The sequence below is a fragment of the Rhyacophila brunnea genome, unplaced genomic scaffold (genome assembly GCF_057557595.1).
Source record: "Rhyacophila brunnea isolate RB1 unplaced genomic scaffold, BYU_Rbru_1.0 scaffold_8, whole genome shotgun sequence".
Lineage (NCBI taxonomy): Eukaryota > Metazoa > Arthropoda > Insecta > Trichoptera > Rhyacophilidae > Rhyacophila > Rhyacophila brunnea.
The window spans coordinates 14,822,839-15,055,231 of record NW_028233350.1 but is presented as its reverse complement, the minus strand read 5'-3'; the positions used below and the strand labels follow the sequence as shown (position 1 = coordinate 15,055,231).

At 33.4% G+C, this 232,393-nt stretch overlaps 1 protein-coding gene and 1 long non-coding RNA gene across 2 annotated transcripts; both read right to left on the bottom strand.

Moving 5' to 3' along the window:
• Nucleotides 1-12,168: 12,168 nt before the first annotated feature.
• SP1173 (major facilitator superfamily domain-containing protein SP1173) lies at nucleotides 12,169-211,863 on the bottom strand. The gene is made up of 17 exons (XM_085958744.1): nucleotides 211,418-211,863; nucleotides 178,329-178,366; nucleotides 106,388-106,425; nucleotides 61,348-61,380; nucleotides 36,854-37,124; nucleotides 34,116-34,254; nucleotides 32,556-32,724; nucleotides 31,667-31,771; nucleotides 30,057-30,230; nucleotides 28,619-28,841; nucleotides 23,002-23,203; nucleotides 21,636-21,899; nucleotides 20,533-20,697; nucleotides 18,729-18,895; nucleotides 17,448-17,615; nucleotides 15,870-16,064; nucleotides 12,169-12,706 (listed from the first exon to the last, which is right to left on the bottom strand). Exons 5-17 carry the CDS (start codon nucleotides 36,912-36,914, stop codon nucleotides 12,615-12,617), a joined length of 2,124 nt encoding a protein of 707 aa, XP_085814870.1. The 5' UTR covers nucleotides 36,915-37,124; nucleotides 61,348-61,380; nucleotides 106,388-106,425; nucleotides 178,329-178,366; nucleotides 211,418-211,863; the 3' UTR covers nucleotides 12,169-12,614.
• Nucleotides 211,864-229,811: 17,948 nt separating this feature from the next.
• On the bottom strand, nucleotides 229,812-231,069 carry LOC147063943 (uncharacterized). The gene is made up of 3 exons (XR_015071995.1): nucleotides 230,906-231,069; nucleotides 230,621-230,774; nucleotides 229,812-230,173 (listed from the first exon to the last, which is right to left on the bottom strand). It is a non-coding gene; the product is annotated as an uncharacterized LOC147063943 (long non-coding RNA).
• Between the last annotated feature and the right edge of the window lie 1,324 nt (nucleotides 231,070-232,393).

The following is a 232,393-nucleotide window of genomic DNA, read 5'->3' as shown; positions in this document are numbered from 1 at the left end:
ACAACAAGTCAAGAACCAAGAGTAATGGAAAGGACCAGAGGAGGTATTCATCTAGCAGTGTATCAAACCCTTCGAAATTCGAAGTGATGTTTGCTTTAAAAATCAAAGATGATGTCGGAACACAAAATATGAATTCACAAACTTAATAATGTAAGCCACATTTTTCTTTCATAGGTGCCAGTCAAGTTTCATTCACTCTGGACATATTTTTATCCATTTAAATCTTGCAGTCGCGTAGATTGTGACTCTAAAATCATACTGAAACTGTCATTCCTTCCATGTATACCTATTCATGTTCTTAATTTCAAATCTTAGATTTTATTGTTTTGTGACATTGCTATTGTATTTGGTAGTAGGCTAGTGGTAATATTTTTTTTTTTTTCGACCATGTCCGATCCTAATATGATCATATTGGCCTCCACAGAGTAGAGGTTTCCATTAACAGATTTTGTTTTTTACGAGAAATGGATGTCAGCCACTTGCTCAACCTATTAGGTCCATACCCTGACTCACACAAATTGAAAAACAATATGTGTAAAGACAGAAAAACTACAATAACATAAGTATATTGACGTATGTATTTGCGATTTAATTGAGTAGAAATCTGAATGAATCTACTTAGTGTACCCCCATGGATCAATTCCCATACCCCACTTCGTTGACCACTACAATAGACAATTTCCTGATTTTCATCCAACATTGTCGGTATTCTGGCGTACCTAGTTTGTATACTTTTCGCGGTAAGTAAAGTGTAAAGTGTGAGCAGACACAACAGCCTTCGGTGATTGAAGTTATTACGAAGAGACGATTTACGTGGCTGGGACATGTATTCCGGATGCCACCAAAGAGTGCGGCACTTCGTACCCTTGTGGCACAGCCTCAAGGGTTCCGTCGCCGTGGCCGGCCCTCCCTCACCCTGCAGCGATGCTACAAAAGCGACCTATGTGCTGCAGGTCTGACATGGCGGGAGGCGCAGGAGTTGGCGATGGACCGAGGGAAGTGGCGCCAACTTGTGCTTGCCCTATGCCCCAATGTTGGGACGTGACAGGGTGAAAGAAGAAGAAAGTGTAAAAAAGAAAAATGTGTAAATAGACATAATATTATCTATGGATCAGTTGTTAAAATATTCACTCAATTCGTTGGCTTCACGCACTGGATCCAGACCAACATGTCAGTGTAAATCAGTCGTGCGACTCCAACTTATGGAAAATGGCAGTAGCAAAGTATTCCTAGACTGCGGCTTCTATATCGAGACATACACGTCACTGCAGTCGTTTCTGGAACTATAACCGTTGCAATATCGTCGCCAGCATGCAAAAGCACGTGGCGTAATCCTCTAATTGCATACAGCGCCATGACGTAGATTCCAATATATCGTCACCGTACTGGCAGAAGTTGGTAAGTAACATATTGATAGTTCTGAGAAAACAGCAAATGAAAATTTGAACTTTTAGGATAGAGCCTCTAGCTTCAATATATACGGTTTCGTTGATCAGTATAATTCCAAAATATAAATTGATTTATGCTAATCTGATACAAATAAAGTTTGGTATAAATAAATGAACAAATGATATTCATTTTGTAAGTTTTTATTTAAAAGGTTGCACTTACAAAGTTTTGCTTCTCAAAGAATGAGTGCAAGTATAAGAATAGATACTAAGATGTGAATTAGAAATAACCAGTGGATAGATGAAATGAAATCAAATTATAATAAAATATCAACATTAACATGTAAAAATATTATAAAATTCGACATAAATGGATGTGAAATAAATAAATAAACATAAAAAGGTTGTCGATATGGAAACAATGTTTTCACAAAAAAAAATTCACAAGTTACAGAATCATTGGCACATTTATTTAAACAGTAAAAATGTTGTAAGGGCTTGCGCAGACAGAGCGCGGTCAGGCGGTCTGCGTTCCGCGTTCGGAGTTCGGCGTTCTTTGTACTGTATGGACTTCATACTGTATGGGTCACAGCCGGCGGTCAGACCGCGCAATTGGAACGCTAGAGTTCTGGAGTTCTATGCCCGGAATTACAAAGAACGCCGTACCTCCCGTCCAGTCCCGTCATAGGAATTTGAGCAGTCACACAACATAGAGCGAAACCACACGGGGGAGTGAGTACGCAACAGCGGTGCTTTCTCACTTCCACTCGCAGTCGGAATATAGCGGTCTCGCATTATGCAGCGCTTGTGTCAGTACAACGTTTGTAAACAAATGGAACGCTTATTGTTGACCGCCACCTGTCTGCTGTCCCTGAACGTTAGCGGTCAACGGTCGGTTGAACGCAGAACTCCGACCGCTCTCTGTCTGCGCAAGCCCTAAAGTCACAATCAATCTTAAAAAAAATATTATAAAAATTAAACCACAAAAATATTCACTTAATTATATATATAATAAAAATAGACATTTTCCTCGTTATCTTCAGTTTCCGTTTCTGGAGGTGTGTCCACTTGGTTTTTAGATACCGGTAAACTTTTATACCATCCATGCAGTTCTGTTGAAATCATTCCTAAGTCGTTCGAGATCCTTTTTCTTAGCAATCGATATAGGAAGTAGACTTTTGTTTAAATTATTTCCAGATTCAAGACTTCTTGCGGCTCTACCTCTTGTAATGTTCGTAAATATTTTTTTATATTCACCATTGTGATCGTATCGATATTGAATTATTATATTATTTTTCGAATTTTAAACATTTTATTTTTAGCCAATAAACTGTGTTTCTATCCTCATCTATTTTTCTATTACTAATTGTACCCTTGCGTAATGCGGCAAAATCGAAAATTTCAGAAAAACTAACTGCTTTGTCTTATGAGGGCGAGCAGATTTACGATTTCTCGTGGAACGGACAGAGCGGAAAATATTCAGCAAATCAATCATGGAATATGAGATCCCCGGGGTTCCAGCGGCTAGCTCAGGTGTCCATCGAACCCCGGATTCACAAAAAAAAAGAAATTCAAACGATTGGAGTATAAATAAAACACGGTCTTTCGTGCTCGTAACGTGGTCTTCTTATATTTTACATTTTCTTTAAACGTTTACATATTTTGTTTTAACAATAAGTTTCGCAGGTCCTATCCTATCGGAAAGGGGACGCTTACTAATTACTTTTTTCTTTTTCAAACTTCGCGTACCCACGCCATTCCAGCAAAAAGAACTCTCGTGATTGGCCAAATTTTATCGCGTGATCTTTGATTCGGCGAATCACGAGCCTGACCCTGGCGCAGGCGCATCGAAATTTGGACGTTGCCGACAAGCGCGGCAAAATTTATTATATTTAAATACTTATATTTAGTCTTAAAATTATCGCTTTCATCCATCATCATTTATACTTTTTAAATTAAAAAAATACTTACGTGGTTGAGCAAGGAATCAGATTAGATGTTTTATGAAGCCGTTTCTAGAGGTCAGGGTTACGTTTCGACTTGAGCTACTAAATGATTATTTTACACCGGGAGAAGCCCGCCTGTAACAGGGGTGTATCAAATACCTATGTAGGAGAAGTGCTGCAATATTCAGATTTGTTTTCTATCCGCCGCATGTATCATAGAATAATCTCAAGTAGTTAATTTCAGAAGGCAGCTGCTTAATCCAGTAAAATAAAGCACTTCCTCTTTTTCCATTCAATTTAGTCCAAAAGATGCAACATGCATCGTTTGGTGAAACAGCTTCATAGACGGTCAAGTTATAAACATTATTTTTCCTTGAATAATACATTTGGGAAATTGAATCAGAAGGAATTTGCAAAATACTTTGCATGTCAAAATAAATGTAGCAGATATGAAATTACGATCTGTCTCGCATCGATTTTTTATTCATTTTATCAATTTCTTTTGCTTCATTACATTCCACCTATCTCTGCTTATGACATTGATATTCAACCTCTAAAGAAGCTCTTTCTGTACCAATTGCATTTTGATACATTTGACAAAGAGTGCAGAGATCTTTTTTTGGTTTATAAAACGAGAGGTTTTGAGAGGAGAGACAACTTTCTCGTCCTTATATTCAGCAACATTTATAACTCGTACACTTTAGCAATAGAGAGTAACGCATCCAAATATTTTTTCGAAGTTGTTTTCCGGCAATAATGTGATTCAGTCACAGGAAACTTTTAAATGTGATTTTTAACCCTAGTGACCGTTTCTTCGGGGGTTTTGTTTATGGGGTGTGTTTTCCTCGTTGGTCAGGTTTTACATTTAGACCTAAGGATTTTTTATGTACGTCAAGTTGGACTGCCCACTTTTGAAATTCAAAATTTTGAAATAGCCAGTCGTTAGTGCTGCGTTAGTGCTGGTTAGTGCTGCAATATCATCGTTAGTGCTGTTGTATTAAAAAAGTTATAGGCAATTCAATGTGGGCAGTCCAACTTGACGTCAAGTTGGACTGCCCACTTTGTAAAAACAAATAAAATTCAAAATTCAAAATAGCCAATCGTTAGTGCTACATTAGTAATGGTTAGTGCTGCAAAAATTATCGTTATTGCCATTAAATTGCAAAAGTTATGGGCAAATCAAATTATAAAAAACGTCAAGTTGGACTGCCCACTTTTTAAAAACGAATAAAATTCCAAATCCAAAATAGCCAATCGTTAGTGCTACGTTAGTGTTGGTTAGTGCTGTAAAAATTATCGTAATTTGCATTAAATTAAAAAAGTTATGGGCAAATCAAATTATGACAAGCGTCTAGTTGGAGTACCCACTTTTGAAAAACAAATAAAATTCAAAATCCAAAATAACCAATCGTTAGTGCTACATTAGTATTGGTTAGTGCTGCAAAAATTATCGTTATTGCCATTAAATTGCAAAAGTTATGGGCAAATCAAATTTTAAAAAACGTCAAGTTGGACTGCCCACTTTTTAAAAACGCATAAAATTCCAAATCCAAAATAGCCAATCGTTAGTGCTTCATTAGTATTGGTTAGTGCTGTAAAAATTACCGTCATTTCCATTAAATTAAAAAAGTTATGGGCAAATCAAATTATGACAAGCATCTAGTTGGAGTGCCCACTTTTGAAAAACAAAAAAAAATCAAAATCCAAAATAGCCAATCGTTAGTGCTACATTAGTATTGTTAGTGCTGCAAAAATTATCGTTATTTCTATTAAATTACAAAAGTTATGGGCAAATCAAATTATAAAAAAAGTCAAGTTGGACTGCCCACTTTTGAAAAACAAAAAAAATCAAAATCCAAAATAGCCAATCGTTAGTGCTACATTAATATTGGTTAGTGCTGCAAAAATTACCGTTATTTCCATTAAATTACAAAAGTTATGAGCAAATCTTTTAGGTACTTACTAATTGTGCAGTTGAAGTTTTTATGTACTTACAGGTAAGTACCTAGCGCAATAATTGTTATAGTGAAAGAAAAAAGAGATTAGAATGGATAGGTACACATTTTTTGCCTGATTTCCCAAGGTAAACTCAATGATTTTAGTTCATAATTGAAGCCTGAAAATAATACAAGATAATGTTTGATAAGTTTTATGAGCGAATACAAGTAGGTGTGCACGGGCAACAGTGGATTGTATGAGGCGAAGGGATGGTGTTTTGTTTGAAGCCAGCGAAGGCAGGTAGCAAAGTATTGTGTCCATGGCAGTGTTGCCAACCGTACTATAATTATAGTATTTGTACTATAATTTTGGCCCGCGTACTATGTACGATATAAAACATGTATAGTACGCCCAAAATACTATACTTTTGAATATCGGAAAAAATATATAAAAAGTACTAAAATTTCTATATTTTCGTTGGATAAATTGGTGCAAAGTACTATAATTTCGCAATATAAGGAGATTTGCAGCACATGGAAAAAAAATGCTCGAAAAACGTAAAAAAATCCCTTAACTTTGGTTTAAAATGAAATTTCTTGAATAGTTCGGCAAGCATTTTTGGTCGGAAGAGGTACCAAAATAAAAAGGGGTCTCCGAGTTTCTCAATATCTCCGTTATTTTTTTTTCTGAGTAACAAAAAACCTATACATTTTCAACAGATGACAACGCGTACTATATTTTTTCCCCAAATACTATTATTTTGGAGGCTCTGTACTATAATTCCACTTTGAAAAGATGGCAACACTGGTCCATGGCCTTTTCCGTTATTGCAGACTGCAGACACTGTTGCCAAAGATAGACATGTTCAGATACAGAATATATTGCCGATTATACAATTAATAATCGGCAGCACTAAATGGTAATAGTGTAAGTATTTATATTTTGTGTACTTACCTACTTTCGTGTGTTTAAATGGTACAATCAAGTTTCTCCGTAATGACATGCTAAAATAGGTAATTTGAAATAATGTTTTCACAGGAGTTTAAGATTTTTTAGCGCCCGTTGCATTAACCAAACATATTACATGGTACTCAGGGCTCGAAATGGACCGGAACGCACCGGAGCGCCGTTCCGGTTCGTGAAATCTGTAAAGTTATCGCTCCGTCTCGTGGACAAAATAATTTGACCGTCTGAGCTAGATATGCCATATAATAAAAAATCTAGCAACCTTATGTTTATAAAATACACATAAAATTTGATAACCGTGTTAATTTTCGAGCGCTCCGGTTCGTAATATTTTCCATTTCGAGCGCTGACGGTACTTCATATACCTACCTACAACTGTTGTAGGTAGGTATGCAAATTTGTGCCTAAATAAAACGAATCATAATATTATAACATAGATACTTTTACTTAACTTAACTACCTACAAGCGGTTAAATACTGTCACTTAGGATATTATGACAGCACTTGATATATAACTGCATATTTTAATGTTTTCACGGAATCTTTATAAGTTTGGCCTCCAATAAATACAGAGTTTATATTATAACTACCTAGCCTATTCATTCATATACGGCAAAAAATATGCCGAAAAATAACACCGCATAGTTTCAATTTTGTATGACGAAGTTCAGCTTTGGCCGGGTTAAATTTTATACCTAGTCCAGTGTTACCAACCGTCAGTGTTGCCATCTTTTCAAAGTGGAATTATAGTTCAGAGAACTAATATAGTACGCGTAGTCATAGTGTTGAAAATGTATAGGTTTTTAGTTTCTCAGAAAAATATAACGGAGAATTTGAGAAACTCCGAGACCCCTTTTTATTTAGGTACCTCTTACGACCAAAAATGCTTACCGAAGAATTCAAGAAATTTCATTTTAAACCAGTCAAGGGTTTTTTTACGTTTTTCGAGCAATTTTTTTCCAAGTACTCAAAATCTTCTTATATTGCGAAATTATAGTACTTTGCACCAATTTATCGAATGAAAATATCGAAATTTTAGTACTTTTTACATATTTTTTCCGATATTAAAAATTATAGTATTTTGGACGTACTATACCTGTTTTATATCGTACATAATACGCGGGCCAAAATTATAGTACAAATACTATAATTATAGTACGGTTGGCAACACTGCCATGGACACAATACTTTGTTACCTGCCTTCGCTGGCTTCAAACAAAACACCATCCCTTCGCCCCATACAATCCACTGTTGCCCGTGCACACCTACTTGTATTCGCTCATAAAACTTATCAAACATTATCTTGTATTATTTTCAGGCTTCAATTATGAACTAAAATCATTGAGTTTACCTTGGGAAATCAGGCAAAAAAATGTGTACCTATCCATTCTAATCTCTTTTTTCTTTCACTCTAACAATTGCGCTAGGTACTTACCTGTAAGTACATAAAAACTTCAACTGCACAATTAGTACCTAAATGATTTGCTCATAACTTTTGTAATTTAATGGAAATAACGGTAATTTTTGCAGCACTAACAATACTAATGTAGCACTAACGATTGGCTATTTTGGATTTGGAATTTTATGCGTTTTTAAAAAGTGGGCAGTCCAACTTGACGTTTTTTTTAAATTTGATTTGCCCATAACTTTTGCAATTTAATGGCAATAACAATAATTTTTGCAGCACTAACAATACTAATGTAGCACTAACGATTGGCTATTTTGGATTTTGATTTTTTTTTGTTTTTCAAAAGTGGGCACTCCAACTAGATGCTTGTCATAATTTGATTTGCCCATAACTTTTTTAATTTAATGGAAATAACGGTAATTTTTACAGCACTAACCAATACTAATGTAGCACTAACGATTGGCTATTTTGGATTTGGAATTTTATGCGTTTTTAAAAAGTGGGCAGTCCAACTTGACGTTTTTTTTAAATTTGATTTGCCCATAACTTTTGCAATTTAATGGCAATAACAATAATTTTTGCAGCACTAACAATACTAATGTAGCACTAACGATTGGCTATTTTGGATTTTGATTTTTTTTTGTTTTTCAAAAGTGGGCACTCCAACTAGATGCTTGTCATAATTTGATTTGCCCATAACTTTTTTAATTTAATGGAAATAACGGTAATTTTTACAGCACTAACCAATACTAATGTAGCACTAACGATTGGCTATTTTGGATTTGGAATTTTATGCGTTTTTAAAAAGTGGGCAGTCCAACTTGACGTTTTTTTTAAATTTGATTTGCCCATAACTTTTGCAATTTAATGGCAATAACAATAATTTTTGCAGCACTAACAATACTAATGTAGCACTAACGATTGGCTATTTTGGATTTTGATTTTTTTTTGTTTTTCAAAAGTGGGCACTCCAACTAGATGCTTGTCATAATTTGATTTGCCCATAACTTTTTTAATTTAATGGAAATGACGGTAATTTTTACAGCACTAACCAATACTAATGTAGCACTAACGATTGGCTATTTTGGATTTGGAATTTTATGCGTTTTTAAAAAGTGGGCAGTCCAACTTGACGTTTTTTAAAATTTGATTTGCCCATAACTTTTGCAATTTAATGGCAATAACGATAATTTTTGCAGCACTAACCAATACTAATGTAGCACTAACGATTCGTTATTTTGGATTTTGAATTTTATTTGTTTTTCAAAAGTGGGTACTCCAACTAGACGCTTGTCATAATTTGATTTGCCCATAACTTTTTTAATTTAATGCAAATTACGATAATTTTTACAGCACTAACCAACACTAACGTAGCACTAACGATTGGCTATTTTGGATTTGGAATTTTATTCGTTTTTAAAAAGTGGGCAGTCCAACTTGACGTTTTTTATAATTTGATTTGCCCATAACTTTTGCAATTTAATGGCAATAACGATAATTTTTGCAGCACTAACCATTACTAATGTAGCACTAACGATTGGCTATTTTGAATTTTGAATTTTATTTGTTTTTACAAAGTGGGCAGTCCAACTTGACGTCAAGTTGGACTGCCCACATTGAATTGCCTATAACTTTTTTAATACAACAGCACTAACGATGATATTGCAGCACTAACCAGCACTAACGCAGCACTAACGACTGGCTATTTCAAAATTTTGAATTTCAAAAGTGGGCAGTCCAACTTGACGTACATGGATTTTTTTGCCTTGAACGCATTTATTATATGTCCATCACCAATGTGCAAAGTGCTCATAAAGAATTTTTGACACACACGATGAGCAGTTCCATTTTTTTCCAAGTAATATGATCTGGATAATTCATGATTCGGTCTAATATTCGTATTTTTTTTCGAATAGGAGAATTTTCATTAATATTATTTAGGTAATCCTTTTGTCTTGAATAATCTAAACACCAAAATGATCGACAAATCTCATTTCCAGAAAATAGGTATATTTGTGCATCGAAATCTACATGTATCAAAATTAACTTCTTTATGCAATTTGCCTGGCATTTCATGATCACTTCCTTTCTTGGTTTTGTATGGTAATCCATTTTTACGGAGAGATTTATTAACGTTGACTGCCCAATTACTGACAATTACAGCAAACTGACATATGCGTAAGATTGACGTTCGACACATTGCTGTCAGGCATAAATCAGTAAGTGCACACCTACCAACTTCTTCCAGTCTATTTTCTTGATAGTAAAGAATATTATGAGTGGCTTTTAACGGGAAGTGACTTTACCAACAAATGCTTGTGTATAATTTGCATTAATGTACTTACTGATAAAATAAATTGCTATTTTTGACAAACTGGAATAAAAATTTCACCTACTGAGTTATTCCAGACGAAGATTTGATACCCAAAAATCTCGGTGTACACTTAACTCATTTTTCTCAATTTTGTCACCTACCAACTTCTGCCAGTACGGTGACGATATAGAAGACGCACAGTAGTTCAACGATTTGATTCCATTGGCTTATAATTTGGCCTTATAAATTTGCTGCACTGGGAAGGTTAAAAGGTAAATAAATAAAAGAGTATTTATATAAAATATTGACATTTATTGAATTTTTTGGTTGGTATTTTAATTATTATACATACATACAGAAACATACAGCTTTCAAAGATTTAATCTAAGCGATATCAATGATTGAACGTGTTTTTAATATCAAACTCAATAATAGGTATAAGCGATTCATATTATGTGATGTCACAATAAATGTATCAGATGAAAACGTTGCAAGTTTTTAATTATTATGAAACCTTTATGGATATACATGTACTATACACCTTTCAAAAGAATATTTAATATTTTTTAAATGCAGTTTATAGGTGCACACACTGAATCACCTATACATTTTACCTCTTTAATAAGACAATTCTAAATAATATTAAAAATAGTTGTTTTTTTTTTAATAATAAAAGTGCAAAAGTTAAATAAATAAACACAAACCAAAACATATCGTACAAGCGCAAAAATGAGACAATAATAATTCAATAAATACCTTATCTACAATCTGTGAATCGATTTATATTTTTTTAAATGTGTACCGAAGAAACATTGAAAAATAAAAACCGACAACATTAATTACTAAATATAATAAATTTGTAATAAAAAGCACCATTTATTTTTTTAAATATCTATGGAGATGTTGCGTCATAGACTGAGTAGTAAATCAATTTTACATTTTGACCGAAAGATCTTAACACTCATGTTTTAAAAGCTAATACCATAAAATAGTGTTCACTGACATACAATTATTGATGTCAGTGAATACATGGCATCTTATATTGTACACTTGGTGAGAGAACACTCTTAATAATCAAAATAATTATGAGGTAATATTATCATCAAAATAAAATTATTCACAGGGCTTTGCTAGCTACTACTATTTTAATATCAGAAACTTATAAAATATACACTTTCAAATTAACAAATAAATGTTTTAAAGGAAAAATCGCATTCAGATCAAATTCGACTTAGTATTTCTCTCACACAAACATGGTAGGCGTTATGCGATGAAGCTCAATTTATAAATTAATCTTTTATATTATTAATAGTACAAAAAATGGCAGTTTATAATAACATCATAATATAGTAGGATAAGAGATAGCTAATGGAAATAAAATGAAAAATTACCATTTCCTCTAAAAATGTTCTGTTGTTTTTTCTGAAAAAACATAACTTAAAGACAGTTCAACTTTCTTAATGTGGTCTCTGGCCTTGTAAAACAACATTTCATCAAATTATACTGAAGCATGTAAAGCATTATATATTTTTCAGGATGAATTATTGTAAAATAGAGTAGTCATACAATGACAATAATTATATTAATGTCATAAAAAAATTAAATATATACGCGAAATTTTTTAATATTATAACAATGTTGATATCTGTGGAATTAAAATATACAATTGGTAGCATGGTACGAGTAATCCTTTATTTGCTAGATCGTGATAAGTCTAACAAGAAGGGCAATGGTTTTGTAGAACTGGCTCTGGTGTACCGCTACACCATTCTTAAACTTTTCTTAGTCCAACTGGGTACGTTCCTATTAAATGCCACAAATACTGACAGTTTTAAAAGTCAAAATTATGACCTGTCAGAATAAGCATTGTAAAATAATTTAATATACATGTCAATTTGACATACCAATATCAGTTGTCATCTGGGCGATTATAGAGGAGCAAAAGGGAGAAACATAGAATAACATTAAACTAGTGCAAGTAAATTATATAAATTTTAATTTATAAAATATTACCTGAAATAACTAGGGTTTGCTGTATCAACAATTATTACTGTACACTTAACAAAAACATTGAGCGCCGCGACACCGTAATATATAAGTAATACAAGCTTTTTCTCATTTAGTTGACTAAATGATAAATAATATACAAAAAAGGGCATACAACCGTTAACCGACTTTTTTGACATTTTGATGTCAATTTGAAATAACTATTCAATGAATAAAATTAAAATTACATATATAAATCCGTATAAAATCTTTAAATATTGATTTTTGTTCATAGAAAGGGAATTTTGTTACCATAGAATTAAAAATAATTTAGTCATTCGGCGGTTTTTTGTATTTTGCCAAAATTTGGTGTTTTGGGTTCATGTAATTTTTAAAACTAGATTATTCAATTGCCTTCAAATAACGTGTTGAGCTATAAATAGTCAACCGAGTTGCCCTGTAGAAGCGAATGATAATATATATATAATTATGTTATTTTATAAAAATAGCAACAATACGAAAACGATTCCTGCGCAAATGCTTTTTTTTCACTACTAGCGTCAGCCGAAAAGCTGACCTAGAAATCTCATACTTGCGGGGAGATAATATTTATACACCGTGTGTTTTGTAAAATAAATAGACAAAGCATTTACGATTGTTTTTTTTTTTTAATATTTAAATTGTCCTTTCCGTGCTCGCTCGTTGTGATAAACTCGAAGGGGTGTGTAGCTCCCGTTTGAATTTCCATTTGTGTTCATTCCTGGAAAGAGTACAATATTTATTTAATTATTCTTTTCATTAATGGACAAATACAGTTCATCAAATCCAATGTCATCATTTCTTTTACATAGATTCCATTTAGGATGTATATATTATAGGTAGACTGTTAAGATGCGCCATAAATAGTGCATATTAAACTTTGTTAGTCATACATCTTTATTTTTATTGAACTAAGACTACAATTTACAGATGTTGTTGGTTATTTTTTAAAAATCAATTAAACCCTGCCTAACCAAACCATATTAGCTTAGGCATATTTTGGGTGATATGACAAAATTGTGCACACTTTTTCATTCATACTTATTTGTTTTCGTTCGATTATGAATACATATTATATTATATGTTGTGGTTCATTATTTTAATTTATTAAGCCCTGCCGATACCAAACTATAATAGATAAAAAATATTATTCTATCCATAAAATATCCAAAGTTATGTATGATATAATTTTAGATATTTTCTAGATAGACGAGTATTTTTTAACTATAATCTATTATGGTTTGGTTTTCGCTGGGTTTAATTCAATTTTTAAAACTAACCAACACCATCGGTAAATTATTGTAGTCTTATTTCAATGTAAACAAATACGTATGACTGACAAGGTTTAATGTGCACCATTTATGGCAGATCATAACAGCCTTCCTCCACCCTTCGCCACTGTAATATTATATTCAATAACAAATATAACTAATGTACATGAATTTCATCTAATACAATGTGTAAAATATAATTTTAAAAAAAATTGTGTCTAATAGGCAGTAATACACATATTATTTATTTATGAATTAAAATATTTTTAGAGAAAAATAAGATTGCCATAAGAATATTCTCTCTTCAAATCACATCAAGTTCATTACATTTTTATTTATTGATAACAAATAGAGAATTGGTGTTATGATACATCTATCACCATTGCTGTTACCAAAAATATCTTGGTTTTAAGAAACATCATGGTAATATTAATTTTGCGAGACAAGAGTGATGTAGAAATAAGACGATGTACACAGATGGATTCCTATTTACATTACAAATTTCTAGTGCTTTGAAATTAGTTGACGGTGCGATATGTCCAATGCATTTTTTACAGCATTAAATTTGAAATTAGTAGAAGATTTCAATTAGGTAAGTATAAATAGTAAATTTTGTCTGAAGATGATAAACCGTATTTGTGTTAAATGCATGCAAATTGCTGAGTACATTATTTTACATCCCTTGGACCTAGTTTTACATTCAGTGTGGAAGTTTGATTGTCTATGGTTCACGCTTTATTGGTGATTTTTTTGGAGTGATATTTCCGTGAATTTAGGAAACCATTACCAGTTTTAATTTTATTGGCTATGATGATTTCGCAGGATATAATTTCACCCATAAAAATCACCAGTCTGACGTCTCGCTATAGGTGCACAAATAGTTATGAAGTAATCATTGGTTTCTGTGATAACTATGTGCCTGAGTTGCCATAGACTGTAAATAGTTTTTACCTCTCATTTCTGTTTCCACTGTGCTGGCTTGATTTTTTCACATTAAAAAGAGTTAATTTTTAGCCAAGATAGGTACAACTTGTCAACAGAAATAAATATATTATTACATACACAACATTATTTTAGATCAATCTACTGTTTAAATCAGTGGTGCAAAACCCGCTATATCAATAATTGCAACCCACCCACTAAATGAAAAATGCTAAAAAATTGGGCATAGCAAAAAGTTTGCGTGTCACTCATTTAAATATAATAAATGATATTAGTAAATAATTATTATTAAAATTAATATTTTGTTAGTGGGCAAATAATTATTATTAAAATTAATATTTTGTTAGTGGGTACCGTAATCATTCTATCTTTGGACACTTTTATTAGAAAGTATTTATAGGGAAGTGTTTTACTCAGAGCGTCGGAGCAGGAGCACGGGGCAGTGGAGCAACGGGGTTTTACCCAGAGCAGGAGCGGAGGCAGAGCACTGAAAATTTGTAGTGATGCACTGCTCCGGATGTTTTTTATTATTATTAAATTTTAGTCTTAATCCAATGAAAATATTATATTTGAAATACGGGTTCAACACTGCCGAGTGATAAATAACCTCACCTTTGTAATAATGGAAATGACGAATAATAAACCTTGTTTTAAAACAACCTACATATTTTTTATTTTTTTAACATTTGTTATACTTAATACCTATTAAAACTTTTTACCCGGAGCGGAGGAACTCAAAAAAGGGTCCGCTCCAACGGTTTTACTATTGTGGATTTACTGTTGTCACTGATCAATAGAATATGAAATGTGGATTTTAATACATTTTTCTTCTTTAATAATGTCATGGGTCCCAGGTTCGAATCCTGGGTCTGGCAAATACACAAATTGTTTTGCAATTTATGTCTGGAGTCAAGAGTATGGACCTAATAGGTTGAGCAAGTGGCTAACATCCGTTTATCGTAAAAACAAAAATCTGTCGATACAAACCTCCATTATGTGGAGGGCCATATGATCTTATTAGGATCGGACATAGTCTTAATAATATAACAATTAATACGCATCAAAAAACACAGAAAACTCTAACCTCTAATTCCCTACAATTAAAAAAATAGATTTTTAAAAGTAGATTGTGTTTTATAATTATTTTTATCATTAAAATGTAATTTGACAAGTTTAGTTCTTATGAAGACCACATACAGATTTTTGAATAATTTGTTATTTTATGGTTTATATTTTAATTTAGAAGATTCAAATGAAATGTCATAAATGAAAGTGTGTATGCTATTCAGTTATATTGAATTGATCTCCAGAGTATTGCGACTATAGCAAAGGTCGATTCGATTTAAATAGAAAAGATTTCAAGGAGTAATACTTACACATTTATATTTTTTAGAAAAACGGAAATTAAATTAAATATAAAATACATTAAAACTATAAATTGTTAATGTTTCGTATTCGGTCTCTAGACACTACTCCCCCGTTCCCACACCATGCTTCCCCTTAAGTATGTCAAATACTCCAAAAATATTTTACACCCCCTTGAAAAATATATTTTATTTACAATACTATAATGTTGCCAATTACATGTTAAGTATACTGTTATTTTATTCTGTTATATCAGGGTGGATCTAATATAAAATTATAATTTAATATATTAATTACTATAGTTACCTTGCATAACGGTCGGATTGGGTGGTCCAGTAGTGGAAGCTCGACACAAAGGAGCTAATAACAGATGGTAAACTACCACGTACAAAAGGCCAATGACACCGGCCGATATCGCCAATGATTTGTATGATAGTTGAAGTCTTTCAACCGGCTTTCCGTATTTGACAGTCAAACCAATTATCGCACCGAAGCCTCGACCTAGGGAAGGAAGTAAACATTCAATTGCTATACACGTTACGATGCAAAATATAATATATTATAATGATTATGTGCATTTGAATATCAAGGGTATACTGACAGAACGCGTCAACTCAGTTTTTGCTGTTTTTCTGTTTTAAATGCCAAAATGTATACAATTTTACGCTCTACGTCCTGGTAAAACGCACAAAGGCATAGGATATAATGGTGAGAAAATAGAAACATTATTAAATCATATTGTTATTTTTTTATTCTGATAGAAAACATGATAATGACCTAATGCGTTCTGCGTATACAAAATACAAGACTTGTATCATGTCGTATATTGTATTTGCCATAAAGGTTAGTCTTTATCATGTGGAAAAAATATTTTTAAATCAAAAAAAAATCTACGTGGGAACGCTTTGAAAAAAAAAATTAAAGTCCTTTTTGCGATTATCTCAGAACTTGCTTTAATGACTTAATGCTTTCTGTCAGTATACCCTCGATATGTAGGTATGTGTAATAAGATTGTTTTTTAAATGTAAAAAAATATCTTTTCATATCCTTTGTATCATTTGGTACCAATGATGGTGATCACTGAAATTACAGTGTTGCCAACAAACTGCTTTCAACTGGAGGTATTCTGCGGAGATCTTGTTGCTTCTGTCATTGTTAATTCAGTCTTAGTGAATATTGAAATGGAAATAATTTTTTTGACATTTGATATTTTGGTAGTGAACCAATCAAACAATCTTTTGGTTATAAACCGTAAGGTTGAAATTATAACAGTCAATCAGGAGATGGAGATTTCACATCAAAGGGTCAGATAGAAGATTCAATAATATTTCTCGACTTGTCGTGAAAAGTCACCAATTTCAAAAAATAAACGATATAGACAACGACATTCAAAATAGTTGTTAAGCAGAGATTATACAGACAACTAAAAACACTTCAACCCAGCTTTATTCTGTGAAGAATTTCGTCAAACGTATGGCCATCTATAGATATTTATTGTACCAGATAGATGTAGTTCTTCACCTGTTCGAGTTGAGTGTCGTTGCTGATGATCTTTGATATAATATTCAATAAACTATGCAGGTATTGCCAATAAGATAACACAAATATCTAATTGAAGATAAATTAAACAAAATTGGATTATTATAACAATAGTCAAGGCAAGTGATATTTCTAAAATTAAAATAAATATTGTCTGTACTTTTTCAGAATTCGGTTATAATATTATATTAAAATACAAAACATGTTAGTTGGTGACTTTTCCCAAGTAGACAAATAATTATTTCACGATTTTCGGTGTGGTCAATTTAACTTTTAATATAGCCTTATTTGCACAAGTAATACTGGAGTGCCTTAAAAAAGAAAGTGTGTGAATTTTTAGCTTACCTAAACAGAAATGTGCTATGACTGGCAGTGCTTGACCGGTGCTGGTGTATTTCCTCGGGACAAGATGCCTGAAGTATAGGACAGCGGTCACCCACATCAGGCTGAGTGTGAAAACTTCGAAAACTTCACAGAGCAAAACCCACCACGGATCATCTAATACTGCCATTCCTGTAGTGAGAGAACATAAAATACATATTATTATGTTGGTACATATAATGTGAAAATCATTAGATTAGAAGAGAATTGGAAATAATGTCTCATAGTAAATTTTTGGATTTGATAAGAATTAGTTGAAAATAGATTGACTGTTTCTAGCAGTCGAGACATACTGACTCCAAAACTAATTGATATCAACCAGAAAAACCTAACCATTGTCAGCACATACCCATCTATCTATTCATTTTAGTTAACGTACATCCGTCAACAAGGTTTGGTATCTCAAACCTTAATCAGTTTTGACCAACAAATAAAAAAAGAAAGGAAGGAACATACTGATTCATTGCAGTATAAAAACGGGCAACCAAATTCGCCATTTTGGGAAGCGATGATTTTGCGTAAACAGATATCATACGTGTGCGTATAAACTTTGTATGTGTTTGTAATTTTGTGTATTTTATGTTTGTGTATGACGCAATGTCGGCCATATTTGCCGGCCTTTCTGATTGCTGTGATTTGTACAATTGCTCATTCCTTCTTTTTTTTATTCGTAGGTTTTGACCAAAGAATTTTGAACTATAAATAGAAGGCGCCTTATATGTTATTTCTGTTATGACATTGCGTGAAATATGGCTAACTAGGTAAACTCCACAAATATGAACATTGCTCAGTTGCCATCTCGATTTTCTTATTCACGTAATATGGCGGCCATTGTTTATGTTCATTGTGATAATTTACTCGAGTGCAGATATACATATTCTAAAGAATTTTTCAACTAAATAATAATGCCAAAGTGTAGTATTACTGGCTGCTTATCTACTCATCGTGACGAATTGTCTTTTTATACAGCCTGTAAATTGACAAATAAATGTCATTGGAGTAGTGTGAAGTTATCTGCACATGACCCTGCAATGCAATCACTTGTAGCTAATTTCATATCTGGACCAGTGGTCTATTTTTGCTTCAATTTCATATATTTCTGCTCTATCTCTATAGAAGGTTTTCAACACATTTTGATTTCGACAATCATTTATGCACAAAGAATTTATTACAATAATATGAAATTGGTTTTATATTATAAACTACTTACTAGGTACCTATTACGAATATTATAATGAACATTACCTGTATATCTGATGATGTAGAAGGTAAAAGCTCCAATAAAAACATTAGAATGACCAAAATAGTCAACTAATCGTTCGGCTTTCCATAAAACAGGAATGGCGGGAATTGAACCAACTGTCATTGTAAGACTGATCAAGAGGTCCGATCCATGCATGTCCTTAATAGTCCTGAAAAAATTGTTTGTCAAATTTTACTTTTGCTTTCAGAGGATAGAGAAACAGCTGTCGACCACACAGAATTTAAAATAAGATTATATATATATTACAAAATGTACCATTATTGAAATGCATGTTACTTTGCAAAAACAGGTACGGTTGAGAAAGGGTAAATCTTTTTTTTAAATTGGCTCTACAATAATTCTATGTGGTCACAAAGAGATTTCTTAACAGGTTCTATGCCTTCAAAGTTTTCTGACTCTGGGCTATTTTCTGATATGACCAACTTTAAACTCAAGACAAGTCAAGCTACTGTCGATTGATTTGCATAAACTAAAAAATTAAGACACACAGTGTCATCTGTTTGAATAATAATTATGAAATACTAAGCCACAATTTATCGGTATTACAGTGATTAAATGCTGTATTTCGAAAACGTTACATGTCACGTTTAAAAAAGAGTTGACATAAGTTGCAAAAATCTTCATATTACCTAAGTCCTAAATACACAAATGTAAGGCACCTTTTTTATAGTCTTTTGAAGACAACAGTTAACACTTACTATAAAATAATATATTTTACCTAAAAACTGTTTATTTTTATATAGGTTTTAAGAGATTGTTTTCACTATTTTGACTAAAACACAATTGTGACTTGCAGACTTTTTGTAATATGTACAGCATTCGATTGTAGTAAGAGCTTCGCTCTACATTCAACGAGTGTCGTTAAAAATCTGCGGCATATCAGATACTGCCGTAGTAATGTTGTGAGGCACAGAAAAGGTTAAGAAATTTTTGTTTTTATGAGAAATGGATGTTAACCATTTACCTCCATGCACTACGTCTAACCCAATGACATTAATATGGACGAAGCATCTGGAAAATAAAATGACACTCACTTTGTGTCGGGTTTGCCGGATGGTGAAATTCATATTTTAATATCGGTATCCTACGCTCAAATGAACATTCTGCTTGCAAGCGGTCTGGCGACACCGCCGGGTCTGCCCATACAAAATTTCCGACTGTCAAGTTTCGACTCCGCCGTTATTATTGTGTTACAAAATGCTTATGTGCCTAGTTAAAATTGTAAAAAAAAATCTACTAAACACTCCAAGAAAGATGGGATATCACTTTTCATGTGTTAATATTATTTATTATTGATAAAATGCCATTTTAAGATATTGATGAATCTTTACTCAATGCAATTGGATGACAGAAACCATTGGACGTCTGCCTGTGATGTGCTGGGCTCACTTGCGTCTAATCTCCAAGAAGTCGTAAGTAACGAGAATATGTTTCTAACGCAATGACACTAATACGCCATTAAAATAAAGGTTATATTACTATAAATTCTCGAAGCTTGTATCGCATAATGGAAATGGATACGTCTATGGTTACGTGACGTCTACCTATACATCTGTGAATGACTTTCATGTACAATTTCTCGTGCGCGCCGATATGAAGGAGTTGTCCATTTAATATGTCATTGGTCTAACCACACATTGAAAAAAACATGTGAATTTGCCAGACTTTTACCGACACGTTACCGTTCGGTTACCACCGGTAAGGTAATTGATGGTTACATTGTTCAACTTCTTTTCATTAACTACTTCGACGAAATCTTATGCAAATACAATATTGAATTGTTACCAAGCCAAGTAAGTATCGAGTCCACTCCAGAAAATTCCGAGGGTAATCAACACCAAAGCGACCCCTGCTGTTTCTAATCCGTATCTTCTGACCGTGTTCATCGGCAGGGCGAGCATTCCCGATTTGGTGTGCCACCACCACTCCGGTGGGGTAAGTGGCATTTCCCTGGAAAGACAAATTTAAAATAATAAATTCGTACATACCCAACAGTCGATAGCCGAAGCAAACTCTTTCAGGTTTTCACCACATTACAGATCATCTTTATCAGCAATTGAATACATGAAATAAAATAGGTACTAAGTGCCCGAAAACCGAAAAAAAAAGTGAGTATGAAGAAATTTTCTATGTGACATTGCCAATATCCTAAATACAATATGTTACAAGTGCCAAAAAAATATATTAGAGCTTCTACGGATATTCAAAGATGGCTTTGGGTATAAGAGACAGCGTGATTATTTTAGGCACTAGTGCCGTTTAGTACATATATGTCATGAGACTTAGTTCTTCGCTTTCGATATAAAGCATGGCACTTCTTTTTTTCAGAAATCAGTGTTGCGACGTAGTGCTTTTCTAAAATATCATTGGTCAAACGTGTTTTTTTACAATGTGTAATTATAAATTGAATTTTTTTTTCTTCATTATGACTTCTTATCATAGACATAAATATTGTATGTTAAATCAATTAAAAAGAGGTTACTAAAACGGTGATTTTATGAAAAATAGACGAATTATTCATTAAAACTCCTCTATATCTCAGATACAGCTTTTTGGTACTTAGTGCCTACTTGATTTTGTGTATTCAATTATTGGCAATGGCTTCGAAATGGAGGACAAATATTTATTAGCATGAAGAAAAACAAAATTTGATTTTGCTAGTTATGTACATATACCTTTATAACTTGATGGTGTTTGCAACTGCCCATCCTATTTTACAGTTATATATATATTTAATATTTATTTGTAAGTACTCGTAAGTATATCTTTGCAATAAAGTCTTTTTAATGTTAATAATGGTGGGCATAATTTTATGATTGAATAGTAATAACGGTTTCATTTAGTTTTCCGTTGCTCGTAAATAAAAATTGTTTGTGAAAAAATCTTACTTTGAAAGCAGCATTACAATCGCCGCAATTATGAATAGAATCATCATTGAGAGAATCGGAACTATGTACGCAGGAAGTGACGTGTCTACAGCTACTTCTTCGTGTATCAAGCCGATCAGTGGTGGAATTAACGCCATGCCGATAATGCCAAAGGCTAGTTGACGGCCCACATCACCTCTGCCGATGGAAGTTTCCCTCGTAGCTATTACGCAGGCAGTGCATAATAGACACAGTGCAGCTGTTGCAAAAATGTCTCCCAAAGTTCTGTAAAAATATGACATTATGGTTAGACTTAACATTAATGTAATGTTGAAATGAATTAAATTACCAAAATATATATCCAAAGAAAAACAAAACCCTTTCTGTGCAAGTACAGTGAAATTGTAACAAGTTTTCAACTATGTATAATTATTGTTGAAGATTAAAATTGAAAATTGTCTTGTATTGTAAATACACAATCAAAAGGAATTAAACAAATGAGTGTGGCATGATAGTGCCTGTACACATGCATGGATTTACCGCCAGCAATAGCGTGTAAATTAAACTGTTGCGACAATAAATGTTTACACGCAAAAATGGAAACTATCTCGCTGTGTCGCCAATCTCAGTCTTCAAACGTAAGCGAGATATGTAGTTGTTATTGTGTAAACGTCAAAATGCTCTGCACGTGGTGTATTTTTGTATTTTTTCCGGCAGGATTGTTACAAAATTTCTACCAGCTATCACGTAAAAATTCCGATGCCGCTAAAATTTTCTGATGCACGCAATGCAGTCTCACAAATTGCATGATAATACGTGTTTACACTTGAATTTTATTGTTATGGTCGCGACAATATGTACGAGCACCAGTAAATCCATGCACGTGTGAACGGGTTACATATTGAAAAGGGAACAGTTGGCTAGATAAATTAAATTAAGTAATTGATAATTTTTAAAATATGACATGATAATTAGATATAAAGCATTAAAATATAATTATGTCAAATAAAGTGACGGAAAGTGAAATTAGTGATAGAAAGTAAATGAAGAAAGTAAATGAAGAAAGTAAAGGGGTAAGGTCACGAAAAACAAATCAAAGTATGGCAAAAAGTGTATACCATGTATAATCAATGGATCAAAATGAAGATACCATAAATAAAAAAATCGCTAGTTTTAATTATTTTATTCTTGTTGAGTGACCAAAAAATTCCTGGAACATAATGAAAAGAATTTGAAATATGTATAAACAAATCTTGCACATTTTAGAAGAAAAAAAACAAAAGAATACAACAAATGGATTAAAAGAATTTATAGATGTAATCAAGGATTCCATCAATAGTTTTAATTTAGGAATTATCAGACATTTTTTCATCTTTCAAATACCAACCTGAATATCAAATAAGCCCAGAAGCTGGCCACCGGATCACCGATGAACAGTCTGCATTGTGACTCGGCTAATACACTTTCTGGCGAATCATATGGATTGTCGACGTTGCATTCGATGATTGGGTGACACGTTGAGTTATCTTCCTGCGATTCAATGAGCACATCAACTTCATCTGCAGGTACCAAACACTTGAAATATCCACCTGCAAATATCGTTGAATTAGTATTTGAGAAATTATCATGTTGAAACTGAGAATAGTTTTTAATAAAGACGACATGGGATTCAAACCCGTGATCGACAACTTCAGGGCGTACGATCCGTCACAACTCCACCATTATAGCTGTATCAAATGGCATTATAATTTTGTTATATTACGTAAACTGAAGATACACTAAAAGTTGAATGACAATTTTTTTGCTATGCTCAACAGGAAAGTAGGAACTCTTTATATTTTGTTGTAGAGCTGTATTAACCTCTAATATGACAAGATTGAAATTTTACAATAGTTACCAAAAATTGTTTTATAATCAAAAACATGAAGAAGACTTCAAAATCTGTCAATAATATGATTTATCTAAATAACATGTATTAAATGGTTCTTCATCATCAAGTCATCATTTGTAATAGTAGCTCTGAAGTGATTACAATATAAATTGGAGGTATTTACGGTCATATTGTTTTACTAAGCTGTGTAATATAAATGAACAGAGATAATATAAAAAAACGACGTTTACAAAAATCACTTTTAAAACCGATAGCCAACATTATAACGCAATTCGATAAGCATTTCATGTAACAACTACTAGTTAAAATCGTTGTGATTCAGTAAGGTGAATTGGAAAAGCATACTGGCGTAAATCCGGTAGATACAGGTTCTAGTCCCGTCAGGTGTCGTATTTTTTTTCTACAAAATGATTTTTTCTAGTGTGTATATGCATGAGATGTTTTCAAATTATGTATATTAAAAACGGATGTCTATTGTTTTTGCGAAGAAGTTCGCTGGTTATCCAGCGGAAAAGTACTGACACGATTAGTGGAATTGCGTAATGAAGCTACAATTTACTTGGAAGGAAAAACTGAATATATTAAACATCTACTGGACAAAGAATTCATTCTCAAGCTCACTTATTTGGCGGATATTTTTTTGAAATTAAACGAACTTAATTTGTATTTGCAAGGATCAAACGGATCAGACATTTCAATTAGAATAAATAGACAGCATTAAGTAGTTCCAAGACTCGCCACTAGGGAATTTGAGCATTACCAATATTTATGCCCTCTTTTCTCTAAGACAGCTAAGGCTGCGCGCACACGGCAAAGCGAAGTTTCGGATTCATACGCCAAACGACGTTTGCATTTGTTTGCGAGCCGATTGCGTTTTAAATGCGTGTCAAATGCGTCAATATTTCGACGATGCTGTCCAAGAGAAAACACGGTTTTCAAGGGGATTCATAAACGCCTTTTTTTGAAACTGCACCCTGCTGCGAGAGTATTTATCTTTCATTACAGTGGCGTACAAGGGTAAATAAATCAATATAAAATCAGTACATAATATTGCATTATACCTACATTTATTTTCCCACTATTGCTTCTTTTGGAGCTGGACTGTTTTATATCGAAAGCGTTTTGAAAATTACCTATTGTTGAGCCTATTATATACCATCATCATCAATACTATCGACCGAGGGTACTTGATGGAGTTTGAATTTAAATTCTAATTGATTTAAGTTTTGTACTATTATTATTTATTAATAAAATAAAAAAAGATTATAAGTTAATACACGAAGAAAGGGTAAAAACCTTATTACCTAGATACCTACTAAGTAACGGATTAAGTACAAAAACATAATATTTTGAATAATTTGAATATTTGCAGTATTTCTAAAAACCTGTTGTAAATACTATTAAATACATTCGGTAGGTAAGCAGTTTTACAAAATATAATAAAAAGTTGTGACACAGCACAGCTATGAGAAGAAGTATTTCACGAGGAGAAAGGCTCGCCATATCTTTACGTTAAACTAAACTATTATTATTTATTTTGTAGTATGTACTTATTTAATTAATTTTTTTATTAGTTGACACTGTCATCTTCTATAGATACACTAAAATGGAAACGGGTACTAATATATAAACGGGTATATATATTGAAGTGAGAATAATGAATACCTACCTACTACTATTGATTAGTACTACTACTAACACGAAATTACCTGATATAGTCTCATTACAATAGCTATCTTTGTAATATGTAGCTATTGAATTCTAAGCAATAATATTCTATTGGAAATATGAACAGATTTTAAGGGGAGATATTTCAAATGTTTATGAATAATATGTTTTAAATGTTTATTTAATAAAAGATACAATAGGTATAATAATATATTACATTGTTCTAACAAATTATATACAAAAAACCTATAAAATATTTTAATTAAATTATATCTGTTTTCCCCATTGCATTAACGCCACTGTGAAATTCTTGATGACACTAATTAAGAAAGAAGGAAGATTTTTTTAATTTTTTCGGACTAAAGTAATAAATTATGTCATACAATATGTGCCTTATTGTGTTCGACAAACAAGAATTTATTTATTGCACTACATATCCGAAGAATTAAAAAAAAACTTTTTTTTGTCGCCAGTGGCGAACTAAGAAAAATAAAATATAAAAATATAATATGTAAACATTACCTACATAATTATTAAGTATTTCTTTTTTACCATTTTACCTATATTTATTTTTTCCACTATTGCTTGATTTGGAATAGAATTCTGTTATATTATATCGAAAGCGTTTTTTAATTTGATGATATTTTCATAGTGTAGAAATTATTTTTAATGACTTTCATGCGGATTTTTGTTAGCTATACGCAAATGCAGACATAGTCCAAATAAGCATTAAGCATTCAAGTGAATCTTTCTGGTTGCAAACAATTCATCATGACTTCGACAACAATAACAATACAGAACATGATAAAACAGAACAGCCAGGTTTTCTCCAGGTGTTCTGTTTTGTCACTGTCCTGTTTTGTCATGGAACCATTTTTTTAATGAAAAATACCCACTCATCCGGTCATGAGTTTGTCATTGGTAATTAAAATTTATTAGGCCTTTCTGAACATAATTATGTGGTTAATCAGTAATATTTCTTAATACGCGCCCCCATAAATTTCAGCTTTCAAAAGTTCGGTCCTGGCAGATTTCTTGAAACGGCTTTGTTTTAAAAAAATACCAAATACCTACCATTTTTGTTTTTTCGCTAACCCTTTTATAGAAAGTTCTTTTACTTAAACTAAATAACAATTAGTTTAGTTCAGACTACGTTGTGATTAAGACGTTATGGATTGTGACACGGATTCATTTATTGTGGCGATCAAAAACCACCCATGTCTTTGGAACTATAAGTGTGCAGACTATAGCAATAAAATAATTAAACAAAATGCGTGGGTGAGTTTGTGTAAAGAAATTATACAGGATTTCGAGGAGAAGGAAAAAAAAGAGAAAACTGCAATTGGTAAGTGTTTGTGTATAGCTAACAAAAATCCGCATGAAAGTCATTAAAAATAATTTCTACACTATGAAAATATCATCAAATTAAAAAACGCTTTCGATATAATATAACAGAATTCTATTCCAAATCAAGCAATAGTGGAAAAAATAAATATAGGTAAAATGGTAAAAAAGAAATACTTAATAATTATGTAGGTAATGTTTACATATTATATTTTTATATTTTATTTTTCTTAGTTCGCCACTGGCGACAAAAAAAAGTTTTTTTTTAATTCTTCGGATATGTAGTGCAATAAATAAATTCTTGTTTGTCGAACACAATAAGGCACATATTGTATGACATAATTTATTACTTTAGTCCGAAAAAATTAAAAAAATCTTCCTTCTTTCTTAATTAGTGTCATCAAGAATTTCACAGTGGCGTTAATGCAATGGGGAAAACAGATATAATTTAATTAAAATATTTTATAGGTTTTTTGTATATAATTTGTTAGAACAATGTAATATATTATTATACCTATTGTATCTTTTATTAAATAAACATTTAAAACATATTATTCATAAACATTTGAAATATCTCCCCTTAAAATCTGTTCATATTTCCAATAGAATATTATTGCTTAGAATTCAATAGCTACATATTACAAAGATAGCTATTGTAATGAGACTATATCAGGTAATTTCGTGTTAGTAGTAGTACTAATCAATAGTAGTAGGTAGGTATTCATTATTCTCACTTCAATATATTATTATTAGTACCCGTTTCCATTTTAGTGTATCTATAGAAGATGACAGTGTCAACTAATAAAAAAATTAATTAAATAAGTACATACTACAAAATAAATAATAATAGTTTAGTTTAACGTAAAGATATGGCGAGCCTTTCTTCTCGTGAAATACTTCTTCTCATAGCTGTGCTGTGTCACAACTTTTTATTATATTTTGTAAAACTGCTTACCTACCGAATGTATTTAATAGTATTTACAACAGGTTTTTAGAAATACTGCAAATATTCAAATTATTCAAAATATTATGTTTTTGTACTTAATCCGTTACTTAGTAGGTATCTAGGTACCTAATAAGGTTTTTACCCTTTCTTCGTGTATTAACTTATAATCTTTTTTTATTTTATTAATAAATAATAATAGTACAAAACTTAAATCAATTAGAATTTAAATTCAAACTCCATCAAGTACCCTCGGTCGATAGTATTGATGATGATGGTATATAATAGGCTCAACAATAGGTAATTTTCAAAACGCTTTCGATATAAAACAGTCCAGCTCCAAAAGAAGCAATAGTGGGAAAATAAATGTAGGTATAATGCAATATTATGTACTGATTTTATATTGATTTATTTACCCTTGTACGCCACTGTAATGAAAGATAAATACTCTCGCAGCAGGGTGCAGTTTCAAAAAAAGGCGTTTATGAATCCCCTTGAAAACCGTGTTTTCTCTTGGACAGCATCGTCGAAATATTGACGCATTTGACACGCATTTAAAACGCAATCGGCTCGCAAACAAAACGTAAACGTCGTTTGGCGGATGAATCCGAAACTTCGCTTTGCCGTGTGCGCGCAGCCTAAGAGGTGGGTCCCAAGATTGGAAATTTTTGCTAGATGGGTCGGAGCCCAGTCAACTTTGGGAACCACTGCACTATGTAGATTAGAGATTGTGACTTCTCCAAGTTTCGAGAATTATCAAAATCAAAAATATTTGTCTCGAGAATTAGAGAATAGTATTTTCGAAAAATCGATTTTTTTTAATATCTAACTCAATCTTTTTATTTAAAATCCGGTTGCGGTCGGCAGCTTTGCGAAGTGGCAATTTCTCAAGAATCTTGTTGATGATTTTTTGAGAAATGAGAATTCCCGAAAGTTATCGGAAAATTGGTTTCTCGAGATTCGTGAACCCCTTTCTGTTTTTTCTAGAGATTTCTCGATCACAACCTGTACTTCAAATTCAAATACATCATCATATTCATAAATATACAAATGTATAAATTCAAAATGATCATTTAAAAATAAAACACAATACATAATAATAAGAGTTATTTTCACTTTGCGATATCCTTCGATTAAAAAAATATTTTATTTGCTTACTTAATGGATACATGCACCACGCTGTTTCATTTTCAATTTCAAGTTCTCGGTGATATTCAATTCCAGACATTAAGCCCGCTTGCACCACCATTGTATTGGTGTACGGCGTGTACACCTGGCACAATGTATCCACACCGTCTTCCTTGCTGTGGCATATGTGAGGGGGTTTGGTATCGTAATTATTAGTCGTGTTACGATCTATAACCTCATTGTTGGAGTCGTCCTGTCAATGAAAATAACAATAAGTTGAAGTAAGTAACTATATATACATATCACCTTAATGTTCAATAGTTCAGACTGGTGATAAGAAATTGTGGGAGGGGGAGCTAAGTGAGACAAGCCGATATGACAGGGACGACGTAGGCCAGTGGTTTCCAAACTTTACGTTACGCCTCCCTTTTTACAAAATCTAATCTTGGCGCCTCCCCACCCTTTATTTCATTAAATACATTTTTACACAAAGTGCTTTTTTCTACTAAGCGGGCTCGATATATGGATTTCATTGTATCTAATGCAGAAAATTCCGTTTCTCATAAATATGATGTTACGAACGGTAGCAGAACCTATTTGCATTGCTTTTCTTGACAAAGTATTATATTATTCTTCAGTTCGATTCAACCAAAATTGAACAAAGGTTTTTGTTTCCATATACCTAGCCATTTTTATTAGTCAGGAAATCACTACAAATAATTATAAAATAAAATTCTACATGTGAATTATCATCAATCACACACATCACACAATCACATCAAATTGTATCTCACAGACACATATATTATAAAATGTTAATACTATGTAACCGAAACAGCGCCGCAGACAACTTTTTTTTTACTAATAGAACGAATTTGTGGTGTGTGTTTATCTCACTTAACTGGTCGATCCGCAACGCCGGGCCCCCAGGCTGGAGCCCTGTCAACCCCCTTCTTGTAAGGGCCATGCACAATAGTATAGAAATGAGGTATAATAAAATTAGTCTCCATATCTTGATACAGGTTTGCAAACAACCTAACTTTTATAGGACTGTTTTTTATGTAGTTTATAACTAGCTGCCGTTTTATGAACGAATTATGAATTATTCTTGCAAACTGCAAACCCTGTGGCGGCTACATTATTGTGTTAAACTTTTCGCGCCTCCCTTTGCAACAGTCCGCGCCTCCCCAGGGAGGCGCGCCCCCCAGTTTGGAAATCGCTGATGTAGGCAGTGTCAATAATATACAAATTAGCCATGCTTAAAAGTACATCAAAAAGTTCAGCCAACCTTGGAACCATTTCAAATTTACAATAAAATAGCACATGTGATTTTGAATGATTATAATATTCTACACAGGTCTCTACAGGAGTTCCGTAACTAAAATTACATAAATGCGAAAATAAATATGAAGAGTCCTTCATTACCATTTGTAGATTAAAGATCAATATGATGCAAAAAGAAACTTACCACACTTGGTTCATTCTCGACATCTAGGGATGCTTCAGTCTCGGCTTCATCATCATTAACTTTCTCATAGTCAAAGACACTTTCAGTGGTTGAAGTCGTGTCATATAAGAAAGCTTTGGCAATTGGAGGTTTCTGGCACGCGTACTGACATTTTGATAATTCCAGCAGTCCCGACTAAAAAAACAAAAATTAATAACAGGGTGAAAATAAATATTTTATCTTTATCCGCATCCACACTTTAGGAAGAGAATATGCCTATGAAAATCCTAGTAGCAAAATCTTAGAAAAAACTCTGAATTGAGAGGAATTCAAACATATGTCTACCACTAAGCACGGAGTCGGGTATCTTTTTTTCCGGATAATTACTAATACCTACGATAACTGAGAAAGACTTATTAATAGTATAATTTTGAGGCTTTTCCAAGTTTTGAATTAAAAATAATATATACTATTCATATTGGACAAATGTTATTATATTCAATTGTATGTATATCCATAAAATATTAAATTAAGCCCTGTTGGTTAAGGTGATACATCAGTGAAACGGCAAATAATTTTAAACTATAGGCGCGACGAAATTTTGGACTCGCTCGCATTCTGAGAGAGAACGTCGAGCTGGAAACACGTCACTTTGTTGCGTATTAATTCTTAAATCGTGTAAAGATGACTAAAAACGTTACCCATTTACTCTAAAAAGAAAACATGTCAATGAATATATTATTATTGTTACTAATAGAACAATAAACAGAACATAAAATGGATGTATGTTGGATTTATATGACAAATTATATTTCGTTTGGCATGCGTCATTTGCACCCGCGACCCGCAATCCGCGCATCGCCTAGCCACGATCTTTTTAGACCGTGCCTCAACTGAGGTACAACCTTAAATAGAATTCATGCATATTCATGAGCCGAAATTTTTTTTTATTTTAGGACTAACTTCAAATATAATTTTTTTATTAATTTTAATGATGCTTTTTTTGATTGTTTACTAAGTAAAATGTTTACAAAAAAAAATATTTTATTTGCAGTCATCAAATCGCACCGTGAGTGTAAAACCAAGGCATCTGCAGATTTTTCAATTTCGAGATTAAATGCAAAACAACTGCAAAAATCGTGAACTTGATAACGTAAAAGTGAAGTAACTGAAAGACCATGCAATATAATGTAGATATAAATCAAATATTATGGTTTTTTTTAGAAACTCTATTTCTCCTAACAAAACGAAGACTTCAAACCCTAATATATCCAAAATATGTCTTTTGCAGTTACCTTGGTTTTATACTTACGGTGCGAAATGTTCCGACAGTTTTTTGCGATTATCTCAATATGGCAGAATATGGAAGATACCAACTTTGAAACTAACAACCTCTCATCTCTAATATAACATACTCTAATCTTGACTAAATTAGTCATTCTGGCCGTCTGTCTCTACTCCAGCAGCGATGCTTACAAATCTACATTATGCAGGGTTGACATGGTAATATGTGCGACACTGAGGCAAATGACGTGATGCTGAGCTTCTTTTATGTTCCATGGTAAAGTAAATAAATAAATAATACATATTTTGTTTTATAGGTTATAGAATTATAATGCTGTTGTTGTTACCTTTTCACCAGACCAGTTGTGACAGATACTTTCATCCGAGCACATCTCTTGATAGACTATTGCACTTGTGGCATTGCACATGAAATTCACAGAGGGTCGTCGGGGCTGGAACAATACAAAAAAAAAAATTTTTTTTTTTTTTTTTTAATAAGCTCTCAGATGAAGCTTATTTAACTGTACATTAAAATAAAAATTACTATAAGAAAGATCACTAAGACCAACAATTATATGAGCTGTAAGTAATCTCGAATTATAATACATGAATTTGTAACCAACTTCATGAATGTGGTCCAAAGATTTATTCGACAGACTTGCATTTAGGTAACAAACACCTTGCTTTAGTGTTACAAGCCTAAAATAATATGTATTTATACAATGAACCATCGTTATTTAGGTGAGGAACGGTATAAAATTGAAAATAGGTACCAATATACTGTTCCTACTTAGTAAGTAATCAACAGGAGATATCAACAGCAGTAAACCATTTTCTTTTTTACTTAAGCTTCAATTACATTGAGCTTCTTTACGAGCTGTTTGTTGGCGAATTTATAATCTGCCTGTAAAGAAAGTCGCCTAGTGTAATCATCGAGCATGTTAGTTTGTTCGATGATTACACTGGGCGACTTTACAGGCAGATTATAAATTCGCCAACAAACAGCTCGTAAAGAAGCTTAATGTAATTGACGCTTTATGTACAAGCAATGCTTTCAATGCTGGTAACGCAGAGAATATTAACTTTTCTATACTTACCAATTCAATCTGGAATTACTATTAAGGCAAGTGATGGAACACAAAACATTTGTATGTTTGCCAACCCATTCTTTGGTTAAATCAAACAGTACTTGGATATAATATAATATACAGCGTACTAAAAATGTTTTCAATGCACCTGTAGGGGTTGAATATGTGGGACAGTCATCAGCAAACTGTAGAATAAAGCAGCACCGATGAAACAGAACGCAAGCATGAAGCGCAATACTCGATTGTCGCCATTGTTTTGTACTGTAGCTCCATTCTTTTCCTTTGTTTGCGTCTCGCAACCACGGCCGACTGAAAATCTGAAAAGGAATAGTATTAAATAATATAAAGAATGTATTGCAGAGATAAAATAAAATTATTATAATAATATATCGAGAAAACACTTACAGATACAGATGGCAGTATATATTTATTCCTACTAATAAAAATAATATTGTTATGTACTGGCTTTTCTTGCCAGATCTAGCATTTTTCAATAGGCATCTAGTTTAAAATAATACGCATCGGCGAATGGCGATAAATTTAGGGTTTTTCGACTTATTATAAAACCTAAGAATATTACAGCAGATTTGTTTGAAAATCAGTTTAAATTGATCGACTGTCATGCATTTACAATTAGAACCTATGACCGCCAAAAAAAACATTTACTGTTGACAAACCATTTAAACCAAAAACTTTTTGATATTATAATAATGACGGCCATATTGCAATATTACAAGTGTGATGAAGAATAGCCGATATTCTCTCGTAAAAAATGCAAATTTATTTTATATAATCGATTTCATTCAAGATTCTTTCGTGTAGCACACGTGCCACAGGTTCGTCACCGCTGGGCTATGCAATCCAATATCAATCATGACTGAGAGTTTCTAAATAGATTATGTTATCGACTGTAGAAACGAAAAAGGACATACGTAACCCTCAGTTTTTTCAAAATACGATCGTTGAACATGACTAAATACATGTTGTGCAAAAAGGATGTAAGCTGCAAACACCGATTTATTATCTTAATTTAGCTGATAATTAAAAAAAAAAAAAAAAAGAAGGAAGTGAAGCGGAAAAAACGACTTAACCATCATACTTGTTGATTTTTCTTTAATTAACTCAATAATTAATATCAGATTAGGAATATAAAAACCAAGTATAAATTATCATGCACTTCAAGATTACGACTATTTTGTATTTTAACTTTGATCGAAAACCGGAACAAAAACATTTTTGTGCCTCCTGTAAAATTGGATTTTTGTGGATTACGTCCTTTTTTCTTTCTGAAGTAGTTTTTTTTTTTTTAGAATTATTAATAACCATGTCCTCGCTTTTTCTTATAAGGTACTTGTTAGTAATTTTTGAACAATCACAAACACCCAGGATTTGAGAAAAACACATAAATACTGTGTGTCCTGACCGGGAATCGAACCCAGGAACTCCCGGGTGGAAGCGCCTTACGCACTGCATCACGAGAGCCGCCTCTGAAGTCGATATTATAATTTAACGGAAAAATAAAATGTGACAAAGACCGTTTGCGTGTGGGTATGTGCATATGGTTCAATATTATTTCATTTGCCCGTATTGGTCCCATAAAATTAATGTTTGTGTCTTTTACATTACCTATTAACATATTTTCCACTGAACTTTTGTCACTTTGTTATTTTTAAAATTTTTAAATTTTTCATATAATAATAGAACTTACTTGTCCGCTAATGGCCCTACAATAAGTGGTCCAAGAAGCGCCAAAAATGGCGCCACAATAGATATGATGATGGCTTCATCTGTCGTAAAGCCTACCGAGCGAATGTGAGCAGGCAGGAAAGGGAAAAGACAGCCAACTCCTGAAATGTAAACATAGTATACTCGTATTACATCCTATTCTATATCCATATTATTTATATTTAAAAAAAAAAATAATATTACAGTGGCGAAGGGTGGAGGCTGTTAAAGATCCGACTTAAATATTGCACATAAAACTATGTCAGTCATGCAAGGGTGGAGGCTGTTAAAGATCCGACTTAAATATTGCACATAAAACTATGTCAGTCATGCGTATTTGTTTTTTTTTGAACCAATACTACAATTATTGAAGCGTGTAATTTCAAAACCCCCTAAAACGGTATTAGGTAGTTCTGAGAAATATGAGAAAAATGAGAAAAACGATTTTAGGTAGTTGTATTGTTAGGTGGTAGTAGTGTGAACTTTATGTATTTATTATTTAATTCATACATTCTAAAGAGTATTTTAGCTTATCCATTTTAGGGGTAATTGAAAAGCACACCCAACCATTTTAGCGGGTTTTGAAATTTTCCCCAATTTTTGAACATACTTATTGACGGTTTTAGGCGTTTTTTAAAGTTTCTTTGGCCACCATATAGGTAACCATAATATCCATCTAGATACATATCTCACTCAAAAATTTTCAAAAACCGTTTTAGGGGGATTTGAAACTAAGCGCTTCAGTCAATAGATGGTGTTGATTAGTTTTTAAAAATCAATTAAACCCTGCCTAAACCAAACCATAATAGTTTTGGTATGTTATAGGCGATCCAACAAAATAGTGCACATTTTTCATTCATACTTATTTCTTTTCGTTGAATTAAGAATACATATATTACACGTCATGGTGGTTGTTATTATTTTTAATTTATCAAGACTTGCCTATACCAAACCATAATCGATAAAAAATATTCTTCTATTTATAAAATATCCAAAATTATGTATGGTGTAATGGCATAATTTTAGATATTCTATAGTAAACGAGTATTTTTTACTATTATCTACTATGGTTTGAATTAGGCAGGCTTTAATTGAATTAAAAAAAATGAATAGGCAATATCTACAGATTATAGTCTTAGTTTAATGAAAACAAATGTGTATGACTGACAAAGTTTAGTGTGCATTATTTATCTCGGATTTTAACAGCCTACCACCACCCTTCGACAGTGGTATGTGATGTGTACACTGCCAATAACTTATTTTTTTTAATTATGTCTGTATATACCTATTCATAGGATGACTGTTATTTTGAAAGTAGGTTTATATATAAGCAATGCCAATAAGTTTGAAAAAATAAAACGAAATCAGTAATATTTAAACAATTAAAAAAAACATGACTATTTAATGAGCCATTTTATTTTTTATCTGGATTTATTAAATAATATGTAATATAAATATAAAGAAGGTAGGTAAAACATTCCTGATTTTCATTTGCCAAACTTTTAAAAGTTCTGAAATAGGTCTGGTGAATTATAAATCGTAAATATGTACATAAGTACTTCCATTATCCATAGAAATGAGAAAACAAAGATGCGTAGTTAAAAATTATCTTATATTGTTATATTGCCTACCTGCTATTATAAAAATGATGTATTGTTTTGTTGGCTGTGTGAAAATCATGAACTTTAACAATTAATATTAAAAACAATTGCGTTACATTTGTCTCACATTAGTAATAACATAATATAAGACAATAATTGTATATACTGAAATGAACATTTATGAAACGTGCAATATATTATTAATTACCCAATATTATACTTCATAAAATAGTTTAAAACAAAATGTTTCCGATCCGGAGTACTGTGAAGAAAATACTTATTAGATTCTTGTGAGGGATTGGCATAAAACAGCGATTGCAAATACGTGGCACGCGTGCCCAGCTTGGCACGCTAAAAGTTTTCGACGGCACGCCAAAAAAATTAATTCCTTTTATTTTTTAATATTCAAAACGTTTATTGCAGGAAAATATAAAATCAAAGCGATATTGTGTTGTAATGTATATTATGTACTGAAATTTATTGATTTGCAATTAAATCCTATGTTGACTGAAAAAATTGTAAACATGTGAGAATGTATTGAAGAATTGGAATATCATCGACTTTCTCAAATTTATGTAAAAAGCGAATAATATGAAACAAATTTATTAGTGTGTTATTAAATGTTTTTTCTTTCATTAATTTTATGTGTATCATTTTTTATGTATGTATTCAATAAACAATATAGTTACCAGTGTACCGAATTGTTTTTTTTTATATTCAATAAATATGATTTAGATTATATCATGTGTACCTACACATAAAAAGAAATGGAAGGGCCACGAATTTTCAAAAAATCGGCTCTATTTTGGCACGCCGAACAAATCATATTTGCCATCCCTGGCATAAAACACGAAAACACATCTACAAAGACATTATTTTATTATGGTGTTAACATATTTTTGTCCTATAATGACCATATGAAGAATAAATAAAATAATTTAGTTCGGTATAGGCACAAGTGTGAAATCCAGATAAGGTTCCATGACATTTTATAAAATATCCAAATTAAGAAGGGTTTTAATATTTAAGGATACATTTTGAAAATTAGATAATTATACCTAAGTTGAAATTGTTAAAAATATAGAAATTAATAAAATTAATCAAATAATATTTTGCTTACCCGCAAAAAATATAAATAATACGCATTTCAGTGTCACGAGGTTTTTATTAATTGACACCATTTTTGCAAGATTTTCTTTTCTTCATTGATTCAATAGAATAATTGAAAACGTCAGCGTCGAAACTGCTCTACTCTATGACTATGTGTCTATGGTCTCGCTTCTTTTGAGTATGAATGGGTGATGAACTCAGGTTATCGAGCTCAGCCCGCGGATGGCTATCTTTCCATGCTGGGAAGTTTGTCGGCTGCAATGCTTGCTGTGCGGGTCCACCTGCAATTTGAAAAATAAAAACTTGTTTTACTTACTTTCAATATAATATACAAACAGTAGTGTACATATTATGCAGTTTGTAAATATAATGGCATTTGATAGAACTTCGGAAATACAATGAACATATTATTGTCTAAACTAAAAATATATATAGTCACCTTACTATTAAAACCTCGTAAGTCCGATATTATGGAAAAATGAAGTTCGTTAGACAAAATTAAAAAAAGAAATATTTTAAATAGGTAATATCAAAACCTCAGTTATCCAGAGTAGTATGCCGTCCATCTATCGACAAATTTAAAAAAAAAACTCGTAAGTCTCGTGGTTTCAAACATGGAATTAAAACCTCGTATGTCACAATCAGTGTTGGCAGATTCATCGATTAGAGGAGTTTAAAATATTGTTTTTATTACGTTTTTTCCCTTTCCTCAATATTCTTCTCAAACAGACTTACGAGGTTTTAATAGTAAGCTGAAGATATGTACATCCACAAAACGGATTAATAAATATAATAATTCCAAAAGGCTATATATATATACATTTTAACGCAGGGTTTAGAATGTGTGAGTGTCCTACGAAAATGAACCACACATTATAGACGTGCAATAGTGTTTGTTGCAACCTTCAAATATACTAATAATGAATGAGCGTCAGTGCATAAACCGAGAGCAGTTGTTAAGGACAAGAATGACGTATTCTTGACACGTGTTTGAGTTTATCCCATATTCTTCCACACTTAAGATCAGTTGCCTGTTACTCCACACCCGCTAGGTACTCTGGTAGGAAATATAGGAGTAGGTAGGAATTACTGACCTAAAGCGAGATGGTCATCAATACGCCATTTTAACGAACTCCTACTGAGTTGCATATGCCACCCTGTAGCCATGAAGAAAATGCATAGTAAACTTATTATATAATTATATTAACTATAGTTATTTAATTAATTATTAAACTTATTATATAAAGCAAATTTATTATTAAATTAAATAACCATTTTACAGAATGGCATTAATTAACAATGAACTTCATATAACAATAGGTAAGGATTCTAAAATAACAATCATAATAATGACTACAGGTAGATAATATATATTACATATCCAAGAGTAAAATAATTAAGCAGGTATCTCATATTAATTATGGTAAAATAATACTAATTTGATTTTTAATAGTTTAGCGTTTTGTCCATTGCAAAATTATTCAGTTTCCTAGTTAGTTAGTAGAAAGAAGGTACCGTCTCCTCAAAAGCTTCCACAGATAATTGGTTTGAACATCACTTGTTGTTGTAGTGTTAAAAGCTGTCATTGTATTTTAACGAAAGCTTACAGGTATTATGATCAGTTCAATCGAAAAACCTAATAATAATATTGAAAATAAATACGAAGAGACGGGTCAATTGAACCAGGGGTTTCCTTAATATTAAGTTATATTTAAATTAGTTGTCGTTGTTTATATAATATTGGCGTGATTTTAATATAAACAAAGAAAGAGTTAGCAATCGACGTGATTCAAAATAATGTAGGAGTTATTTTAATATTCCACATAGAAAATGACGTGACTTCGTACCCCTGTAGCACAGCCTCAAGGATTCCGTCGACCGACCTTCCCTCACTATGCAGCGGTACTACAAAAGCGATGCATGCGATGCAGGGAAGCGCAAAACGTGGCTATGAACCGAGGGAAGTGGCGCGACGATGTAGCGCAACAGGGTAAAGTAAGTAGTTTGATTTCCTTTCAATAGGAAAATGCCGTTTGAAAAACGGTTTTACAAATAAGGATTTTTGGTATTACATTCATTGTTTATTGAGATCTATAACCAAGAATTTATGTAATGTTTATATAACGGAAAGACCGCAAAATAGACCTTCCTAAAACCAGCATGAAGTTCGGCTCAAGTACGTGGAATTTAGAAGAGTGAAATAAGATAAATAGGACATTCATTTTAGTATAACCGTATGTTACCTATAGTTTATTGTATTTTAATAGCGGGATGCGGTTACTAAACAGAACAGTTTCATAATATTATTATTATTGAAATTGCAAAATGTCTTGCGAAACACATCATGTACTTCGGGGACGAAAGAACTTAAAAAAGTCGTGGAGGAATCTGCAAGTAGTAAACGCCAACCATCTTCGGACGTTGGAGGACCGGACATACCTCTTCTCTTCGCCGTCTCGTCGGCAAGTTCTTGTGATTGTGAATGCGACATTTATTTATGAGGATTGTTGATGTCGCTCGCCGCCGCAGATAGCGACGAAAGGTGAATGTCACGGAACAAAGGATGCGGGATGTAACGGAACGAAAGTGGTATCAATGTGGGAAAGGCGCAACCGGAAATATTTAGTGGAGGATGCAATATAAATTCGCTAATATAAAAATACTTTCCCTGAGGACAAACAACATTAAAGAAACAAATTTCTTGTGTTTAATTTATTTAGTATTGTTGAAATAAATACTGAGAGATTAACATTTCGTCTCATAAAAGTTTCATGGAACACTTACTTATATTTTTATTAACGTTGATAAATTATTATTGTATGATGGGCACCTAAAGATGAACAAAGGCAAATTTGTTCAATGCAAAGATCGTAATTTGTTATGAAAGTGGATGAAAATTCCCTTCTTTGCTACAATTTTCTATGTATTTTGGATATATGATATATCTATTTAATAAAAGGGTTTATTTCTATTACATTTTGGTTACGGAAAAGTTAGTCACAATGCAGCGAATCCAGTATTTATAGGTAAACATCTTTATTATAGTAATAGTCTCAATAGAAAGAAAAAAGGGTGGCTCTCGTGGTGCAGTGCGTGGCCTTCCATCCGAGAGTTTTTGGTTTGAATCCGGTGAGGACACAATATTTATGTGTTTTTACCAAAGCCTGTGTGTTTGTGATTGTTCAAAAATTACTTACAACCACCTCGTACGAAAAAGCAAGGACATGGTTATTAATAATTCTAAAAAAAAAGGTAGAAAGAAATATTGTTAAAACGTATGATGCAGTCAGGTGCTGATTCTGTATGTTGGTATAATATAATAGTTTATATTATTGTGGTTGTGAATACAATTATGTACCTAATCTGCATGTTTGAAATAACACTTTTATACATCAATCAAGTTAGACAACTAAAATATGGAGTAATAGAGTTATGGATTCTATAATAATGGAATACTATCTTCAGCTTATAAATCGAAATTGACCCCTACATACCTCCCCTGTTACGCTAGTGCTCAGAGTGGTTATACATCCATACAAGGATTTCATTAAATCATTGCACCGAACCAGTTAAGTATCCAGTTTTTGTGACACGCGCGTCTGCCATCATTCGAAACATAATCATATTATTTATATTAACTTTACGTACATAGTGTTTAAAATGATTCCAGCAAAGTGAATTAAACCAGTGGTTCCCGTTACTGCTTGGCTCTACCGCACACCAATTCAACACTTATCAATTCGTGTGACGATTCCAGAGATATTATAGGAAAGTATTATTCAAGTGCTAGGTATATTATGTGTTTAAAATGATTCCAGCAAAGTGAATTAAACCAGTGGTTCCCGTTACTGCTTGGCTCTACCGCACACCAATTCAACACTTATCAATTCGTGTGACGATTCCAGAGATATTATAGGAAAGTATTATTCAAGTGCTAGGTATATTATAATTCACTAACGATGTTTACTTCAATTACATGTTAACAAATAAATTAAAATAGTTTAAAGAAGATCACAAATCATGTAACTAATGTGTACAAGAAGGTGGAAGTAATCCAAATTTCTACATTTTAATGACCCCAACAAGTAGATGGATGAAATTATTTCCCATTGTTTATTACATTGTTTATATACAATGTACACATACTAAATAAAATACTATATTGTACTAAATCAACCAACGACCAGGACCGGTTTCATTTGCTGCGAGGGAGATTATCAGCAAACAGCTTTTAAACAAAAAAATTGACGGTTAATATCATTAAAGTGACAAACTTATATCTTGAAAATATTACAAAAAATATAGGGTTGGTTATTATAATCGTTAAACTTTGTGTTAGAGAAATATTAAATTATAGAAACTGTACAAATGCTAAATTGTAATAGAAGTTATAGAAACAGCCCAGCAGAAACTCAGAAAAAAATCTATTTAACATGGAACCACTAATATATAGGTAGGCACATGAAAACGTTGACATGTTAAATTAAAAGAAAACAAAATATAATAATTAAAGAGATTTTTTAATAAATAAAAAATCAACGAAAAATGGATATTAGCCTAAATTTATTAGGTCAATGATGCTGTGGCTCCGGAGACATATTACAACATGTGAATTTGTCAGACCTGGAATTCGAATACATGACTTCATAACCAGACATGCACCATTCGTCCATCGTGTGCATTCTCAACTGTCAAAATTGTTATTAAATTATATGGTATAATTAGTAATAAGTGTGTTTTATTTTTATAATTAATACATTATTGTCTTTCCAACCTACAATAATAAATTATTGACAGCTGTGATATCACTAAACTGATATTTTATTAATTTATTTACGGAGAGCAGTATAATGTAAGTAAGCAGTATTATATAAGTAAAATGGTTATAAACTGTTGGTGAAGTGAACGGCCAAGTCGTAATATAATAAAAATAAATCTTTTGTATTTGTTTAATGCAAACAAACTATAAAACACTGCGGTTAAATTGAGTGAATTTGTTTTCAATTGGCGAAGAAAAAAGTTTCCGGAGTTCCGCTCGAGCGAATTTACAACTTCCACCACAAATTGAATGGTATCATAATTCTATTACGGTTCTGGCGTTACTTCCCAGTTGTGTTTTGTCAAATTCATTTTCATTCAATCAGCGGACATTCATTGCAGTACAAATTGTAATTCCCGTAGGTAAGGGTAAGTACCTAGAACACCTACCTACACGCAAAAGAGTAGCGTGCAGAAAATCAGAAGCGAGGTGAATAATTGTGATACATTTTATAATAGTGAATATTGGACATTCATTACAACTACTTAAGGCTATACTTCAGTTGAGGCATGGCCTAAAAAGATAGTGGCTAGAGTTGGGTATTTCCCGAGAAAATCTCAATCTCGAGATTCGGGATTTCCCGAAATTATGAAATTTTGAATTCTTGAGATTCGGGATTTTCAGAAAAGAATTCTCGAGATATCGGGAAATTAAAAAAAAAACCTGTAAAAATCCTAAAATCAGTGTAAAAACAGACAAATTCCAAAAAAATATGATTTTCTTTATTTACATAAGACAAACAAAATACAAGTAGGAAAACAAAGATAATTCAAAACATTACTTATTAAAATGGAATATCAAATTACACAAACTGTCAATCGCTGCGTCAAACAATCACGTACGGCTTTTGAGACACAAAATTCCCTGATGATTCCCTCATTTTGAGTCGACGTTGGGTTAATTGTGTTAAATGCCCCGATCAGTCTTTGAACGTTTTGTGTTTTCTGTCCACTTTTTTCGTATAGAAAATCGTTTTTTCAATTAATATTTGATAATAAAGAAATCCCGAATACCGAGAAAAGATTCTCGAGATCCGGGAATTCCCGAAATGTTAAAAATTTAAATTCTCGACATTCGGGATGGAAAATCTCGAAAATTTACCGTAACCCAACTCTAATCGTGGCTAGGCGATGCGCGGATTGTGCAAATGACGCGTGCCGAACGAAATATAATTTGTCATAAAAATCCAACATGCGTCCATTTAATGTTATGTTTATTGTTATATTACTAATAATAATAGTATATTCATTGACATGTTTTCTTTTTTAAGTAGATATATAGATATATACGTAAAGTTTTTTAGTCATCTTTACACGATTTAAGAATATTTTCATCCGACGCCATGGCAAAACAAATCGACGTGCGGACACCTCGACGGTCGGTCTCCGATTGGCGACTAGTGAGAAATTTCGTCGCACCTACTGTTGTAAATTATTTGCCGTTTCACTGAAGTACGCTCTTAAATGTTTTCAAAATATCTTATACTACTGGACTCAAATCATGAGATAATTGCACACGCTTATACAAAAAACTGAATCCTCTCACGTCGTTGTATAACAATCATATTGTGTCAAGTGTTGAAAAACATAAAGGTACAATATTTCAAGAAAAAACAATTTGTTTCTTAAGCGTGTTCCACGGATAGTAAAAAAGTCGCAATTTTCTTCTATTTCTTATTTTTTGACCATGTCTAATCTTAATAGTATCATATGGGCCTCTACGGTGTGGGGGTTTCTATTAACAGATTTGTCTTTATGGATGTTAGCCAATTGCTAAACCTATTGGATAGATCCATACTCTGACTCCAAACACAAATTGAAAAACAATATATGTTTTTGCCAGACCCAGGATTCGAACTTTAGATCCAAGGCATTATATTATAAGCCGACGCGCTATCAATAAATATAATATCGATCATTTCAAGCTGCTTTGCATTATATTATTTCAGAACGTGAAATTTTTTTCTTCTTTTGACCATGTCTGATTCTAATAGGATCATAAGAAGAGGCTTGTAATAACAGATTTTGTCTCTATGAGAAATGGATGTTAGAGCCACTCGCTCATCCTATTAAGTAGGTCCATACTTTGACTCCAAACATAAATTCAAAAACAATATTGTGTATTTGTCAAACCAAGGATTCAAACCTGGTACCCACGACATTATAAGCAGATGCGTAAGCCGCTCGGTTATCGTGGTGGTAATAGGTAAAATATGTCATAATTTGTGTAATAAATATTTTGATGACAATTTTTTTTTTTTTATATCACCACTGATACAATTAGCAAACTAACCACCACACAGGCCTGCCTGCAGTGTTGCAGGCCTACAGCTTTTTTTAAATCAGTATTTTTTTGATTTTCGAATTTTTACTACCTACAACACTTGCATGAATGCGTCATCATTAGTAAGTACTATGTAGGTACAATGCAATCATTTCTATAGAGAGGCCCTTTGTGTTTTGGCCTCCACAATCAGATAATAAAACAATTATTATCAATCGCATAATAATGTAGATAGGCAAAATGTAAATTCCCATGGCGCACGCGTTGGATGAGATCTCCCGTCACGGTAATTAATCTTTGACATGTTTGTTTACATATTACATCGATTACAAATGATGTAATTTTACAGCCAACGTTCACAAATGCATTATCAATCAGTTAGCACATCGAGATATTGGAGAGTGTTGTCAGTGATGATTATCACCGCCGTTAGCAACCTAACCTAATAGGGGTGAGATCAAAATAAAATAAAATACGGGGGATGGTTTTCACCAGCCGTACAAAGTTCTCTCTATCGGTGTGTAGAATCGCAGAAAAAATGTTTGTGCTGAAAAAATATTTACCTTCCATGAAACAGTGGCGAAGAGTGTCTGTTGAAGGAAAGTAGGCTGTGGCAGGTAATAGAAAAAAGTCTTTTTTTTTTTTTAACCATATTCGATCCTAAGAGGATCATTAGCCTTCACACTATGGAGGCTGCATTAGCATTATGTCTATACTCTGGATTCAAACATCGTTGAAAAAAACTACACGTGAATTTGAAGACCCGGGACGTGGAAACCGGGACCCATGACAGTATAAACCGACGCTGTACTCACCCGGCCATCGTGAGTATGGACAGCCATATGTAGGTACCGTACTTAAATTTGAATTTTGTTTAATCCTAAGTGTTTTACTGTTACAATTTACTGAACATAACATATTATATTTTAGTTGTATGTATATAGAAGATATTTCATTAGAAAGACAACATGCACAAAATAGATATTTTATTAAAAAAAAAGATGTTGCCGAACCGGGAATCGAACCGTACCTATAACTGATCAGGAAAAACAGACGCTTCCAGCGGATACTGGGTGATTACTAGGTAAAATTACCATGAGATAAGTAAGCAGACCGCGAAGCCTCTTGTCAAATGGATGGTGAAGAAGCGACGTTTGGACCTGGCTCAACCACGTTTTAAGAATGTCTCAAGTTGGCCTGCCTTGAAATGAAGGTTTTGCATCAAAACACTTCCAAAACGTATTTAGTATGGCTGAACTATGATAATTATTGTATAAGTATATAATATATTTATATTGTTTACGTTAGTAGCACTGTACGCCCTGTTTTGGTTACATACTCGTAGACCGATATTTTCTATTTTGGGTTCCCCGATAATTAAGTTAAAATTGTCAAGAATGTCGTAGGTGTGCAAACGGCACAATTTAAAATGAATAATTAATACAAACTTGAAATAATCTAATAGTTCATTCATAACATTGTTTTAATTAAATGAATGTTTATCTAAAATGGATGATAAAACATTGTTTCACGTTTGTAATATAAATGCTCGGCTTTTTTTATTAGCTCAATGTAATCCTGGTAAATAATTAGCTACGAATGAATCTGAAATACGAAATCATCTGCTACTAATTTTCATATCGTCACTGTTCTGGCAGAAAACACTAATTCGAAAAAATGACATATTGAGTTAGTACCAAAATGTTCCTTATTTCAAACTTTACCGTCTGGAAACCTTCTTAATAAATAAACAGTCTTTATTTTAAAGTCACCCTTTTTACGATTACTTAATAAACTCACATGATAGACCATTATTTCAAACACTTTAACAACTTCAAAGTCAAATTACTCAAAACTAGTATTCTCCAGTTAGTGTGTTCTGCCAGAACAGAGACGATATTAGGCTTTGGTTTCGACACCACTTTTTAACAACGGAAAGTGCTAATGAAGAAATATGATTTCGTAACAATTTACTGAAGCCATGTTATATTAAATTCAAGAATGTAATTACTAATAACAATAACCATTTTTTTCTAAAATAAAAAATGTAACTTGCTAGCCACTAGCGCAATAACAATGCGTAAATTACTGAGAAAAAAATGATGAGTTTTTAATGACTACAGTGAGCCCAATAATTTTAAATTTCAATTGAACATGGCGCTCTTACTTTCGTAATTGCTTGATGGTGGTCTAATATGGTGAAATAATATTTTTTGATTATAGGTGACCGACCATGAAAGTGAATCGAACACAACCTACAACCACCGGGATTAACTGTCAAATGATTTTCATCTGATATATCCTACGATATACTGAAAATATTTACTCATTTATTAAAATACGAATACAAAATAATTGTGATTTAACTCTTTATTCCTGGTTATCGAAATAACAATAGTATAGACCAGCGATTTCCAAACTGGGAGGCGCGGAGTGTTGCGAAGGGAGGCGCGAAAAGTTTCACACAATTAATGTAGCCACGGGTTTGCAGTTTGCAAACACTTATTTTATAAAACGGCCGCTAAATATAAACTACATAAAACAATCCTATAAGTATAAAAGATTGTTTGCAAACCTGTCTGAAAATATGGAGACTAATTTTATAATACCTCACTTCTACAGTATATTGTGAAGCGCGCTGGCTATCTCGTGTAAAAATTAAATAAAAGGGTCAAATCATAATGTTGAAATTTGAGGCAAATTTGTTTAGGAACGATAATTTTGTTGTTAAAATCGTCTATTTAGTTGAAATTAAAAAAAAATGAGTGAATAAATCAATGCAAGGACCACTAATGCATTCACTGATTTAAAAAGACGAAGTGAAGGCGTTCATAAAATATTGGAGCCAAGATTAGATTTTTTTTAAAGGGAGGCGTAGTAACATAAACTTTGGAAACCACTGGAGTAGACAGTAGAACCTCGATATAACAGACTAAGACGGATGAGGAGCTGTCCGTTAAAACAGTTTTATAAAAACAAAATCATGTTTATTCGTTTTAATATTGAGTGATTTTATCGAGCTTTAGTATTGGGACTATATCTAATCAAGATTTGATATAAATAAAAAGGATTTCACGTTATACCCATTTATATTTTTTATAAAAATCGATGTTTTTTTAACATGCATAAAAAATATTAAAACTATGAATTTGTCAAAAATCTCTTCAATAAAATTTAGAAAACTGAAGAAACTAATAAACTAAATTTTAATAATAAATATGACCATAAAATAATATGTAAATGGGACCCTTTAACAAATTCACATTTTATAACATTTTTTTTAAATTATACGTTTATCTTTCACTTAAAATAAAAAAATATTTTTCTTTTTAATGTTTTCAGTAGCATATTTATTATTTATAATTAATACAGTTGAAATTGTAAATTATCAAAAAAATGTCACAAATTACAAACTTCATATTTTTCCACTAGGTGTCTCTGGTAGGTAACGACTTCGCCTTAAATAAAAATAAGCTTTAATACGCAAAGAAACACCCTTCATATGCGACGATAACGTATCTATGCTGTGTTTACATTTAAAATCTATTTTTTAACTTATTCAACGGTAACCATAATCATACATTATATTGATTCAGTGAGCAATGGTTAGGTACTCTTTTAGTTCAACATACTCCTATTTTCTGATGTTTTGGACTCATGTATTAAATGTTTTAATTCACTTTCAAAACCATTTATTTGTATGGGGATTTCTGAATCTTTATTGTTATTGACCCACCAGTGCGACGTTATCTGTTTTCACCTCTGAGTTAGGAATCATGAACAATAATTCCAGACATTCTACACGTAACCACTATATTATTATAGATATCGCTAGTTTTTCACGTTATTCAAATACACACGAATGTTAGAGTATATCAATTTAAATAATTTGTGTAAATTATAGTTACGTTTAATAGTACAGGTAAACGTTAAATAACTGTTCAGTAACGACAATTTTTCATTGATATATGTCTTCCTGTCGTGAGGGCGCATCTGCAGTATAATGTATTGTGTTTAAATATTAAATTTTATTTAGACAAAAGGGAATATACCCATAGATACTAAAACGCATATAGAAGGGGAATATTAGCCCCAGGATGGCAACTAAACATCAATGCACTCACAAAATGAACAGTAACTTTGGAGAACTTAAAGGATTATTATTACCGTTTCAAGTCCGGTGCATTAGCTTTATTAAAATGTGTCAAACATGAACAAGCAAGTGACATGACTGCCTAACTACGCGTAGCGCTTTTTTTGTTAATTTTCCACATGCAAGCTTTTTCTATCCCACTGTTCACAGTGACGTACCAATATTAAGTATTATAAATAATTACTTTCATGAAATGAAATTAAGAAAGTGGCTTTATTTAATAACATATATTTTTGTAACCTAATCCTTTCAGCTTAACCCACATTGATTTCTCATTAGGCCAAACAAATATGTTGGGAGAAGAACTTTCTTTTATGCAGATGGGGTTTTTGTAAATGAAAGGAAGTTGAAAAGCGGTTACTGACTAACGTTTAAATAATCTGCAAGTCATTTTGCACACGCGTAATCATTTATATTTATAGCAAGGTTAAAACACTGGCGATCTGAGATTTAATTTAATAACCGAAGTAAAACATTAATTTATTAACAGCAGGTGTATATTGTATTATTTCATTTACAAATAACGCAGTCAGTGTTTTTAATGATAATATGTAAGGTTATAGATTTTAATTCAATGATACTAAAAACGTTTTCAATCATTATTAAGGGTGGTAATACATAAACACATATTATTTCCTATATTATAGTAATACAATCTCTCAATTTGTGTTATTAAAAAAAAAGTACTTTTGGTACTGCGTGGTACTAATTATTTTATGAGAAAGTATGTAGGTACCTACGTACAATCAAAATGGGTTAAAACTCTTTACTTCAATGAATCTTGAACACGTGGATTAAACATTGGTTAAAAGTATTATTATTTTTTACGTTTTTCTTAGCTCGTATTCTTATTTGTCCGGTGGTTTTTTGTCCGGTACAAATCTTGCAATCGATTTTTAACTAACTTCCCGACTAGCTAGACATTTGAAACTTTTAGAATATATCAGAACACGATGCCAATGCATTTTTTAATACTTTTAGCCATCTTTAAGTAGAATTGAATTCATTTTCAGTTAATTCTGTTTCGTATGAAAAGTTATTTCGACACCATTATTGTATGGGGTCCTAGCAACTAAATTATTAATATAGGTATACCCGCGTTACTATGGAAATCAATATGACTTGTCAAAATGACATTTCAGTATTATTTCTATCAAGTACAAAATTTTTTGATCGTTTATGCTAGTCAAGTCAAGTTTATATGATTCAACAGAAAATTTAAAAACGTTGTACATAAAAAGTTCTTTTTATCTTGTAATTATTCATACTTAATTTATATTTTAAATCATCCATACCTCGTCATCTACTAACTACTTAGTAGTTCTATAAGGTCAAATGGTAGAAAGTATTATAATGATTTTATAATATGTAATATAGGTACATCAATTAGTTTTCAGAATGCTTGAAATATACGTCATGTTTTATTTGTGACGTTGAATGGCATGACCACTCCACTCAATGTAACCTGATTGTCGCAAAGTAGTGTATGTGATTATATGTGCTGAGAAAAATATTGAAAGACGCTGCTTTAGACAATTCATTGACCTTCGACAAATGTAGTAAAATAATACATAGTTACATTAAATTAAGTACATTGAGATTTTGAGTTATTTATTCAAATATGTACCTACGTATGTAAGTATTTCAGTCACCGTATAACCATAAAGTAGATCTGATCATAGATAATAATTATTATTGAAACGAAAACCATTCGTGTTGAAGTTAGGACACTTTGAAGGGGTTAAGCATACAATGCAACCAGTAATAAATCACAACTTGGCATAGCGTGCATATACCTACTTTGTTGTATTCTGGATAACTAGGGCAGTTTTTTTATATAGCCTATAAGCCTCGGTCGGAATAAAAAAATTATGCCGATATTATGAAAACATTCCGACATAGTACATACTACGAATTATTGATTACGTCGATGTAAATAAAACCAGCGCTCGAAATGGAAAAGTTTTCGAACCGGAGCGCTCGACAGTTTTCTTAAGATATTTACATAATTATCAAATTTTATGCGTACTTTATAAATATAAGTGTATTAGATTTTCTAATATATGGTCTATCTAGCTCAGACGGTCAAGTTATTTTTTCCACGAGACGGAGCGATAATTTTACCGATTTCACATACAGGAACGGCGTTCCGGTGCGCTCCGGTCCATTTCAAGCCCTGAATAAAACAAAATGTAATGTGGTAATAATCGTGTACCTAATCAGTAATTCGAATCACCCTATTACGAGTAACAAAAAAATATTCTTAGCTGATGAAAAATCCGTAAAACTGAATGGTAATTATGTCATGGAAGGGCGGGGTCATTTTCAAACACCTTTTATATTTAAACTGATTTTATTAGAAGCTAATTAATATTATATATATAGCAGATTGTATTTTAGACAATAACTTGTTACAGTATAGTTTGATATAGTGAATGCAGTCGATGTGTCTTTATCTAACGTTGAATTTAAACTGAATTGAACAGCTATTTTGATTAAGTATATTATAAAACAAACTATGATATTACGTATGGCATTCTTAGACGACAATATCCGTTTGAAAGAAGTGTGAAACAATGAGCAATAAATCAAATCTTTATCAAACGCATCTGGATAATTATAATTATTGATGATAAGAGAATAATTAAAGGCGTAAAATCAATGATATTAATGCATTAAAATTGCATTTATCAAATCGAAAATTCAATGAAAATTCCTAAAACCGATGAATTTGGTAGACGAAAAATCGTTATCAATGAAACCGTGAGATATCGTGCATAATAATATATACACTCAATTCATATAATATTATTGAGCCGTAATGAAACTAATTCATTCATTGTTTTTTTGGTTTCGATTGAAGCATCTAAGAAATGTCGCTGTTTATTTAAAGAAAGGAAATAAAAACGCTAAAAATTTCAGCAGGAGAAACCCCTCAGGAAATTGAATAAAAATTTTCCACAGGAAGCCAGCGTGACACGTGTAAAAAGCTTTTAAATAAAGAAATATTAAAGCAGCCATAACATCAATACCCAACATACTCCACTTGTCGAATTAATTGGTTAATATATAAGATAACCAGCCCTCAACAGAAAATTATTGAGGAAAATGGTTTCCACGTAATTTTTTTCTCATAAATTTATTTCAAAAGTAATTTATAATGTTACACGATATAAGTACTTAGTAAACGTTCATGATTTTTACATAGCGTGTAAGCGCATCTATTTTACACATAAGACTGCTATCGGCAGCTATCGAGGGTAGTTTTTCATGTTTGTATTGAAGTATTACAATTGTTAGTGTCACAATAAGTTAGCGTCTAAACTGTCAAAACTGTCTGTCCATCTCGCTTTAAAATTTACCACAGCCAAAAGAGGTGCTGTTAAAACATAGCACTTAGGTATTGCAACAATTATAAAAATATAAAAAAACTACCGTCGATAGCTGCCGATAGTAGTTTTGTGTATAGAATAGATGCGCTGGTCTTGCTATAAAAATACTTAGATGAAAAATCATTTGGGTCAGGTACCTAGGTCATTCTCCATTACATTTTATTAAAAAAAAAAACTATCCATTGTATTGTGAAATGCAAGACTCTGCAAATATTGGTAAGTATACGAATATACGATTATTACTGTTGCACACCCCTATCTGAACTAACATGTCGTACAACTATATTCATGTGTGCAAACATCTGTTTTCAACGAATCAAGACAACATTATTTAATTCTGCTTCTACATAGAATGTAGGTAGATACATGGTAAAAATATTTATTTATTGGGAAAATTGTTTATGATTATTGGTATTTTATTATTCTCCGTATATTATGACATGACACAATGGATGACAGCGTCAGCCTTTAAAACCTTGAGTACTTATTTCACGTATTATTTTTCAAAGCCTAAAGCAGATTAATACCCAGTGGGTTGGGCTTTTGACCAACGTCCATTCCTCGTAAAAAATACATTAATATAACTACCATTCCGTGGAAGCCCATTGCTGTGATCCCTTTAGGAATGAAAATGTTATTTTTATAGACACTGCACTGTTAAGAACGAATTTCTATGTCTTTTTTTTTTCAATTTGAGTGTCTGTGGTTTTGTAATAGGTATCCACAAGTTCACAAATATACAATTTGGGCCACACGTTTTGATGAAAATATACGTCATTATTTCAGTCAGCAATCATCGCATCAAAGCCGTGTCAGACAAATTGACCTTTTTACTATTATTAAAATTTTCTCACAACTTAAAACCGTTTTGTGCAGCCAGCCATACCGAAAAGAATATATTTATTTTTTGACACCTCTTGGCATGAGAGGTTTTGATTTTAAAATCCTATACGCAAAGGGAAACAAATAATACTTATTACTTTGTTGCACTTTTGAAATGTTGGAAACAGTGTTGCTAGCTGTCGATGACAAAAACATGCCAGACGGGATACGAAAACAATCCATTTGGCAGGAAAAATGCAAATTTTTCTGAAAATAAAATTAATCGTCAAACATTCATTAAACAGCACACATTAAATTATAATGATACCATTTCACTATAATGCCATGAATGCTCTTATTGTTTGTACGTGTTAAATTATGTTGTTTTATTTCTCACGCTACTAAAATAGGTACCTACCGACCTACCTGCATTAAGTATGTACCTATCTGATATGTATAAGAAATAAACACAATATCTAGCGTATTTTAAGCACGTTTAAAGCTACGGAGGAATCAAAAAATGCTATTAAAAACGCTATAAGCCATGTGCGTTTTTTGCAAGCTAGCTAGATGCCTATCGAAAAATGCTAGATCTGGCAAAAAAAACGTTAAAATTGGCAACGCTGGTTGGAAACGGTGGTTTATGAGTAGGTACAACGCATAGTGATGATGCTGGTATAATAATAATTAATTAATATGTTGGTAAAAATAAGTTTCAATGTATGTAGTCATTTTGGTTATATCAACAAAATATGTAAGTATTTTGAATTATCAAACCGTGGCCCGTTTTCCCGTCTGAAACGGGCCTCATTAGCTCTGCGGCGTTCATAAACATAAAGGCCATATTCCATTGGCAGACGCACAGACCCAACCCGATCGAACGATCGACGGCAACCGTTGTCGCTAGCTATTTGCAATTACACGCAACGATTCAATCTCGTTGGTCCTTGATTTGATTGGTTAAAATAATACTAGTGTTAAATATAGGTTGAGTGAAAACTAGATATTATTTCGTAGATTGGTGGCTACACTGAACGCATTCCCGCGCAATTTTACGTCAACAAAACTGAGCTGTCAGCTGTCAAACCTAGCGAGCATCAGATCTGTTAAAATTTATGCGGCCGTTTGACATTTATAGAAAGTTTGTATACTTATTGTTAATTTACATCATGAATAACTGGGCGAGCTTGAATCTCCAAACCAATTGAGTAATTCGAATATCGAAATCGAATAATCCAAAGACTAATTTATTGTAGCAAGTATGGCTATATTTCAACTGGCTCAGGCGGTCAGGACTCGCCGTAAACGAAAACACTGGGTCAAAAGTTGGCTAACTGAAGAACAGCGTGATCGCCATTGAATATGGCGGATTTTTTTACGTTCCACACTATATCTTTGGCGTGTATTTATTCGACGAGGACTGTGTCCTCGGTGATACTCCATATATATTTTTTAAGTTTTCGCCATCTTGTAGTTGGTCAGTTGAAATCGACCAGTAGAATGAAATGAACGACCGTTTGCATGACTCAGGCGCATATTCGGCTATTTTCGTACGCTTTCGGCAATCTTCGCTTGATAATGAAAGGATCGCACGACGGATAATAGAAAATTTTCCACTTTCGACCCGATCGCTCACGATCCTTGAAAAACATAGAGAATAGAGTTTGACAGTCGTGGCAGACGATCGGGCCAGACGCAATCTGCCAATGGAATATGGGCTTAATACAAAGGCCCCTTTATTCGAATGCAAAGGCCTCCTATATTATATCGAGCGCGACACCGGTGTCCCGTCTGAAACGGGCCTACGAATTTAATTTTGCGTGTCGCTTGGAAGTTAATTTATTAGTATCGTATGATACTGAAAGTCAATCGATTAAAATGTAAAGTATTGGTAAGCAGTTTTTGAATAGCTGCCATCAAAATAATTAATGGGTTCATTATTTCTAGTACTTTTAATAAAGATAATATTTTATTCAGATTCGTACAAATTATCAGAAAATTTAATAGTTTGTGCGTGACAGTTTCAACTAAAACCAAGCATTTACCGATATTTAGTCGAATTTTGAAGGTAATCCAGAGGCATTAATAAACAAATAATTGAGGTATGAGTTCGCATCGAGGGATAGGTATCAAAATGATATAGCACTGAAGACATCTTACATCTGCCGCTTGTTTTGTTTCCAAAAAAGTAGAATGATGTAATCGGAAATAGCTATACAAAGTGAATAAAAAATGGCTCGAAGCGTGTGGCGTGTCGGCCATATTAATTTTGTCCGTAATATACGACCGTGGCCATTTTTGATAGAGGTAATTTTCTAAGCTAATGTTAAACAGGTTTATTTATTATACTATCAATTGCAATAAAAATGGAAAGCATTATCAAATTTATCACATAATTCGGCAATAGATTATCCAATAGACAATCTTTGCGACAAGGTTGAATGGCTTACTATTAATAAATTATAGACATCAGAAACTAATCAATGTTTTTATTGTGTTTCATTCGATATGGTCAGTTTATACATGGATTTAATTAATTATTATTTCTTGATGAAGTTACTGTTGGATCGTCACACCGAGTGGCGAGTGCAATGCATTATTAGGTAGAGCTGTCTTCTATAAGCTGGCGTGCCGGTCCCCCCCCCCCCCCCCGCTTCAGCATCCATCTCGTTCCCAACCATTGAAAACTTGAAACAGTTGAACGTTAAGACACAATTTCCGTGTGACGTGTACGCCAGTTTATAGAATACAGACTCTAGCTTATCTTACCATGTTGATTATAATTTTTAGCTATAAAAAAACCAAGGGCCCTTGCAGATTACCTTTTCTAGAAGCGCTATTCAGTAGCTTTGCAGAACGCTTCTACATCGCATGCACAATAGAAGGTACCCGTTACGAAGGGTGGGGATAGGCTGTTAAGATCCGACATAAATAGTGCACATTAAAATTTGTCAGTCATTCGCATTTGTTTTGATTGAACTGAGATTACAATTTACAGACGATGTTGGTTAGTTTTTAAAAATCAATTAAACCTTGCCTAAACCAAACCACAATAGTTTTGGTATGTTAGGGGCGATTTGACAAAATAGTGCACACTTTTTTGTTCTTAATTATATGTTTTCGATGAATTAAGAATACATATTACACATATTGTTGGTTCATTTTTTATATAAAAATTAATGTTTGTTTGTCTGTTTGTCCCGTATGCGTCCCTATACCATTCATCCGATTGCGATTAAACTTTGGTGAGTTGTTGTGTGCACACCCGCGGAGGTTTCTGAATTAGAAAAACCATCTTCTTCTTCTTCTTCATTCTATCTTCTTTTATTCGTATGGTTCCAATACCATTCATCCGATTGCGATGAAACTTTGGTGAGTTGTTGTGCGCACGCCCGCAAATGTTTCTGAATTAGTACAACCGTCTTTACGTGATTATTAAAAAGGTAAATTGCAACATAAAAAACATCACGCAACCTGCGACTACCATAATACCTACTATAACAATTCCTTTTTAGCTTTTAGCTCTTTCACCGGTAAATACACGTAAAATCATTTTTCATCAAAATATATTCCTATAAAAACCAAATGCATGATTCAGTAGTTTTTTTTTATTGCGTAATCGTGAATATGACAGTTTGAGAATTCAAGCTAGCAAGGTCTTTACAAAAAAGTTTGTTTATTAATAATACGTGTAATGGAGTTCTTTCACGCATCTGTGAGCAGTCAGCTCAATAGACAAAAATAGTGACGCCAAAAACTGTGGAATATTATCAACTTTATTATCAGTATATATGCATATGAGGGGGGGTGGGGGTTGACAGGGGTAAAAAAAAGTTGCATTCAATAATGTTATTATTTTAAATTATGTGGTTGTGCGATAAAATTTTTAATTGTGTATCGATACTCGATAATTTGGAAAACGCTACTGTAGAGCGTCACACTGCCTTTATCCTAAGCGATAGGTAGGGGGGGGGCGCCAAAGATCCTAGCGTGGGGACTTGCTTCAGAATGTGGAGGCCATGTCTATATGGCAAGCATTGCATGTTCAATTTGGATCACGATCGAATCAGTTTAATCCATGATCGCGATCCAAATTGAACGTGTAATGTCCGCTTTAGGGGCTAAATATTACCAACTACTATGGGATTAATGGATATTTTCTTTGAAATACAATGAACATTGTGTTGTCGATCTATCAAAATGTAACAGAGAAAGAATAAGTTTCTCAGTTACAAGTTTAACAACTCATGTATACTGACATGTTTATCACCTGTCTAACTATTAATAACAGTAACGATTCAATGAATTAACACACTACATATGAGTCGCTTAGAATCATAACTCACATATTCCAAAAATCAAGTTTTGAGATAATCGCTAAAAACCAACAGAGCACTATTTTTTGTAATTAGAAGAACAGTATTGAACTCCCTAGAATATTAATGAGTGAGAGAGTCGAATAACTTTTTTTTTTAAAATATATATACCTAATACTCCTAACGTTGCAGACATACAGCATATTATGAGAAATAGAGCTCCCCGATTGGTTAGGAAGGCGTTGGTGACAAAACTCTATTCATTGAAATATACGACATATTACACCAACAATGAACTTTGTCAACGATTTTCACATGGTTTAAATTGACTTTTAATACTCAACTATTTTTCGATATATAGATTAATTCATTTAGAATCACTTGGCATATTTAACTAAAAAACGACAAAATTGCAATATGTGAGTTATGATTCTAAGCGACTCATATAGCCAAAAAGAAATTTGTCAATGGTACCCGTTTTAATTTGCCGCATTATAATACTATATTATACCAGTCATGTCTAACTTCAAGTTGGCAGTGATCTATCAGGACTCTCCCATTGCCAACCCTCAACTAGAACAAGCTTATTGTATTTTGTCGAGGACAGTCGTTTAGGTTTTCTTTTGGGTCCTCATTGCACTAAAGTTTTGTCTTTGAGACATTGCGTCAAACTATTCTACTAGATACTGTGCAAATAAATAACCTACTGCTTGATGGTGAGGAGATACGTCTATTCACACCTTCCCATTCTCTCACTCCTGCTGCAAGTTAAGAAGAAAACAAAAATAGGAATCGTTAATGCTTTCCGTTTAAAATCTAAATGATATCATATTATATTACAAGTTAATGTATACGCATTTTACTATTATACACAATTCACGTAGGCCATGATGCGGCCGACGCGTTGGACATGCCTGCTATAGAGAGGCTATGGTCACCTAACATGATCTTTTATCGACGCGTGTAGCGATAAAATCATCAATGCTTCCGATCGATTTACACACGCGTTGATCCAGTGCCGTTAATATTATTTAAATTATGTGCTTGCTACTAAAAAATATAAAATATTTAAGAAACATAATAATAAAATATAATGAACTATTATATTCAACGGATAATTATTCGTGATAATTGTGAATTATTAAATACACATAAAAATAAATAAATATATATGTATTCATATTTTCGAAAAATTATGCAGTGCTCCGATTCGTACAATTTTCCATTTCGGGCACTGATAAATTTAAATTCAAATTATGATATATTATTTAGTATTTGAATTAACCTCCCCCATACACTAAATCAGGGTTACTTGTTACACATAATTTTCCGTCAAAAGGACAGTTTTGAATTCAAAAATATTTAGCGGGCCACCGTTTCTTCTGTAAATATTTTCTGTTTCTAAAAAACATAAGGCAAAAAAATAATAAATTATTTAATCGACAGATGATGACGATATAGTTGTATGTTAATTTAATTTAAGTTTGATTTATTAACGCTCATTACATTATAGAAAATCTTTTTTCACAAATATGGGTTCTTTCAAATAAAGAAGCCGTTTGATGAGCATGTTAAAACTATATTTGGATATACCTCAAGTAGGGATTCCAATCCCGGGATCCCGAGCTATTTTCGATACCTATGAATCCCGGGATTGATAAACATAATCCCGGGATTTCGGGATTGATTTTTTTATCAATTTTTATGGAAAATAAAATAAAAGCGAAAATATAACAGAAAAAATACTTTTAATAAAAAATAACTACATTAGAAATAAACTGAGTTTGAATGAAGTTTGATTTATACCCATGTGTAGGTTGGCGATTTATTTTATTTTTTCACGTAAATTATTGAAAATGGAAAGATTGGAAAAAAACAATGCTTCGCACTTTTAACAAAGTAATTCCACCATGATATCATACGTTTTACGGCAGTTTCATATTTGTCTGACTAATTAGATTTATGAAGTGGAAAAACCATACGTACGCCATGATTATTTGCTTTAATATTTTAAATCTCGCTAATCCATTCATTAAGTCTTTACTATCAGAAACAGCAATCTCCTATTAAATTCACATTATTATTTAAATTACAATATTATTTATTCCGTTAAACTTGTGTATTTCCAAGATTGAACGTATACAATATTAACAATAAACATCTTAAATTGTATAAATTTTACTAGATTTATTTTTGACCGATTTTATCAATGTTATTTGTAAATATAAATTTTTTATATATAACAATGGAAAAAATGCCAATCCCGGGACCAGTCCCGGGATCCCGGGATTGTCAAATTGTAATCCCGAAATCCCGGGATCAGAATTTTGGCTCGGGATTGGATTCCCTAACCTCAAGTGAAATTCCTTAGTGGAATTCAATTAAATTCTTATCACGATAAGATGCTTTTGCTTCCACGTTCTCTTGCAAATCTATTAATTCAAACTGCATATTTACGGGAACAGCGTCCGGGTTACATGGAAAGGGGTCTTGAAAAATATTAAAATTCATTTTGATGTTTCTTAAAATTCAATAAGCGCTTAGAACATTCATCCAACACACATTGAATGATTCTGGAGTATTTTTCTGATCGCAGAATACTGGAAGCCTCGGTAGATTCATTCAAAAGAGTCTCTGACATGATTCCAAATAACAAAAATTTCCAATATCGAATATTTGTTGAATAGGTCGAATCTTTCACTCTGAAGCCCTCACTTCGCACATCCGCATACACACATATCAAAGGGTCTGACCCAGTGATGCCAACCGTACTATAATTATAGTACAATACTATAATTTTGATTTCGCGAAAAATGTAAAATACTATAGTTTTATGCCAAATATAACAAAATACTATAATTTTAAAGGATTCAAAACGAAAAATGTTCTTGTACTATATATTTTTTAGAAATACTTAATTTTTACGCCTTTGTACTATAATGAGCATAGAAAAATATGGCAACACTGGTCTGACCATTCATTCTTGCCAGAGGATATTTAATTTTAAATGTAATTTTTGATATACCATTTATGAAGAATAAAAAATAATACAGATTTAACATAAATTTCGCGGGACACACTTTGTGAATCCTTGCACTATATTAATATTCGGGTATATTGAGAATTGTTTTTATTTAATTGGAAGAGGTTTCAACCGATTTCGTTTGTTTTACGAGACATGGATGTTAATCACTTGCTCAACTTATTATGTCCACACTCTGGGTCTAACCACACTTTGAAAAACAACATCTTAAATATCGTGCCGCCACTGTTTCCATTCCTGCTGTGTACTTCTAGATGCACATATGCATCATTAAAACCGATTAAATCTGTCCTCACAGTAAGGGAATATTATTTAATAAATCTCACAAAATACAGGTTTCTGTCGAAGGCAACCTGCTTACCTTTAAACGAATTGCTATGCAATGGATCGTAATTAATTATTATAACCAATAACTACTATTAAGATTAAGTTCTCCATCATCGATCGAATATTTTGTTTGACTCGGTATTATGCTATTTGGGTTATTTCTAATAATATATTATGTACCTATTCGTTAAATAAGTACATACACCCAACACGATTATGTATTTCTAAATGTGTGCCAAATGTTCGCATTCATACCGTTTTGAGTAACCTGCTGCTTTGTCAAAGGGTTAAAATTAAATATTAGTGTCTGACTGGCAAATTACCATTTCCGCTCCAAGATATATAATATAATATAATATATTATATGAGTCGAAGTTATCTCAATAGTACATTTCGTACAACGAATTGTTGAATCATACGGTCAAACCTTTGGCGGATAGCTCCAGCTCCACGTTCAAATAAAAAAATCAAAACAGAATAATATTTTAATTTTATTGATTTTGAGGCGGTATATTAATTATTGTCCATTTTCCATTGCAGTGAAAATTTTCAACTCCTTCATTTATACTTGGTAAAAATGAAGTCTCAGCAAGCATTATTAAATTAATTTAACAGACTACAGCGCCTGTACACGTACTTCCATGGATTTACTTGCACCAATAGTGTGTATTTTAAACTATCGCGATAATGACAATTTACACGTAATAGTGCCGACTGTCTTGCCAATTTCATTCTTCAAGAGTAAGCGAGACGCGATATTGTAATTGTATGATACTATTTGACATATTGTCTTGAAAATCGGTTAACCTCAAAATGAGTCTCCGCGTGTGATTCGTTTTTTACCGGCAGTTTCGCCACTATCACCAGATATCGCAGTCCAATTTTCGCGTGAAAATTCAGAAGCTTCTGAACGTTTTTGATCCATGCATGCAATCTTGCAATTTGCACCATACCTAATACGTGTTTACACGTGCATTTTTTTTGTAATGGCCGCGATAATACGTATTGCCAGCGGTAAATCCATGTAATACGTGTAAACAGGATATTAACTATATAATAATGAACTGACTTTGCTATAAATACAATTAAACCAATCGTATTTAACACACACGCATTTTTCTTGTAAAGTAATAAATATAATAAATAAATAAATAACCAATTATTCCGTACAATATGACATGTTATATGACAAGATTCGTGCAATGTGTGAAGATTATTTTCAATAAAATAATTAGTACATATCTACTATACTGACAATAACGTCAAAACTTTAAAATTAAGATAATAAATAAATATACATATTATATTATTTACTTATCTAATAAATTTAATGTAAAAAGTATCTTTACCTGAACCAAAGTCGATGATAAGCGAGAGAACGTCTGAAAACAGAAAAAAACAATTAGGTTAATAACTATGTATTTACAGAAGAATGAATGGCACATTAATAATAATGAAAATACATATCATTTTAAAAACAAAGCAAAATTACAAAGGATTACACTTTAGTAATCTATAATTATTATTATTTTGGAATGTCATAGTAATTATTAATTTTGTTTAATACCGCAATGAATAATTACTTAATAGTTTTTTTAATAAGTTTGTCAATGAATTATCTGGATAACCGTTCTCATGTAAAAGATCATGGGACGAAACGAATCTTGCCACCACACTTTAAGTACATAGTGATCTCTGTTTTTGGATTTAACTGTAGCCATGTACCGAGTACCGACAGGTCGATCTGAAAATGGGCTTCTAGCCCGCTTACATGTAAATTGTACGTGTTATGCCGGGTCCACACCGAAAACAAATCGCGCGACAACTCGTTAAATTTTACGATAAGCATGATAATTATCGTAAAATTTAACAAGTTGTCGCGCGACTTGTTGCCGGTGTGGACCAGGCATAACATTTCGCCGTATCACAGATCACCGTGAGTTATCGTACCGGAAAGAAAGAGGCGTAAAGCATTGGAATTAAACATTGACGCGTTGTTCGTGGACCATTGCAGACGGTAATATTCCAATTTTATTAGATTCAATAAGAACATTAATTATACATTATTTGATGGAAACCTACATAAACTATTAACTTGCGTAAGTATTTCTCTTCAGTAGACCAGTACAAAAAATAATCATCATTTTGAATGAATCATTATTTTTTATCACCATTTTTTTTGTAGGCGAGTAATAAAAATAATCTAATAATTTAAATTAGTGTTTCTCAAAGTTAGACATGTGAGGATATTAAATTAGGATAATATTGCTATATCAGCACACCGAAAAAGTGTCTTTTTCACATTTTAAAACATCACGAGATATGCTTTCAAATTCAATTTGCACTGTGATTTTTTTTTGTTGTACTGAAATGTTAGTAATAGTCACTTTTCTGTCTTTCAAGTTTTACGAAGCTGATATTTCACGAGAAAAACATCAACCGTGTAGGTACCATTTTACATCTTTCCGCGAACCAAAGTTTGGGAAACAACCATCTTCATTAAAAGCTGCGTGATTCAGTTCAAGCAACGGAGTGGTTTTGCATTAGCATTTTTTAGATACGTAGTGATTTTTTACCATTACCGGTTCTAAGTGTATTTATATTATATTCTTCAATCCCATAACGACCGGGCCTAGATTAGTGCTTGCAGACGTTATTATAAATTCGCGACCACACGGTCCCATACATAGCTACACTAAGACCATGTCCAGATGGCGAGGGTCCACCGCGCTTTACGCTGGAGTACGAAAAATATGCTCCGTCCAGATAGCGCGTTCCATTTGGCAGTGAACAAGCTAGGTGTCGTAATCCATTTTTGAATTGGCATAGAAAACAAACGCGAGTCCAAAAAAAAAAATTCCGACAACTCATTGTGTTACTCGGTTTCTATGAGATTTTGTATTTCACGATAACTTGCAATATGTTCTCGGCATTTTAAATAAGTATTTTAATTATATATATACACACCATTGAAAATAAATTTAATTTCACATCTTTTAACAACCGGGGACTCCATAACTTTATATTTTTAACCACTACCAAATTAGCTACGGAAGCGGCATTATTTTATCACGTTTTTATTAGCTCGTATTCTTGTTTGTCCGGTACAGATTTTTTCTTGTGTGCCCAGTACAAATTTTTTCTTGTTTGTCCAAGATTTGTATTGGACGATTGAAGATTTTTAACTAACTTCCCGACTAGCTAGACATTTGAAACTTTTAGAATATATCCGAACACGACGACAATGCATTCTTTAAATAAATTTGGCCATCTTTAAGCAGAATTGAATTCATGTTCAGTTAATTCTGTTTTGTATGTTTCGGAAAAAAATCGTAAAAAGTAAAACACTATTATTGGTTGCTAAGAGGGTCCTAGCAACTAAATTATTAATATATACGTGCGTTACTTTGGAAGTCAATATGAAATGTCAAAATGACATTTCAGTATTCTAGTACAAAAAAGTATTTATTAATACTTACATAGAATTGACAAGTTTATATGATTCAACAGAAAATTTAAAAACGTGGTAAGTATATAAAAAGTTCTTTTTATCTTGTAATTATTTTTGTTTATTTTATTCAGGAACCAAATTAAAATAAGTATTATAATATCATAAATCAATAACATAAAACGGAAAGATTTCTGGCGAAGAAAAAAAAGTAATTATAAATAATAAATATAAAACAATATGTAATATACCTACTTATTACACACTTTGAGAGAGAAAATACAAATTGATCAAGAAACTGTTTTAAACATTTTTTTACAAAGAATGGTTGATATCTAATCCACCCAACTTATTAAGGTCGTTGCTCTGCAGCGATAATAATCGAAAAAAAACAAGTGCTTTCACCTTCGCATCCACGGTTTCATCTACGGGGGCAGTCTTTCACCGTGGGGACGCTTATCTACCGTATAATTATAATATAACTGCCTAGTTACGTTTTCACTACCTATTCGCAATACATGAATAATATGTTTTTTTATCGTATCATTTTTGTGAAATGATAATTGATTTTTATGTTTCATTTCTTCTTGTTATCGTACCAACCCCTAGCGGGGGTAGACCACCATCAAGGTGATTTTAGCCTTATCATCAATGGTTCTTACGTTCGGAATCGCCGTCGTCCTCTGCTATGCCTACCGTTCTTCCTTGGATGACAAGTTGGAGAATACTGTACTTTTTTGTCCTCTCATAATGTTTCAGACGTAATGTAGTCTGCTTTTCTATTCTAGGTTTGCTCAATACAATTTCTACTAAGTATATAATTTTGTATTATACTGTAAAATATTACTATGTGTCGTATTTGTGATTCGCTGTAATGTCACAATATTACACATAAAACAAATTAAAAAAAATGTATGAAAATGGTGCCGATTCTAGGTTATGTGAAATATTTTGTAATAACGCAGGGGTGTCGATAAGGTCGATAGCGAAATGATTTTTGGTCAATCTTCAAAAATATTTAATTAATTTATTCATAATTTGGAAGTATAGTGAGATTTTATTTACGAGTATTATACCTACATATTTTTATTATCCAAATTTTTAATTATCTAATTCTAAACAGATGGCAGTAATGGTACCTACCAAATTATACAAAAATTGTAGACAACTTACAATGTAGGATAAGTAATTCAAGCTTTGTCTGTAGCATCCGAAAGCTCAAAATAAAATGAATATATTCAAAATAAAATAAGAACTACACTACTTTCTATACACAAGACTACTATCGGCCGCTGTCGGCAGCTGTCGAGGGTGGTTTTTCATATTTTTGTATCGAAGTATTAGCACTTATTGTAACAATTATAATAAGTTAGTTGTAATTGTTACAATAAGTGCTACCATAATGAACATTTCTATATTATGTCTAAATAGGAATCACGTACACACTGTACACGACAACCAATGTCTTGGGATAAAATTATAAATTTCCTCGTTGTATTCAGTTTAGATTCTTGGTGAGGTCACAATATTGAAAAATCGAGTAAAAATGTTCCAAATACAAAATACGGCATCGTAATTTTTTCACATAGATTGTTATAGGCAAAAATATTGATGGGCTGGTTTCTCAAGATTAATATTTTTGTCATGTAAACACTTTCTATGTACAACGATTTATTTAATTTTCTTAGTAAGATTCTATTTTGGTTTAAAAATATATCTATTATAATATATCATACTTATAATAGGTATGTCTTTAATTTCAGAAAAATTAGATCGCGGAGAATTTTCTTCTCCAAAGTAGATCTTATGTAAAAATTAGTTGACACCCCTGATAGCGCATCTGCAGATGCAAACGATTCATTAGATTTATTACGTATGTATACATACCTTTACTCAGATAACCTACGTACCTAGCCGTTACATTGCAAAAAAGTCAATGTAGTCAAACGAGTTACCTCTCATCGAATATTATATTAGCCTACAAATTGTCGAAGGTGATCGAAGACGTCATTTATATAAATGCATATCCATATAAAAAAGCAGTGACCCGATTGCTTATTTGATTTTGGAATATGCATGGAAATATTCCACATTATATTTTGCATTGGATATTTATGAAAAAGTTAACGTTCTAAAAAAATAGGTATAAACTATATAAAAAAAGGTTTATAAAACCAAACATCTTATACCAATCAAAAAGGTTTCTTTTTTTCGAGTATAAACACTACACGAAGGTGTGTCGGCGGTGTGTATTGTAACTGCATGTGATCAATGAAATGGCTTGCATTATGACTGTTACTTTTGGCATTTAATTTACTTCTAACCGTGATTTAAACGGGGTTTGCTATACATATAAGTGAACGAGACTAAAAATATAGGCATCCAATATCTGAACCAAATTGAAGGCATTGATGGAAAATACCATGAAAATGACGCAGCTTCGCAAAGCGGCCAGACTACTTGGATGAAATTCAAAAATGATACGGATTAAATAAACATAATATTAAAAAAAAATCCAGTGCAGTGTACCTAATTGATTGATTTGAAAAATTAATTAAATTATATAAACATATATTTAATTTCATTCCGGTTTCAATATAACATACCTACTTGTAAAAGGAATTTATAAAGAAAACCTTCTTTATATGTATGTACCTAGGTACTTATTAATACTACTATTAGTTTAGTCATGTAATACTTAATATTTACGTAATACGTCATTATATTATTCAAATGAGCTGGGGATTAATCATTAATCAGTAATATTAAATACATATGCCATTATCTAAAGTTTAAGTGATAAAAAATTAAACTACTTACTTAAATTAAAGAAAATAAGTGAATTCGACTGAGTTAGTTCGTTTACGGTAAATTGAATTGAATTTAATGTCACTCATTCACTTTGAATTAATTAATTTATCCCCATATTTTGAGGGAAATTCCATGTATTACGGTTACATCATGATATATTCTGATTTATTTAATTTTTACAAGAGATATCATCTCCACGCATTTATAGTTTTATCTATATGAGTGTGTGGTAATGTGAAAGTCAGTCTATTCGCAATTTTGTTGAATTTAGAATTTTATAAAAATGCGCATATAACATTTCTATTAGGTATTAAAATGATTCTTAATATCTGGGAAATTTCGTTTTTTTGTGATTATCAAATTGCAAAATAATAATGTTGCACTTTTCAGTCGCTATATTTAAAAGGTTTTTTAAAACTGTGTTTTCATTAATTATTTATTTTTATTCACTGAACATAAACCTTCTTTGTTACTAATTTATTACACGATTACTAAAAAACATTAACGTTTAAACTATTGTCATACAGAATATCTCATTTGACATATTATTTCCTTTCCGGTTGGAAAATTCGGTCAACAAAAGCAACACCTTTTCCATTTATAACACTAGAGAGTGGCTACTCTACATATACGAACATTGTTCTGTCTGGGATACCACTTACCTACATAATTCAAGTTTTTCGTCCACGAGACAGCATTTAAAATTCAATAGGATTTAGTAGTGACCATATTATACGGGTAAATGCGACTGCGTTTCAGGGCGATGAGAAATTTGCAATGCAGTCTTGTGAATTCGCGCGTTTTAATATTCAATATATCTGCCTACTTGTTTGCCTGTTGACTACTCTTCCCGTCATAGGCCAATTTCGTAGTGCAATAAAAGTTACGCCCCCTTTAAAGTTGTGCTGCAAGTATCACAGGAAAAATCCTAGATCCTACATGCCTTTGATTCGTATTGTGGTTTGATATGTTATGGCTAAGGCTTCATGAAAAAAAAGCTTCTCACTCACCGCAAAATACCAATTTTCAATAACACACCGGTCCAACTGAGTAACTATTCCCATTTATCGACCATATGGGGACGTCCACTGAGGTTGTGATAGGTATACTCCAATTCTCATGCTGTTTTGCCAAGCTAATAGAATTTGGAAGAAAAAAACAAGGTGTTAAAAACCAAGAAGTAGAAGAAGAAACACAGTATCTAGGTATCCTGTCATGCCCTGCTCACAGGTTCAAAATACTGTAGCAAGTTTGGTAATATTTATTTGTTGTAGTGGTAATGATAAAATATATAAATTTTGCACTTATTATAAATGACTTATGACCACTAATATGTAGTGTATTTGTGGTAATCATACCACTCACCATTACAAGTGTGACACACTTCGATATTCATGTTTTGTTTTCAAAATAAATCCTCCTTGAGTTTCCTCAATCATAGCCTAGATAAACAGTATCTATGTATCTATTATAATTTATTTAATAGCGACAATGACTCTTGTAATGTATTGATTTCATGTGTGTAACTAGCGAGGACGATCCATAACTCGTCACTCGACACAGTCAATCGTCATTCGCTCTCAGTATTATCTTTAACAGTAAATCGGTAGTCGTCGCCACCCGATCGCGGCTCGGTCTGAGCACGAGCTCGCCGCGATTACTCCATTAATCGTTACTCCGACAATTTAACTCTCTGTATTATACTTCAAACGCTACATCCATCTCCATTACCGCTGCCTCAATCAACTCATCTGCGTTCTCCTTCATCCAACCCCAAATACTCATATAAGCTTGTATTCAATTCTACAAACAAGAAGAAGCCATTTTAATTTTATATTTTAGCACACTCATATTCGCATTTCTTTGAACACTTCAATTTTGGAATAAGAGTAGGTAGAGTCTGTATTCTATAAACTGGCGTACACGTCACACGGAAAGCATTGTGCCATCGCGTTCAACTGTTGTAAATTTTCTATGGGAGGGAACGAGATGGATGCTGAAGCGGGGGGGGGGGGGGGGGGGGAACCAGCACGTCAGCTTATATAAGACAGATTCTACCTATGTAATTGTTGTAAGTACATTTTGTCGAACTATTAAAACTGTGTGAGTCTCCATTTCATTTGTGAGTAGGATTCAATTGAATTAGATCGTCTGGTGTAAGTGGTGTAACGTAACTGTAAACATACCAAAAAGATTAGAATAGTCTAGCAGTTATCCACTACGGATTCTCTGTTTACTTCTTGCAAAGTTTATATTTTATTCATAAGACGTAAGTTGGTCAAAAAGGCACGTAATATTTCTGTCACACATGCATAATCAATTGAATAAGAAACCCACTGGGTATGAATAAGTAAGATTACGAGCGTGGTCGAGGGACAATTTTATAGATGTTAAAAGAGTTTATGAAAACTCAAGTGATATTGTACCGAATAGGGTTTGCAATCCTGCTCAATTTCTTGATTACGAAATTCCGGGAATGATGTAGGGATTTGACAAGACATGACATGGTTTTTCATGAAGCATATGAAATGGTCGCTTTATCGGAGAGTATGAAAATATTGGAGTGTAAAAAATACTGGCAACATAAATAATATTACTGTATTATATATACTTACAGGTGGTTTATCGCTAGGCTTACTATTATACGTCCTGGTTTAAACGGGATAGTCCCGGTTTGACGAGGGTTTGTAGTTTGTCTTGAAATCCCAGTCCCGGTCGATTTGTCTTATTATTCAGGTTTAAAATTTAAAATGAATCTCAATAAAATTTTCCAAAAATTAGATATTTTCTATTTAAGGAAATGATGTCATCCACACAATGACAATATTGTGGTTTCCAAAAAAATGTTGATTTGTAATTACTTGGAACAAAAAGCTTTCACTGGCAGGTAAGCTAAAAATAAAAAAAAAACTTTCGATGTTGAACATTACAAAATTAAAGTAAAAAATCGTACACATATTTTATTTTTGGAAGGAAAGTTTAAAAAAAGTTTTCATACGTGAACCTGGTAGGGAAAAGGCCGAACATTATACCTTGTCCCGATTTGTAAAACTTAAAATATGGTAAGCCCATAGCCCCCACATCCTGAAGCGGGCCCCCAGGCTATGATATTTGACGGACCCCCTACCTATCGATAAAGACAAAGGCAGTATGACGCTCTACAATAGCGTTTTCCAAATGGTGTACGCGGTAAAATTAATGTGTATATTTAGTGTTTTTTGTACCTTTGAATTCATCTATTTGAATTATGGAGTTGTCGAGTATCGATACACAATTAAAAATTGTAACGTACAACCACATAATTTTAAATAATAATAATATTGAAGATAAATAGCGCCTTTTTTACTATTCGAGAGAATTTGTGATTTGTGTTTAAATCACTTATCTGGTCGATTCTCTTCGAAACTCGGGCCTCCAGGCTAGAGCCTTGTCAGCCACCTCTTTGTGGGGGCCATGGGTAAGCCTATCTATCGCATATTGTACAAACTATTGGCAAAGGGTCTCCAAATCTGTCAATGACTCAGGCTTAGACATACCTAAAAACACCACTGGTTTTATCAACAAAAAGGCCGAACATTATATCTGATCCCGGTTTGGAAAACTTTAAATATGGTAAGCCAATCAAGCCTATCTATCGCATCTACAAAATATTGACAAAGGATTTGCCAATGGCTCAGGATTCCACATATTTAAAAACACCACTGGTTTTATCAACTAAATAAATGAATCTGCATAAAAAAGGGCACCTAACTATTATTTTACTAACTTTCACGGGGTTACACTGGTTACAGGATAAGAAAAAAACAAGTATATTTTATAATAGATTTTTTTTGTTGGTTCTACAATCTCAACACTTGACATGACGTAATTTTGACATAAGCTCAATACGCGCATCGAGGCGAGCCGCCCAAGCACACGGCTCACCGTAGATATTATTATGCTGAAACACCTATTTGTGTATGGGGACAATTAATAACGCCAGTATTTGAGTAGCGTTAATTTCTCGAATGCTATTATCACTCCGGTAGTACGTCACAATGATGTCATATGACGTCATGTCGACCGGGCGACTTCAACTCGCAAGTTACAACATAAGGCCCCTGGGTGAAAAATAAATTGAAATAGTCAGGTGAATTTGATAGACTCGAGATTACCAGGACTTCATAAGACTTTACTCCTCATCTATCATGGGCGCTAATAATACAGTAAAAAAATCAACGACATTTATCAACGAAGAAATTGCAAGTACCTACTAATCCCGCAATCACGAGATTGAAATCAAAATACTCTCCGGGATTGCGATCCTTAGTCCCTACCCACCCCTGCGTATAAATTTCAACGTAAACACGTTTGATACAGATAGCTACGTGCGCACTTCCTTTCGTATATTATTGTTAATGAAATTTATATTTAAAATTAAATATAATCAATTTACTTACCAACACAATATGATCGGGAATTTGATAGGTAGTTTGGTCGATAAAAATGACTTAATTAAAGGTATACTTATGTATATTAATAAACAACAGAAGATCGTGATCGAAATCCATAAGAAATCCTCTTGGGTCGATAGCTGAATGGCTAAAGCATGGCTCCCACAAGGGGGGGGGGGGGGGGGGCTGACAGGGCTCTAGCCTAGGGGCCCGGCGTTACCGGTCGCCCAGATAAATACACATCTTAATTTTGCTCTAATATTATAATATTAGATATAGCGGCGCTAGATTACTTCGGTCTTATTACCATTTTAAAACATATGGTTGTTAGGACGTGTTGAGTAATTAATAGTGTTAAAAAATCGCTAAATTACACTGAATTTTATTTGACCTCGAACACCATTTGAAAAACAATACTGGAGAGCGTCAGACTGCCTTTAACCATAGCGATAGGTAGGGGGGCCGCCCAAGACCCTGGCCTGGGGGCCCGCTTCAAGATGTGGGGGCCATGGGTTAAAGTACTCATCCGGAGGCCACTGATATTTCACCATCAAGGTTCGTTAAAAAAACAAAATCGTTGAAATTGTTAGATGATAGGCGTGACGTCAAATTTAGAAGTTGTGATCCAGATTTCACAAGAAATAATCAGACATCTCGAATCTCGAGAAATAAATTTTCCAAAATTTGGAGATTCCACATTAATTATCGGTAGGTAATTCACCAATAACAATCTCGAGAATTCGAGAAATTGTTACTAGACAAAATAATAATAAAGGGAATCTGAAACGAAAAAACAAAGCCGACGACTTTGATCCGAAATAGAAAATTTATGTCGTATGAGTTAAAAAATATATAAAGATATTTCTCGAGATTTTTTAGAAATCAATGACCAATTTAGAAATCTCGAGAAAAAAATCAAGAAATCACAAGCTCTATGATGCTCATCTATATGGAGGATGATGATCCTTGATGTCGGGAAACCATCAAATAACGCTTAGTGGAACAAACTTAAATTAAATATTCCTATCTTCGTTTCTTTTCGTTTCGTAACCACACACGTATACAACAGACAGGTGTCCAATTTAAAGTGAATCCTTAAATAGCTTAAAGGGGAAGCCCGTCGGTGCTTCAGACAATCCTAAGACCACATAATTAATTACACCCCTCTGTTTTTTAGCCATTGGTAGACCCAAATAATAATAAAACACAATTATAATACAGCCTAGCCTAGAGCAATAGCTTCTAATTGGCTTCAAAGCTTTTCTAGCATCTTAAAAACAACTCAGTGGCGTACACTGGCGGCTCCTTGCTTAGGTCATTCGGTCATTGACCTGCCAAAATAAATACCTTACAATCGACATAATAATATTAATAATATGTGCAATGTCATATATAATAATATTAATAATAATCGGTGGATTTGAAATTATAGGGCGCGCGATATTGTGTCGACCCAGTCTATTGGGATTTTTTTTGTTTGGGCGATAATTCCCCGAACAAAAATATTGTGTTCGCCGGCAGTCTGAAAATTGACCCAAATTGAATATTTTTATAAAATTTTCTCTCTCGTTTCTCATACATAAGACAGAGATAGATATAACACAAAATACGAGATCGAAGCTTGTAACGGTGCGTGAATTACTGTAATATCGGCAATGCCCGAGTGTGAGACAAAAGATTTTTTCACCTAATTAAATGAAACAGAATGATAACACTGACTAGATAATTGGTCTCAAGACGCAACTGTGTATGCGGTTCGGATTCGTTGACAGGTTTTGATGAATGCCTTTGGTTATTTTAATCATATGTAAGGAGTTTTTGGTGCAGTTATTGCATATACACACAACGTTTGGTTTTTAGTGATTTATAACATTTTTGTGAAGCAGTTAGTACGCACGCAGTAGCAATTGAAGTCTGTGATACAATTATAATGGAAATGGAAGCACGATTCGCATCCAACGATCATTCCATTATATCCGATTTGTTCAATAAAGAAAATTACACTGATTTTAAAAATAATTTTCCCACACGTCAAGTAAATTTGGTAAAACTGTTAGAAGAAATAAACATAATCAAGTTAAAAAATGAATTATTGGTGTTTTATCAACGAGATGATTTGCATGGCGCTAATAGTGCAGTTTCTCTTCTATATTTTTTACTCAGCAATAATTTCAACGAAACATTTTCCGAGTCGATCAAAGTTCTCCAATTTATTTGCGTCATACCAATGACAACAGTTGAAAGTGAAAGATGTTTTTCCACTCTCAAAAGAATAAAAACCTTTCTACGCAATAGGGCCAGGATAGACTGACCGCTCTTGCAATTCTCAGTATTGAAAAAAAATATGTGGGAAAAATAGACAATTTTTATAATCGTGTGATTGATGATTTTTCAAAAAGCAAAGAAAGAAAAGTGGACCTAATTTACAAAAAATTATAACGCGTTGTGTGCAATTTCGGTTAACGATGGGTTGGCGTTATGAAAAACGGACATTTTTTGAAGGGTAAGTAGGTACCTACTTATTCTATAATGTATATATTTGCAATACGTCTTTTCAGTATACAACGAAAAGGCAAATTAAAATAATATATTCAAAATTGACCTGCTAGTTTATTCCGGATTAAGCCGCCAATGGTGGCGTATATAGAATTATACCGGATCAATGAAGATAAAGATAAAGATTGTGAATTATTGTATTATTGAATAATATCCAATAACTTTATTTAATATACGTATCTAGTATCTACAGGGGACGAACCAGTGATGCCAACCGTACTATTATTATAGTACACTACTATAATTTTGATTTCGCGAAAAATGTAAAATACTATAATTTTACGCCAAATATACCAAAATACTATAATTTTAAAGGATTCAAGACTAAAAATGTTCCTGTACTATATATTTTTTAGAAATATTATAATTTTTACGCCTTTGTACTATAATCAGCATAGAAAAATATGGCAACACTGACCTGAACAGTATTTTAAAATGTAACTTCTTATTGTGCCCAAAGTGTTCAATCAGTATATAGGTACTATCAGCCATACTGCACTCTAAAAATATAACTTTTAACTCCGCAATGAGAGATTTGAATGTAAATGGCTATACTTTTTACAATTAAACTGTTATATTTCTGCAAAAACAATATACAATAGATACTTATTTTACACAGTAAAGATCAGCGCAGCTATTCTTAACAGTTTGTACTTTAGCACGTTTCCGTTATTTTCATTGCTCCAAATTAACACAGAAGGTATGGTATTCTATACACAAGGCAGTAATCGGTGGTTATCTACAATAATTAGTAAATTCGTAATACGGCAAAAACGTAGGTTGGTAGACATATCGGTCATCTTCGGGTATGTTCGCGTTGGCGCTTACGCCCGAACCCAAAAAAATGTATTGAAACTCAAACATATCGACATAACCTACAATTTTATTAGTCATGCCATTGCGATCGCAGCATGTAGTAAAACAAATAAAAGTATGTTACTACTAGTTGCTACTAGCCACTCGATATTTGACAGCTCGTGGGGAACTATAAATTAAAGCGGCGGCCGTGACGTATTATTTTTCAAAACAGTCGGATCTTGCATCTCTGTTCTCAATATGTAATATTGACGTACTCTATCTCGCTCTAAAAGATAACACAGTCAAGAGTGCAGCTGTTAAAAGATAGCACTTTTTGACAGTTCAGACGGTTAACTTATTGTAATAATAATTAACTGCTTGAATACATAAAGTGATACATGTGATATATCTATGACATGTAGCTCTTTTTGGATGTTAGGTGATATTTTAGAATAGCCTCGCAGGACTGGTTTAATGTGCATAATATTTTGGTAGTTACGCGGTATTGTACCTTAACATTAATTCCATAATGATAAGAATATGAATTAAGGCTATTTGTTTTATGACTGTATTATAATAAGTATTATAATAATTATTGGACCATTAAAGGGATTAAAAAAATATAAGTTTCTTAACGTGACATGGAAAGGTGAATTTTGGGCATAACGCTAAAAGATAAAAAAAATACCTATGGGTTAAATAAAGGAGCACTGTTGTAAATTCGAAAAAAAGTATTCATTATTAATTTGTACATTACAATAGAATTCCGAATATCCGGGTAATGCTGGGGAGAGGCGGCACGGATAAACGAAAAACACGGATAATCCGAACTATGGGTTTTTATTTTTAAAATACAACATATGAGGCGTTTAATTACAAAAAGCGACAAGTCCGCAATTCAATATTTTCGGGAAACAACGTTTTTATGTTTCAAGCTTCAATTATTTGTTTTAACGTGAGATTATTTTTTTCTGTTGTATTCTATGTCGAAATTAGAACCAAATGGCAATTTGTTTCAGCTGATTAATTCTTAAATGTAATAAATATAAGCAAAATAAAATTGGACGTAGCACTATTTGTACCTCACTTTTTAATTTACTCCGCATAAGGCACATATTTCCGTGGCACTGTCATGAGTTTATCAGATACTACAGCATGGGAGACGCCTTTTTCAATATTGAACGTTGCCTTATTGGTTGACTTAAACACGCGCGAAATCAACCAAGCTTTAAATAATATGAAACACGGACTTGGCGCTTTTTGTAATAAATCGAGACTTAAAATATTTTTTTCGTAGGATTATGTCGCGTTTTGGAATTTATAGATCAATACATATTGTGTAAAATAATACGTACGTATTTTTTTCTCGATTTTGACCAAATGTGGACTTATCGCTTTTTGGAGTTAGTCGCCGAATCTTTCCAATATCAAGTTCGGATTTTCCAAAGCGAGTTCATGTTTACAAAAGCAAGCGATTAAAAATAAAATTAATTCATGCACGGATAATCCGCACTCGGATAATCGGGAGTTTACTGTACTTTTCTACAAGTTTTCTACACCAATAACGTTTTGTTGTACGATGTATGAAATTTATTAGGAAATGTAATAACTATCAAGAGAAGTAGGTACTTATATGACAACAGGGAGGCCATTTTCACCATAGGGGGCGGAACAGATTGACACACTAGCCACCATGTGTTTATTGTAATTTCGGATTCGCGATAAGATAAGGGATGTCACAGCTTGACCAAGCATTACGAAATCACCATTGATGGAATACACCCTATTCACATACATAATAATAGATAATATATAACATGACATAATATAATAATATGTTGACATACATGATGGACTTTATGAACGCGTGTTTCGGAAAAGTAATGAATGATGTTTTCGCTAAATTTGAGACAGGCCACGAGCTTTCTTTTGTGGTTTGAAATAATGTTTTCATAACATGCTAGCGTGTTTGGGTTAGGCTTCGTTTTTAAGTAGACTTGAGGATGTGGTCATATAGGAAAGAGAAGAAACGAGAGGTCATATACAGTTCACAGCATTGGACCGCATCCACGATATTAGATATTTACCACTTATGTGTAAATTTAAGGACCCAATCCTCTATTATTAATGATATTTTTTCAGAAAATAAGTATTGGCAATGTATGCGCGATGCACTGAATTTTCTAAATACTGTGCATGAGAGCATACGACTCTAGCAGTCGTAATTCAGAGATAGGTGTTTTTCGACAAATCTGGATGTAAGGAAATTATTGAAGCACGGTTTAGCCATGCTGTTATAAATTATAATTATCCAAAATTAGTGATTAACGATTTTATTTTAATAAAATACTTTATTGGATTCAATTAATTGACAATTGACATTAATTGACAATCAAGTATTAAACATAACTCATCGGTATGGCGTCTGAACCAAGAGTCTTCTTATATTGGCTTGATGCTCACTATATAGGTTGGATACTGAATAGATTTATTGCACTTGCGATATATTCCCATGGACAAGGGTCAAGGCTCATAATATAAGTCCCATAATCAGTAGATGTTACACAAAAACATCATAAACTATCGACTTTACGATGTGAACATTACAATTTATGTTACTACACTTTAATAACATTGTGGGAATATAGTTAGTAATTAAAGTTACACAATCAATCTTTATCTAGTCTAATCAATACTTAATCTAAATGTATCATTTATTTATTTATATGAAAACATACTGTGGGAATTCGGTCGGTCATAAATCTACTTGTCTTATAATATCTAATAATATTAAATTTTATCACACAATACACGATGACCGCCATAAAGAACAAGAGCACATTATAATAAGCCAAAAAGTTAATAAATAGTAATATATTTACCAAAAGTGTAAAATATTTTTTGTGTATTAATTGGCGGTTTTAGTGTTTCTAAAATAGACACACGCAACTCTACGCTTCGTCTGATTCTAAAAAAGAACATGCGAACATAAATATTTTTTTTTATATCTCTAAAGTAAATACACAAAGATTTTTTTGTTAAGAATACAAGGTTATACAAACAATATACCTATGTATATTATTTAAAACTTTGCGTTGAGTTAAAATCCAATCACAAAATTAAAAATTACAACCGCGTGAAGCATCTGTACTATTGATCTTGTTTAGTTAAATTATTTTTTGTAGTAAATATTTATGTTCATCAGATTATCAACCATTTGGGAGAAACTACGTCCTGTATGAAGATCTAGTACATACCTACAGTTCACTGAATCAAAATTGGAGGATAACTTACTTTACTCTGGTTGGGTCAAGATGCTGGCTGGTTGTTATTTAATTACAGTGTGTTAATACACAAATTATTCAAACACATTATGGCTCTCATTATATGTGGTTTGTTTAATAAAACATTCGAATTTAATATCTTTATGTAGGTACCTACAATTTTATTCTTTTCGTTAGTAATATTGTTACACAACGTCTTAGATTAAGGGCACAACGTCCAATTCTTAATCCGTGGTACGCGGTTTCGATTCCCGCGACAAGATTAAATTTGAGTTATTTTTCAATGTGTGTTTGGTTACGTTTTGTTTATTTTGGCTCTTGCATTGTAAAAAGAGAAATGACAGGCTGTATCAAAATGTGTTAAAGCACCTTAGTTGTACACTCTTTTTTATTAAGGTGATACATCAGTGAAACGGCAAATAATTTTCAACTATAGGCGCGACGAAATTTTGGACTCGCTGCCATTAGGAGAGAGAACGTCGAGCTGGGAACACGTCAATTTGTTTCGTGATGGCGACGGGCGTATTAATTCTTAAATCGTGTAAAGATGACTAAAAACGTTACCCCATTTACTTTAAAAAGAAAACATGCCAATGAATATATCATTATTGTTACTGATAGAACATTAGTGCCCACCACCACCCGTCATATATGCAGAACCATGGATATGCACGGCCGCTTTCTATGACGCTTTAAACGTGTCTGAAAGAAGTGATTTTAAGTGCTCATTCCGTCCCGAGATGGAGCCACACGGGACTGATGCTGCAACCATGCACCGTAGTGCTTAAAGAAGAAAGTTAAGAAAGAAAATGTTTGTTTTTTGGACTGGCTCTGCTGTCCGCTGACGTTAAGCGCTTTGTGTACCCGCATACTGAGTGTCACGAATTGAAATGGATGAGTCTACAGAAGAGTCGGGACTATCCCGCTCCCCATACGACGCTGCAAATTTCTCAAATGCCGCAAAGTTGGCCTCGATTGCTACCAGATCTCCATGACCAATTGGGCCCGTGTGAGGACGGATCCTGGCAAACAGCTCCGCTCGTTCGAATTCCATAAGCGGGCAATCCCAGAGGATGTGTTCAACATCTTGGTGGTCATGCCCGCAGGTACAACCCGGCCCATCTACTATATAAACAGAACATTAAATGGACACATGTTGGATTTATATGACAAATTATATTTCGTTTGACATGCGTCATTTGCACCCGCGACCCGCAATCCGCGCATCGCCTAACCACGATCTCTTTAGACCGTGCCTCAACTGTAAATAAGCACACGCATAACGAATGTCTGGAATGCATTTGATAAGGTTTGATTTATTTTTTTATAAGGTTTGATTTGCTTTATTTAAACGAATAACTAGTCTCCTTATACTTACATATAGCTGCTACAAAAAATATCTTGACAAGTCGAATTCACTATACTTTTATAATAACTATGGTGAGATTTATCTAAACCTAAACAATTCAAGCAAACATTTCAATACTCAATGTTAAATGCAGGTCACGTACTTACTTTTAGCCATTAGCAAAAAGGTGAGCTTTTCCAGATTCTTGCGGAACGGTTGGGAATCACTGTGCCATGGCATAAAAATCCTAAAATTATTTTTAAATCGATTGAACAGAGTGTATTTGCATAGAAGATTTTAATAGGTGACCTATTTAGTCTGATTACTCTATGAGATAAAATAACTTCAGAGTTTACTAAACAGAGGATGCGGTAATTCGGGAATTGGGTTATTTGAGCAATAACTGGTCAGTAGAATGAGCACACAATCAAAATATTCAATGTATCGATAGTACGACTGAACTGTTTTATAGATTTATATATTATTATGTATATATACATAAACAATATATTTTATAGTGATGACTTATATTATGAACTTATATTTTTATTATTGTTGTCAGCATTATTGAATGGCAATCCTTGGTGGAAGAAAATTAAATTAATTTAAATAATAAACCTGATGGGATGATGAGGGTCGAGAGAAAGTTTGTTCGGAATTGCTCGGATAAATCGAGGAGAGTTTATTTATTGATTTACAATAATAAAAGAATACAATGGCTAAAATGACAGGGACGAAATTATGACGGAAGGTACTGGTATACTTGTATTACCGACTATATCAAAAATGACTGCGACGTACCGAGATGTAATGATCGAGTGCCGAGTGAGGAGCGACTGTTTCCATCATCGTCATTCGCTATATTCTATAATCTATACAACTGAATATTCAATACATTATAAGAGTCATTGTTTATCTAGGTTGCAATTTAATAATTCATCATACTTAGATTATATAAAAATATAGATAGAGCTATTGCAAGTGTTTGTCCCTCAAAACATGACGAACTTTTTCACGCACTTGCCTCGCCCCCTTCACGCTTCTTCCGCGACCATTTCCTGGGTTATTCGAAAATATGTGTGAGTGCGTGTCGTAGTGTTGCCAGATATCGAATATTTATTCCAATGTTATAATTTTGATGTTTTTATAAATTATATTATGGCAACACTGGCGTGTTGGCTATGCACTTGGTAAAACATTACTCACTAAAATCGGCTCATGCGGAGGGCTTGACATCATAATAGTCATTTTTGATCTAGATTATGATTAAGAAATCTGCTGACACAACTGCCCATCGCAACTTCGATTTGTTTTGATGACAAAACATGGAGACATAATTAGAATATAAATTACAAATAACAATAAATATATCCTAATGATACGGATGAACCTGGTGTGCTGCCACCAATAAAGGTTTGGCCCTATTTTTGTCACCAGCATTCTTAAAACACCACGATTTGTCATTTGCAGTCAGATTCCTTTTTAGTCAGATTTGTGACCGCGATAAACCCACGGTACACTAAATATGATGAAGGAAATGCAATTAATACGCATATTGGTATAACTATACCTAAATATAAAAAATATTATAAATGTTATAATTTTCTGTGTTCATTTGGAAAATACAGAAATACGAATGTTTTTCGAAATTTTATTCTGCTTTATCTTTGTTTTACCACCCCTTATTTAGATTCACCGCCTCCCAATTGCATCCGAGGCTACTACCGCAACCGGAATCGCTTTGGCGCCCCCCCCCCTCTTAGGAAACACTGATTTAAAGATAATACATACTGTTAAGAAGTAAAAACTCGAAACTCGTAAAAACAATGTATGAGCACCACGTATAATGCTTTTAATGCGGTTACAGTTAGTAATAATGACAATGCTTATTATTGTGGTAGTATTTTTATAGGATAATATTTTGAAGAAGCCTTTAAAGGTCACACACAATAGTGGTAGGGAGAAGAAAGACGTGGCGCCATTTTCGGCTGATAATCACGACGCCAAAATAATGGCGCGACAATGTTGACGCCAGCTGGTAAAAGCTCGTGACACAATTTGTAAAATTACACATAAATTATCATTACATTGTGATTACTGACTACATTTGGTATGACAATATAACCTCCAATTGTCCAGACTAATTGGGGCTGAAGATACATAATATACGAATAATACTAACTGATATTATAAACAATAATAATTACATTCTTTGATTTCAAAATAACTGCATCTAGGCAAACAATATGTCAAAATGAATGTAGTTCAGATAGCAGTAAAAGTCAAACAAAAGAACACAAAATTTAATTTGAATATAAAATCTTATTATGCAAACTTTATTTTAAACCTAAAAATTCAAAATTGAAGGAACAAAAAAACATAGGTATAAGGTATAATAGGTATTATAAGTTATAAGATACAAATTTACCTATAAATATAAGAAAGGAGATAGATGTGTATTGTTTACTAAAAATAGATTATTCAAAAGGTTAAAAAACTCAATATATAAGTACATATTATATTATGTTATACAGTGACGGTGACCCTATGGCACGCGTGCCACTAGTAGCACACGAATGTTTTATTTTAAAGAGAAAATAAAATCCCCAATAATAATTTAAAAAATAATGACAACATAGCCATGAGTATTTTCTTCGATTTTTAATATGATTTTATTATTAGTTATTATTGGTTACAATAACAAACAGTTCGTCAGTAAAACCGGGTTATAACGAGATAAACTATAAATCATTCCTTCAGAAAATCAAGGCGAACAAAAAGAATCTATTGATCAGGCAATTCAACAAGGAAAAAATATGCTAAGAATAAAAGATATGCCTTCGGCTAGAAACACGGTGAAAGATAGAATCTGTAGAACTAAATTGTAATTTTATTTTTAAATTGTAATAGAATTCTTAAAACCCACTTTTTCATTTTTCTCCCCCATACAAACTGCTCGGCACGTCACAGTCGAAAAATAAAATTTCGGAAATTTTGACACGCGTACGTAAAAAGGTTCGCCAACCCTGTGTTATAATATGATATAACAGTTCATTTTGATTTCATCTACTTCAATGACGTGCAAGTTAACAATTAATAATTGGTTCATACAAGTTTCATCTTAATTTCAAATAGTAATTAAGAGCTGTGACAGACTGAATGTACCATAGATATTATGTAAGAACGAATGTCAGCACCGTACGAATATATTTAAACGAGGTTATTAGATAAACATAAAGTTCTATTTTCCACGTGTTCCCAATCCGTCTTAGCATGAATTTGGAAGGGAACAGTAATTAATGATACCAACAAAACGTGACTGTGGTCTATCGCTCAAACTTTGACAGTAATTGTTTTATTTTTACATAAACCTACTAACTACCTTGTTTCGTACTAATACGCGACATTTTCGGAAATATCCCGAGGCGCAAATACTGTAGTTTCAGCTAAAGGTGTGTTGCAGAAGTAACCACACCACAAAATACATAGATGTCGTACACTTAAGTGTACTTATTTAATTATTTATAAATGATGCATTTACATAAATAAGACTAACAATATCATAGACTTAGTTTCAGTTATAAATGAGAATGATAGACGACAACTCATAATAATAATAAGAGACAGAAAAATATAGCAGTTACATACAATAATACTAAACTATTACAATTAGATAAATTAGATAAAAAATACATAAGTACATAGAAGTTTTTATTTGAAAAAAAAGTTTTAAAAATGTACAAGTAAATTCATAAAGAAATATAAAAGACGAGCTGAGCACTTCACAAAAGGTTCATTATGTTTGACTGCTTGAACGAAGGTATTTAACATGCCAATATACGAACTATTAAAAAATAATGAATCACTGCAATTGAACCAATACATTAAAAAGTTTGATTTAATTATTTATTTAAGAAAACAAAAAAATGAGAACATATGGGATTTACATTATAACAATTAATATTACCCTCACAAGAGGAAGAGAGAACAAAAAAAAAAGTTACAAAAATAAAATGCACAGCACATCATTGAAAAGGTCTATGTTTTTAGTGAGCGCATTGACTAGTCTTGCACCCTCTCACTAATGGTGCCTGATAGGCTTGACTCGAGGAAACAGTTCTCACCCAGAATAGGTCATGGCTGCGATCACGTAGGTAATAAAATGACAGGCGCTTATAAATTTAAATATTTTAAGACGCCAGGATTGGCAACTTATATAAATAAACGATAGAAGATATCAATCAAAGGAAGAAAAGAAAAATCGACTGAAGTAACTAAGTGAACAAGTTATAAGTATACATAACTACATCACATCCATACATAACATATTTTTTTAGGTTTGATGAATTCATTTGTTTCCACCGGGAAAAGGGCATACAATAAACGTGCAAAAGGTTATCTTTACAAAAGAAAATGAAAGTTTTTTTGGATGCCAGGTGGAAAAGGTTTAGAGTCAGTGGTGTTAAAACGCCGGCCTTGTGCGACTTATTAAAGCGGTCTTTATTTTAACGACTTCGGTGTTATTTGCCGCCCACCACTTTTTTTTATTGAATCACTTACGAAGTGATCTCATGATGTCGTTCGCGGCTTTATTGCGTCAAAATGGTGGACGCTGAACTTCTGCGTTTACCTCATCGTCGGATAAATTACCTCCGCAACGGATGGATGTTTTGTGTAGTCATTTTTAACAAGGGAAAAATTGACCGTGGTCCGCGGCTATTTTTAACATAGAGAAATAAAATGTAATGAGCCGTACACAGTAGTTTGTCTTCATATGAATACGTGTATTAATTAAGGCGCTAAGTACCAAAAACATAAAAACTGACTTTTTTATAGAAAAATGTTATATATACCAACGCCAATAACTTCAACTATAGTCTAAGTGCCTAAGTCAAAAAAATACAGCAAAATAATTAAACCTGTCGACGTTGTAAGTCCGTTGGCGTGTTTTATTTATAATGGTGTAAGTAGCACTGCAGTGGTCAACGGCATTCAATATAAAATAGATGACGATGGTGTGTTGGCACTTGCGAGTTCTTAATACCTAAAATTATAGAAACTGTCGTGATTGCTTCACACTGTAAAACTACATTTTTCAAAAGGTCTGCTTCATGAAATTTTACTGCAATGACTCAGTATTTTGTAACTACAGGCAATACTACTTTTTGGTACTTAGAGCCTTATTTAATACACGTATTCAATTATTATGTCACTAGTAGGGATCCCGGACAATTTTTGATACCTATGAATCCCGGGATTAGTAAACATAATCCCGAAACTTTTGGGATTGATTTTTTTATCAATCACAATCAATTATTGGTATGTGTATTAAATCATTATATTAGTGACATGTCACAATATGCATATTGAAGAGGAATCGCCGGATGCTCACGGATAATAAATAAAATTTTTTGCTGCCATACGCAATCGTGACAATGGCAGAAAATTAATTCGTTTATGCAGTTAGACGCCACGGACGTGAAGGCACGCACTTGTTTCTACACCAAATTTTATGTATGTTTTAATTTTCTCATTGAAACAAACACATCCACGAATGAATAGCAATCGTTAGAAGTTCGGAATGTTTGTGAATTTTATTATAATATGTATGAATTGTATTTATTATCAACACAATACGTTATTTTTCATTTTAATTGAATTTGTTATGTTTTCTTTAATAAATACATAAAACTGTTTTACTTTCACACTATTATTTATTTTATATAACAATATTATTTACTCCATTATATATGTGTATTTCCATGATTGAACTTACACAATATTAGCAAGAAATATCTTAAATGGTATAAATTATATAACACATTTTTGACCGATGTTATCAATGCTATTTGTATAGTTATAATTTTTTTATATTACCTATCGGAAAAAAGATGCCAATCCCGGGATCGTCAAATTGTAATCCCGAAATCCTGGGATAAAAATTTTGGCTCGGGGTTGGATTCCTTAAGTAGTCACTAGAGTCTGTCTTCTATAAGCTGGCGTGTGGTCCCCCCCCCCCCGCTTGAGCATCCATCTCGTTCCCTCCCATTGAAAACTTGCAAAAGTTGAACGCGATGGCACAACGCTTTCCGTGTGACGTGTACGCCAGTTTATAGTTTACAGACTCTAGTACATATTATCAGGAGCACAAGTGACAAGAGTATAGGTATCTACGATATTACGGTCAGAAATTATAAACTTACATAAGCCATTATAAATACAGTAGTAATAGGAGTACCCTTACTTTCGTTTCCTCGACTTTGCCGAATCACAGTAATATAGCTTGATATTTAAACGAAAGTTTAAGTATTTAATTAATAAAGCATGTTATAATTTTATTATGAGTTTAGTATTTTAATGTAAAAAATATGTCTTATTGCCTCTACAGATTGGTTTGACTCTTTTGTCAAATGCGTCCGTTGGGCGAGCTGTCATACGACATCAAATCCACAAGCCACGTTCCACGAACTTGCCGATTGACAAAGGAAAAAGTGAAAATAATTTGAATTTTAGTTTATAATAATCGCACCAACCTCCAAATTATTAATTGAATTTGTTTGTTTGTCAATACATAGCAGGGACGATTATTTTCAAGCGTATGCTTGGATCTAAACTCCAAATCAAGGATCTAATTAGGTTGAGCAAGTAGCAAATATGTTTCCCGTAAAAAATATAGTGTGACCGCATAAAAAAATATATTTCCCACGCAAACAAACAGTTTTCCAGTACATTAACATTTTTGCACATGAGACCTATGGATGTATGTGATCGACGTGTTGGACATTTACTGTTTGCTATTATAGCAGGCGCATCGATGGATAAACCATATCTCATGATTGCACACCAAAGCTACACCTGGCACCCGCTAGTCTAATAATGATTTTTTTACGAGAAATATTTAGTGTTAATTTTTGATCAACAAACTAGTCATTGATCTAGCAGTGTTTCTCAACCGGTGGTCAGCAGAGATTTTCTGGTGGTCCACGAATTTTCGACGTTCAAATGCTTATGTTAAAAAATCTAATAACATCTAATAAAATCTTCAAAACCCGTGCACCTGCAAGTGTTTGTGCATTGTGTTTTTGTTCTTATATCAATGATTTTACACAACGAAATCAGACGTTATTATACGATACAATATAAATAATATTTTTAGTTCTGTGTTGGCGGCAAAACGTTTCTCATATTTTCAGTGGTCAGCATGTATAAAAAGATTGAGAAACACTGATCTAGTATGATCTAGTAAATCATTAAATATATTAATTTATCAGACACAGGATACGAACCCATGATTCATGACTGTAGTGGTGGACGTTCTACCACCCGCCATCGCAGGTGTATAAGATAAATATCGTAAAACATCAAGCAAATATTAGGTACATTTTAATACTGCACGCACGTACTTACCTATATTGATTGCATCGGTATTATGGTGTTATTGCATTACAGAAGTGATTTCCTCATAGACGCTATAGTGGGCGTCCTATTACGAATTACATGAAAGTGCAAGTGAGTCTGCCTTTTGATATTTCATACACATACTATAATATGCTGTAAGTAAGTATAAATTGTAGTATTAATCATTTATAATATTTGGAAATGCATAGAAAATTTGCAGTTAACAACTAGTCAAGTGATAATTATTTATTTTATCATTGGCGGTTTCAAGCCCACATTATTACATTTTATTAGATAATTCACACAATCTGCATGACATTATTATTATTAAACCAACACATTTTTTTTAAATGACTCACGTCACCCATAATACTTTAATATTATATTTTAGTGACCATAAATGATAATAATATAAGAGATAGTGTAAAAAAAACTATCCTTTTACTCAAAATAAATTCTGACAGAATTTGAATTGTAGAAAAATTACATTTTTAAAATTAGAAGTGTTGGACACGATAATAAATATTCGAAGTAGATATATTATTATGAATTAGTGTTTCAGTCAGTCAAGAAACAGCACAATAATATTTTCGTATTACCTATCATAAAACTCGAACTTTATCCCAAGGTGAGGTAATCCGCCATACCTTTTCAGTTGATATACATTTTTACGATACCATTTTCAATGCTGGAAGTAGGGTTAAAGGTTCCAAGTCTACCTATATCATCCCTACGTTAATAAATATATATTCGTAAGTCGTATTTTACGAGTATTTCAAGGTTTTTCGTGAAATGATGGATATCATAATATAAACCTACTTACTTTCAATAATATAATATGTAATTTTTCTTACCAACAGTTAAACATACAATATAATAAATTACAAGACAAAAAGAACTTTTTATATACCACGTTTTTAAATTCTGTTGAATCATATTATAAACTTGAAAATTCTATGTATTAATAAATACGTTTTTAAATTTTTTTGATGAATTATCCCATCAACTTGAAAGAAAATGATCAAATGCGTAATAAAGAGAGCAATAATTATAAGAAATTTTTAAACATTTATCAATTGAATTACATATATGAGATTTTTAAAACTTGTACTTGGTATGAAGTAAAAAAACAAACAAACAAAAAACAAGAAAGCGAGATAAGTAATTCTTTTTTCTAAATCGTCGAACGCCTTTACGCAAAAGTGCAAGCATTGAATTCGATCGAAGCGCCATTTCAGATTTTTTCCGAACTAACTTTCCATACAAAACAGAATTAACTGAAAATGAATTCAATTCTGCTTAAATATGACTAAAAGTATTAAAAGAATGCATTGTCATCGTGTTCTGATGTATTCTAAAAGTTTCAAATTTCTAGCTAGTCGGGAAGTTAGTTAAAAATCGATTTCAAGATTTGTACTGGACAAACAAGAATACGAGCTAATAAAAAGGTGGTAAAATACATGACTTTATGAAGATTATATTAAAAGAACTAACAATATCTCCGCTGCGCCCACACGAAAATGACTTGGCGGTGATACAGGTCGCATACCATGAACGGCATAAATGGAGATTTGATGCGGGGAAGTGCATGGTTCTCGCACATCATGGACCTCATTGAGCCGTCCATATGCAATCACGGCGTGACGTATGTCGCACGAAGAGCGCAAGCGAATGCGAGACTCTCGAGTACGCGGCGTTCATAGCCATTCCAAAATTGATTACGACCGCCTCGCACCGGATCGCGAGAGTTTTTATGGCTACTCCAAAATAGCTTGTAAACTGCCGAGAATATAATATATTTCGAGTTGTCATGAAATACAAAATCTCATAGAAAAAGAGTATCACAATTATTGACTTGTTGGGCTTTTTCATTGTACTCGCGATTATTTTGTATGCTGATTCAAAAAAGAATTACGTCACCTATCTTGTTCACTGCCAAATGTTCATAATTCAAAATTATTCAACAAAATTCAAATAAGGCTTCAACCGTATAGTGATCTGATTGCGAAAAATTCGAAAAACTCAGCTGCACATAAAAGGCATCGGTTACTCATTATACTTATAATTTATTCCCGGAAAAAGAAACTAAAAATAAAGCTAATTTTCATTTATTTTAAACATACCAACATCTAATTGCTATACCGAACGGGTATTTTCTCAGATGAATTTAAAATGGTCAGATGCAAGAAGCATAAGTTCTATTGAACTGATAAAATTGGAATTACTTGTTTAATTCAACATGATACACTAATTTGCTGAATTTTACCAATACATTAAGCAGCAGAAAGAAACTCTTAGGAAAGTAAAATCTACAGCCAAGTACAAATAGGAGATCGGGGAAAAATATTATTTTATATTAGATATTATTTTAAAAGTTAAAGAGTTTTGTAGTTTGTGTCATTTTTGATTGATATTATAGAAATAAACATTAGAAGTATTAAACTATGTGTTTTTTAGGTTGTCCAGCTTTTTACTCCTAAATCTAACCTAAATTTATTTCATATGGGTAAATATCCCGATTTGGTAAAATAAATATCTGGAAACACTGGTGTGGATACGAACAGAAACGGTTTAAAAATAAAACTTTCAAAATGAGGTTGTACAGCCGGATGACCTGTATCAGTTAGATGTGTAAAGAGGTATGGATTTCAAGGTGATGTCGAGGATAAAAAAAACCAAAGAAATAACCAAAGAAACTTTGATCACACAGATATCAATATCTGCATCTCATCATTCAAGAGATTTTTTTGGCAAGCCAGGCCAGGCCCTAGCAGAAGAACGCCCTGGTTCACATATCTCATAGAATAGATTGAGCTCAGAGGTCCGCCCCTATTCAGAGAGCAGCGACAATCAGTGAAAAGATAGTTAATATATTATTATTTATTGACGTCCACCAACGGATATGTCGCATAAAGGAAAGAAAAAAAATCGTTGAAATATAAGCAATTTTATTAAAATGGCGTAAATTGATAGTACACGTTTATCGGGTTAACAAAACTTATACAAATCCATAGCCGGACAAGTCCAGTGACAACAAAGTGTATTACGCCACAGATCTGTTAGACAGATACCTCCAGCGCGGGGGGTGATGATATCCGGCGTGCGTGACCCCTGATAATTAACCAGCGGGCAAGCCTTCCATTACGTCACGACCAACCCTTACCGAAACTTCCCCTAAGCCACGGACTCTGTTGCCCTGTGGTGGATTAAAATTACGCCATTATACACACCACGATTTTGTACATAATAATAGTTCTAAAGGAATTGACCAACAGAGAAGTTAAATGGTAGAAAAAACGTTGAAAAAATATTAACTTTTTTTACTATCTATGATTGAATACAATAATTATAATGTTCACAGACAGTACCTATTATAATATTGTAGCATTATACATCACTGAAAATAAATAACTTACATAAGCCCAGAAAATACCCTAGATTAAGCTTAGAAAATATTGGTTGGGCCAATTATGGCGGCCCTAATACAATATAGATGTCTTATCCATCTAACGTCATTAACCTTGCCAAGCCTTCTATTAACAGGCAATCATTCTGTAACCGTTAACCTGTAAAACATTAAGACGTTATTACGAGCACTGGTTTTGAACGTAAATCGCCGCGCACAGGGTGACCCAATAAACAGTTATCGCATGAGTGGCAGTGCTAGTGTTTGGGAAGCAGACCACGGAGCCAGCCTTATCAGGTCAGTGTCTGCCATCCTTGGTATAACCCCTTTCCCCAGCATCCGACCCATCACTGTCCTATCACAGTCCACGGAAAAGCGCCACCAAATATTTTTGGCCGAGTGGGAATCGAACACATCGGCACTAAATTACCAAAAAAGTATTAACATAAGTACAGGATATTAAAAAATGATAACTACTGTATCTGATATATATTAAAATTTTGTCATTTATGGCTATCATATTTATAATTTAAATTTAAATCATGGTAGGTACGAAAAATACATATCGACTGTGTTTACGAAAAAGGGCGTAACCCTCGATTTTTCGAGCTTTTATTAGATATTAACAATATATACAACTAAATACACGTTCTGTAAAAAGAAAGGAAGCCGCAAATGTCGATTTATTATCTAAATTCTGGTTTTAATTGAGCTTTAATTAAGTTTTAATTTATGGAAAAAAGCATTCACCCTCAATTTTAATGATTTTCTGTAATAACTTCTTTAATTAGTAGTAGATCGAAAATATATTACACCAAATCATCGATCACCATGCACCCAATGTCTATGCCTATTTTTTTATTAATATTAAGGTGATTCATCAGTGAAACGGCAAATAATTTTCAACCATAGGCGCGACGAAATTTTGCACTCGCTCCCATTCGGAGAGAGAATGTAGAGCTGGAAACACGTCATTTTGCTTCGTGATGGCGACGTCCGTAATAATTCTTATGGTACGTTTACATTTGACACTAATATCGTCATATTTATGTATGACACCATATTCACTTAAGTGTAAACAGTAAGTATATTTGTATCTGCCACTTATTTTGCGTGTGTCGACTCTCACCTACCACTTATTCAATCTACTTATATACGCAAATGTAAACACCGCGTATTCGACAAGTTCGAACTTGGAGCGATATATCACCGAAGTTGGACCACCGTCTACTTTTATGTCAAGTACCTGACACAATATTCGTAGTTTGACAGGTACCTAGTGAATTGCATATGTATATTTCTAAAACAACGGACAATCAATAATCATAGGTACACCATGAATGTATGCCCAACGTTTACGTTAATAAATGTACTGTAGCGATCTGTCAAAAATCATAGACAATGAGAAATAAATCGGATGTGCCGTGTTCTATGGATTTTGTTCGAAAATAAAATATCGCTTGTTCTCGGCACATACGATTAATTCTGATGCACTCTGTGAAGAAAAATGCGCTTCAAATGGTATTACCTAATTCATTTTGGCCCACACCTGCACTCGTATTAGGTACGACAATATTATATTGAATATGCAATGACGATCAAGTGCTAGATATCGCAATGTTACTGTTAATCGTTCTTCTACGCATTTCTGAATTGTGTGTCTTGTTTTTTGGCAAAAGGTCCAATCTTGCAAACTAAAGTTCACAAATTGAGTTGGATCTTCGATTTTAAACTCTGACATTAAACGGAAGGCACCTAGTTCTTCTCGTCGCTGAATCCATTCCCGCATCCATCTAGACCATTTTTTCCTCCTTTTTGTTGCCAAAAGACTTATAGAAAGATAGAAAATAATAACACTCGCTGCTTTCTTTTTTAACATTCCCATATTGACAACTGACATAACGTTTTTGAGAAGTATACGAAATAAGTGTCCGAATAAGTTACAATACCATATGTAAACACCGCATATATTTATTCCAAATGTTGCCATTGAATAAAGTGTCGAGACTTTATTTCAACGAGAAGTATACGAGCATTTTATGTCAGATCCATGCAGGTGTAAACAGTAAGTGAATTTTTATGTCAGACACATAAAATAAGTATAACGGTATAAGTGTCAGATGTAAACGTACCATTAAATCGTGTAAGGATGACTTAAATCGTTACCCATTTACTTTAAAAAGAAAACATGTCAATGAATATATTATTATTGTTACTGATAAAACAATAAACAGAACATTAAATGGACACATGTTGGATTTATAAGACAAATTATATTTGGTTTGACATGCCTCATTTGCACCCGCGACCCGCAATCCGCCTGTGTCTCAACTAAGGTATGGCCTTAAACCAAAATCATTCAAAAAACGTTTTTTGCCTCTTCTATAAAATTTGTTCTGTGTGGGTTACGCCCTTTTTCCTAAACACGGTTCATATGTGGTGTCAGAATTACTCAATTTGATGTCTTTGTATTGTAGGTGTTTGATAATAACAAATTTATAGGTACCTACATAGCATATATTTATATATTAAAGACTTAATACACATACCCACACAATAGTTTAACAGTTAAGAATGTCGCATTATTCATTGAAAATAGATATCTAACTTTTAATATTATCCTAAAAATATTTTGTTTAATACGTAATTCATGATATTATTTAACTTACTGCCAAATGTGGTAAATAGTAAACAACAAATTTTGCCACACATGTCACGAAATAGTTATATATACCAAAATACCTAGAGTCGGTGTTCTATAAACTGGCGTACACGTCACACGGAAAGCATTGTGCCATCGCGTTCAACTGTTGCAAGTTTTCAATGGGAGGGAACGAGATGGATGCTTAAGCGGGGGGGGGGGGGGGGGGACTGGCACGCCAGCTTATAGAAGACGGACTCTATATATGTGTACATGTTGGACATAACGCGCAAGCATTGATCACAATACAAAATAATAAGCAACGAAACAAACAATAGCACGTTATGGGAAAGATGTTATCAAATATTGACATGGAATGGGTAATCGATGGTGATCCAGTGGTACCCAATATGTACTGAAGAGAGACAGGGTAGCCTTAAAAGCTGCTAGGTAAATTACCACGATTCGATTAAGCTCTAGTGACAACTGTCCTAAAATGTAGCACCTAGAAAATATGTGTGAGCACTTGCAGTGGCTCTACAATCTACATCCACTGATGTAGTTGATTATGTACATTATAATATCAGTATTCTAATTTTAAATCCAACAATTCTATACTTTTATTCAACATTTTGAAAAAAATGACAGACAGGTACTTTTATAAAAAAAATCCTACATTGTGAGTATCATAGACTATAGATACATCTAGACACCACCCGTTGCATTGCTAAATGAAGCTGCGTGCCATGCGTTTGGTTTGTGAGCGAGCGAACGCATTCGTCTACAAATGTTCGAGACCATAGACCATTTCGGTAGTGTTCGCCCAAAGTGCTCGCACTAGACGCTCAGAATTAAAATATAATTTTCTATTTTTTTACGTTATATAGTATTTTTAAGCGGTCAAAATGCAACCATTAGGTAAAGGTATCCATAATTTAAGTTATTTTAAAGAAACACTAGGTCACTGATAATATATATAATAATATACAAATAAATTATCATGAACATGTATCAACTTACCTATGAAACGTAATACCATATTCTTGCTTATCAGTACGGCTACCATATTTTAATACAACACACAGAACCATCTTTCCTACTTAATTAACAAAAAATATTTACCATTGACTTTATGTCTAACACAAATAATAGCAATTTAGCAACACGAGCTACGATGCTACGTGAAGCGATTCTCCACGATTTGTTGGCGATACTTTTGGAAACTAACGAAAACATATGTAGACCTTTTATCTTAGTCTAGCGCGTGTCGCAGAGATTATAAGGGTGCCGAATACTTTCTCACTCGCACTCATGCATCGTTTTTGTTCAGGCCTTGGTGAGTATACTATGTTTATATATTTCAGTTTGACTTGTACTGAACAATTTGCAATAGGATCTATATTCAATTTTCCTGATAAGCATCAAATCTCAAGAAAGTATCTTTTTCGGATTCCGATAAAAGAATTCCCTTTGCTATCTCCTCAGTATGAAAGAAAGATTTCTTGCATAAAAGCACGTGTAAGATTGAAATTTATTTTTCGTTTTTTTTTTTTATCTTGTAGTTATTATGAGTACTTATGTGCATTGGCTCCAAACTTTTGGTAAAGTTTCAACAATGTATGCAGGTCAAAAAGAATTGAGTGTAAGGGATGAAAAAATAGACAAAGATAAAATAAGATGAAACTTTAAGGGACTTTTACTTCTCTGATTTTTCTTTGTCAGACAATAAGTAAGGGTTCTACGACCCTTATTCCTAAGAAAGTCGGAAAAAATCTCCCTAGTCGTTATATAGATTGCAGTGTAGAGGGAAAGCTCTATTGCTTGTTATTCCGAACATTTTTTGTAAGAAAAGTGGGATATTCTACAACGTTCATGATCGGGAATGGATTTTATAAAGGGGGACTTCTCATTTTAAGTGTTTCGCTGAGAATTATTACGAATATTATGAAAGAAAGATTACATTCGTAAGGGTGCTATGAACTCTATAATATGTAATAAAATGCAACGGTTATTGTGCGTAGTAAAATTCCTTTTGAATAAGTCTGCGGAATATACAAAGTTAACACGCAGGTTAACGCTGCAAATAAAGCGATTTTTAGCGCCTAAAATACGACGACAAACACTACTTTGTCGCGAATTTAGAATAAGTATGTCAATCGAATATCGCAGTCGTTTGACCTATGGCATAAAGGGTAATTTATTTGTGTCAAAAAATAAAAGCTCTCGTTTATAAAAAAATATAATCGATTATGATTACTTGTGTAAAATTTACCAAAATATTAATATGTATGACTATTATAGGAAACTACATTAAATATATTAGTACGATGTATCTATAGTCTAAGATTAGTACAGTATTTCGTGTATTATGTTGATATTATGTAGGCAGATTATGATTGTGTTTAATATTAATAATGATTTTGTAAAACTGTGTAGTGCATTATAGCAAAGAATATATATATATTTTTTTAATATAATATAGACACAGTTATACAGATTAATGAATTAAATCCTAAAAGGCAGTTGAATGTAACTTGGTCAGAAAACTTTTGCAAAACGTTTTATTTAAATTTAAAACGCGCGGCATGTTTTTGAAACTTTTTTTATAAAGAAGAAACAATGGCTGAAAGTGGATATGTTTCCTTTGTTTCTATTGTTAAGTGAGTGATTGAATTGTCTAAAAAGAAAGCTATTGCACGTACACACAACAGTAAAAATTATTTTATGAATTAAAAATAAGATGCTCTGAGATTTATTCTGCATTCTTATTGAGAGTAACTACCAGTGGCGAAGGGTGGAGGTAGGCTGTTAAGATTCGCTATAAATAGTGCACACTAAGCTATGTTAGTCATATGTATTTGTTTTTATTGAATTAAGACTACAATTTACAGATGGTGTTAGTTAGTTTTTAAAAATCAATTAAACTCTGCCTAAACGAAACCATAATAGATTTGGTCTAATTTGGGCAATACGACAAAATTGTGCACAATTTTTCACTCATAGTTATTTGTTTTCGTTGGATTAAAACTACATATTACACATATTGTTGGTTCATTTTTTTAATTCATTAAGTCCTGCGTAAATCAAACTATAATAAATAAAAAATATTATTCTATCTATAAAATGCTCAAAGTTATGTATGATTTAATTGCATAATTTTAGATATTTTATAGATAGACGTGTATTTTTTGACTATTATCTATTATGGCTTGGTTTTTCAGGGTTTAATTGATTTTTTTAAATCTAACCAACATTATCTGTAAATTGTAGTCTTATTTCAATGAAAACAAATATGTATGTCTGAAAAAGTTTAATGTGCACTATTTATGGCGGATCTTAACAGCCTACCTCCACCCTTCGCCACTGGTAACTACGCTATATTTCAATGATACAATACAAGTGAGAATTTTAAATAATGGAACAAATAAATAATATTTTTAATTATTGAAACTTCCAATCAAATAAATGTTCGTAGCGGTTTTATTTAACTAGATAGGAGTGAATCCTTAAATAGAGACAATGCTAGTTTACCTGTTACAAAATAAATAAAAGATGAGGTTCCCACCATACCGACAGATCAATAATAATGAACTCCTATTGACAAAATAGGTTAGCGGTATTATACGAGGTTCTTTTATTGATGTGACCTATTAAAACTGTTTAAAAACATCTATATGAAAATACTATTTACTATGTATGTATATAATATACCATAAAAATTATGAATATGGCCTTCCATAAAAATATTTATATGTTTGAGTTTGATGTTGAGCTCGCACCTACAAACTAAACGCCACCACATTCCATTATTAAATTTTATCTACATTATTTAATTGAGATACATACATATAAAATTATGTTATTTGCACTGGTGTATGCAGAACAAACACAATATAATATTTAGTAGCAAATATTGAAAACAAGGACAAATCGTTTATTCTTGTAGTCTTGATATTGGAACATACTATTAAAACCGATATGTACAACCTAACTATCGACTAAAACATTATTGTAAGATGTTAATATTAAAGTACTTACCGTTCCTGCACAAAATACTTGTTACTTCTTTGTCGTCAATATGTAATGAAATTTTGAGATTGGAGTAATATTGACATATCAATATTGAACGTAGTGATAATATTGGAATTGTGTATTTGCATTGCATTGAATAATTGTGTGCGAACCGCCATGCTTTAACTAATTAGTAAGAATACATATTAATAATTATTAATATATTATATACGCTCACGTGAAAGACAAAGAAGGCTAGAGTGACACTTTCTTTGTGAATACGGAAAATTCTATCAATCTTTTATTACGATATAAAAATTATATTGGGTACTTTGACCACATGGATTGGCCTAGTACTTATATACGTATATAAAATCATAATATTTTGATTTGATGGCAGTCATATCACACTACAATGAATTTACCAACAGGAATTCACATAATATCTATTAATTTATTAATTAACTAAAAAATACGATTCCCAGATTATGTTACTAATATTATTCACATCTATTTATTATGGTCTATTGTTTCATTAGGAATAAAAATAATATTGGCCCTTTATATCTTGCAAATTCAGTGGTTCTGGTTTATTTGAAAATATATAGGTAGTAAACCAATACTTTCATGTAAGCGTGCAATTATTAAAAAAAAAAGTGTATCGTGCACGTATTCGTATGTACACGTGCATGGATTTACTGACACCGATATTGTGTATTTTAAACTATCACGATAATAAATGTTGTTTAAACACGCAATTAAAAGTGCCGACTGTCTCTCCAATCTCATTCTTCAAGCGTAAGCGAGACGCGATGTTGTGATTGTATGGTGCTATTTGACAGTTTTAGACAGGTTCGTAGATAATCAGTAAACGTCAATTTTTTTTGTGCGGTGTGGTTCGTATTTCTTCCGGCAGTTCCGCCACTATCGTCCTACTGCATGCGCATCCGCCATGCAAGTACCAATTATTGCGTGAAAATTCAGAAGCTTCTGAACGGACACGATAATACAGTAAGCTCCTAAAAGAATTTATGTTATTATTATACTTATCATTTACACGGGGAATTGTCGTTCAATTTGTTCCGTACTAGTGTCTTCAGTAAAATATAATACCTTTATACAAGTTGAAGAATTCCGATGGTAGAGGTAGACCACTCTCAGTTTTTACTGAATAGTCATACACAGCTCTTAAAGTTAGACATTCCTGTTGTAGAAGATGTATGAAAAAAAACGACATATTTTTATACTCGTGCGTGTATTATTGATCAAATTTTAGTTGCTGTCAGATATTTTATCATATTGTATATATTTTAATTATCAATTAATATGCATACAAAAAAAACAGTTGAATCAATAGTGCCAAGTGTATGTAATCAGTTGGCATCGTGACTCGATGACACGGTGCATGAATTTGTCACTATGTTGCAATACCTTACATACGATGACGCGATGTTCGAAGAGGGTGGTGACGCATCTATCTTACGAGCGTCGTCGGCGTCGGTTTCTACTCTAATTTTAAAATCGACGACACAAACCGACGTCGATGCGCTAGCGTCTCTACATACCATGCCATTCAACCCGGTTAAACACGGGCACTGTGTTTTGATGTTATATAATACGGCATTGCATACTTATGTATTTATATCGGTGACTAACCATTATACAGTTGTCAGCTTTGATTGTCGACACAACACGTAATTAGGGTTGTATTTCCTTCATTTATTTTTACGTATACAAGGTATACTGAAAATTTTCCAGGATACCTACCTTGTATACGTAAAAATAAATGAACAGTAAGTATGTATATATAGGTGTTTATACAGGAAGCCTCGTGTTTTGTCATTTTATAAGAAAGAGATTATTGCAAACTTATTATGATTTTTTCATGTGATTAAGCTTTATAAAGATGTCAGTGTTAATTATTATTGACAGACAATAAGCCGGTGTTTATATTGTAGCCACAATATTATATTTTAGCTTGGAAAGCCTTCAAAAGCTTAGGAAAAATAAAGAAACACTTTTCGGATAGGGTGACATTTATTAGACGTTGAATATACATAGCTACGGATTATTGTAAAAATAACTCATCCACGGACGCAACATTTTTCTATTCGCCATAGGTACATGCTGAAGTAGATATTTCAGTGACTATTTTATAAACTAAATCAAAAAACAATCAAATTTATAATTGTTCATTTTGAAAATTTTTAGTCACATTGGCCTAGATTTCGGTGTGTATTTATATACTGAACATATTATGCACTAGCTCTCAGCTAAACAAACCCCTTTCTGACACCCTTAGAGCGGCGTTCGCATTCATATACCCATTGAAATTAAGTACTTAACTGAGCGACTAATGCCTTGTCCAGATGGCTCGATTTGACTAGTTTCCATTCTAGGTACATGTGACTTCATTAAGCCGTCCACATGGATTCGCGGCTTGGCATCTATCGCGCGACAAGCGCAACCACTCGCTAGATTCTCGACTACGCGAAGTTATCGCCATTCAAAAATTAATTACGTCACCTAGCTTGTACACTGCCAATAATACATCTTGCCAGTTATCGCGACATATAACATCTCAAAGGAACCGTGTATCACGATTGAGTTGCTAGTCTGTATTCTCGCACTCGCACTTGTTTTGTATGCCCGTCCAAAAATGAATTACGTCCATAATATTATTATAATATAGATGGACAATAATAAATTTCTAAGTCAAATACTACTTCACATGATCGTTATTATGAATATAGAAAATATAATTTGAATTACAATTAAAGCGAAAGATGAAATTACTCGATTTTTTTCGTATGAAATTATATACTAATCGGTTCCAACCAACATTAAATGATCATCGGCAAATACAAGTTTATTATTATATTATTAATATAAAAATGCCATTTATATTATTATATAAATAGTACGTTATATTGTGTACTGTAAATTATGTTTTAGTTGTTGTTCGATCATAATATTAATTTGCAACTGAGTAATTTCAATTTATTTGGATGACAGTGTAGTATGTCTTATGATTCATATAAAAGCTAAGGATGCTGCTGATTATCGAATAATTTAATAGACAAATAATAAAATACAGCTCGTATAATTTAATAGTTTTGGTTTGACTTCGCTATTTTTATAATGATTAAAATTTTACACTCGTTCGCGGAAATATTTAGGACATAACCGTTATTTCAGTGTAAAATTATGTAAACTGGGTATTATTAGAAGCGTCAAGTTATGAAAATTGATATGTTTTTGTATACAATATAAACATGTTAACGCGTGCCGAAAATAACGTGAACGCCTCAAAGTAAACAACATTTCGTATCGATTGGTTTTTCAATGTTCTACCATTCCTAATTTTAAATATTTTTAAACAGCTTTATGTGTAGGCCTAGCGATTGGATACATATCTATTTTCCCTTTCTTGGCTAATCCACCCAAAGAAAAGTTTCGTCAACCTAACAAGAATCGATATGTTTATTCTGGTTTCTATCTACGTTTATTTGATTACAGTGAATCTAAATGGCAGGTTCTATTAGGCATAAAGCCCATTGACGCAGCGAGTGCGGCGCTCGCGCAAAATTTCTACAAGTGGCGCATAAATCATCGAAAATACAACGTAATCAAATACGCCAGCGCCCACTGGATTTGGCGACGCATTATACGCGCGCGCCGCATGAATCATCGTTTTTTCGCGAATCACCGCTTCTCGGCGATACGAATGAAAGAAAATACAATGGAGTCCATTCATTGAACACAGCGAGCAAAAACACGCTGCGCGAGGCATCGTCGATGGACAGGCGGAAAGCAATTATTTAATTACAGAGAAGTCATTGTTTTATTTTATTCCGTGTCATTATATTTCGCTGGTTGAATAATGTCGTCGTAAATTTTAATTACAAGCCCGAAATAATATAATATTTTTATTGCTTTGTTATGAGAGGCGCTGTAATAATATTTATTTTGTGCTGCTTGGGCCGCTTAGTACATAGGTGAAGGGTAATGCGCGGGAAGAGACGTGTGATTATGGTTATGAATAAACACTGCATTCGCCGACTTCGCGCGCCCGACGCGTTCTGTGGGCACCATCGCTTAGGTACTTTCCACGGTGAGACCTTTTGGTGAGAGTTGACGCATAGATTACCTTCTGTAAAATTAGTAAGAATGTTTTCATAATGAATCATAAGTTTGCACACTCACGTTGATATTGCGTTCACTTGAGAAGAATTCAATTTTACAAATAGTACATACCTATAATAATAATTATATATTTATTTAGATAATTCGGTAATCACACCATCATCAAGAATACTATTATAATGTATTAAATCGGTGTGACAAATTAAGTAGCTATCGAGTATTGACTGAACCCACATTTGGAGTTTAACTATTGAGATACGACATTAATTTTTGAATATCATTGCACCTGTAAATCAAATTTTATCCCATAAAAGAAAAGACATAAAGGGAAATAGCCTTTAGCCGGCTCTCACATCAAAACTCGCCGCCTGCAACGTGTCGAATACGTCGATGTGACGTCATCGTTATTCACAAAACACACGTTGCCAAATGGAGCTCCGCAGATTGGTCGAATGCACCTACGCATTGGTTATTCCTATACCCGCTCGCCGATCGCGGCATCCAAATATCCATACGTTTCGAAGGTTACGTGCGACTGTCACTAGGTAGATGTGCGCGGTCTTCATATGCAACATCGGATCGACGTTCTTGGAAGGTTTGATTTATGGCTGTGCGGCAGACGAGGTGAATTTAGATGTGAGAGCCGGCTTACACAATTACGCAATTTGTATTCATCAATACACCAAGAAATTTGATATTGTGATATTTTCTGAACAAAAACATTAATTACTCCATTTTGATCCAATATCCAATGTTCCTTTTAAATTAGTTTTATTTTGTGTACATTCATGGAATTAAAATTACCATGAACTGAAAACACCGTAATCAACCATTATCAATTTTGTAAGGTACATACACTTACACGCAATATATTATTATTTATAAGCTGGTGTAAATTTTGGCAGGTACTAAATACCTGTGGCATTTGTTTGGTTAAGTAAAGGTAGAAATGCTCGCCATTAGAAGATGGATGGGATAGGAACAGAGAAATGCACAGATGCTCCGGTCACCCCAACTGCCTACCCTCGAATTATATCGCCATGTTTTGGCTACAATTTAGTAGAGCGTATAAAAGGTTAAGCACAGGTGTGTCGAGATCAGTCTGCCGCAGATAGACAGGAGTGGATTGTTTTTTTTTATAAAATAATCCATAGCAACATAAACCGTACGTTGTGTACACTGGTACGACCGTGTAAATACTCATGAGTTCACGTGACTCTAAACCAATGTCTCCCAACCTTCGTACACCTACGGACCGGTGAAAATAGAAGTAATATTTAGCATTGCATTTACCACATGGAAGAAGTCCAGGACGTGACGCTCGATCGAGGGAAAATGTCGCAACTGTGTGTTTGTCCTATTCTCCGATGCTGGAGCGTTGTAGAGTAAAGTCAGTTATTTAGTAATCGCTGTAAATCTTTTTATTCATTGTTTTTATACACGATATAGAACGCAAATACAAGACTACCCATTCAATTGATATACTTATCCAAATTCCAGATAAAGCAACGAACGTTTCGAATTTAAAATACAGTGTAAAGAAAGTTGTGCGAATTAAAACTTTTGGAGGATTCACATAACACATAAAATCATAATGAGCAAAACATTACGTGAATCCGCGCCTGCATTTAGATATGCCGTGCGTAGAATCAATTCAGCGTAGTGAAGTTGGCAATGTAGTTATTGCCCAGGGTGCTATTGAGGGCACGAAACTCGCATTTTATTTTTTCAATTCACTCTCCTCCTAAGAGGGAAATGCCAGGGTTAAGTCACCTGGCGGCTTTTGCACTCTATATATACGCCTCTTTACGTTGCATGTTAACAATAAGGGATTTCGTAAATGTTTCAAATTTCGTAATTTCGTAATTTCGAATACAGTAATTAAAATTGTGCAAGTATGGAAATCTTTCAATGCCTTACAATTCAAATAGAAAAACGTTTCTAAATTTTGATTATGTGGTCGAATCAACGCGAAATGGTATATGTACCTATGTAATTGAAGTGCTAGACAGTTGATTAGCCTATTTCTTTGATCAAAGTTTAATTTATGTTTACCGAAGTCAATTACATATATTAATATATAAAAATTATAACATGTGGTGAGCAGTGGCGGCCGGTAACAAGAATATGAGGGAGTGCAAAAAAGACTCACCTATTTATGCAAGAAGTCCATCCTCCGATCCTTGGATTTTGAAAACACGTCAATAACACGAATATTAAAGTCTGGTATTGACGATATCAATTGTTTTTCTATACTAAGCATCGCAAGAGCATTTAGCCTGCCTTGAGACATGGTATTTCTCAAAAATGACTTAACCCTCTTTAAAGTTGAGAAACAACGCTCACTTTCCACTGAAGTCATCGGAATTGTACAAATTATTTTTAATAGGGTAACACTTTCACTAAATACTTCCAGTAAATTATTATTAGTGAAAAGTTGAAGTATCGACAATGCTCCATCAGTAACGTAGAAATCTTCTCTACTGTATAAGACTATTAGTTCATTTTTAAGTTTAAATTTGTCAATAATGTCGTATAATGTGGTTACCGTATTAAAATCTGTAGTTGGAAAATTTGTATGATAATCCCGGAACTTTTCACTAAAAAACAATTTGGCTATTACTAAATGACCTTTATATTCGAAACGATCTTTCGCTTGGTTCACTATAATGTCGCATACTTCATTGCATATTACAGAATGAGGTAAATCATTGGGACGACGTTTTTTCGATGGTTGAATTTGTGACATATGATTATTTTGACGAATACATTGTATAGCACGCGTAAAGTGTTCAATGTCCATATTTATCTCCAACACGTCCTTTGACCTCGATTGAAGTTGTTTAAAAAGTATATCACAGTTTGGCATAATTTTGGCAAAGAAATCTAACCAATAGTTAAAATTGTCTTCGTTTAAATACCGTAACAACATTCCAGCTTGATTAATGGTATCGGCGTCTAAATTTTCAGATTCTAAAATGTGTTCCATGCACTCTTTTAACTGATCGCGATAAGTATGCACAACAGTAACTGTTCTTATATTGAAATTCCACCTCGTTGTTGGTGCTGCTGGTATTTTTCTATGAACTATTTCTTTCAAGATATCAGTTCGCTTCGCAGACCTCGAAAAAAAAATTGGAAACGCTCGTAAATTAGCAAAAAAGTTTCGGACTATGGTGTTAGCTGAAACACTTCTTTCCATTATCAAATTCAATTGATGTGCATAACAATGTATGAAGTGTGCGTGTGGATACGAAGCTTTTATCAAAGCCTGTACACCACCTAATCGGCCACTCATCACGGATGCGCCGTCATAACTCTGGCCAATTAGTTGTGCTTGTTTAATGTCGAGAACTTCTAGTTCTTTCAAAATTTCAGATGCAAAACCTGCCGCAGTGTGGTTTTTCGGCGTCATAAATTTCCAGAATCGTTCATGTATCTGTCCGCGTAGTTCATACCTTATGACCAAAACAAGTTGTTCTGTAGTAGATATGTCCGTTGTTTCATCTGCTTGTATAGCTACAAACTTGCTTTGTGATATTTCATTTTTAATTTCGTTACGGCACACCTCTAGAATCGAATCTAAAATGTCATTTTGAATCGTTTTTGACGTACCCTTAAAAACACTATTGCTCTCCAAATGCTGTTTCATGGCTATGTCAATTTCCGAGACAAAGTCAATAAGCCCTCGGTAAACACCTGGATTATTTGAATCTGCAGATTCATCATGTCCTCTAAGAGCTAATTCAAATGCACCACAGAACTTCACACAGTCAATCAATCTGGATAAAATATAACGATTTTTGTCAACACGTTCGTTAAATTGTTTCACAGATAAACGGTACCCTGCATCCAATTGTGAACGTATATCTATTTCTCCCAAGACTGCAAGTTGCATTTCATTTAAAATATGTTTTTCTGAACCACTGTGTTTTTTGATTTTTACTGACAGGTGGACCAAGTCTTGAATCCCATGGACCGTCCAGTTAACATCTCCGCCGAACAACAGACACGGAAAACAAAATAGGGTATTAAGAATATTACATCCGCAAAGCCATTGTGTTTTTGAATACATTTGCACATTAAATTTCCGATTAACAATCTTCGATTTCACTGTACACTTTTGAATTAAATTTATACATGGCAAAGGACGGCCTGCCACTTTAATATCAATTCGTTTGGAAAAATCGTGACGATTGTCCTTAATATATGCAACTGAATACACGGTACTCATTGTAAATACTATTAAATCTATATTATAAACCCAACTGTCGAACGATCAACCCATAGACTATATCAACCAAACTCACAGTCGTGAATATGATTATATTTTTGACACAATATGCATCGACATGAAGTTCGTCATTTCATTATAATAATTAGGCTTCCAACTGTACCTCGACGCGTCGCCTGAGTTATATGTAGGAATATTCATATTGGTTTGTGAGGTTTGTGTATAAAGTCCAAATGACTAGCTTATGTGTGTGTGCTTTCGGCCGGTGCACTGTACTTGAAATGAAAAGAATATGAAAAACATCGTTTCCAACGAAGACTCATGTAGTCTTATAGAACTTTGGTGATTTTGATTCTACAAGCTTCATTTCTTTTGTCGCTGTGGTTGTCCGCTATAAATGTATGCGTGAAAAATGTGCGTAAATTCAAGGAACACTTCGAATAATGCTCCTGCATCGATGGAATTATTACGTGTGTATTGGTCGCGTCTCATCGACATTGTTTTTTCGACATTTGTGTGTATGGGTGGCTGAGGCGAAGTGTTGAAACGCTTGCGTCACCATTGTTCGAAAACGCGCGGAATTTAAAATGAGTGATTTCGCATAAGTTTTCGATATCGCATTTTTCTGAATACATGGGGGTTTTATATTACCTATATATTTTTATTTAATCTATGACGGGAGTGCACTGCACACTTTGCTCCTTTACTAGAGCCGTCCCTGACTGGTGAGAATGAGATGTGTGGCGGATAAAGTCGTAGTCAGTCGATGATAGAGTGATGTTATAATCGCGGGTACGAATGTACTGACGAGACTAATGTTAACGAGAGATTAGTAGGACCGCGAAATTGGACCGAAGTGGAATGACGGTTGGCTCCGTCGAGTGACCGGACTCCTGATGAGTAGTGAGCCGAGTGACGAGTTACGGATCGTCCTTACTATTTATACAAATGCAGTCCATACATTACAAGAGACATTTTCGCAATCATAATACACACTATTGATCTAGCTATGATTGAGGAAATGCTGACTATCGCTTCTGCTACTTGTTTTGTTTTGACAACAAAACGTAAATATTGAAGTGTGTCACACTTGTAATGCTGAGTGGTATAATCGCTACATATTATTTATTTTTATAAAATTACCAATTTTGATTATTCTAGAATAGTCACTATCTTACATTTTTTTCTTTCTTAAACATACTTTTACTATGGAATTACCTTGCGTTGTTTAGTTTAAACTTAAACCAACATTATATTGTCCATGAAACGATAATTACCCAACTATCTGTAAACATCAGAACTTAACACACACCCACACTTGCAAACACTACTACCTAATTAACTGTAGTTTGGACAGTCCACACCATAAACATTTGCGCGATTTAATCAAATCTATACCTGATCACGTGTCGCTACTTGTGACGAAGCACTAAAAATCTCCTCCACAATAAATTATGACTTGTTTATCATAAACAAAAACATTTGTATAAAAATAATAAAATGTTCTTATATTACAAATGTTTGCGAACAGTTTTAATACAATGTTTATTTGTTCACCGACAGATGTATCTTGGTCTGTACTAGGCTTGTGCGAGTAGAAATAATTAGGCACTATCAAAACAAAAATTCAATTGACAATACATTTACAAGATTGTTACTTTGGATCCCATAAATGCATAAATTCATCAACGCGGGGTTTTTTCGTAGATTCAAGGTGTTTTCGAGGATATTTTCAATGTAGGTACTTATCAGGGCCTAGAGCCCTCACCAATTTGGGGAGCCTCAGTTATAGCTCATGCAGCCCTGGCTATTAGTTGGCAATAACTTAAATGTAATTAATGAAAAAAATGTTTTCATAGTATTTCAGATGCTTACCTTAATTAAATGTGATCCACTCAAACGGCAACTTGCAACTGAAAAAGAAAACAAAAGAATAATATTAAAATACTTGGAAGAACATAGGGAAAAGCTTCATAATAGTATTCATTAAGGCAGTGTTTTTCAATCGGGCTCCGTAGATCCCTAGAATTCGCGGAAGCTTGCAAAAAAAGCTATAACCATTCTGGTACCTAATAATATAGTTTTAAAAAAATCTTCAATGTGACCTATTATTAAACATTGAAACGATGAAATATAGTTTCAAGTGCCATAACTATTATTTAAGAAACGAGAGTGTTGTTCTTCGCCTACCAGAACATCGGACCATTGCCTCTTGATTCGCTACATCCCCGTACGGTTTATAGCGGGTCTAAATTCAACGTCCCGACGTTTTAGTGGGTGTGCCGCTGTTACTTGTGATGATTTTTTTGTAGTAATTACTAATTAGCAATGAAGTATTGAATGTCGCCAGCTATTTATTACACACCGGTGAATTAATTTATATCAAAGCATTGTTGTTTTTTATTAAATAAAACGCAATTTTTTGTGGTACTTATTCCACTTTTAATCCCGGTCCTAATCTATTACAATGCAGTTCCACCATGAACTGACAGTTAACAAAATAAAAGAAATTATATCAAAGCGTTGAAATATGCACGTTAACGTTAAAGTTGCAGGATTGATTTATATTTTTTATTGTTAGTTGTGATATATTATTCTGCCCGTTCATTTTTGACAAATGTGTATAACAATTTACGCCTCCGACGCTAATACGTTACGTTTGGATTGGATGTATAGGTATATAACAATTTCAATTGATATATTTTGATACATTCATCCAATAGTTTAGTTACACATTAAACATTAAAATTTATCCCTCGGGGCCTTTTTGTGGGCCAAATAAAGGTATCCTGATATTATGTTCCGCCATACAAAACGATTAGGAATGACTACATTAAGTCAACGCAAATATTATTACATAAAATGTGGAACGTAAACTTATTATAAAATAATGCTCCAGTTGATTAAAACGATGAAAATTGCAGAATGCACGGCACGTTGTTGCGAACGGATGTTGGGTAAATAATAAACTTGGTATTTATCCCTGGGGTGTGAGAAGATAGCAGAAGACCAAACGGACCTTTGACGCGATAAATTAAATACGTAAGTGTTTTACAAAACACGCGATAATTTCTAGCAAAATGCAGAAAATAAGAAATACTTAGGTTATATCGTAGTAGGTTTATATATAGATCTATGTATCTCCTAAGCCTTAGGTGTTTCCCAAAGAGTGGTACGCGTATCCCCTGGGGTAAGGGAAGAGTTTAGTGGGGGTACGCGCTGCACCGGGCTTTGGCTACGCCTGGTGCAACATGCATTACGACATCAATACAACATCCATGCTTGAAGGTTTATCGCATGCGGAAGAAGAGTAATTGTTGGAATTGGCTTCAGACGGATTCTTAAAAAATAAATATAAGGAGTGTACTTTAACATCATTCTGGTTGCGAATTCAACATAATATGCATCCAGTTTAACAGAGAGTCCTGAAATACATCTTGCCTTTTCCAACTTCATATCTATGTGAAGTTGCTTTTTCAGCATTTGTAGACATTAAGTCAAAAAAAGGAACAGGCTTTTGGATGTGGAACCGCATCTCAGATTGAAATTAACAACCAGGGAACCAAATTATGATGATCTGTCTCTCTTGAGTCATTCATAATAAATGAACAGCATGGATTTAGAGCAGGCCGATCAACGGAAACTAACCTGATGGTATTTACCGATTATGTGTCATCGGCACTGGATAGAGGCCACCAGGTTGACTGTTCTTACAATGACTTCTCGAAAGCATTTGACAAGGTCGATCATGACATCCTGATGGAAAAACTCCAACTTATTGGTTTGTGGGATCGATTTTTGAAACTATTCGGGAGTTATTTTAGGAACCGTCAACAATACGTATCGTACGGCCTTTATCAGTCACAGACCTTTTACACATTTTCTGGTGTCCCCCAGGGCTCAAACTTAGGGCCGTTGCTGTTCACGATTTTTATAAATGACATAGCATTGGTAATAAAAAATGCTATGTTTTTGTTGTTCGCTGATGACTTGAAACTCTTTTTGGAAGTTGTCACCTTGGACGATTGTGGTCAGCTCCAACTTGATATAGATAATGTATTAAATTGGGGCAGGCGTAACAAACTAGAATTCAATATTGATAAATGCAATCTTTTATCGTTTACCAGAGCCTCAAAAGTGTTGTTTTTCCAATACTCGATGCATGGCAGAGTTCTGTCACGAATATCATCTGTAAGGGATCTTGGCATTACGTTTGAGAGTAAACTGACATTTATTAGCCATATAGTTACCATTTGTAACAAAGCGCTTAAAATGTTGGGCTTCGTCATGCGTACTTCCCGGGTCTTTTCAGATGTTACGGTATTAAAACTTTTATTTAATTCTTTAGTTCGAAGCAGACTTGAGAGTGGGTCTATTGTTTGGGCACCGCACCAGTTGAAGTATGGCCTTATGGTGGAGAGGGTACAGAAGAAATTCTTGAGACTCCTTTACTTGAGGTTGTATGGATACTACTCTTAGGCATGCTTACATACTGCAGTCTGCAATTTAGAAGAAATCTTTATTTAGCTACGTATTTTTTTCGACTTCTACAAGGTATAAATGAGAACTCTGCCATTCTGGGCAGTGTTGACCTGTGTGTCCCTGATAACTATCTTAGAAATAGAGACCACCAGTTGTTTATTCTCCCAAGGTGCAGAACCAACCTGCCACTGGTAATGCCAATTGGGAGAGTGATAACTATGTTCAACGAAATTGCTTCGGGTGTTGATATATTCCACCTACGTGATAATGAGTTTAGGTGGATGTTGTTTTATAAAATCTTAAAATAGGGTCTGCTTAGCTCATCCGGTGTACTTCCTTGTACCTATCTAATTCATCTACTGATATATCTCTTTTTTTATGTAATACTGTTATATTTATATATCTTTGTTTCTAAATGTCATGTTGTGAACGTCTTAAACTTATAATTTGTAATGTCCACAATATGTTAAAAAATAAATGAATTGAATTGAATTGAATTGAACATTAACAATTTCATCCTTCTCATTGCTTATAATGAATGTTATTTATAATATGACTTTTATTTATATTTTATTATGAATGAATTTTATTTTTCTTTTATTAATTTTTTGTTTATAAGTATAGGAAAGGAAAAAATTAATATATTTTGATTGTTATTAAAGTATGTGCTTATTATATATTTTTTTTGACGAGGGATACTCAGTGTTACGAAAATTATAGAAGGGGTACACAGATGTCGAAAGTTTAGGAACTAAGAGGTTGAACAGACTTCCATATTATTTACAAAAAAAAGTTAAGACTAGTGTTATTTTGGGTCAGAGAATTCTGTGGTGATTATATCCCCATCTCCGAGATTCTACAATGCAGATGAAAATTTGGAATGCGGTAACAAACGTGAAGAATTTATTTAAGTGCTTTCGGTTCCAAACAAAGGGTTATGGTATCTCGCTGGGAGCCTATTATCGGAACGATATGGATCTCATTAGGGGAAATATACAGAATATATGTTTTAAATGTAACTTAACTACCCGGTAGCGGGTAGATGCACTCATATAAGTCATATAATAATTATATTGATTGCTTGAGCGAGGACGTAACTTTAATTAATATATTATGTCCTAAAATGGAGATGCGAACTTATTGATTAATTCTAATAGGTTTAGTTAGCCCGAGATCCATACAAATCTTAAGTTAAAAAAAGAATAACACGTCAATTAAAAGTTTAAAATTTTCGATTTGCTCTTTCTGATTTTACAATAAATATGGTAACGGCACAATTAAATAATTACAAATTAATAATTAATACTAACTTTAAATAGTGTTTAACGGAATATGTATATTTACTCATTGTGAATATAGTATAAGTACACATTTACAGTAGACACATTATTTTGAAAACACTTCTGAGAAAATACAGGTATTAACCAATAGAAAAAATCTTTTTGTAAAAAGTAAGACTCCCCGCAGGAATCAAACCTGAATCTCGGATATCGCGACCATGCACATATAATCACCATGCTAAAGGAGTCATATTTAGTTGTGACAAATTTTAACTAATGCCTTTTTAATAATCACTGAAATGCTTTCCAAATTGAGCTACTATTGGCGATCGGCTTTTGTATTTTAAATCAAAGTAGATAGGTACTTTAATTACGAGGGTGGGTCAATAATTCCTTAGAAAAAAGCATTAAAACAGTTTTTTTTTTGTATTTTTTTTTTATTTCTCAACATAATCTCCTTGGAGCTCAATACACTTGGTTAGACGTTTCTCAATTTTTTTTAAACCGTCAGAAAAATAAGTTTTCGGAAGGTCCTCAAAATAAGCATTTGTCCGATCGATGACTTCTTCATTTGAAAAAAAACGTCGTCCACTTAGCCAATTTTTTAAGTTTGGGAAAAGGAAAAAGTCACTGGGGGCTAAATCTGGCGAATACGGTGGGTGGTCGACCAATTCGAACTTCAATTCTTCAATTTTAGCCATTGATCGTAAACATGTGTGAACACGGGCATTGTCCTGATGAAAGAGGATTTTTTTCCTGTTTAAATGAGGCCGTTTTTCTTCAATTTTGTTTTTTAGCTGGTCCAATAAAGATGCATAATAATCCCCTGTTATTGTTTTTCCTTTTTCCAAATAGTCAACGAAAATAATTTCACGTGCATCCCAAAATACAGTAGCCATAGCCTTACCAGCTGATTTCACAGTTTTCGCCTTCTTTGGACATGGTTTGCCTTCGCAATCCACTGCTTTGACTGTTCTTTCGTCTCGGGAGTATAGTGGTGTATCCATGTTTCATCTACAGTCACAAAGCGACGAAAAAAATCATCCGGATTGCGTTGCATGAGCGACAACAGGGCTTTAGAGGCCACCACCCTATTGCGTTTATTGTCGACTGTGAGCAAACGCGGCACCCATCTTGCAGAAATATTTTTCATGCCCAATTTGTCATGTAAAATAGAAATGACGCTACCTTTTGAGATCCCTGTAACCTCAATTATCTCACTCAACTTTAATCTTCGGTCACTTAACACCATATCGTGGATTTTATTGATCATTTCTGGTGTAGTCACTTCTACAGGACGTCCTGAGCGTGGTTCATCCTTTGTTGATGTACGACCACGTTTAAATTCATTTAACCAGTTATAAATAGTTGCAAGTGAAGGAGCAGATATGCCGTGAAATGTTTAATAACAGCTCTAAACTCAATTTTCTCCATTTTCCATTTTTCCATTTTCCACAAGCAACTTTTTTTTTTTAAATGTACGAGAAACACACAACAACCCGACCAATCTGATTGAAACTTCGCAGCATACTGAATCGGTAGTGCCGCTGCATGAAAACAAACCGCTTACAGTACTAGTCGCGCCACCTGTCGGCTTTTCTAAGGACTTATTGACCCACCCTCGTACTAACCGACGTCACGGATCACTCCAAGATTTTTTGTTGTAACTAACTTGAACTTCCTAAAATAAAAATAGTTAATCAAATATATTAAGGTACATTAGATTCGTATATTTTTATTGACATGGCAAGAAAATCGTTTTCGCGGTAAGACATTGAAATATTTTTAATACTGCCAGTCGTCGTACTTGCGTATTTAATAGATAATATTACACATTTGGACTAGGACTAAGTCCCAGGTTCGAATCTTGGGTCTGGCAAGTACACATATTGTTTTTCAATTTGTGTGTGAGCCAGGGTATGGACCTAATAGGTTGAGCAAGTGGCTGACATCCATTTCTCGTAAAAAACAAAATATGTTAATACAAACCTCTACTCTGTGGAGGCCCATATGATCCTATTAGGATCGGACATGGTCGGAATTTTTTTTTACGGAAGTTTTTACGGAAGTAGCATAAACAGGGTAAAATGGTTTCCAATGTTTACATACAATTAATATTCATTTGATATTATAATATAAAGAAGACGTACGTATGTACGTTATTTTTTACACAGTTATTTATGTTCAGAATAAAAATGATTTATTTGTTTGTATATAGTTACACAATAGTTTAAAAAAAACTTAATTACTTAACTGATATTAGGAACATCGTAATAAAAAAATAAAATAAATGTGGTGACCATATTTCAGTAAAATTTGAATACGGCCATGGCAATAAATAAACTAGACAAGAGAGCTAGGCGGCTGGTGAACAAAATGTCATCATGGTTAAATTATTATCACGATAGTCTGCTATCTGGAAGCCATTTTAAATTGAAAACATCTCATTCTACCAATTAAAGTGGTATTTTTAAATAACAGGTGGCCCCTCGCGAGAGAGGGTTAATTTCTTGATGTTATTCTAGGAGGCCCCGAGGGAATATACAATGCAATACAAAACTAAATAACTACTTTAAACCTATTCATTATCTGAGTTGAAATAGACAAATTTAATGTATACGAGAGTGGTACTTCATTATTGTCTTCACATTTAGAATTAACTTTGGTGATAGGCGCTGAACAAAAACAATTTATTTTAGAAGCTTTCTCAATCTTCCTCGCTAACATAATTAATCGTGTTGTGGTTATATTAGTATGTTGATATGCTAAGAAAACATTAACGATGTTCTAAAATCTAAATGTATAAATATCCCATTTAAAACTGAATGTCCATTATTAGATACAGTATACGCATCAGTGGCGAAGGATGGAGGAAGGCTGTTAAGATCCGAAATAAGTAGTGTATAATATACTAAACTTCATAAGAAATTATGACTTGTTGCCAATGTGGACACGGCATAAAACTACAATTTGAAAGTGTTTGCTGTTTTATTAATTCAATTAAATCCTGCGCAATCCAAGCCATGTAGATAATCGACAAAATATTCTGTAATCTATAAAACATTTAAAATTACGCCATTAAATCATACATCATTAAAGATACTTTATAGATAGAAGAATGTTTTTTTATCGATTATGGTTTTGCGTAGGCAGAGCTTAATGGATTTAAAAAATAAAACTAACCAACACCATCTGTAATAATATGTATTCTTAATTCAACGAAAACAAATAAGTATTGGCTGAATAAATTTAGTGTGCACCATTTTTATGTATAATCTTAGTAGCCTACCTCCACCCCTCGACACCGACGCGTATTTACGAGTGTTATGTGGTAACTTTTGAAATGAGGGATGCTCTTCAAAAGACGTGTTTCGTAAACGAGAAACATTTAAATATATTATGCTATATAATATGAATATCATTGGACTATTAAGGGGTGCGCCTATCTATGATGCATCTACAACATCTATAGGACTGCATGCCACCGGTAGTTACGTATCTATAAAATGAAAGTCCAATTGTTATTCACAAATTTAGCACTGTTTTCGCATCATAGACCGCTAGAAATAAGGGAAAACAAGATAATTATAATATGGTTTCGAGTCGTGGAGAGACATGATCTTCTCAATCCTACTAATTAAAAAAAACATTAAAAGTACCTAATAATTAATAATAGCGCCATTCCTGTATGATTTTTTTATTCGGCTGCTGCATATTTATTTTATATTATTATTTTTTTAATACTAATAAATATACTGTATCTAGGACCTAGGATATAATAAATGCGGTACTTAATGTATATTTTCATATGATTATGTATTTACAAATTTATTTGAAACTTTGGCAATGGTTTATTTTTTTTATCCAACACTACGTTAACGGATTTAATATAATTACAAGATAAAAAGAACTTTTTATATACAACGTTTTTAAATTTTCTGTTGAATCCTATAAACCTGACTTGACTAGCATATTGACATTTCATTTTGATTTCCATAGTAACGCACGTATATATTAATAATTTAGTTGCTAGAACAATCCGATTAGCAACCAATAATGGTGTCGAAATAACTTTTCATACAAAACAGAATTAACTGAAAATAAATTCAATTCAACTTAAAGATGACTAAAAGTATTAAAAAAATGCATTGGCATCGTGTTCTGATATATTCTAAAAGTTTCAAATGTCTAGCTAGTCGGGAAGTTAGTTAAAAATCGATTGCAAGATTTGTACCGGAGAAAGAACCACCGGACAAATAAGAATACAAGCTAAGAAAAACGATGTAAAAAGATCGCTATGAAAAGGTTACATTATGCTAATTAAATTACTTAATTTCGCCCAAGTGACTTATTGTAACAAAATAGTAGATACACACTGTCGTTTTGTTTTATGTATCCTGTACAAATTATAACTTATGGAATTAAAGAAGCATTGAAGGCATATTTTTAAAATGCAATATAAATAATTCTTTCAAACACGAATAAAATTTATTTACATGAAAATAAAACAATTTCATCGCAATGCTACCTTTGTGCTAGGGATTGCAATACCGGTATTTCGAAACCGGTATTCCAGTATTTATCAATACCAAAATACCGGGTTTAAAAATCCAAAATACCGGAATTTTCAGTTTTAAGAAACCACGCTCGTTTACGTTTTTAAAGATGAATTTAATGTTATATCTTCATTGCTTTGTACTTACTGCATCGCCTATTAAATTGAGTGTAGTATAAGTTATGTGGTGCTAAAATGCAAATATACTGAATCTAACAGAAGTGAAATAATAATAAAACAAAATGCATCAAATAATATACATATTTATAAAATTGTCGCGATAAATATACAACATAATATTATTTCGAAACAGAAAACATCCGTGACAAATATTGTCACGGATGTTTTCTCAATAATTAATCTATAATATCAATCAATTATTCTATAATAAAATTAAGCATTGAATTTTGAAGTAGCTTTTCCTGCAGTCGCACATCTTTGCACTCAATGAACCAGCCTTTTAGGGGGATTTAGTTTGTTAAAATTATCAATATATTCAAATTATTTGTAAATAATTACAAGATAAGAACTCTTTATATACAACGTTTTAAATTTTCTGTTGAATCATATAAACTTGACTTGCCAGAAATAATACTGAAATGTCATTTTGATTTCTATAGTAACGTACGTATATATTAATAATTTAGTTGCTAGGACCCCAGCCCCTAGTAACCAATAATAGTGGATTGGATTACGGATTTCTTCCGAAATAACTTTTCATACAAAACAGATGTAACTGAAAATGAATTCAACTCTACTTAAAGAAGGCTAAAAGTATTAAAAATGCATTGGCATCGTGTTCTGATATATTCTAAAAGTTTCAAATGTCTAGCTAGTCGGGAAGTTAGTTAAAAATTGATTGCAAGATTTGTACCGGACAAATAAGAATACGAGCTAATAAAAACGTTGTAAAATCACCATTTCTACAATATTACGATCAATACATATTTTTAAATGTCAACATAATAAATGAGGTAGGTAGGTAGGTTTTAGCTGTAAAAGCTGTAGCTTACTGTTATATGCATATATATTATAGTAATTACTTCTGTTTTTTTAAACTAATACCGGTATTAATACCGGTATTCAATAAGAAATACCGAAAAACCGGTATTGATATTTTCATTCGGTATTGCAATCCCTACGTTGTACCTCCTACCCGTATGTATATGAAAGTATTGGCATACTCTTTGACGCTATTACTATTCTATTATAATATTCAAGTTCAGAGTAAAGTAAAATTGTGATTGTGTAGAATCAACGTTGCCAACTTCACGACGTGTTTCCTGTCAGTTCTAGCATTTTAAAATAAGCAAAAAATAGTTATATAGTATTAAGATCGTGTTATTTGTGGTTTTTTGTAGACACCAAATAGTTTTATTTACAATAAAACCGCAATCATTATGGGATGATAAAATTCTATACTGTATACTTTATTATTTGTATTGTATTGTACGCACCATTGAATACAAAAATAAAGGAAATGGGTTGCCTTCTGACTGTAGCTGTTAGAATGTACAGCTATCGGGTGTGGAAAAATATGAGATAAACGTTTAAGACGTCTGTATAATAATGATATGCATTAAAGTTTGTCACGTAAATGAAGCGTGCACTTAATATTGGTAAAATTCGAGGACATTCAAGTGGCTTTGTATTTCTTGGCTTTTATGGCCTGACCATCATTTAGTCATAAGCTAAAACTGGTTTCAGTTTATGTCTCTGGCGACCGGCTTTCACATAAGCACAGAAGTGTACAATTGGCCTTTTTTTGTCAACGACAACATGGAACAGTTAAAAAAATATAACAGTTTTGATTATAGTGGTGGGAAAACTTTTAATTTACCTACCTAATAAAAAGATTATCGTAAATAATCAGGCCTAAGGACTTCCGTCGCCAAGAAATTTTATTTGAAAGTTTATTTCGGTCACGTAGCCAACTTGTTGATCACCCAACTGAAACATGTAAACAGAGAGAGGGAGATTGTGAACGGCGATCAGATGTGAGTTTTATATAAATATATATTATTTTTTATCTCTTTTCACTGTCGCCAGCCATGACTGTCTCGCGGTTGCATAAAATGGCAGGATGAAGTCATTGCACAAACGAAAAAACATTTGATTACAATACTTACTTTATTTTTAAATTTAAATGATGAATGTGTTGATAAAGACATGAGAGTTTTTAACCAAACACTGACAACATTCAAACACAGATTTGCAAATGGACTTTTTCAATCAAGGTTTTGCAGCAAGAAAACAAATACGATTGCATTTTTTAAAATAACTATCGATCAATAATCCATCTTAACCAATGTTTTAGTATGAAAATTCCGTCTGCGGTGGTGACAGGGCACCCATTCGCTCCAGTAAACGGAACTCCTGCGAGGATATACATCCAAAAAGAGCTGTATGTAATAAATATATCACATTTATCACTGTTTGTATTCAGGCAGTTTATTATTATTATTACAATAAGGTAACCTTCTGAACTGTCAAAAAGTGCTATCTTTAAACAGCCCCTCTCTTGGCTGTGTGAACTTTTAGAGCGAGATAGAGTACGTCAATTTTACATATACAGAGAATAGAGATGCAAGATCCGACTCTTTTGAAAAATAATTACGTCACGGCCGCCGCTTTGATTTATAGTTCCCCGCGAGCTGTCAAATTAAATATAGAGTGGCTAGTGGCAGCTAGTAGTAACATCCATTTTTTTGTTTTACCGCATGCTGCAATCGCAATGACGTGAATAATAAAATTGTAGGTTATGTTGATATGATTGATATTTCAATAAAGAATTTTTGGGTTCCGGCGTATCCGCCAGCATGAACATACCCGAATTTGAGCAACATTTCTACCAACCTAAATTTTCGCCGTATTACGAAATTACCAATTATTGTAGATTTTTTTTTCGACCATGTCCGATCCTGATAGGATCATATGGGCCTCCACAGAGTGGAGGTTTTTGTATTGACAGATTTTGTTTTTTACGAGAAATGGATGTCAGCCACTTGCTCAACCTATTAGGTCCATACCCTGACACACACAAATTGAAAAACAATATGAGTACTTGCCAGACCCAGGATTCGAACCTGGGACCCACGGCTTTATAGTCCAACGCTTATGCCGCGCGGCCACAATTTATAAATACAATTGAGGGGCCGAGAATTAAAGGAATACTGGTGATATACCTATTTATAATTTAAAAAAATAGTTAGGAGCAGTTTTTAAATAACCACCAGACACACACACACACTTGTTTATGGGCGAAATAGGTTTCAAACAAGTGATGTGTTTTACAGGAATAGTACTTAAGCAATAATTTAGTCCTAACTTTGGATTACATTCCATAAACGTAGGTATTCCATAAACAAGAACGTAATTTAACACCAAACACACATAAAACACCAACAATTGTATAGAACACAAGAACATACAATAGCATTATTTTTCAATGCTTAGGTACATATCGTTACCTCAATACTACAACTAGATAACTCTGATTTGGTCACTGTTAGGAAAATTAAAATATAAACTTTGCTTGATTAACTTAGGCTAAAATTATTATTAAAAAAAAAAAATGGAAATTTGTGCTTGTCTAATTGGGAACCGAAAAAATATTGTAGATACGTAGGTATATTATTTTATTTATTTGATGCATTTATGGTTTTTAAATCTATCTAATATTCTCAAACACAAGATTAATACTTCTTATTTTGCCATATCCGCCCCTTAACTGGAGCATGTGGACACCACGCGGCGCCTCCAAGAATCCCTGTCGCTCGCCAGTCTTCTTGCTTCGTTCCAGGTCAAACCAGCATCCCGTAGATCCGCCGTATACACTCTGTAGATTGTATTTAGCGGCCTTCCAGGACGCCGGAATCCGGTCGGCTTGAAGAACAGGTGGGCCAGGTTGACGTTCTCTTCTGGCATCCGCAACACGTGGCCGAGCCAGGTCCAACGTCGCCTCTTCACTTTCAGCATGATGAGAGGCTGCTTGGTGGGTTATCTTATCTCCTCGTTGCTACTAAAGTCATACCACCGCACACCCAGTATTCGTCGCAAACTTTTGTTTTCGAAGCTCAGTATACGGTTGCTCTGAGCCTTCGTTAATTAATACAAATCAAAATTAATACAGTTCCCATTAACTTCTGACTTAGGTAGGTAGTTACCTAGTTAAATAATGTTGAAGGAAATGTAGAATAATATTCAAAGTGAAAATCAAGTTATCTAGTTGTATAGTATTGAGGTGACGATAACATAATTTAAGAAAAATACTTTTTTACAAAATTCTGAAAACAGTTAGTAGGCCAGTGTTAGCAGGGCCAATAAGCGCCATTGTCATGCAAAAAGTATGATTGTTCTGATTTTTTAAAAATATATTTTATAGTTTGTAGTCCTAATAAAAAAATCGAAATCTTCAACCTTAGCGTACACATCAGATGACGTCGCCATCTTGGAAAATGGCGGACAACACCGGGTTTTCCACAATATTTCTACACCAGTAGGTAGGTAAGTACAACGATAAAAATATTTATTAACAATTTTGTAGAACTATAATAATTCTCTACAACTTTTGTCTGAAATATTTTTTTTATATCTTTAACATACAGTGCTGCAAAGGAGAGTGAATTAGTACAATCGCTTATTTAACTTTGAAATCGGTTTACTTAATTTGCTCAATGGTGAACTTGTATTCGTTAAATTCTCAACCCATCCTGAATGATGCATATTATAAAAAAACCGGTACATACGTAATAGAGCGGCCCAAAAGTAATACCTGCCTATAATCTTAATCAAAATAATTAAACTTGGTGGAAAAAGTACGTACATAATGGTTATTGCTGTGGTTGTTTTTTTGGTGGCATTTCGCCCGAGGACGTGCCTGGCACTATCCTCCTAGCTTTATCTCAATCTCCCACTCATTAAAAATAGAAACACGTATTTTATTCTCCCCACTGAGCTCCTCGATGCGTTCATTTTGCCTATTCCGAACGCTGGGGGCAAGTGGCCGAGTTTTTATATCAAGACATGGTAAAATCTTTACTGTAATGAGTGTAATGGAACAATAAAGATCCAAAATCAGAAATGAATTTTGAAACACGCCCGTTGTAGAGTGACAAGTGCTCGGAATGTAGAATTAATAAGTATAAGCATATTTTTATATTAGAAGTAGAGTTTGTGATTTTTTTCGTCTGGTCATTCGAGAATTCGAGATATTGGTTTATTGATTTCTCGAGAAATTTGAATTGAAGGTGAAGGCGAATTAAATTGAGAAATTCCGTCCACAATCACAAATCGAGAGCTTTATTTAGGTATTTTGCCAGCACCTGCAAATTTAACATAATATTGCGTCTAATCAAACGTTTTTTATAGGCTTATTGGTTCCGGACAAGGAAGTCAGAAATAATGGTAACTGAACTACCTAACGGGTGTGGAGTAACAGGCAACCGATCTGGAGTGTTGAAGAATATGAGATAAACTTAAACACGTGTCAAAAATACGCTTGTCTTACGTTCTTACAACTGCTCTCGGTTTATGCACTGACGCTCATTCTGTATTTTTGAAGGTTGCAACCACAGAAAAGTTGCAACACATTATTATTGTACGTCTATGTGTGGTTAATTTTCGTAGACACTCACACATTCAAAACGCTGTGTCAAAATGTAGTGTATTGGGGGTATAGCATATTGCAATTCAATTTATTAATCTGTTCTGTGGTTCCGGATGTTATTTTTTTATATAGGTACTTACATTCTTGGTGATATTGTTGCGAACGATTGTTGTATTTAATAATAATTATACAGCGAGGCAGCGATATGTTGAAATATTTCGTAGTAGTATTAAAATACTGAATAACGATAGATAAAATAAAATTTCTTACATGTTGGCTAATTTTACCACTGTGGTGGAAGTTATTCTTGGAAATAGCGTTTTCACAGAATTCGTCTTCGTGGACCATTATACACTATGGCCGCTGTATTCCTCCAAAAACTGGACAACATTTACTGTATTTTCATTGCATTATTTCACTAATCGTTTCCAATGTAGTGATAGTGAACTATAGGTTAAAAAGTCCAAGTATCTTAGTACCAACTACTGAGAAGATAAACTGAAATGATAATAATTTATGTAATATACTAATGAAACATATTGTGTCATATTAAATAATGCTAAGTTTCATGGATACCAACCAATGCATATTATAATGCTATTTTACTTATTAGGTAAATCTAGTTACTTATAATATAATATCGTGGTTCACAATACGTAGGTATCTACTCCGTATGATTTTGTCCACAAAATGCATCTTTACTATCGAGTAGGTATCGACTTACTATAATTTTTGTATTTCCACTTTTCTTTTGTTTAATAACTTAATATACCTACTGATCTTTTTTTTTAATATAAGTAATACTGTTTTAATATTTTATGTTTCTAAATGTTATGTTGTGCACGTCTTCAATTAATTTGTAATGTTCACCATCTATTGAATTTGAATTTAAATGAAAATAATATTAAAATCACTATTCAAATCAGAGCTTGTCCTGATGATGCGTGTCTCGCCGCGAGTGCATGCGGACAGCTCAATGAGGTCACCTGTACCTCAAAAGAATTGACACGCGGCGATTACATGTGGACGGCTCAATAAGGTGACATGTACCTGGAATGCGCGCGATCTGGACAAGGCCTTACTATGGAATAGTCGAAATATTGTGTTAATTAATTTCATAATTTCGATATAAGAGTAAGTAGGTTACTTGTTTTAGAAACAATTAAGAGTTATTTTTAATAATTGTTTATTTAAGTACAGCAATTAAAAAAAATAATATCAATTTTACTCTTAACAGGTAGGCAAATGTTAAAGTTAGTAAAATTATTTATTGCAAAAGATTCAGTGAAGTATGGACAATGCATACCGATGTTGATATTACTTATATTAAATTTAATAATGCAATTATCATAACCTTGACATTTTGCTGGAAAATTATTAAATATTGCTATTATAAAATTATTATTGTGAATGACAGACATGCCCACGCAAATTGTGTTTTCCTCCATGAATAATGCAAAATAAGGAGATAAAAATATATTTTAATCATCCTTATTTCGTTATCTCGGTGAGAACGTGAGTGAATATATTTTATTTATTATATTATATAGATATTAATAATATATCATTTTAATTACAGTTGTATAATACCAGTGGCTTTTTGGGACAATAACCCAAATCTAGGAAGGAGTATTATCTCGCTTAGTTATTAGCTTTTCTTTCAGGGCTCGAAATGGAACGGAACGCACCGGAGCGCCGTTCCGGCTCGTGAAATTCGTAAAATTATCGCTCCGTCTCGTGGAAAAAATATGTTGACCGTCTGACCTATATAGGCCATAGAATAGAAAATCTGACACATTATTTTTTATAAAATACACATACGATTTGATGACTATGTAAATATCTTCAGAAAATTTGTCGAGCGCTCCGGTTCGTTAACTATTCCATTTCGAGCGCTGTTTTCTTTTGTATATAGACTTCTTGGAACATATTATAAAGAAGTTGATAAGTTTGTGTTATTTACTGATGTATGATTTGATTATAAATGACACAAGGAACAGCTGTGGTAAAACTACTTTGATTAAGAAAAAACACACAAAATTATACATTATTTGGTCATGACAGTAACACTCGTTTCGCTTATGTTTATCACATATTATTACTTTAGTTTATTAAGTACTTACTGACAGTGTATATTTTTATTTAAATTGTCAAAATTTAAGATACTTAATATTTAATGTTGAGTTTTGGTAGCCGCTATCAATTCAAAATAAGTCTCTGTAGAGTATACACTCATGCACACTTATAAACCGAGGAGATGGAGTAATTTTGGCAAAAAATATATAGGTATACCAACTTTATAGTTTTGGCAAACATCCAAAAAACACTATTACTTTGGATAAGAATTTCATTATCAACATTATTTAGTGATACCTCTATATAGTTAGAGTTAAAGTAACTTCATCTTTGAGTTTATGACTGTTTTGATTCAAGACAGTAAGTAATACGTTTGTAAATTATAATCAGCACCCATAGAAAAAGATGGCAACACTGCTTGAAACATAAATGAGTCAAACAGTTTGTTCAGATGACGCGATTTGACTCGCGCGTAAAAACTCGCGCGCATTCCAGATACATGTGACCTCATTGAGCCATCCACATGCACTCGCGGCGAGACACGCGTCATCTGGACAAGCTCAAAGGCTGTCCGTGAAACAGTCATCTATATATACATACATCATGACATATTCATGACGTCATGGTTAAAAAGCTACGTTTTCATCCAACCAATGTCATTATTGTGGACGGTCTGCAGGCCTATGTTATAACTGGTGATATGAAGTCACCCGACGACATGACGTAATTGTGACGTAGGCCAATACACGCTCGAGGGAAGCCGCCCAACGCACACTGCTCAGCATAGATATTATTATGCTGAAACACCTATTTGTGTATGGGGACAATGGATAACGCCAGTATTTTAGTAGCGTTAATTTCTCGAATGCTATTATCACTCCGGTAGTACGTCAAAATGATGTCATATGACGTCATGTCGACCGGGCGACTTCAAGTCGCAAGTTCTAACATAAGGCCCCTGAAGACAAACGTGAATCATGTTCCGAACACCGAACATTCCGAATCATGTTCTGCGTGACTAGAATGACGTAATCTTCCAAAACGAGACATGCCAACTCAGTCGCACATTGGAAATCATTTCCACTAAGATATAGTCATAAACCTAAACTGTCCGCAACGTTGTAATTGTCTTCTGGTCGCATAGGCGAGGCGATGCCGGGACAGTGACGTCATGCGGCTAGCCGAAATTAATGAAAAAGAAACTCTGCATGTGTACCGGTGGGGCATTGTCATTGCATTGCTTGCAACACCAGGTATTTTTTTCCAAACTAGAATGTCGCATTCGAGTAGTGTGGAAGTGTGTTTTTTAAATAGCAAAAAAATCACATCGATATATACAAGGTGTTGCAGTCGGGCGAGTTTAAATATGCGACCCGGCTTACGTTCAAGGACAGCTTTCATGACGTGCCATATGTTTAGTATTAAAATAGCATTATTTTAAACGTTAACAGGAAAAAGTTGAAATAATAATTATAATACATAAGTTCAGTCATCTCGTAATGAATCTTCACACTCTTGCAGCATCTTGATGTGTTTTAGTGCCTACTTAGAAAAAATCATATCAAATTACTCGAACGAATTTCATAGGAAAGATTAGGTATACTGTAATTAACTGTCGCTTTATTCATTTTTGGATAAAATAGTATCATTTAAAATTTAAATTATTGTAAAGTAGACAGAATGATGTTTTAGTATTTACTCAAAATAATCTATGTTGGGGGTGTGTTTAGTGGACCAAGTGGGCATTCTAATAACTAGTACAGTGATGGAGAACCTTTTTAGGTATGCGTGCCAAAATTTCCCAATTAATATTTTTCAACTGTCCGACGTTTTAAGTTTTATAAAAAAATAGTTAATAATTCTATTAAAAAGGTTTAAAAATTAATTACATTTCAGTTATTGCTATTCTATCTTTCACCGTATTTATAGCCGAAGGCATACATTTTATTCATTGAATATTTTTTTCCTTGTTTTCAAATTACTCAAAGTGAACATTTAAACCACTCTTTATATTATAGTCTCCGTCACTGAGCGGTTTTCCATTTTTAGAGATTATGTTTGAGGTAAAATAACAAGCAGTTATTATATTCGAATGACTGCCGATAATTAATTTCATAAGGTTTGTTGTTTGTATATTTTTATGTTTAATTCCCCGATCCTAAGGACCGACCTATGCAATCGTATGATTAGGTACATTAAATTAAGCGTAATGATCTGCCTGTAATTTTTTATACAATGTGATTTGTCATTATGTATGCATGAATTTCATCGTTTCCGTTTGCGCATCGATTGGCTACTAAACAAATTATGAAAAATCGAAGAAAATACGCATGGCTATGTCGTCATTATTTTTTAAATATTATAAGTACAAAATACTTACGTACTAACTTATATATTTATTTGTAAAATTTTTTTATAAAAAGAAATTTTTTAAATATATATAAAATAGTAATATTTCCTCTTCAAAATAAACATTCACGTGCCATGCAAAATCATCTCGCGTGCCATAGGTTCGCCATCCCTGAACTAGTATATTGCTTACCAGTGTACGCGATCCCAAGGATCACTACAATATTCCATAAACCACATGAGGAAACTTGACTTCAAATACATATACGAGAGATTATCTTCAAAATTTTATCAATGAGACATGCCCGGATATGTTATAACATAACTAAAATTGATATCAATCGAATAGAATACAATACGTTAAGTTATAAGTTACTTTAGTTAGATACTTATCCAGTTCTAGTAACTTGAACTAGCATGATATTTTACTGAAAGTAACAACGAGATTTGGACTTCAAAATACAAAGTCATTCTTTTTAATCTACCTACATAAAACTAAGCTTGGAAAAACTTATTCACAATAGAAATCAAATCAGTGATTGATCACACAAAATGCTTTATTCTAAAATTGACAGGCGCCGCACGTTGACACCGTTTTATTATTACCCAGATTTACAGTGCACCATTTAGGCATTAAAAATCAATAGAAATTATAAATAGAAAGCAGCTCCATCTTTTTACCTGTCACTCAAGTGTCAAACTTAAAGCTTAGCAGAGTGTTTCGAAATAGTGACTCCTGAAACTTTGCAGCAGATGTAACATTAATTTAGATTTTAGAACCATGTTTCGTATCCTTTGATGAAATGCTATAATCTAAGATGAAATGGTCATAGAGTAAAGCTACTGTGCTCAAATATATTATGTAATAATTACATAATATAAATTTATAAATAACATACAAAACTAAACCGACGTGATGATGTTTTTCAAAACAAATAAGTTTGAATCAAAATAGCATCAGTTGATTTAGCAACTATAAAAAAAGCTTCCGACCGAAAATTAAACAAAGTTGATGTCACGTTGATCTAAAGTTATTGTCTTGAAACAGCTTGCAAGGAACATGTATGCTTAAAACGATACATCAGTGAAACGGCAAATAATTTTCAACTATAGGTGCGACGAAATTTTGGACTCGCTCGCATTCGGAGAGCGAACGTCGGGGTATCAATACGTCAATTTGTTTCGTGATGGCGACGGGGGTATTAATTCTTCAATCGTGTACATATGACTAAAAACGTTACCCATTTACTTGAAAAAGAAAGCATGTCATTGAATATATTATTATTGTTACTAATAGAACATACGTTAAAGTGCCCACCACAACCCGTCATATATGCACAGCCGTGGATATGCACGGCCGCTTTCTATGACGCTTTAAACGTGTCTGAAAGAAGTGATTTTAAGTGCTCATTCCGTCCCGAGACGGAGCCGCACGGGACTGATGCTGCAACCATGCACCATAGTGCTTAAAGAAGAAAGTTAAGAAAGAAAATTTTTGTTTTTTGGACTGGCTCTGCTGTCCGCTGACGTTAATCGCTTTGTGTACCCGCATACTAAGTGTCACGAATTGAAATGGATGAGTCTACAGTCGGGACTATCCCGCTCCCCATACGACGCTGCAAATTTCTCGAATGCCGCAAAGTTGGCCTCGGTTGCTATCAGATCTCCATGACCAATTGGGCCCATGTGAGGACGGACCCTGGCAAACAGCTCCGCTCGTTCGAGTTCCATAAGCGGGCAATCCCAGAGGATGTGTTCAACATCTTGGTGGTCATGCCCACAGGTACAACCCGGCCCATCTACTATCAAGCCAAACTCGTGGAGTCTGGCGGCGAAGTTGCCATGGCCGGTGACGAACTGGCTAATCCAGTGCGAAGGTTGGAGTCTTCTAGTTTGGTGCCTGCCGAATACGTCTGGAAAAAAACGGTAAGTGTGCCGCCCCTTGGGGAAGGCGGTCCACCTCGACTGCCATGCAGCAAATGCGGTCTTGTACACAATGTCACTTACAGTCTTCCTGTAAGGAACGTCCTCGGATCTCTGCGGTAGTGTCAGATGGACACCGGCGAGCGTTGTGCTGATCCCCCTCAAGAGGAGGGTGATCGATCCTCTGACTTGGACGTGCAGATCGAGGGGTAGCACCCCCGCGAGTACGGCAAGCGCGTCAGTAGAAGTTGTGCGGTAGGCTTTGGTAAGCGAGATCAGCGCAAGTCGCTGCCCGCTTAGTAGTGCGCGTCTCACGAGAGTTAAGGAGTTTACTCGGGAATGCCAAATGCTGGAGGCGTAACCGGCAATTCCCATGAAAATTGCGCCGTATGCAACCTTAAGGGCTCTAGGCTTAAGTCCCCAATTGCTGCCCGCCATTTGGGTCATTCTCTGATAGGCCGAGTTGGCCTTAGAGACGGCCGTCTTGGCGTGGTGAACGAAAGACAACTTGTCATCAAGAATTACTCCCAGATACGTGACTCTTTCGGAGAAACGCACTGAGGTCTGGCCAAAACGAACCGTGGGCGGCCGTCGAGTTATGTTGACCCGAGAACTACCCCTGAGGAGGACAGCTTCCGTCTTGCTCGGGGCAAAGGTCAGCTTGTTCAGCAACCCCCAATTAAGGATTCTGCCCAAGGCGTCCGTGGCTGCACGCTCAAGTGCCGGTCGGCTCGTCGCCCCAACAAGCAGGAGCAAGTCATCGGCGTACGCAACGAGCGTGCAGCCCGGAGGCAGTGGCAGGGACAGAACGTCGTCAAACAGTATGTTCCACAAAAGGGGTCCCAGGACGGAGCCCTGGGGACACCCCACGGTGGTCCTCCTGTGAATAAGACTGGGGCCGGAGTCGTAGGTTATCTCCCTATTGCTGAAGTAACTTTGAACCAAGGCAAAGAGGTCCCCGGGGATCTGTCTCAGCCGAAGCTTTGCCAGAACCAAGGGCCACCAAGCAGTATCAAACGTGCCCGCGATGTCGAGAAAAATCCCGGCAACGAGGTCCTTGCCAGAGCTCTCCACAGAATCGATCACAAAGCGAATCGCATTCTCGGTGGACTTTCCGGGTCTAAACCCAAATTGTCTTTGCGAGATTGGACAGTTTTCCGACAGGTGGGACTCAATCCTGCTGTTTATCAATCTTTCCAATATCTTCCCGAAGAAGGGAAGGAGCGTAATCGGTACTAATAGAACAATAAACAGAACATTAAATGGACGTATGTTGGATTTGTATGACAAATTATATTTCGTTCGGCATACGTTATTTGCACCCGCGACCCGCAATCCGCGCATCGCCTAGCCACGATCTTTTTAAACCATGCCTCAACTGAGGTATAGCCTTTAACAATTTTGAATTCAGCCAATGATCCGGGAGCTAGACAATACATACCAAGAAAATTCTATCGGATAACAAATATTATGTTGGTGTTAGGGACCTTCTTAAATATTAAATTCTACTCTACATGGCTTAAAACAAACCTTATAAAAAATCGTTTGAGATACGAGAGAGCAGTCCAGACGCTCAGTTTGTTAAAAATATTATGCTAACTAGACCTAAGAACACTCAATAAAATTATTTTTTCAAGTGCCTGTTTTCTCTTCCGGTTGGGAAAAATCGTTCATGCTTCAATCTAAAAAAAACAAAATCTCCTACATGTATATTGTGTCTAGAAACTGAACTCTTTGCTTTGGCATGAGACAGGCGGATGATTACTTAGTTGAGAGGATCGTTGTTGGGGTTGATGCTGCGTATCATATTCACCTCACGAATGATATACCTACTAGTATTTTCATGCACCATTGATTTTCAACAGTTTTGATGCGAAGATTCCGATCTATAAAGTGAATTGAGACAGATATTTATGTCTGGATATTTTCGAACCTCAGAGAAATTAAACAACGTAAGTAGTTCTTTCATCATTTTTCAATAGATTCAGTGTTTACTAAGTAATTCATGATACCTAGCTAATTTATGAAAGTGGTTTATCATTCTTTCGTATTTAACTACCTGACCACCAGAAATATAAATTTAGTAAATCCAACCAGGCACGCACCAAGCGGGGGCAATGTCGTGCGAAATACTTGGGCGGCAGGATTCAGGGGATGGCGTAAGTCCGAAAAAACACATTTTTAAATAATTTTATTTAAAATATATTTTGTTCAATTATACATATAAATCGAATCTTATGTTAATATAATGTCCAAAGCATCGCAATGATTTTTCCCATGGATGTGAGGAATTTTAAATGAAGTACAATAATTATTGATCGAATTGCAAGGAATCCAGAAAAATACTCATGTTTAATTAAAGGTCGTCTATCTTAGAATTTTATCATTTTTGGAAGTACTTACATATTTATGTGTATCCTCATTTTTTCGTATCGACTGTGTTTAGGAAAAAGGGTGTAACCTTCGATTTTTCGAAAAGTGTTTTTTATTAGATACAATGTATACAACTAAATACACGTTCTGTAAAAGGGAAGTAAGCCGCAAATGCCAAATTATTATCTAAATTCAGGTTTTAATTGAGCTTTAATTAAGTTTTAATTTAAGGAAAAAAGCATTTACGATCAATTTTAATAATTTTTCTGTAAGTACTTAATAACTTTTTAAATTATTGTTAGATCGAAAAGATATTATACCAAATCATCAATTATCATGCACCCAATGTATGTGCTTATTTAAAAATATATATTTAACCATAATCATTAAAAAAACGTTTTTTGCCCCTCCTGTATAATTGGTTCTGTGAGGGTTAAGCCCTTTTTCCTAAACAAGGTCGATATGCAATTTATATAATCGAAATATGAGCATTGATCACCTTGATGACTGTTTGCGTTTTGCAGCAAGTAATTCTAAGACGAATTATTTGAAGATTGTTAATTAATTATACATACTTACCTACACGATGTTAAAAAATATTTCACTAATTATACATATTTAATAAAATATATATTTGAATTAATGAAAACTCCATGAAGATTTTTTTTATTCTTCCTTGCTTGTTATTAAAATACGAAATTGTGAAAATTATTTTCTTTTTGCAGATATTTAACGATATTTCGCATTTCAAAATGAATATTTTTCACTTCGAAGGAATAAAAAAAGCAACAACAAAATTCTTATAAGATTCTTATTAGAAGTTGTTTGCCATGAAAATTATAAAAAAAAGTTGCTCCCAACCTCAAAAAGGTTGGGTATCCTTGGCTTAATCCATCAGTGACTGATGATGAACATTATTTAATACAATACGAGTAAATCAGTCCGTCTACAGTTTTCTAAAGCACTAGAATTATTGTTACCTACGTTTTATCAAATACGTGTGTAGTCATAAATTATGACACCACTTGAGACACGTGCGTCGCAGGTTTACCACCCATTACACGAAGCAAGCGGCGGGAAATTGTACGAAAAGGGATACAGAGGACGAAGAGGAAAGAGGAAGAGGGAAACAGAGGAATAGGTAAGTAAACAAGGGGAGATACGAGAGTAGACCTCCAGACATCGCGAGCGAATGCACATTAAAAGCCATGAAACTTTTATATGAGCACTCTCCGGAAAAAAGCGGGAAAACCTCCCGCCGAAATGAAAAACCATAGACAAAGAAAAAACTTTGGCGCGTTTTTGCGTAGAGCAAGATGGGGTTTTGAATGCGACGTAGAGAAAAGCTTTTGATATAATGAAACATGCTTTCATTCGGGCAGTGAAATATAGCAACAGTTTATAAAAACGTATCTTGTAAAATTCATAACCGGAAACGGCAGGAGACAGTTATCTTGAAACTAGCAACATTTATTTTAAATATGTATGTAGTTGAATCTGTATGATAATATGATATGAGGTACACACTTATTTACAAAGACGTTGCAGAAGCCCTTCTAGACTAAATATAATTTATGGTAGTTTTAAACTACAAAACATAATATGAGAATTTTCTCCGACCTGGCCGATTATACTAACTATTGCATAAGAAACTATTTCTTTTATTCAACGTATAATTCACAAGATTTTAGAATATACCATTCCAATTATTGAACATACATAATTCTGAAAAAACTCATGAGAAAATATAGCCAATAGAAAAAATCTTTTTTTGAAAAAGGAAAGACATCCGGCAGGAATCGAATTTGCGTCTCTTGGAGAGGATGCGGTACCCAAGAGTGAGCGGTATAAGAGATTAACTGTCAAATCGCTTCTCGATACAGAATTGATCATATTATTCACGTTAAGCTATGAATTCTAGAATTCGGCAACACATGCGTATACATTGGCAGGATACTTAGATAAACAATCACAATTAATATTACAAACCCGCATATTATCCATACTTATGTTAAATGAAAAAGTTTTAAAAAAATCTGAAAAAGTTACAACGCGGCTCTCCACATGACAGTGCACTAACTTAGATTTTTTCTGGCTACCAATAATTAAGAATTATTCAACCACACTAAGAACGTCCCTTCCAAAAATGTGATGAAGTGTTTTACTAATTTTTCATAAGTCTCTCTCTTGTTATGGTGTAACTATTTGGTATGGATTCCTATTTCTTCTTGACATTAATTGCGTAAGCATGTTTTGTGAGTTGGTAACGAAAGGTAGGTACATCTTGGTTACAGACCATTAATCTTTTTAAGACGTGTTAAGTAGCGAGATGCGTTTCTATTGTACCGACACAGAATAATTATTTCAAACATTAATGAGTATAACTTTACTATTTAATGCTGTTTTTATAAAATTAGTCGTTAGAAAGTGCTGTTGTTAAAAAAATATTACATTGTGATTCCGAGTAAGGAATCCAATCCCGAGCCAAAATTCTGATCCCGGGATTGGCATTTTTTTCCATTGTTGATATAAAATTTTTATATTTACAAATAACATTGATGAAATCGGTCAAAAATAAATCTAGTATAATATATACTATTTAAGACATCAATATTGTATACGTTCAATCTTGGAAATACATAAGTTTAATGGAGTAAATAATATTGTAATATAAATAATAATGTGAATTTAATATGAGATTGCTGTTTCTGATAGTAAAGACTTAATGAATGGGTTAGCGAGATTTAAAATAGTAAAGCAAATCATGGTGTACTTATGGCCTTTCCGCTTCATAAATCTAATTAGTCAGCCAAATATGAAACTGCCGTAAAACGTATGAGATCATGGTGGAATTACTTGTTAATAGTGCGAAGCATTGTTTTTTTTCCAATCTTTCTCTCATTTTAATTAATTTATATGAAAAAATAAAATGAATCGGCAACTTACACATGGTTATAAATCAAACTTCATTCAAACTCAGTTTATTTCTAATGTAGTTATTTGTTATTAAAAGTATTTTTTCTGTTATATTTTCGTTTTTATTTTATTTTCCATAAAAATTGATAAAAAATCAATTCCGAAAGTTTCGGGATTATGTTTATCAATCCCGGGATTCATAGGTATCGAAAATAGCTCGGGATCCCGGGATTGGAATCCATAATTCCGAGTGATTCGGATTACAATACGAATTAATATTTTCATAATAATTAATATTATAATGTTATGAGGATAAATTATGATGTTAATACGCTAAAAATTAACATAAATGAATACGTATTAACAATTAGTTAATTGTGACAGTTATCACGAGGGGTAACAAATTCTCACTGTCGATGCAGTAATGATACGAGTAATGTTAATTGTTTAATAGTCATATACCTAATCTCCTAATCATGACCCCCACATCTTAAAGCGGGCCCACAGGCTAGGATCGTTGAAGACCCCCCCTACCTATCGCTATAGATAAAGGCAGTGTGCAAATCAAATGGTGTAGGTACGCGGTAAAATTAATGTGTATATTTAGTGTTTTTTTGTATATTATTTTAATACATACATCCATTTAAATTATGGAGTTTTTTTTACACCCTCCACCACCCGCCGTGTCTGTACAGCCGTGGATGTCGAGTATCGATACACAATTAAAATTGTATCGTACAACCACAACCACATAATTTTAAATAATAATAGTAATGAAGGAAAATAAAGCCGAAGGCGACTTTTTTACTATTAGAGAGAATTTGTGATGTGTGTTTATATCACTTATCTGGTCGACTCGACACGCCGGGCCCTTCGTGAGCCCGGGGTCCCAGGCTAGAGCCCTGTCAGCCCCCCCTTTGTGGGGGCCATGCTCCTAATCATCTGAAAGGATTTGAAATGATTGACATAATATTGTGTAAAGTACACAAAAAAAGAGTTATAATCCATAAAATTGTTTTTTTTTTTCGACCATGTCCGATTCTAATATGATCATATGGGCCTCCACAGAGTAGAGGTTTGTATTAACAGATTTTTTTTACGAGAAATGGATGTCAGCCACTTGCTCAACCTATTAGGTCCATACCCTGACTCACACACATATTGAAAAACAATATGTGTACTTGCCAGACCCAGGATTCGAACTTGGGACCCACGGCATGATAGTCCAACGCTTATGCCGCGCGGCCACCGTGGGTGCTTAAATAAAAATTAGATAAAATTGTTTAAAAGTATTTATTTTCCGACATTTAAGCCAATAATGGCGCGAGCGGGAAACATCCGAGGTGGCAAAATTGTTATGGAGCGGCGGAATCAACTTCATATAAACACTTATTTATTTTATATTTAAACTGCCTTTATTGGAATGTAATTATAATGTAAAGTAAATTATGTTATGGACAATAACTTGCTAACAGTTTGATTTGATACAGTGATTGAATGCAGTCAGTGCTTCCTTCTTTAGAGCTGAGTCGACACTGATTTAAAAAATCTAGTCTGATTCTATATAAAACAAACTTTATTAATGTTATTGTTAAGCATAGCATTCTCAGACGTTTCGTTTGATAAGAAAAGTAGATATAAAACATACTATAAGAAAGAAGGCTTGAAACAATGGGTGATAAAGAATACCTTATCAAATGCATTCCAGACGCCTATTACGCTGCTTATTAATAGGTAGGTACTTGGTATTGATAAGAAATAGTGCATAAGAATATAACGATAGGCGGGAAACTGCGGGGCTAATACGGCGGGGGAATACATAAATGCAATGTATAGAAACTCCCGCGAAGCTTTCTAGGTAACACTACTAAATTCCTGGACTGATAGTGAGATATATTTGTTGACAATGTGATCTTGACGGAGACTGCGGTTTTCGTTCGGTGGATGTTTCTTTATATTGCCATCTTTACACCCTGAGGCCTTACGAGGGAAGGAATGAATGGATATTAAACATTTCCCATTTTTCCAGCAAATTCGCTGTCATTGGTTGGTTGGCTCTTTTTAAAAGTCCGTTATGGTATTTTCTGTTGTGAATAATTATTCTCTTGTTGAATATAAGGAAAGTTTTTATAAGGCACAGGAATATTTTTGAGTGTATGTGAAAAAGTACCTACACAAACCTGGTATGTATTTTTTTAATTCAACATTTATTCAATTATAATTTGATACAGGGTATGTAACACACGGCGTTAAACCCTTAATAGGTTCATGCATCATAGGTAAGCTTGTATAAATAAAATATTATTAAAATTAACAACAATGTGCTTTCACGTTTGAAATATCAATATATTTTTCAATAAATCATAAGGGATAGACGCGCGGCGTACATTTGTCAGAGCGAATAAACTGAAATTAGGGTTGAAATTGTATAAATTATCCGACGGTGGGACAAATATTTCATTTTATTACGGTATTACACTGTCAGGGTTCTATAAAGGGTATCGAAGCGCATCTCCTGTTTCGGCTGCACGAATAAATTTAAAAAATGTTTAATATTTCCAGCCAGTGATGCATAATAGAATTTATACTGACTTGTGTGCATATATATATTATATTATGTGTGTGTGTAATCGGTAGTTATGAACTAGCATAAAATCGACAATAATTGTAATTAAATTATGCAGTCACCCTTACTAAATTATTAAATTGAAAATTTACAGTGTAAGTAATATGATAGCCGTTGGTCATCTATTTACATTGGTTCTCAAACTGGCGGCCTTATAGGGACCGCGAAATATGTGTAGTAGAAGTAGACGTACTTACCCACCTATTTAACATATTAGATGATAAAAAAAGAATATATTGTAACAATTTGTGGTTCCTCTATAAAAGGTCCAATGTAACGTAGTTATATTTTTGTATGCAAAACATCTTTTTTGCCTCATTTTATATATTTTATGTGTAGGTTCCATCTTAGTTGCAATTAAATAACAGTCAATAATATATAAGAAAAAATACATATTATGATTATAATCATCAGTATGTTTCAATTAGGACGATAAGGTAGTTACAAAGGCATTTTAGAATTCGTTTAGAAGGGATTCGCAACCTTATTTTCATCAGGAGCAAATTTATAACTAAAAATGGAATGGCGGGTACATTTTTATCCAGTAAAACTTACATAACTTACGACAGAGAAAACTAGATACATAATATATCTATATTTGTCAATTAAATATTATTTATATTTTTAAAACAATTCCCAGTCAATAAAAAACATTCTATTAATGAAGTTTTGAATATTATATAGAAACATTGAACATACTGAAGCAGATAATTATAAAAATAAATGTAATACTTACGTTTTTTTTTATTAATAAAACTATTTACTTATAAACCTCGTATTTATGTAAAAATAAGTAAGTACCTACCTATACATACATAAAACAAAAAAGAATGACCATTTACTAGGATTAGTAGAATCTTTGGCATTCGATTTCTTCGATCAATTTTTCACAGTTAGGAATGTATGTGCATATTCGTATTATTAAATAGCCATTTTATTATGTAGAAAATATTAATTTGTATAAATATGACGTAATATCAACCAAAGCATAATTATTAAATTTTATCATATAGTTTTTTCCACCCAACAAGTTGCTTGTTCTACCACACATACGATAAATTTAATACATCCAATCAACCAACACAAAAATTTAATTACAATTATGTTTATTAATCGATTTAAATTAATATTAGGTATAACAATTACATATTTTTTGTAAATATATAAAATGCAGAAATGAGTCCGTCGGCGCACTGCGTTCGCGGTAAAACAGTTGGGAATCACTGTTCTAGGTCCTAGGAGATCGGGAAATAATAATTATTTCAGAGCCCGTACGTTTAGAGTTAAGAGACCTTTTACCGAAATTGCAATAAATTCAACGCGTCTCGTAATAATTTATTGCACTGTGTATTACCTACTTTGCAATGCTCGTGATAAATTACACGGGCATTTTCTGAAGTGATAACTGCCTCGCATCCATTAAGCACAATTGGAGGGGAAGTGGTTATTGTTAATTCTTTAATTGGGGAAACGTTCAACTCAAATCCCAAAAAGGTATTCACAATAGAGTAACATATTGCAAATGTATTATTATTATTGAGGGTACATAATATTATTATTTATAAAAAGGGCACGGGGAAATCATCGATAGGAATTAGATCATATCTGTATTTATGAAACTATATTCTGAAATGCTAACCATTTTCTATATTATTCACAAATCTGTTAATGCAACTTATTGTCATTACCTACACATTAATGAGATCTAAGATATAATATAAATATCACGTTTCTATAGAATTTACAATTTACAGGATTTTATATTTCATTGTATTGTCAAATATGTAGTAAATTGAAAATATATAAATATAAGTATACTTTATTACCATACCATATATAACAAAACGTTAATTAAAGGGGAGAGAAAGACTGCCGAGAGTCTAATAATTGTTATTATTCATTGTTTGACATTGTATCATTACTCGCTTATACCTAATTATTATAGTGCATACCTAAGTCTAAAATATTAAAGAAAACTTAAAAAATGTAAACATTCAAAACTAAGGTTCTACCTATTTTCATACACAATTGTTTTTTTGCATATAAATCGACACCTATGGCAAACTGTAGCTTGCTTGCGATTTCGAGAAGGTAGAGTAGGCTCCTAAATGCAACATCTTCGCTTAAGTATTTATTTTCAATACGTATTGCAATAACCATAATATGATGAAATTTGTAATGACATTCACCTATATAGATAGACAGATGCATGGGAACCAATAGTCATGTAAATAAATACATGTCGTGATGTAACTTGTAATTAAATAAAGTGCATTTTAAAGTATATATGTATACAGAACGGATGTGCGCAGTTAGGCCATCTTCTACTGGGGATACTGGGGATACGAAAATAAATATTGAAATCTATGGGTATTTTTAAATCCACTATTAAATCATAGACAGTCCGGAGCCATTCTAGTCATATGAGAAAGATAATAGTAGGTACCTATATGATCGAAAGTCTGCTTAGGCAAAATACAATAATAATAAATAGTATTTAAATGAAAAATCAATGCTCAATGAGAATTAATTGAGAGTATATTACCGCCTAAAATACAGCTCATAAATTATATTTTAGGGGGCATATTTATTGAAAGGACCACCAGATACTACAGTCAATAAAACTCTATAATATAAACTGTGGTCAACTATTATTCGATTTCAGTTTAGTAAATAAAGTACAGACGCATGGCTCAATTTTATTGATTTTATTATACTTATGTTATATAGACAGCTGTGTCATCGATGAGTTATGTGGTGGAAGTATTTGGTATTTATAGTCAATTTAATTTACGTACAATATATTGTAACATCAGTGATGTTGCTAATATCATTTGTAACAGATTGACAATAATATGTGTAAGGCGGTAAGAATTACAACCCATTCAATACAATTATTTATTATTAAACTATTTTCGATTGTTTGGGATAATAACGTAGCTACATATAAATGTAAATACTAAAAATAGAGATAGTAATTTTCTTCAGATGCATATTTAGTGGAATAGGTATCAGAATTACACGAAAACCAATCTGAATCCATATATGTCTATAAATTGGCTTTTACAAAAACATCGCTGAGTTTTTTAAAACATAAATTAAATTCGGGCTAAGGTTATATCTCAGCTGAGGCATTGTCTAAAAAGATCGTGACTAGGCGATGCGCGGATTGTGCAAATGACGCGAGCCGAACGAAATAATTTGTCATAAAAATTCAACACGCGTCCTTTTTATGTTTATTATTATATTCGTAATAATAATAGCATATTCATTGACATGTTTTCTTTTTCAAGTACATGCGGAACGTTTTTTAGTCATCTTTACACGATTTAAGAATATGTACCCCCGACGCCATCACAAAACAAATTGACGTGCAAACATGTCAACTATCGCTCTCCGAATGGCAACGCGGCCGAAATGTCGTTCCACGTCATGCAGTTGAAAATTATTTGCTGTTTCATTTATGTACGCTTTTAAGTATGTATCTTTAAATTACCCACAACGACTAATCTCCCAATATTGTTTATAAACTTTAATATTTTACAACTTTTAAGAATAGCATTTTTTTATTGAAAATCATGTAAGTAAGTAAAATATTCATTTAAGTATAATCATTATTTAACTTATTTATTAAATAATTTCGATCATTTGTCTGTATCTATCCTCCGGAAATCAGTGTGTTTACCAATACTTCGTTATATGCAAATATGTTTTTTAATTATTATTGCTTCATGTCGAAATTAAATAAGTTGTAAGTACCTATATTATATAAAGGTGTAATAATATAACTAAGCATATACTGCCATTCTTAGGAAGAAGGCAGTAACTGACTCTCACACACTTTCGAGATAAATGACATAATGTGTTTTTTCCCAAACTTTAATACTGTGAATTAAAAAAAACGGTGGTAATTTTTATTAGTAGGATGTTAAAATACAAACAAAGTAATAATAAATAAGCAGTAACTGCAATGAATAGGTGTAATTACTGCCTTTTTGCTAAAAAATGTATTATTTTAGATGTCAATTTTTTCACTAAGGATTTTAACGGTATTTTAGTGATAATACTGATTTTAAAGTGAACAGAATATATAGCTTTCAAAATTACCTAACGGATGGCATTCATAACTCAATTTCACAAATTTTGCGAGTTACTGCCTTCTTCCTTAGAAGGGCAGTATAAAAGATGTTAAGTATGAGTAAGAAAGAGTAAGGATTTTCATTGAATTTTAAAAAGTAACCAGCACAATCAGCAAATGAAAACAAACAAGTTGTGTATGCACTATTTTTGTCAGATCTCAACAGGCTATCTCCAACCTTTCCCACAGAGTTATATAAGCCCAACTACATAAGAATATTATATAGTATATGCCTCCAAGTATCGGGCATAAATAAGCAATACATTGTTTTCATAATATACCTAATCATTATATCATACCTACTAATAATAATTGTGAAATATTATGATAATTAATATTTTAGTTAATAATGAGGAAAATTAAAAAACTATTTCGTTGTAAAATTAAGTGGAGATTAGAACTAGCAACTCAAAAATCTCAAAACGCAATAAATTAAAAAAAGGTTGTCTGAACAATGAACAGTTAAGGCGCCTAGTTGGTTTTAAAAAGTATTAGGTACTTACATAAATATAATTTAAATAATATATTCATAAGATAAGGGTTTTTTTTCAAATAAATTTTAGCATTATAAAATAATCGCTTATGAACCTACCATAAAGTACAGCTTATGAAATCCAAGTAGTTTGTAAAATAAATCTGTTCGATATACCTACTATAAAAACATAGGTAAACGCCAAGTACCTTTTGCAAGTAGTATACCTACGAAGGAAATCAACAGGTCTATAGGTTAGTTGGAGTTAACTTGTTGGCATTCCTGTCTGCATTGGAAGCCACCAATTACGAAGGTGAGTCGTGATAGTTTACCTGTAATTAGGAACCACTACTTCATAGTTTCACTGGTTGCTACAAATCTTCTTTAACGATAATCCCCCTTCAAATATCAACAGACAATGCAAGCATATCGACCACACAGCCAAATGATCTGTAATAAATAATATATCACTCCGATTGAAATTTGTGAAATCATGATTTTTTCCTATATTACATCCAAACTAATCGCAGTTTCTTATCGCTATATTCGTACATTAATAAACATCCCATTCGGCTTTCTTATTTGAATGCAATAAAAGAGTTTATATTATTGAAAGAGTTAAGTAGGTATATATATGTAAGGGCCAAAGCACACTGCGAGTAGCATTGTGATGAGCGCGTGGTGCGAGAGGCATAGGTACAAAGCAAGTGCCGTTTATGACCCCTGCGCCATGCTCGCATCGTACGGCCCCGTGCAGTGTGCTCCGCAACTAAGTGAAATCTAATAATCAGGATTATTATAATCTAAAGATTCTAAAAACTAGAATAATCTTACTAATGAGCCAAACGAATGATAAATACATATTCACTGGGAATACTTTATCCGTTCGTGTATCTTCATATTCACTTATAGCACTGTCGTAAAATATTCAATTAATTATTTAAAGTTTATATTAATTATTCATTTATAAGTATTCGATTTATATTGCACCGTTGTACCTATCTCACAAATGGTCATAATGACGGCATGACGCGATGTGACGTTTTTGTATTTTCGATTATGCATGTAATTTGGTATTATTTTGATTTGATATATTTTTCGTTATATGCATGCTCCCAATGAGAGTTACTCGCCAACGATTGATTGCCTGGTTGGCATACAGCCCACGGATTATCAGTGTAAAGTGAACCAATGGCAAACAATATAAAATTGTATGACAAAGAATAAAAAAAACGCCGACAGGAAGACATTAATCTTTCCCGTTACGGTGTTCAAAGGAAGGTGATATATTACAATATCAAACTGGGCATGTATGCACTCCAAGTAGGTAGTTAGCAGTGGCGAAGGGTGGAGGTAGGCTGTTAAGATCCGCCATAAATATTGCACAATAAACTTCGTCAGTCATACATACTTGGTTTCATTGAAATAAGACTACATTTTACAGATGGTGTTGGTAGTTTTTAAAATTCAATTAAACCCTGCGAAAACCAAGCCATAATAGATAATAGTCAAAAAATCTATAAAATATCTAAAATTATGCAATTAAATGATACATAAATTTGGATACTTTATAGATAGAATAATATTTTTTATCTATTATAGTTTGGTTTAGGCATAGCTTGATGAATTGAAAAAATGAACCAACAATATGTGTAATACGTATTCTTAATCTAACGAAAACAAATAAGTAAGAATGAAAAAATGTGCACAATTTTGTCATATCGCCTAAAATATACCAATACTATTATGGTTTGGTTGAGACAGGGTTTAATTGATTTTTAAAACTCAACCAACACCATCTGTAAATTGTAGTCTTATTTCAATAAAAACATATACATTTCACTGAAAAAGGTTAATGTGCACTATTTATGGCGGATCTTAACAGCCTACCTCCACCCTTCGCCACTGGTAGTTAGTAGGTATGTGTGAAAGCTTAAAAATAGCAAATTATAAATGGTTGCCATGATTGGGAGATAGGATTTATTTTTTAATTTAATAGTAGGTACCTATGCCACATGAAAGCTATAATTACATTGACGATGTGGCGAAAAGCCGTAAGCTTTTCATTATCAAAATAATAAAAGTAAAGTTTTCTTTGATTTTTTTTTGTTTGTGAAATTCGTATATGTACTTTATAGTTATGCATGAAATATTTTGGTGTCAAAAACCCCTAAAACGAAACTGGGATCTTTTCATGCAGAGCGTTGGAGTGGAGAACGGAGCAGGAGCACGGAGCAGTGGAGCAATGGGATTTTACCCGAAGCACCGAAATTTTTTAGTGCTCCACTGCTACGGATATATTTTTTTATTATTATTAAATTTCCCCCATAAATTTAATTATATATGAGAAGAGGCAGATAATGAAAGACGGTTTGCTGTCGGTTTGTTAAACATGAATAATAATAAAAAATGACGAATAATGAACATTATTTAAAAACTACATACTTATTTCATTTTATTTAAACATACTATCTATAATAATAATAACATAATACCTATTAAAACATTTAAACGAAGCGGAGAGCTGAAGCAAGTACCTATTAGATCCCGGAGCGGAGCAACTCAAAAAAGGATCCGTTCCAACCAGGGAACTCAGAAATAATCTGTTCTGATATAATCTAGTTATTAGAAAATAATATAGTTCTAAATAATCAGAATAATTATCTGTTCTGTGGTTCCAACCCTCAGTTTTCAAGGTTCAGGTTTCGTGTACATAAATACCAGGCGCGCACATAAGGGAAGGTTTCGGGGCCGGACCCTCCCACCCCAAAAACGGAAAAAATACAAATTACTTGGGTAAATGGAATATTACTTCTTTTTATTCTTAGTCAGAACCTCATGAGTGAGGATTGTGACCCGAATGACTTGGCCTATGAAATGGTTGGCTCCGCTCCTTTAGGCATTCTACGACCCGAAGTAATTAATAGCCATAAATTGGTTTAACTATCTGTGGCACTAATGTTTGATCTAATATTCCGATACTGCATGCACAAACTGGTACGAACGATCATAATAACACCTGTGACCGTTTAGACACGCTCATTCGATAACCACTTGTGGGTTCGACAGCTCGCAATAACTTCCTTAGCTATTACTTTCAGACCGGATGTGTATCGCTAGAATCAAAGTGATGAGTGTCTGGGTATTGGGAATGTACCTGGAAAAGTGCGATATTCCGCGTGTGGGGTAAATGCGCAAGTCATTGGCACCTGCTATATTGTGTTTACCCCGCCGCCTTAAAAATAAATATTAAATATTATTGGTTTTTTGTCACCGATTGCCAATATTTTTGAGACGTAATCTCATGGTAAGTTCAAATAATCCAAAGATTAATAATTTCACAAACAACACATACCTACCCACTTACCACTTGGTTTATATCTTTAGAATTTAAAAATAGGCGATAGGTAAATCTCAGTCGTTAATATATCTAATTTATTCTATTTTTAAATGTGATCATATTATAAAATTTTATATAATATGTATATTATTAAAAATGATAAATCCAATGTCAAATGTCAGCCGATAAAAGAAAGCACAATTATTGTAATAAAAATATATCTCGTGTATTTTATTATTAATATCTTAATATTCATGTATGTGCCCACGTTAACATTATTTTATTATAAGAAACATAATATTAAATTTAAACACGGCGAAAGAAAGAAACCACGTTTACGTTAGATAAAATTAATGTACGAGTATAATAAGAATAATAAATTAAGTAAGAACTGTAGAAACATAATAATATATTATATGATTTATTCATTCACTCGTATGGCGACAGGGTATATGCGTCATTATACAGATAATCAAACAAAACTACAGTAACAGTAACGCGAAATCGAATTGTCAAGACAACAGCATCACATAACCGCAATGCACGTGGATGCCAGAGTCCACAAGGGAACGCATACAGGACGCTGGAGTTATCTCGTTCAGCACCTTGAATTTCTCCAGCCACCACAATCTGATTAACCATAGTCGTAATTGCACAGTACGAGCGACGCGTAACACATTGTTGTACGGCGCGGCGGTGACCCGGTAGGATTGGGTGTGTCATGGGAATTACTACATTATATTATGTTTGTATCTCATGGAACAGCGGTGGTGAGGCAAGTGTGAGGAGCACGCGACTGGTTCCAACCCTTGTCAATCTCATAATTTGGAAAAAATCGAATCAGCGCACCTCTTCATTCGTTATTTCCATTTACTTTTTATATCCGAAATACTTTCTATATTATTATTAATTTACATACGGAGACGTAATGACTTTTCCATCCGGGAGCTCTGGGTTCGATCCCGGTGAGGACACAATATATTTTTTTTATTAGATTTTCTCAAAGCCTGGGTGTTTATGATTGTTCAAAAAATACTAATAACCTACTTGTATGGAAAAACAAGGACATGGCTATTAATATTTTATTTAAAAAAAGAAGAAAAATGACTTGTATATTTAATTTCACCTTAATTTTTTTAAATTAAAAACCTAAAAAACGACAGACCACTGGAATATTATCATTATGCTACAGCGGAAAATACATTCATTCGATATGTTTGCTTTTAAAGTGACCTGCAACAAAAATTTAAAATATACACACACAATATTTAATTGTGTATTATTTTATTAACAAAAGTGATGGAAATACCGTATGGCATCTACAGATAACTAAATTAATACGAGTGCTCTTTGTGGATTTCCATGGTAATGCAAATCCAAACAAGCGTATAGATATATGTATTATTATAATATATAGACAAACTTCAATGGATTTTTTTAACAATATAAAACGCCACGAGGCCCAATTACAGTATATATACTCGGTCAAACAATCATAGAAAACCTCAGGCTTGAGAAAATCAGGAAGACGTTGTATTGTGTTGCGAGTAGTGACCTCACTGGGAATGTGAGAAGCCGCCGCACATGGCTACGAGGATAATATGAATAAAGAGAGGATCACAAAATAATCACTTTTAAACGATTATGATGTGTGGTTAAAACCAAAACGATTTAAATATACAGCTTAGCATAGGAAATCCGGACTATAAAATAACCCAGTAATAAAATGGAATGCTAGGTAAAATATTGTGTAATAGGTAAGTAATACTTAATTTTTAACTGTATATTATATTTAATATGATTCAGGATATATTTTATAGTTAACATTAAAAACGATGTCAAAGTTATCGTTATCGCAGTGTATGTTGTTTATTGAATAATTTTATCTTCTACTATAGAAATTACGAATAAAAAATACAATAAAATAATTAGGTACTTGAGTTCTCGTAAACATAATGTAAAAGGCATATAAATTTGTATTAGTGTTGCCCAGCTGTTTAGAGTTAGATCTAGGTATTGATTTGTTTTCAGAAAAATATATCACTCACTTTAACATATTGCTGTGTTGTAAAAAGTTATCTAACTAGTACCTACATCAATATAATATTTTAACGATTTATTTTTAAAGAATCAATATTTACCTACTTCAATGGATCTATTTCTATACATAAGGCGGCTATCGACTGTAGTTTATCATATTTATGTATTGAGAATTGAGATATTGTTACAATGAGTTAACTGTCTTAAGTTTAGAAGTTCAGGGATAGTCAACCTTATTATACCTAACGTCTAGTTTTAAATCTCTGTTAGTAGAAGAATTTTCTAACTGCCCACCGGTTCCACAGTACCTAATTTATAAAGTAGAGTACCTTTACTTTATAAAATCTATTAAGTAGAGTTACAGAAATTTACAAGCATATAATAATAATTACTAACCAAATACTTTGTCAGACTTTCGCTACGTTTGGCAGAATAAATCATTATAAAACAACTTACTGTACTTACTTCTGTTTTTTTATTTATACTTTGCATACATAGAAGCATGAAGTCTGATGAAATTACATATTAAAAATGTTTTTAAAACCCATATCGCCCACTATGAAAGCTGGAACGCCCACTAGTGGGCGGTAGGGACCAGGTTGACTACTCCTGGTCTAAACTGTCAAAGAGTGTTATGTTTTACCAGCCCCTCTCTTGGCTGTGCAAAATTTTAGAGCGAAATAAACAGTTTAGACGGCTAACTTATTGTAACAATTAGAATACCTCAATACATAAATAATATGGTAAACTACCGTTGATAGCCGCCGATGGCCGCCTTGTGTAGTTAGTAGTATAGAGTAGACCCACATAATATTGTCGGTGTTTTGTAAAAAGGGTGAATTAAGCAAAATGCTACTTTACAGGAGGAGGGTTTTTAACTTTTTACATTTATTTGTTTTTTTACCTGTAGATGATTATAAATATCTAACAAGTTTATAATAAAGCTTAGAAAGAATACTGTCATTATAATAGGTATTATTATATAATATTTTAAAAGGCCTAATATGTCACATTTGCTTTTTATTTCGTAATTTTAATTAATTTAATTTTAGTCGATTATCGTTTTTAAGTACTTTCCTGTGGAGATAAAAATTCGCCGTTTTTACACAACAAAGCTAGTGGGGTACATATTGTATTTTCATTAAAATCTCGATTTCGCCAAAACGGTTGATTACAAAACACCGACGATATGTTATAACATAACTTATAAATCCAACGGTAACCGCTGTATTGGTTAATAAAACAAATAAAATTTTAATAATAACCACATAAAACATGACATTGTGGTAATTTATTAATATTGAGATTAAAAATAGATAGTCGTTAAAATAACAAAATTTTTATTGACATGTTGCGGTTACAAAACCACAAAATTAACGCCGTTGATGAACAAATAAATGGTTGATTATGAAATACCAAAATACAAAAATGTACGCATAGGAAACGTCACTGTCTCTTCTCTACACGTTTTATATTAACATATTTACTGTACCTAACCAACGACATTAAATTAAGCATTTTTTGGTCAGGCACAGGTGAACAGAAACAATAAGTTGATATCTACAGGTTTACGGCAGGATGTATCTCTGCTTTATAATCAAAGCACTAATCGCCAGTAAAACCCAGTGATCGTACGAAACTGTGACTATTTTTCAAGGAAGTTCGATAATGTAAATTTGTAAATTATAATCCAACATTTTTAATTCTTGCCAGGTGTTTTTTTTTTTGTAAATTACAATTATACAATTACAATTATTAGTGATAATATATCCTTCTCTTAGTCGTCCTCGAATATAGGGAGCTTGGTGGTATGCCTCTTTTTCAGGGGGTTTGATAGAAACGAGACAACGAAATAACAGAAAATGTTATGATTAGTCCAGAACAAGATACATACAGGTACGGTGAACATTGAACTTTGTATACAAATTGATCGAAAGTTGTAGCAGAATAATTTCAGAACATTTATATCCGAACATTATGTCGTGATACAAGTGACGTAGGAAATTTTATTTCCCGACGCGGAGGAAACATTAAACATAATAACATACTTGTATTACTGTTCTGGACTAAGTTTTGCAGTAAAACACATCGTCCGTGTTTAGGAAAAAGGGCGTAACCCACACAGAACAAATTTTCAGATTTTATAAGTCGCAATAACTGCAAGATGTATTCTCAGCATTGTACATGCTGGGTAATGTAATTTATTTTGGAATGGTTATAAAATCGTCACGTTGACGAGAATCTAGCGAGTGCCTGCTTGTCGCGCGACAGATGATTCACCGCGAGTACATGTGGACGGCTCAATGAGGTCACATGTACCTGGAATACGCGCGAGTCAAATTTAACTTTTAATATAAATAATTAATTACTAAATTAAACAAACTTAAGCAAACTTAACATGGCACGGGAAAAAAACAAAGAAATCGTATTAAACGGTATAAAAAAAATAGTATAAACAGTAACATAATATTGTATTAATTATCATCGTGTACTAAATTGGTTTGCACGAGAAAAAAACAGTTTTTCTCGAACTTGGTGCTAATGTAAAAACAGACGAAGTTGTAGTGTAGACATAGGCGAATTAGAACTAGGTATTTCAAGTTCTCACAAAACCAGATCGTGACCGGATATCATTTCAGACTGTTTTAATAATTATTACTGGCCAGTTCATTTATCTGTCTGCCAGAAAATAGTACAGAAAATAGTACGTCGGTTCCTAATGACTGTCTAGGTCAATGATTCACTAGGCATAATTAGCATTATAGGTTTTAAAAAATACTATAGTTTGTCTTCTATAAGCTGGCGTGCGGTTTCCCCCCGCTTCAGATTCAGCACTGCATTCCCTCTCGTTACCTCCCATTGAAAACTTGCAACAGTCGAACGCGATGGCAGAATGCTTACTGTGTGACGCGTACGCCAGTTTATAGAATACAGTCTCTATGTCAACCAATCAAATGCATATTGAAAAAATTGCATGCATGTTCTGACCAGTCATGTCGTCGAACCCGGACGGCTTCGCATAAACACAAACACAGTCGCTAACAAAAGTACGAATGAGTTGATTGATATAAGTACCTAAAGATTGTATGAATAAGTTAATATGGAGTATGAATGAATTGAATAATAGTATCGAAATGGTTGATAAATTTTATAAATGAGTTGATTGATAATAATATGTTGTAAGAAAATTTCAAAAGTCGTATGCACAACGACAACAAAAGTATTACAAGAGAAAGCGAACAAAATGGAAGAAGCTGAATACACATTTTCATTAAAAACAGCACAAAATTTACGCATTTATTTTAAATAGTATCATATTAAAGGAGATGATTAGAAATGATCAATTTTTTCACATCATCGTCAGCCGGGGTCGATCCACTCCACTGCTGGACGAAGACTTCCCCAAGCCTTTTCAACTTTTGTCAGTCTAGTTGTTTCTGCCACGTATATCCACCGAAGTTTATGAGTTCGTCTATCCAGCGGGTCGCTTAATGCCCCTTGGGTACCACTGTATGGCGGAATTCAATTTATCCAGTGGTTGACAACTCGCCGAGCGACATGACATGTCTAACCTATTGCTATTCATCTGCTTATTAACAACATTAGTCACATCGCGTACACTTGTCAGCCTTCTTATTGTCATTTCCATCCATTTTCGAAAGTGACAAGCGCGCTGTCATTTTCTTCGTTGTCGTTTTTTTCGTCTGGATTCTGGATTTGGAGGTGGACAAATAACACACCGGAATTGTGATCAGAAACGGCGGGGTTTATTTAAGTTAATTATATACTAAATGGTTACATTTTCAATAATTTATTTTATGCGGAGGACGAAACTTGCGTGTTTACTTTCTGGCCGTCTGGGACGTATTACCCGCCATCTTGTGTTTCGCTTTCAACGAGAGCGTTGTCGAAAAACGGCGACGTTGCAAATATTTTTCAACGGTCGTAATCTACGGCATTGCCGGTTCTATTATTATTTATTTTCGTAATCAGCCCTTACTATTTATTGGATTTGATACCGACTCGGGCCTCTCCAGATACACAGAGACATCCCCAAATGGGGACCATTCGGGGGTGTAACATTATCTATTGGTATATTTTGTGGTCGTTTTGCGTTCTATTTTTTCTTCTTCAATTACAATGTTGTTAATAAATTTATTTTATGCCCAATATGCACTTTTCCAAGTCACATTGCGTTACATCAAGGGTCCATGTTGCACATGCATATGTGAGCACTCGTAGCACACATTAGTTAAATGCTTTTAGACACAATGGGAGGTCACTTTTGAAGTTATTATTTCGGCGTATAAACGCACTCCATGCCAGTTTGCTTCTGCGAACAATCTCGTCATACATATCTATTGAGATTAAATTTGTTGTCAGACTCCAAAATATACGTAATTGTTGACCCACTCGATTCGAGTGCGATTGATGAGGATCACTTTTGGTTCAGCAAACTTTTACATAATAGTTTTTAATTGTTGACACTGTCATATGTGAATTTGCGATGGGTTGTGATGTGATGTACCGAAACTATCGAGTCGTGTGTCACCAGACGACATGACGTAATTGCGACGTCAGCCAATACACGCTCTAGACATGCCGCCCAGCGCACAGTGCTCACCGTAGATATTATTATAATGAAACACCTATATGTGTATGGTGACAATGAATAACGCCGCTGTCTGACCAGCGTTATTTTCTCGAGTGCTATTATCACTCCGGTAGTACGTCACAATGATGTCATATGACGTCATGTCGACCGGGAAGCTTGCACTCGCAAGTTCTAACATAGGGCCGCTGTTCTTAAAAATTCCATTTTTAATAAACATGGACGATATCATTATTCCAATGTGATTTCTGGAAATCCAACATAAATAATGTCTAACCTAACCACCCTGCTATATGCTTTCAGAGATATGATTTCGAATTTATATAATCAAATTTTGAGTGATAAAAATAAAAACATGAAATTCTTACCGTACCTACAACCCGTTTGCGTTAAAACATGTATAGGTATGGACGATTCTAGATATGTAATTTGAGACACCTGTCCCGCTTGACGCACAAAGATAAATTACATTCATCCATCTACATAGTTTTGATGGGAAGAAAATCCATGGGAATGGATTAGCCTTTTAAATAAGTACCTACATCATTTTGAAACAGTATTCGAACGTCACATATAAAATTCTTTCGTAAAATATCAGATCAGATTAATGACAGGAGATTTTGATAATGAACAAACATTGGATATTAAAAAAAATATTTTAAAACAAGATTATAATATGTATTCATGAGTAAATATATATTTATTATAATTATTATACATACGCATTACCTTTAATTTTCCTTTTTCTGATTACGTTTTCTATAGAAGGATAGCGACAATTTTAAGCATGTATGTTCAACTATATTAAATTTACTAGTAGTGTATTTATTTATGCAGAGTTATTCACATATCCATGATCATGTTGCATATGCCACACAGTAATCTGACATTAAATCGACACATCTACGATGATGGTGCAGTGAATATGGGTTAATTGATAATATATAATGGTATAGTTTAAACTATATCGTTTTTGAATTGGTTTATTGAAAAAAATATCAAATCAAATCAAATCAATTTTTTTTGTTTTGAAATTCAAAAATTTGTTGTCGTTTATATTTTAATTATTGTAAGGTGCAAAGCCCACACGAAGTGGCATGATTTCATACGATTTTATGAAATAGGTACGGCAGAGACCACATCCACTAAAGGCGACGAAGGTGAGTCGACCGCATTCCAAATACATCCGATAATTGGATTTATTTTAATCAATTTGAGATTCTAATCGGATGCATTTGGAATCGAGTGAAACCTACGTCGACGCACGCCAGCTTCAATGTCGTGTTTCTGAGCCTAAAGTACAGCGTCGCTGAAAGGTCGTGAGGCTCGTTCAAGTTACGCCGCTGTGATGTGATTTGTACGCGCACCGTCGCTCTTTATCGTCACTTGCCAATAATGATGAATGGTATTTTCTTTCCGTTGTCTTGAGGTATCTTCATACAGTCACATGTTAGTAATGTTATGGTGATCACTGACTGATCTCACTCGATCTGTATTGTATGACCACACAGCTTGAAAACTAATAATGATTATCAACTCAAACCGGACCCAATACCAATACTTTGTTTATCTTCCGGTCCATCCGCAAATGATAACACGGTACAAGAATGCATCACAGCGCCATAACTTGACCGCTAAGGTAACTTTCATAAGGTTATGTTGGTACTTCTAGTTAGAACAAACATGATTTGCTTATGATTAATTCATAAACTAGTCATTTCATATTTCGAATTCCGTCATGCGTGCCCAACTTAGTAGCTCCAGTTTTCTATTAATATTAATTTATGAAGTGCGTTTTAGTTTTATTTAGGCTCGAATACCCCGTGCACTTGTTGCTATTTTTGATTCAAATTACTACAATGTTATACATAATATACATGTACTACATACATATTATACATACTACAAATAAAACAACCTCGATATAACATAACATTTAGATAGATAAGATTGAAAGAATACCACTCCCAATATAATTATTACTTCTATGCATAACTGAATTCTAATTTCCGATCATTTAATAATATGGTGTAAGTTTAAATCGAAGGAACGATCAACAAAATATAAAAGTAAGTAGGTAAGTATATAATATTTACGAGGAGACAAAAGTCATGAATTCGTTTGAGAATATATATTTTCAACTCTATATGATACATGTTTTCAGATATTAACAAACTTAATAAGTATATATTTATTATAAAAAGGTTTAAACCTCAGAATAATAATATAAAGAGAGTGGATATTGTTCGGCAAAATGAAGCCGTGTTTCTTGCATATTACGCACAGTAGAATATCAATTTTATTATTATTACCTTGACTATGAAATATTATACCATCATGTTGCTTCTCAGTACGGCTACCAAATTTACACACAGCATAGTTTATCATATTTCCTACTAAATTAACAAAAACAATAAATTTCAGCAACACGTGCTCGCAGTTTTTAAATGAATGTTATTTACGGCGACGCGTACAAAAATATTTAATTCAACCGCAGAAACTCTATCTTAACGCATATTGCGGAGATATAAGCGTGCCGAATGCTTTCTCACTCGCACTTATGGTTCGTTTTTGTTCAAGCCTTGGTTTAATCTTACCAAAATTTAAAAATAAATATATATTTCCCAATAAATAAGTAATAAATGGTAAACAATTAATTTACGAGGAGACAAAAGGCATGTATTCTTATCAGTACTTATGTATATTTTCAGCTCATATAGACATTTTTAATATATTTTCACAATACTTTTTTACATTACATAATTATTACATAAATTTATTATTTATTACTTATTATCTTATAAAATTGAAACAATTATTTAATTATGATTGAGAGAAAGGAAACTGAAGTAAAATAAATAAAAATGATGCCTCGGAAACATACCTATTAGAAAATTATATTTTTTTTGTACATACTGATTCTGGCTTGACTCACATCCATCGTCATCTGGGTGTTGAGGTTTTCTCCATATAGAATGTTGCATTATTAAATCTTGTTTATTATTCATTCGTTTAATGAATCATTATTTTCTTTATTCTATCACTATACGTATTAATTCTTTGTGATTTTGGGCATTATAATTCTTTCTCATCATTATCAAGGGTTTAATACCCTGAGCGGTATGTTAGTGTGTATTATACATACTTACCCTATGAAGGCCTCCGACTTCCTGACTAGCTCAGGCACTTGGAAGTGGAGGTTCATTAATGTGGAGGAACAGGCAGGAATCTCATAGACGTGGAGTAACCAAGAAGTTACGGTAGAGAAAGAAAGTCGATAACTCAAGAAAACACTGGTTAAACTTCATAACTGGTATATTATCAATGTTGTTACACAATTTAACTTATGGTCACCCTTTATTCAAAAGTTTATAATCAAATGTCAGTGAAATTATGTTTATATGTAACTAGATTCTCGTTAAACAATCACGATAAGTCGAATGTCAAAATTATTTAACGTCTACAAGCCACAATTATCCAAAAGGAAAAGGTCTGAATTGTTCGCATCCGAAATTCACAAGTAAATTATGAATAGTCATTTATTTAAATCTCGAAATTCAAAAAAAAAACATTTGAAAACGTCTGATTTATTTATATCTCGAAGTCCACAAAAATAACCACATTTATTACTAATTCAGTAAAAATTAATTCGAATATTATTAATTAATTATTTTAAAATTAACTTGATTATTATTAACTAATTATTTAACATTAACTTAATTATTTCTAATTAGTTATGCAGACGAGATCGTGAGGGTCCCGGGGCAACAAAGCGTCGCCGAGGCGACCCCCGGAATCCACAAAACAGACTGATATCGGATTTTAGAATCTTGCCTTTTTATCCGTTAGGGGTGGTCGTATTTCTTACCTAATCACACCGATACCGCCATATGCTACACATTTATATAAGGTTGACGGATGTCAGTCTATCAACCAAACATATAGTGATATCGATGTACATAATATGATTAATATTAATATTACTTTAATTACATTAATTACCATATACTATTAACGCCCGTCCATATGTCCCACTTTATTATTTCGCTAACCCATTGCATATTACATTTCATTAACCATTATATTACAATTATACATTACCAATTATCTTACAACCAAATCATATTTTATATTTAATCTATCTTAATTAACCCTTTACCTAAGCATATTATATTTAGTCAAAATTTAATCCTATTATCTTATTACCTATATGTACATGGTCTGTGACCGACTTATCTCTTCCACAGTTCACCCTGAGAAGTGGTGGGACCTGCCAGAGCAAACTGCGGGACTTCTACATATATTAAATATTGTTCTGCTTTGTCGAGGGTCGTAATCATCTAACCGGTGGTACATTGACTACCAGGATCAGACCGAGCGGTTGGGAGGCACTACTCCTTATGGGAGCGCCCCCCACAGGGGCGGAAAATTAAGTGTGCGTCACCTACCTACTTACCTATATTTCAATTTTCCGGAATTCTTAAAAACGCGTAATTGTACTGTCATTTCTGGAAGCTTGGCAACCACACATAAAAATAGTTTTTCCACTAGTACTCAGTATATTTTTAGCAATATTTTAATATCTGAAACTAGTGATTCAGCCGTCAGGATCATATTATTATGAATCATATCCCATTACATCATAAGGACACGTCTCGACTTCTAAACAACAAAGCTTAAATAAAAATTGTTGTAGGACGTGTCAGTATGTCAGTAGGCAATGGTGTACAACTGTACAACTTCGTGACATTAATTTGTCAAATACAATGTGTATTAAATAAAATATATAAATTGATTGTTAGCATTATATACCTACTGTCAAATTGTCAAGACTTCATCATTGTGGGCGACGGCTGACGGATTGTTCTACAACGCCAATATTGTAATCAAGAGGAAGTGTGGAATCATGGATATTTTTTGCGTGCGATGTCAGACTGGTCTCGCGAGTTGGTGTTGATACCCATTAAATTGAAAAGAATGTGTCACTTAAGTGACGTCCCATTAGGGATAGGCAGATTAAGGGTCACTTGGGGGCGGCAGTTATTCGAAGGGCGGCAAATCCAGGAGAATCATTTGATATTGTAATATATAGAAATAGCTACCTACATAAACGAAAATATCTTTCCTTTAAAAAATTCAGCTGGTTGGAAACAAAATGTCTAGTTTCGCGATGTCTAGTTTACTTCCGTTGCCGTTCGACGTCATTGGCGATCAGAAATGACACGAGCACGGGTGATATAAAATATTGTATAAAAAATGGGGTGGCATTATGGCGCTGCCCCGGAAGGCATTTTGTCTAGGGACACTTGCTTTGAAATATTTTCAGTACCTACCAAAATAAAACAACATTATTGTATTGGATAACGCCAGTAATACTGGTACTATCAGCAGTGACGCCAACAACAACTGTCGCAGAAAAAATAATAAGCCAGGCCGGATAATAAAATTTCTTGATCGACAGACAGAAAACACTAAATTTTCTCAAAATAAAAATAAATAAATAGAAATAAGCAAGAGAAACATAAAGGGGAACATTTTTTTTGTTTCGTTACAAATAAACAAGCCATAAATAAATAAAAATAATATACGAAAATTCGTCATCACTTGAATTGGCATTCAAACAGGCAGCGTGTTGATTTTTAAACCAATCTAGTGGAGTATTTATTACAATTATTAATTTATTACAGAGACAAGATTTAAAAATGTTAGATACGCTGAGCCGGTTGAGCTGTGGCGTAAAGAAGGTGAAGTAAGTAAGTGCTAGTTGTGCGAAGAATGTCGCAAGCAAGAAGACATCTTAGAAATAATGGGAACTGAAATACTTAACGGGAGTGGAGGAATAGGCAACCGATTCTGAGTGTGGAAGAATATGGGATAAACTTAAACACGTGTTAAGAATACGCTTGTTCTTTGTTCTGACAACTGCTCTCGGTTTATACACTGACGCTCATTCAATATTGGTGTATTTGAAGGTTGCAACACACACTATTGCACTTCTTACTGTGTGGTTCATTTTTGTAGGACCTCCACACATTCAAAACCCTACTACATAATAGCCTATCGGAATTATATTTATTAAACTGTTATGCAGCCGCAAGTACATGGTATTAGAAGTAGACCATAGATATTTATTTAGATCGAATATTATCATTAATCATAATAGCATTTATTAATGTTTTTTTCTGCTGGGGGTTGAAATGCACGGTGCATTCTTCGTGCTTGTTCAACGCCAATCGAACGAACTACATGTGGAGTTCAAGGGTACCTAATAAAATAAAGATTGTAAAGTTAATATAGATTAAAGCAGGGGTGGCGAACCTATGGCACGCGAGATGATTTTGCATGGCATGCGTTTGAAGAGAATATAATAGAAATACCTATAATAATAATAAATGACAGATATACAGACATTGTATACAAAATAGCAGGCAAATACTCTTCAAGAATAAGCATTACGTTTAATGTAAATGTATAATTGCATAGGTCGGTTTATGCGACACATATAATATTATCACGCTAACCTCATCAGGCGGCGGAGGATGCCGTGCCGCGAACCTCTTAGGCATAAAGCCCACCAAAAAGCGTTCGGTGCGCTCACTACTGAGTAGGCCCCCTCGCACCCGCGCATTACCCTTCACCTATGTAATAAGGGGCTCAAGGAGCACAAAATAATTATTATTATCAGCGTCTCTCATAACAAAGCAATAAAAATATTATTAAATTTCTCGGGGCTTGTAATTATTATCGGACACGCAATAACTAAACAAAGAGTTCACTGTTCTTAAATAATGGCTTCTCGCCCGTCTATCGACGACGCTTCGAGGAGCGTGATTTTGCTTGCCGTGTTCAATGAATGGACTACGTTGTATTTTCGTTAATTCGTATCGCTGAGAAGCCAAAAAACGGTGACTCATGGGGCAGGCGGGCACAATGCGTCGTCAAATCCAGTGTGCGCTGGCGTATTTGATTACGTTGTATTTTCGATGATTCACATAGAAAATGCGCGAGCGCCCCGCAAGCCTGCTTTAGTGGACAATATGCCTTATTTTGATCGATTTACGATGCTTGAGACCACTGTAGCGAAAGAATGTCTCATCTGATCGGAGCAATTTTCATGCCAATTTGTGCGATAAAAACCAAAATAATAATTACATTACAAAACAATTTCATTTCTACCTATAAAAATGACTGCACCAAATAAGAAACAAAAACTTGATGAAGCTAGTAGTAGTAATTCTGGCAGACAGTTTCAAAATTGGTGGATCTAAATGTATGGCGTTAATTGACAAAGTAATAAAGCTATACGTGTGCTATGTTCTATGAGTGGTATCTAGAACATCATTTTTTTAAAGAATTTTATCATGATCATTTCATTTTTCATCATTTCCTCATGAAAAACTGCTCGACACGTCAGAGTTGAAAAATAATATTTGGGAAATTTTGGCACGCGTAGATAAAAAGGTTCGCCAACCCTGGATTTATAGAGGATTAATTATTTATTGAGGTGAGGAATGCAGGTGTCATAAACAATCCGGGACTGAAGAACAACGCGTCTGATGCAGTACGTTCTATAACGACTTTATTTTTTATTTGTTCACGAATAATGGCAAGGTACTTTATGACGTTTTAGTAATTTAGTTAGACGTACCGTGTTACGTGATGCCTTTTAATGCGGTTTATTACGAAAACAGAAATGGACAAAAGCTATTAAAATTCCATTGTACACCTGAAAGTATAGTAAGTGTGCATCGTCGATCAATAAAATGGAATATGATACAATGCATTATTGAATAATATTGCCATTATGCAAATTTCAACAGGTGTTTATTTAGATACATGAATGGAACATTATGAATGGTCTGACATCTGAGATACCATCAGCATGTCTGGTGAATCTGACGAGTGCAGCTACTGCAGATGAAGATTACTGCTGTGGATTTTATTGACATGTCCGAATTCCCACTGAAATCCTTCCAATTTTACACTTCTCCCGAGCATATTTAGGTTCAGTTCTACTGCAAAAGCAACAACAATTAAATCAAAAAACAAAAGTGCAAGGTGACCGCGCATGCCTGTGCAGACCGTCCTCCAAAACCACGAGTGACATCACCAACCGGCGACCATCGTGATGGTATGAGCGAGTGACTTGGGAGAAAGAGTGCGGGACTTCTTCTGCTCAAAATCAACAAGGTTAATTAATGCCCGAGTTTCCAAGTCCACCATACCTAAAATGTGACCAGATGTCCCGTTTTCAGGCGGCGTGTCCCGGTGTCCCCGAACACAGCTTCGGGACGCCAAAATGTCCCGTTTTCGAAAAGAAAGAATTGTGACATACAGAAATATTTGGTGAGTATTCACTTTTTTCTAATTACATTATACCGTAAAAAGTGTCTGAATGGAACACTGGGAATATTTCAACCGAAAGTCGTTGGGAAGAGTTGTTCAAACACTTTCGCGCCAATAATTTGGGTCATAAAAATTAACGTATAATTATTATTGAATATGTTTTATGTCTGCCCGGCACTAATGCACCCGTAGAAAGGGTCTTCCTTCTTATGAATAAGTTGTAGACGAGTGAAAAAACATAGTTGAAAGTAGATGTCCTTAAAGCAATGTTAATTATTGTAAAAGTAAATTCGAAAAAATCCTGCCAAGAATTTCATTCGTTTAGATACCTATATTAAATTTGTTCTTTGGAAATTCAGATAATTTTTCATGTATTTATTACCTGTTTGTACTTTTCATTTAAATAAAATAATATGTAGGAACTCAAGCGTTGTATGCGCCTACTCAAACATACCAACCGATAATCTTCAAATAAATAAATAAATAAAATAGGTAACCTAATATGACATGAAAAAACATTACTACCTTGTCAATTGTATTGTATGAAAGTGTGAGGCGACTAAACTGGATAAGTACTTACCCTTTTTTAGGTGTACCGGTTTGGGGGAAAAAATAAATGGTCACGTGTAACAATACCCCTCCGAACAACCACCACCACACATTAGAGTCCATTTAAATTATAGCAGAAATACTGCATTGATCCTGGAGGAACTTAATTAATATGATATGAAATCCTTTTATATAAAGTATGTTGACAACGTTGATAAAAGTATTTCAATCAATTGATAAAAAACTAACCTTGCCAGATTGAATTTTACTCGGCATGAGTATCATAATATAAAGAGAAAGGGTCTGGAGTAAATCCCCACCTGCGGGCGGAAAATTCGTCGGAGGAGGTTTTTAAAAGTGCATTTTTTCCGACCAGAAACGTATTGTAATATTATGAATCTCTTGTACTCTGAACAAGAGTAATAAAACGTCAATGTATATTGATAATTCTGACATCTTCTATTATTAATTGTACATCTACGTAGCAGCAAATTACAATATTTTCTTTGACGGTTCGGTCAGCGAGCAGCACCGCGATTTACTAACTATCGACTCGTGTGTCACCAGACGACATGACGTAATTGTGACGTCAGCCAATACACGCTCGAGGCATGCCGCCCAGCGCGCAGTGCTCACCATAGATATTTTTATGATGAAACACCTATATGTGTATGGTGACAATGAATAACGCCGCTGTCTGACCAGCGTTATTTTCTCGAATGCTATTATCACTCTGGTAGTACGTCACAATGATGTCATATGACGTCATGTGGACCGGGAAGCTTGCACTCGTAAGTTCTAACATAGGGCCGCAGGCCTGATATGAGATATACCTTCACCTAGAACAGTTCTTCACTATTTAAATTGACATATTATTTACCAGCTACATTGTGGAGTAATTCACTCGCCAAGGGACGTGTGTTACTAGCGAGAAGAATCTTTGGGGGTATGGTTAAAATCATGATCAACGTTTGTTGGACATTGTGTGCTTGCAAGTGAAACTATATTTACCAAACAATACTAGAAAATATTCATAACCCACATGATATAGTTTTAAAAGTGCTATAGATAAGACAGTAGATACGAGTGAATTACCATGTTCAACATATAAACACCTGGCTTGCTTAATTTCTAGGGGACATGTTTTATAATAATGCATTTACGTGCAAAACAGGTTCGTGTATCTATCTACCTACAGAAAGTCGTTTTTTTTATCGATGTGAGTTTTAAAAATAATGCACCAAACCAAACTAGTTAGATAAAGAATAAAATATAAAGCATAGCAAACAAATATAGTAAATTACAAAGTAAAAACATTATATTATTATTTGGTACGTTGAATTCGGTTGGATCAGATTTTTCATAAAATACCCACCGTATTTTACGAAAATATACAAAAATTCAGGAGGACTTACTGACTTTTAATATTTTCAACGTATAATTATTTCAATTATCGTTAAAAATGCATTATTTAAGCTGTCTTTAATAAACGTGTCGAAATTTAAAAAAATGAGCATGGACGAGAAAAGTTGCCCGCATGCAACACGTTGCTATTAAATTTGAGAAATATTATTACTTACTTGAAGGTGGATAAATGATTGTCATTTTGATGTGGGTGAATTTGATTCGGTGGCATTTGTGAGATGTAGGTAAGTAAGTTTATCGCATTAATCAGTTTTATCATGTCTGTAAAAGGCACAGTGGGGTGCTGCGTGCAGTAAGATAAATCTTATAATTAAAATCCATGATTTCACTAAAATATAAATAAATATGAATAACTTTTTACATGAAATACGATGCTCACTAAATACCGAATCGATAACATTATGGTAAAATAATTAACATTGGTAATTGCGTATAATAAAGATTCGACACATTAATTAAATTAACTATTATAAAGAAGTATAGGTATCAGAATATCGACAGGTCCTCCTCCGGTATGACAGCGGATGGAAAGTTTAGAAATCGATGATCGACTTTGTTCACTCACGTCGGGGTCACCATTTTAGGGATCGAGTGGGAGAATGGTGATGAGGGTAGGTAGATAAAAGCAGCGGTGGTGTAGAGTTGTAGATGGATATAGATGTTTATTGTCTAGATGCATAGTATAGAATTACTCAGAGCCTTTGTATGATTGTGTTGGTTTGATGTATTTATTAGTACCAATACTGTCGGCCAAGTAGCAGTAGATACCTACATTTCTGGATACCGCCAGTCAATTTACATACAGTGCTTATCTGTGAGAAATTATATTATTTTTGTAGAATATAAAATAATCAAGTTATTATTGAAATACGTTAATAATCAATTAAACATTGGTTTTCTTAAGAAGATAGGCTTTAAATAATCGCCACTGATAGTCATGAGTTGAACAAGGTAGTCGGCACTCTTCTTTGATGTTTTAATATGATCTTCATAAAATTATTGGGGTACATATTGTATGTATTATTATTATACTGTACAACGTATACATGTGGTCCCTTTTAACCAAGGCTGTCAACAGACTATATACACTGTTACACCAGTTCACAAATGTTATTTATGTATCCTAAATGTTGAATAATCCGACTTTTGTTTACTATTGTTAATTTTCAATATATCAAATTCCAAATAATGCAGCTACCATAAAATAAATAAATAAACCGTGAACAATATTCTTAATTAAAAATAATATTGCCTGAAGCCAATATTGTTTGTGTGGCCAGCGTTTTATGAACCAAACTGTTGTAATATGGATAAAGCAGATGTAGGTACCTATGTAGGTACACAAAATTCATTAGATCTACTACGGAAGTCGAGATATCTCTCTCTTGACCCTCTCAGTTACATAATATATGGCACGCCCCAGAACCGACCTGTGACTCGTTTTTATTGAATGAATAATTAAAACCCATCCGCCAAGGGTCAACAAGAATCAAAGTTGGTTACGCAATATTCTATTTGGGTGAACGAATGTCGTTTCAATTTCATTCATTTACGGTTGGTTCAAGGCAACTATGCATTTCAAAAATTAATACTTCAAGTCTAATATTAAGTGTTTGGTCTTTTACCTTATACTCCATCATAATATCCATGGTTTAGAATCATTTGGAGATTCGTTGTTAGGATAGTAAAGTTGTCATACTGCAATAATAGAATCCTCTTGACCTTGAGACGCCTATTGAAAAGTACGGTTGATACTGGTATGTTAATCAATTGATACAATCAAAGCTGATGATAATTAATTGTAGAATATTGACATTTTGGTCTCATTTTCGTATTCTATGGGCTTCCAATTTAGAGGTAGTATTCAACCCATAATATATGACGTATGAACATTTTCTTGTTGTTGTCTTATAAATGTACATTTTTCCTTTCTCCCAAGGCTCGAAATGGACCGGAACGCACTGGAGCGCCGATCCGGTTCGTAACATCTCCAAAATTATCGCTCCGTCTCGTGGACATATTAATTAGACTGTATGAGCTAGATTTACCATATACCTAATGTAAAAATCAAACACACTTATTTTTATAAAATACACATGCAATTAGATAGTTATCTAAAATATTGACATAGTCATGTCAATATTTTCGTAAAATTATCGAGCGCTCCGTTTCGTAAAATATTCCATTTCGAGCGCTGCTTTCTCCTAACATATTTGATTAGTTGTTGAGTAAATACAGCTCAGCTCGGCTATCATGGGCATCGGCCTATAATAAATACCTTGGGTTCGAATCCCGGGTGTTGCAACAAAATTGTTTTTCAATGTGTGTTTGGACCCAGAGTATGGACATATCATTAGGTTAAGCAAGTGGCTAAATATTCATTTCTCGTGAAAGAAATACAATAAATTTTTAATACAACCTGCACTCTAAGGAGGTCCATAAGATCTTATTAAGTTCAGACACGGCATTAAAAAAAACTCAACTACATACCTACCTATAGGTACTTAATTATTATTTTCATTTAATTGTATCTCGTTTGGTGGAAGGTTGTGTGACTACGCTGATTCGATGGAATGAGGTACGCTAGAGAGCTTCTGGGAAGTGACGGCCAGGGCCAGAAAGGACATAAGGTAAAATTGGCTTAAATTACATCCGAATTTTGATAGAGACTTGGGCACAATGTATCCAAACGAATTTCATTAGCAAATGGAATTTAAAGTGAAACAATAATTTATTGATTCGTAGTGCATGCATCGCATGGTCAGTACCAGTAAAATAGAAATGCAACAGCTGTTTGACACAAAGAAAAAAATCTATCAAAAACTATGCCGACCTCATTGTTCAATTCCACAATTGCTGCAGTGAGTAGTAAAAATACGAATAGACGTTTGTCTGACCCAGTTACTTTACATCTAGCATGTAAATCATTCTTTAAAATATACAAATTTCTTTGTAGCTGGACTTTTAATTAACTTCTCTACTCGTTAAACTGTTTATGTTATGCAATGTAATGTAATGTAATCATACAGTCACGTATAAATAAAGACTAAGTAAAATTCTATGGGCATACACAATATGTATTTAATAATAAAACAACTAAATAAAAAGTGAATATCCAAACAACCAAATTTTGTAAAATGTGTGTTAATCTCAAGCCAACTGTTTAACCCTTTCGTGTCTAGCCGTCGCACCAACTAACTATTTATTAAATTACGGATTGCAATTTCGGCAAGAATTTGAATTCAAGAATTTTAACCTAACCTAACAAATAATCAAGTATATCGGCTATCTTCAAAATTTGTTTGCCGCTGGCTTCCACTAAATAGACAAGAACCAAAATTACAATTATTATTGTGATCTTGTGATCATTCTGCGTTATGCTCAACATGCATCTTTGAATGACACGTTGTGCTACAATTTTTGAATTTCTCTGACATTAAGAGTCCATGTTTCACACGCATACACGTGAGTATTAGTAGCACAGATTGATTGAACACTTCATGGGAGGTCACCTGTGAAGATACTATTCAGGCACCCAAATCCACTCCATGCCGGTTTAATTCTGCGAGCAATATCGTCATACATACCACATATTATTATACGAAAACATAATATACACGAAAATTTAGAAAAAATGGTCACCGTTATTACAGGCGTAATTAAAACTGAATTTTCTTCGTATAATATTATACATAAATGGTTATCGTTGATTTTCAAGGTTATTTGAAATAGAAATGAGAACGGCAACTGGTACGTTAGTATGCACAACAGGTTTTAATACCATATTGATCATAAATATTTACCATCTCCATCGATATAAGAGTTGGGTACGGTCATGAATTTTGGACCATAAAATTAAACAAACTTGACAGCTGCTGATGTCAATCATAATACTCGCATGATGAACGTAGGTAAGAGAACCTTATAAGTACAAAATTAATTACATTTTGTTTTTCATAAAACATTATAGGTACCAGTGGCGAAGGGTAACTTTTGGAACGATATCTGTGGATATCTGAGAAAAAGAGCATACTTGTCAAGTATACTTACGGGAAATATGAAGATAATACAATTTTACTAATGACACCGACACACTAATTCGATAACATATTAATAGCTCACTGACAACATGGAATTGAGCTATGAGTTTAAATTATTACGTATTTTCCTAAACATTTAAAATAATTAAAATAAAATATTTATTTTATTTTTAAAAACAATTTATATTTAATTATGTACGTTCTTATCTACTTATGTGATTAAATGCCATAGATTTTTTTTAAATTATCAAGTTATTAATTAAGTATTTTGGACAAGGCTGCAGTCATAATAATATTATGCGCAAAGGTTGGCTTGACGGTCGGAGCCTACAATATTGGATACAATGCGATAGACAGAATGAGATCACGTGACGTAAAGTTCATAAAAAAACATCATCATTCCTGACCGTATACTTCAATAAATATGTTGACAGTTGGCGTGCTTTGGCGTATTTTTTTTAAACCTTCGATATACTTACCTGCACTTAAAAACTATTTTTCTTAAGGTATGCTTGAAAATTTAAATAATCACCTAGTATGAAGTCTTTGGCACTGAGGTACATTGTGATTAGGGAATCCAATCTCGAGCCAAAATTCTGATCCCGGGATTGGCATTTTTTTCCATTGTTCATATAAGTAAAATTTTTATATTTACAAATAACATTGATAAAATTGGTCAAAAATAAATCTAGTATAATTTATATTATTTAAGACATTTATTGTTAATATTGTATACGTTCAATCTTGGAAATACATAAGTTTAATGGAGTAAATAATATTGTAATATAAATAATGTGAATTTAAAATGAGATTGCTGTTTCTGATAGTTAAGACTGAATGAATGGGTTAGCGAGATTTAAAATAGTAAAGCAAATCATGGTGTACGTATGGCCTTTCCGCTTCATAAATCTAATTAGTCAGCCAAATATGAAACTGCCGTAAAACGTATGAGATCATGGTGGAATTACTTTGTTAATAGTGCTAAGCATTGTTTTTTTTTTTTTTTTTTTTTTAAATAAAATGAATCGGCAACTTACACACATGGGTATAAATCAAACTTCATTCAAACTCAGCTTATTTCTAATGTAGTTATTTGTTATTAAAAGTATAGTTTTTGTTGTATTTTCGTTTTTATTTTATTTTCCATAAAAATTAATAATGTTTATCAATCCCGGGATTCATAGGTATCGAAAATAGCTCGGGATCCCGGGATTGGAATCCCTAATTGTGATCAGATAGCAGTGCAGTCATTAAGAAATTGTTTTAAATAAGAACATGTTTAATTTTTACTCTTACTTCATACAAATAAATGTTGTTATTATAGAAGAAACTACTGTAGATTTAGATAATAGTATTTATGAAGAACTAATCCAGTAAAGAAACCATAGAAATCGAACGAATTTGGTATTAGGTACAATAATTATAAATTATAACAACACGAAAAAGACAACGTGATAAAATCACAAAGACGGTTGAAATTCGAATTTGTGATCTCAAAGTGCGGCTCGTCCACTTCGCAAACTATGTAACAGTAGATAAAATTTGTGTGTAACTAGTAGGTTATAGAATGATATACTTAGAAGATTCATTATATATTTGTATGGTGACAAAAGCCTTCATTTACAGTACACTGGCCTAAATAATCGACACGCCAGGACGCATAGAGAATAGATAATACCACACCTATGACAAGTTATATATTATTTGGTGTATATTTATATATTTTTATAGTTTATGCTTTATATACAGTATTAGCTTTCTAATCGCCGTTTCAGCAGGTCGTAATTAGGTTAATATCTTTGATAGGTCGACGAGGTGGCACGTTGTGTGAAAAACTACGGTATTATCGCATTTTGAAATAACGTGTGCGTAAATTTACAGCAGTTTGGCATGCAAACAATCGGACGATATACTATAATGTTCAAGTTTGACCTGGATTTATTGAAACAATTATGTGAAAAAGTGGATTTAATTTAGGTACGCACCATAATAAAAATGGCTTTAAAACAGAGTTTGTTTTGTTAATTCGACGATAATTGAGTGATGTATGCAGACAGCTGCTTCGGGCCATGAACTCGATAACTTCGGATAAGATCGGTTATTTCAGTGTCTTTCTGCAGATGGATTCATTTTTTATATCCCGAAAGAGCTGTCAAATAAATAACTCCATTTTCGTTGAGTTCAATAAAACCTTTGTTTTAAAACCATTATAATGGAGTTACATAATATGTCATGTAAATATTAATATTGGCTAGAAACTTAGGAGTTAGGACGACGAGTAAAGTTTGTGTAAAAAATTCATTATTTGGAAAACTTCAGCACCATAACCCAGTGATGCCAACCGTACTATAATTATAGTACAATACTATAATTTTGATTTCGCGAAAAATGTAAAATACTATAATTTTACGCCAAATATACCAAAATACTATAATTTTAAAGGATTCAAGACGAAAAATGTTCCTGTACTATATATTTTTCAGAAATACTATAATTTTTACGCCTTTGTACTATAATCAACATAGAAAAATATGTCAACACTGCCATAACCCGCCTTCGCCCTACACACACGCACTGCCGTAAAAATTACTTCGCTATGCATTTGGTTGACTTTATTCTTAGGCTTTCAGCCGCCAGATCAAGACGCATTTTTGATCATACTCCTCACCTGTAGTCTTGTACGTGTATGTCGTATGGAATAGATACAATAATAATATGTAGGTACCTATTCCATTGTTCCGACGCGCGACGTCACTTACCGTACCGAATTCCATGTCGAAGCAGTTAGACGCGTTGAAAATACAAGAGCGTACTTCAGTGAAACGGCAAATAATTTTCAACAGTATGTGCGACGAAATTTCTCACTAGTCGCCAATCGGAGACCGACAGTCGAGGTGTCCGCACGTCGATTTGTTTTGTCATGGCATTGGATGAAAATATTCTTAAATCGTGTAAAATGACTAAAAAACTTTACGTATGTACTTAAAAAAACATGTCAATGAATATACTATTATTATTAGTAATATAACAATAAACATAACATTAAATGGACGCATGTTGGATTTTTATGGCAAATTATATTTCGTTCGGCACGCGTTATTTGCACAATCCGCGCATCGCCTAGCCACGATATTTTTAGACCATGCCTCAACTGAAGTATAGCCGTAATCCTACACCCGTACGCGCGTTGTGCAAACACAATATTATATACCATCTTTCAATTTCTACTATGTCAATAAATCAGTTCACCCAAAGAGTGTTCATCCTGCCTAAACGAGATTTGTTAGTAACTAGAAACTATAATATGGTTAATGTTTAAATATGTTTTCAAATAGGTATGTTTCTGAGGATTTCCAAATTATATTCAATAAACGAACGCTACATTATTAAATCTTGAACTAATCTAATTGAACAAAAAATAGTTTATTTAGCAGCAGTTCATTACAACGTTTATCTTAGCTCGTATTCTTATTTGTCCGGTGGTTGTTTGGTCGGTACAAATCTTGCGATCGATTTTAACTAACTTCCGGACTAGCTAGACATTTGAAACTTTTAGAATGTATCAGAACACAATGCCAATGCATTTTTTAAATACTTTTAGCCATCTTTAAGTATAATTGATTTCATTTTCAGTTAATTCTGTTTTGTATGAAAAGTTATTTCGGAAGAAATCCGTAAAAAGTAAAACTATTATTGGTTACTAAGTGGGTCCTATAGCAACTAAATTATTAATATTAATATATGCGTGCGTTACTATGGAAATCAATATGACATTTCAGTATTATTTCTATCGCCAGTCAAGTCAAGTTTATATGATTCAACAGGAAATTTAAAAACGTTGTAGGTAAGTATATAAAAGTTCTTTTTATCTTGTTATTATTTTTACTTAGTTTTCAAAAAATTAATAAACGAGTCGAGCAAACGTGTTACCGATTTTATGATGTCAACTCCAGTCAAACCTCTTCTTTATAATCCACTAATGTCGGGGTGTTATTTTTTTCTAAAATTAAATTAAATACTGTCTAATAATATAAAATAATGTGGGAAACGTTATTACAACATAATGTACTTACTTAATATTTAAGGAGAACATGTTTTTAGTGGGACATTAAACTGTAACATTAAACGGAAGATAAAAAGAGGGTCGGAAAGAAGTACTCCTTACTGTGCAAATTAAGGGTGGCAAAATGTGATGAAATATTTAGATACGAGTATACCATGTACTCGCCACATTGTTTTGTTCATCTCGTTTTAGTTATGCAAATAAATGTAGATGGATACATAAATTTAATATGACACTCCGCGTAATATTAGCGAGAATATTATTTAGAAACAAAAACGACTCATTTAACTAATTATACCTAATCATATTAATTAGAGGCAGTAGAGGAAGCATAATATGAAAAATTACCAGATCATGCACGCTTGGTGACTTCAGTCGCGTTCAGACACAGCTACTAAAAACAGAGACCGGTGGTAAGGTAACAACACGCTACGGACTGCATTTCTAATACTGTGCGTTTGATACGTTTGCATGTAATCGTCGAACGTATGCAACTATGAGAAGATTCAGAATGTCGTCAGCTTGCCGGCTTAATCCCCACATTTAGATTTAATCCCCACATACATTCCTCATGTCCAAACACACCTAGTAGTGACGCGAGAAGAAGGAACAAGAGCTGAGGTCAGGCGAAAAGAATGAAAAAATAGCTTCCGCTCATGTGCTAATGCGACATTTTGTTATCCTAACTGCGCTCTGTGTCCGAATGAAATTTGTTGCACGCGACAAGATGTTTTTTCTACCAAAAATCCCGTACCCATACTACCTATCTATGTGCGGCAGTACATATTGTGTTTTGTGAAGACAACAATATCACATCCGATAAATTCGACGTGTTGCAGTCTGAACGAGTTTCAATGTGCGACAGGGTGTAGACTGTAGATATAGAAAACGCAGTCGGCAGTGTGTGGTTATCACCAGTGGCTGTAATTAACGGTCGCGTATGCGTCCGACCTTGGATTGCGTTACGTTCCTTCGCGTCAATTCGTATCAATCCTTATTACTTATTACATTATAAGAGCGTACGTAAGTGAAACGGCAAATAATTTTCAACAGTATGTGGAACGAAATTTCGCAGTCGTCGCCAATCGGAGACTGACAGTCGAGGTGTGAGCACGTCAATTTGTTTTGTGATGGCGTCGGAGGAATATATTCTTAAATCGTGTAAAGATGACTAAAAAACGTTCCGCATGTACTTGAAATAGAAAACATGTCAATGAATGTACTATTATTATTATTACGAATATAATAATAAACATAACATTAAAAGGACGCATGTTGAATTTTTATGACAAATTATATTTCGTTCGGCTCGCGTCATTTGCACAATCCGCGCATCGCCTAGTTATGATCTTTTTTTTAGACCATGCCTCAGCTCACAGCTGATAGCCTTAATGATGAACAAAATTTTTGAATTATTAATAACCATGTCCTTGCTTTTTCGTACAAGGTGGTTGTTAGTAATTTTGAACAATCCAAACACCCAGGCTTTGAGAAAAATACATAAATGTTTTTGTCATGACCGGGAATCGAACCCAGAACTCTCGGGTGGAAGGCCAGCGCCTTACCCACTGCACCACGAGAGCCGCCGAACAAAATTATTTGATTTTGTTTCGTCAGTCTACAATATAGATACCTACTTCGAAGTAAGTATTCACGTGATTATTTTAGTTCATTGCCCTACTGCAAAATAATATGTAATATTCGATTTCCACGATATTTTCCAACTTCGAAAAAAGGCGGACAGCTGACTTTTCAAATATGTAGGCGATAGTGCTCAAACAATAAAATAGCTGCAGGAAATCATAATTCCTCTATTTAGGACAAGTGACGCGAAGCCTGAACTTTTAAACATTACTAAGCCTGCGATTAGCATGCCCATTTCGAAAAACAATTTCGTGAAATTTTATTTCGTCCGTTTTATAAATAAACTTAATACACATTGTAAGAAAATGGAGCTTCCCTGGACGGTTTTATTATAAAATATAACAATTTAATTGATATAAAGTAATATGATATTCTGCTTAGACGCATTAAATCTGCCCGCACACGACATCCGCGAGTGGGTGCGACATGTCGCAGTCCAAGTGTTCATTGCACTGGGGGAAATACCGTGTCCGGAAATTTGTACGTAGGTCTGCAGTTGACGGTTCACTTCACCGTGAGATGTTTTATCGGAAACAAATGGCCATATACGCAATACTATATTATATACTAGATAATTACATTATAAATATACTTAATTAAACTCCTGGCTGAAGTGTCAAGTCGTACCTGTCAAATATATGATAATAACGCTTTCAGATCAGATCAATCAGATCTTTGACAAGTATCAATTTATATCAAATGAATGTTATTATTGAATCTAATGCAATTTGAACATTATTGTCTGCAATTACAACGTGTATTTTTTATCTCAATGCTATCTTTCCCCTCTAAGGCAGCTCATTACCATGTTGTGGAGCCTAAGATAATTCAATCCAATTAATTTTTTTAAACATAGGTATTGTGGACAATACAAATTATAAGTGTTAGGCATAAAGTCCACTAAAGCAGGCTTGCGGGGCGCTCGCGCATTTTTTATGTGAATCATCGAAAATACAACGTAATCAAATACGCCAGCGCACACTGGATTTGACGACGCATTGTGCCCGCCTGCCCCATGAGTCACCGTTTTTCGCTTCTCAGCGAAACGAAATAACGAAAATACAACATAGTCCATTCGTTGAACACGGCAAGCAAAATCGTCGATAGACGAGCGAGAAGCCATTATATAATAACAGTGAACTCTTTATTTAGTTATTGCGTGTCCGATATTAATTACAAGCCCCGAGAAATTTAATAATATTTTTATTGCTTTGTTATGAGAGACGTTGATAATAATAATTATTTTCTGCTCCTTGAGCCCCTTATTACATAGGTGAAGGGTAATGCGCGGGTGGGAGGGGGCCTACTCAGTAGTGAGCGCACCGAACACTTTTTTGGTGGGCTTTATGCTTAAGACGTTCACAACATGACATGAAAAATTATTATAAAAAAGAAGAAAAATGTAAGCAATAAAAGCGATAAAAAATGAAAATATAAAAAGAAAACATAATATAAACACATACAAAAGCAGTGAAAATACAATTACGTGTATACATACATAGAAGTTCAAAGTACACCGAGTTTGCTAAGGAGACCGTATTTAAGAATTTATAAAATAGCGTCCACATAAACTCACCATCACGCAAGTGGAATATATCAACACCCGAAGCAATTTGGTTGAACATAGTTATCGACCTGCCAATTGGGATTACCAGTGGCAGGTTGGTTCTGCACCTTGGGAGAATAAACAACTGATGCTCTCGATTTCAAAGATTAGCATAGTATATACTTATCATATAACATATATAGATTGAGAAGATCTTTAACATTTATATTATGTACGATGTACATGCTTATGAACATAATAATATAATGGGAAGATATGCTGAAAAAACATGGTTTTTTTGGAAGGCAAAATGTCGCGTGTAAAACAAGTTATATTCCTATTATGAACGAATAACAAATACATAATTCCGTACAACATAACATGCTTAATATTTTAATGTCGCCAGTTTTGCTATTTCAGTTTGAATTTGGAATAAAAACCTGTATGAATCCAAAAATAGCGTGACCATATGTACAGCATTTAACGAACTATATTATAATGGGGCCACAATATGTAGAAAAAATATATTTCCATATTTGAAACTTATTCGTGAATGACATCATCGAATATGGCGGCGGAAAAAGCGAATGTACGAAATGACATCATAGCCGCCGCTTTACAACTGTTTGACTCCATACAATTGGTAACCGTGAGGAGAATATAAAATAAGTGTACAAATGTGGGTGTGCTCCTATAGCTAGTGATTTACTGTTTAACTTCAAGAACACAATAATGCAGTGACTTCAAAAGCAAGGCCCGTAGATCCCTGCGGGTAATCAATGACCTAGCGAGAGGAAATTGAGGGTTCCCGATGGATTAAGTAAAACTTTGGGCAATAAATACTACTAAGTAAAATCTATGTCATTACTTATCTCGTAACGTAATCCCCATGAAACCTTTGAAAATTATTAGAACTCCCTAATGAATGAAACTGAAACTAATTTCCAATTAATAAAGTTACTTAGGATAATAATAATATGTTCATTTGAAATAGTTAGGTACTTAGCTGCTATTTATTATAAGAAGCTTCCAAAACGACAAATGTCATTAACAGTCGTGACAATTATTATACATATTTGACTACATGACTTACGTACACCGTCATCAGACTAATCCCAGCTGGTATCTAAGCCCTAAGACCTGGTTGGTAGAGCGGCTGTCACTAACTAAAGCCGTGAGTTGCGAGTTTGATCTCGCGGCTGGGCAAAAAAATGCACAATTTAGTGTTAGGTCACAATATTGGTTGAGCGAATGGCGAACAATTATTCCTCGTAAAAAGTATGTTAAAAAAGCAAGCGTGGTAATTTATTTACTTGTTTACTGAGTTTTCTAATGAAGTGATTTTTTTTATATTGGTGTTGTAATAAAGATTAAACACACATCACCACCAATGCATACCGCATGTAGTAAATTCCGGTTTAGTAAAAAAACAACTGCTAGAATATAAAGTAATTTAGTTTGTAGGAGTTTGGTCAATCGAAATTTAAATATAGACCATCAAAATGCGCTCCTTTTCTGTCTTGTCTAATGATTTACTTTTATGTTTAGTAAATAAGTTATCACTATTATCAGTGTCGTTCTGAAGATGGGTCCATAGCTAGAAAAAGCTATCAACATAAATAAAACAATTATCGTAAAATTAAAAAAAAACCTTATAAACCAACCTATACTTTTCTTCTTTTTTTACCGACTTCTTTCTTTTATGGATCCTTAAATAATGGCTTCTTAGATATCACAGAATAAAAATATAGACGTTTCCGTTACGTGGCTGTGAGATCTGGAATTTTTATTTGTAATTTTACCGCAATAGTTTTAAAAATTTTAATTTTAGATTAGTTTTATTGATTAGTATTCTGTAATGTATTGAAAATGCAAAGTTTTTACTCAATAGTGCTTATTTATTCATCACATCAGAAATAAAAGTCATTTAGTGCATACACAGTTTTGCAATATATTTATTGAGTTTTACCTCCGATACGACCCGACCGTTCATATTCTGATGTTTTTCGGTAAGTAGTAACAAATCGCCCTCTTCAGAAATCGCGGAAGAGAAGGAATGGAATGTATTTGTTGAGGGGGTTGCGTCAGAATGAACTGCAAAACTGATTTATTGAATCACAGTAGAAATTACAAAATTTCTTTATAATATTTTGTTTACACAACGTGTGTGTGGGAAAATGATTCGGACCTTTAGAACGCGGTTAACATAAAGGTCGGTCCTCTTGAAGGATCGCGATCACGCACGTCGGAACAAGGTATTACATAATAACAATTACCTATTTATTATCTTGTACAACGTACAAGAGAAGAGTACCTATTATAAAAAATGCGACTTGATCCCGTAGCTGGAAGGCAGATACTGAATATGAAAAACACTGTTCAAATGGGGGAAAGAACTCTGTGCATACGTGGTACATCAAAAACCCAAGATGCGGCAAATTCGCATTACGAGCGAGAACGAGCTGGAAAGCGTCCAGGTGGTTGCCTGTCAAAAAGCGGTAGGTACCTACTTTAATATCAGAGTTAAATAACATGTATTATTTATGTAGATTGGTGAAGGATCATTCTATCAAAACTAGTACCGACTTATAAATTACGTATACAGGTTTGATATATTATTACGATAGTAGGCTAAATATTTCACTAGGGCTTTTAACAGGTGGAAATCAGTTGCATCTTGAGTTCAAAGGTTGAAACATACTTACACTCATTTGCATAATTTTGTATCTCGAGAGAAGTTCCTGCATGTAAAAGTGAAATTGAAATGGTGTTTAGTTTTAAGCTGTGAATTTACATAATTACGTACCTGCTATACAGTGACGTCCCTAGGCAAAGTGCCGCCTTAAGTAGGTTTAGAATGCCGTCCTCTTTGATTTTTGATTTAAATTGTCTACAAATTCGTTAGGTTACCTACGGCTATTTATTAAACAGAGAAATACATACAAAATACAAACAAAAAATCTACTGAAAAATATAGCATTTCCACGAAACCTACTCTCAAAAAGCGGCGCAGTGGTTTTAGGTATGTACCGGTGTGTACCGGAGATAGTGTTTAATTTTCTAAATAAAACAGTTTATTAATAAATTGAAAATTTCGCGTTGGTTTTAGGTATGTACCGGTGGTTTTAGGTATGTACCGGTATGTACCGGAGATAGTGTTTAATTTTCTAAATAAAACAGTTAATAAATAAATTGAAAATTTTAAACACCACTGAGTCAACAATAAAAAAAAGTGTTCCACGTCTTCTTTCCGCGCCAAGAAGCATTTCGGAACTCATTTAGGGTTATTCATACATTGTTAAAAAATTATCATGGTTACAGAAGTCCAAAACACTTCATAGATTGTAGGCAGATAGTCGCAATCAAAAATAAATAAGTCAACATGGCGCTCGGCGACTGACTGTTAATTTAAAATTTATTTAGGTATAACCGGTCAAGAATTTTACAATGCTGCATGGGGGTACATGCTCAGCGTACGTCAAAATTGAGCTTTTATGCTATTTTCAAAGCATGATCCTGGACATTCCTTAAACGTTGTAAACACGTGCGTTAACATGATCTTACTCCCTACTTCATTTATCGTTTGTCAATTTATGGCTACGGCCGTATGTTGTAGCTTAGCCACTGGGAAATGCCAATAGAAATGGTGTATTTCAAAAAAAAATCCATATTCTAAGGTCAATAATTATTAGAAAGCAAACATTATTTGTAGAATGATTATCACATTTGAATGGTCAAAGACATAGCTTATAATCAGTATCTTTAAAAGTATCTTTAAATGTGTAAATCTTGCCCATTTTTTGGATAATAAAATGCCTAATTCTTGCCAAATTTGGGATCACAGAGATTATCAATATAATTTTTCATTGTAAATATTTCACTATAATAATGTCGACATAAATTTTACTAATGGTTTAATACATGCTTTTAAAAATTAATAAATATAAAAAATCTTAACACCACTTCACATGGACGTACTGAAATATGACTATATTCTAAAACATAAGAGCGAGAGGTTTAAAAGAATACTATTTTATGTAATAAAAACACTTTATGCAGTCATCAAATGTTTAAAATAAATATAAAGGATAATAAGGCTTCAAAATGATGTAAATAGATTATCTACAACGTTTAAGGAATGTCCAGGATCATGCTTTGAAAATAGCATAAAAGCTCCATTTTAACGTACGCTGAGCATGTGGGCCGTTAACGTAATATGCTAAAATAATGACAGGATCAAGCAAAGTTAAGTTTTGCAGAATGATATTTCAAGACGCCAGCTTATTTTAAAGCAATCCTAAAGAATCCTATAACTGTAAGTATTAAATTAAAGCTGAATTCCAAACCAAAAGCATACAACAGAAGAATAATACCGCCTTCGGACTCCAAATCAGATAATTCCATACGATTTTGTTTGTCAAACTTAACGGCAAACATACGGTATTGTTTTACTGGTTATGTCTCGGTCTAGTTCGTCTAGCTAGTTTATACGTATATTTTACATGACGTTATCACTGCTTTTATTAATTTTTTAACGCTTATTTAGACTTGAATAATCCAGAGATGTCATTGAAGTTAGAAAGATGTCGCTGCCCAATTAAAATATGCACGCACATAAACATCGATTTACATTAGTTATAGCACTAATCACATTAATTTAATGGTTAATATGTGCAATTCAATTATTTTTACAAGGTAATCGCTTATTAAGGGATTTTCACAACTTTTCTATACTTTTTTTTTAGAATTATTAATAACCATGTCCTTGCTTTTTCGTACAAGGTGGTTGTTAGTAATTTTGGACAATCACAAACACCCAAGCTTTGAGAAAAACACATAAATATTGTGTCCTCACCGGGATCGAACCCAGAACTCTCGGACGGAAGGCCAGCGCCTTACCCTCTGCACCACGATAGCCGAACTTTTCTATACTTACATCATACGGCTTATGTGCAATAATTGTATTACCTAATTAATTACCTAATAATTAATTAAAATGTGCGTTTGGACGCAAGTACCTATTTATTACCCGCTGGAGTGAAGAAAAGACTAACAACCAATCCCCGTGAAAGACAGGTAACCAAAGTTGAATATAGTACTGCAACAAATTTTATAGATAAAACAATTTAGTATTTTCTTATGTAGATATTTATATATATACCTACGAGTTTTAATTTATTGATAGTTTTGTAAGTTTAGTTGATTACTATTATGTAAATAACTCTCCATTTATACAACCTGTAGATCGCTCTCCTACAATGATTCAGGATTCGCTTGTGTTTTATCATTACTGACACGGTATGCACGTGGGTTACCCGGCTCTACGGTCCAGAAATTTAGCTTTTTTACTAATTACAGGTCAGCGTTTCTCAAAGTGACTGGGTGACAACCGTGCCTATTAATTACGTGATATTAAAAAAATAAGTCCTACTGCAATTATTCCTGAATATCCCATCCTGAATATCCCGTTAATTACACAAACAACGTATTTGGATCAATTTACTTTTTGTGAGTTAATTAAGTACGAGTATTTATACAAATTATGGTATGATATTTAAACAGCCAATAGTAGTCAGCACTGCAGGGATCGGGTGGAGAAATAACCATCAAACGAAAGTAACAAATAGGTACCTAATAGAAAATATTGATTTTGAATAAAAATGGATTTAGCGTTTTAATTAGAGAGGGGTTTATAGTAACGCTTTAAACGCATTAACTGTCAATTAATGTTGAAAATGCATTGTATTAATAACTAAATGTTTACTAACTAGTTGACAATGTTCCTTTGAAGCAGACGAAACCGGTCCAGTATATTAATAAAAAGGTGGAATTAGATCTGAACAAAAACGATGCATAAGTGCGAGTGAGAAAGTATTCGGCACCCTTATAATCTTTGCGACACGCGCTAGAGTACGATAAAAGGTTTACAGATGTGTAGAAGATTTTGTTTTCGGAGTAGCCACCAAATCTTATTTTTTTGCTTAACTAAGCGTCCACCCACGGTGGCCGCGTGGCTTAAGCGTTGGACTATCATGCCGTGGGTCTCAGGTTCGAATCCTGGGTCTGGCAAGTACACATATTGTTTTTCAATTTGTGTGTGAGTCAGGGTATGGACCTATTAGGTTGAGCAAGTGGCTGACATCCATTTCTCGTAAAAAACAAAATCTGTTAATACAAACCTCTACTCTGTGGAGGCCCATATGATCCTATTAGGATCGGACATGGTCGAAAAAAAAAGCGTCGATAACCTCTGCGAGCGCGTGTTGCTAAAATAGATATTTTTTGTGTTAAACATAAAGTCAGTGGTAAATATTTTTAGTTAAATAAGTAGAAAAGATGGTTCTGTGTGCTGTATTAAAATGTAGTAGCCGTACTGATAAGCAAGAAGATGGTATTACGTTTCATAGGTGAGTTGATACATGTTCGTGATAATTTATTTGTATATTTTTATATATTTTAATATCAAGTGACCGTGTTTCTTTAAAATAACTTAAATTAAGGATATTTTTACCTAATGGTTGCATTTTTACCGCTTAAAAATACTATATAACGTAAAAAAAATAGAAAAATATATTTTAATTCTGAGCGTCTAGTGCGAGGACTTTGGGCGAGCACTAGCGAAATGGTCTATGGTCTCGAACAGGGAACTCAGATTTGTATACGAATTCGTTCGCTCGCCCACAAACCAAACGCACGGCACGCAGCTTCATTTAGCAATGCAATGGATAGGTGGCTATAGGTGGATTAGCTATCTATAGTCCAAGAATTAGATATATAATAAACATTTTATTTTTTCAGTTTTATTTAATTATGTAAAGTACAACACTTCATATTGACTTCAGAACAGAACTATAGAAAATATTATAGGTATTCTACTCATTGGCAGCATTGTAATATGTAAATATAAAAAGAAAACAGTGGCATATTTAACTTTCATTACTTTTATTTATTAATCACATATCACCATTTCCAACATTATGTAGTTATTCTTTAAAATAATTATGGTTATTTAAAAACTTATGTTGACTTGTGACGTTCGTATCAACATCAGTGTGACCATAGCAATTAAATCTTACGAGTGTAAAATTTGAAACATACTACAAATGAATCGGCAGTACTAATTATTTAACCATTATGCAGTTTAGCTAGTTTACATGAAAAAATGTTTTCCTCTCGCCTCATGATTTGGGAACAGCTTGAATTTGTAGGTTATTTTGCCTCCATATATTCACATATTATACCTATTCAACAAAAGGTAGGTTCTAGCCGAGTAGAAATTGGTAATGTTAAATTACCTTTTTAATAAAGGTCTAATAGAAAGATATTTAATTAACAACGGATTGTCCGTTCTAGTACATTAGTCTATGGTCGTATCCCATCAATTTGAGCCCTGTATATACAGAAAATGTTTACCTTTAATTTCCGCACACTGTTTGCCCTCCGATGTTTCCCTGAAAAAGAAAAATGAGTTTTAATATATAAATATTATAAGTAGGTACGCTTACTATAAAATCACTACTGAAATAAAAATCGGTATGTGTGTTTATGTACGCGCGTTACAAGTTATACTTCTTTGGCGTAACAAAACAAAAACCTCATCTTTGCCATACATCGGTTATAATCGATTCAGAAGTGCCCATGATGGATTAATAAAAAATCAAATTTTATTGGCGTGTTATTATGATTATATTCATTTCGGTCTCAAGGGTATTTTATCGATATAGGTACCGTCAGCAATAATATTATGTATGTGAATAAATAATATTATTGCAGAATGTACCTACTTTGGAAGAAAAAAATCTCAAAACCTCAAAAATTTAGCAAACCGCTATTTCGACCATCTTTGCTTAAACAGATGAGTGATGACTGTACAACTATTTTCGTTAACTATAATAATTTATTACAAATCAAAAGTAAAACATAGCCTATATTTAATGGTTTAACTGAAACGTGATATTGGCTTTTGTGATGAAACATAATAATTATTATTGTCTTCAATTATTATAAACCGCTAATAAATGAATAATTGACATGGGATATGCGTCAAATATTATCCTAAACTGTAAAAATATGTATTTTTGTGTATGAAGTGTCTAAATATTGTAAATTTACAACATACTATAGTTTGAATTATTTATCAACTCAACATTCACAAAATTTATTTATTTATTGATACATAATTTTACTCATAAATAATACTCACATAAATATAGCCTCAAATCTTCATGAATAATAAAATCATAATAAAAGTTGCAACATTATTTGGAACACCCGAACGTCGCCGCGCAAAATAAATTATGTTGCATCGCCGGGAAAAACTTCCGTCCCACGCCCTACGCCAAATTAATGCGTTACATTAGCGCGCGTCACACGGCAAAAATACACTCTGATCTGTTTTCCCAAACGCGCGTAAAGAAGTATAACTTCAAAAATAATGTTAGAAGTTGTCCACTAAAGATTTATGATTGGAAATAAAATTAAGCTGCTCTTGGATAAGTTAACACATGTTATAAAATATAAAAGATAAAGTAAGTTTGAATTATTCGGTATTGATCCCAAAATCGTGGGATAGAATATGTGAATTTCATCCTGAGAAAGGACTCAATAAATTGTACGACTGGACACAATCATTAATCGAAAAACGCAATGTCATATGAATACACGAAATAAAAAAGGCACTAAGTACCAAAAATCTGAATCTGAGATATAGAGGTTTTAATTAATAATGAATAAACATGATACGTCATATTCTTTGCTAGCTTCTTTCAGTTTTTTCTCTCGCAAAATTCACTCTTTTCACCATTTTTACGACGTTTTTATTAGCTCGTATTCTTGTTTGTCCGGATTTTTTCTTGTGCAGTACCTACAATTTTTTTTCTTGTTTGTCCAAGATTTTTAACTAACTTCCCGACTAGCTAGACATTTGAAACTTTTAGAATATATCAGAACACGACGACAATACATTGGCCATCTTTAAGCAGAATTTAATTAATTTTCAGTTAATTCTGTATTGTATGTTTCGGAAGAAATTCGTTAAAAGTAATATTTACTACTCACTATTATTGGTTGTTAAGGGGTCATATCAACTAAATTATTAATATATACGTGCGTTACTATTGAGATCAATATGAAATGACAAAATGACATTTCAGTATTCTATATTTATTAATACATATAATTACCTAGTTTATGATTCAACAGAAAATTTAATAACGTGGTAATATATAAAAAGTTCTTTTTATCTTGTAATTATTTAACATTAGGACAAAACGCTACACCACCATTGTCAGCCATTTTGATACTATTGCCAGTTGAAACAAAACGGCACTTAGTGCCTATTTTAAAACTAATCCGAGCCGATCTAATAAGAGCCGTCTTTGAATATCCATAGTAGTTCTAATATATCTTTTTGGCACTTAGGCATGTATTTAGGATATTAGCGATGGCACATAGAATATTTTTGCATACTTAACTTTTTTAGATTTTCGGGCACTTAGTGCCTATTTTATTTCATGTATTCATATAACCTCTGCGGAGGCAAAGTATGCTTCGATAACCAAAAATACTTGTTTTGTACAATGTTAATAAAGCTTGCACAGCTTTTCGTATATATATTATTGGTACAGATTTAGTTAACTTTCAGTAGACTTTTACCTCGATTCTCGATATTTCAAAAGAATCATCAATATTAAGATGAGGCGCGGAAAATAAATAATAATAAGTAGAATTCTTTCTCTGTCGTGGACATTCGCCACCAGCTAAACCTGCAAAACACTCGAGTAAATTACTATGTAAGCATGAATTGTACTCATTTTGTAGTATATCATAATGAGTACAATCAATAATGCAATAATTTTCCGCCATCTTGGTATTTTATGTGTTTTTAATTGCAAAAGATAACTTTCTAAATTGTATTCAGCACCATACATCTAAACTGAAAATCAATCAAATCAGATTAATTAAAAATAATTTAGAACACATCATAAACATGCCTATTAAGACGCTAGCCAGCGTCCACGGGATTCCGGCCAATATCCTTCACCAATTAAGTCACTCGGGCCTTACGTAATCTCGACTAATATCTGTGCAACTAAAGCTTTATAAAATTTCTCTAAAATTGGCGACTGTCTTTTGTGGTTTGAATCAAGGCATTGATTAGTTAGTTATCTACTTAGCTTGATTCCTAGAGAAATATATTTAAGTTGTTACGTATTTATTTTTTCAATAAAACAATTCAATTTGAGTGTACGCGTGGCAGTGTCAGACGAAAAATATATGCATTACGGGAAGATGTTGGCTCACCCACTTCAACGCTAATGGGCCAAATAAGGGTGTAGATTTTAGAACTTGGGGATGGAAACTATTGAGATATCTTGAACTTTATACGTGCTTTGCATATTTTACCATAAATTATAAATATACCACAGTCGTAGTAATAATTCTAAATCAAGTATTTAAATAATTTTATCTCAGCCTTCATTGGATTTTATTATAACGATGCGTTCGCGTGTTTATCTGTTTTGTGGGCATTGTTTTTTATCACAATTTTCCATGAAGGTATCATAAATATGGGGCGCGCATATAAGGGTTGGTAACTATTTACCATAATGTCCATATTCCATAATAATATCCGGACAAATAGGTCAGAGGGGAGGTTACTCAGTTTGCTCTGAAAATAGCCGAAACAGGTTGACACTTCACAGTAGTGATGCAAAGCCTTTTTATCAGTACTTTGTTTTCTACAATTCGATCTGGGTGTTGCCCACGCCACCAAGCGGGTTACTAAACAATTTTTTTTAAAAAGAATGTGTATGTAACACGTCTACAATATTATTTAGTCGGTGGGCTACAATAATGGGTGAAATATATTATGAAGGACGTGATATCACAGTCAGCTACGGCAATAAAGTGTGTAATGTCGTTTTTATTGATGTTTAAAATGTTATCCAGACTGGTGCTCCCATCCCGTACGATATTTTGCACCTTTAGATGAACATTGTCAGTTGGCGAAATTATCAGAACAGCGAGGCGCATGACTCAACGTTTTTTGATCATTTTCTACATGCCTACAAAAATCGCGTGTTTTTTGGTTTTAGCGGTTGGCACAATGTATTTTCCATAAGAATGTTGTTTATTATCTATGGTCTGCATGTAGGGTTCTATTCAAAATATTATTTATGATAATGGATAACGTACGCATACGGAAAAACTGTTCAAATTAATTAAAATAAGCATGAATAATGAATAATAATTCAAAATACTAATACATTAGAGTTGGCACTCTCCATCATTGTATTTATAGAGATAATGATCGTTCAAAATATTCTGCGGAATGACGAAACCATAGACTTAATTTGTCGCCGTGACAGCATGACAGTATACGGATTGCATCATAATGTATTTTAACCTTAAATATTGCCGTGGGCCACGAGTTGTGTACCACTGCTTGACAGTCTTCACTTCACACTCTACAGTATATGGAAAATGAAAATTTATATATCATGTAAATTAGATATTTATACACATACAGGGTTGCCAATCAAGTCACGTTTTACATATGTATTGAATGTCTTCAAACAACCTGTTGTGGATCCTCATCCCATGAGCCTTGCTATATAGTAATCATTTTATTTTTAATAAATGTTTTTACCCTTATTTTTACTATTTAAAATTTATAGCCTATTTTTCCCAACAGATGTTTTCACATTAATGATTGAACTTGATTGAATTAATGATGACCAAAAAAACACAGCTAAAAAACGAATGTGATTTGATACATAATCTCATTGGTTTACCGATTTTTTAATTACAGTTTTTGCTTGGTAGATGTTAATATTCAGTTAATTTATATTTATTCTACATATTTAATTGTCGAATTAATCGGTTTGAAATTGAAGCTGAAAATACATAAGTTAAGAAACCTTTTCGTGGGGCGACAGAGATCCACATCGGAGGTGATGAGGAAAAAATTATATGACATAATTTCCGCTTATTAAACGATCTAACCCACTAATATGAAGGGATAATTAACTAAAAACAGAGATTACACGAAAGGTGTCATCCTTGTTAATTGACCCCTTAAGGCCTTAAGCTTTGCCGAATATTATTCGTGGACGAGTCAGAACAGACCAAGCCACAAATACGTTTTAATTAATAATAATTATACTAGGCGTGGCTCGTGCATAGTCCGGTCGTTTTGTTTTAACTCAGAAGAATTATTATGTTGTGATGTGAAATTTCCTTGTTTCTGTGACTTCCTGTGGGATTGGTGTTGAACGATGATACCCACTTCATTCCCAGTAGCGTACGAGATTTTTATCCCCCAGGGGGGAATAAAGCACAGCTGATGTCTATCAATTACGCTCCATGCTTTACACGGCAGAAACCGGGATATATTAATAATATTCGGTTCCATTGTAGCGGAATTTATTGTGGTTTCACTGAATGACCACCTTGATCCGCTATCAAATCTGGATTTACCGTCATATTTGAGACAATAAATAATCCAAGGTTATCCATTACGGAACGTGCTGAATAATTAGCATAAAATTATGCATAATAATATAATTACAAGATAAAAAGAACTTTTTATATACCACGTTTTTAAATTTTCTATTGAATCATATAAATTTGACAATTCTATGTATTAATAATTTAGGACAAATAAGGCAATTGTCAACAAATCATTTTTTTGCTATTTTGCAACAAAAAAATATAGAATACTGAAAAGTCATTTCGATTTCCATAGTAACGCACGTGTATATTAATAATTTAGTTGCTAGGACCACCCCCTTAGCAACCAATAATAGTGGATTGGATTACGGATTTCTTCCGAAATAACTTTTCATACAAACCAGAATTAACTGAAAATGAATTCAATTCTACTTAAAGATGGTTAAAAGTATTAAAAGAATGCATTGGCATCGTGTTCTGATATATTCTAAAAGTTTCAAATGTCTAGCTAGTCAGGAAGTTAGTTAAAAATCGATTGCAAGACTTGTACCGGACAAAGAACCACCGGACAAATAAGAATACGAGCTAAGAAAAACGTTGTAAAAATCACCGACTTGAACCAACAATCATCGCAATCCAATCGCTGTGCTTTACCGATTAAACTACCAATGTACTCACTAAGCATTCCTAAACTTCCTAATAATATACAACTATGCACCTATGTACCTATGTACCAACATCTAAATTTCATGGTGTATAATAAAATTTATATTATTGATGAATTACTGCTACATTCTTAAATCCTACATATTATTATTCTTAGAATTATAGCGTCTGTACACATGCATGGATTTACTGGCACCAAAAGAGTCTGAATTGAACTATCGCGATAATAACTGTTTACACTAACAAGTGCTGTTTGTTTCGCCAATCTAATTATTCAAGCGTAAGCGAGACGCATTGTTGTCATTATACGGTGCTATTGGACTGATTGTTAAAAACGGTAAACGTCAAAATGCTCTGCGCGGTGTAGTTCGTATTTTTCCAGCAGGCTCGCCACTATCGCTCTACGTCATGCAAGTTCGCGTGAAAAATCAGAAGCCTTTTTCAGAACTTCAGAACTTTTTTGATCCATGCATGCAGCCTTGCAACTTGCACGATAATACATATTTACATCTGCATTTCATCATTATGGTTTAGTATTAGTTAAAAATCGATTGCGAGATTTGTACTGGATTAACAACTACCTGACAAACAAGAATACAAGTTAAGAAAACGTGGTAAAAAAATAAAGGTGAGCATACGTTGTCCTACGACCACTTCCAAGGTTGGCACCATGACTTTTCGTGTATACTATCGTCTTATGTAGACGAATCACAAAAGTAATTGCGTTTCTCATATTAGTAGGATTACGAAAAGGTGTCTTGGCACCCTTACTAAATAGCTTACTAAAGCAACGGGACTTTGTGTGTAGCGTCAACTAAGTGGTGATTAGTTGTAGGAATGACCACTTCTGCGACAACAAACAACCTGCCGAATGAAGTCTGCGGAAAATCATTGGAATATTATATTCTTTCTACATACATACAAAGTGCAATCAATAATATATTTTTTTCTGGACCCTACACGGTATTACAATGACCTGCAACTATGACAGGAGGAAAATGTAATTTTTAAGTCATTGTAAAATACGATCACAATACAGGTACTGTTCGGCTCTATTGTATTGACATCTACATCATGGCGTTTTATGCGATGACAGTATTACGTCGCGCGCTTTTTGCATGCTTTGCAATAGCAACGGTTTTAGTTCCAGAAACGGCCGCGGTGACGTGTACTTCTCGATATAGAAGCCTAAGCGATAGTGCCCCTAGAACGCGTCGAGCGGGCGAAGTCGGCGTATGAAGCGTTTATTCATAACCATAATCACACGTCTCTTGCCGCGCATTACCCTTCACCTATGTAATAAGCGGCCCAAGCAGCACAAAATAATTATTATTACAGCGTCTCTCATAACAAAGCAATAAAAATATTATATTATTTCGGGGCTTGTAATTAATATTTACGACGACATTATTCAACCAGCGAAATATAGGACACGGAATAAAATTAAACAATGACTTCTCTGGTATTAAATAATGACTTCTCGCCCGTCGAACGACGACGCTTCGAGCAGCGTGATTTTGGTAGCCGTGTTCAATGAATGGACTTCTTTGTATTTTCATTAAATCGTATCGCCGAGAAGCGAAAAACGGTGACTCATGCGGCAGGCGGGGCACAAGGCATCGTCAAGTCCAGTGTGCGCTGGCGTATTTGATTACGTTGTATTTTCGATGATTTACGCGCCACTTGTAGAAATTTTGCGCGAGCGCCGCACTCGCTGCGTCAAGGGGCTTTATGCCTAAGCGATAGTGCCCATAGAACGCGTCGAGCGGGCGAAGTCGGTGTATGAAGCGTTTATTCATAACCATAATCACACGTCTCTTGCCGCTCATTACCCTTCACCTATGTAATAAGCGGCCCAAGCAGCACAAAATAATTATTATTACAGCGTCTCTCATAACAAAGCAATAAAAATATTATATTATTTCGGGGCTTGTAATTAATATTTACGACGACATTATTCAACCAGCGAAATATAGGACACGGGATAAAATTAAACAAAGAGATCTGTTATTAAATAATTGCTTCTCGCCCGTCGATCGACGACGCCTCGAGCAGCGTGATACCAAAATCACCAAAATCACGCTGCTCGAGGCGTCGTCGATCGACGGGCGAGAAGCAATTATTTAATAACAGATAAGTCTTTGTTTAATTTTATTCCGTGTCCTATATTTCGCTGGTTGAATAATGTCGTCGTAAATATTAATTACAAGCCCCGAAATAATATAATATTTTTATTGCTTTGTTATGAGAGACGCTGTAATAATAATTATTTTGTGCTGCTTGGGCCGCTTATTACATAGGTGAAGGGTAATGAGCGGCAAGAGACGTGTGATTATGGTTATGAATAAACGCTTCATACACCGACTTCGCCCGCTCGACGCGTTCTATGGGCACTATCGCTAAACAGCAAATTTTCAAGATATAACTTCTACGTAACCTTATCTCTCGGATCTAGAGTATATATTTTTAATTTTATTCACTGCTATTCAGACCAATTGAGTGCGCCATTGATTCCGTATCAATAGGCAAGTATCATGCTTGAACAAATCACTGCTCTCGCGGATCAATGTAGGTTTTAATATCAATCGATCACGTTTCGATTGAAACGTTTAGCATTTTATAGGCTTTTGTCTTGTTGATATGTACTGCTAATGCTAGTCTGCTTACATAAATAAGTTCAATTTTGCTCTCGAGACAGGCACAATTTGTCGGTTGAACTTCGTGACTAGTAATCCATAACGATTGAAATACTTTGTTCATTTTATAGCTACCGTGGAATGGTTAGTTGGGTGGAGTATCGAATTATAAATAAATATGAAGTCCTGAATTCACATTGCACATTGCAAGTAGCTCGATAAATAATATAATTCTTGACATAGCACGATTAATACACAATTATATTTATTCCCATCAATAATATTGATAGGTCTGTGTATATAGTGCTACATAATATTATTATGATCATGTAGTGTTTCAATTGTTACTACTTACATATTTTTGTTTCCTCGGTACGGTGATTCCCAATTGGACATAGTTATGCAGAAAGTAGCCAGTCCACAAAAAATAAATAATTGAGATATGATATAGATCAGCACCGCGATTTCCTAACTATCGACTCGTGTGGCACCAGACGACATGACGTAATTGTGACGTCAGCCAATACACGCTCGAGGCATGCCGCCCAGCGCGCAGTGCTCACCGTAGATATTATTACGATGAAACACCTATATGTGTATGGTGACAATGAATAGCGCCGCTGTCTGAGTTGCGTTATTTTCTCGAATGCTATTATCACTCCGGTAGTACGTCACAATGATGTCATATGACGTCATGTCGACCGGGCAGCTGGCACTCGCAAGTTCTAACATAGGGCCCCAGCAGATGCGAGAAGGTTTTTTCTACGTTCTGCTGAAAATAGCCAAGCCGCAAACAAATTATTCTTGAAATAAAAACTATTTACAATTTTACATTTAACATACTTTTTAATAATCATGATGTTGCTAAAGTGCCATTATCTCAGATCGACATTATTGTGGACTGGCTACATTCTGCATAACTACGTTCAATTACGGTTCCGCGAAGTTCAAAATCTAGCGAACAAGCACGGCCGATAATCAGTCAGTCAGTTAAAGTTCCCCGAGATTTCACAAATGTTTAAAAAGTTCCATGGGATTGGGATTGGGAACAGGAACCCAGAAAAAAATTGAATGTGAAATACCTAACGGGTGTGGAGAATCAGGCAACCGATCTCGAGTGTGGAAGAATATGGGATAAACAGACTCCCATTCAATATCGGTGTATTTGAAGGTTGGAACACACACTATTGGCCGTCTATAATGTGTGGTTCATTTTCGTAGGACACTCACACATTCAAAACTCTGCTATCGGAATTCTATTTATGAATCTGTTCTGTGGATCGAAAGGACAAAGTTAGACACGTCATGGTGTAAAGCAGAGGTAGTCGATGAAAAGGCCAACAAGCATACATGGCACCCTGGTGCCCTATGTTATAACTTGTGACATGAAGTCACCCGACGACATGACGTAATTGTGACGTAAGCTCAATACACGCATCGAGCGAGCCGCCCAATCCAAACGGCTCACCATAGATATTATTATGCTGAAACACCTATTTGTGTATGGGGACAATGGATAACGCCAGTATTAGAGTAGCGTTAATTTCTCGAATGCTATTGACTCACTCCGGTAGTACGTCACAATGATATCATATGACGTCATGTCGACCGGGCGACTTCAAGTCGCAAGTTACAACATAAGGCCCCTGTGCGTTATTCGTGCTGGGACCCCCGGCCGAACTGGTTGGGGGGGGGGGGCGATAACGAATATGACACAAAAAGAAACACCGCACTAGGGTTTGGTGCATAGCATAATATTAAATTCAGCATTATAATTATTCTGTATTTGTTACCTATCTCTAGTTTGGTACTTATTTGGAAACTAGGATAGAAGTAATGAATTCATAATAATAATATATACCAGGTGCCCAGACACCTGATTTTATATATCAAAATGGTCAGGATTACTATTGGCAATCTCGATTTGTGAAATTCAATCTCATGATGATATATTTCGTTTCGGTATTATGTAATAAAATAAAGTTTATATTATAAATTATAATATATATCTATGTACACAATCTTATATCTCATTCCATCGCAAACAACTTTTTACAGCCATTGTGTTCGAGCGAAATTTATGACAGCTGTCAAAACTGCAGATATTTTTTGTGTCAAATAAATCTAGCATTGGACATTTGAAAAGTATAACCACTATAAATCAAAATAATAAAAACATCATGAATACAATAAACTAGTTCGTAGATAGAAGTTTAATAAAATATAAATAAGTACTTGGTTTACCTTTCATTGTATTACATATTTATGTAATACAATACTATTTGACATTATTATCATCATCATCAGCCGGAGTCGACCCACTGCTGGATGAAAGCCACCCCTAACTCCTTCCACTCTTTTTGGTTCCTAGTTCATCGCTGTCACGTGCTTCCGCTGAACTTGGTGTGTTCGTCGATTCAGCGAGGCTTTGGGCAGCCTTTGAGTATGGCCGTACGCATATTGTGATTATCCCCTCGATGAAAGACATGTCTGGCCCATTGCCATCGTCATCAGCTTGGCGGGCCCCGATTTCCTAACTATCGACTCGTGTGGCACCAGACGACATGACGTAATTGTGACGTCAGCCAATCCACGCTCGGAGCATGCCGCCCGCGCGCAGTGCCCACCGTAGATAATTATTACGATGAAACACCTATATGTGTATGGTGACAATGAATAGCGCCGCTGTCTGAGTAGCGTGATTTTCTCGAGTGCTATTATCACTCCGGTAGTACGTCACAATGATGTCATATGACGTCATGTCGACCGGGAAGCTTGCACTCGCAAGTTCTAACATAGGGCCCCAGGGGCCTTATGTTAGAACTTGCGAGTTGTAGTCGCCCGGTAGACATGACGTCATATTATTATGACATCATTGTGACGTACTACCGGAGTGATAATAGCATTCGAGAAAATAACGCTACTAAAATAGTGGCGTTATCCATTGTCCCCATACACAAATAGGTGTTTCAGCATAATAATATCTATGGTGAGCCGTGTGCGTTGGACGGCTTGCCTCGAGCGTGTATTGGCTGACGTCACAATTACGTCATGTCGTCGGGTGACTTAATATCACTAGTTAGAACATAGGGCTGCAGAGTGGTAAACCGCGTACTCTTCGCTGTCAGTCTCAGTAGGCCATACAAGAGTACACGGTATAATTTGATATTTAAACCAGAAAAATATTTTGACTTATCTGACAACCATTAAATTATAACTTAAATTATTCATATTCGAAAGGAACTCGTATTAACCAAAATATACGTAAATTAATAAACATTTATAAAAATAAATACACAATGGAAGTTAAAACAACATAAAGTACCTATCAGTTTATAAAAATATAATATGTTACTGGTAAAATATAATATTATGTGAGTAGTAAAATATATTCATACGGTAGACTGCAAAGTACATTAAATTTAAAATGCACCACTTTGATCATAAAATTTTATATAAAATATTTTTATTGGAGGACAATAAAATGTGCAGGTAGGTAGCTTATAAAACGAAGGGGAAATCACTACTTAAATAAATTAAAATGCACGGATGCTCCGCACCCCAGCTACCTTTTTAAGCTTTTTAGACAAAAGTTTCTTACATTACAAAGTAGGCACCACATACAATACATACGTGAGTATACATGAAAGTATAGTTCTGCCGTGTATATACCTACTATGTATTGACCTAATGCAATGAAATAATAACATAAGAGAACCTATAAGTCCTATTGTAATTAAAACATGCTGAATTAATTATGTATGCTTGGAGCTTTTTAAAGACTAAAAGCTTATCTTATTTAGTAGTTGTACCTAGATATAATTATTTAAGTTTAGTTAAAAAGCTACAACAATATTAAGCACATATCTGTTCTCCGTTGATAATCAGATCCACAATAATTATTCTTTTGTTTTCAATCGTGGTTGGGCGCTTCTCTGATCGATTTCTAGAAAACCTTTACGTAACTCCGGCCAAAATGCGCCGCGGCACACCTGTTGCGGACCTCTGATGTAGTTACAATATTTATAAAAATGACATCGTATAATATAATATATGATCGCATATATCAGGCATGTCCAACGAATCAATCGTCGTTGCGGACCTCTGATGTAGGTACAATATTTATTATAAATGTCATCGTATATAATATAATCTATATATAGTATGATCGTATATATCAGGCATGTCCAACGAATCAATCGCCGAATGGATTTTGGAAGATTGCACGATTAATGGGAATTGTGTCGTGAAAATATAAACAGCACGTCAAACAGAGATGTTATTCAGGGGGGAAGAAAGTTGGCATCTTAATTAACATTAATTGTCGATGGCATGTCATTTCCATTCAAATCTGATTTCGACATTAAACAATTGCGCAAGAAAATAAATAAACTAAATATGTAGCGTTTTTCCAACATATTTGAAGCTGTTGGAGGCATCAAAAAATGCTAGTAAAAATGCCACAAGATAGATGTGTTTTTTGCAAGCAGATGACTATCGAAAAATGCTAGATCTGGCAATAAAAACGCTAAATTGGTAACGCTGGTCCGAGAGTTACGATTCATGATATTTTAAAAGGATCAATATTTATTTCACGTTTTATTGTACTACATAGGTACGTATCTAAAGCTACATTGTGAGTTATAAGATGCGATATGATAAAGCTAGGGTTGGTAAGCTCTTTGGGATTATCGATTCAATTATTTTGCGACCAACATTCCATGAAAATTCGCACGCAAATGTTCTTGTTATTACAAAACGCCACGAAGGTTTTAAATTTTACATTAATAATAATATTATTGACGTTGCTGTGTGCGTGACAAATCCCATCATTGTTGTTATTAATTTCACAATGGCCATCAGAAAGTATTAAAATAACAAAACCAGTGTAAAAAATTAATGAACGCTAATCTAACAATTTCTCCTAATAACTGAATGAACACAATGGTTACTGTAATTATCCAAGTACTTGTTAGTGGAAGACATTTTTTAATAAAAAAATAATATACCTACGCTTAATGTAAGTTATCTACCTACTTACCTACAATTCTTACGGCTATATTTTTGAAAAAGTATGGAAAAATTGAAGCACATCAATCACAATCCCGCGGTGGAGTAGTGAACTGAATTAAGGCTGTACATCAGCTGAGGCACGGTCTAAAAAGATCGTGGCTAGGCGATGCGCGGATTGCGGGTCTCGGGTACAAATGACGCATGCGAAACGAAATATAATTTGTCATATAAATCCAACATACGTCCATTTTTTGTTCTGTTTTTGTGCATATATGACGGGTGGTGGTGGGCACTTTAACGTATGTACTATTAGTAACAATAATAATATATTCATTGACATGTTTTCTTTTTAAAGTAAATTGGTAACGTTTTTAGTCATCTATACACGATTTAAGAATCAATACCCCTGTCACCATCACGAAACAAAATGACGTATTGACACCTCGACGTTCGCTCTCAGACTGCCAGCGAGTCCAAAATTTCGTCGCGCCTATAGTTGAAAATTATTTCCCGTTTCATTGATGTATCACCTTAATAACTTTCAAGTCCGTTTAGTCACCGTATCGAATATTATAATTTATTGATTCCCAACTTCTTTGGTTGACAGTATGTTAATGCATTTGGGAAACAAGGTTTTGCCTTTTCTACCTTGAGGTACATACGAGGTTTTGGATTTTAAGATGAAAATTTAATAATAATAAAAAAACATCTGGAGGAGTGGAGAGCGCTACAAATTTTCAGTGTTCTGGCTCCGGGTAAAACCCCATTGAGTACGCTATGTGATAGAGGTCGCTAAGAAGATGAAATGACAATGGCCTGGCATGTCGCTCGGCGAGTAGACATCCGCGGGACAAATGCTGTCATACAGGGTCACTAAATGCCCACATGGATGCCCTAAAAAACGATGGATAGAGCTCATAAAGTTCGGTGGATGTACGTTGCAGCATAGAACTAGGGACCGAGAAAAGTGTAGAGAGCTAGGGGAGGCATTTATCCAGCAGTGGATCGACCCCGGCCATCGATTTAAAGCTACAACACATTTTTTATTGTCTGGAATATCAATGCTCTTTAAATTAAATAGTCATATACGTATTGAAATAATTACAACCACGAACAATGCAAACACATCTCTCCTACACCTTTGAAAGAAAGAATCAATAATTATCAATCTACATTTCAATGATTATAATAAGTAATAAGCAAAAAAACGAAACCGTTCAATGAACAGTTGTTTTAAATAATAATAATTGTAAGTTTTTAATTTTTTTTAAATATTTATTTTCAGCTATATTGTCAGTAAATTCAATTGTAAATTAATTGGATGTTGCGTAATCCCGTCATTAGGTGTCCCAAATAACATTAACAACAACATTACGCCTAAAACTAATAAATTCGTAATGTTCGCTTCATGTAAGTAAATATATATTCTATTAACTTAAATGGTCACATTATATTAGGAAATTAGTAAGACACAGCTATACTTTTTTATTGAGGAATCACTTTATGTAAACTGACAGAAGCTCGATTGTAGGCAAACTTTACATTGTTTACAATCAGAAAGTAGTTAGATAAATCATCGTTCAAGTGAGAAGCAGATTACTCTCGAGTGGAAATAAATAGACTAGGAGCTTTTGAAGAGCTTTCAATGATACACATAATAGTTTAAACACCATTAAAATTGTATGTGAATTATGAAACTTTTAAGAGAGACATTATATAACAGACACTTAGTATAATTTTATTTAGAGTATGGCACAGAAAAATAAATTTATTAATGGTGATGCTTTTATCAGCTCCAATTTAACAAATTTATTATTTACTATCGAAAAAGCACGCAATGTAGACGGAATTAATAAATTGACTTTATTAAAATCCGTGGGATATAGCTAACGGTTGGATCCATAGACCCGCCCCTCTACTTGCTCCTTACCTCATCATTCCGCCGTTACTATCAGACAACTTCTATTCGTGTTTTTTTCTTCTTCTAGTTATGACTTAGCCCGTGCAATGGAAAACGGTTGCATGTAGCAGCGCGCTCCCTCTAACCGCTCCTCACGTTACCATTCCACCGTTGCTATCTTTCAACTTTATCTAACGTGATGCATTATTGTAAGTATGTACCTACGTTATTTTTGTTCCGTTGTTTTGTCTTAACTCCAGACATCGAGATGAATCTGTCAACAACGTAGGTATCAATCTATTTTCAATATCTATAATTTATAAGCTATACAAAGTTAATCAATATTGGTCTTAACAAGCTGACAAACAAAAACCATCATGGAAATAGTCAAAACAGACAAATTAGACAGACGTATACACTTTAATTTAATTATTATATTATTTGTTATATTTACAGGCACACGAACCTCGTTTTCCGGTTGAGTAGTGGCAGAGTGTCCATCTCTAAAGCCGAACGAGATACGTTCGAATTATGTTTTTGAAAAAATTCATTTGATATTAATTTTAATAAATACAATACAAAATAGAACTGAGCATAAAGCATTCATAAGCAATATTATATTGATTTATTTTGCTAAGTCATTTCGATTCATTACTATTATGAGGGGAATATTTATTTTGTAAAGGGGAAGTCGAACAACCATGTCACTATTTCGATTTTGAATATATTAACTTGTTATCTGAAGTATTCCTAGGTGTGCCCATAATATCATATTCATTTCCTTGATATATTTTTCTCTATGACAATGAGAGGGCATTATTTACCAAAAAATATAGGTGTTTGATCATGTAACTGTAACCAGCACTCGAAATGGAAAAGTTTACGAACCGGAGCGCTCGACAGTTTTCTGAAGAACAATACATAGTATTCATAGTTAGAAGACATAGTTATCAAATTTTATGTGTATTTCATAAAAATAAGTGTGTTAGATTTTCTATTATATGGCCTATCTAGCTCAGACGGTCAAATTATTTTTTCCACGAGACGGAGCGATAATTATACCGATTTCACGAACAGGAACGACGCTCCGGTACGCTCCGGTCCATTTCGAGCCCTGACTGTAACTATTATCTATATATGATATAAATGTGTCGTATTCGGGTTCATTGATATTTGATATAAATCCCAGTGTTGTTATAACCGATAACGTAAAAAAAATGGTCTCAATTCGAGGTAGATAATATTATACGTAGGTACCGTAAATGCTTGATAAAATACACCTACATTATAGTATTCTCTAATATGAAAAGCGATACTATGAATAAGCGGTTGTTCTTGACGCGTATGGGGTATTTGCTTGCTTTGATAATAGGTATAATGTTCAACAATGTTCGGTTATTTTTTATTAGAAGAGTATGAATCAGGGAACTCATCTGTTCTGTGGTATGAATGTTGGTATCTCTCTCTGCAAACTGAGAGTAAAACATCCTTGTGTTTCACTATTACCACTGACTTACTAATGGATGCTGCATCTAAAATGACCCTCGTAAACGACCCTTTTAATACAAATGCCATTCCTTCGTTAACAGATGAAGACAATGTATACAATGTGGGTCATTGACGTATTATTTTATATGTACGAAGTGTGTGCAAAACAAAATTACTACATAATGTTTGTCTGCCCTGAAGTTTTTTTTGCCAGAATCTCTATGTTATTCTCACGTAATAAATAGATAAATACATACTATGAGAGACATTAAAATGAACTCTATCTGCTTTGTAATAAGGGTCAATTTCCGTCAATTTCTCAAGTAAGCAATACAACAATTTTATTGCTTACTTGATTTTAAATAATAATAAAATACTTAAATTTTGCGGGATATTTTGAAAGAGAATAATACATATTGTATGTATTTAAAACTGAACTCCACAAACATTGCGATAACTGTCATTCTTACAGATCTTGTCAGATGTATATAACCTTTACTGGAAACACCTTATAATGGAATGGTGTATCTTTTGGGTGTGTAGATAATATTATATCAATGCATGTGGTAACTTAGATTGCAATACAGTAGTTGGATATCGAAAATCTGCGATCTAGTCTGTCATATTCTGATAACGTGCCGGCACGTGTTCTCTTCCATATTTCCAGTGGCGTCCTGTAGCGTGTTCGAAAAATTACATTTACGTAAGTTAATAAGTACATATTGCAAATTCTTTCAAGCGATAGTTTCAAATTGCATGAAGTATAAGCATGAGTATATAGCGATAGTGGTAAACATGGCCCCCACAAGGGGGGGTGGGTTGACAGGGCTCTAGCCTGGGGGTCCGGGCTCAGGAAGGGCCCGGCGTGACGAGTCGACCAGATGAGTGAGATAAACACACACCACAATTTTGCTCTAATAGTAAAAAAAAAGTCTTAAAAAAAATATTTGATTGTACGATGCTATTTTAAACTGTGTGCCGATCTAGTCTGTCATATTCTGATAACGTGCCGGCACGTGTTCTCTTCCATATTTCCAGTGGCGTCCTGTAGCGTGTTCGAAAAATTACATTTACGTAAGTTAATAAGTACATATTGCAAATTCTTTCAAGCGATAGTTTCAAATTGCATGAAGTATAAGCATGAGTATATAGCGATAGTGGTAAACATGGCCCCCACAAGGGGGGGTGGGTTGACAGGGCTCTAGCCTGGGGGTCCGGGCTCAGGAAGGGCCCGGCGTGACGAGTCGACCAGATGAGTGAGATAAACACACACCACAATTTTGCTCTAATAGTAAAAAAAAAGTCTTAAAAAAAATATTTGATTGTACGATGCTATTTTAAACTGTGTGCCGATGCTCAACAACTCCATAATACAATTGGATGGGAATAATACAAAAAATCGCTAAAAATACACCTTAATTTTACCGCGTACACCATGGAAAACGCTAATGTAGCGCGTCACACTGCCTTTACCCTTAGTGATAGGTAGAGGGGCCCGCCAAACATTAGAGCCTGGGGACCCGCTTCAGGATGTGGGGGCCATGGTGGTAAACCTGCTGGAAAAAATATTTTCTATTTAGACGTTTACCAATTTTACTACTTACTACTTACTAGTCAAAAGCACCATACAATAACAACACGTCTCGTTTACAGCACTTTTGAGTGTGAGCAGTTATCATCTCGATACTTTAATTAACACACTATTCAATTGATGCCAGTGAATCCATGCACGTGGAAGGCCCTATAAGGCAATTTCTACTTGTAAGTCGCGGGTAAAATAACGAACTGTGTATATATAATAGATGTACATGCATTTTGTTTAACTGCCTGTTTTCTATGTTTTCATTTTCAGTTATTTTTATAATATAAAAAAAATACATGAAATCATATCCGGTGTTCTAAAACGAGACAATGGAGGAATAATACAAAATTTATGTAACATCGCGCATGACAATAAAGTCGCATTGTCTCTGAACGACAAACTTGTTTGTCTGGTCTAGTCGCATTAAAAAAACCAGTCCATGATAGGTATACAGTATGAGTGAGTATACCCATCTAATCCTTGTGGAAAATCCACTATCGAAAATAATATTTCGTGGATGTATTTTTTCTCTTTGTGTGCAAATTTATATAACAATACGCCAGCGGCTGGGTGACTTACCCCAACGTATTATTTTATGCTTGTCATCTGCATTAATAAGAAGTGCTGCATTAGATCGAGTGCACATGACATGATGTATTTCCGACACACGAAGCTACAACATAAAACCGTATACATTAAAAAAACAATCATTAATTTACCTTTGAACTAGTTGGAAAGCCGAACGAACGGAAACCTGTATATACGAAAAAAACATCTAAGTATATTCTTGTTAATTAGAACTAAATGCTGACATATATTATTATAATGTGGTCATGTGAAATAATATAACACTATATTGTTTTACCACTGCTAAGGAAATTGTCTTAAAATCGTATGTAAAACTATTATTTCCACAATATTAATAAATTAATTCATGAAATAAATCTTTTTTATGCTTCCCCATTAATTTAAAGCATTATCGCAAATGATAATAATATCATGTATAATGAACACGATGGCCGAGCGGGTAACCCGTCAGATTATGATGTGAATCCCGGGTTGGAATCCTGGATTTGGCAAAAAAAAATACTAATGTTGTTTTTCTATGTGTGTTTGGAGTCATGAGTATGGATCTAATGGGTTGAGCAATTGGCTCCAAGTGGAGGCCCTTGTAGGATCGGACATGGTTAAAAAAATATAACTATTTTGTTCAGTGCATAATGCGAATGATAGCAACGCTATTTTAAATTGTTTTGTTCATCTGTCATCGACTTTAAAATAGATGACTTTAGAATTGTAATACACAAAACTCATGCGCATTTCAAGTATATTTTTTTGGAAAATGCAAAATTATAATAATAATTTGTCACCCACTGTCGGACAGAGGTTGCGCTAATGAATCCGCTGTCTGGGTGAAATACACGAGTAGCACCGCGATTTCCTAACTCTCGTCTCGTGTGGCACCAGACGAGATGACGTAATTGTGTCGTCACGCTCGAGGCATGCCGACCGCGCACAGAATAACCATAGAAAATATTATTATCATACACCTATATGTGTATGGTGACAATGAATAGCGCCGCTGTCTGACCACTCGCTATTTTCTCGAATGCTATTATCACTCCGGTAGTACGTCATAATGATGTCATATGACGTCATCTCGACCGGGAAGCTTGCACTCGCAAGTTCTAACATAGAGCCCCTGTCTTTCACTGAATATATACGAATGTATTTTTTCTCACCTTTGAGATTAATTATCTCATCAAATACATTGACGACCCTCACTTTTTTTAATTTTTTTTTTATCTAATCTGCAAGAAATCATTTGGTGGAAGTTTACAATTGATATAATGTTTTTTTCTGAGGACCCTAATATTATTGCACTCTTCCGCTCCAAATACCGTGCATTAAAATTGCATAGAGTCCCCTGTACAAAATTTAAAATCATATCCGGTTTCGACTCTGTGCGTGTCCGCGATAAAGGAAGAGCAGTATGATGCGTTTTATTATCATCCGAAGAAAAGAGCCACCGAATTATTCGAATCTATTATTGTGTTCGCGCATAAACGGAATTTTCGAATAACTCTGCGGCACTCCAGCAGGCCTATGTTATAACTAGTGATATAAAGTCACCCAACGACATGACGTAATTGTGACGTAAACCAATACATCGAGGCAAGCCGCCCAACACACACTGCTCACCATAGATATTATTATGCTGAAACACCTATTTGTGTATGGGGACAATGAATAACGCCAGTATTTGACAAGCGTTATTTTCTCGAATGCTATTATCACTCCGGTAGTACGTCACAATGATGTCATATGACGTCATGTCGACCGGGCGACTACAACTCGCAAGTTCTAACATAAGGCCCCTGCAGGCCTATGTTATAACTAGTGATATGAAGTCACCCGACGACATGACGTAATTGTGACGTAGGCCAATACACGCTCGAGGGAAGCCGCCCAACAAACACTGCTCAGCATAGATATTATTATGCTGAAACACCTATTTGTGTATGGGGACAATGGATAACGCCAGTATTTTAGTAGCGTTAATTTCTCGAATGCTATTATCACTCCGGTAGTACGTCACTATGATGTCACATGACGTCATGTCGACCGGGCGACTTCAACTCGCAAGTTCTAACATAGGGCCCCTGGGCGTCGAATCCACACTCTTTGAGAGCCTCTGACCAACCTAATAGCCGCATAGTAATAAATTGATTCATTGTCCTTTTACGTAGCTATGCTATGCTTCCATTTTAATATAATACATCTCTCATTCGACACTATCGCACGATCTTTACGGTCAATATTCTTTGAAGCCTTGCATAACGATTTGAATGAATGTTGATGGTGCAGATAGCTGCATTTTGTTTCGGCACGTGCCTATTCTGGATGCAACTGAGATGCGTGCAGCAAGATAGTGTGTTGATGTCACTTTACATCTGACATACTTGCTCATTTGGCACGTGTTTAAAAGTACTTAGGTATAGGTAAATCGTTTTACAGTGGCACCATGGGTACGGGAAATGCGGCTTGCAGTTGTAGTGGTATTGTTTGCTAGCATTGAAACAGGCATTGTCGCAAGCAATTCAATACACGCGCAAATCGCCTATGGTGCCACTGTAGAATGATTTACCTATACTTGATATTTGAAATAATACACTCTTTTATAACTTTTGATACAAAAAAATATTTCGCTGAAGGTTTGCGATTGTGTATTTAATATTAATAATACCTAAGTATATAAAAAATCAGATCAAATAATAATAATTAACATATTATTATTTTACCATAAGAATAGCCATGTCCAAAAACTTAACTCTTTAGTCGGATTATTACAAAATAAAGTTTGGTAATGTTAGTCTACTTTGCCTTTATTTTAATTATTAATAAAATGGCTTTCCAGCAAGAATTCAGTTCATTTAACCAACAGAATATTTACATGAAAAAATACACAAAAAAAAAAAAAAATAGTAAACAACGCATCACTGAATATGTTCACATCTCAGCCAACTGGGGTCTCATAAATTCTACACGAGGCCTGTTACAGACGGGACACCAGTGTCGCGCTCGTATATAATAAGGAGGCCTTTGTATTATGTTTATGAACGCCCTAGAGATAATGAGTCAACGCGTGTCCGGTACACTTTTCCGTCTGGCGCTACATTCTTAAGCCGCCGATACGCTTGTTTTTATTACCGCAGCCAGTTTTATGTTCTTTTTATAACGCGAAATTATGCGTTGGCTGATGAGCTCTGGGGCGTTCATAAACATAATACAAAGGCCCCTTTATTCGAATACAAATTCCTCCTTATTATATACGAGCCACCGGTGTCCCGTCTGAAACGGGGGTTACAGTTACAAGTGAAAAAAATAATGAAGACTATCGTCACCTCAATACTACAACTAGATAACTTGTTCGCTGTTTTTGAGGTAGCTATTGAATATGATTCTAAATTTCCTTCTCTACAAAATAATAAAACTAGGTAAGTACATAAATCAGAAGTTAATGTGGACTGTATTAATTTTGTGTTTGAAAATATTATATAACTTTAAAACCATAAATGCATTAAATAAATAAAATAATATATCTACAATATTTTTCATACAATTGAACATTATTTAATTGTTCCCAATTAAACAAGCAGAATTTTTTAAACAAGTAAAGTTTACATTTCATTTTCAGAACAATCACCAAATCAGAGTTACCTAGTTGTAGTATTATGGTGACAATATGAATGAAGGAAGGCGTCATCAATCATCACTAGATAATACAAAATGCAATATGAGCGAATTACATTATCGTGGTTAATTTATTGAGAAGTACACAGCATAGATGCATTTCTGATTAATTAGTTATTTTTATGACTCAGTCAAACATTATTCAAATCTGCGGTTTCAAATTTCATTGATATAACATTGAGAATTTGTAACCACTATTCCGGTTTACTACCTAAGTAGTTAAAGAGTAATTGACTGTAATAATCTTCGCTTGTGATCAAGATCTTAGTACTAGGTATAGGAGTGATCTCTTTACTGGCGGTATAATAATCAAATTAATGCGCTTCGTGGAATTCTTGATAAGAAGTAGGACGGGCTCATTAATGAAAATAATTCGGTCACATCTAGCGATAGAAGAGCCCAGTCACTGACACAGTAAACTATGACATGAACGGAGTAAAATAGTATAATATAAATATCAGTCACATCTGACATCACATTCATGACGACTATGATAAAATACATAATAAATGGATACATGATTAAAAATAGAATTATTGGTGATTCATTCGGTAATATTTAATTGAGAAAAATCTTTGAAGTATACCGCTGACTTGTCGAGAGAATAAATCATTTGGAAAGAGTATGCTTCTTCATAATTATTATGTCTGAAGTCATAGAGTCTCCACCTAGGGGCGGCAGGTTATATGAACGTGTGGTGAAGCAGTATGGCGAAAAAGTATGGTGAGGCGGCAAAATTTGAACGTTAAAATTATATTATATGAGTACGTTATAATAACCAAAGTAAATCCTCTGTGATGCCCAGATTTTTTTTATCGCGTCGCTATTTCTTGTAAGTTGTCGGTTATTGTTGGCCTGCTTCATTCAGCTGTATGAGAAAGCCGATTCTTTGCCCATCTTTTTAATTTAATACCTCTATGGTCTCCACCCATTACGACGGTCAGCCGTTGAACACGATACAAATTCTGATAGGTGAGTATAACCACATGAAGATATTGTAGATTGCACCGTCTGGGTAGTGGGTATGAAGCAATGACATTCATTGGTATGAAGAGAGAAGAAACGAGGTAAAGCGGAGGTAACGCTGCGGAAGTAATAAGGTAAGGTGAGGTATGCTGCGGTATGCATGGGTAACAGGGGATCACTATATTGTGTCGAAAAAGTCTGGTGGTTATTCCAACCAACGGCGAAAACTCCGGTAACTGCGAAATAAAAATTAGGTGAAGATTTTCAATGACTAATAACAAACATCATGAGTCGTTTTGCCAATACATTGATAACCACAAGAACACGAAAGCCACTAAAAAATAATTGTTTAACGCCAAATCAATCGTCAGTCCAATTTCGAAGTGATCATGGAAAAGGGGCTTTTTTAGTTCGACCAAGTATACACTACGAAAAGTCATATGCAGGGACGGTTTGGACATGGCGCAAAGGTTTTGGCAATGCGTCAGATGACCAAGTGTCAGTACCTACTTAACCATCAAAATATTAAAAAATATTCTTGAAGAAAAAGAGGAGGGAGGGCAAATTAGCCAAGCACGTAGTATCATAGATCCATTGAAAATGAGGCAAGTTTTAGTTATTGTATTGACCCGTTCGAATCCTGGGTCTGACAAATAAATACACATATTGTTTTTCAATTTGTGTATGGGTCGGAGTATGGACCCAATAGGTTGAGCAAGTGGCTGACATCCATTTCTCGTAAAAACAAAAATCTGTTAATACATACCACCACTCTGTGGAGGCCCATAATATGATCCTATGGATCGGACATGGTCGCAAAAAAAATGTGTTGACTGGGCATAGTAGTGACGAATCGACCGTTCTGAAAAAAACCATGATTACGTGTTCCAACGTTCTCAGCACTTGCGATTCTAGGATTAGCCAACATTTCATGGCCAACTATTTCTGTATATAAACACTCCATCTGTTTATTTACAATAGATATGATCCCGGCACTATTATATTACTTATGTAGCACTTAATCCACTGATTGCAATATTAACAATATTATGTACAACTTGTAGACTACACTGTTATTATTTTATTATGGTATAAAACTATAAAACCTCACTGACATGAATTTTTTTATTGCTACTGTTCTGGATACTGATTTACGCGCTCGGGTATTAAAAATGTTTCACTTTTCCACTTGCAGTTGAATGACTGGTACAAAACAAATATTGTTGGGCTTTTTCAAGTCAGTCCAGTACAAAGGTTATAATATCAAATTAAAAACAAGAGCCAAAAACAATTTAAATATTAATGATAAAATGTAACTCTAGCAGTCTATTTAAATTATAAGTGAGTGATTATTCAACGTCTTTATGGCTTGAATGTGTAATGGCATCATGAATCCATACAATTAACACCACTTGAATCATTTGAATAGTGTTCATAATTTTTTTTGAAACATAAATTAATATAATCAAAATGTTCCTCGTCTCCCATACGTACTCCCAAAACGTAAACCATACTGTCATCAACAAAAGTTTAATGTTGTATTATACCAGTCAACAAAAGATGTGCAAATCCGCCAACATGTCCAGTTAATCAGTTGAACGAACTATCGAACCCTAGTGTAACAAATATTTCAACATGGGTACGTTACGTACCCATAATATGATTATTTATTTCTCTATTCCGGTATATTTTCTTTTAAAAATAAGCAATAAGCAACGCAAAATTCCCACTCTATCTATGCTGACACTACGTCTCCATAAAAGAAACGTCTTCGCTCGTGGAAGAACCCTCGCTGGATTGCAGAAGAGTAACTGATTCAGACTGAGAGCGAGCAGGAAGATGCTCGGCTAATTGCGAGGAAAGTTAGCATCAATCGTAAGGAGCTCCCCGTTTAATTCGACCAGCTTCCTGGATATAGATTTCCACGCAAATATAGCATATAACAGAATTGAATCCGGTGTAGGCATTTTAGATGTGTTTATTTATGATGCATAATAAGTGGGGCTTGAAAGACCACTCCCTGAGTGTGGCGAGATTAAAACCATGGAGCACATCGTGAGTTATGAAACACGTATGCCTTCCCCGAATGAGTTTCAGCCATACGCCAGGCCACACCAGAAGGTGTTTCGTGGATTCATACCTGTTGTTTTCAAGTGTATTCTCTTTTGCCTTACCAAGTAATTTATCACATAATATTATTGTATTACATATTATAATAACAATATAACCAACATGGTATAATATCATAATAATAGACAATACCTCAACACTGTCCAACCACGTTTCTACTAAATATTTTAATGGTTATAATTAAATGGCAAAGTTATATTGTATAAATAAGTCAAAATCAAAATCGGATTCCTTTGAATTGCATGTAGGTAGAAATAATAATATAAGATTTCGTACATACTAAAAATGGTACAAATAATATTGTTTGTTTTTAAATTATGACTAGATTGAGCAGGTGGTCAAGATCCATATTTCGTTTAAAAAACCGTTCAACACCTCCTTGTGAGGCGGCCTAGATGACTAATGTACTAAAATTAGTTTTTTCATCAGATGAAATTAAATTAACCATATTATAAGTTAACCGCATGCAACGGGTAAAATGTACCATCAGGAATTCGTCTGACGTATCTTTTTGTTTTTTTTTACCTTCGTCCTTCAATCAAATTTCCCATATACGATGCAATATATATATAATATGTACATACAGGCATATTGTATTGTTATTTTTATATACCAAGGTATGCATAGGTATAGTGACCTACCTAAAATAAACTCTAACCGAATCTATGGTGCTCAATATGTAAAAAAAATCCTCATATTTAATTAAGTTTTATTAAAATTAGATAAGTAGGTGACATAGAGGTACTTAATAGACATGCAGAAGAGATATACAAATATTGAATATTCGAGTTTTTTCAATTACTTCTATTATATTATTTTCTAATCAAAGTAATAAGTTGTAATATTATATTATAATCGTATATTATCAAAAGATTTAGTGGTATTTGTTGTAGTGGAGTAAGATCATACTTAATTTATACTTACCAATAATATACTATAAAGATACATAAGATATATTATGTATCAGTGGGTTTATTCTACACACAATTGAGGGTTTGCATATTTTAGCCTTCTAAGCTGTCAAAACTGTCTATCTCGCTCTAAAAGTTAACACAGCCAAGAGAAGTGCTGTTAAAACATAGAACTTTTTGATAGTTCAGACGGTTAACTTATTGTAACAATTAACCGCCTCAATACAATATAATTACGATAAACTACCCTCGACAGCCGCCGATAACCTTTTGTATAGAATAGATGTGCAGTAATTAGGATGTATTTATTACATCTACCTACGTAAATGTTTGAAACAATATTTTGATTACAACTGTCAATAGTTTGTACAGAATTTTGATCAAACCTATATAGGTATATACCAAACTCCGGTCTCTTCTGCTCTTGAAACACTTTTCCCTGTTATCGCAGGGATGGTTTCCAATCGTGGTGTCCTAATGTATTTGAATTTACATGCGCCTGTCAATTACCTACGTGGTCACAGCCATAATTTATTCTGCATCGGAACCGTTTTCTTGTGTCAAGCCTATCAGGCACCATTAGCGAGGGGTGCAAGATTAGTAAATGCGCTCCCTAAAGACATAGACATTTTCAATGATGTACTTTGCATTTTGTTTTTGAAACTTTATTTTTCTGTGAAAAATTGTATGTTTTTTGTTTTCAAAAATTTTATTTTTCTGTATTAAATTGTACTTAAGTATGTTTTGATTTTATTTTATTTTTTGTTATCATTATTATTATTGTTATTATATTTTTTTTTCTACATTCTCTTCTCTCTTGTGAGGATAACATTTGACTTATAATGTAAATCTCATGTTGTGTACGTCTTGAATTTAGATTTGTTAGGTCCACAATATTTTGTATTCTTAAATAAATACCTATGTATCTCGACCAGGTCAAGCAAAATTACTAATATCAACAATGATATCATTAATTTAGCTGTTCACTTGATGTTACGTAATAATAAAATTATAATTAGTATTATTTATTTTGTAATATTAAAAACTTATCTCGCACCTTTTATCAGCAGCAAAAAAAATCACTATTTTGCACTCAGTGAATCACTGGAAAATGACAGAAACTTTTATTTGTAAATATAATTTAGTTTATTATGGATATTGTAAAATATTAAGGGGGGACATGCTCGTCGAAGGTCAAAATTGAGTTTTTATTGTATTTTCAAACCATGATCCTGGACACTCCTTAAACGTTGTAGATAATCTATTTATATAATTTTGAAGCCTTATTATCCTTTATAGTTATTTTTAACATTTGATGACTGCATAAAGTATTTTTGTTACATTAAATAGTATTCTTTTAAACCTCTCGCTCTAATGTTTTAGAATATAGTCATATTTCGGTACATAACTGTGCAGTGGTGTTAAGATTTTTTACATTTATTAATTTTTAAACGCATTTATAAAACCATGAGCATAATTTATTACGAGATAATTTTTGTAAAATATTCACGATAAAAAATTATATTGATAATCTCTGTGATCCCAAATTTGACAAGAATTAGGCATTTTAATATTCAAAAAATCGGCAAGATTAACACATTTGAAGATGATTCTAAAGATACTTATTATAAGCTATGTCTTTGGCCATTCAAGTGTGGTAAACATCTTATGAATAATGATTGCTTTATAATAATTATTGACCTAAGAATAAGGTAGTGTTTTTTTGAAATACGCCATTTCTTTTGTCATTCCCCAGTGGTTAAGCTACAACCTACGGCCGTAGCCATAAATTGACAAACTATATTTGAAGTAGGGAGTAAAATGATATTAACGCGCGTGTTTGAACATGTACCGTTTAAAAAAAATAAAAAAAAAAATCGGTTAGGTACATGTTCAAACACGCGCGTTAACATAATTTTACTTCCTACTTTAATTATAGTTTGTCAATTTATGGCTACGGCCGTATGTTGTAGCTTAACCACTAGGGAATGACAAAAGAAATGGCATATTTCAAAAAAACATTACCTTATTCTTAGGTCAATAATTATTATAAAGCAATCATTATTCATAAGATGTTTATCACACTTGAATGATCAAAAACATAGCTTATAATAAGTATCTTTAGAATTATCTTTAAATGTGTTAATCTTGCCGATTTTTTGAATAATAAAATGCCTAATTCTTGTCAAATTTGGGATCACAGAGATTATTAATATAATTTTTTATCGTGAATATTTTACAAAAATTATCTCGTAATAAATTAAGCTAATGGTTTTATAAATGCGTTTAAAAATTAATAAATGTAAAAAATCTTAACACCACTGCACAGTTATGTACCGAAATATGACTATATTCTAAAACATTAGAGCGAGAGGTTTAAAAGAATACTATTTAATGTAACAAAAATACTTTATGCAGTCATCAAATGTTAAAAATAACTATAAAGGATAATAAGGCTTCAAAATTATATAAATAGATTATCTACAACGTTTAAGGAGTGTCCAGGATCATGGTTTGAAAATACAATAAAAACTCAATTTCGACCTTCGACGAGCATGTCCCCCCTTAACATGTTATATTATTTCCACCGTTCCAACGATTTTAATAATATGTACTTATGTGGAGATTAATAATTTAGCTAAATGCAATAATAACCATATTGTATACATATATATTGTATAGGTATACACTGTTAGTAACGTTTGATATTCAATGACATAAATAATAAAGGGTTGGACTAGTTGGGGGTTGGGGAATATCGAAACTAGCAACAAAGCTTTTTTGATTCATTATAATTGAGCGCTACATTTTTTTTTTTGATACCTACTTATTTTTTCATACACACAATATTCTATTCTACCATTGTTTTTCAGATATCGACCAAGAGGACTATACATAATATGTATATTATGTTTTATTACATGTTTAAAAAAACTATTTTCGCATCTAACATCCATGAAATATGAGATGATACTATTTCTGCTAGTTTTCCATGACATGTGGCGTTCATTTGTCTATATCCGAATGTTATTTGACATACACCCCTCCATAATAATATTATAACATATAACTTAATCCCAAAATAGTATTATAATGTTATCCATGCTACAAAACATCCCAACATTGAAAACTAATCTTTTCGCAGAAATAGTATAAATAGCGGGTTGAATCAATAGAGGGAGCAAACATCACAGACGCAGAAGATAGTCTGAACTTAGATTAATCTTGAATTCAAAGTAAACACGACATAGGTACATACATAGTATTCAATAATAATTATTTACCCGAAAGTTAAAAATTTAACTCAGTCGAAATCAAACAACTAGAAATTCTCATGTCACCCAACCAAGTCTGATATTTTACGGTTGAAGGGGGCTGGGCTAAAAAACATATTTGCCCCCCCCCCCAAATGTTTGTTATTTTAATAATACTCCTCTGTTTTTCTACATGTTTTAACTGTCTGACTTTACTGACACTAATGACATTAATATCGAAATATATAATCTTTGTGCACGAGTTAAATAGGTTAAATTTATAATTAAATAAAATTAGAGTAGTTAGGTATTTGAAATTCAAAGAATTTGACAAATGGGGTTGCGTAAATTATTTTTGTAACTCGTGGTGGTGTAGAAAATGACATAAGCAACAAATAGAAGCAGGTATATTGAGAAAAAATTGAAAGCTAATTATTGATTGATTGCAAAGGTAAATTTGCACGTTTGTGCAATTTTGTACTTTGAATGACGTCTTAAATTATTAGATAGGTAGTTATTATAAAATTGCATAAACTCATCCACTAAAAACTAACCCCTGGATATAATGTTTTTTTTTATAATTTACCTTTTGAGGCCCGTGCCGACTATCGCTTAAAACCCCTTTTACAGGTAAGTAATATAATATTATTATGTCATGTCTAACATTTACAATAATTCCGTTATAAGTAACTTTAATTTGTATTCAAGTGCCTACATATTATTTTCTAACAAGCTTCGCGACTGTCCCATGTGGTAATGGTAATGCATCAAAATGGATTGTAAAGAAAACAAAAAGCCCAGCCATTGTTATGGTCCAAAAGGCAGGTAGGTACCTAATCATTAATCAACAAGTTCTAAGAGCATATCAAACTCTGAGGTTAGGTACTTCTTACTTCTAGAAACATCAAATAACCACATCGAAAATTATGATTATCAATGATTTTGATATTATACCTATTTTATAAAACATTGGGTTACTCAGTTACTGTGTACCTACCGCCAAACTAGTTTATACTGTTTACTGGATTTGACTGAAAAATATTTAAAAAATAATTAATTCGTAGTATTTAGCTTTTATTATAGGTACCTACACACATTTTTTGTAGAGGTGTTTGGAAAAAAGTAAATACATAGGTACCTACTTAATTAATTTAGAAATTTGTCTTTTGCTTAATCTACAAGAGGTATGAAGCTATGTATTTTTTTTATTAAATGTAGCCAATATACATATTGGATATAAACGTGAACATGATGCCACACCTACCAACCATCCATTAATTGTATATTATACGTATCAATTGAATAAAGTTAAATGTATTTTGGAGGCTTTCATTTGAATCTGCAGTGAGTTGTGTTTTTACTTTTTAAAGTTAATTTAATTACTTACCTAGGTACTCGTTATATGATTTTTATTGCCATATTGGCAGATTTCTTGCATTCATTGCAATAATATTATGTTCTATGATGGTATATAGTATATTATACTATTTACTATGTAGGTGTTACAATAATAATATAGTACCTACTTACTTAATAAATATTTTTGAAAATTAACAAGAACATGGACTGAGGGTCTGCTATGGAAGTCAATTTTTTTAATGAGTAAGTTTAATGAATGCATTAAATTTCAAATCAATCGTTTTCCGCGATCCAGGATTCACCCTTTGGCATCTTCATGCTGACGATTGAACATTGCGGCATTGCTTCATCAACAGTGAGTACATTAAATTTCTTTAATTTATTTCAACCTTGTGTATAAAGTCTGACGGTGCCGAAAACTTGTTGTGAAATAGCGCTTATGTTATGGAAGATAACTTTTTAATTAAGATCGTTTTTGAATATAAGTAGTATGTACCTACCTATACTATTTAAATGCTACTTAGCTGTTTAGCATTTTCTCGTGATTTACGTATAATTTAGGTTCGTAATAATTAACAGGTATAGGTACTAGGTATGTACAGTGCTCGAAATAGAAAATCTTATGAGCCGGAGCGCCGAATAATCATTCAAAAATATCAAATTATGTTAAATATTTTTCGGATATCATAGGGGCGATATGCCTAATAATAAGGGTTTCATTTATACTTGAAGGGGCTCTGCGCTAATACACATTACCCCCCCCCCCAATACAACATTACAATGTAGTTTTTTATATGGGTATACTACTCACTACTCATTTTTGCAAAATCACTTATTTTTCGTCAATTTTCTTAGAATTGGGCTCTTATCTTCAAAATTCTAGAAGCTCGTACATTTGTGTATTCCTTCGCTGCAAGGTTCTTTTGTGATTTCAAATTATTTTTCAGGTTCCGGAGACCTACTAATTTAAGGTCCTGGACCTGTAGCCCCTTTAGCCTTTTTTCTCACATCTGAAGTCCGAACAGCCTATATTATATTATTATAGAGCTTGTAGGACTAATCATCAATAAATAATATATATTTTGTTCCACGAATCAGTTCTTACAACTTTAAAAACTACATACCTACATGCAATATTATCTCAATAACATGAAACGGAACGCAATTTTCAAAGAATCCACGAGCCTGAACGTTATCTTTTAGAATTTCACGAACAGGAACGGCGTTCCGGTGCGTTCCGGCCTACTTCGAGCCCTGGGTATGGATTATGTTTTTCACATGTGGATTTACTTTATAGCTCCAGTATACCAAGTAGGTACACAATATGCCATGTCGAGTTTTAATAATATTATAATGATAATTGTTTTTTTCATTATAGACAAATGTTTTTTTTTATATTTATGTAAATATTTTGACTAATACAAACTCGTAATATGACCTTGTGAATTATTTTAACGGCAAAATGATCTAATGTGTATTGGACACGATGTTCTCATCGGTTAAAACTGTAGGCATTATGCCTGATCCACACCGGCAACAAGTCGCGCGACAACTCGTTAAATTTTACGATAATTATCATAATTGCTTAAGAAATTTTACGATAATTATCATGATTATCGTAAAATTTAACGAGTTGTCGCGCGACTTGTTTTCGGTGTGGACCCGGCATTAGGCAACATAATACATTATACTTATAATGAATACAATAATATAATACCCATAGACGGAATATGGGACTATTGACGGGTTTCATGTTCATTAACCTGTATAGATAGGTAGGTAAAAAGAAAAGCATTTTACAAATAATAGAATTATGCGACTTAATGCATATTTAAATGTCTTGTCTATAATCTGTATATAATAATATTTCTCACGATATATGCAACTTACCGAAAAAACGAGGGAAAATAAAATTATTCTCATCAATTCTTCGGTCTTCAGAAAAGTTGTAAAAACATTAATCACAAAACACAAGAACACAAAAATAACAAAATCAATACAAAACTGTTTGTAGAAAAAAACACACAAGGAAAAACACAAAATCGAAATAAGGACAATAAAAACGAATCGTCAAAAATAATCCGTGTATTTAGATAGTTTTATATTGCACAGTTCGTGTTCTGACAATGCTGCCTGACTAAAAAAAAGTTCGTTTGTCAGAGTTATATTTAAAACGTTATTATGGTGATTTTGAAAATAGAACGCTTGGCGAGAGAGCGCGCGAAGCAGTCGAACGGCGCGCCGCGGATTCGAGAATGCCACTAGATCACCGTGTGCCGTCTGGTAGAAATGCTTCGCTGAGAACGTGCTCACGCACCGTAAACCCCCGAGCAACTGGTTGTTTCAATTCGCTCGTTTGGTACAACGAAAAAATATTCTCGCTTGGGTCCATGGCCGACTGTCTTTGACATTGATCAACAACCAGCTGTCTGCGAAACATTTCCCTCATTTTTGATGAGCAAAACAAATTGTTTATAAAATACCAACCTTTGGATTTGAAAATATACTAATTTATAATGCACAATTTTTTTTAAAATATCACACGATCAAATTGGGTTGATAAAATAATTGACAAAATTGGGGGATCAAGTTGGGATCAATAATCACTATTACACAAACATACACCTTCTCACAAACAAATTGTACATTAATTGTTTTTAATAAATGCACGTGCACTGATATTCGCTTGAAACTTAATGAATGTCCATAATACTAACTTTTTATCAGTGCATTTATACATTTTAAGTATTTTTTTTATACTTACATATAATTTTTAAATAGTTTTAAACATTATTTATTCGTTTTAAAGGGATTTGTATCGGCCTTTACTATGCTTCCCAGATTCTTCTTGGTCATGAAAGAAAAAAAAAGCATTATTGCACGTGAATAATATGTTCAGGTAATATTTTCATTTAATACCAAGAAATGGATTTCAAATTATTAAATCATATCTCATGATAAAATAATACTTATTCGTATTGTTCTAACTTGTAAATACTCTTAGCGCGGGAGAATGTTCGCGCCAAAGGCATACTGCGAATTATGATAAGTAGAGTTTAGAGGTGTAGTTTGTATGATGATGTTAAAATACAGTTTCCAAAAGCTACATCGATGAAGGCGCGAAAATTGGCTCTGGTTTGCTTTCTTAAGTAGGGTTTGACAAAACGCCTCCGGGATCGATCCACGGTGAGATCACTATAGGTACATTTATGTCGTTTTCTCAGTCTGTGTTCCAATGTTTGTTTCACTGACGTTGGCACACCAGTGTTCCACTACTACACTACTGCCACTAGTTCTCATAGCATATTGTAGTAAAAAAAAACGAAAAAAAACCCATTAAAACATAGTTTTATTTTATCTAGTGATATTTTGATAGGAATATGGTTTTATTAATATTGTTAAAGGGTCTAGACAAAACTATACATGCTCATAAGCATTAATACAGTAAAACTTATTTTTTAGATGTCCATTATACCTATCTCTGTATTTTACAGAAGACGAAATGTTTGGTATCACTGTCTTTTGGTACCTTCATGGTAACATAGCCGGTCAGAGCAGTGTTAGAATTGATCAACAACGTTACCGAAATAAAAGAACAACAATGAAATAGATCGCAGAGTATTATGTAGCCATTACGATGTGCCGATTTTATAATAAAATTCAGGGCCACTTCGTTAGCAGATCAGAAAAAGTGATGATCTTTATCCGACAAAAAAATGTTTTCATCCATGAGATTTTATGTCCCATATTTCCTGAGAAAATATCAATGTACCTAAATCAAAAAATATCATATCAGCTAATATTTTTTTTGTCACTAATCGGTATGCACTATTAGTTCAATAATTGACGCGACAGTTCAATAAGAATTATTATTATGTTTGCAATTTACTGCTTATTGTTCACAACATCATTAATTTTATACCTAATATACATTGCACACAGGGCTTGAAATGACCGGAGTGCATCGGAGCGCAGCTCCGGTTCGTGAAATCCCCGAGATTGTCGTTCCATCTAGTGAAAAAGAAATGCGTTCCGGTTCGTAAATTAGTATAAACCAAATAAATTTATTTACCTTTGTATACCTATCATTCATTTATTTTTGCATAAAATACACAAAATTGGATACCTAAGTATTTTCGAAAATTTATCGGGCGCTCTGGTATATATGCCATTTCATAACTTTGCACTACAGCTCTAGGATGAAAATGTTACAATAAATATTCTAAAAATATTTTTTTAAATATATATACCTACCTATAAGTTTAATTATTTATTTATATATATATAGTTATATATTATAATACAAGCGAAAATAATTTGATCTAAAGAACGAAGGACAAGCGTATTTTTGACACGTGTTTAAGTTTATCCCATATTTTTCCACACTCGAGATCGTTTGCCTGTTACTCCACACCCGTTAGGTATTTTTGTTTCCATTATTTCTGAGTTCCCTGGTCCACCCATATAAATTCATATTATGTATTATGTGTATTTCTATAAATTTTAACGATATTGCATGAAACACCGCATTTCACAAATATTAATTTCGGTTAATAATAAGGATAAGTTAAGTAGGTAGGTACATAATATATGTATAATAATTACATATTTGTAATATTTTAAATTCTAATAAGCTAAAAATTAGAGGAGTGAAAAAAATTGTACGTTTCTTTTGTAATTATACTAACTGAAAAAAATGTCATTTGGAAATGTATGGGAGCAATAAAACCATTATCCTTGCTATATCGAATCACATGGAAATTTAGAAGTAATTTAGAAAAAAATTAAAAATTATCCCACCACTATTTTCCCTTCATATTTTTTGAAAAGTGGAACCTTTGTTTTTTTGTTATAATTAATAAAATTCATTTATCACTTGTTATTCAGCACATATTTACTGACATCACTTTTTCTTGAAGGCACCCATCTGGGCGTCTTCTTGCCCCCGTGCGCGGTCGTAAAAACAATTCTCCACGCGTTGGGTTGGCGTTTACCCCAGACTCATTAAATTTGAAAGATCATTCCATTTCATTTGAAATTGATTTAGTATTTTAATATCTGCCTTATTGGGGTGCGTGCAAGACGCGTTTTTAACTTTTTAACCCATTCTCTACTCTAGACGCGTTGTACAAGGTAAGAGTGTAAACTCAAATTGTACATTTTGATACCTAGGTACATGGTAAAGCTTATTGTGTGAGCGAAATACGTATCGCGAAACAATTAAGTACTATAAGTGTTTGGTAAATCCCAAATGGTAGATAAATTATATAAATCATAATGAATTACCATACACTCATGAGTCATGACCACGAAAATGCAGAATACAATGAATAAAAGATAGGTTGAATTCACATCCCACTATAGGTATTTCAATTTGCAATCGTACCTAGTACCGACCCTAGCTTCCCCTGTAATTGTTTTACAAAACACTATTTATTTTTAAACTATTATCAATAGCGTATTGCTCTGGATTACCTGAGAGGAAATGGTGAGGATGGAGCTGGAAGTCAGTAGTTATTTAAATTTTATATGTTTTAAAATATCTTCTTCTTCTTCTTTCTAGGCACTACATCCCGGGGCGGGATTTGGCCTCCTCTACAATTGTCCTCCATACGCTCCTTTCCCTGGCTGCTCCTCTCCAGTCTCCAGCCCTCCCATCTTTCTCCAGTCTTCTTCGATACAGTCAGCCACCTCTTCTTTGGTCTGCCCCTAGACCGTTTCCATTGTGGGATCCACTTGGTCATGATTTTTGGCGTCCTGTGCTCAGGCATTCTCTCAACGTGTCCAGCCCACCTTAGTCTTTGGGATCGACAGAATTTCACCACCGTTTCATGTTTTATTAACTACTAACTCGTGGTATAATTAATTAAAAAAACATCAGAAAAGTAGATACATTTGAAAAAAATCCTAGAAAACCTGGCTTATAATACATATTAATTATATAATGTGGTTATAAATGCCGTACATCAGTTGAGGCACGGTCTAAAAAGATCGTGGCTAGGTGATGCGCGGATTGCGGGTCGCGGGTGCAAATGACGCATGCGAAACGAAATATAATTTGTCATATAAATCCAACATACGTTCATTTTATGTTCTGTTTATTGTTCTATTAGTAACAATAATAATATATTTATTGACATGTTTTCTTTTTAAAGTAAATGGGTAACGTTTTTAGTCATCTTTACACGATTTAAGAATTAATACGCCCGTCGCCATCATGAAACAAAGTGACGTGTTTCCAGCTCGACGTTCTCTCTCAGAATGCGAGCGAGTCCAAAATTTCGTCGCGCCTATAGTTGAAAATTATTTGCCGTTTTACTGATGTATCACCTTAAAATCAATTCGCATGGGTCATTGGCAGATCGGTAGCTTGAACCAGTATTTCTCTACCGGTGGTCCGCGAATTTTTTACGTCCAAATGTATATGTTAAAAATTCCAATAAAATATTCGAAACCCATGCACCTGCAAGTGTTTGTGCGTTGTGTTTTTGTTCTTAAAATAGATTAATGGTTTTACGCGACGAAATCACCCGCAGTCAGACGTCGCTATACGTTACTATATAAATAATATAATATTTTTATTTCTGTGTTGACGATCCGCAAAATGTTTCTCCTATTTTCAGTGGTCCGCAGATGTAAAAAGGTTGATAAACACTGGAAACTAAAGGATAATATAGCACTCCGCAGACTGCGAAAGATGTGAGTTTGAATCCAACTCGATCCAACGTTTTTCTAATAGACTGTGTCTGAGGTTTTTACAATGATGTAGGTACCTACCTATTTTCAATAATAATAATAATTTAATATTCTTAAAATAAATCTAGTGTACATATCTACCTAATTCAATATTGATAAAAATATTAATTATATGTTTCAATAGTTGAGCTGGGTAGTGTGTAGAGTAGGTACATTTAATCCGGGAATTGTTGGCAATAGATAAGACGTGTTAATCAATCTTCGGTTTCGGCGAATGAGCGTGGTGTGAAAAAATAAAAAAAAATCAGGGGAGTCACTTATATTAAATTTTATTAAAATAAATTGACAGTCAAGTGGCCAAAAGCTCTGCGTCCGAAATCACGCGAAAACCACGACTATATTACTAATTGAATGATGTTTACAATTTTACATCATGAATATATTTGCTAGTATAATATAATTATTCATTTATATCGAGATCATTATAACTTATTAATTTACATTACACATTACACTTACATTATTAATTACATAGTTCGTATGTACCTATATATTATCTAAATTAGATAATGCATTTTGGATGATTATTACCTATATGCTATACATTTGTATGTATATTATGTTACACCGAATGTGAATTGCGTATTACACGAAAACGGCAATATTTTGCCTAATTCATGAATAAGATAACGGGCTTGCATTATTCATGAATTAGGCAATTTATCTGCCGAGTGCGTGAATTTGGCAGGGTATGGAATTCTTAAACTGTCAACATGACAGTAGAAAAAGTAAATTTAATACGGATGGTTTTATTAGTTATAATTGGACATAATATAATATTATTAATATTAGGTTAGGTTAGGTTTTTTAATTCTGAATTCAACTGAATGTCCATTTTGAGGTTAGCTAACAAGTGTCAACAAACTATCAAAATCATACTATCACAAACAAACAATCGACTATTGCCTGAGATCAGTGTTGCCATCTTTTTTGTGCTGATTATAGTACGAAGGGGTAAAAATTATAGTATTTCTAAAAAATATATAGTACTTGAACATTTTTCGTCTTGAATCCTTTAAAATTATAGTATTTTGGTATATTTGGCGTAAAATTATAGTATTTTACATTTTTCGCGGAATCAAAATTAAAGTATTGTACTATAATTATAGTACGGTTGGCATCACTGCCTGAGACCCAAGCACAAATCTAATCGCGAAAATACCTTTTAATAAAATTCTTCCGTTATCATATTATAGTTCTAGATTTTTTTTGGGCATAGCAAATGAATATGAACGTCATTGTAGTTATTGATTGGTATATTTTTATATAATCAATGACGTTTGACACATTTGGTTAGTTTGATTAGTTGCAAAAAACACCACCGGAGCGCGACAATCTATTTTGACCAATGCATGAGCATTTGACACATTTGGTTTAGTTGCAAAAAACACCACCGTAGCGCTACTATCTAATTTACCCAGTGCATGAACTAGGCAGAAAAATTACTCCCGAATTCACGCACTAGGCAGATATTTTGCCTAATTCAAGAATAAAGCAACGGGCTTGCATTTTTCATGAAATAGGCAAAAATTTGCCGATTTTATGTAATACCTACGCAATTTCACACATTAGGCGTAATATATACATTTCTCCCTTCATATGGAAGTTGATGCCAGAAAACAACCCTTTATACATTCAGAAAATTAATCCAATTGTAAATCAGAATTACGATAACGTTCATAATTTATCCTCACCTCAAATATTTATTTGCGTAAATATCTTTTTTGTGCGTGGGTTACCACTGTTACCAGATGTTTCTATTTTTCCTGTATTACCGGAAAACCAAACCATTGAATAGATAACACAGAACAATTTATTTACATGGTAGGATACCCCGGTAAAGGTTACTGTCACGTCATAGCATTAATAAATAGACTTGTGAGATCTTCAATTTTCTCCACTCCTCCAACATTCTCGAGAAATTTATTTTTAAGGTTTACTTTACACTTTACAGGATAGGAGAAATCCGAGAAATATTCTTTCCAATCTTTGTTTGTACTTGGCTGTATTGTGTTGTGTTCGATAACCTCACTTTCTTTTTCTCTAAAATAAGAATCTCGAAATTTCATAAAAAGGCGTTCTCACGACGATAAATTATTATTCTTGATCACAGACTATAAGCTTACATACCAATGAATTCAGCAACTTTTTAGTAGAGTCAAAAACATGTTATTGGTATGTTTGTACGAGTATCAACGTATCGTCATAATCGCTAAAATAAAATGTCATCTATTTTACTATCGAGTATATTTCCATAATTTAGGAGAGGTAGATTAAAATAAATTGTTGTTTGAAACATAATAATATTGCTACTGTGGCATACATGTGTTTCATCTTTGAATAACTAAATACTATATAAACTCAGTGACGTCCACAGGCAAAGTGTCGCCCCAAAGAATACTTAGCATGCGTACTCTTTGCATATTTTGTAATCTTAAATTGTATGAAAATATGTTAAGTAGAAACCCACCTCAGACAAGTGCAAGAATTAAAAAAAATCACATAGGTACAACGATGTGTACGTAAAGATGATTTGAGCAATTCCACGAAATCTACTGCCTTTACATACCCACGCGAACGTCTGAGGCATTGACGGGTTTGGTGGCTCCCTTATTAAGACGTTTCATGTGCGATTATTGCCATTTTTGGGACGATATCAACACATAACACAATAACAATAACAACGAAGCGACCGCACTGTACTACTCTCAAAAGTTGTGATATTCTCATTTGTTCCTTCACTTTCCGACCCTAAGCATCGCATGACCTACCTACCGCCACGGAACATCACTATTTAGACTCGTAAATAAATAATAAAACGTAAAATAAACATGAAATGTAATTTTTTTTATAATGCACACATATTTATTTTAACGCAGTGACGTTCCTACGTAAAGCACTGCCCTTGACAGACTTAGAATGCTGCCCCCTTTCATTTTTAGTAGGTACCGTTCATAGGTACTTTATAATGAAACGACCGCATCGTCTGCTTCGTTGAAAACTCATACTGCTCTCAAAAGTTGTAATATTTATATTCGTTCCTTCATTCACTTCCTTTTATAACGTGTCCCCCATATGCAACGCATGGCCTGCCTATCCCCACGTCACTGATTTCATGAAAGATTTATGATTTGAAATATTTCACTTCATATTATAATAAGTACCTACACTAACTTGTCTCTTTTTAATGAAAGAAAAAAGTCCCAAAAATATCACTTCACAAAAATAAATTTTATTATCCTTTTCATTTTTACGTGAAATGGTTTTTCTGTCATGATTTTTACGTGACAGTACTTTTTATACGTGAAAGGTTTCCCTATGTCGCCTCTATTCACCCTGAGATTATGTTATGCATACTGGTACACCGGAAAAATGTTCATTGTCAACCAACAATAATATACATAAGTTATTACGAGTTATGTTAGGACACATTAAAATTTGCGTAAGGCACACGAGATCACGTTTGAAAATACTATCCAGGCTCCCGAATTTATTACAATATGCAAGCTAGTTTCTGCGAATAATCTCATTATATGCAATATGCATATATACGTCCGTTTATAGACAGCTGTCATCTGAAATAATTGACATTCTCAATTTTAGTACCGCATATGAAAATCTCTTTTGAGTCAGACAAGCAGTTTAGAATTATTATTTATTTACTTTTCAATTCTCCGGGATATGATGCAGAAGCTTTCAAATGAAATTAGCAAAGTAAGTTTAATTAGCACAATATTATAACACAGTAAGACGGCAAATAGAATAAATGAGTCAATGTTGGTCAATGGATATACTCAGGTATTCTTAGGAGATTATAGGTCTTGACAATTTTATAAAAATAAAGAAACTATACATAGAATAAATTATATTGTATATAAGTGTGTATTTATTAAAAAATAAAACATAATGCCAGTTAAAGCCGCGTTGATACGGTCCGAGTACGATCCAAGTACACTTCGACCGAGTACCATCCAAGTGACAGCTTCATACTAATTATTTCTATCCAAGCTACTTGGACCGCGTCCTACTCATCCAAGTTAGCTTGGATAGGAGTAAATTTATATAAAGCTGTCTCATACGAGTGCGCTTGGATGGCACTCGGTCCAAGTTTGCTTGGATCGTACTTGGACCGTGTCAAAGTGGCTTAAATAAAAAAGACACGAAATTGAATTTCTTGTGTCAATTGATTTATTTTTGAACAGAGAATTTCTTAGAATAATATTATATATTTTAAAAATTGTTAGTATAAAATAGTATAAATTAATATATGTATTATTGTATATTCTTTACAAGTTGACAATGTGTCTTTGAAGCGGGCAAAACAGGCCCAATATAATAATATTAAAATAAAAGGTACAACTAGTACTACATATTATTATGTTTTATTTTAATTAATACACAGGTAATAATTATTATTGGTAAAAGTTTCGAGAGACTAGTTTCGCTCAGATATTTCCAAAGTAAACATGTGATCTAATAAAACGACGACTAATTAAGAGCATACTTCAGTGAAACGGCAAATAATTTTCAACTATAGGTGCGACGAAATTTCGGACTCGCTGCCAATCGGAGAGCGAAAGTCGAGCTGTGAACACGTCAATTTGTTTTGTGATGGCGTCGGGGGAATTAATTCTTAAATCGTGTAAAGATGACTAAAAATCGTTACCCATTTACATGAAAAAGAAAACATGTCAATGAATATATTATTATTATTACAAATAGAACAATAAACATAACACTAAATGGACGCATGTTGATTTTTTATGACAAATTATGTTTTGTTCTGCACGCGTCGTTTGCAAAATCTTTGTGTCGCGCAGTCACGATCGTTTTAGTTTAGACCGTGCCCCAGCTGAAGTATAGCCTTAAGGCTATACCTCAGTTGAGGCATGGCCTAAAAAGATCGTGGCTAGGCGATGCGCTGATTGTGGGTCGCGGGTGCAAATGACGCATGCCGACCGAAATATAATTTGTCATATAAATCCAACATGCGTCCATTTAATGTTCTGTTTATTGTTCTATTAGTAACAATAATAATATATTCATTGACATGTTTTCTTTTTAAAGTAAATGGGTAACGTTTTTAGCAATGACATTATTAATGGACAACGCACTCAATACAGTAGCTAGCAAGTAAATTCGCGCATTTGACATTCGCTCATGTATATGTAAACGTCACGCAATTTTCATTATGCGACGCCACGCATCGAGAATTTATAGCAATATCACCTTTATTGTAACGGCGTTAGAACAGTGTTTCTAGTATCAATGTTCGTTTGAGCGAACCTGTTCGAACCGAACCATTTGGCAGACCGACAAAAAGCATAGGGAATTTATAGCAATATGACCTTTATTGTAATGGCGTTAGAACAGTGTTTCTAGTATCAATGTTCATTTGAGAGAACCCGTTCGAACCGAACCATTTGGCAGACCCGACAAAAAGCATAGGGAATTTATAGAAATATCACCTTTATTGTAATGGCGTTAGAACAGATTATGCCATTCGGCAGACCCGACAAAAAAGTGAGTGTCATTTTTTTTCCAGATGCTTCGTCCATATTACTGTCATTGCTCGTCGCCATCACGAAACAAATTGACGTATTGACCGAGTTCGCTCTCAGACTGCCAGCTGGTGCAAATTTTCGTCGCGCGTATAGGTAGTTGAAAATTATTTGCCGTTTCACTGATGTATCGTCTTAACCCAATACTTACGGGCCGCACAAAATTGTGTTTTTGCTAATTGTTTTTCAAATGCAAATTAACACGTTAATTACAAAATTAATTAAAAGGGCCCATAAGCATTGGGCAAGCATACGTACGAGTCGAACTATTTTTTGCTTATGCAAATTCTTAAAATTTATAAATATAATTCAGATTTAGTTCCGATCGTAAGCGATCGACACCAAAAAAAATTGAGATTGACTTGTCCAACGAAATCGACAATTTGCGACCACGGACGGGGATGAACGGGGGATGAATAAAAATTGCAGTTTGATCGTGACTTTCCCCGAATAGAATAATAAAAAGCAGTCCTCTACTATATCGTCTCTGTTCTGGCAGAACACACTGACTGGAGAATACTAGTTTTGAGTAATTTGACTTTGAAGTTGTTAAAATGTTTGAAATTGTCTATCATGTGAGTTTATTAAGTGATCGTAAAAAGGATGACTTTAAAATAAAGACTGTTTATTTATTAAGAAGGTTTCCAGACGGTAAAGTTTGAAATAAGGAACATTTTGGTATAACTAACTCAATATGTCATTTTTTCGAATTAGTGTCTTCTGCCAGAACAGTGACGATATTATCCATCTAAATCTAAATTAACATTATTCTAGTAAAGGCACATTATTATCAATAAATAGCACATGAGTCACGGAAAATCCAATGAACAATGACATTATCTACGTGATTTATCGTCCTTCCATTGCGAATATCAATGCAACCACACAATTTAGGTCAAAACCGCGCAATATATCTAATTGTTATTAATAATTCATGTGCTTGTAATAATATTATATATAACTATTAATCATAATACTCACGTAATATTACAATCTTCCTACATTATATCATAATATGATATAATATCAAAATATTAATGATCTTTTACATGGGATCTTTCAGCTTACTAAAAGTTTATTGAAATTGCAGTGCCATTCCCCGCGCTATGCCAGTCTTTTATCTGATTTATAACGTATCGAATAATAACTATTGCCTACGCCTTTGCTGATCTGCATTGCATTCCAATTGCAAGAGATCATACTTCTCATCAGCGGCGGGTTTAGGATCGTGGAGGCCCGATGCACTGACCAGTTTTGAGCCGGAAATTAATCGAAAATAGAAAATCGTTCTGGGAATATACTCGTAATATAAAAGAAGCGTGGTGAAAATGCTCCCAAGATATCTTTGAAAAGTTTAAAAACGAGGAAAAAAATATTAAAATAACAAAAGATATGCCTTCGGCTAGAAACACGGTTTTAAATAGAATTCTTAAAAACTATTTTTTCTCCACGTAAAATCGGCACGTCAGACAGTATATAAAATATATACCTACATAGAAAAAATAATATTTGGGAAATTTTACCACGCGTCGTAGGTAGGTACGTAAAAAGGTTCGCCAACCCTGGAATAAATCAACAGCAGAAGCGATTTGGTTGAATATAGTTAATAGCCTCCCAATTAGCATCACCAATGGCAGATTAGTTCTACACTTCGGGAGAACAAACAACTAATGCTCCCGATTTCTATAAGATAGTTATCAGGGACACACAGGTCAATAAGTACAACCAACAATGGCAGAGTTCTATTACCTATCCAATTATTATTGATGATGACAGTGATGAGTGATTCAATAATACTTATTTTTAGTTATAGGATGTGATGAGTGATGTGTGAAGATATACCATTGATATTTTTACTAAGTACGTTGGTAGTTATATCGTGGGGACCTTAAAATCAGTCAGTGCCCTGGACCTTCATGTCTCTAAGCCCGAGCACTTACCGTTGATTATTTCTGCATCAATGATAATTGATAACAAAACATTTTCATTTTAATTTAGCGTCAATGTGTTCGGTTATATTTTCGTATTATGTATACTATACCACTATCTACCTAGGTCTTAGCTATGCAGTTGGTTATATTGTGAGATCATGCTTTTATTTTGTATTTTTAAACCCTCATACCAGTTTGTCGATGCTAAGAAACATTATGATGATGTCACTAATGAAGTCATTTTGGCGAAGCATGCACCTATGTATCTACATTTTACCTTGTTGAATAATTATGTCAGATGTGAGACAAGATTTTCAAAATTCTCGCCTAGCGTCACATATATTATTATCTGTGGTTTCACATTAAATAATTAAATATATAGGTATCTGCTATTTATACACGACGTGTAAATATAAGAAAGTGGTTTTATTGTTGGCATGGATGAAATTAATTTTAAAACTTCCAAAACCGAAGAACATTTCAATTTATTTACGGATTGGTAGGGTAAAGTTTGTCAATTAGTATAAGAAACCTAAAATAGGAAATTTTATTCTCAATTTAGCTAACATTTTTACCGTTATAAAACCGTTAAAATGTGTGTTAATTCTAGAATGGTTGCGACTTATTATGTTCGAGTTTACAATACCTACATTAATTAGGTAGATGCCTACAAAAACATATTATCGGTTATTATTAAACAAGATATCACATTTTTTATATAAATATTATTTAAGTTTTGTTTTCAATGAAAAACAGTATTTTCAATCTTCCGAGAATCGTATAAGAATCTTATTGGCATCTGTTGCCAGAAGTTAAAAGCTACGAGCATGCCCCGTCGAGTTAGTAAACAACTGTAATACGTCAATAATTGTTATAGTATCAAAATGTTACGCTACATGTCGCTAGTATCGGAAAATACGATTTTCGCACCATTTGAAAATGAAATACATAGTAGGTACTTCAATATTATAATAAAATCAACATAATTGTTAATAAAAATAAATTACTGTAATACGATTAATGTTTTTTTTTAAACGCAGAACACGATTTTATTAGGTACAATTATTATAAATAAAAAATATTATTTTCTTTGCATTTATTTATCATGCCGAAATTAGATTCTCTACAAGCAAGAAGGATTTTATGTTATACATATATAATTATTGTTAAAAAATATTTCACTGCATTGGAGAAACCTTAAAAAACTAAATTTTGATAATACTTAAAAACATAATATTAATAATATGTAATGTGATTATTAGTGCAAGCTTCCTATTTTCAGGCTAGATGCATATTAAAAATATATTTAATGAAAATATGCATATTTATAAAAGAAAGTGGGTACCATTATAATGAAAATATTTTTTTCTTTGCTGTTATTAATATTATAATAATAACGAAAATAAAAATGATTTATTCAGAAAAAACGTGTAAAATCAAAATTTCACTCAATATGTCAAATTGAAACTAACATAATTCGTATAAAGTAGGCCCGCTGAAGAGCCCGCCGTTCAAATATAATTCAGTATAAAAAGGACCTCGGCGTCGTAACTACGTCAATTTAAATCGATCTTTTCGCAAAAATCACTAATCATCGGAGATTTTATTTCAAGAAATATTATTATTATTACTGATAATTTCTGCCGCGCGGAGACTTATTATTATTTTATGAACACCTGCGAGATGAAGCCGATCAGAAAACAGGGCTGTCAAAATAATATTAAGCATTCATATTTTTTAAATGTTAATTTCATCATGGTTTTTAATCAAACCTGTGCAAGTACGTACTGATAACTTGGGTGGATTTTGTAGCAAACATACTATTGATATATATACGGGTATATTATTATTATAACCCAATTCAAATTGAACATAGGTTGATACTCAAATACTATTATAGTATGTTTATGGTTTCGAGAAAATAATACGATGGTATAATTAATCCATATCAATTATTTGAAAACATTACATTCGCACTTTGCACAAAATTACAAACACATTCGAAGTTTGCCGCACACGCACAGACCACGTGATATTTGTTTACGCAAAATCGTCGCTTTTCAAAATGGCGAATTTGATTACCAGATTTTACTGCGATGAATCAGTATGTTCCTTTTTGTCTTTTTTTATTCGTAGGTTTGTTTACTATGTACACCGAGAAATTTCCATTTATAAACTCGGAAACGATTTTTACAGAAGAGTTTTGGAATATAATGCAACCAAAACTGGAAAAAATTCTATCATGGGTGTTGACTTCCTGAATTAGCTAACCCCAGGTCCATGCCACTACGTGAACCACAGTGGATATTAAGCCATTTCCACACTGGCAACAAGTTGCTGGCAACCTCATTAAATTTTACGATACTTACCATAATTGCTTAAGAAATTTTACAATAATTATCGTAAAATCTAACGAGGTTGCCAGCAAATTAACTTGTTGCCAGTGTGGACCCGGCATTAGATGCACAAAACTTAAATAATATATATTATAAATAAAAATTTAAAATTATAAATATATATTATGATTTATGTCTTCGACAGCCCTGATGAAATAAATGTGAAATATGAGTCGGATCAGTCACAGAGCAAATTTATTAACACAAACAACTTTGACAAGACCTTTTTATATCAACTAGTAGACCAGATATTATGGACCACATGTTAAAAAATCATATTTTCAATTCTCAAGGCCAATTCTGTAGAACGTCCTCTTAAGGGGGAGAGGCATAGAAATTCATTATCAAATTAAAGCTTTAAACATATTTTAATCGATCGATACCTATCTAAATACAATGGGAAAAATAAAATATATTTTTTTATTTCAAAGAGAAAGCGACAAATTTGAAAAAACGGCTAAAAATAAGGGTTTTACTAAAATAAATATTTATTGTTCCAAGTAATTTCTTGAAACAAAATTATCGATTTAACATTGTTTAATAAGTTTTCTTGGAACTGGCGAATCTCTTTTGTCAATTAATTATAGTTTTAATGTTTTTTTTTCAATCTAAAATCAATCGATTTTTACGAAAAATAAAAATGTTCAATTTTCATTAATTGCATCAAGCGAATACGTGAGCCTGTTCAATATATTTTTCTTACTTTTTAGGTATATTTAACGTAATATTTTAATTTATATTTATTATGTTATTTACTAATTTCCAATTAAATACAGTCGTCAAGGACGTGCTGCCTCTAGCGGCAATAACGTGCGATACCGAAATAACTGTCATCTGTATTAGATTCTAGTTCGCATGAATAATAGGTACCTACCTCGTATGTAGATACGTGGCGGTTAGTAGGCATTCACAGAATATTTTATTATCTATGCAGATGTGGCAACGTTGCTAACTGGCAACATCGCACTTTTTTTGACATTGATTTTTATTGTTTACAGTTTTCCATTGCTTTCGAAAGTTAGGTACGGAAGTTGTGTCGATAGATACCTAATGTTAGTTAGTTAGTGTTGGTTTGATATTGCTTGGTGGAATAGTTAGATTTTTGGGTAGATAGCGGCTGTAACAGTGTCTAATACAAGTGTTGTAACGTGAATTCAGTTCATATTTTTTGCGGTTTTTCTAGGTAGATAGGCAGGGGTTTTAACTATGGAGTTTACAGATTCTCTTGTAATAAAAGCCCTGCCTATCTACCTAGGAAAACCGCAAAAAATATGTACTGAACGTTGTGTTATATTGTGAACGTCTTAAAGAACCAAATACTGCCTATTCGACGCTTTCATTCTGACGGTGCTGGTAGCCCGTTATAGCACTTTATGAAGGATCAGAGTAACTGTATACTGAGCTTTGAGTAACAGGCCACATACTGCAGATGCCTCATGAGAATTTCAATCTGATTAGTCTGTTCCAAGTCAACCTGATTATGACATCAGAAGAAGAAAAAAATTATTATATAAGTGAAGATATGACATTCCAATCAGTACATCTTGGCTAAGGACACACAGAATTTACTGATTGGCACATTACAGTGGCCACCTAGTCCTAGAAAAGGAATACTAAAAGTTTCACTGAAATATGAGATGAAAAAATCAAGCATATCATGCTATTCAAAATTTTTATTTGATAACGGGCTAGAGCAGTCAGCGGAAGATACTGTCGCATGAAAGATCCATAACATGGATAATATAAACAGAAGCTATGGATATGTGGTTTTTATAGAGGCGAAAAGATCATGTGGCATATGAAAATGGAGAGACTGCACTCGTTTGTTCAGGATGAAAGAAGTTTTTGAAGGAGGTCAAGACCCGTTGTAGTGCCATAAATGATGGTGGGCATGTAGTACCGAAACATATTCATATTTGCCGATATTATATAATATATTCCCACAAGAAATATTTTGATGCATTCTAACGTTGAATTATACCCATAATGTTATACAGCACCTGACTATTGTTTCAATGAAATTGTAGTATATTCATTGTCGTCCCTGTCTGTCCACAGCTTTGTGAATGTGAAATACTCATAAATTTTATTATCATCGATTCCAGTCTGAACAAAATTATAATACTTACATATAATTTCATAATTCACATTGATGCTCGCCTCTTTGTGTACCCGAGGAAAATTCTTTATATATGAAGTTTACACGTATCATGAAATAATTGATATAATAAGCAAAATGTATAAATCAAACAGAATTGGAGCCTTACCTATGCCTTGTGGGCTAATTAGCGTCGTGTGACCGTAATGTAAAATTTTCAATCAAACACTGAATATAAAATAAAAAATAAGAGCCCTTTAATAATTATTAAACTCATTTTTTATGTTGAATGTTAATTTTTATGTATCTCCATAACAACAGTAAATGGTTGTTGGTAAATATAATATGTAAAGAAGCATAATAACGATATATTTCACCTTCTTGATTTGATGATAGTATAGGTGGGCATTGTTGTGTATTGTGTATTTTTTTTATTACTTCATGTATTACTATTATTTTTTTTTGTCGTTTGTGTGTATTTTAAATTTATAAAGATATAATGGTGTAATTTTACTTATGCGATCATCGGATCTTATCAAACCGAATTGAATGTGTATGTACATTCAAATTGCCTGTACCGACTTATTTGCAGTCATCGCGTAAGCGAAATTACCAAAATATTGTTTTTATAGCACTGTCGCATCACTATTATAGTAAGAAATTATGTTATTATATTCTGTATGAACATTGCCTAATGTAACATGAGAAAAAAAATCTGCAAGACTTGAAGAGCTCCAAGAATACACATTGAGTTGTTATTTCATCTAGTCAATCTATGTGAAAAGACTATGCAAAGACTGATTTTTCATAAGACTAGTATTAAAGGTTGGCGAGCGATTTGCAATACACCTCCGGCTGCCTATCCTAAGTTCGTCATATCAGATCCCTGACGCTTTGGACAGTGAGACTGATAGAGGTTGCGTAGCCAACAAAATGTCATTCTACCTATGGCTTCTGCTGCCCATCCCTCGGAGTAAATCATACATCTCATTGTGGAGAATATGGCAAACACTGATGATGGGTGCAAAATCATCAATTGCATAATACACCATCACCCTGATAGAGCAGACTATGTACAAGACTGTTATACATAAGTAAAAATAGTCTCTATGAACATTATAGGCAAACGACACCTAACATCAATTGGACATGGATCACATTGTGAACTGCACTTTTTCTGGTAAAGAATCTGTTCTGCAAATTGCCACCATGCCAGTTATCATCATCTTCGTCTCCCCAATCCAGAGGGAGGGGGGCTACTCAAGGTAGCAGATTCCATAGTCGCCAAAATTGCCAACCGCTTCTTTCAAAGATTCATGAATACTGACACAGCACTGGCAACAACTTACCTCTGACTCTTAACATTCAGCTATTCTTCGACAACAGTGATGAAATCTCAAGAAAGTTACCCATAAGTGTGAACAGTTACTGTGAAGAACTGAATAAGTTGCTAATTATCGAACATATTGGCATAATACAGACATAAATAATTGTAGACAAAAATATTAGGTACACAGTGCAATAGTCAGAAATAAAGACAAATTATGTAAATTGTAATGAAGCGAATTTATCTATATATTTCATTATGAATGTATATATTATATAAAGAATGGTTGTCTATTAAAATATTAGCAATGACGAATGTAACATTAAATTATGTCCTGATATAAATTGTTTTATAATAAATAAAAAACATTGTACACCAAGATTCTTTTTCTTTCAAGCCTTCCTATCATTATCAGTCATGGTAAACAGGTACTTATAGTCTCCACTGTGGATTACTGTTGAATTCCTATCTAAAATCGTGGTACGGTTCGATTCCGGCAACTGCAAAAACACCCCTTTTTCTTTTTCCCTTTGTCCTGAATGGCTTTGTATTCAGCAGCATCATGAACGGTATCCACCTATAAATGATACATAATTATAAATTGTAATAAATAATCATAAAATATAGGTATTATTGTAATTAAGTATATGTACCTATGAGTAATATATTTGTAACAAAGCTTCATTGTCAATTAATTTATCTCATACATAATACCAAATAAATAATAATAGAACTGCGACATTATACTATTTTTTGGCCATGTCCGATTTTAATAAGATCACAAGCGTCTACATAGAATGGACGTTTGTATTAAGAGATTTTTTGTTTTCACGAGAAAATGGAAGTTAACCACTTGCTCAATCTAATAGGTCCATATTCTGACTCCAATAATTAAAAACAATACGCATGGCCAGACCCAGAATTTGAACCTGGGACCCACAATATTATAAGCCGCTCGGCCATTGTGAGCTTAATAGTGATTTACTATGCAATATATAAATAAATTCAACGATTCTGAACATACCTGAAGTAGGAGGTATCTGATCTTATGATACCATATCTAATGTTTCATCGGTGACTCTAAGAGTTTGATGATAAATTTGAATCAATAAAGGGTTCATCGATTTCAATTTCATTATTCCATTCAAATGGGCATAACTCAATTAGCTGCTCGTTGCCTGGAAATATTAATACACGATTAACATGCTACCTACCTTATAAAAATAAAACGTATTTTGGTAACTCACAAACAAACGTAAAATTTTGATATTTGATACATAACAATATTATTAGTATGAATTAATCTTACCTGAAAATAAATTCAAGATTTTGTTGGTTTTAATATTTCTGATAATTTTTTGCCACGCAAATATTTTAAATATGTACAACATGGATAATAATTATGATACTGTAGAACAATATTAAGTCAAACTTTGAAATTGAGTGAAACACGAAATATTTTAGGTTATGTATAGAGTATTATGATATACCAAATGTCATGCAAATACCATAGACAATATACATAAAAAATATTATTATCACCAACTTGATAGGCAATCAAATATTAAATTTAAATATTATTCCATAATATCATATAATTTTAGGACATTGTACAATAATATATTCATTAGAATGACTATAAAATCCAGAATCTGGACTATTCAGTTACATTCATATAATTATTATTACTAGGTCGATTTTCAGTATTTTTATAAAAATATGAAGACAGTTCGATTGAAATAAAATGCAATATGTTATATAGATGTATAAAACCATTGTTTAAATAACAACTGTAATTATAACACCGGTTTTTCGATTTTTTCATCGATTTTTAATACGGAGACATCTAGTTAAGATGACTCGAAGGTTCTTTGAATTGGAATGATATTCCAATATGATTTTTCGTATATGCTTTGCAAATCGTGTAATAGATGTCTCTATGAAATCACAATTTTTGATGACATCGCCCTTAAATTTAAAATATATATAATTAGTCATGGACCAATAGAACTAATTTCTGAAAAAATAGATGCCACTAAAAGTACAGAATTAACAATATGATGCACTAAAATGGGTTAACTTGTACATGGTACATATTTGGAGTCAGAGTATAAACCTAATAGGTTGATCGAGTGACTTAACATCCATTTCTCGTAAAAACAAAAAAAAAATGTTAAGGCTATACTTCAGCTGAGGCGTCTAAAAAGATCGTGACTAGGCGATGCGCGGATTGTGCAAATGACGCGAGCCGAACAAAATATAATTTGTCATAAAAATTCAACATGCGTCCTTTTAATGTTATGTTTATTATTATACTCATAATAATAATAGTATATTCATTGACATGTTTTCTTTTTCAAGTACATGCGGAACGTTTTTTAGTCATCTTTACACGATTTAAGAATAAATTCCTCCGACGCCATCACAAAACAAATTGACGTGCTCACACATAGACTGTCAGTCTCCGATTGGCGACGACTGCGAAATTTCTATCAACCTACTGTTGAAAATTATTTGCCATGTGGAGACCTATAAATTTAATAAATAATATGATTCGATTAGGATCGGACGTGGTCAAAAGAAAAAATAAAGACACTGTAAAAAAAATGTTTCCCACTTGTTGGGAGAGGAACACTAAGCTAACCACTAAATTGAGATACCTATTTATATATTTTCTATCATCATCATCATCAGGGGCGCGACAACCCGATGTGGGTCTTGGCCTCCTCCAACAGCTTCCTCCACCTGTCCCTATCCAGTGTGGCCGCTTTCCAATTCGGTACCCCCAGAATACGGC

Excerpts from the sequence above, each read along its gene's own strand:
- SP1173 (XM_085958744.1), bottom strand. The coding sequence starts at position 36,914 with ATGGTGTCAATTAATAAAAACCTCGTGACACTGAAATGCGTATTATTT. Across the intron at positions 34,255-36,853 it reads ATTATTTATATTTTTTGCGG|GAGTTGGCTGTCTTTTCCCT; the intron begins GTAAGCAAAATA and ends TTTACATTTCAG. Across the intron at positions 30,231-31,666 it reads ACAACTGGTCTGGTGAAAAG|TCGGGACTGCTGGAATTATC; the intron begins GTAACAACAACA and ends TTGTTTTTTTAG.